The following is a 244,610-nucleotide window of genomic DNA, read 5'->3' as shown; positions in this document are numbered from 1 at the left end:
CAGCAACTACGTTATCCTTGCCTTTTTTATACATAATCGTGAAGTTATACTCCTCTAGTGCTAATCGGAACTTTGTTAGCCGACTTGATGGGTCGGTCAAAGAAAAGAGAAATACTAAAGGTCTGTGATCTGTGTATAGATTGAATGGTTTTCCATATAGATATGGCCGGAAATGTTTTGTTGCCCAGACAATGGCCAAAAGTTCCTTATCAATCGTCCCATAGTTCTGCTCGGCTTTATTTAAAGCGCGACTGGCATATGCAACTGGTTTTCCATTTTCGTTGCTCAACACTGCACCAATAGCGTATCCTGAGGCATCTGTGTGTAAGGTAAATGTGTTTTTGTCGCTAAAATCTGGAAAATCTAGCACAGGGGGATTAATAAATTTGTCTTTAAGTGTATCAAATGCTCTCTGGCATTCGTCTGACCATTCGAACTTAACTTCCTTTCTAGTTAATTTATTTAAAGGAATGCAACGTTTAGCAAAATTAGGAATATGTTTCCTATAATAATTCGCAAATGCGATAAATCTTTTAACTTCGTCTGCTGTTGATGGGATCGCCCAATTTTTTATGCAATCTATTTTTGCTGGGTCAGGCTTAATACCCTCAGCTGAAATTAGATGACCTAAATAAACCAATTCCTTTTGAAGGAAATTGCATTTGGTTGGGTTTAGTTTTAAATTAACTTTCCTCAAACGTTCGAATACTCTCATTAAATTTTGGTTATGCTCACTCATAGTTTTTCCATGTACAATAATGTCATCTAAATACACTAAACACTTTTCAATATTCAATCCCGACATTGCCACTGTCATTAATCTAGAAAAAATTGACGGGCTGACTTTTAAACCCATTGGCAGACGGGTCATCTGATATTGACCTGATGGGGTAGTGAACGACGTTATTGGTCTATCTTCAGGTTTCAGTTCACACTGATAATAGCCCTGCGATAGGTCTAAATGAGTAAAATATTTAGCACCACTTAAAGAATCTATAATTTCTTCGATATTTGGCAATGGAAACTTATCGTCCTGAAGTATTGCATTGATTTTTCTGTAGTCAACTACTAAACGCCATTTCTTTTTGTCATTAGAGGACTTTTTTGGCACCAATAAAATAGGGCTATTCCATTCCGATGTGCTTGGTTCGATAACCTTTTCTTTAAGCATTTGCCTGACTTGTTTTTCCACCTCTGGTTTCTGATATTGCGGTAATCTATATTGTTTGGTATATAAAGGATTAATAGTTTCTTTTAAATGTAATGAAGCACTATGTAGTTTAGTTGTACTTAGAGAATCGTTTTCTAAACAAAAGATATCATTGAATTTTAGACAAATATTTTGAATGGTTTGTTTGTCCTCCTTTGATAAATGATTTAAGTTTAATTCGTTTAAAGTTTGAGTTCCGTGATCAGAATGATATTTAGGTGTGTTGATGCAAAGTATTGAATAATTTGATGCTGGTTTTATAGTGGGATTGAAATTAGTTACTTGGACAGGTTTATTTTTCAAATTCATAATTTTAATAGGAATTTTTCCATTTGTTGGTTTTGCTATTGTATTCGATATAAAAACTTGAGGAATAATTTCTTCATTCCAAACAACACAGGTATCAACTTCAGAAGTGTTAATATATGTAATAATCTCTGTTCGAGGCGGTATGTTAATAGTTCTATTATAATTAGGAATGGTTTGAAAAATCAATGTTTCCTTTTTAAAATCTAATTTGGCTCCAAACCTTTTCAAAAAATTTGTGCCAATTAATCCAAGTGCAGGTAAATTGTCTAACACGTGAAATCTAATAGGGAATTGAATAGATTCATAAATGATAATAGTGTCGACAAATCCTCTGGTTTTGGTGAAACCACTTATTCCTCGTACAGAGAGTTGGAGGCTAGTATTTATTGTTATATGGCGAGGAACAATTTTTGAGTTTAATATGCAGCATGATGCTCCGCTATCTATTATCAACTTTACAGGATTATTGAATAAAAAAAAATCTGCTTTTGTGTTACTGTTTAAACTGTAACTAACGAAAAAGATCAGTCAGTAGAGAAGTTTCTTCATTTTCCGCAACTTCACTTGATTCATTATCTTGTTCCTGTTCCTGTGGCAACACTGCTAAATTTGCATTATTCCTATCCGAAAATCTCAAAGTTGAATTGTTCCTATGGAAGTTTTCCCTGCTTTGCGGAGGCCGATTTTGACCACGTACTCTTTGGTTTTGTGGATAATATCCTCTGTTCGGTTTGTTTCCTCGTGTATAGTAACCCCTATAATAAGTTTGACCTCGGTTGTATTGGGGACGTCGATATGTGTAACGCGGATACCGATTTAGTATCCCTTGCTGATAATATGGGTTTAAAAATGCACAATCAGCAGTGGATTCTGGTTCTGTATCGTCACATTCAAGTGCATCTGAAATTGCTTTTGTCATGGACGTGGGATTTCGGGCCTTTAAAAAAAACCGAGTGGTTGCATTAGTCAGCCCGTTAATGAACGCTCGCACGGCTATGGGTTGTACCACATTAGATGCAGCTGCTTCGGTTGAGAAAGTTCCCAATGACACATGCGCTGCCGCTAGTTTGGTCGAAAGAGCCTCGATTTCGGCTCCAAAATCAGTAATTGATTTTTCTGCCTGCTTTGAGGACTTCATCTCATTTTCGACCGCATTTGGTGAAATTTTCACTCCAAATCTTGTCTTTAAAAGCGTAAAAGCTTCTTTCAAAGTAGTGGCACCGTCAATAGCGCCATGTGCGGCTCCGGTTAGCGTGACCTTCATTAACCTTAAAATTTGGGCTTCTTCCACTTTTTCTGAATAGTCCTTTAACAATTCAACACTTTCTATGAAGCTTGATAACTCCGTTGAATTTCCTGAAAAAGGTTTTACTAGCTTCAGAGCTAAGCTTAAATCCAACTTTTCCGCCATTTTGTTACTTCCACTTCCTTTTGGTCTACCACGAGTTCTTGCGGGCATGCGAGGTACATGCAACGAATGAGTAAAACGCGCACCGTACATACGTGTGTAATATTATGAGATAAACGTAATGGTGTACCGGCATGAAAAATAAAGTTTGCAAAAATTAAATTTATGATAGTAATACTACAAACGTAACGATAAGATGAAAAAGATGTATGAAATAGAAATCCGCTATTAACTTTTTTTTTTCTTTTCTTTTTTTTTCCTTACAGCCGTTATCAGATTAGAATAGATGTAGATGCAAAAAAAATAATAAAAAAATTAGCCGCATTTTCTACGCACGATTTTTTTTTTTTTTTTTTTTTTTTTTTTTTACCTATGAGCTATTTTTGTAATGCGAAAATTCATTTTTCCCGTTATTCAATCAGATATTTGCGAGCACACCCGAACCACACAAAGCGATCTCAAGAAAATCGTAATAAGCAAACACTTTACCCTTACACTTTACTTTTTTTTTTTTTTTTTTTTGGTAGGTCGAATATTTTTATGGATGTGAATTCAATAACGTCCTTATATAACGCCTAACCTAACATTCTGTAAACTCTTAACCTCACATTTCACCATCACAATCGTCGGTTTCACTAATTCGCGCACACCAGATAGTACAGGTAGTGTGTTTTGGTACGATATGTTAGCACGTGTTATGCGTTCCTACGAGTCCATGCCTAACCTCACACTTTGCAAATTTCACTTTCGTATATACGCGCACAACAACCGTTTACAACACGCAGCATTGATTAGTATTTAGGTATCATATCCAATTTTTCGCGTACTTACATCAACCGTATCCGCATGTAGTGTCTTGCAGTGTGTTGATGGTCCTCTTCAGTTGCTCTCCGCGCTCGTTGTCTTTGCCTCCAGGACCGATACAGATAAACGGGTGATCAGCAAACAGCCGCGTAGTTGTATTTTCAGTTGTAGTTGTAGATTTGTACGCGCTGCACTCCGCTTGATGACGTAGGATGTTGTTGTGTAAAATATTGTAGCGTGGTTGTAGTTCCTCTACGCGCTGCACTCCGTGCTTCACAAAGCCGCTGAAGTTGTTCGATGATTATTCAGGATCAGGATTCTAGCATTCAGGATCAGGGTACAATAGGCACTAACAGCTCAACGGCCAGAAGGCTTGTCAGCCAAGGTTCCGAGATGGTTGTGTCGGGTTGATATATTTTTGGTTTATCGATATCGAGACACTTGTAGCGGGTTGTCGCACGTCGATGACTGGATTTTACTTTTTTTTTTTTTCTTATTGCTGGCCCGATGATTTTTTTTTTCTAATGGCACGTGGTAAAAACTGGCAGGATCGCCATGTAATGTGTACTTTATGTGTTCCGTTTAGGTTCGCTGTTGAACGGCCAAAGAGGCTGCCCGGAAGTTTATTCTTTATTTTATACTTGCTACCTAACTTAACGAATCTAACTTAACTAAACTTAACTTAACGAAACTTAACGTAACGATATTCCGCTTAATGCGAGTCTACACTACTAGTCGTGTGAAGGGGCCGTTTGCCACCCTAAAAAAACTGAGACTAGTGTCCGAAGAAAGCAATTTGGTTGGTTTCTGCATTAAGCTTTAGTCGTTTGTCCTTTTTTTAACAACGCACTAAAGTGCTTGTCTCTGTAATATGTAAAAAAAATGACAAAGGAAACGAAATGTGTTTCTAAGAAAAAAGTTATTTTAAAGATCTTCCCTCCTTGGCTTTATTTTGTTACAAACCTAAAAAGAATGTCCCACATCCTGTCGTGCGAAACACTGCGCAAACATTGTACATGTATTATAATTTCTTTAAATAATAGGTAATGTAAAAGCAAACGATGAACATAATGGGGCAAATAATTTTTGCAAATGAAACAAAAGCGAACACGCATGATGAAAACAAAACGAAGTGAACGAAATGTAGCAGTAATAGAGGACAGTTTCAAATAATATTAATAGTCGGTCAGCAGCAAAATACACTTGATCATGGTAATTAGACAACTAATCGAGGAAATAAAGTGAAACTTGCAAGAAAAACAAATTACCTCGTGTGTATTCACTATCATTTGCTTTCTTTTCAGCACGACTCGATGCGAAATTGGCGCGGGAACCAGAGATGAGAATAACAACTCTTTTTAGTGAGTCAACTCAGAGTGAATGAGTCGTTATTAAGCGTCAGCTCGTTTAACGACTCATTTCGGAGTCATAAAAAAAAAAACCGGCATAAACGTATAACTTAAGGTTCGAATTTTTTGGCGCTTGTAGAGTTCAATATGAATGTCTTACAATATTGTAATACTTTAATTATTTTCTTCGTCGGTTATGGAGACCCCAAACAACACTCCTCCCCCCCTTCCCTTCCACCGTCATCGCAACCAAAATTTTAGGGGCCCCGAGGATTCTCAGTTAGGGCCTCCAAAAATGACTACCCCCCGACGGTCAGTATTTTCATAATTTGCCTTCATCCGATCGGTCATAGTGGATCAATGCAAAATAAACCTCATTGATTTAAGTTTATCGACAATGCGACTCTCTTTAGTTTTTGGACCCCAACTACCATTCCGCTTAGGGCCTCCGAGAAGCTTGATTCGCTTTTGCTCATAAGCCTACAGCTTTAGCTTTTATTTTTGTGAAATTTAGCAAAATTTATAAATTGATGTATTTGAATGCGACTCTGTTGAAATAAGTTTATTTTCACTCAAATAATGCTTTAAATTTAAAATAATAATAAAAAAATAACAAAAAATCTATCATTTATTTGGGAAATTTAGCAAAATTTATAAATTGATATATTGAATGCGACTTAGTTGAAATAAGCTTATTTTCACTCAAATAATGCTTTAAATTAGAAATAATAATAATAAAATTAAAAAAATCTATATTTTTTTTGGGAAATTTAGCAAAATTTATAAATTGATGTATTTGAATGCGAATTTGTTGAAATAAGTTTGTTTTCATTCAAATAATGCTTTAAATAGAAAAAAGAATGAAAAATAATAAAAAAAACCTAAATTTTGAAAATCTCCTAAGTCTCACTCTTACTCACTTTGCACATCTCTAGCGGGAACACAATGATGTTTGTTGTCGTATCATGATGCGCACAAGCATTAAGGAAGCGAACGTCTCACAAGATTTGGAACGGAAATGAATCTAGGCGCTGATGGCTATATGCATCCGTCATTAAACGGCACATGTTCTTGTTGGAGTAGGTCAGTGAACATAAGCCATAGAACGGCTGTAAACGGATGGGTAAATTCAGGCACTAAATATGTTGTTGCTTATCAACGACCACGAGCAGCAAAGTCGCAGTAATTGTGTGTAGCGTACAAAACCAAAACACATGCCCTATTCAAACCACGATCTTGACACGAAAGAGATCCCATGTGCAATGAAGTACAAGTTGTGTGTTGATTAAGTTTTGCCGCAACTTAATGCTGCTGGTTGGAATACAAAACAAAACCACTCTTCAATGATGTGCAAATTGCGCAGCATTCTAAACACGGGCAAAGGAATTTGAACCGACGGTTTTCTTCCGTTACGTAAAGACCATGAACTATGGAAAAAACGTATATTTTGTTTAGGAAGAAAGACGACGGTTCCTTCACCCACCGATAATAAACCACATGGGACCAGCGGGATGATGGCTTTGCAAAAACCTAATCAAGACCCGGGGCCTTGGGTGATTGGACAATTATTCGTCTTCTTGAGGTGATTGTTAGGTGACGAATGAAACGGTGTTGTTTATTACACGTCGCAAATCTATGAAATTACTGTTTACGGTGCTTTTGATGTGTAGAGACGTATAAACAACCAATCTAATTCCGTCTTACTATCCCGGTTCTGTTGTGCAACTGTGGAAGTTCCCGAGGGGATTTTCCCTGAACATGGAACAGTCGCTTTAATTAAATTCCAAGTTGTTCTGTTAAGAGATGTAATGGATGTTAAAGAAAATATAAAAACACATACTTTACTTCCCTAAAAAAAGACAATTGTGTGCTGGCTCCAGAGAGGATCGAACTCACGACCTTCGCGTTATTAGCACGACGCTCTAACCAGCTGAGCTATGGAGCCGCTTGTGCGAGGGGGGCAACATAATACAAACAGCTGTCCCATTCTGATCAAGTTTGCGATCTGTTGCAAACTATAAATACAGGAAACGCATGCGCCTTATCTTTCCGTTGTCCCTTTGTTGGTAGAACAGATTTCTTTTTGAGGTTTTTGAAGGAGGAAGTAATTACAAAAAAAGTTATCACTTATTGTGATGATTCAAGTTATAAATCCATTAAGCCTATGACGCACTGTGCGTAATTTGTTTTTCCACGAAGTGTGATGTTTTTTTTTAGAAAGTACTTGTTTTTGTTTACAAACCAAATTCAAATCATAACAAAAATACTTGATCGCTCAGAAATGGTAAATCCACCGTTTCAACAATGTACACAGCTGAGTGAACTTACATCAACTAGATACTACAGGAGTTTATTTGTAGTTTACACTATTTTTTCCTACAAATCATATTTTTATTGAAAGAATTAAGAAAAGCCTATAATCATCATACATTTAATTTTAATTTTAATAAAAAAAATGACATAAAATCATGCTTTGGTTGTATTTTCTTATTTTTTTATTTTTTTTATTTACATATTATCTACAAATGCAATTCTCATCACTGATCACGTACGCATTCAAACAATGAAGCTGATGCAACATTATCACTGCCTCTGGTAGGCAGAATGCTTAAGATCACCCTTTCATAAATGGCCACACCTTCAGGATCAGTGTCCGATCACCTTCCCGATACTACGACCTGTTGGCCTTCGGTAGGGACATGCGACAAAATTACATACCATTAGCCACTGTTCACTATAGTGATAGTTTCGAAACAATCATGGAAGAGTTCCTTTAAAGGTAGCAGGAGTTCCCTGCAATTTAATGGATCTGAGAGATGATTCAGCAACAACCCTTCTAGATAGTCTTCCGTATGAAAGACCGACTTAAAACATTTCAACAAGTGCTTCTTATGAAATATAAAGTGTTTTATTAGTTGAGAAAAATTAATTTTATTTCAATAAAAGAAGGATAACTTTGTTCTGGAAATTTTGCTATAAAAATTAAATTTAATTTTATGTTATTAATATACCCGTTTTCTGTAAAAAATATTACAATTTCATCTTTGGAAAATTTATATAGTCATTTCTTTTTTCGTTGCACTTTACCTGAAACACGCAAACTCATCAGCCCCTTTTGTTGTCATCGAGCAATGTTCCGGGTTTGGCCGGGAAAATGGTGCAGCCTCATCGCAAGAAGCCCAAGCCTAATGATGATTTTATCTACTGTTCCGATTGCATCATCATTCCATACTGGAAGGAGGAAATCTTGTGACCAATGCACTTGCACATACACTATGTGATCGTACCGTGTAAGTGATCACTACTTAACTATTCATGCAAACCGTAAAATCAGCAAAAACTCAGCAAAAAAAACTAGAAAAATGGTGTTCAAACCTGTGGGAAGTGCGAATAGATGAGTGTATGTGTAATGGCACACCAACCATTATGGTGGGATCGGGGTGTTTGACAACTTTACGCGGGAAGCATTTAATCAGCATCAGTCCAGAACTAGTTCGACGCACTTTAGGGGTAGCTTTAAGAAGATTGATACGTTTATGGAAATTTTATTGTACTGTGAAAAAGACACAAATTAGTTTTCCGTGGGTGAACATTTTCTTTTTAGTTGTCTAGTAGTATTAAATAAAGAGAATTCTCATAAAGTTAATATTTTTAGTAATATGTTTTAAAAAGAGCGACGGATAATTATTCAACACTTATAATCCTGTTTGGTTTGTGTAATGTTTGCTTACTCTTTTCGTTATGTAAAATATTATTTTATAAATTCCGTCTCCCATGGAAATATTCAGAATAGTTGATTGATATAAATTAAATAAGAAAATTTTATTGTTTTGCAACAGTATTCAGTTGCTTAATAAATAAAAGTCTAATATAGTATACTTACCTAAATTTTTTATTCAAACAAAAGTACCCAGTACGAATAATAAAATAATTCTAAATGAGTTCAAATTGACAACCAATCAGTCATAAAATTAACACAAATAAGCACGAACCCTCCAGAGAGACCCTTTCACAACAAACAAAACCAACAGCGTACGATCGTTTGTTCCACGAACTTATAAACCTACCCACAGTGCATAATCACTAGCAAAAACGCATCCCAAGCCCGTGCCGGTACTGATAATGGCGAACAGCGGACAGCGACGGCCTTGATCGCGCCAAAGACCGATAATTGTGCATTCGAACGCCCGTTGGCAAAGTAGTGCACGAGACGGGTGCATGTGAATAGGAAAGAAAGAGCAAAAGTGAGCGAAAAAAAAAACGTAATCATACCTTTCGCAACTGGGTTTCTGCGAAGGAAAATGATCTTTGACCGGTTTTGAGTTTTCTAGTTCTCCCGCCGGCACGCTCCAATAGTCCAACGGGGCCGAAGGGCTTTTTGATTGATGGATTGATGGACGGTGGCGCCCTTTTCGTTAGCCTAATCCACATATGGGAATGGAGGCAATTTTTTCCGTTCCGCCTTCCATTTTGCTGCGACACAGGGACAGTAGCAATCGTACGCTATATCCACCTGCAGTTTAACCGAAAAGAAATGATATCGTTTTTTTTACGCTGTTGTCTTCACGTTTAGTTACCACCTTTAGTTGCGTCATGTAATGCGGAAACGATGAGAGTGTTATTTCGTATCGCATAGTAAATAAGCTAAGCTGGTTGGAAAACTGAACTATGGGCGATGGAAATGTTCGCACGCGCACCTTCGCACCATTGCCAGTTCCTGCTTTTAGCTGTGGTTTGCAACCCATTTGCAACTATGCAAGCCACACTGGGTTATTGTACAGTTTTGCAAACGTGCGAATGAAAGTCAAAGTGTTGCAGTTTATAAAATGCACCATAGAAACACTTTCCTCTTTGCGTTTATTTTCGGGGGTTTCCGTTGATAAACGAAGGGCACGGATGATTTCTGAGCAATAAGCAAAGAGATTATGCCATTACTAACAAACACAATGGCAGCGTAACTATTAATTACCTTATGGTTAAAAATTATTTTTTATTACATTATTAACGTTGATACGGTTACAAATATTATAGCATCATTTGGAAAATTGAAAAGCAAGGTAAAAGTTTTTTTTTAAATGATAGTTAATACAAATTTTCGCCATTTTTTCTTTCGTAAAAGATATTTTGGTGTTAAATTATTTTCTTACTAAATTCAGATTAGAAGCATGGCTGTGACATCGTATAAAAGACGAGATAGTTATCATTTTTATCAATTTAATATTTAATATTTGTTTTGATGCCCTTCGAAGTCGATGCATGGCAATGTCATGACCGAATGTCGAATTTTCAAACAAATAGCGAATATCAAAGCTGTACTGAGTGCTTCTTTACATTTTTCTACCTTTAATGTAATGTAATTTTATTTTAATGTTTAATGTAACTTCTTGGCGGCTAACAAACAAACCATAAACACTTTACTTTACCATAAAAATTTGGTAGCTTATTTGAGTAAATATTTATTGTTGTTTAAGCTTTTGAATTATCTATTAAAATGAAACAGTTTATAAGAAGCAGTAAGTAAATTAAAATTTATTGTTCTTGAAAATGGCTGCTTTGAAATATAACTATTATTTTAATACGTTTTTAACATTTTATTTAATTTTTTTAAACATATTAGTAAGCATTAAAACAATTTAATTTACTATTGTACATTTAAACGCTTTAAGTTAACATTACACTCTATATACATTACATTACATACAGAGAAATATTCCTTTTAAACATTTATACTCTTGTGTATGCATCATCGTTTTTCAAAATAATTAATTCTTTTAATTCAACCGCTCAAACGATAAAGAAACAACTAGCTTACAAATAATTGAACTGTCACAAAATAAAAAGAATTTCTCAGACTACAACATAAAAGAATGTTTCACACAACGCAACGAAACGTTGCATTTTCCGCAAAAGGAAACATGTTAATGGAGTAAAAGAATAAAAGAAAACAAAAAGCTGCCAAAGATTGACATGGTGCAAATGTGTTAGCATCAATCAGAAAGAGAAAGACAGCGAACGAAACACAAACAAACAACGAGATGCATCTCTTAGTAGATGAGCGATCGCGATCGTGTGTGTGTTAGTGTACACGGAAAAATCCACCCGATTGCGCGTGGATCGGTGTTCGCGCGAAAATCACAGCATCCATCCACTTCATTGTACGATCGCTCGTCAACGCGTAGGGACACGCTTCGGAACAAGCGGTTGTTACACCCGCCTATCTCGTACTTGGTTAGGACCATTTTAGTACCAAATCGGGAAACGAAACGAACGAGAAGAAACGTGAAAAAGCACACAAACGGTAAGTGAAAATGTACGATATGGGGTTTTTCCTTCGGGGAGGCATTTTTTTTACTCACAGCCCTTGAGTGTGCGTAGAAGCGTACGAATAATCGGTGGTTTGGCGATTCCACTATGCACGTGTTCCTTTCGTTTTCCACTTCGCGTTCGGTGATCGCGATCGCGATCATGCTTCGCTGAGCAAACCGCGTTTTGGGGGGTTTGATTTTCCCGCCCCGTGGTGGGGGTTGTAAAGCAAAACCCAGGCCCAGAAAACGGATTCGCTAGTGTTCGTTTGGTTCGTCTTCATTCCAGAGTGTTCGGTTGTTTGTGGCTAAATAGATGATCTTGGTTTGATAGTGTGACATTCTTAATCAGCCATATTAGGTGAATTTAATCTTATCGATCGAACGGCGTTTCGTTCATCGCGATCTTGTTTGACGGACATGAAGGAACAAAGTGCAAACAGTTATTCTTGTCCCAGCGCCTCAGTGGTTTCGTGTGATTGCAGCTGCGGGTACGTGATCGAAAGTGAAGGCTTGAAGATAATTACCTCCGTACGGTGGGTGAAGGGAAACACGAGCCTACTACTGAGATGGACATTGTCACCACGTGCAGTAGTCGTGATCTATTTTGGTCTGGCTTTAGTGTGAAAAGCTTGTTTACATACAAAATTTGTGAATAGTGTACGATAGTGAGATGTAAGCTTAAAATATATTTTCTTCTATTTTCAGAACAAATAAATCTAGATGACACTGTGCGCAAACGATACGAAAATCCTGCTAAAGCCCAAAACTGTTCCAGCATGAGAAAACGGTGCAACAGTGCGAAGCTGCCCCCAGTAGAGTTCCATTGATTTATAAATCCATAAATTAAAAGTGAAACTTTTTCCGAGCCCAACCCAAAAGCCACCTGTTGTGCGTGTGCACAAGTGCGTGTATGTGTGTGTGTGTCGTGGTGTATTTGATCCAATTGTGCCGCCATATGCATTGATCCGATCAGCGCGCCTCTTGTTCATTGACTGCACATCCCCGAACGATCGTTTGATCGAACGAACATTGTTGTTTGTTTCCTTTCGTCAGTGAGTAGTTTCGAACGAATTTTCTCACTATAGTGAATCGAACAAAGTGTGAGTGTACTAAAAAGTAATTCTTCAACAAATCCAACTACGTACGTTTAAAAGAACGTGTGACAGGTGTATTTAATGATAGAGAGGAGATAAAAAAACACACACAGTGTCTCAGTTGTAACCTTCCTTCGCTACAAAACGTGACCAATCGGTTTACAACCCACGGTACGCGTCATCGATAAACTGTTCTGCAAGCGAAGGATAACCTCTGGCGTGTACGCGCTTATAGTTGTGATTTTCATTGCTGTGGTCTTGACAATTGGTGCTTTTTCCGGCGTCCTTCGCAGCAGCAACCCTCGCCATTCACGATCGCAGAATGGCCTTCTTCAAGAGCATTTGGAAAAATAGCTCCAAGCACAAGAGTAAGTAGATGTGGATGTGGAGGTATAATTGTTTGACTGATTTACCATAAAATTGCACATAATGAAGGTAATTTATTGCATCTTTTAGCCTTTAACTAATTTCGAATGAAGAATTGAACCTTTTTTTGAAATATTTACTCAGATGGTAAAAGAGAAGTAGCAAAATAGTTTCAAATGTACAATTTGTATAAGGATTTTATATTATCAAACTCAAACGATAAACAGCTTCAAAGTTCTAGCAACTTTTAAACAGCTGTTGAAGAGCTTAGATGCTGCTTACTCGCTTAAAACATGTTTCTTAAATTTTTCAAATAATTTGTATTGTCCTCAAACAGTTCCCTTAACCACTTTATACAAAAAAAAAATCTAAAAATCGACAGTTTACTTATATAAATAAATAAATAATCATGAGGATGTTTTATATTAATGTAAAAGCATTAAGATTACCTGTTTTATATTAATTTTGTAAACTGATTAAAATGCAGAACTTCAAAACCGATGTTTTGTGATAAACAAGAAATAATCAAATTTTCTATTTAAAATATCATTATATTGAATAATTGAACAATTAGTAAATATGAAGATCGAAGATGATTAAAATTTTTATTTCATCAGTTAAGTTTCTTTAACATTTTCACTATCAAATAAAACTTTTAATCTAAAGAAACCGAACCAAATAGATTGTTCCCCGGTTGCACTCTACTAATAGCACATTCTCTTTCGTGACGCAAAGCTTAACTTATTAAACTAAACGAAGTGAACCGTGAACGCGTAATTCGGAGATTTTAGAGCAAGGTGGTTTAATGCTATCGTAATCACCGAAAATGTGAAGACGCTTCACGGACTGGCGTTTGCGATCGCATAACGCATTAAATTCCTATCGTCGAGGATAGTTGCACGAAATGGTAGCTAATGTGCCGTAATGGCTGGCATTCTGTGGTGCGTCAGTCGTGTTTTTTTTTATTCAATTTTTTCCACTCATTTAATGGGCAGACTTTCGTAGCGGTTTCCGTGTCCAATATTCTGAACCATTTATTTACGAATGAATATTTCGTCAAGGCCGATTGATCGATCGGCCTGCAGTTTGTGTCGATGGGAAACTGAGGGAAACCGAATCATCAGCATTACATATGAAGGTGGAGAAATTCATACAACCATCAGCACCCGTAACATAACGTAACGCCGATCTGCGAATGCTTCGGATGGCCTTTTTTTTGGCCAGTTTCGGCCATGATTATGAGTCCGATGAGTTCATTAACAGATATCTTTGGTGCACATTCGTGCGCACTTTCCCGTGGAGCTTCCCCGACAGCACAGGGTGCAAAACAACGGTCTTCGGTCGATGTAATCATCAGCTCAATGGTTGTCGGGCGGCACACAACCGGGTGTCGATCGATGGAAAGCTGTCGATGTTTCCGATGGTGGTTTTACCGACAGTCCTACACCAACGCTTGTTCCCTTCGGCTCAAGTCACTGGCCTCAAATTGATAATCGCGCCATGGTAATGGTTAAGGTTAACTTAAGCTTGTTCACCTTTTCCCTTCTGCCGGGCATATGCTTAAGTTATCTGCCAAGAATTCTGTTGCTATGTGCAGGCTTGGCCTCAAGAATTGCTTATCGGAACGCCACTAAGAGTCAATAGTATCTGCAAACCGTATCGTTCGATGTTTTGGGGTCAATGAAAGAGATGTCTATAATCGGTCCAATATAAATTTAAAAATTACCAATAACAATTATTACATTAAATGTGTCCGTTATTAAAACCACACAAAATTATAAAAATACCTAAATTTATATGAAAATTATCTTAAAAACATAAACTCAAATATTCTCCAAAAAAAAAAAAAACAAATCCTTTCTTAAAATAATGCTGTTGCAGTAAAGTTAGATTTCTTTTATACATTTTTTCCAAAAGAAGAGAAAAGTTTATTAAGAAATTAAGAAAAGATGAAAAAAGCAAAATTTAAAGTTTTGTAACAAAAAATCTAATCTTATGAAAAGATCATATTGAGATAAAAATAAACATGGCGATATAGCAGGACTTTCTCTTCGCTTAATTCAACTCATTACCCTTGTTTATTATCATAATCATTTGCATATTAACAGCTCAAACTAGGTCTGCTATTAGAATTCTGCCAGCAACACCTTAACTCTCGACTGTAGCGATCAGTTTTCCATCGATCCTCAATTATAGCGAGACAAACAAAGTGGTGAAGCGTTCACCGAGTGTCCATATGAATCTACTGCTGCTATCACATCCCAGCAGCATAAATGTGCAATAATGCGCTTGAAGTTGCAGCTGATGTTGCTTATGCAACGCTCTATGCACAAGCTATCAGTCTGCAATGTCCGGCGCGACCGGCTGGCACCAGCTTGGGATTGGCAAATGGTTATCATTAACGGGTCGTTCTGTTGGTGGGGAGAGCGAAAGAGTGCAATAGACAGAGAGAGAGGGAGAGAAGCCTTAATTTCTTATTGAAAACCTGTCCGTCAATCTGCTACATGCAGCTGCACCTGATTTACAAGACTCGATGCGATAGCGAACGGGAACGACAACGACAAGGGGTGATTAATATACAAATTATTAATAATACTTGCCACCATTTTGTTGAGGTAGTTTGAGTTGTGCAAGCGATCGAAGGGAAGCATAATTGGCTATATTTCATTTGAATTTTCTAAATTTGAATTCTAAAACTGTTTATAATACTAACTAAATCATAATTCCTATTCTTCTCTTCCAGAATTGTGTGAAGAGCTCGCTCTGGCGAACAGTATTCGCGATTTTTCCGAAAATCACGATGAACTGGAGGACGGTTCGAACGAAGCCATCAGTTACAGTGTCAAATACTTGGGTAATACTCCTGTGCCGACTCCACGGTCCGAGAATGCCACGGCGGAAGCGGTAAAAAGTATCATAACAGCAGCCAAAGGTTGGTAGTGATAGCATAAAATCCCCAAAAAGGATTGTCTCAGCTAACCGAAATTTTATTTACGCTCTTTTATTTTAGGCAATAAGAAATTGCAACGTGTTTCCCTTTCAATCTCACCTAAGGGCATCGAGATGATTGACACCGGTACCGGTGAAACGCTGCTGCAGGTTTCGATCTATCAAATCTCGTACTGTTCGGCCGATGCCAATCATGATCACGTGTTCGCGTTCGTTGGCTGCACGCTTGGTTCGGAAGCCGAAGTGAAGGAGATGTGCTTCCGGCGTACGGCGGAAGAGATTAATCTCGAGGGACCGCTCGTGTGCCATGCCTTCCTGTGCCAGAAGCGAAAAATGGCCCAAACCGTCACGCTTACGGTGGCGCGCAGCTTCGAACGAGCGTTCCAGATCTGGCAAAACAAGCAGTTTCATGCAGAACGCAAGCGCAAGGATCTGGAAGCGCGCATGGAGCGAGAGTTGAGCGGTAGCCAGGAATTAGCGCGTAAAAATGCATCCAACGTGGCTGGCAACGAGCAGCGAGATGAAGCTGAATGTCGCAGTTTGCTGATCGACTTTAATTCCGATTTGACGGGAATATGTTCCGATACGCAACATCATCGGGAACTTCTGCAGAACACTTGGGTTAATATTGTTTACAATTTCCCAATAATTTGCCCAATAATAATAGCAATAGCCATACTAATTTTGTCTATTAAACTTCCAGGTATCATTTGAAGATGATCAAAAGCCACAAGAGTTTCTCGCGGTGCCAACATTAACGTCCACCTCCGGCTGGAGTGGGATGGCCATCTGTTCGAACTAGAGCACGCTACACTACACCGAGCAGCAACAGAATAGAATTAGAATCTTCACGCTAAGCTTCATGTTGCGTTAGGAACGAACGAGCGGTTTAAATGCTTTCGATTTTAAGCTACTTTCCATTTAAAACCATGTTCCGGTTAGACGCGTTTGTTATAAGCTATCATTTAAAATGGGGTTCATTAAAATTTCGCAAGTGATTTTTATACGATTGAGCAATGCAAAACATTGTTTTAAACACTCTTTTCCCAGATCGCATTCGCATGCAATAGTTTGTGATAGAAAGTTTTTTTTTCATATTTTTTAATAAACAGTTCAAAACATATCAGAATAGTTGTTTTTTCGATGACTAATTATTTATCATGTATATAGAATAAAAACATGATGTTCATACCATTGCATTTCTTATTGAAATAAAAATTTTAAAGATGTTTCATATGAATAAAAAGTGAAATAAATTTAAATTTCTACTTCGTGGCTGCGTAACATGTTCCATTAAAGAACGCAGCCAACGTTTAAAAAACGTGCTTGACACGTACGCAGCTTGTACAACAGTAGAACAGTGGTAAGTATTCATGAACAATTTATTACGGGTGGTTTTGAAACAAAAATTTAATTCATAACGACACTTTTTTCAGTTTTTTAATTTATCATATGGAAGAATGAATGCTAAATAAATTAAGCAAACAGGTGAGGAATATATAAAAATAAAATTTTATTGTCAAAGTGTCATAACAACTATCCCCGCAAGCAACCGTAGTTTAGGCGTCACTGTCACTTTTAGTAAAGCAAATAAACAAAGTTTAAAAGCCGACGAGATAACACGATGGATGGTATGTGCTTTTTCAAACTTTTTAAATATATTGCTTGATAAAATGCTGTAAGATTGTTCTTCCTTATTTTACAGAAAACAAGGACGCTAGCCTACTGGTCATTGTGCTGGATACAAACCCATCGCAGCGAATAATCCGCGAAAAACCTCACAATCTCACGCAGTGCCTCGACTCGATTGTTGCTTTTGCAAATGCGCACCTTATGCAAAAGGCACAAAATAAGCTAGCCGTTTTGGCCTGTCATCATCATGCAACGTAAGAGAACCTGTAAATTCTGTGGTTTTGTTCTTAATTCACAATTGATTTTACAGACAATTCCTCTATCCGACACCCGGGAAGCCGCTCGACATCCGGCAGGTCGATGGACAGTATGAAGTATTTACACTTGTGGAGAAAACCATCAAGCAAAAGTTAGCGCATCTAATCAACACTGCACCACCTTTAACTACACCAACGGAATCACTTTTGGCCGGCAGCATGTCGATGGCACTGTGTTACATTGCAAGGGTATATTGGCCAGTGCACAGCTGGGTTTCTCATCTTACTACAACCATCACCTTATATGCTTACAGATAAATCGCAACAAAGTTCCCGGCACAAAAATTAATGCACGAGTACTCGTGGTCACAGGAAGTAACGAGTGTGCCTCACAGTACATGACCTACATGAATGTGTTTTTCACGGCACAGAAGCAAGGTGTCGTCATAGATGTTTGTGCGCTCGATAAGGCACTTAGTTTGCTTCAGCAAGGTTGCGATATTACCGGCGGACAGTACCTTCGACTGGAGCAGCTGGAGGGCTTTCTTCAATATCTTTTGGTTAGCTGTTGTCTCGAACTCGATTTCAAGCTTTCCACCTAATAACACTCATTTCATTTCTCCTTTAGTGGGTTTTCCTGCCAGATCCGCAGATGCGTTGTAAACTCGTTTTACCACCGCCGGTAAAGGTTGACTACCGTGCAGCTTGTTTCTGCCATCGTGAATTGATCGACATCGGCTACGTTTGTTCCGTGTGTTTGTCCATCTTCTGTAAATTCAGTCCCATTTGTACCACTTGCCAGTAAGACTAGACTCGATTCAGCGAGACATGTAAGATATGTGATAATAATTCACCGTTTTATTTCTTTCTTTCAGTACCGTTTTCAAAGCTCCGGCACCGATCGCAGCCAAACCGAAGAAAAAGAAACTTAAAGTATAAATCTTTATTTACTATAAGCTAACGAATAAATCCAGCATCGTTTAGATGTAAACTTGCTACTCATTACGAACCATCTTGCAGATGTACATCGGTCCAAAGTTAGCCGGTAGAAATGGCAGCACTAACTGTCCATACTTTAACGTCGCCGGGTTTGCAAATTTAAAGATATCCTGTAGTGGTTGCATCACTAGACTGAGATCCCTGCAAAACGTAAAGCTATTTTACATTACCTCTTCTTTGATATAAACCAATCACGAAACTTACTTGATCGTAAACGTTAATCCCGCGTCACTAAAAACGTTGCTTAAAGCCATATGAACGACACCGTCATTCTGCACAGGGCTTAAGCTGCAAGTAGAGTACACCAGCGTTCCTCCGGGCCGTAGAAGTTTCAAACAATTGCTCAATATACTCGCCTGCACCTCAGGTAGCCGCAAACGTTCCTTCACGCATGATGGTTTGAAAATGTTATTATCGTTCTCCATCACCGAATGGCGATCATTCGTGCACGGAACGTCCACAAGCACCCGATCGTACATGGAGTGCTCTTGCAGATTGCGTGCATCACACTGCGTGATGAAGCAACGTTTTTGTTTCCACTTTTCATCGAAATCATACAAATACTGGCGCATCAGTTGACGGATACGATTGCACCGACTTTCGGCCATATCGTTCATAACCATCGTACCGGGAAGAAGGGTTTGCAGCAAAAGTAATGATTTCCCACCGGGTGCTGCACATGCATCAAGCACTCGTTCGCCCGGTTGCACACCAAGGACCAGTGGCGGTAAACAGGAAGCACCATCGAACAGGAAATGCGATAAAACACCGGTTGTACATTTACGGGGACTTCGGAAGGTTGAAACGTTGGCCCGTTCGTACGTGTAAAGGTGCAATTGTTCCGGAATATTGAACGATTCTTCCATTTCAATTTTAAGCGGAAAATCAGTGCTGTTACTGTAGTATTTGTAATGTTCCGACTCGAACACGTAATCTTCCATGCCTTTTAGCTTTGACGCTGGGACGAACTCGTGTAATGCAGCCGCTGTCCCAACGGTTGGGTCAACCAATCGTTCATAGTCGATTTCTGAATCATCCTTCAAGCTTTTATCCAGCGATTTCTTGTAATCCACTACATCTTGTTCAATTGCTTCCGATGATCGTATTTGGTCGAGGTCAGTGTTGGATGTTTTTATACTATTAGGAGCAGCAGTGGGATCTGCACGGTACAGATTGTCCCTTTCTGATTGTTTTCGGTTATCTCGAAATGCTGCAACACGCTCCTCCATCTGAAACACTTTACCTCCGGTAAACATTTGCTGATTACCGTCCGCCAAGTCATTTTTCCGCGCTAGATAAATATCGCGCAAACTAATGGCACCATCCGATTGTAGCTGTTGGATGGTTTCCTCGGTGTCTCCGAACTGGTTCACCAGTGCAACGTATTTGTGTTCGCACTGAAGCGCAATCCGTATGCTTTTCCATCGTGCCCCGAATACGGAGCCGTAGAATTCGTCAAAGTTTTCTAGTGCACGGTCTTTTGGGAATTGTTTCTTTTGCTGTTCAGACTGGTGGGAAATTGAAAATATAAAGGCAGTTTAATATGTTGTACTTTATGCAGCGAATTTGTGTCTTACCCAGTGCGTTTTTGCATGACGAAAACGTTGTAAAATTAACTGAAGCCGGTGATTCGGTCGCAGCATGTTGACAGTTATGTAAAGATGGAACAGTGCAGCATATAAACAATAACAAATACGTCACCAATCAGCATGTGCTAGCAAGTGTTGCCAGTTAAGGCTATATTTTTAAAAATTATGTTAAATTTTACAAACGATTCGTTTTTTAGGAGAGTGGAAGAAATAAATATGCAGAAAATACATAAAAATAACACATATTCACATCGCACAACCCGTTTAGAAATTTATTATTAGCGGTATGTAGACAGAGAGAAACCAATTAAGAAGTGAAATGTGTTGTTTCAATGCAAGAGTGTAAAAAACAGGCAAAAAAGGCTGAAAATAACGCCAATTAAATATTTAGCCGAAGAATTTCGAAATTTCGCAATATAAAAGATATCTCTATGATTAAGAAAATTATTCAACCACGTTCTAGGTGGATTTGATCGACATAAAAAAATCCACTAGAGTAAAGAGTACGGAGTATCTGGGCCGATGCATGCATGCTCTCACTTCTACACACATTTGGTACGCATGAAAGGGCCCAGATTCGGCTTGAAACGAAGCTTCCCGGAGAAAACACAGCGCGCTGTAAAGCATGAACGTTCCGTGACACGAACAGTTTTCCCCAAGTTTTCTACGCGTACGGAAGTGCATTCGCAGCAGCTCTAGCGTTTCTCCATTGTCGCTTATTTCCAATGCGGCAAGCCGTTTCTATAGCAACCATTGTGTTCGTGAGCCAAAAAGTGGTGGTGTTGTGAAGCAGACGAAAGAAGCAGGTGCTAGAAAAGTGAAGTTTTACCAGATTTGCATGAAGCACAGGTCCTTCGAGAGTTGGGAAGAAAATATTTGAATCAATACCGTGGCTGATAAGTGATTTGTTTGCTGCTAACTATTTGTTTCCCCACTGGGAAAAAGGCAAAGAATTGTGCGGTGATAGCTGAGATTGCGCTTGGATACATCCGGTGCCATTTTAACCGTAAAAATCTGCCTTCGATTTCAGGTCAGCATCCATTTTAAAGCGCTAAGCGTAGGGCGGCCCGCCAGCAGTGTGCGTGTGTGTGCAGTGAAGCGTTTGTGGAAAGTGTTGATAAAAAAGTGCATTGGAATAACGCCATCAGTGGTTGTGTGAATTAAAACACGGTGGTTTATTGTAGGCGTAAAGAAAAAGGTTAGTCACTGCCATCTTTTACATGGGCATAGTTATTTATGTGCCATTTTGCATAGAAGTTTACACGAAAAATATTTGCAGAATACATACTCCAAAATGAAGCAGAATACTTCTTGTACTAACGTGAATACATGGTGCTGACGAATATAATATGACTTTTTTACAGTAACACACAGCAGTTGTTAAAATAAAGTACAAACGAGACGTGCCATAACGATGGTAACGATGGTCACAAAACAGTCCAACACTAAAATATCGTTGCTATGGGAATCGGAAACGGAAGCCGACGCTCGTGGCGTAAATAATGGGTCGTCTCGGTAGCGTCTGCTGTTTTTTTCTACTTCTGTTTTTGTTTAATTTTTCTCGAATTGCATCTTGCTTTCACGAATCATGCATACCTTTTCAGTCTGTCTTCTTTTCCTCTTTCTCTCTCGCATAACGTTGCTAGAAGAATGGCCGGATCAAAACAATGGAAAGGCATCAAAACATCGCTCCCACGTCAGTTCTGCTATGTACGTTCCTTTCTATTCCCTAAACCCTTGCTGGTTAACTGTTCTAATTGTATTCACACACACATCAATAAATAGCGAAGGACATTTACCTTTTTGACAACGATACATACTTTGCTGGTGGCTAATGTTAAACGTTTACAGAAGAGAAAAACATAACTGCTGCAAACGACACTTAACGACATCAAGTGTTCTAGACCGGGGCAAAGTGTGTTTCTGACGTGTTTCTTTTATTCGAACGATATTTAAGGGTGACTTTCCTCCGGTTGGGTGAAATTATTGAGATATACGAATTGATTTTTAGGGCGCCCTTTATGTGTGTGCTGTACACAGTGTTTGAGCGGTTCTGTTACGATATGCGCTGGCACTCGTTCAATATTGACATGTTTGTGTTTGTTTTGATGCGTGATCCAATTTAAATACGGAGGAATTTTTGATTTGCATAGTCGAAGCTCCTAGAAACTCTTCCATTTCCAAGGGATGATAGCGAAATAAGTGTAGAACGTCTTAACTCACAGAGAAAACTAGAACATTTTGGGACTGGTAACATGACTGTTAACATTTTTATTAAAGCTTATTCATCCGTATTTGTAAGGCTCTTCTTACTCCTCCTGTCAAACTGCTGTCTAAAAGATTGTTAGTAGAATTTTGCAACCCCTGGCTGAATCCCGATAGGAGTAGATAAAAGACATCTAATGTCCAATATGACAGGGTACAAAGAAAAAAAGAACATCCATCCACGTTTGATAAGGATTTTTTTCGCATTCGATGTTTGTTTACTCAATGTTCACAAAATTATGCTCAAATACAATCATATACTAAATTACAATAATTTTGCAATAAGAATATTGTCAAAATAAGAACCCTTTTTCATCCTCAAATTCTAATCATAGTAAGCTTTCCTTTGCACCTAACCAAATCCCTTTTTAAATCTAAAACTCACAAAATGATGCAATACTGTTGTTACTCCTTCTTTCTAGTGTATTACCACCTTAACCTTAACAGAATTCTAAAGCCTTTAGATGAAATGAATGTTTTTAGTTTGCTCCTGAAAGCTATAGCAGAGACAGAATGTGAGCTAAGTGTTACTTGAGCTTAAAGTTTTTTTTTTGGTCTTTTCGTCTCTCCGTCTGTCTTTTGATCATGTTTGTCAAAAGACTTGTGCAATGCGGATTGCACTTCAAATGCATTGTAGCATCAACGAGCGAAGGATCGACTTCGGTGGCATACAACCAGACGCTTTATCCCAGACAGTTTATAATGCATGGATCGAAATCGGTCGAGTAACCGAAATAGAACGTGCCCTTTGGCTCAGGGGTTAAGGATGAGCGAAGGAAAACTGACAGACAAGGTGGGAAAATTAGTGCCAGAGAAAGCCAAAATACGTCTGCAAAAGTATCTCGTTTGCACGTTGCTTTTTTTGCTTCTTGAGATTTTGCCATGAAGTTAGACGTTCTGCACTGCAAACCGAATTGCACCAGCGGTGAGTTTCAAAGTGAAAACTCTCGTTGTGGTCGAGCAACAGCAGACGCAACCTCCATCGACCAACGAGGGATGGAAAGCAGGGTGGGAAAAGGTGTCAACATGCCAAGTGGAGGTGGGTGTGGACACTTGATGGTTTTGTCGCATGAAGTAAGATTTTTGGTAAGAACTTTGTCACTAGTTCTTCGGGTGGTATCCAGCTGCTAGAAGATAGAAGGATTTAATGAAGGGTAAAAGTTTTGACTAATGCTGGAATACATCATTTAAAGTTTTCGACTCAAAAATACAGGAAACATTGGGGATGCATATTGCAATCCACTTTATTAGTTTAGCATTAATTCTTTTTCTTGGCTTTTCTTCTTAATTTAATATTAATTAAATGTTTATAAACTTGCCTTTTTTTGTTTTTAAACAATATTATACATAATTTAATATAAATATTTAAACTTTATTTTAAAATTCACTTAAGAACGTATGCAAACGATTAATAAAAATCCGATGGTTTATCAGTAGTTGGGGTTTATCATCTTTACACAATAGAAGCACTTCAAACCTCCTTTCAAGTCGTACCTATTATTGTCATTTTTTTGTATAATAACCATTATTCACCCATACGAGTCATAACTACTTATTACCTACGAACGTTTCAATGCCAAAAAAATAAATTGTTGTTTGGTTATCTTGCAAAATATGCGTAATTTGCAGCACTTTACAGTCTAAATAGCCTTTCCGGTACAGTAAATACATTTTGGCACAATAATATTAAAATGTGAACGATGGTTTTTTTAATTAGCAGCCGCAACGATTAAATTAAACTATATCTTAGCGTTTAATGTTGGAACAGACGTTGCAAGGATCTGTAGGGGCCATTAAGTAACTAAGAAAAATATCTGTTACATATAACAGTTTGTCGTAAATTGATCTAAAATCGTTTTTATTTACTTACTTAGCCGAGGCTACAAAAGATTTTAGCAGATTGGGTGTGAAATCGTCTAATCTACGCCGAAAGAATTAGCGATTGTGATATTTAGAGGCTAATATCAAAATAGAAAAATTCAGACCGTGGTTTGCGAAAAGAAATTAATGTTTTTTTTATTTGCATATTTTTTGCATGAGGTATTGCCCAAAGTTTGTATGATAACAGCGCCACAGAACGAGCAGTCAGATTGCACTGCGTGTTATGTTAATTTCATTGTAACGGGTGCTAATTGAGGAACTATAGCACGCATTGTAATGCCACCGAAATAAACATCCTCAAACAAATTTTTGTCACTTTTTTTTAACTAAATTTAACGTCATTTTTTTAACTAAATTTAACGCTGCATTCGGTGCGTCATCTTTCCATGACTTCACAGTTATTTTGTTTGTTGCGCATTTACGATTTCTGTCTTTAAACTCCAGATTTCTGCCTTTAAACTGTGGTTTTAGCACTTTCTGTTATGTTACTAGAGATCTTTTTACCAAAAGCAATTAAATTTTTTTACAGTGTTTCTTCAGTTTTTCATCGATTTTTTTGTGAATTTTCAAGCAGGATTTTACTATAGGGGACTGGTGGTAAAGTGATAATGGTGCCGATTTCTTATAAAAGGACCGGTACAAAATTCCATCCGGCTTATTTTCCTGTAGGCAGGACTAATTATCCTGCTAGGGATTAGCACAAGCCAAGAAATGTACAAAGGTAGCCACATAGAAAAAGATACACGAGGATAACAGTACATTTCAAAAGGTATTTTAGCAACAGTTTTATATGTATTTTTCGAGAGAATTTTTCAACTCACGAAATAGTCCCCAGCGCAGTCTGAATATATGATAACAGTTGAAGATTTTGTAAAGCACTTTGCTGGACTTTGTCATGACTTGAATAAAGTTCCGATAGGGTTCTCGCGCGTATAACTACAGAGCTCGGTTTGTTGTAAGATTAATGTGTATCACCTGATAGCATGTTATATTGTACTACAAAAGTTCAGTTTGCTCTTATTTCTGCACACGGTTATGATTACGAACAGCTTTACTGCACACAGTTATGGGAAGGAAATGGGGGTTCGCATTTAATCTGACACTAATCCTCTTGTAAAGCAAGCGGAGCAGAGCCTAGTTTTCATGGGGCTTCCACTACTGCTATAGATACATCAGCGAACAAAAGAAAAACAAAACTTTGAAAGGTTTCCAACGAGTCACTGTTTGTTTTCAAACTAATGTGTTTGAAACACAATGTTTCTAGTGCGCATGAAATGATGATGACATTTTTAGCAGTTTTAAAACATTTGTTAAATTTTCCATCATTTATACAAGTGTTCTTTGTAACCGTCCAAGGTGAAAATGTGTCACCCAAGTACAGTGTGAGTCATTTGTAGGACTTTTTTCAGTATGAAAGTAGCAAGAGCGACGCAACATGTTGACGAAAGACAAACAATCAAACAGGCGTTTTTGGATACCGTCGTTTCACACCATATCTACTTGAGAGAGAGAGAGAGAGATAGAGAGAGTTTGTTGTGAGATGATACGTACATCAAAGAAGAAGCTGCTTGAAACATCCCCCCAGGAAGGGGTGAATTGGCTCCAGTGCGGGAAGGAAGCTATGAACTTCCTCTCCGTTCACATACGAAGAAGCTCTGTATATGGTTTTAATTTTCATTAATCGCTACCGTTCCGGTTTGTTCATTTGAATGTGTTTAGGAAAAGTTCCCAGCACACATAAACCACAAACTCGATGAAGAAGATCGCAAACCTTTGGGGAAGGATATGAACAATTGTTTAAGACAACACAGCATTTCGAGTTTGTGATGAAACTTTATTGTTTAGAACAAGATAATCGTGCTGATGTGTCATCTGTAGTGCCGTGCGTGTACTAACAAGATTTTTTTTTCATTTAAGCCTGAAGAATAACTGAACTACATACAAGTTCCGCCTGAGTGATAAGAAATCATCATTAGCCGTACAGCTCAGAAACCCAGCAGTAAAGCCATATGACGTTTCCCTTTCGACTACCCGGAGGAAACCTTATCAGAACAAGATGAAACTGAAGCTGTGAATAAAACAAAACGAAACTCATGCGATGAGAGATGTCATACGTTTCCCGTCAAGAAATGGATAATCTGTGCCAACCACAGTACCAATACTAAAGCGACAGCGCGAATGAATCATAGAACTCGGTTCCACGTGAGGGCTGGTCCGGCTTCTTTTTTGTGATATGGCAAGAGAAAAAAAGATAGAGAGAGAGAGAGAAAGAAGGAACAAAGTATTTAAATTAAGAGACTAAAAAAACTGGAATGTGTTTTCGTTCTCTGTTTGTGATTTAAAAAGTACTTTTAATTGCTAAAAGGTTTGGCTAATCTAATTCTTGCAATCGCTACGATGGTTGATAGATTTTTTTATATGTATTTCATTTGTTACGTTTGTAAGGCTTCAGCAATCCGGTTTTTCAGGTCCACTGGTTGTGTTCCAACTTTCAGCAAGGTTTCATTTTTTTTAAAGTATGATTACCAGCTGCATTAAAAATCATCAGAAATAGTTAGTCATACCCACATAGTTAGTCATAAAACTAACAGGAAAAAAATCACTAAACCTACATCGAGACACTTCATTAACGCATCTATTAGTAAAACCATATTAAAAGGCAATATTGTGACCTCCTTCAATTGGTTATGATAACAAAATTCATTCTCATTCTTCGTTCCCCCGTTCCACCCCCCCCCATCATCACTGTCATCTGCTCGCTTGCAGGTTCTATTGGATCAATAAATATATTTTTTTGTTTTATTCCTGTGTACGGTGTGCAATTACTGAGCTTTCACTCGTACGCGACTCTACCACCGGCAGCATCCAGCTTTATTGCGATCAATTTCTGTCGCTACCGTCTCGGGTCGAGTCATAGCGAAGTGCAATGCCAGGGTTGGATAATTTTATTACCACCCCAACGTGTGCCAGAGACATATAAATTCTTGCGAACTTGTACGAGTTCTTTCGCCTTTTGCCTGCTCTGTTGCGCGCATTCGGTAGCAGCATAATTGACACTCAGTCTCACCATGAGCGCGCTAGAATGTCGTCGGAATTTAACCCACCGTGGATGATGTATAGGAAATAGGTATGTGCGTGTAGGGCAACACACAGGCTTTTATCAAATGCAGACGATTATATGTATACGGGCAGTACATTTTTATGGGTACATTTTCGGCAACGTTTCTTTTATGAAAGGCCTTACACGGTGAGCACATCCACAACAACGTATGATCTCATCGAACGGATGCGAAGCAAAAGACGTGCAAGCAGCGTTTTTGGAGAAGAAAATTTCTCCTTTTGAGGTTTTGAAAAGACGCGCGCATCTTTTCCCTTTTCGGCGGTCAAGAGTCACCGAGTGAAGACGGAAGTAAACAAAGAAAAAGTTAGAGTAAGTAAGGGTGTTCTTACGGTTTTCTTTTCCCCGGGTCGGGGTTCAATCGATATCATCTTAGGTTGTGTAAACCGCCTGGATGAATCGACGAAGGGGATGCTCGCCTTTCCGGGTCTTTTGTCTTTTTGTGAATGGCTTCTCCCTTGATGGCTACTACTTGTCGGCTGAAGATCAGTCGCCGTGGTCGGATTAATTAAATTAAACTTCAACGAACGCTTCGGTGAAACTGTGCTGTCGATGGTGCGAGAGTTGTCATGTGTGTGAGATAGGTTGAATTCTTTCGTTGCGTTGTTTGTTGAAGTTTGGATGTTTTATTTTATTCTTAATTTTTGCAACGTTTCATTGTATTTCCAGTGTACCTCAGAGTACAGTCATGGACAGTTATATAAATTTGTTTGATTATTGTGATTTATTAAACAAATTTTGTACTCCTTAAAACTCTAAATATTCCAATTACTGAGTATACGATGGTATATTTTTTGTGCATTTCTTTTTGTTAAATTAAGATGGAAAAGGTTTGATGGAAAATTATAAATATGTACCATATTAGACAAGCCTGTCAAGATGTTTTAATTGATAGGCATTTCAAGGACTAGCGTCAATTTTGTCTGTTTTCTAAATGAAACAGAAGCGTGAAGATAAAAAAACCAGATTTGATATTTTTGCATGCGTCTCGTAAGCCGGTTTCTACTGTTGATGCGAAATCCGGGATGGATTCATGAGTACACTTGAACTCTATCGCTAGAAAACTGGATTACATTTTGAGAAAATTCCATATTCTACGCCGGTGTTCCAGATTACTGCTCCGGAGTTCTTCAATTCCTCTGAATTGTGTATCAACGATTCGAAATTCGGTGTCCCTGAAATGTTAAGATCGACGTTAATTATTCGAGATCATTCACAACTCAACTGAGATTTATTTAAATAAACTGAAATGTCTATTTATCTCATTAGACTACGGTTTTCAAGAATGTCCAAAACTTCCGTACTTCTCCAAATAGATTAACCCGTCGGGTCTGGTTAATTATTTTTGGATTGGTGGACTTTTCCATTTCATCTGTTTGCTTTGAACTGAATGTACCAGGCCTTCCTTATCGCTTGTTGTACACTTCACAGGCTGGATGATTCGATGTAGTTAACAGGCAGAATCACTGTTATATAGGGGCAGAATCACTTAGTTGTGCGGTAATTTCGTGACAGCGGTACCACGACGATAAAATTGTAGTACCGATCAAGACGAAGGCCTTGCGTTGCTTTTAAACAAATAGTCATTTTAAGGAGGGTTTTTTAGCATTTTCTATAAGCTCAAAGTTTCAAGAACATCTCATGAAAATTTCAGATCGATTATCCGAAAAATATCGAAATTTTAACCCAAAAAGTAAACATCTCCAAGCCAATAAAAAAAGGCATAGAATGTTCAATGTTCAGACGAGTTTTTCTCAACCACGTTTTGTAAATCGATACTCAGAATTTTTCGGAGTTTTGTAAACCGATTGCGCGGAAAATTTCGCCAGATACTCTTCACGCATTTTACTGGTACTTGTTAATTTTATCTTATTTTTAAAACGGTTTCTTTTGCTTTTATGAGCAAAATAGTGAAAAAAAAGTTCGACAACAAATAAGCGCTTCGAGAAAAACCATTAGTAAAGCGTAAATATTTATGTTTTTTTATATTTTTTACTTACTCTAGACTGAGTACACCTTCAAATAGATACGCTAGACATTCAATATACGAGGAAGGTTTTCTTAAAAAACCCAAAAAAGCTTCTTGAGTTTCTGTGTATATATCGCACTTTAAGGCTTATCCAACGATTCATTATTAGTTTATTATTCATTACTAATTAAATTTTTCCTTAATTTTCTACATTTCTTATAAAAATACTTATTTTAAAAAAATAATTCCAAGAAACCATACTATAACGTCTTTTTTAACAAGATTTAATTATATCGAATGCGTAAAGGTAAAGCTGTTATGATGTTTTCAAGTTCTCACTCTACCTATTTGCATACTGCTGGTAACCTTTTATATTTATGCTATCTAGCACATAGAAAGAACCGGTTTGGTTGAATTTAGTAGGAATATTTAGCCATAGTCGACATTTATGCTCAACTGATCAAAACCCCAATTTTGAGATGCAGTGGCATACTTCACAATGAAAATTGGGGCACTTCCATGTTCAAAAGCTCAATAGATGTTCAATATTTGCATACCCCGGGTAAGCCACACTATTCATAAAATGCACTCGCCGATAGTCCATTATTCTTAGTTTTGGATACGATTGAAAGCTGCGAGTCCGCTGCCTACCGGCCGTGTGTGTATGTGTGTCATTTTCCAGCTTCCATTTTCCACCGGCGTGCAGTTTTGGTTCGCGTGCCATTGAAAAGCTATCGGTTGGCAAACATGATCGATGGAATTATTTGTTCGGTAGCTACTTTTTGGGAAATAAAGCTTTCCCGTTCAGTTCAACGGCATTGTTATCTGTCAGCTTCATGTGACCATACATTGAGCGCTTGATGAAGTGATGAGGGTTTTTGGCGATGCTTTTAGAATTTCAACAAAGATTGAAAAGTTTGCCCACGCAGCCATTGCACGAGTTATTGATTTTCGTTGCGGCAAAGGTGGGAACAATTTCCAATGGCCACGTGAACAAGCAGCATTTATCCGTGCGCTGGGTTTTTTTTTGGGGGGGAAATTTCACAACTTCCGACGAAACTTTTTTCCGGAAACGCTCCCACATGCAGCGGCATTGATAATGATTTCGAATGGCTAAAAGTTTAAATATTTTATAATCCGCTCGATGTGCTTTTTGTACGGTACGCTGTATTATGTTTTTTTGTTTAAAGTGTCAGCTTGAACTCTAAAGTTACTAAAGTTACCAACAATGAATCTGCAATTTATGGCCTTATGAGAGAAGGAATGTTATGGAAATAACCCATAGACCATATAGAGGCAGTAGCCAAATTATACCTTGTTGATTAATACGAGAAAATACCACATTGCTCATCCTATCATTATCAATTTAGCTTTGATTAACATAAAATAATGTTTGATATACGGGTCAGTTGATTTTCCGCATCTGTGAGTAGTGGAAGGAAAGGTAGAAAATTTACATTTACCACGCTACGGTCAACGCAAAAGATTGGTTAAATAATTGCACCGTGGAAGAGCTTTCCGGTTTCGAACAAATCCATCATCCCGTCAGCCAGGATAATGGCAGAGATTGACTCTCGTGTACGGGATTCTTAGCTTTGCTTTGCTCATATCCTACCATACGCCAGTTGCTTGGTTCGTTGAAGCTTTTTCACTGATAAGCGAAGGCACGAAATTAGTAGTTTCAAATCCCTGTACGGGCGTTATCAAAGTTTTTGCTTAATGCAGAGAAGGTTTCCGGGGAACAGAAATGCGGTATGAACCCGAAACTATGAAATGGCTGGCATATCCTTTTTGGTCGGGGCAGATGATACACTCTCGTACAACTTGCTCCCTCAATTGGGGCTACGAAATATATCTCACTCAGCAGAACGTTTTAATGCGGCTGCGGTTAATGCTCTGCTGGTGATGATGATGTTGAGCTGCGGTTTTAAGAACCGGAAGTGCAGGTAGGAACTGAATTTTCATATGCACCGTTCGAAGGTTGTGGTTAGCGTTTCGGTGGGTAAAAGTCGGCGAACATTGAACATTGATTAAGGTTCCGTTTTCTTGATTTGATTTGGTTATTGATTACAGTGTTCAAATATTTTGTTGCAAAATCAAAATCGTTATGGTCTCTTGAATTTTTTTTTACAATTTATTATTTCTTTTAAATCGGTTTAAATATTTGAAACATAACCTCTGAAAAATATAAAAGCATAATTTAAATAATCATATCTTTGAACATGAATGTGGTTATTAAACAGAACATTTAGAAATAGCTTACCATCAAGCTAAAAAGACCATACCTTTTATATTTACTGAAGATCGTGTTGAAAGAAAATTCTACCTTAATTCCTGCTATGCTTTAATCCATTCCGTGGCCTTTTCCTTGGTTTCGGTAAGTTTTACGCACAGAAGTTAAACCCACTAATCCGGACTAAAGGAATGGCACGTTTCATAAATTGCTGTTCCACTTCCGATGGTTGGCATTTTCCCCCCCCCCTCGATGCTTACTTACTGGGCGAGATTGAAGCATTTTTCGCGTTGCTCCACCATTCCACCGTTCATGAGAAGTTAAACTGTCGTCAGCACTGGTGCGCGAGGAGTTGGCCTGACAGAAGAGCGACCTCGTCGATCCATCACCGGTTCGTATCGTACCACAGCCGGGAAAACCTTAATTTAGCACCTGTTTTTCTTCTGGTCTTTCACATTCTTCCCCACGCAGTCTGGAACGTTAACTTCATTCACTGATAAGTATCAATCGCAGTTTTTCACAAATCAGCACTTTGAAGATGTCGACCAAAGGGCGATGTTTTTCTTTTTTTTTCTTTCTTTTTTTCGCTTTTCCGTGTTGATAAGAATCTTAGGAAAACTGTGCTTTGTCGTTTTTATAAAATTGCTTTCAACTTTTCCTCACGACGACCATCGTAAGGTAGATGGTGTGATTTTTTCTGTTATTTATATATGCAATATTTGTTATTTTTATTTCGTAACTCAAGTTTTTCCTAATGCTTCTAGACGCTTTTGTATGCGTGCGTGTTTGCATTAATTCCCTCCTCATAGCTGATTGTGGCCCCTAGCAATCTGGCATTCGTTTAGGAGCAAAATCGGGCGCGACATTGGAATAAGATGCCATGTTCCAGGGGTGACAACATTTTTTTTATTGCCATTATTTGAGAGATCGTACGTGTTTAAGCGATTTTCCTCTTACAGTGTTTGGTGGATGAATGGAAAAGGGACGAAAAAGAAAACAATTCACGTGATAAATACCAGTCACAAAAAAAGGAAAAGGAAAAGCAATAAACCATTTCAAAAAAGTGGCCTGTACTAGGTAAGATTATTTCATCAGATGCTCGTTTATGCCATAAACGGAGACGCGCACGGGACAACTTGCTCTGGAAAAAGGCGATAAATTTGTGACGTGTCGTATGTGTCGAAATCACAAATACCCGTCCTTTTTTCTTTCTTCCCAATCACCAGAGATCATGACTTATGATCGTTGACAGTGTAGGTGGCGTTTTTATTCGCATTCTGTGCGGTATTGTTTTTCTTTTCTTTGCAAACGGGGGTTTGTGGCCAAGGGAAAACATCAGTAAATCCACCGGTAACTGGCTTTGCTGGGATTTACCGACGGAAAATGTGGTGCTACACGTTATTGTGATGGTGGTCATGTTTTATTTTGCCCAGTAACCAGTAAGCGGTCACCTCAAAGAGTGAGTGTGGTCGTTTGTTGTTTTTCTTATGAGAACGGATTATTGTTCCGACATCTAACGAACGAGCATATAACATAGTTTTTTTGTTACATGATTTTGTATGGAGGACAGTATTTACAAAGATATAAATTTAAGGAAATTTCTCCTTTAGTCGTAAAAAGATTTATAATTTATAAAACAATGGTTTATATACCGTTCAAGGTATTGTTGGTACTGATTGTAAGAGTTGTGTGTAGTAGTTATTTTAGTTTAGAATTACTCTTTTGAGAAGAATCATTCACATGAATCTTCAGTTAAGAGTCATTCATGTGGAAAGAGATAAGGGAAAGAAAGAGAGCGAATGAAAAATCTAAGCGGACTGTCTGAGAGAGATAGAGAGAGAGAGAGAGAGAGAGAGAGAGAGAGAGAGAGCGCGCGGAAGGAATATATTAGGAGGCGCGCTGCAGGATTAGCATTCGCGTATCGACAGTCAGAACGGAACGACCATTGGAAATCATTGTTAATACCTTATAATTGTTTAAATAAATTCAACTTCTTTCCCCACATGGGGGCTCGTCCGGGATAGTGAGTGAGTTTAAAACAAAAGGATAAGTTGGTGTTAATTTGAAACGTGTGATAACTAAAGACGATAATATGACGACGGTTGAAGAGCTGTGTGAGAATTTTACGAAGACCGGTTTGATACGCGAGTGCGAAAAGCTTGGTTTGCCAACCACTGGTGGAAAGATGGAAATTGCCGAAAAGATCATCAAACATCGGAGTAAGACGAGCTCCAATAGTGAAAACGGTGATGCTTTAGAAGGCGAAAAAGATGATGATCGTTGTTCGGAAGACGAAGGTAACTGTGAGAAAGACGACTCACAACACTCTGGCAACGAGGAACATGACGAAGACGATGGCCCAAGCACTGATGACGAAGATGACGACGAGGACGATAATATTGATGAAGGAGATTCCGATTCAATATTTCAGACAGCAATTAAAGCTACATCAACACCCAAAAATCCACGACGACTCGCACCGAAACGACTGAAAGTGTATTCTTTTAGAGACATGGAAGATAGCATCGAATCCTTCGGCGCCGAGGAAGGAGAAGATGTGAGGATGTGGCTGAAGCAGCTAAAGAGTGTATGCAAAGCAGCGCGATGGGACGACGAACAGCAGCTGATTATGTGCCGTAAGAAACTAGCCGGTACGGCTAGACGATTCGTATTCTCCCTTCGGACCAGTTTCAGTAGTTTTGCGAAGTTGGAGAAGGCACTGATCAAAGAATTCGCTCCACGCATAAGAGCGAGTGATGTGCATCGTGCATTAACCAACCGGAAGAAAAAGACAACCGAATCTATCCGAGATTATATTTACGAGATGCAACGGCTTGCGATACCGATCGATCTGGATGAGCCAAGCCTATGTGAATATATAGTGAGTGGAATAACCGACGATGAGCATCATCAGTCGATATTATTAGAAGCTCAAAGCATCGAGCGACTAAAGAAAAAGTTGTTGAATTTCGAAAAGGTAACGAAGACTGCAAAGAGTAAGACGAAGCGTGAAGAGTTCACAAAAAAGGAAGACAAGCTACGACCGAACGAAAAGGCAAACAATAAGCAGATCAAAAAGCAGAATTGTTTCAATTGTGGCGAGACGTCGCACATTTCGTCTGAATGCCCACAAAAGAACGAGGGACCGAAGTGCTTCTCGTGCAATATGTTCGGTCATCGGGCACGCGATTGTAAAAGGGGCAGTACCGGTAGCAAAAGTGGTAAACAAAATGTATCGATGTGCAGCGAACAACAAAGTCATTGTGTGCGCTCCCCGCCAATTCCTGTTAGCCGAGAAGACGAATTTGTGACGAAGCAGCCTACGAAACTAACAGGAAAGAAAACAATGATAACCATGAAGATAGGAGTAATCGCCATAGAAACACTCTTCGATACCGGTAGTTCCTTAAACCTGATGGCATATCGTACTTACAAGAAAATCGGACAGCCGGGTCTAGACGCTACCACAGTGAAATTTACAGGTTTCGGTGGAACAGAAATCGCGGCACAAGGGGTTTGTACAGTAAATGTGACTATCGAGAACGAACATTACCGGGAAGTGCAGTTCTATGTGGTGACAAACGAAAGCATGCCATTCGAGGCTGTACTAGGAACGGCATCCCTAGAACACTTTGATGTGAGTGTGACCACTAACGGTGTTATGTTGAAAAGGAAAGCTAACATTTACGCAGACGTAGAAACGTCCCCAGGGAACTTTATTTTCAATATTAATGTTGAAAAGGAAGAAGTGGAAGCACCCGTAAAATACAAAGACGAAATTACAGAGTGTATTCGAAATTACAAGCCGAAAGATTGTCCGCATGAAGACAATGAATTGAAAATTCAAGTGAGTGATGAAATCCCGGTGCGTGCGCACCCAAGACGTCTTGCGCCGCTGGAAAGGAAGGCGGTAAAATCGCAGGTAGACGAGTGGCTACGTGATGGTGTGGTGCGTCCATCAAACAGTCCATACGCTAGTGCAGTCGTGGTCGTACCGAAGAAAGACGGGTCGCGTAGAGTGTGTGTGGACTATCGGGAAATTAACCGGAAAATCATACGCGATTCGTATCCCATGCCTATCGTAGAAGATCAAATCGATCAATTAGAAAGCGCTCGAGTGTATTCGACGTTAGACCTAAAAAATTCTTACTTCCATGTGCCGATCGCTGAAGATAGTCGTAAATACACGTCATTTGTCACCCAAGAAGGACAATATGAGTTCTGCAGAGCTCCATTCGGATTGTGTCTCAGTGGTAGTGCGTTCGGCAGATTCATAAATTCGGTATTGCGTGAGTTGATTAACGATGGAACCGTATTAGCATTCGTGGATGATATAATAGTGCCAGCTAAGGATGAAGAAGCGGGTTTAAAATCGCTAAAACGGTTGTTGAGCAATGCTGAGAACGCAGGACTGCAATTTAGTTGGAAGAAGTGCAGGGTCTTGCAAAGACGTATTGAGTATCTCGGATACACAATATACGAAGGACGCATAGAACCATCGCAGTTGAAAGTAGAGAAGGTGAAGAGATTCCCGATGCCAACTACGACGAAACAATTGCAGCGGTTTTACGGATTGGCGAGTTATTTTCGGAAATTTGTAGTGAATTTTGCGGAAGTGATGCGTCCATTATCGACATTGTTAAGAAAAGACGAAAGATTTGAAGTAACAGATGATGTAAAGAAAGCGTTTGATCATATAAAGACAATATTAAGTCAATATCCAGTGCTTCGGATTTTCAAATCAGGGCTTGAAACGGAAATCCATACTGACGCAAGCAAGGAAGCGTTGGCAGGTATTTTAATGCAGCGGGCGGAAGACGACGGAAAGTTCCATCCTTGCTATTATTATAGCCGGTTAACAAATCAGGCAGAAAAGAATTATCATTCTTTTGACTTGGAATCTTTGGCAGTGGTTGAGTCTGTGAAGAAGTTCCGGTGTTACTTGCTTGGACAGCGATTTAAGATAATAACGGACTGCATCGCGTTTAAGCAGTCCTTGGTGAAGAAAAATCCGAACGCGAGAACCAGCAGATGGCTAGATGTGCTAGCTGAATTCGAATACGCGGTGGAACATCGTTCAGCAGACAGGATGCGACACGTGGATGCCTTATCACGAGCGAACGTGATGGTGGTAACGTCAGCGGTGTGTGCGCGAATAGCCGCAGCGCAGCGTGCTGATTCGACTATAGCAGAGATAATACGCAGAATCGAACATGAAGGAAGCTATGATGAATTCACGGTAGCGGATGGTGTTCTTCATAAGGGCAGCGCGGGGGCAGAGAAGTTGTACGTACCGAGCGAAATGCAAAGTCAAATAATACGAAGCGCACATGAGCAAGGACATTTCGGTGTAAAGAAGACGAAAGAACGAATCGCAACAGATTATTTTATTCCCAATGTTGATAATAAGATAGCAGAAGTTATAGCGTCGTGCGTGAGATGCATAGTAGGAGATAGAAAGCGGGGTAAGATGGAAGGAGAACTTCAATCCATCCCAAAGGGAAGCGTTCCTTTGGACACATTTCATATTGACCATATGGGACCTATGCCCTCGACTAGGAAGTCCTACAATCATATCTTTACGATAATAGATGCGTTTACCAAGTTTGTTTGGCTATTTCCGGTAAAATCTACAACTGCAGAAGAAGCAATTAAAAAGTTAAAGATAGTTGCAAATACGTTTGGACATCCAAAAAGAATTATATCCGATAGAGGTACGGCGTTCACTTCGAAAGCGTTCGAAAACTATTGTGCGGAAAACAATATAGAATCGCATAAGATTGTAACAGGAGTACCGCGAGGGAACGGGCAAGTCGAACGAATCCACGGCGTAATAATTCCGATCTTAACGAAATTATCTGTGGAAAAGTCAGACGAGTGGTTTAAGCACGTTGATAGGGTACAAACGGTCATAAACAACAGCTGGCAAAGGGCAATTGGAATGACTCCATTCGAGTTGTTCGTTGGCGTGAAAATGAAAACGAAGGATGATGTTATGTTGGCGCAAATATTGAAAGAAGAAATGCAGAAAATCTTTAATGATGGACGAGACGAATTACGCCAGCATGCGCGGCAAAACATTGTTAAGATGCAAGAGGAAAATAGAAAATACTACAATCTTCGTCGTAAGAAAACACGAGTGTACAAGGTGGGTGATTTGGTAGCGTTGCCATTTACCCAATTCAGGACAGGAGGAAAGGTCAAAAAACGATACTTGGGTCCATATGAAATAAAAAGAACACTGCCGAATGATAGATATGAGGTTCGCAAAATAAACGAAGAAGATGAAGGGCCTCTTCTAACGACCACGGCAGGAGATATGTTGAAAAATTGGTCACATTCGGATTGATTATTATCAGGAAAGGCCGTGTGGGAAGAGATAAGGGAAAGAAAGAGAGCGAATGAAAAATCTAAGCGGACTGTCTGAGAGAGATAGAGAGAGAGAGAGAGAGAGAGAGAGAGAGAGAGAGAGAGCGCGCGGAAGGAATATATTAGGAGGCGCGCTGCAGGATTAGCATTCGCGTATCGACAGTCAGAACGGAACGACCATTGGAAATCATTGTTAATACCTTATAATTGTTTAAATAAATTCAACTTCTTTCCCCACATTCATGAGTCATTTTCTTAAAAATCATGATTCCTTGAAGATTAAATTTGTAGAATTTTTATACTTTTAAAGATTAAAAAAACTTTAGCCTCTTGATGAATTATTCTTTCTTGGCCTGCTCATGGTCGAATACGTCGCGAAGACATCGCCAGGTCGCCAATCCGTTTCCAAGAAACTCGGTTCAGGGCTGTATTCCTCTATCCACGGCTGCATCCGATCTCCGAGAGGTTTGACTCCACCTGATCCAGCCAACGAACTCGCTGTGCTTCTCTCCGCCTGATGTCGAACGGATCGCTGACGAGCACCTTCCTGATGGGGTATGAATCCGGCATCCTCATCACGTGCCCCAGCCATCTTATCCTTCCGGGTTTGACAACTGTCAGGATATCTCTTCTGCCAAACAGCTCAGCTAGCTCGTGGTTCATTCTCCTTCTCCACATGCCATGCTAGCACACACCGTCAAAGATAGTCCTCAGTACATGTTGTTCGAAAATGGCGAGTGCATTGCCGTCCTCGGTAGGGATAGTCGAGAAATCGTACCCGTAGAGGATTGCCGGACGTATCAATGTGCGATATATCTTGTGTGCTGGAGTCTTCCGGATCGCAGGAGTTTGTGGAGCCCGTAGTAGGCACGATTTACCTGTACAATGAGCCTTTGGATTACGCTTCTCTTGTTGTTGTTCGTAGTTAAGATCATACCAAAGGTATCAGAACTCCTCTACCACCTCGGGATCGGTGCCGCCAATTGATACTCTGCTTCTGAGTCGGGCTCTATCATGGTCAGAGCCTCCGGCAAGCAGGTACTTTGTCTTCGTCGCATTGGTCCTTTTTCCGATTCGAAATATATTAGTTACTTTTCGTAGCGGTTGTATTGGGGGAGGCTTACAAGACCTCTCCCCCAGCCCCCCGTCTCGTCGGAGGGCTTACGCGTCCCAAATGTTTAAAGTCCCGTAGGATGCCAGGACAGAAGGGACATCCAGCCGCTCATAACATGGAGAACAGACGCTGGCTGTCCTCCTCCGCTCAATTTACCCATGTAACCCATCTTCCCAGGGGGTTGGGTTTCCCCGTATACCCAAGCTCAGATATTTGGAGAGATATGTTACCATTCTGTACGCCATGGACGTATTGCGTTGGGGTGTAGGGTATGGAGTGGCTATGTTATTCTTCAAGAAGCTTCGGATCCATACCCATATCAGTGCGGCATTGCTACATTCACTGACAAAAAAACTTGATAAATTACTAACTATTTAAATAAAATTAATTAAAAGACTTAATTAGTCTATGCACGAATTTTATTACACGCAATTTAAATACAATTTTTTATTGGAGAAACTAGCAAACTAGAATTGACTACTTGAAATCATTGGAGATTAATGGGATTTTCAAAGTATCATAATAAGAGATATAAAAATGTTTAGATGTAGTTTCTCTGTTGGATTATAAATAAATTAAAATATGATTGTACAATATTGTAACATATCGCTTGTGCATTTTGTATTCGATTAGTGTAGGTTAAGTAGAGCATTAATTAACCGACAAAATAATGTAATGAATAAACAAAACGTAATGCATGCATTCCAAGAACAAAGATAGACACGGCTATCATCCTATTTTTGTCGCCCTTGAAAGTTCTGTTTAACCTGTTTAACACGTTTTCCATTGACGAGTCGGCTAATTTCAAGAAAGTGAGTGATATATTTACATTCACAGCATAACAATTACTGCAGATACTTATAGTCCTCCATATACATTCGTGCTTTACAAAGTTTCATGCTATTGAAAGTCAAAGAAAAGTTATCCGTGGGCTAGACGTTTAATAAACGACACATAAAAAATAAATAAAAAGGACAACAAGTGAACATTATTCTTTGTTCCATTCAAAAGTTTTTATCGATGAGAATATATCGCCACACCATATGGTTCTTCAGTCTGTCTGTCTTATCGACAAGGAAACAGCTAATGTGTTGAATTAAATTTTAATGCAAGTAATTATGCTTCGGTAGGAAACAGCAAAAAGGGTCTTGTTTGTTTAATTATTAAACAGTATTACAAGAACAGACCAAACCTATTATTACCCAATTATTAATATCGAGCTGTTGCTTCGTTCCTGGAGCACTGAGAGCCCTTTTTTCTGAGGGAAATTTTCCATATGGTTTCGTTTCGATAACCTTTGCATTCGTTTGTAATGTTTCGCACATTTTATCCTTTGCTCTGGAACAGGTAGTAGACCTGTCGGTAGCATAATGATAGAGGAAAGAAAATATTAAGCTTCTTTGCAGTTTAAATGTTAAGGGTGTCTAATGGTTCCCGTACTACTTTCTATTCATAGAATGTTCGGAAAAAAGCAATCCTCATCAAATTACATTAAGAAGTGTCGATAAAAAATGTTCCTTTCAATAAAGGTGTGATGATTCCTATTTTTTTATTTTTAATTAATTTATACTGCCACTCTGTAACAGAATTAATATAACTGTTGTAAAGCAGCTTTTGGTAATACATGATTTTGTCTCTAACAAAATACAACCCCTACAATGCAGCTTTAATGAAAAGCACCATTTTGAAATAATGTTCATCGGGTAGGTTTCTACCTGCGGTCGATTACCATCGTTCGTTAATTAATCGCTTGAGTTCAGCAGCCTCTCATAACTCAGTAGGATGTAAATCGAAGTTATCGATAGTAGGACACCGAACCTTATCAGATGCAAACTCTAGAGTTAACGACCAGCACGTGAACTCCAACGGCTTCATTTCGCAGAAGGGACAATCATCATGAGCGATAATTGATACTGAATTTCATACTATGCGCACCGTATGTTGGAGATCTCATTGTAATGTGTGGCAAATGGAAGACGACAGACAGAACATGAGAAGCAAAGCACGTGCTACATCATGTCCGCTTTACGTAAGGGTTTCATTCGGTAAAACACACCAGGTGCTAGTTACAGACATAATTAAATAAGTTCAATATTATTCCTTCAATTAATTAATAATTGTCATCTCAGTTTTTTTTGTTATTGTAGCGATCATATATTTTAAATAAGAAGACTTTACTAGTGGTCGTTATAACTCAAATTGTACCATGATATCTGCTTGAACAAATGATTACATTAAAACAATTGAATAAACTAAACCCATCATGGTCCAATACATGCCAAACACGTGACAGGTAGAACCATTTAATTGGCTGTTACATTTGTTCATGCTGTTTGCTGTACGTTTATAATCATCCATGTGAGGAACACTACAGTCGATCATGTTGATTACGGATCAATCGAAAGGTGAAGTAATTAAACGTTTTAAATAATCGAATAACTATAAATTGCTGAAATCATGTTCGGAACTATCGTTTTTTGCTCTAGGGAATGTTAATTGAACGTTCGGATCAACGAATTGCAAATACTGCACGTTTCTTCACTTCACTGATTTATTTAGTTGTGATTGGATATGAAAAAGCCGATTGAATTGTAATTATGTACTGTGCTTTCATCAATGCTTAATCAAATGAACTGGAATGGCAACAGGAAACTAAGGATGAAGCTGGACAATCATTTGAATTTTCATTTGCATCAGCATTTCATTTTTGTTCTGAGAAATAATGCATTTTTTTCTAGAATCAATAAAAATAAATTTTTTTTCATCAACTTTCCATTATTAAACTTTGTGAGAGTGCTTCAGTAATACTTGAGAACGATACCTCAATGAAGCTTGAGTTTCCGTAGCATTTGCGTGGGTACTTACGATATTATTATGGAAGTCTTCTTTATTTTTGTAGGAGAGAAAAATCGATATTCATCTGTAACGAAACTTCAGTCTCGCCTACGGAACGCAAAGTCGGTAAAGGTCGTCACCATTGTTCATGATGCGGCTTGGTAGAAGAAAATTGTTGCCAAATTTAGGGTAATGTTGTCGTTTGTTGTATGTATTGGTTTACTTGTTTCTGGGGTCATACACAAAATGAATGAGTTTCGTTTGTTTTTTTTTTGCTTTCATTATTTTGTAAACGTGCTGAAGATGAAAGAAAAATCACGTTTCACTCATAATCATTGTTTTAGAACGATAAAAATGCGATTCTACCTACAAGCACCAATGTGGTCGTTTTTCGACACGGTACAACTGGGAGCTTAAAAAAAACGGGACAACGTTAGTATATGAACGCACCCAAACATTAAGAACAGAAAGCATAAAATTCAACAGTGAATAACTTAGTGGATATGTGTGTATGGTTTTTTTTGTGCTTGAGAATCCTTCTCACTCGCGAACACTGATGACAAGTGTACCATGGACCGATGTTATCTGCCATGACCCCCCTTCATCAGCATGACGATGCTGGCAGACGGTTAACCTTATGCTGGAAGCAGAAATTAGATCGTAATTCTATGCTTGCACACCACAGCATGTACTCGATTCAAGGGTTGAATGTTAGCGACCCGATTCTCTGTACCACTTGAAGTAGAAGCAGAGAGTGTTCCCTTTGTGAACAACGCATGTTTTTTTTGTTTGCATCGCCTTCAATGTCAGTGTTACGAACATTTGCCGTAAGTGATTGGAATAGAACATTGAAATAAGCGAAAAAAAATAAAAAAAACGGACGGCTACAGTTACAGTGCATAGCGTTTTTATTGCGGGTGCAGCGACACTAGGCGATTAATATGGTTTTATGATTATTCTGCAGACATACATAAACGTGGTGTGCTACAGCATATCGAATTGAATATTTGTGCAATAGCGATTTTTTATATCTCTTCTATCTCTTGTTGGCTTGACGACCCTTAATGTGGTCATTTCTGGTTTACTAGACTCAGTTTTACTACGTAGCCGAATAGTTTGGTCCGAATGGGATTTGATCCCCGGTCCTGTCATTTGAAACCGGCAGCATTTATCACATGCACCACCAGGGCTGACCCTTTTTTATATATATATATATTTAAATTATATTTGGTGTGTTAAACTTACTTTTATTTATTTATTTTAATTTAATAATAGCTTAATAATAGTCTTCTGTGCATTAGATCAGGTGACGACAAAGTCCTTCCCGGGACAAAAATTTAGGAATCCTCGAAAAGAACTCAAGATCTCGTCACCACGATACCAACTCCGCTACATCTACTAACCATTTTATCAATTTTTCCATTATTTTTATTTATTCTGAGGTGAATAATTCTTGAAGGATTGCTTCCTCGCAAAGTTCAGAACGCATTCTTTAATAAAAATATTTGTGTTTATGATTTTTCTAGCGTACGATTTAATGCCAAATTCTCTTCGAAAATGTTTTCCCTGGTTTCGTATGGTAGCGTTGCCTCACTGTACATCAAAGCTTCTTTACAATCCTTAGTTATTTTAGCGGTTTTAGCCTTTTTTTAAACTTTGCCTTGACAATCGTCTTATATTAAAAAACATTGTTTTTTTGGAGGGGAAAAGAAAAAGTGCTCGTTACAAGACTCAACAAAGTGACGATAATGCGAGAAGGAAGTACATCACTTTTGGAAAACTTGTAAATTTTTGGAAACATATAATGTATAAGTATGTGCTAGCTGTGGTTTTATAACAAAAAAATAAATCTTGGTCCGTAGTTCAAGGATTCTTTCTGTTATCTAAAATACAGAACAGGACGTGATAAGTGTGCTGATCCCTGCACTAGATCAAACACCAAAACATGAGACCATGGGATTTCCCAGACGGATTTTCTGGATATTGCATCGGCGTATAGACAAGCTCACCTCACAGTAATTACATTCTCGTAACGTGTTGTGCTAACTAGCTATAACTTACTCACTGTAACAGTATGTTTCAACTAATTTTTGCTATAAATTTCCATCCTTCTTATAGCATCTGTGTCAGTTTTTACGTTTGACGGCGGAACTCTTTGTGTTTGGTGGTGAATGTAATATTTATTCTGCAACACTACTCTTTTCATTTCACCCAAAACTCATCACCAAAAGCATATGAGCCTGTGGGATGTAACCGGGCGGAAGTGATTGTTGCATTTTTGTTTTGCTGCTTTGCAGTACACTCTTTCATTTAACCAGGCCAGGGCGTTATTTTCCGTTTTTTTATGGTCAAAAAAATAAGCAACTGGGAGGCATTTTCATCTAGTTTCTGCCTACTGCTTGGTGCAATTGCACTATGCCCGGATAAAACTTTCCCAATTTCGTGGAGATTCGTTTTTTCCCTTTTTTTTTGACTGTGAGCACTTCCTGTCCATCCGCTTGAGGAAGGATTTGGACGGAAGTGAGCCATTTTTGAGCTATACGAATGCTTCATCTGCTTGCTGCGTTGTCTGTTTTCAATGCAAACGAGAGTGCTTCGTAGCCAGAAAATGGGAAATTGCATGTTTTCTTTTTTTGGACCGAAAACCTTTTAGTGAGTTTTGATGGGGTTGGTGCTTTGGTCTGCTCTTCAACTGGAACAAAAATGCCGAATAGTAAATAAACAAAAACGATAGATTTCCCTACAAAAAAAAACAAATTTAATTTTGTCGAATTGGAAAATAGAATTAAATGTGGAACTACGATAGCTAAATGCCATTGTCAATATTTATCATTTTTTTTGTTTTTCAATTGTGATTACTTGAAAGGAAATTTAGTATTTAATCTTGAATGAGATTTATCTTCAAAACATTTTTCATTAAAGGAAAGTTTGTTGAGGTTGCGTCCATCGAAACAATATGGATAAAAATGAAAGAAAACAAAATACTCCAAGTTAACATCTGCTTCCATTGCCTAATGTCACCATAATCTGTTATTAATTGTAAAGTTTGCCCATCTTTATGCTAACGTCAGTGTGCAAAAGTAAAAATTCTCCCGCTTTTTGGTGCAGATGGGTCACAGCAAAAGTACACAGACAGTTTGGAGTTAATTGAAATGAGTGTTGATCATCGCTCCCGCAGGTGAATCGGTGTATGGTGTTTGTCATTCCCGTTGTGTACTTTATCAACGTTCCATTATCTTTCCACGCCTGCAAATGGCTTCCGGCCAGTATTTCATTTTTTTTTCTTTTCCCAGCATTGGTGGTCAGTGTCGAATTTTAGCCATTAATTGCTAAGGGTGTGCGTCTGTATGTGGTGATGGTCATCGGGTAGCATTCAAACAAAACCATTACCAACCGTTATAGTGAAGCACATCAGGGCCACGGGAAGGGGAAACATTTCGAATTTTGTCAGTCACTATAGCATATTGCACCACGCACCACCATGCAAAGTACGCTCGAATAGCGTGTTCATTTATCCCTGCCTAATGCCTTTTTGGACAGGAAGTTTGTCGGAAGAATTGGGGAAAAAAAGTATTGGAACAATTTTACAAAAAAAAAAAACGGTATGTGCTACGCACCCGCACATTCGCTCAGTACGTGACATGTGTTTGGAAAATGGTTTTTGAACACAGGTGCCATTAATGTTGGTCTGCTGCGCAGTCTTTTTCAATCACGGCACGATTCACGGTTGTTTTTTTTTATTATTTTTGTTAAGTAGTAAGTATGAAATGGAAAAAAAATATTGAGGAAATTATTTATTTAGTTGTCTGAGGGGCTTTTAAAGTTTTGGTTTTCTGAGTATACTGGATTTTCTGAATAAATATTAAAGTTAAAAATGAAATGTTAATTTTTATGATAAAAAAGCAAATTGAGTAAAATTGGGCAACTGAATTTATGGCACAAACTAATTTTCTGAAATCTCTAAATTTAAACTATTTAAGTAAGAGCTCTAAGTTTCAGTACTACATTTTTCACTGTATATACACTTCACGACCAAACATATGTCAATGTCCACGGAGCTGAACTGATGTTGATACGGAAAGTTTGAAGCATGGTAACAAAATTGACACCCATCAAATATGCTAAACCCCTTAAGACTTGTCCCGCGCCAGGTCGGTGACATTCGAAGAAGATTTTGCGTACTTTCTTCTATTCTTTTTGCAAAAATGTCACACAAAGTACAGCCATCTGCATCCCCTGTTACATTGTTTCGTGATGGAAAGCTAACGGGAAAAAGGACTACATTGTGTCCATCGGGAATGTTTCGCACGGGAATTTTCCCGAAGAATTTTTAGGTTATTGAACCTAGGAGACACGTTTACCCCTTTCGATAGCGGCGATTTCCTTTGACTACATTTTAGTTTATTCTTTTTTCCGAACCATGGAAAACAATTAATTTCCCTTTTGTTTCTCCCTTTCCTGTTTTCTCCATCCTAAACGGTGCATTGTTTCAATCGATGTCGCCGTACGGTTTCGTCTTCGGTGCGTCCCGTTCGATTGTTGTTTCCGCGTAATTTCTTTACTTTAATGATGGTAATTTATTCGTGCCGGCGCGTGTTCCTTTTCACGGCACTTTGCGTGATTGCGGGGGGTGGTTTGTTGCTTTTTTCCCCCTTCTGATTTCCTTCATGCACCACCACCACCGTGTCAAAGCCCAACTTTGTGTCGCAAAACCGTATTGCTCGTTTTTTCGCAAAATTAGAGGGTAATTGTGCCGGGATGAAAATATACCATCAAATTGACATCACACCCTCATACAGATGTGTGTTTTTATGACTAACTCTATTCTGTCAATTACACGATATCAAATTACCCGTTCTAAGCGTTCCCCCAAAAAACCTAATGAAACTCCACATTTTCCTCGGCCACACAGTTATTCGTTACGCTACCCAACAATTGTCTGCGTAATTTGTTTATGCATATTTCATTCGATTAATTTCCCACCCGCCCCTTACTGCCATATTTACCAGACATCGTCCATTGTTTCGATTATCCGATGTGCTCTTTTTCTCCTGAGACTGCGGGGCGGATTTAGTTTTATTTTTTCCTTGCGCTATAAGATCCTGTACGCTGTGCAAGCAACAGGCAACGAACGAATCTAATCACCAATGCAGCACAATCATCGTAACATAATCAGTAACATCATAACCATCAACCGACAAGAGAAGGGAATATCATCATTTACGTTGAATCTGTCTCTCGGCGAAGGGCACAATCTCGGCCCACCGAATAGCCGAATGGATCGATTTCGAATGAGTCTTTTTTCTGCTGCCTTCAATAATTATGTTTCTTCGGGGAGACTTTAATGTTTTGCATCAGTTTTGGTGTCGGATATTAGTGTAATTTAGCAATAGCGTTGCCCGGCGAATGTCTGAGACAAAAAGGTGGACAGCTTTAGATAAGAACGTTAAACATCACTAATCTGAGTAATGCTATGGTAGTTTCTTTCCTCCTTTAAATACTGTCACTTTGTTCTCTTTTATTGTTGTAAGATAATTACATCTTTTAAACACACAGCCATCGCGGGTTGGTTGATGATAAATGACACTTGTTTGTAGATTTCTTCAGATCATGTTTTCTTCATAGAAGTTGCAACCCTTTTGGACGGTTACACTTACAACCATTCTCAGTGGGTTCATCTTGATAGGAAAGTTTATTAATTAGAATAAATCGAGATTGTTTCTGAAGACCCCAAACAACAAATCATGTCACATGGGATGACGTGTCACGTCATCATTAGATCCCAGGTGTTGGAACTTCTTTAAAACTTTGCCCTTTAAACTTCAAATTTGTGCCGAATTGTTTTACAAAAATTAATTAAAATATTTAAGAACTTAGTTAGCCTGACTTTTAGCACCAATAATATCCGATAAAGATTTGCCCATTTTTCTTCTCGATTTTTTTTTGCCAAACGTTGCCCATAAATTACGCCATATGAAAGCTACTATTCAGGCAGTTGTCGCATAAAATGAGCAATGAGAACACCCCACTCTAGACAATTTTCTTAAGCTTGCACCGCTGTGTGCCTTCTGGTAGCACACGTTGTCGTATAAGAGTTTGACAATGATAAAGATCTAGAGAAAGGAATTTTTCCACTCAGCCAGGATATTTTTGGGGAACTAAGAAGTGCACACGCTTAGTTCGCGCTCAGTCCTCGTTATACCAATTTATGGTTTCGTTTCTCATGTCCTCTCGTTAAAAGTAGTCAAAAGAAAGCAAAGTGAAACGTGGCAACTAGAAATTGGTGCATAAAATGCGCTTGGCCCATAAATTTCTTCTCCCATTAGCCGACAGTAAATGGGTTAAAATGGGGATGCTTCCTGTGTGTGTGTGTGTGTGTGTGTGTATGTTTTTTTTGTTGGGGGTTGTTTGCTATCAAGAGCAAAGATCCTCTGATTCTACCGTTCCTTTGTACATCGTCGGCGGCATCCAAGTATTTGTCGAGGATGAATGGCGTATAATGTTTGTCTACTTGTGGCATCTTTCAAGCGCCATTCGTGAGTTCTGTTACACTGTATACTGAATGGGGTTTATCGATTTCTTTCTTTCCTATAGAAACCACTTACTAATGACACTTGCGGAAGTCATTATTGTGCTTATGAAAATGGTTTATGAGAATGTATTTAAATTGAGAAATGATACCTTATTGCATATTTGTATTTAAATAAATCATTTAGAGTACCTGGGGTACAAAAACTTATCTTCTTAAAAGCAAGAAAAATATTCTTGTCAATCCAACTCACCAGAATTATTGTTCTTCTTTCAGGACACTGCTAATCATAAACGGATCTCTTATTTGGTGGTGAGTATTTTGAAATCAAATTTCAATTACTTTGGGATTTTGAAAGTTTTCTTTTAATAAAGTTGAATACTTAAATATCTGCTAGATCCTGCGGTATCAATAAGCTTAAATAGAAAAATATTTAAAAAAACGGTATAAAATTGCAGTTTTATTTTTCAAATCATAAAAAAAATAAGTCGTTAGCTTTCTTTGTCGCTGTAAAACGGTGAAATTCTATTGAATTAATTTTAATTTCCATCAGCAGCTTCTCGTTAGACGAGGATGCGTCATGCTTTGAACGTGTCTCAGGAAGGAATGCTTTTTTTACCATTTTATCCCAAAACCCTACGACAACAGCTGTTTCCCGTCCCGAGTTTAGCCAGGAAAGAAAAGGAGGAAAATAATTTTAATTTCTTTAACCAAAGCTTCATTGGTGATACCGGATGCTGTGGAACTTTCTGTTGAGCATCCGTTGAGCATTTGGAAGAAATTAGAGTTAAACTACTTAATGGAGGATGGTGTAAAGTATTTCGTATTTGGCATGCAACGTCAGAAGACACAACTTTTAATCGCAAATAGCTCATTGATGCTTGATGGGGGTGTTAAATTTTCCTTACAAACAAAAAAGCTTTCAACAAGTTTAACCTTTTACGGGTCATGTTTTACAGCCTTTTCAGTGCTATTTTATTACTGTATTTTATGGTTGGTAAACTTCAAATTTGAGTATCTTGTTGTTATCGCTGTCAAATATCGTTTGTAAAACAAATACATTTCAGACATACGTTCGTGAATTTATTAATAGAGTTATCCTTTTGTAGAACTGTAAAATATGTTGATACAGTTGAGCATAACAGTACAATATTTTTTTTTCATAAAAATTAAAGTTTTCATAGGATATTGTTCACGTTCGTTTATGATAATACCAACGACAAAAAAACCTCGACTAAACGCCTAAGGCTTCACAATAATAAGCAAAAAAACAATTCTATCGCTATGCTGATTGTGTTGGAGCTTTGTATTTCGCAGCAAATTACCATGTCGGCTGACGACAATGGAAGAAAATAAATGTTTTGACAATTTTCCCATCAAGCTCCGACAGTTTAGGAGACGGAGGAGTAAAAAAGTTTCAACATGTACAGCATCAGATAAACCACGTCGGCCCTTTATTCGATTGCATCCACTACTAAGTCGTTGGTGGGTGGAAGCTAAGGCACAATGTGGAAAATGGCGTGCGAAACATAATTTAAGAATTACAACGTTTATTAAACCATCGCCAAGTAACTGAGCTCCGACGACATCTTTCGATCGTTATGCGACGGTTTTGAATCGTGTGTAACCAATGTTCACGTCACTTCGGTGTATGTTAGAAGATGAACGTCGCCTTATACCGATTCCTCTAACTTCCGTGTTAGGAGATAAAAAGAAAAAAGAAGTATTTTTTTTTTATAAAAGTTTCCTCACGTTTCTGGTTGGTTTCGAAATATTTTGGAAACTGCGGCACAGAATAAACTTGTCGATATGAAACGTCTTCAGAAGAAAACCCCAATTGGGTACGAAACCGAGTAAGATGAGGCTTATTATTTATGTCGCTGGAAAAGAATAAATACCGAACCGGAATGACTTTGTACGAATATTCCTAAATCACACGGGAACGCGGATATATATATGTGTGTCTCGCAAAACTTGACAAAAGCGTGTGTCCCACGTTAACGGACGACGGACGGAATACAAAATTTATGGCAAAATTTATGGGTATTTTGATAGTAGCAATGATTGTCAGTACATAATCGGCTAAATGAGCGCTCGTGTAGCTATTTTATTGCATTTTTATTGACCATCTTCTGTCGACAGCTACGTCATTTAACATTTTTATCATAACTTTGTTTCGATCATAAACATGTCATTAGCTCCTTTAACCAGAGTAGATTCAGGAGGGATTAGTATAACCTGCTTCTTGTTAATGTTTATTGCATTTAAGCAACGAACAAAAGTATATAATTTGTTCGCCGCTGAGATGAGTTTCGATTCACGACTTTCGGTGTGTTACATTGAAAGCTTAAACAAGGTACCATGCGACTGTTTCAGCTGAGTAAAGTTACTAAACTATTATACGATACTATGTTTGATATATTTCGTAAACAATAATTGTATATAATACTTACATTGTATAAAATAGTTACTGTGCTTAATATTAATGTTTTTGTTTGCAGTAAACGAAAACAGAATGAATTATTTTCAATAGTTTTGTTCAACTAGTCTGCTATAAAGATTCATGTTATCAAAACCGAAATAAGATTATCGGTTGAAATTCGACGACAATTATTTTCGTAATTATGAAACTCATCAAAGAGATTCCTGCCAGAAGCGAACAGTTACGTTACAACCGTTCGTTGCTTCGTTACAATAAATTATCTTTAATTAGATAATGGCAACACTTTCCTCGTCGTTTCTGCATCCAGACACCGGAACATTACCACCATCTCATGACTGTCGGGGCGATAGATTTCATTCTCGGAATGAAAAATCCAGCTTCCTTACGGCAGCTTCTGAGTTGGTTGGAAGAAAATTTTGGAATTTCGAAAACCGGGAACTCTAGTAGCAGCCTGCAGGATGCTGCTTTTGCGTTTTTTTTTGCCGAAAACTGATACTGGACAAGTGAGAGTGACACACTGACATAAAATGCTGATCCAACTGTTCAAGCTCGTCGAAGTCGTGGCTGTCCTAAGTGTGATGGGCGGTTGAGCATGATAAAGACGCGTTAGTGCAGCGTGTCGGTTTCCTTTTTTTATTTGGTACATTGGTAAATGTGAAACGACATTGACGGTAGAGAAACTTTGTAAAAAAATATTGAAATATGATCATGTTTCATTACTTGCAGTATTTAACCAACTCGTTTCTCCGAAATTTATCCTTTCCAGTTTGTGGTCTGGTGTATATTGTAATGAAAAATGAGTAAAAATGGTGTCGCAACGAAACAGGACAATATAATCGATCGCCATTTCTATTCTTTTATTTCATTTCAATAAAGAATAATTGTTTCTGTTCTGGTTCTGGTTTCTGTTAAATTTAATACTTTTTGGTTGTGAAGGTATTACATTAAAATTCTCGATTTGTTGACCTCTGTTTTTCAAACCATCAACCAAATATTCGCACGTTCCGGTTTCCGGATGTTTCAATCGTGCCAATGTTCACGTCGGTTATTTAATTTTTCGCAAATTATTGCAGAAAAATCATTTTTCATTCAGGATATTTGAACGGATGTTTTCCCTTCCGCTCGATTGAAGCAAATTGAAATTTACGTGTGGAACTGATGTAAAGTCTTCTTTAGTTGCCTCCCTATTGAATTGACCCTAGAGAATCCCTTGCTAAAGCAGAAATATTATAACAAAATTTAATAGTTAAATTTTACAGAGAAAAGTCGTTTAAACTGTTGCTTACTTATTTGACAAAACAGGATCAACTGAAATAAAGTATATTGTTCACGCCCGGCAACAAAAATAAGACAAAACTCGTTGAATGTAAAATTTGCCATGAGGTATGTGTCGTTCCGTTTGCATTATGCATCTCATTTTAACACTTCCATTCGTTCGGCAAGACAATTTGAAGGTTTGTGTCGTTTTTTCCGAGTCTTTTGAAAACATAAAGAAATGTAGGACGACTTGAAATATGTCGTAGCCGGATCCCGTACCAGCTATCTGATTTTGTGCCTTTTCTGCACTTTTCTCGCATTTATGCAGAAGTGGTACCTTGGACTGTACATTTGGCATTGTAGCACTCTTTATGCGTCATCCAACGGAACCATTTTGAAACATCATCGGTCGCTTAGTGTACGGTTCTTGTTTTGCATCTTGTACGAACGCTGCAGTGTCGTAGATAAGAAACGAAGGCAAATTTCTGTGGGGTGACGCTCTCATTCGTGTTATGTTGACAGAAGCTTTCTTCTTTTCGTCAAACAATGTCTCATGGTCTTTGGTGCACTTGGTTTAGCACGGTTTACGCGTGTTGATGAGTAGTGTGCGTTGGGTTCCAAGTATGCATATTTTATCTCATTTGTACTCTGATAATAATAAAAAAAACAGTTACTTTTAGCAAAAACCACCAGTACTTCCTTAGACTCTTGGTGAAAGTGACGTCTTGGTACTTCGGTGTTGTATTTTTTTACAATTTATGTATCTGCTTTTAAAGTTAATATTATTCCGCGATAACATAACTTATTTCGTATTCAATGTGTTGTAATTCTTATGTAGAAGTTTATAATTATGAAAAAAAATTAAAATATATTTTGATTCCTTTCCAGGACTGCCAAGTCCTTGATAATTCGCATGAGCAATATTCGATCGATGTTGTTAAAATCGTTCTTGAAAATATTTTTCATTTTTTTTTCAAACTCGATGATGTTTCTGTGTACAATCTCCATAGGGGATCGTTTTATTCCACTTCCCGCGAAATCACATAATTTGTTACGTCAATTCTCATCTTTTGTGGTATTTGCTTGCATACCACGAAAGTGAAAAGGCTAGTGATGGGAACTCCGGAGTGGAATCATGAATTCATTCCGAAGTTGAAAAAATCGGATTCTAGTCCAAAAAACAAGCTACCGAAGGTACTCCGGATCTTTAAGGTTTTATCAAATGATTTCACAGAGTTTTTTAGAGTAATTTTTCGAATTGGAGTTTTTCACAGTTTTCCGCAAAGTTTCTTCTGATTTTTCACAGTTTAAATTGGTATTGACTGACAATGTTTCGAACGCTCTGCTGTATTTTATCATGGAGGCTTTCCCGCACTTTTTTTGAGTTTCCAACAGCTGTACCCATCACTAGAATAGGCTATAAGAAAGGGTACAACCTTAACCGTTTACGATAGTACGGAGCGATTGTCAATGGCAATCGTATCGAAACCGATGGATACCGGAAAATTTGATACTTTTACTTCTACGTGGATGTGGTAGGAAACGCACCGTAACAAAGGGTTCCTTATAGGGACAGCTAAAAACGAATTCCCTACACATACACTGTTGGCCATGAAGTAACATATTCGCGGTTCGTTTCTGAAAAGCAGAACACAATTCTAAGAAGATCTCCTTTTCCTCTTAAAACGAACGCATTTCTGCGTTTGTCCTACCGTACATCTGAGTATTTAGTAAGTAAAGTTTACGTTGAACTCTATTGTACAACCTCCAGATCCTTTGGTTTTGATATTCGGTCCAGCTCACGTATCAGCTACGCTTCGCAAAAGTATCTCTCCAAAAGCAAGACAAAAGCAGTTCGTATGCGAAGGATCTTCGCATTCGCCGGTATCCCTTCCAGTTTTTGGGTAAATCTTTTTACACGATAAACACAACACTCGAAAAGTAATATCGTTTATAGCAAGTTGGGGATCCATTTCATTTCGGGTTCCTAGTCTGAAAAATGATGAAAGGAGTACACCCCTTCACGATGCGTTTCTTCGGAAAGTTTCTTATCGTGACTCAAATGAATCGGAAAGTTACTTTGCAAGCAATCTGACAATTTCATCTCACTCGTAAATCCTTCCCAGAATTGCAGTGATGAGGGTCATTAGGAAGAACTCGTTTTTAGTTTACAACTTCAGAGATGATATACAACACTGTTTGTTGTTTTGAAAATAAATTAAGTTCAACCGTTGTCCCTATTTGCACTCATCATAGATGTTGTTTTATTTATACAAATTTTGATTTGTTTATGTTATAAAAATCAACAGATTAATGGTAAGATTGCTTATAACAGGCAATTTTTATTGTTTGAAATACAATGTTTGCCTTTAGAGGGTAAGCATAGCTTTACTTATCGTCCTATCTCTTCCCCTTGTCAATTTTCATTTTCTACCATCGAAACATTCGTTCAATTTTTGTCTCCTAGTGGAACATTAAAATAGATCGATTGATGCGCAGTACACCAAGATTGTCGAAATTTATGACTGACAGCGTAAGAAAATTGAATCATGAAAGTAATGGTACGGCCGAAATAAAATCTCTCTTTTCCGTTTCAGTCGAATGTTTCATGTGACCATTTTAGCTGCAAGTGTTTTATTTTTTTTTAAGAAATGTTTTTTTTTAATAAATCCAATATTTTTTACATGTGTAAGGAAGAGCCTGGCCGCATTTTAAACTTATGTTTAAACCAGTTAGACAGTTAGTTTTTGTTATGAAGAGTTCGAATGGATTTTTTTTAGGGTCCTGTCATGTGGAACTAGCGTCACATACACCACTGATGCTACTTACAATAAAATAATTTGGGGAAAAGACAATAACGAGGAAAATTCATCAAATGAAGATGAAACAAAATTGTGGAACATGTCGAAAAGTTTTACCAAAGAATTGAACAAGCATGTTTTATTGATAGCTATTATGGTTTATTTGTACCAGACAAGCATATTATCATTCAAATTATCAACCGTTCAATTGCCTATTTTCCTCGAGTGATTCGTCCCGAAAGAAAGGAAATTAATATCATGCAAAGCAGAAGGTCGCTCGCTGCCCTGGGCGAAATAGGAATTGCAAATTAATCGACAGTGAAAATTAATTTCTATTTGAATGCGCCAAATACATTGCTTAATTAGTTTTACTTGTTCACTCAAGTGGTATGCATTTCGACGAGGCAGTATTTTCGATGCATGTACGATGAAATGGTGGTGGCCGATAGCATGAAGATGGAGGGAATAAATTGTAATTAATTTATGCGGTGTTTACAAATGGTTTAATTTTCATGATTTTGTTCATATAATAGTTTATATTTTCACAAATTGCATTAATTTAACCCAACTGTTTCGATATGATAAAGAATTTTAAATTAAATTTACATGTCCCTTATTGCTTAAAGCAACTATTTCATTTTACCCCAGAGCAGCAATTCATCCATATTTTTATAGACTTTTGTTTTATTTTGTGTTCTTTAACATATTTCACGAGCGATGTGCTTCGTTCGAAGGAAGATGCTATGTTGTATTAGTATGTTTACGCAACTGGTTCAATCTGGTTTGATTACTGGAGTTTAAGCGAAAATGGATTTAATCCAGTGGTTTGTTTAAAGTCCTTCTTCTCCTATCGTATATAGCCTTGAGTAATGGCAGCAAAATTTAAGTACTCTTCTGTGGTCCTTCTGTAGTAGCGGCAGACGAATATGGTAAAATACCAAGTACACCATCACAAATCCTGACAAGAGGCTTCATAAACGCAAAGTGTTTTGTTTAAGGTTTTTTTTTTGTGGGGCTTTGGGTTACTTGGTTCTTGCCTCGGTTGGGTGAACATTATTTAATCCGGAACATAATCTCGGTTTATTGGTTAAATATGTGGTGTGATCCTCTGTTGCTTGGAGGTATTGAGTGAGGTGTTACATCAGCCTTGTAACAATAAGGATAGGAATTTCAAGCTAAAAATAAATTGTCTATGCAATTCATTTAAACAACGTACGATATCTCAACGAGCATAATTTAATAAGCAAGTAATTTCTTCTAAGATAACGTCTGATAATATTTCATCCTCAAAATTAAGTTCTAATATAATTAATGAATCAAGATCACATCTCCATATAGGCGTTTTTAATTTAAATTATTTACCTGCCTGTAAGCGTTCCGTTAATTTGGATTAGCATGGGAATATTTTGGGTCCCAATCAAATAATTCAAAGAAACTCGACACACAAACAGGAACGAATCCAAATCACTACGAGTGGAGCAAAACGCGTTAGTAGAAAAGTTTTATCCGGCAGAAAAACTCAAACACAAGCTGTGTATTTTTTTTCTCCTCTATATTACCATCTGTTCTGTTCGGACATCATCCTGATTTAATTAAGAGCTCAGTGCGAGTGCCTTTGCCGACAGTAAAATTGAAAAAAGTTGAACATCACACAGATGCGTTCCCAGTGTGGCGATGAATCTTTTACGAACCGTCGTTCAAAATTGGTCAGACGATGATTATGATGGACACGAGGATGCTGATGGTATTCCTCAAAACTCGTCTACTGGAGGAGAACAGAATGTCCCCCACCGAATACCACCGAAAATGTGTTGCAGTTGTTCGTTTAGTCCGTCCGGATATGGACATAGGAATTTTTACCACATTGGTTTTGACACTATTTCGTCCGGAAAGCTGACCAATTTGTACTATGAATAACCCTTAAAGGTTTAGTCTTATGATCATATTGGGATTTTGTTAAATATTGTTAGATCATGGTAAAAAATATATTTGGAATTGCATTGTGTTGTTAGTTCAAATCTTCCTTGGCAAGACTTCAATCACTTTACGTTGTGTAATTTTATGTAAGTGCAAAATTTCCTTTGGTCTCCTGAAAGGTTTTGCTTCCTATTGCAGAGTTTTTGTTTTCCTTTTTTTGAGATACGCAGAGGAAGTCTCACCACTGAATTGGAAGACGGATGAATTGATACACGATGTTCATTTATTTTATCAACCTAATCCAGCTGGGCCAGGCAGCCGAATGACTGGAAGGAACAGAGGAAACAGTCGAAAACTAGAAATGTGGTTAGGCTCGTTTTTATTTCGGTTTTTCTCAAGCACCTTGTCGATGATTTTCGATAAAACTCCTTCACTGTTGCTACAGAATTTCATCAGTATTGTGAGTAAATCTTGTAAAATAAAACATACGAAACAAATGAAGAAGCAAACAACCATTCGACTTTCTCAAACTTAGCATTTACCACTTGAAGGAAAATCGATTGGTCCCAGCGCACAACTTTACCCTACCGAACCATTCGCATAACGGTGTGAAATAGATCACGATAATATATGGTTGTGATTATTGCTCCAATAAAGCATCCCAGTTTTCCTCGATTCATGATCTTTGCTAATTCAAACTCACAGAATGATCGAACCAGTGAGTTTGCTGCCTGTCGTTTTACTTTCATGTTGGGAATCAAACACCTTTTGCGCCGTGTTTCTAAGTTACATTCATACATCTATCGGCCGGTACATAATTTGTATTTCCATTTGAAAGCTTGTACCAAGAGGTTAAAGATCAATAAACTTAGAATTTATTGCAAAACCCCTCTTTAACTGGACTTTCAACCATAGAAACATACTGTAACTTTACCAGCTGTGAAAGATTAATACATTTTTGGCACATTGCACTCGAATCAAATATTCATTAAACAGACAACGGAAAATTAATGTTCATCATTTGCACCGTTTTTGACTGTGAAAAGAGAGCTTCCAAGTGTCATAAAAGACATGCATGATTTTACAATACACAGCCCAAAAGCAAGCAGATATTGATTGATCAATATTTACACCAACTTTTTTTACCATTTTGGTAAACCCTTTTGTGATTGAAATTTGTAACGACATATTGTTCGTGTCACCACCAGGTGCCATATAACCTGAAGAAAATATGATATGTCGGTAAATAATGAGGGTGTTTCACATGAAACACATTTCCATGTATTTCACATGTTTCGAACAACAACCATAATATTTGCAGCTCGAACACTTTATACTAAATTTATAAAAATAATTTATTTCACAAAATCCTGCTAAGGGCATTACGATGCCTCAAATTTAATGAACTAAATAATTTCAAAGTAACGGAAAATCTAGTATGTTTTTCTCTGAGTAGCACAATAATTGAAAAATGTTACTGTTTCCCTGGCTGTAGCTGGCGTTATTTTCAATCAAGAAAATCTTTTCCGTATTGAACATATTTATATCCGGCTTTCCGTTGTACAATCGCTTCCATTTAATCCAAGTCGTTCGAGCAACTGCTGTCGGCGCTTTGTTTCCAACGCGTTCCTTTGAAATAGCGCCAAGTAATCCGCCAGATAACCGATTGGATCTTCCGGTTTCGTTCGGGCAAGAGCAGCCAATCCTTTCCGTAGTGCAATTCCTACGGTTTTCTCAATATAGGCCACATCAGTAGCAGCTCGCTCTCGCAGTTCTTGCATTGATTCCGACTCTTCAACAAATTCCTGATCTGAAATGGATGATTGCGAACTGGTCGTTGGTTGCGGTTCGGTTCGCCGGAATGGAGAGGGAAATTCGCTCGATACACTCAACGTTGGCTTGGTTGGTGTTTCGATGTACACCCGTGTGCCATTTTCATCGAGATAGTATTCCCCATTCGCGTCAGTGAAGTGCTGCCGCTGGTAAATTTTCTGTCCGAATTTATCTATAAAGTAAACACCATTTTCGTCTGTTTGGAGGCTGGCCGCGGAAGAAATTTTAATCCATTCACCATCCGGCCCTAGGCAGTACTCAGAAGCTCGAGAATCGCGTTTGTAAATTCGTTCACCCGCCTCATTAAGAAAGTATCGCCCGTGCTCGTCGAATAAGTATTCTGTGCGATTCTGAGCACGATTCAACATTGTAAGATTTTCGTTAAATTCTGCCTGCTGCTGCTGTATCTGGGCCTCTAACAGTGCTATCTGAGAGGGAGTCGTAGCAAGTGCTTTTTGGCGTTCTAGTTCAGCAATTTGGTCACGATGCTTCTGTGCTACTTCATCACGAAATGTGTCTACATCAGTGGCAAGAGATTTGGACAGACGTTTCAGCTCATCACAGCGAACTCCAAGTACATTAATGTCACTGGTGTGTGTTTGATGCAGCTCAAGCATTTCTGCATCACATTCAGCCAGCAACGCGGATCGTTCTTCGGGACTAAGGGTATCATCGTTGAGGATATCCAGTCTTCGTTGTTCGAGACGTTGCGCTTCTTCTTGGAACTTCACAGTACGCTCCGATATTTCCTGCTCGATCTGGTCTATCAGGTGCTCTAAGCGGACAATCTCACGCATACCATCCTGAAGTAGGCGACGTCGCTCTTCCAACTGCATCTGGATTATTTCCCTCTCTTCGATTAATCGGGTAACACGCTCTTCAATCTCTTTCCGATCTAGTTCGAGTAGATCGATATTGCGCAAATGTTCCTGTAGATCAAGTCCATGCTTTTCTCGTTGTTCAATGGCAATGCTTCGCTGCGCTGTGAGACTGTCTGTTGAGGTGAACAGTTTCTGGCGAAGTGATGCTAGCTCTTCCTCATTCACCTGGATATCATTCAACGAACGTCGTATCTCGTCCTGCAGCTTTGCATGCATTGTATGAACACTTCCCTCATTGTCCATTATATCGAGGAGCTCACGGAACTGAATCAGTGCGAGAACTAGAAGCGAGTTAGCTGCAAACTGCAACCGTACACAGCTGAGCTCAATAGTGTGATCAAGATTGGTTGATGCCAGTACGTGCAAGCAGTTTCGATGATTTTTACAAACAATACCATGCAGAAAATCTGTCTTCTTCAGCAAGGATTCAATTTCCTGTAGTTGATAAATATCGCCAACAGCCCAAATGATATCTAAAACATTCTGTCGAAAGTGCTTGTGTGTTCTGTGCAGTTGTTTAAGTGCTCTGTAACATACAAATTGCAGCAAATATAATATTTGGACTCTTTTTTCTTCTTCACACCAATATGCTTACTAACGTCTCTAAGCGCTCCTTGAACCTTGTTTCCTGCAGTTCTGGTGGATCTTCCTTACGTGCGTCGTTGTATCTGCTTATCCGTACCAAACAGCCTCGCCCTAAACGCTGCAGTATTTTAACCTTCAGTTCCAATAACGAAATGATATCCTCCGTTTCACTATCGATGGATAATCGATCGATCTGTTCGCAATTTGCCTGCTCGAGCGTACGCTTCACTTCGTCGAATTTGTCACAAACGCGCAGAAATTCGGAATCCACCAGCAGGACACTAGAGAGTCGTCGCAGCTGTAGGTTCTTGAGGGCTATATCACGCAGCACTTTGTCAACCTCCTGTGCTTGCGAGTGTGGTTCTGTACTCATTACGCTTCGTTGTTGCTGCGAACGGTACCTAGCATGCTGGGTGTATGCGGTTACTGCGATTCCAATGTACCGAGCGTAAACGATGCGGCTTGCTATGCCTAGCGACACATCATAAATCTGTCACTTTTGAGATACGCTTTCGCCGGTAATTAATGGCAAAAGCTATTGTGACGGGTATAGGTAGGTATCTAAGTTTGTCCACTGACGAAGAGGAACCGTGCAAGAATGTTGAAATTTTCATTTGCAGTATGGGACATACTTCTATAATGAAATTGTAACGACTACAATCATGAACTGCAGGTGAAGGAATGCTAGACGATTATATTTTCGTATGCAATTTGCACATCTGCTACGCTTTGGACTAAAAGTTAACTTATGTGATTTCACACATAGCAAAGTGAAATTTAGCGCAAGATTTTTATGCTCTAGCGTGGAAGAGTATAACATTTTTTGAATGTGTTACCAAGAGTTGTTAATAAAATGTTTTTATTCCTTAGAAATCTTAAGAAATCGTTAAAAATGTAAAAACAATACATAGAAATACACGCCAGCGTTAAGGGAAATTTAAAAATTGAAATAAATTCAATGTATTTACCTGATAAAACTATGTTGCAAGTAAATTTTCTTCAATAGTATCGTTAAGGCGGATCACAAGTGCAAAAGCAGACTTTTTCGACGCATAAACTTTCTCTACTTCGCATGCTGAGCAACACTAGCAGTTCTGAACGTTCCGAGATGACATCTGTATTATATTTTGCCTGTGTGTAGAATGTGCGAAAAGATTCTGCACTTAACAAGGGAAAAACTATTTCACAGACTGTCTACACTGTCGCAACAGATTTGTACATGATTTTGTTACTTTTTCTCTGAACAGTAGTGACTCTGAAGCCTTCTTAACCAAACTTATATATCTTCCTTCATTTGAGTCACGGCCATAAGAGGGCGAAATGATGTTATTAAATTTTCGCACAGAAAGGCAATAAAGTTGTAAGTTACAGTCACCCCTTCCAACGCTTGTTTGCTACAAGGGAGTGCTAGGGAAGGACCTTAACTCCTTCGCATAACGTTCTCCAAGTTGACACCAGCAGCAGTTTGTATCGCAATTTGTTTTGCACTTTAGATGTTGGGAAAAAAATCATCATCCACCATCAAGTTACACGGTTGTACGGAAGGCGTATATTGTCATCATTATTGTGTGACTGCTTCTCTGTCTCTTAAGCCGACACTTGGTTTCCACACAACTGCTGCAGTTGACAGTTTTCTATCTGCCAGCAGCAATTGGAAGATACACAACCGTGGGCTCGTTAATGTGTGTCTTAAATACCTACTTTTTTTTGGGTAAACCATATGGGAGGGCAATGAAATCGTATGAAGGGAGATAAACTCGGAAATAGTTTTGCACTTGATTGCCGTCAGGATTTCATGCATGTCGTCACCGGAGGCATGTCAGTTGCGACGGACGTTCAAGGAGCAATTAATTAATCGCTTCCCACATCAGTGCTTTCGTACGAAAAATCGCATTTCCGAGTAGGCGACGACGATTGTTTGTGGAGGGTACGTTTGACAGTTGGTGGTATCTTGCACACCGGATGTTAATGTAGCATATCCTCTCGCTAGCGAGTGAGCGAGCTGCTTAGTAGACTTGGAATGATTTGAAGATTTGATGCGATGAGCAGTTGCTGCTGATTGTTGTCAGCAAGAAGATGGCCCGTTCCACCACGATTAAAGAAGCACTGAAGCGTTGGCATGAAGAACACGATGGGCAGGATCCGGTCGAAGCAGCTGACATACAGTTACAGTTCCGCTGGCCACCGATAGAGAAGATGGATGGTACCCTCGGGACGTTGGCGAACTGTCAGTAAGTGTCGTTTTTTCACTTTCCCTTTTTTAGAAGAGAGAGAAACGAAAAAACGAGAAAAAGATTTAGAAGGATCATTAATTTGTAATGCATTATTTGTATCGTTTCCTTCATCAAATCGCTCCGCGTAATGAAAATGGAATGTTACAGAAAGTTAAGCCTGTCGTCAAATATGATAGAAAAAATTACCGGCTTGAACGGGATGAAAAACTTGCGAATACTTGCACTTGGTCGTAACTACATCAAATCGCTCAGTGGTATCGTATGTGACACTACCGTTCGAAGGGCACGAACTTCACCTATTAACCTTTAATTTCTCGTTTAATTTGTGGCAATATATTCGGCACATACGCTGGCCCAAGGAAGTGGTAGGCGAAACGCTAGAAGAACTTTGGATAAGCTACAACCTGATCGACAAACTGAAGGGAGTGGAAAGTCTGCGTAAACTGAAGGTTCTCTATATGGCGAACAATTCGGTACGTGATTGGGGCGAGCTAGCGAAACTACAGGCCATTTCCGGAACGCTCGAAGATCTGGTGTTTGCCGGTAACCCGCTAGTGGAAAATCTCGACGAAGCAGTCTATGTACGGGAAGTGACGAAGCGGTTACCCACACTGAAGAAGCTTGACGGTGTGCCAATGCTAACGGAGGATGAGGACTAGTGTTTTGTGGTGTCCTTTGCGGCGCAGACAGCGATGTGTTTAATCCTTTGCTGTTTGCACAAAGCGCTCAATTTAGAAAGCGCCTGTAGGATAGCATACACAACCCGCTTCCCTCAATCTGATGCTGACGCTGTAACGATTTGGTAGAAGACCATATGAATTCATAAAAGAACCGAGAATGTGAAACAGCAGTAGGTTTTATACTTTTCTGTTCCACACTTGTGTTGTGTCTTTATCATTTTTCGGTTACGATACATTCCTGAGCGTTCTATGTAGATGGCAATAAAATGGAATTCAATGGAATGTACACGGTACAGCATAGAGCACATACATCACACGGCGAGTGTAAACAAACTTTTAAGCATTGAAACTACAGTTTCACCGTGTTGAGTAGCACTTTGTCTCTTGACTTCACTTTTGCGCCTGGAGTGTATTGTGCACTTTAGGTGTGCTGTCAGGATTTTCATGTTTTGCTTTGACGTTAGAATAGGGAGTCCCGTGTAAACATTCGCTAGTTGGCGAATAGTATCCCCAGATAGTACGTGGAAAAATAGTATTAGATAAGGACGATGGAAAACAAACTTTTCACTCAATTACGAATTTGCCACCCTGTGTTGCTTTTAAAGCAATGTATCTTTTTCTTCTCAGTAAAAGCTATCGAAATCTATGTTTTCTACCACCTGTTTACTTTCGCTAGTTTCTAGCATCATATCTAGATAGTCTCTCTGCGTTTAAGTATGATGCGGTCAAGAGTTTTTGCACAAAATAACCTTATCTTTTCTATACGTTTAGAACGATTTTATGGCTAACAATCGACCTACAGTATCAAGCTGTATCAACCGTCTGCTCGGTGTTCAGCTCTTGTGTCGAGTTTTAGAAACTCATAATCGACAACCCATAGTTGATCCCACCTGAATTATAATCGACTTGTTTTAGTATACTTTTGTTTAAATATTCTAAATATTCACAGTTAACATAATTTTCATTGGGAAATTAAAAGCTGTACATCATTTTCAATACACTATTTTGTTTTCAGAAATAAATCAAAGACAAATGAATTTAATATTTATGTTTGGATAGATACGTAAAGCTCTAATTTAATTATTTTTTTACACCACTGTAAGACTAATTTTGTTTTTTTTGGTTTTTTTTGCAGATTCTTCGTTTCGTTGCAAATTATACAGAACCTGGTAAGTATGCTCACGCTTAACACATAACGCAACACTAGCGAGATAACTTGTGTGTGATATTCTTGAGCAGAATAAACTCGTAGCGCGTGTTAACGACACGTTTTATGCTCTATGTATCATGCAGGCCTCCATTCTACCCAGACAACGTGCTACGCCGAGTGGGCTTTTAATTACTCTGTCCGATAATAGATTCGCGTGGAAACTCATTCCGAATGTTCCATGGAGCTCATTAATGAGTGTAGAATAAAGATCACGTGCTCTGTGTGAAAGTGCATCGCTCGCGGATGTAAAGCTGCTGTACGAAAGATGGGCAAGAGTAATAATAGGAAAGCATTTAATCAGCAGAAATGCTTCGGCACTGTGCTCCCCGGCTTCAAGGAGCTTCCATTGTCTTCATTAGCGTCGACGGAATGGAGAGTTTATCTACTTTCATTTTCCCCTGTTTGCTTCGGGTTCGGGTGCCATTCTGCTACTGCCCGTGTTAAGGTCACCACAGTGGGTCAGTGTGATAAAGGATTAATCAGAAGTGTAGCATATCTCGATCCTTGACATTGTGCCGGGACGATGAACAAAGCTTCTATTTTTTGCATAACATCAAATAACCTAACTACGGTCGCCTCGCGTTACGGAATAGAGCAGGAAAATTGAATCCATCCTCGAGTGCGGTGCAACCAAACTGTCGCTCAAAAACACTCAATTTTATCCTTGCTGCAAAGGAAAGCTTTCCCATCCGGGTTTCATCCGATCGACCGTTTTAGTTCCTGTTAACTTTTTTTTCTTCTGGAGAAGAGTCGCTAAACCACAAGGTTTTTTTTCCGCCTTTCGTAATGAGCTTTAACGGATACGTTTTCTTTCGCGGTTCGTAAAAGCGAACCGTATAATTGTTTTGCTACGGCTTTTATGATTTATCCTAGAAAATACTGTTTTGTGCAGGCAGCTTTTCACTGGCGCTCTGGTTTTGTGCTACTTTGAACGCTTCCCTGGATGTGTTTCATAGCTCCTTCTAACCGCATGGCCCTAACTATCTTCTTGTTTCGTTTACTTTCTGTGTATGATTACGTTGATGCTGTAGTGAAAGAATCTCAAAATAAATCACAAAGCAAAAAACCATAACTATAAAACCATTTTCTCTAGCTCACCTTCCTTCCTGTTTATTGTAGTGAAACATTTCTATAGAAAACTCCTTCTCAGGCACATTACACGGCGGGAGTTATACTGTTTGGGAAGCGAAAAATAAAAGATTTTCCTCAGACGGCATCCTCAATCCCTAATGGTTCTTTTGCTTTCTCTCACACACGGTTGTGACAGTTTCAAACAAAGAAATCTGAACTTTTAAATATGCGTTTGAAGGCAGCATGCACCCAGAAGCAAGTTATAGCATGGTCTGTAGAATTTAATATTGGAATATTTGAAATGATACCGTTAAAGCATATTCAAATTATAATTAGCAGCTTTGTTTCATTCGTAATTTGAAAATTAATAACTAGCACATAGCATGAATTTAAAAAGCGTTTCAACTCGCATTATTCTTTTCAATCCACTGCTTTATATATCTTGTACAACCCAATTCTCGTACAAATCCCACCATGGATCGGATCGTACCGACTCCCATGCCAGACAGAAAGCAAACATGCGTCTCAGCTGCTATTCGTTTTACCTAAATCCGAACGTTCAAAAACCCCTCCTTCGTGCAGCAACGTGTCGACTCAGACGTCCGAGAAATTCCTTCGCATAGTTTCGCCCGTCCATAACCGTCAGTCCTGCCGTGCTCGAATGTGCTACAGTACGTCTGCAAAGTTTTCATTTCTTTGTTGTCTGCCAAGGTGCACAGGGCCAGGATAATTCGCATCGAAGGTATGCTGACCCGATCTTCTTCGGATGAGTGGTAAAGGCGATTTCAATCCCAACGATGGGGGGCTAGCTTCGTGAGTGATTTTTAGATTGAAGACTGGAATGCAAACCGAACAGACGATACTTTGCCGATGCATTACTAGTCTATTTCCGATCCTTAAATTCATTTCCTCTACCTTCTGAACAACGGTTGATAAAGCAAGATGGAACTTTTGAAGATGCTTCCATTCAAAGCAATCATTTCCAATGTATGGTTCTCAGTCTAATTGGATATTTTTTTGTGACAGGTGCCTTACTTACTTGTGCTCTCCAACTACAACAGTACAGGGTCAAATGTAGCTCAATGCGTGCTTGTAGCATCAATGCTTGTCACGTTCAATCGAATGCGAACGGCTAGAGGATAGAGCTAGAGGGTTAATAGCAATGCAAATATACTCCATTCATTGTATCATACGTAGCTCTTCGTTGGCAAGGCATTAGCAAGATAGGGGCCTTCTATTATTTCATGATTTCGATACTACACCATTGGTGTCACAAGCTGACAAAAAACATTTCCATCGTACATATGATATTGGAGATGCGTATAACGACCAGCTTTGCTTGCTTTGCTTTCATCTCGCTCAACCACCCAACACTGTACCAAGGCTGAGCCGTTTTTTTGTTCACCCGAAAACAGCACATTGTGAAGATACTCAAAGGACAACCGAATTACCGTCACCCAACACCTGGTTTGTGTATAAAGCTTTTGCAGCATCCTGAACACATTGTGCTGTGCAGATGATAACGGATGCATTATTGGAACATTAGCTATTTTATCGCAAAGATTGTCATACTTACAGCTGTGTCTCTTGTGAACGTTTTGCTGTAGACTAATAGTAACATTAAGTATTACAAGTGTGTACAATAACACTTCAATTATCTAGCCTCGGTTCTTCGATGTGTGCCATCCAAGTTCCACAGTAATTTGTTTATCAGACATGTGTTCAAGTAATAGTAGTAGTACAAATATGTTTGAAATATGTGTTCCTAATAATAATTTCCTTTTTGTTTTTGAGGAACGGTTAATCCATATTTTAGACTTATTTTACCGCGTAGCCTGATAGTCCTTCTTAGAAAAAATATTAAAACGAAGGAATAAATTTTAAATCTTTTATTGTTCATTATTCGAGTAGAATGGCTCGGCCGTATTGATGAAATTTTTTTAAACAAAATTGTAAATCTGTAATACGTATAAATTTTTGTTTTATGTTATGAAATTAGTATGATCTAATTTTTGTTTTATGGAACTACATTCTCAAGAGATTTATTGAGGTGCAATTTTAGGCTTTCCCTTGACTTTATTTACTCGCAGCAGCAATAATTCTATCGTAGTTAAAAAAAATTATACGATATTGTATAAAGATGTTTTTACCTTCAGATAATTTTGCTACTCCACAATCCGATCATTATTCAATTCTGCTCCGTTTCTGGATAAAAATGCACCAATAACGGCTGCATAAATAATTCACACCGTGTTTAAACCACTCTCAAGTGTTGCCCGTGCCAAGGTCAAGCGGGAGAAGGAAAATAAATTCCCGGATGATGGAACTAAACGTGATTTAATGTCCACGATTGCATCCATCCGATATTGAGTCTTGCAATCACGATCGATCGATCGCAAAAGCGTTGCGAATTCCCGCCGCTGAAATCAAATCGGTGGCAATGAAAGTTAATGTTACCTTTTTTGCATTATTTGAGTTTTGATATAGCTCACCTCCAAATGCCCGTACCACCACATACTTTGAAGAAGGAACGAACGGTTTTGGTAACGGCGTACGACGATATGGCAACGATACGATGCAATCATTGAAATCGTGCGAAGGTAAAGGATGTAGATTCCTGATTTGTTGCTCTCGTATCGAGTATTTTCCATTACATAGTGCTATTGGCACTGGTGTGTTTGTGTGTGTGTTTTTTTCCTTTTTTCCCCTTGACACCAGTTGAACGCAAAACGGATGCTTGCCTCGAACTGCTTCAGCAGCCCAACTGCTAATGTTCGAAAGCGCGAAATCCTTGATTTTCAAGGTAACGTTCCATTATGCTCTGTGATATACATTCTCATTTTCATCGTTTTCTTTCGAGTGGTACTCGGAAAATGGATAGTGGTAGTATTATCGTGTGGGCCGACTACAAAACAAAGGCATATGCAACAAAGCAGTTCCTTCTGATGCAGTTTCTTGCAACCACTCGTGATGCACGTGATGTTTCCCTTTGTATGCAAGTATATTATAATCATTTGGTCCTTGGATGGGAGAGTGTGTCCTTTCTTCTGTTGTGCGAATAATTGTGCCGGACGGAAAACGGAGAAATTAATTTTTCACGGACATTTTATTGTATCGTGCTTTTACACTGCATTTGCCATGTGCCTTTGTCTGTATGGTAACAATACAAAAAAATTGTACGATGCAGCTTTTGTAAAACCGGGTTTGTTAAGCTAACAGGCAATTTTATACATATGAGGGATGATTGCAATGAAATCTTCCCGATATGTCAGAAGAAATGAAACAGAAATAGTAGGATTTTCTTAAACAGGTTCTCCCAGCTTATTTTCGACTTTCCACCTTATTATATTTTCATTTCATACCAGTGAAAACATTCCCATCAGTTTCATTTAGGTTCACGATCATATTTTTCAACTAAGCTCTCCGCACAAAATTGCTCTGTTTCGGGATGGGTACGGTAAAATTAAAAGCACATCATGTGTATTTTCCACTTCCAGCGAGTATTTTTTTTTTGGCCTAGAAATATACGGAGGGATTAGGTATTCGCAAAACTCACTAATCTCCATAATCCTCGTGGGAATGTGATGCTGACGATGTATTAAAAATATGCTTTAAACATTGAAGAACAATGCTGCCTAATGAATGTTCTTCATGAATAAAAAAAGTAGTAATTGTATGTATGCATTAAATAAAACAAAAGGTTATTAAAAATGTTAAAAAATGATAGCAACAAAAATCTAAATTTATTATGTCAACCTTACCCAACATGGAAAGCTAACCACATCGTGGATTAAACTGCCGCTAGTCGTCGTCCTGGGTTGGTCCTTTGCCGCTTTGCCATATCGTTTAACACAGGGCTTAAATCGTTTCACTTTGCGTGGCTTTTCATCCACTTCTAATAGCCAAGAAAATCTCACTCAGGGAACAAACGGAGCTGAAAATTGTATCGAGCATTTTGTCCCTCCATTCCGACCGGTTTTGTTGTAGCATTTTCGTAGAAACGAGATATCCAACACGTCCTGACAGACGGAACGATTGCGATGTACAAATCATGCTTGACTACTTGACTGGTTTTTTGGGGAAAGCCGAAAGCCCCCTTCGGGTTTCGAAATGATGATACCAAGTGTCCGCCCAGAAACTCTTCAAGCGTTGGAGCTTTATAGCTACATGTTGGCATCCCCCTTGGCGTGGCATGTGCTTCGATTGTAATACATCAAAAGCAATCACTTTGTGGATTCTGCTTAAACGGAGTGAAAAAGGAGAAGCAATATAATGCACAAACAGTGTTGTGCACCGATGCTTGGTACGTTCGACATCCATTCTCCGATCGCGACAATATGGTAGAAAATTATTTTATGAATCGTTGATACATAATTGTTGAAGAGTTTATATTTATTGAGATATTTTTTTTTCTCATAATTTACAATAACATTTTTTCCTGTTTCGAGTGTTTCTGAGAATGGAATGATCCTGTCATTTACAGTATGTTTGCACCATGTACAATCTTTTATGCATCGTTTTCGATGCATTCAATTAAGGATGGTTTTGTTTTTCTTTCCATACAACTTTCGCGATAAAATAACTCTTCATTAAGTGGTTTTTTATGGCACATCGCACATAAATAGAATTCCGTTTTTCATGTATATATTTCTCCTTTTATATTTCCTACTAACGGCATTCATCAACAGCTTTTTGCTTAATCAAACAAAAACAATTGTCATAAATTAAGTAGAAATTGGATGAATAATTTTATTTTTATTCATTTCTTTATAACCCCGCCTCTAAACGCTTAGCAATTGTCGCGTTTGCAAACGCGATTCAGAAAAAAAATGCGAAATTCCATATTAAACAAAAGTGACTGTACGTGTATTTTCAGCGAAAAATCGCTATTCGAAGCGTGACTTGACGCCATGACAGTATTCTGTAATGGTGGCCAGAATAGCTCGATTTTGCTAGCAATAACAAGGTAAACAAATACAAATTCAAAAATTAGATCAGTTGAGTGTCATTAAATATTGTAAAGTTTTAAAAAAATCGAGTGCCTTTTTATTCTTTTAAGTACGTACGTGTTGTATATAATTATTGTGAATGTAAATACTATTTTTAAAACAGAAGAATGGTTGTTAATTCGAAAAAAATCTCATTTCGTGGACATTTTCCAAAAAACAAATTCTATAAATTTATCAATCTCCTAAGGCTACAGCCTTAGCTTTTTTTGGGAAATTTAGCAAAATTTATAAATTGATGTATTTGCGTATAAATTGATGATAAATTGGTGATATAAATGATGTATAAATTGATGTATAAATTGATGTGATGCGAATTTGTTGAAATACTTTTCTTTTCACTCAAATAATGCTTTAAATAGAAAAAAGAATTAAAAAAATAAAAAATTAAAGAAAATCTATTAATTTGCCAATCTCCTAAGGCTTTTTTGGGAAATTTAACAAAATTTATAAATTGATGTATAAAGTGATGTATTTATAATTGATGCGAATTTGTTGAAATAAGTTTCTTTTCACTCAAATCATTGCTGCATTGTTAATGAATTTATTATTGGTATGTTGAACTTGCTTCAACAATGTCGGTATAAACAACGCGTTTGCCCATCTTGCTAGATAAATATAGCGCACTACATACAGGTGTTCGATCTGTTTCGGAAGCTATGTCAGAATCGTAGTTATTACGTGAGTATTGATGGTACGGTGACGGTAATGAAATGAGAAAAAAAGCCGGACAAGTTCGATTACCCGGATACAAAGGATTTTATCGTTTTGCTACTCGAAGCTGCTTGTAACTGGTGCAATCCTTCTTCTAATATTCGATCCCGATTGTATTTTACCCGGTGTATGACACGGTGGGCAAAAACATCTTCGTTCACCTATTTATCTTGTTACAATTTCTTTTGGCTACCGGACAAAATTATGACAAGATTTTCCAGCGCCAAGCACACAAGAAAACGAGCTTTTTTGATGGTCCGTTATTTTGAAACATCATCACTGGACTTAAAAAACTTGCTTTTCCCATCGACTTCATCAAAACAATAAATTTATTACTTATTATAATTTTCTTTGTTTAAATTAATTTAATTCAAAATTATTTTCTCGCTACCGGCTCGATTAAAAACGTAAACAATCCTTGCGCGAGGAACAACCTTGAAGTCGCGCCAGAATCGCAAAATTATTTTGGAAAATTGAGCTACTTTTGTCCGGTTCGCAAACACGAAAAAGATTTGTTGGAAATGAACAATATAACCACTTTACCAAGCAATATTTTACAATTAGGTATATTAAACATATTGTCAGCATACGTTGAGTCTATCGAGAGATATTAAACAGTGCAATAACGAAGTCAATGTATAATTGCACCTCAATTAAGGCTTAATGAACTTATAAACTAACGTTAATGAACAGAAAAACTTTAAGCTTGTTTCTTTGTTCTCATACTAGGAAAGGAATATAATTACAATTCGAACAATTAGGCAGTGAATAAACAGTTCCAAGCTCGCCAAACATTTAACCACGGTTCAACAAGTGTCAGCAACAGCCATTAATCATCTTGATAAAAGCTTCTCATAGGATTGAAATAACAAAAACAGGAAAAAAAGCTCCCGAATTCCTAACCAACCTGTGTTCAACACGTTCTGAATCTCGGTGGTTCTTGTCCGTCACACGCACAGCCGATGGGTTTTGTGGTTAACATTTGCCAACACGTTCGTTTATCCAATTTTTTTGTGCTATATTTTCGATGGAGTTTTGCGTTTCGTTTGGCGCTAAAAGAAACGTCGGGTAAAAACCATTTTTTTTGTATCGAAATACGCAACAAAGTTGTGAGTAACAGTTGTGCAGCTTGTGGTTTAAATTAAAGTACGTGAACAAGTAGCGAATGAAGTTGAATTGTGTTCGATGTTTTCTATTCGCTTTAAGGTGAGTAATTGAAAAGCATATTTTCAATTTGCAAATAGCAAAAGTTATTTGATTTCAATATTTAAATTATTGGTAGACGTTTGTTGCTCAATGTAAGATATTTCTAAATCATAATAATATTTTTCTCGAAATAATTAATTTCCCATCAATTACCGTATTTTATCTGAGTGTCTGCTGCTCCTGTTCAAATGGCAATTAATATAAATAAAGTTGTTCGTAGCACAATAACTTCCCAAAGGATTTGCAATCATTGCGATGTTTAACATCTTCGTCTTATTATAAAACGATAATTAAAACTCCTATTTTAACATTTTTAGTTGACGCTAAGTAAAAAAGCGTAACATCCAAGAAAACATTTAATAAACTTCGAATGATTCAATGTACTTAATACACAGAACTTGTACACATGGCGGAGTTAAACGCAAGTCCAAGTATTTGTACGCCATTTGATTGTCACCTGGAAAAAAGTAGTGCAAGCAGTGAACATTTTATTTGTTTTCTACTCTCATTGAGTTTTCACTTATTCCTCACTATTGATAAGATTGATATTTCAGATAAAATTCTATTATGCTGTTGAGCTGCCTGTTCAGCGTAAACGTTTTGCCTGAAGAAGCTCGAGGTCACACACAAATCGTGTACAATCAAATGTCATGTTTCATGAGCAATCATGTGCAACATTCAACTTGTGTGACAATTTTCTTTTTTTTTTCAAAATTTACAATACATTGATTATATCATGGGGTAGTTGCGTGAAAGAGTTGTCCACTTTTCACCCTTCCATTCACCCGGTATTGATAAAGTGACAGACACTGCGACACATTATCAGTTCCATCGGGATGCAGTGCTTAAAAAATATATTTCATAAATCATGCAATACATAAAACAACAAACATGAGTTTGTCACAACACATAAATCATGTCTGCCGTTATGACACATTTATTTATTATCTTCCTTTTCATGACATGTTTGACTGTCGTCTTTTTAATATAAATAGTGAACAAATATAAAATTCAAAATTTTACCTTCTCAAACATTATATTTTTTGGTCATTTTTCATTGATGATATTATACAGTATGATGTGAAAATATACCACATTTTACCGGCGCATCATTTGTCAAAACGAAGTGTGTTACATTTTAAAATGAAAATGCTCCCAATTTTACTCGTGAACGGAAAGAAGTATTGGATTTATCGATTGACGAACAACGCTTCATTGCCCATTGGTTTTCACAGTCATACTTTTACCCCTTACATTGCCGGCAAAAAATCACACACTCAGATGGGAGTTTGACTTTTTCTTTTATGGTGTCATTGCTGAAACGTCAATATTTGGACAAATCACATGCGAACGATATTCGGCATCGGCGAGATATGGAACTCGTTTGCTCAAGATGTGACAAACTTTGTGAGCTGTTTGAGTTTTCGTCTTCTCGTGGTGCTTTTAACTCCTTTATATGTTTACCTCGTCGATCAAAATGGCCGTGATAGATGGCATGCAATGCTAAGCTGCTTTCAGTACGTCCACATGACGCGGGGGATCATATCCGTTTGATGATGATGTCTTCGGTAATGAGATGACTTTATATTTTTCACATCAGTAAACCTCGTTTGCAATCCACTTTAATGTATGGATGATATTTTCTGTTGAAGTTTTAAAATATTCGACAGTTTTCTCGTGGCATTGATTTAGAAAGTGTTGTTGACATGTTTTGGAAAATATAACAAAATGAAAATATCTTCTCAATCTTTTTGTGAGGATGTCTTGTGTATATAAAACACATTTCTATGTATCAAGTGCGCAACTAGATCTTTTCGGTAGAAGCAGTTTTATAGTGCAATATAAACAACAACTATTAAATTTTCAAACTTTTTTTTCTAAATTTTCTTCTATTTCCATAATTTTTTTTAACTTTATATGTTTCATTCATATTGTACAATGTAAAAAATGTAATATATCTTTACATGTAATATCAACTATCCAAAATCCAAATCCAACTGGAAAATGTATCCATTATGAAGATAAGTGAAAGAAAATAACAACCGATATCGATATACAGCAGATTTTTGGACGATTCAGCATGGTTTAACAATTGTGTTAACGATCAAAACGAAGCTTCGGTTTCGCAACCGATAGCACGTATGTTGTTTGATTGAAACCAGTTTTAACCGTGTTTTGTGAGTTTTGCAAGCAAAATTTTCCTTTTTTCGTCTCCTTTACCTTTTCTCCCCAAGGGATAGTAGCGATGTTCTACGACAAGATGAAGTTGAAAAAAATGCTCAAGCGCTTATACCGATTCGTTCTTCATTTTTCAAACACGGGTTGGTTTTGCTCCGCTTACAAGCAATATCCGGAACATAGGGGATGTTTCTAGTAGCGCTCAGTCCTGTTTCCTCTTTCCATAGAACGGGGCTCAAATGTCGTAAAATCGCACCAGAAGTCGAGTGCCCATCGCTCTGATGGGAGATTTAGGATTTGGATTTTCAAAAGGAGTTCCGTCTGTGGGTAGCAACCGACAGCAGCGCACATGTGTACCGTGTTACTGTCAGTCCTCCGTTTTCGAGACAGTGAAATCGTACGGTCGTCACACCGGACATCAATTTCTGGCCTCTGGGAAAGATTTAAATTAGAAAACGATTTTTCCGATCGATGGATTGATTCGGTTCTCTGGTACCTGTGTGTACTGTATCGTACCATTTTAGCCCCCCGTTCATGTGCTGTAGCAGTACGGTTTCGAGTGTGTTGCGTGACTGGACGATGGTTTGAACACGGTTAGCATTCAAAAGAGCCCTCGCGCCATATGTCTGTGTCTGTAGACCGAGGCAATTGAGGTTCGATCGGGGTTAATGGAATATTCATAAGGTGTAGCACTCGTTTTGAATTATTTACCGGTTTTACTTGGGTTGACTCTTTTGATGGCATTCAATCGGGACCTATGCGCGCGTGATATAGGAATGATTACACGAAACGTTTGAATGAGATCTCGCTTTTGCCATCAAATGATACGTTAGTCAATTAGACAAAAAACGGAGTTTGATTTATGAGACAAAGGACCTAGGTCGTACAAAAAGTCATCCATCCAATTTTGTTGTCTTTAATCAAACCGTTCGCTTATCAAAAAGTTCATACAATGAATTTTATGTGTAATTACTTGTAAGTATATCCAACTCTGTTCGTGTATAACACGTATAACTCTGTTCGTGTGTCAAATTAGTAATCTTTTTGAAAAATAGTTTGCAATTGCAGAACCTGCAATGAAGGAGTGCTGTTTGTCTTCAATTAATGATTTCATGAAACAAGTGCAAATATTGCGTTTATTATTGTTCAGAACTAACTTCCATTGCAAATATTTAATCTGTGTCTACATTGAAGGGCTATTTTGAAAATTTAATCCTTTAAGTATTTTTGCAAATATTTTGCTTTACTGTATAAATATAATTTTTTTTCTGTTTGAACTTTATCCTTTTTAGCTCAATATATCTTTTTCGAATCCTGTTGTTTAGCTGCAATTCATAATATTCAGCATTACTTGACGTATAACAAATATCAATTTCTTATATTTGAATAACTTTTTCTTTTTTCTATTTTTTTGGAGCTAATAAAGTAGCTTTTACTATCATGATGAACTTAATGGAGGCGCATGGTTGTTTACAACTGCATGACATTCCCGGAACATATTAATTGATTAAAAAATAACACATTTAATTTCTTTTTATTTTACGAAATTTTCGAAACAATTTACTACCCACCTCTGGAATGTGGTGGACATGAAAGATTTACGAATTTCATATAGTTAGCCAACCACATTCAAAGCAATATGAAAGCTTGAAATAATTGGTTCTGCCAGTTCAATCACAGCACGTATGCGGTACCAACCGCTGAGAGTCTATCAAACACGCATCCGTTGCAAGATGGACGAAAGCAAGCAACCAAGTGTTGTGCTATACTAGTCACTTCAACAGGTTCGCAAAATCGAATCATTCCTCTACAGAATTGGACCACCTTAAAGCTCTGTGGTTCATCAGTTCCAGATGAAAGCTGATATCCACACGTTCTGTTTTCATGCATTTCGATTTTTCGTACGATTAATCAATATTGAGTGTTTTGTTAGTTTCTTTTTCCACTGTATCTCGCAGCAGAAGTTTATCAAGCAAGTTCTCTTTTTTTTGCTGCCGGCTAAAGCTTATGAATTTATTCAACTTTGCTTCATCGTCCTGTGTGTTAGTTCAACCTTAATTGAGGAAGTGAAGCATAGTGTGCCAGGAAAGAATGGCAAGTTTATTCGACTGGTCCTCCAGGATGGGTTGTTTTCGTTTGTGAGCAGAACTGCGTCCTTACAGGAAAACGATAAAGAACCTGACTTCAATTTTTTTTCTCTTCCTCTTTATAGCTTTTGGTCCCTTATGCGCCTCGTCTCGCAAACAAATTTTGGTATCGGTTTTTTTTTCTGGCATTTTCAATTATTTTGCCTTAGACTGTTGAAGATTAAATTCTTCTCATCATGTTTGTTTGTTTATTCAGGGTAGCTTTCCGTGTCCGTGGCTTTTGTCGTGGTAGGCGAAGAATCTTGTGGCGAAGCAGAATGACACACGACGCAGTCATCTGAGGCAGAAGCAGCGGAACACGAAACTTGCTAAAAAATAACTTCAGCGGAAAGGAGAGAAAGTTACTTCATTTTTTTGCTTCTTTTTTGTTTTGCATTCCAACCCGAAAGAAATCAGAGAAACTGTTCCAGTGGGTCCGTCAGCGGAATGAAAACAAGCGAAGAATATAAGCTGCCATCCCCAAAAACAAAATCTCAAAAAGAAATATAATCCCGTACCTTATTACCTCGTGACGAATCAAACAGGCAGTGAAACAAAATCGAAACAACACTAAAGATAGCATAAGTATTTTAGGCTTTTGTTTAGCCACGTTGGTTAGATTAATGCAAACAAGTTGGGTATACAACAAGGCAAAAAGGGGACTTTCGCTGGAAGGCATCCTTTTTGGGGACCATTCTAAACTCTTTGACCAACATTCCGGCTAGTTCGCGGAAAAACATGTATGCTATTTAGGGTGCGTTAGTTATGGAGATTATCTAAAAAAGGATGATCGTAAAATATGGCTTTTTAGATGCTTATGTGAGTGTTGCATATTTAGCTGAAGAACGTGTTTTCTTCGTTATCTGGATAAGCGTTAAATTTGTTGGATTGAAGTACCCTTACTTTAACATATGATTTGAATTTCCTTCTTGGATTTCTGCTTCTTAGTTTCTTCAATGCGATGGGTCCAGTTCCAAATAGGACTAATTAACAATTAACAGACGATAGTGCGTACTATCTACGGGTTGGGAAAGGGGCAGGGATCACACGGTGATTCTGCTCTCTTTGGCGAAGATGAAGAGAATCCGCTCGTATTCTTGGTCCCTCTGCCCCAGGATTCGCGCATCGGCAGAGTAGGGATTTTTCCTGATATCCGAATGACAGATGGAAGTCTGGGTCTTGCGACATCGAATTCATGACTTGACCAGAGGATATGATCAATGTCATGAAAACCGCTGTTACAGCTACTTAACAGCTACTTAAGCTACTTAACACTTAACCTTGGAGTCGGATATACCTATGCGTTGAAGGTGCGTATTCATCGCATAATGATTCTGGATAAGTCGAGAGTCCATGAAACCACCTCGTTTGGGCAAGAGATCTGTTCTTTCATTTCCAAATGAGCGATATTCGAAATGCCTTGTTGAACGTAGAGCCGAGGTTATCCAAAAACTTGCGAGTGAACTAATCGGAACTCTTTATAGCCTCAACAGATTTCAGTGCTTCGACAGCACTTAGGCTGTCTGTAAAAATAGAATACTGATCTGGAGGACTCGCGGTTATTAATAATAGTGCGTAAAAGATAGCAGCCACCTCGGCGACATGAATTGAGCATGGTTGTGTAAGCTTGTGGAAAGCTTCGATGTGTGTATTAAGCACACCGAAGCCCGTGTCCGCCTCAGAAGAGGATCCGTCTGTGTAGAACCGTTTGTCATTGGGATGGTCAGATCAAAATCAATTAAAAATTAAATAATTGATTGTGCTTAGTAAAGCTGAAAAGCATCAATTTAAATAATTAATTTAATACTTGGAAAGAGCATTTAACGATACACCGGTATAGCATGTGTGAATAACCTGACGACTTCAAACACTGACTAATTAACAATTTTAAGAACGCTTAAAGCTTTCACCCTATTTAATTGCTATTTTCAATTTATTTTAACGCTGCATGGGTTTTACTGCCAGCTACAAAGTGTAAAAAGGATTAATTTAATTAACAAAGTAACGAGAAAGTATCGTCAGAAACGTAACGTTTGACTGTTGACGCAAATCCCCTTTATCCTGCCAACCATATTTCAAAATAAAAAAGAGAGCGACTGGAGCTAGGTGTTGTGTGCTTAGTTGCTACAGTAGACGGCTTTCGGTGAACAAAACAAAAAAGAGGAGATCATTTTCCCTGTCCCGCTGATGATTAAATGGGTTTGAAATGCAATACCTGGGTGAATTTTATGTGCAAATTACTGCTTCCAAATGAAGACTGCCAGCTTGAAGTGTATCGTTTCAACACATCCGACATCAAAACGTTCTCGCTTTTGTATGTTTTCCATGCCTTGTTTTTTTTTGGGTAGCAGCCCCTTGATCACAGAGCGGTGATCAAATTTTATTTATTTTTCCATCGTTAATATTATACGTACAGCAAACCGCAGTACATTTATTTGATTAAAAAGTATGTATAATGTTTTGCCCTTTACCGGTAATGGTTATTTGAGTTAGTTGAAGCAGTGAAAAATTTCCAATTGATTGTTACTGACAGTTCTGGCGTTCTGTTTCACGTATAAAAATGAAACTTTTCCAATTCTATTCCACTCTGGAGGACTGCTGCTAATGGTAAATATATTCATGCCATATCTTCTGGGCAAACTTTTCCAGCCAATATCTCTCTTTGTTCATAAAGAACTTCAACGTTTTGTTGGTTTGCTTCGGCAACTCCCGTTTGTAACCAAACGAGGTGTAAAGTTTCTATAAGTTGAAATACATAACTGTATATATTTTTTTAATTTATTATAGCTTATTGCATGTCTTTTTTATCAACTAACTCTTCTTTACTTTTAACTCTCTCGTTACAGTTAAAGTGAGCGTTCCCGTAAAAAGAAGCCAACATGCCTTCGTTGGGAATATCGTGCGTACGCTATTTGGTGTTTTTCTTCAATTTCCTGTTTGCGGTAAGTTTCCACTGTGGACAATGTACATCGAATAGGCAAAAGCTTATCCATACCGGTGCAAATTGTGATAGGACTTTACCCAATTGCCGCAGTAATGATTTGAAGAGTGAAGTAAATTAATACTGATTCGATTTGTAAGTACTCCGTACGAAGGGAAAGTTTTCCCAATCTTACCGACTGCGGCCGTAAAATAGTTCCCAACCACCAAACGATGGGACGAGTTTGGAACGAATGCTTCATGTAACAGTTTCTGGTGCACTGCTGCAAGAGATAACTTTTGCTATCAAAGTTATATGGTACAGCACCTTAGCGAGTATACGAATAGTTGCCTATGGCGCACCCACTCACCACGAGTCATTAAAATACGCGACAGCTAAGGGAACGCGCCACAGCTGCACTTCCCTGACAGAGAGATTCGGGTCGGTGCAACCGTGTCAACATTAGCCTGCAGTAGTGAGATGACTACCGCAACCGGGTATATGATTAAAATCAATTACCCTAATGGAAGGTAAATGAGAAGTGCAACCAAATCGGTGGTTCGATATTGGGCGGTGTGTTTCGGTTCCATCATGGCTCGAGGCGAACAAATGTTTGCATTCTTGCAATAGGAAGCCAAGTTTAGGCAATAACCATTTGTCTAGATACTTTGCTGATGCAGTATTGGTGCAGTTTCCAATGAGTATTGGTTTTTATGGAATTTGAATTAGCTAAATAAAATCAATAATATCTCTTGTGAAGTTTTGGAGAATAATTTAATTAAGCTACAGCTTAATTGAATCAGTATTGATGATTTCATTTTACCCAATTATTAATTTAAATTATTTGTGGGAGGTAATTTTTTTTTGGTTTGATAGTTCGTTTTCTCTTTAGTTCCTTTTAATAAAATGTTAAAAAAATATAAATCTATAACATTTAATCTAATTTAAGTAACTGCTTAACCTAAATATAAGTTACTCAAATATTCATTTTAATCACATATAAATGTAAAAACGAGTAACGTTCGCTCCGCAAGGTCTCAGTAATTCCTTCGAAGCGCATTCGTCTGCTTCACTAAGAAAAGTCTGGACTAGAAAAGACTTCTACGACCAATCTACGCTGTTCGCATTGATTAAAACTATTTCGCTGTTAGTTAAACTCATTCTTTTATTTTGCTACAGCTGTTTGTTCATGACCTTCAGGGAAATAGGTACTTCATGTAATGTTTTGTTTTTTTATTCAAAAAAAAAAATGAAAAAGGAAACTAAAGCATTTGATTAGAAACAGTTCCGATCTACCTTTTTTTTGTTGACGAACTTTATTTCGAACGGGAAAAAACAATTCTACCTTCCGAAAGATGGTGCAAAGTGGTGAACGTATCTGTAAAACGATTTTCTTAATCCTAAATTCCATTTCGGAAGGCAATGGATACCCGACCCAAAACGGGACCGAGGGATAAAAAGGAATTGTAAAGTAGGAAATTATCCGCCATTTTCCCAGGCAGAATGTGTTGACTTTCCTGGGCATGTATTGGCTTTCTATGTTGGCCGGTAATAGCCGGTGCTTAAATGAAATGGACCATGGAACTATGGGATCGTCTCAGGGTACCGTTTCTGCAGAATGTTTCTGTTTTTTTTTTGGTTCAAATTCATCCTGAAGAAATAAACACTGACACTGACAAAAAAAAATGTTTCAATTTAGGTTGAACATGCTGTTCGCATTGAAGAATGGATCTAATGTTGTGTCATGTTTTTCCATGATTGGAAAATCGGTTGTTCAATTCTCGCTGCTCCAGAAGAAAATTTCGTAAAAAAATACGTTTAGACTGCTGATCGTTAAATTACACTTCCCGTTTTGCCTTTTGCACAAAAAACTCTTATAAAAAAGGTCTTAAGTAGCCTCAGCTTAAAAGGGTTTACCATTGTTCATGACTTCAGCCCGTTGTTGGTCTATTAATTTAAATTATTTACATCTATTCAACCCATAAATCAGCCGATGCCCTTCGGTACGCATATCAACCACGTTTAATGCTCCCGAAAAGGTCACACAGATCAGAAAAATGTGTCTTAAATCATATGTTTCGGGGGAAAACATTTGTGTAAACGTTTACCGATGGTTATTCTTTGCCCCCTCCATGCATGTTCATGAGTTTTTGATATACGGCTGGGCGAAATTTGCATTACCCAGTCATAATTTCCATCCGTTCGGTTACACCAAACAACTTACTGCTCTTCTCGTACCATGTCGCACTTATCCCAATCGCGGCATACGTAAGCATAAATCTCCCATCCAGTGGAACACACCCTCGCCCCGTGACAAAGCTGTGGACACATATGGAGATGTGTCGCAAAGTGTCGGAAGTATGGGTGAAAGTAATTTAATTAAAATGTTAATACAGCGTACAGCGGAAATATGGCCGCGTGTGCATGTAGCGTTGGTTTGGCGTGTTGCCTGATCTGACAGACGAGGTTGAATTTTGTACAATAATCCCCACAGAGAGAGTTTACGGAATGGGTTCTATCGGGTGGATATGTAACGATCAGCAGCAATTGTACTACAAGGCAATAATGTATCGATAGCTGAACTTGTTTACGTTTTAACGTTATGTTTACATTATTCAATCAGCTTTTTTATCATGACATGAAGAAGATAAATGTTTAGCCACAGGAGGAGATAATATTTAAGGTCAATTTATTAAATTATGTAGATTTATTGAAGTACGTTCTGGCGTTTCATTTCTTCAATGGATGTTTTTAGTAACTTAGGGATATATAAGTATGGCTGTCCTATGGTGTACAAAATCAGAAGCATCCCCTCATAACAAGAACTATCCAATATCGTGGTAAAATTAAGTTCAATAAGCCAGAAATGACGGAAGAATTCATTCCCGGAATAAGATAATTATAATCTTCCCTATAACGACCGTTGGAATGAGAATAAAATTAAAAGTCTTTTTGCTATTATATTTTTAAACTACCATTCTGTGGAAAAAATAAGTATACACGAAAAATAAAATATGTATTGCTTGCTTATCCTCCCTTATTTGCACGTACTGAAACATGTGTAAAATGAAATTATGTTATGATTGACACTTCCCACCCTTAAACTAGATCGAACTTGTTTTAAATCTCGCTTCCAACTCCATCTATTTCGTCCACACACCATACAGAGTTACATCGAATGGTCAATTTAATAACAAAAAAGAAAAAAAGAAAAAGGGAACATACATTCGTATGCAAATGCCGGTCCAGATGGATGCGCCGTTCGGGGGCGCTTGTGACAAGTGCAAAATTAGATTACTCAAATCAGTCAATCTATTTGCCGTCAGTGTGCAGCTACCGATATGCTAATGCTCTATACTCGACGCAGGGGCTGAACCGTTACTAGACGGACAAAGAAATGCAACTAACCGTTGTGGCACGGTGTTGGACGTTTGGTCGTCCAATGAAGATCGACGCAATAGACGGAGAGCTCCGGGAGTTAATTGAGCATTACCTTTATGGTGTAGTACGGAAGGAGGGGAACATGCTGTGGACAGACAGTTGCAGGCACAGGAAAACTATGAGTTAGCACTGAATTGATGGTTATGAGACCTAATGATGAGCTCAAGTGAGAAGAACAATTATGCACCATCATGGGACAGATGGGAAGTTTAAAATAGTTTTCTTCGAATTCACTTTTAATGTTGTGTTATAGCTCTGTTAACTGGATTGATAGTAACATATTAATCAATAAAGACTTTCAATTTTAGAATCATTTAGTACGCAGTATAAAACAATTAAAATGAAATAATTAAAGTATATGTAAAATCAAGGTATCTCCATGATACTCACGTTATGAGTTAAAATTTAAATTTATAAAACATGTTGGCAAAAAAAAAATAGTTAGAAAACTACAACATTCTATTTCATATTTCGTTAAATTACTATTTAAAAGCTTCTTATTCTACGTAAGCATATTTGTTTATTAGATTTACCTTTACTACGTGGAGTAATTAGCCCTAATTGCTTTGGTTGATTGATTTAGATCTCTCTCAAGCTTCGAGATGTCGAAAAGACTTCTACATTCTAGACCCCAGAGGTTCGTCAGAATCCCGCAACCGTCCGCCAGTTAATTTTATCTGGCCCAAGAGAAAAATTTGGAAGTCATCCCATATTCAAAAGTTACTCCTCGACACAAAATTATATAAATCGACCTAAACACCAAATGTCCCAAATCTATAAAATATTTTTTTTGCAGTCAATTAATTTTTTTATCATTTCAATTTTTTTAAACGCATGTGGTGTAGTAAATTCAATTGTGATAAGCTATTATTAATCAAAAGAGTTGATGTCGTCATTCAAGGTGCCATTGGCTAAAGTGGTTGATAGTCTTCCCATCGGATGCACCTTCAGATGTTAGTTTCTCCAAGGAAATTTTCGCAAATTCAGGTAATGTCGCGAACTAGGAATGCTTGATGTGATCGAGTGGAAATGTCTCCATTCGAATTCTCAGACGTTGACTAAATTCAAAGTGTATTTGAATAAAAATTCTATCTTTCCATCAGCGACTACAATCACAAATTATAATGTTCAAAAAAGTATTGCCAAAAACTTTACGGATTTAATTTTGGAAGCTGATACTTTCGTATCAGCATAATCTATAAAGCTTTGATCATTTTTAAGCATCTTTAACCTATGGATTTATGATATTACCTATTTCGTGTATCTGTTATTACCTATTTCGAGTATCTGCTCCAGGATCTTTTGATATTTGGCCACCTTCGTGAAAAAACATCCGTCCACTTTTCTAGATAAGAGGTTCTAGGTCGGCAAAGTACGGTTCGCGGGTTTCATTTACAGTTTCAATATGGATCTTCGTGGAAAATGATCTTTCCATATCCATTTGAAGCATATTGCTGGTTCATGAGAACAATCTAATGAGATCTGCGTTTTATTGAAATTTTTGAGAACAATGCGATTAGCTGTCTCGGTTACTAAACTAAAACGACGACTAATTAATTATTCTTTTGTAACAATTCAGCAATTCGTAGCTGTTGTATGAACTCTGTAATATATTGTGAACACATAATAGAAATTAAAAAACAAAATTTCTCACTTAAAAGAACTCTCTTCTGTATTTTTTTATACCTATTTGGCTTTTTGCTCCAAGAAATTGCTGTAAACTGTTTTACACCAATCGCCAATCGGAGTCTATGAGCTTATTCTTTGAATTATGTCTTTAAATGCTAAACACGCTTTCCTAGCTCAACAAACCGACAACCATTTAGTTTACATTTTAAGTTTCCTTAACACAGCGCTGTTGTTTTCTAGAACATTCTCCAGACGCATGCTGCACTTTGAGTGTAATTGTAAAGAACGAACAAAGTGAATTCCGAACTGTTACAAAAGATACCAAAAAACCAGATACTGCTGACGGCTGAATGCTGACATTATCTGTACTTCAATCGTGTACAACTTGTACAACTTATCACATTTCTTTTTTGCCTCAGATAGACATCGTCTACTGTCGTCACAATGGGGGATTGTTATCACTACCGTTTGCTGCCTGTTTCGTGTTGACAGAACCAGTCCAATAACTTCATCAATTGTGCTGTTCGTTTGGACACGTCCAGTAGCGGTTGTATTTGTGAGAACAATAGAAAGTGAACAAAAAAATAATACAGATAATATTGATGTTGGAAATTGGAACGTTCAATCGATTAACTTTATTATCCTTTCTACTTTATTAAAAAATAATATTTACTCCCCTGGCAAAGGTGTATGCAGTGGTACAGTTTGTTTTTCATTTTATTTCTAGCTGTTTTTGTCCGGATTTTATTTATATGTTTCATTGTAAAAGCATGCATCAGTAAAATGCTTACAGATTTCAAGCACATTTTTTATCGTTTACGTTTATCCCAACAACATTACCCCCTTTCTTCCTTTTACAACGTCCTTGCCATCAACCGATTAGTATTGGCTGAAGAAAACGGTTGGAAAAAACCTCACCAACCCTGTGGGAGACCGATATCCATCCATCCGTTGGCAGACAGCTGATCATTTTCTCATTATAAAGTATTGATTAATTGTGGCGAGTAAATTAGTTTTTCCCATCACCGAACCAGCCGGGTGGGTGTTCTCTTGAGATTCGTCCCGGTACGGTTTCTATACTATATGTTTCATTTGCACTTTAGCGGAAGCCATGTCGTACTTTATGTCGGCTCTTGGTGGCAGACTGTTGTGGAAAAATAAAATATATTTTTCCCATTAAAGCATCGTTCAAAGTCTTGAAAAGTGTATATCTAGTACCGTACAATATGGAACCTCACACTACGCCACCGATTGAAAAGTCGTCAACGTTAAGGTACGGTAGACTTGCAAACTTCCAGAGGACAATGTGTGCGAAAGTACCAACCAGCACCTGGATGCTGCGACACTTACTGTGTAACACATTATGTGAACTTCACGCTAAACCATTCACTTTGCCATCGGCCACATTTTAATCCTTCTGTACGAGGGTATGCAATAAGCCACATCACGTGACTCCACTTCCACTACTTCCACACATGCTAAAGGACAATGATTTAATCCGGATGCACACCCCGGATAAAATCAGTTCCATTAGCCAAAGGGAGCACATTTCGAGGGTGACTGAGTGGCTGAATGTGCGGGTATGGTGCCTAATGTGGTGTGCAGAATGTGATAGTTTTGCATCCGATCACAGCCACATGTGATGTGCAGCCGATTGTTCCAGTCCATAAAACATACACCTTCGCTTCTTGTGGTGCTTCCGGGCTGAAAGTACTTAGCCTTACTGCGCTGTCTTAGCTTCGTTTACTTCTGTTAGTTATGTGGATGTGGATGGAAGGTGGAGAATTTCTTTCGAAACAACTGAGATTTTGGAAAGTGATAAGTGACAGTGTAGCACATATTAGTACGTTGGCATAAATTTCCGTTTATGCTATGAAAAATCGTTTGATGATTATTATGATTAAATAAATAAAAAATCGTTATCAATACGGCCAGACCGTTCTATCTGAATAAAAAAAAATAAAAAAAATAGTTCTTTAAGTGGATTATGAAAAAAAATCATAAGGAAAAAGCATTTTAAAAAATAAACAAACACATAAGAAATTCATTAAGTAAATAATCATGTAAACAAATAATTCTCGTATGTTAAAGTTGAATCAATCAATCAATCAATCAATTGAAATTTGAAATCACTAAAAATATACGTTTCTACAATGTAAAAATAATGGGGCTGCCTGGTGGTGCATGTGATAAACGGTCTGATTATCCTGCTACGTGGTAAAATTAGTCTTGATACGGCCAGGCCGTTCTAACCGAGCAAAAAAAATTAATGTAAAAATAAAAATAAAAAAAATAAAATAAAAATAATGTAAAATTAATAATAATTAAAAAAATAAAAATAATTATCTGCAAGTAAAATTTTCATCATTGTGGGATGTGTTTATCAGTATGAATTGTTCTGTACTTTCTGCATTGTTAAAAATGAAAAATGAAAAAAGTGAAAATATAAATATAATGTTATCCATATTAGAATGAAAGTGTCGTGACTTCGTGTTCGATGAAATATTTACAATGAACGGAGTTGACTCGAATCTCTCATTGGGATTTGGACCGTTGCATTTTCTACTTTATTTTAGAAGATTGCATTTTCTACTTTATTGCAAAACATATTTTTAAAATTTGTATCAATACCAAATCAAATTGCATGGACAGGTTAAGTTACGCGAAGGAGGAGATATTTACATAAATATTTTGTAGATTTGGAAGGTTGTGGCATTTGCAATTTTTAACTTAATTGGAGTTTGTATGTTGATTTCATTTGTTTAATTCTTTTTAAAAATAGAACGAAAGAAAGGTATTTCTTGTATTATTAAAAATATATCCACTTTAAAATCGTAACTCTAGTAAAAAAGATTATTAATCTACACTCAACATGTTGCATGAACTTCTTCACCTGAGAACCTAATGTTCAAAACCCCCACAAGACTTGTAGCTTGTATTTACCATTACTTAGAAGATGAATGGAATGGGGGGAAGGAGTATTTTGATGTTGATTAATGCATGTCTCGGAAGAGACATAAAGATAACCTTGACGATAGAACTCCTTTGGGGAACTTTTTCTTTTGTAGTTACGCTTCCAGATAACCTTGACATGTCTTCGTTTTTGACTACGAATAGAAGCATAATTTACTACCCTTTTTTTTGTTGGGTGAATTTAATTTTTTTTATTCATGCTTTAATAAAATATACTGCCGTAGGTGCCGATGCACAGAACCTGAATAGGTGCAAAATGGAAATTTATGATGTTTTGCCGGAAGATTTACATCGGAAGACATCACCGAAGAAGGCGTGAGCACATATTTACTTTTATTAGAACTGTACCGGGGTGGGCCCAGACATTGACCCAGGTTGTGGGGCCTCTTGAGGTTTTCAATTTTCACTCCATCCCAGGAGGTGTTACGCCATTTCCGTAATTATGATTTAATGCTTCATTTCGTAGCGTGTGTCTACCAAAAACCAGTAAAGTATTTGTGCAATATAATATGTTTGAAGGGTGATTTTTTAGAAAAAAATATTCTTGTTTGTCCATAACACGATGATCATGCATTATGCTTCTGTGTAGGCGTTGTTCAACTCAGGAAACACTTCCAATTTATCCACTGTACAAACATCGCTTGGAAAACCTCATAGTGGCACGTTTTGCCTACAACTGACTTTGTGGATGTGGACCACTTCCACATATTTCCACATCGCATCAAGGATGTGTAACGAGTACAAATTCATTTGCGTTCGGACTGGTTGTCCATCAGCTCACTTATCGATTTGCAATTAATTTCACGGTCTATCCTTTACCATGATGTTTGCCCGGTTTTATACGACGCCCATCAGGTTGATTGATTTTTCCCCGTTTATGTACTTATTGAGCTTGGTTTCTGATTCGTTTCCCATTCGTTCTTGCATTTCTTTCTTTCGCAGATCACTGGCCTGGTCGTGATTATTACGGGAGCCATCATTCAATCGAATTATTACCATTACTCGAACTTTGTCGGTAAATATTTGCACTAATTGTTTTTTCGTTTTGTAACGTGACGTGTCCGCAGAGGCGACCGTGCGTGATGATTGCGTTTCATTTTGATTTTGTTCTGTTCTATTTTAGGCGATAATTTCTGGACCGCTCCGATCGTACTTATCGTAATCGGGTCCATCATCTTCGTTGTGGCATGCTTCGGTTGTTGCGGTGCGGCCAAGGAAAGTCCTTGCATGATCATCACGGTAAGGCAAATATCATATGCTGTATGGAAGGGGACGCCCTCTCAACGTATCTCGCTTTGTTCGCTCGCTTTCAGTTTTCCATCTTTTTGGCATTGGTATTCCTGGCCGAAATCGGTATCGGCATTGCCGGGTACTACAAGCACGAGGAGCTGAGTGGTATACTGGAGAAGGGTTTCAACAAGACACTCGATAGCTACGCCACCGACAAGGGTGCCCAGGAAGCGTGGAATCTCGTACAGTCGGAGATGGTTTGCTGCGGTATTAAGGGACCGGAAGACTGGGAACCGATCTACAAGAATGATACTGTACCGAGGGCTTGCTGCCACCGGATGCCGATCGGAGTGAACAAGTGCACCAGGGAGTACGCCTCGACGGAAGGATGCTTCTCGAAGCTGTCGAGCTATCTCGGCTCGAAATCGCTCATTCTCGCTGGCATTGGAATCGGATTGGCCATTGTGCAGGTAAGTGAAGCGTAGCAGGGTTTAATTTCATCAGGTGATGTAGAATAAGAAATCAAAAGGGAAGATGCTGGTGGCAAGCTTATCGATTTAAAACAATTATTATTAAGCCACGATGAAGCAAAAAGTGTGTGAAGTTCTTCCTCATAATAAGAATTATTTAAATCGAATTAAATTTAGTTTAACTTTCACCGACTATATATTTATACTTCTGCAAATCAAACAATCATCAATTCGTTTATACTAGTCCTCTGTTTAAAGTTTGTCGTAAAATTAAAATCAATAATGCAATGTTTGCGCAAAACCTTCTTAAACTAATGCATAACTTTGCCGAGGTGGCAAATAAACTTTTTCGGATGATTCTGAAATCTAGGGAAATGAAATGATGAACCGTACTATTATTGAATTTAAAACTTTAGCTTTTCTTAAACTGAGGGTCAACTACGTGAAGAACATGCAAATACATCGTGCCTAGAAACCATCGTCGGATGTTTGCACAAGTTGCCGAAGCACAAACATCAACATGCCGGTTATACAACCTAAATAATCCCACGTTTTTTTTGCTATGTTCCGTTTGCCGTACTCTGAAGTATTCTCAGGTTGTTAGTAAAAAAAAATCCGGATTATGGAGAGCAAATGCCTACCACTGCATAACAAAGCTTGAAGCTCCATTCTGTACACATTGCCGAAAATCCGTAGGATACGGGCCATGTGGATGCTAATGAGCGAATTGTGCATATTCTGGTGCAGTGCATAATTGAGGAAAAAACTTGATTCTTAACATAACGAATGCATGGATAACTCTGGATTTTAATTCAATTATTTATTTTGTTTTTCCCTTTTTCTTTCTTTCATTTTAGCTGATTGCTGTTTTGTTGGCCTGCTGTCTGTATGGATCGTTCCGTCGCCAGTACGAGACTGTCTAAATTTGAAGAAGGATATTGGAATCCACCTGCAATACATTAGCAACTCTCCCATCTGGTTGCTTTTGAATTCCGCAAGGATAAACAAAACCATGTGGGGGGAAAGTTTACGTATCAGCATCATCAACCGAACCGAGACCGAAATCAAAATAGATGAAGAAATCATGTTCGGCCAGTTTATATTTCAGTACGAATAATGATCAATCATTTTTAACTTCAATATTCCTGCGAGTGAGCTGGCGATACACAGCTAATGCCGTAATGGTAATGTTCTAGAAAATCCAGTTAGATTACTGTACAAGTTGTAGATCATGAAAGCCAGCGTTGTAGCATCTTAATACCTCCACACCTTTATAGGTCAAATATCACTCGTCGCTCGTCCCACCTCTCCCAACCCAGCCAACAAATTTCGAATGGGAACAAATGGAAATCAATAATTTTTGCTCTAACTAGTATCGACACGTGGTGTTGCTGTCGCAGTTGTTTTTACAAAACCAACAATTAGAAGAAAGAATAAAAAACCTCAACCGTACTGGGGGGCAATAGAGGAGATTAGGAATATTATCAAGATATTTAAAAAATCCCAAACCCCCTTAAACTGTTACGTGCCATGCACGAATGAATCGTACACTTGTCCATAGAAGCAGCAGGAGAAATGGCAGCAGTTCATCAAAAGCTAACCGATATAATCATTATTAAGTAGCGACCGAGCATGGAAGGGGAATCATGAGAACAGTGGAAAGAAGAAGGATAATTATAAATTTAAAAACTGAAACATTATCTGCACATCGTGATCGTATTCGAGACCAATCGCAAGGGAAAGTAGCAAGGCAGAACAGGTTAATCGTACTGCGAATTTTCGCATTTTACTTTTGCTTTAGATGGTGTCTAGAAATTCCGGAACAGCCCTCCTACAACATCCGCATTCATTGTGCTGCATGAATCTTATATTTGTGCCAGTATACTGCTTACATCGCCACATTCCGGTCGTAGTACGTACACCCTACCACAGTGTTCGGTTTTGCGCTCTCAGTAGTAGTTGTGTGTTGTGTGGCGATAAAGATGAAATACAACAAAATGATAAGAGGAAAAGGGACGTTAAATCAGTTAAGAATACGGTCGAGATGTGGTAGTTTTACAAATGCATACATGCTCTAGAGATGCTGAAAGTTTCAACGCAAACTTCATTCCAAACTTTACATAGCGGTGGACGGATCAATTTGAATTGAAATCATTCCTTCTTTTTTTTTGTTGGGCAGAATTTAAGCTAAAAAATTTGGCAAATTTAAAACATATTTTTAATACTATTCATTGATATTTTTGATTGTGCTAGCTTCTAGAGCTGGCTAACATCAATTGGTAGCGCACCCAATGCAGTTTACAAGTGAAGCTAAATTTATGTCGAACATTTCTTGCATCGAATTGCACAGAGCAATTGCAATTGAAGGAGACGCACGATTGAAAGTGATTTATACATAATAGAGATTGTCGATTGTTGTTGGTGCGATTAAGAATAACACAATTTAAGCCCACTTACTGCACACGACACACGTTTTGCATTCATTTGCACGATCTTATACCACACGAAGAATCTCACACGTTTGCTCATAAAGAGAGAGAGAGAGAGTAGAAAAGAAAAGAAAACAGATTGTGTTTTGTAATAGTGGGTAATACAAAAAATCTCCGCCCATGCTAGGTGAAAGGATTACCGTAACTGGATTTACATCTGAACGAGTAATTATTTTATTTATCCATTGGGAAGGCATGCTTCAGATTTGCCGCCACAAAGCGAACGAAAGTGCAATGAGGAAATGGAATGCATCGAGCGTATGGGGAGAGTTACACACGTATAAATGAAACTATTTACAACGCTGCTCAAAACGTATTGAACATAATTAAATATAATGATTTTCTTTACTGTCAACCAATGGTATTCTATTATTTACCTCCTGGTTTTGCACGACACGTGGTTCCGTTTTGTTTTACCCAGTACACATCACGGTACTACTTTTTGCTGCACTCCGCCAGTATGAGAAAAACGCGTTTTAAAATTTAAAAAGGCACATAAGGGTAGTTTGGATTGAAGATGGTTTTTGTTTTGCTACTTTATGCGCTGATAACTATTCCATTCCTTTTTCAGTGTGTTGCGTCAATGTAAGCCAGTAGAGAGTACAGTAACGAGTAACTGTGTTGATATTTTTATAAATGTATTTTACTGATTAAATGCTAGAAATCACCTTCAATAAAAGGTATAGGCCCGTACACGGCGAAACGGAGATGTACGCCACTTTGCTTTATTATGGAAAGAATTTTCCGGGAAGAGGGTTTGGAAGCTTAAAGAATGGAAAGAAATTTAAGAAAGAAAGACATGTAACATTTTTATATAAATGTTAGAATTGAGTTTAAATATTTAATAGTTTTCATTAACAATGCTTCTTGGCCCGATAAATGGCGATCGTCAAGTAAAAACCTTAATAGCTTTTATTCGTGTTCCAGAACCGATGATCAATCTTAAGTTAGTACAACCTCCTCTTTTCTAGTCGTCAGTTGTTTAACTTCTCCAATAGATTCGGCTCCAAATAATTCAGCCAATGAATTAACTGTGCTCCTCTTCGTCTTATTTTGAATAAGTTGAATAAGTAATAAGAATAAGTTTGAATAAGTAAACGTTTCAAAGTAGAATAATTTAAATCCTCGCTCAGCGCACGTACGCAGCCATATTTTTAAATCTGCTGCCAAACCATAAGGCCATGAAATATCCCTTAGTGTAAAACTGTCATGTTGGTTGTCAGTACGATTTGTAAACAAATGCACCTTTATTTGGGATCACATTGGTAATCTGTGCATCGCAAAACTTTTTATTGTGAAATGGAGAAAAAGATTTTAAATTGAATTATCCAGAGTATTATACTGTTCTTTTGAAACTTCCGGATAAAAGATACTGAAATGGAAAACTTCACAGCGGTGGAGAAATTAGAGCCAGAGCAAACCAAAGGTGGACGTTCAGGTGGGTTAGTGGTACGTAGAGACAAAGGTGAAGATGACATCGTCTTCAAGCAACCGCAAGTGTCCTTGCTGGGACTGGACAAACTAGCAGCAGCTAGACGCGCACAGCAGAAAAAAGCCAGCAAGCTTTCGTTCTACGGTCACGACGCGGAGGATGGGGATGAAAGAGACGAAAGGGCATCCGAAAGTAGGAAAAAAGAACATCATTCATCACGGAAGCATCGTGACACGGACGAACGGCGCAGCGAGCATCGAGAAAGCAGTGAGCATCGTAAAAGAAGCAAACGGGAGGAAGATGATTACAATCGTTCGCGAAAGTATCGTGAGCGGGCCGTTGAAACTCCTTCTTATAGCGGAGGCGTAAGTGATGTTGCCCGCCAGAAGCTATCTAGCAAGGAAAAGGCCGAGTATGATGCGTACCGAAAGAAGGGTAGCCTGTACGCTACATCGAAGGGTGAAGACCGAAGGCGCGAAAAGTATCGTACACCGAGTGTACGATCGGGATCGGAATCAAGGAGAAGGTGAATGCTATTTTATCAGTTCATTAAAACAACCATTGACGAAGTTTTTTTCCCCCTACAGCACTTTCTCAAGATACGAGCCGAGTACACCGAGAAGTAGACATCGTTCAAAGCAGCCATCCAGCTCCAACTGGACGGACGATGAGGATGATGATGGAGCACCGTCTGGACCAAGATCTTCTTGGGACTTTCCCACACCGAAACCCTTTGCGGGTGCCGAGTTTACCGAAGCCGATCGCGAACAGTGGAAGGAGGAACAGCTACGCCTCGATCGTGAATGGTACGGCAGCGATGACGAACGGCAGATGAACGAATTTTCCGAACTCAATTCGCAGTACCTGCAGCAGCGTGAGCAGCAGCAGCAGTCGCGAAACAATCGGCGCATTTCCGCCCAACAGCGCCAGATAAACAAAGACAACGAACTGTGGGAAAAGAATCGACTGCTCACGTCCGGTGTGGTAATGTCGGTCAATGTAAACGAAGATTTCGACGAGGAAGCTTTGGAACGGGTTCACTTGCTTGTACATCACACTGTGCCGCCGTTTTTGGATGGACGAATCGTTTTCACGAAACAACCCGAACCGGTAGTACCGGTGCGTGAACCAACGAGTGATATGGCAATTAATGCCCGCAAAGGAAGTGCGCTAGTACGTACGTACCGTGAGCTGAAGGAACGCAAACGAGCACAAGCGAAACATTGGCAGCTGGGCGGTACTAAGCTTGGTAATATTATGGGCGTAGCGAAGGACAAAGATGAACAAGATCCGGCCGAAGGTGATGATGGATCCTACGACTCGAGGAAAGATCAAAAGTATGCGGATCACATCGGTGGCGAGAAAGGAGAGTTTGGCCCGCGACGTAAGACTATCCAGCTGCAGCGTAGATCGCTACCGGTGTTTGCCGTGCGGCAAGATCTGCTGAATATTATCCGCGAGAACTCGATCATCATTATCGTGGGTGAAACGGGTAGCGGAAAAACGACTCAGTTGACGCAGTATCTTCACGAAGATGGTTACAGTAGACACGGCATGATCGGATGTACACAGCCGCGTCGTGTAGCGGCCATGTCCGTGGCGAAGCGTGTTTCGGACGAGATGGATTGTTCGCTCGGGCAGGAGGTGGGTTATGCGATTCGGTTCGAAGATTGCACGTCGGAGAAAACGGTCATCAAGTACATGACGGATGGTATTTTACTGCGTGAAAGTTTGCGCGACAAAGAACTGGATGGTTATAGCGTAATAATCATGGATGAAGCTCACGAACGTTCGCTTTCGACGGATGTGTTGTTTGGGCTGTTGCGCGAGATCGTTGCCAAGCGCCGCGATCTGAAGCTGATCGTAACTTCCGCCACTATGGATGCGGGCAAATTTTCCAACTTTTTCGGTAACGTACCGACGTTCACCATACCGGGCCGTACGTTCCCGGTGGATGTGTTCTATGGGAAGAACGTATGCGAAGACTATGTAGATGGTGCGGTGAAGCAGGTTCTGCAGATCCATCTGCAACCGACCGAAGGGGACATACTGGTGTTTATGCCCGGTCAGGAAGACATCGAGGTGACGTGCGAGGTGCTGGCGGAGCGGTTAGGCGAGATCGATAATGCACCGGCACTGTCCATTCTGCCGATCTACTCACAGCTTCCATCCGATCTGCAAGCGAAGATCTTCCACCGCTCGACGGACGGAACGCGCAAGTGTGTCGTGGCAACGAACATTGCCGAAACGTCACTCACCGTCGATGGTATATCGTATGTGATCGATTCGGGTTACTGCAAGCTGAAGGTATACAATCCACGCATCGGTATGGATGCGCTGCAGATCTATCCCATTTCGCAAGCAAACGCTAATCAGCGATCAGGACGTGCGGGTCGTACCGGGCCCGGACAAGCTTTCCGGCTGTACACCGAGCGACAGTACAAGGACGAACTGTTGCATCTAACCGTGCCGGAAATTCAGCGTACCAATTTGGCCAATACGGTGCTGTTGCTGAAGTCGCTCGGTGTGAGCGATTTGTTGCAGTTCCACTTTATGGATCCACCGCCCCAGGATAACATTCTCAACTCGTTGTATCAACTGTGGATTTTGGGAGCGCTGGATCATACCGGAGCGCTTACGCCACTTGGTCGTCAGATGGCTGAGTTTCCGCTCGATCCTCCGCAGTGCCAGATGCTGATTGTGGCTAACGAGATGGGTTGTAGTGAGGAAATCTTAATCATTGGTGAGTAATTCTACCATGCGAAAGGAACTTTCTGTAAGCACTTTATATAAATTTTTGTTCGTTCTCATTTTAGTATCGATGTTGTCGGTGCCATCGATTTTCTATCGTCCCAAGGGTCGTGAGGAGGAGGCGGACAGTGTAAGGGAAAAATTCCAGGTGCCCGAATCGGACCATCTCACGTACCTGAATGTATACCAGCAGTGGAAAATGAACAAGTAAGTGTAAAGCCCTCCTGTACCATATCGTGCGTATTTTAATCGTCTATCTCGTCTCTTTTAAGATATTCTGGATCCTGGTGTAATGAGCACTTCATCCACGTGAAGGCAATGCGTAAGGTGCGCGAAGTGCGTCAACAGCTGATCGATATCTACAGCCAACAGCAACGTCTTACTCTCAAGTCTTGTGGCACTGATTGGGATGTGGTGCGTAAGTGCATCTGTTCCGCCTATTTCTACCAAGCAGCTCGTCTCAAGGGTATTGGGGAGTATGTAAACCTTCGTACGGGTATGCCATGCCATCTGCATCCCACCTCCGCACTGTACGGGCTTGGTACTACACCGGACTATGTTGTGTACCATGAGTTGATAATGACAGCGAAAGAGTACATGCAGTGTGCTACGGCTGTCGATGGGTATTGGTTGGCCGAGCTTGGACCGATGTTTTTCTCAGTCAAGGAAACGGGCAAAAGTGGACGGGACAAGCGACGCCAGGCGGTTGAACATCAGAATGCGATGGAAGTGCAGATGCGCGAAGCTCAACAGCAGATGGAGCAACGCAAGCAGGATGAGGAAAAGCACAAGTTTACCATCAAACAGGAGATTGTAACGCCGGGAGCAACACCTCGTCGTACCCCGGCTAGAATAGGATTATAGATAAAGTTAGGAATAAAGGTTGCTTAAATAGAGAAGCTAAGTTTTAAAGCATTAAAACAAATTTCGTAAAATCTATTTGATAATCTAATGTAATGTTTGTTTTTTTATTTTGTAATGTATTAATCCAACCGTCACATTTCTTACGATGTTTTAGAAGAACGCATTTCAAACCGAAATGAAATATTTCAGCACTGTGTGTGACTTTTAATCAAACCTCAGTTTTTTTAATGTTCTCAACTGCTTCAAAATTATAATTTTTATCAAATGTTGTGCATTTGAACACGTTTTATCGTATTGCTTTTTTGTAGTTCAGATTTCATTTTACAACGGAAAGTTCTTGTTGAGTTAATATTCTTTCACACGAATTTAAAAATTTCAATGATTTATAATCATCGATTTTTTAATTCTTATTATTTAGAGTTTTACATCGTCCAAAATGTCTCTACATTTACCCACAATAATAAAAATTATAAAAAATTTCTTTATAATTTATCGTTTTAAAATTATTTTTTATCAAATGCCACCCTCATGACCGCGTGGAAGCGAATAGTGCAGCAATGTTATCAATTCGAGAAACGTCAAATACAACAAACAAAGTGGAATTGTTGTTTTTCTGCAAGTCTTCGTGTACAGAAAACGAACTAGAAACTTAAATTTACGAATATGAATTAAGTATCTAAAGGAACATTTTGTGTAATTAATTAACTAGCGAGTGTCGCTGTGTATTTGTGAGAATAGACTTTTCATTCGATTCGATTTCAAATAGTTCTTCCACCATTGGAGACATATTGTGGATTGTGATTTGTTTCGAAAACTTTACAGTTATTATCTGTTTGCTTTGCACGTGCATAAAGTAGTAAAAATAGTTGACAAAGTTAAATTATTCTTCCACGAAACTGGTGCAATAGAAAGTGTGTGGTTCCTGTACGTTTAGCTGCTGTACCGCAGACACCGCTACCATGGACGATTTGGGTGAGTCATAGCTTTTAAGGAATTTCAACTTCAAAACGTGTTTGAATGCAAGTCATCATTCTTCCGGAAGCTGCCGTGCACTATCACTGCTGCCGGTGCGGATGCAATACCATTTTCTCGTACAATACAACTCTCAACTCTGCGGAAGCTGTTCCATTAACGTGCGTGGCAATTTCGTGCACACGAAAGGTCTTTCCTAATGCAGACCTTCTCTAGTTGTGTGAGCCAAAGCATAAGGACAGCATAAACCATGTACCAACCGACCCGCTCGACAGGGGAGGCTCGGTCGAAACAAATGCCGTATGCCAAAAATGGAAGGCCAAGCGACGAAAAAACCGGACCGTATAGAGATGGAGTCGTGCACCATATATGGCATCTATCATGACCAATCGGACCGCGGGTTCCAAATGCTGCGAATTCATGTCTTTCGGACACAGTTAGGAGGGACAGCCGGCCAAGGGGGTCTACTCGACATTGACGCGACGGAAGGCTCGCGTTACGTTTGGCGGTTGTAACTGATTGATGAAAGTACCCGAGAGAGAGAGAGAGAGAGAGAGAAACAAGCGACGTTCGTTCGAGCTTTGACCGAAGGCCGGAAGGATATATCATCGTCCGGTATCTATTTGATTGGTAAACAAGTTTCAATTTTGTTTGTGGTTCCTTTTTTGGCGAAAGCTGTCATTAAACGGGTTTTTGGTCAAGGTCCAAACGGGTGTTTATGCTGCATTAAACGATATGCTAGAGATTAGCTACCATTAATTAAGCAGGTGAGATACGTCCATCTTTCCTAACGTCTTTCCTTACTTACAGCTTTCTTTTAAATTAAGCGATACATCCATTGTGCTAATTTTAACCTATCGTCTTCTAGCTAGTCATGCTAATCCTTCGCAACGGTCGCGTTAATCCTTGACATAGAACTTTGTAAATATCGGTCGTAAAAGGCTGCTCGATCGTTTTAGGCAGCCAGTCAATCGCCCCGCCTGTTTCTTTTGGGAGAAATAGTAACATCGTTTATTTCACTCTCCTTCGCGATCGCGATCTCTGCGATGATCGATTAATGGTGTGAGATGAAGCAAGGACGTTGATTTTAATTTGATTGATCATTATCTGCTGTGGTGTATTGATGGGTGGATTTTGCCATCTTCTCTAACATATTAAAGAATCATATTGTACATTACATTACCCCCCACTGTTTAGTTTAGATTTATTTGTTTCCCTTTTTCCGCTCTAGGGCAGTTCAATTGGCGCTTCTGGTGTATCTGTCGAATTAAGACCATAAACTTTCGATTCACGAATGTTATGAATGCACTTGAAATGCTTTTTAAAGGAAAAGATAAACAGAGATGAACCCACAGAGGGTGTTTATTATCTCCCACTATGCAATACTTTATACAGCTCACACATGTTTTCCACGGTGATTGATTGACACACGTGGTTAAGCATGTCCGAGGGATTTGAGTGTAATTTTTAAATGTCTGATCAATGTGCATTGTACATTGTTTTAATGTATTTCTTTCTGATTTTTGTTTGTTTGTGTAAAATTGACTGAATAGCGTTAATTTGTTTCGAATTCGATTTACATTTATTGTAATGTCTCAATTTCGCCTATAATTGCCTCTTTAAATCAGATCAGTGGTCGTCAAAGTCTTTCTGCTCCATTCGATGAAAATATTATCTATAAAATCTTAAGAGAAAAAGACAAAGTATTTTAAATCTTTCGTGTCATTAAAGAAAACTATTTAATTATTGCATCGATTTAATGGTTGATACTTAACAAACATTGATCTTGCTTACAATGACAATCAATCATACCGGACAGTTTTGGGGAAACTTGTCCACTCAAGAGTGAAGAGTTACTACTGTGATGGTCAGTGAAATACTACTGTGTAACTTACAATAATTAATGTATTTTCAGATACGTTTTGAATGTTCATTAACGCAGTGGTTGTAAAAATCATTTTGCTGTTTTGTTGTACCATGTTTTTAATAAGACATTTAATTTTCCAGTTATTAACAGATAAGAATTTATTATAATGTGCGATAAAAACATACTTTTTGTTTGCCGATTATTTTTTAAGAATTTTTTTTTTTTTGAATAGATTTTTCCCATTTCATTTTTTAACTCGAATTCGCCTCACAGAAATATTTTTAAAATTTGTCAAATACATTTAATTAATTGATAATTCAACTGTTGCGCTTCGACACATTGTGTTCATGTAAAAATAAAATTAAAACACTCTGCTATATGAAAAGCATAATCCTGTAAACTAAGTTTCTAATTCTCGTATGGCACACATTAGCTAACCAACCCTGGACTGCCCCTAAAACCAATTAGTTCATTGAAACACCCAGCCGGGCAAAGCGCCAAAAATGCCATCCACCGTCCATATGTTTTCCAATCGGTGGAGGTTTCCGCCACGGTCGGGATTCCTACGCACTTTACTACAGCCATGATCGAATGATGATTTAGACGCCAGCGTGCCGGCATCTCGTCGATGGCCTAAAAATACTTACTGTCACGGTAGATATAATGTGTACTACTTGGACATGTTGCATTTCCACTGGCATCCCATCCATACGAATAGTGCAACGGAGAGTGAAAGAATTGTTTCTTTGCCTATTCTTTCCTTCAATCACTCTCGGTCTTAAAAAGAATAGAACCACCCCAGGCATGCATCAAAGAACCGGGGTGCTATTGGAACCCTACCGAACACTATAAAGACGATTCATTGTTATGCTCAAACATTTCCTCTCCCTCCGTGTCCGTATGTGTGTGTGATCAGAGCACAAGGGCCAAGTGAAAAACGGAATGTATTTCTGTGTCCAATTTCCATCCGTTAGATAGCGGGGACAAGTTCACTTCCGCCAGGCTGTCTGTTTGCTGGTGGTGTCGGTTTTATATTTTCACGACGTCACCACTTACGACTGCTGTGTGATCGAAACGATCATTTCGCTGCTCAGCGCTTAGCGTCGTGTTGCAACGGCAGCGAAGGGGGTTTGGCTTTCCTGTACTTTTTTCGCGTGATTAGTTTGTGTTTCGAACGCGATCGGGACAGTTGGTGAAGTGATGCGTTTTCGGAAGTCAATACACACGTGCGCGTTGAATTGATTTCCGCTGATTGATCGGTAGTGGTACAGCTTTCCTTAAATAAATGATGAATAGTATAAGTGAAACTCATGATCAAGACATACAGATCATGACTTAATCATGTAAATCTAAACAACATTCGTCTTCGTCGAATAATTCAACCAAACAAGCGAATGTTAACAAGTGAAGCATATGTTTTACAACACCGTTTGATGATCTTTCCATTGCCATTAAAAATGCACGCGATGGTGACGATCATGAAAGTGAATCGAAGCTTTTCGATTAAGAAAGATCGATTGTTTGTGATAGACGTGTGTGTGTGAATTTTTGTTTTGTTTTTACATTACTATTTATCTTTCGCTGTGAACCGCTTTTCGAACGGTGTTGAATGATGTTTACACTCTACGCCTGATCGTCTTGCTGCGGTGGGATTGATTTTATTTTATTAGTGTTTGTGGCAGTGAAACTAGGAGCATATGTTCAAGTGGATGTCGCGTGATTTATTGCGCTCGACAGTCAAACAACACCGATCGTCATCGTGCACGTTTTGGCGTTAGGTCATCTTTCTCTGAGCATTACTCAACCATGCGTTCGCAACAAGTGTTTACTGATCGTTGGTCGTTTGGTGTGGGACTGTGTGTTTAATAAGTTGTTTAATTATCACCAAATCATGTTGCCTTTCGATAGTTACGATCACCTTTAACAGGTCTTTAATTTTTACACTACTGAAATCCGAGGCTAAACAGTTCCGAACTGCAATTAACAACCCCGAGGTGGAATAGATAGGGTGGAAGATTGGTGAGAGCTAAAAGAAAAGTGAAAATTAAAACAATATTTAATAAGTGTTTGAAGATGGCTGGGGAGCAAAATTCGAAATGTGAATAACACAATGATAAATTTTAGTTCATAATGCAAAAGAAAGGAAATGAGATTGAAACGACAACATGAAGTTGTTTTTATTATCACTATAAGCACAGAAGGATTTTACTTACCATATCTGGCATTTTATTTTTTTTTCATCTTTAAACTTTAATCAACTTAATGGGTGCATTAATTATTATTTTATTATAACCATCTTAAGCCTAAGGCTAAGCCATGAAGTGGAAATTATTTTGCTAAAAAAAGATTAATACCATATATTTAATTTAATATATGGTTGAATTCATTTAATCAAGATTGTTAATGCTAAATTATTCTCACAATTACAATTCACACAGTTTCTATACATTCATCGGATTATAAAAGATGTAAGATATGATAGAAGCACAGCAATTGTGAAACTATCTCCGTTTCTTAAGCTCAGAACCAGAAAATAGGCCAACCATATGGTGCGCTATGAGACGACATCTAGAATTCATCATTGATTGCACAATGCAAGCACAGTATGCAGTAACGTTACCCATTTCCATACCCCCCAAGCACCGTGGGGGTTTATAGCGTCCTAGTTTTGAATCATTTCATTCCATATACCCTGTTTTATGACGTTCTGGAGTTACGATTACTGTCTCTCCTCCCTCCGAGGATCAATTACAGAGACACATGTGTTTTTTTTTTCCTTTTGTCAGTGGAATCAAAGGAAGGCCACATCGTTTGCTCAACAACGGAAAAGAAAGTCTTCCGGAACTGATCGCAGTGTGTGATACTGACCGGAGGGAAACATTTACGTAACATAATTGGGATAATGCTCAGCCTGGAAGGTCACCCAGGCAGGCGCCAACGATAAAGCGTACGTATTGTGAAAGGTCATGGCACCGGGGGAAACCACAACTCTGCAGTGCTTGTGAGCAAGGTGCATGTGGCGATTTTACCAGCAGTTAAGTGTTACAGAAGGAGGTCGATGAAGATGTCCTTGTTGTACGTAACGACAAATTACAAGTGTCGGGCCGCTTTGCCTACAGATTCATAACCCATTAGCTTGCCCGGGGTGGGCTCATGCATGATCACGATCGCATGGTACGCTTTGCGCCGAAAGAGGCAAAATGTTGCTCGATCCCCCGTAAATCGTTGACCATATTTGGTCGCTGCAGTCTCCGGGAATGGTTTACGAATTACGAACTGCCAAAGGGATTTCGAGACGAGCGTGCGCGGTAAAGTGAAGGAAGTTCTTAAACGCACAAAAATTGCAGCACATTGATGCAAAAACGCATGAAACATGTTCAGGAAGTGAGCATTAACGTTCGCATTGAACTGTCGGATGTACGATCTTATCGTACATGTAGCGCCCTTCGTGTGACACAATTTTAACTCCATGTACATTTTTTATTTGTTCTTTAAAAAAATAGTACGTTAATTGTCAAGGGTATGATCTGCCGGAATTTTTCGTTTACACCAAATGACCAAATGGACATGGCTGTTGACGATCTAGCCATAAAGGTTTTCACAAATATATCACTAGTACACCAATTTCAACATCCCATAATCTTCAAACTCATTCAATGAAGATCATTTGATCTTCAAACTGTTTTTATTGTGAAATAAAGTCGCATAGAATAATTGAAAGAAATAAACTTGTAATTCAAACGATAATTTGAATTGATAGCGTTTTTATACTAGTTTTACTAGTATTTTTAATTTTTGACATTATATACAAATCATATAAGCTTCCTTGTTTGGATACTCGTTTGTTATTTGGGCATATTATTTTGTCGGATGATTCATTCCGATTCTTGGGTTGCTGAAATTTGATCCAACCCTGTTGTGATGATATGCTGCAGACACAGCATTTACGTCCTGTTTGTAAATCAGATTCGAATAGTTTCAGAAGTGCCAAATAATATTTGCTCAGTGAATAAAGCAATTTCCGGCAATTGTTTGTATTTTCCGCAGCCGCGCATCTGGCATAACCTTGTTCCTGTTCTGTCAAAAGTCATTTTCTGCTGCCCGGTTACTGTCAAATTCGCTGTCATGGACTAACCTACGCTCGAAGTGAAAGAATGGTGTAAGCGTCGTTGGCAGCGCAAAATTGTGCTCGTGAGCTGCAATTTCTCATTTTACCGTGTGTTTGCTGTGAATAGTGAAAAGTGCAGAAATAGTAAATCGGTACGATACAGTCTACTCATTAGCCTTTCCCATGTGTGTGCATGTGTGCGTTCAATTGACCCTCGGTCACATCACCGATTCACCTTCTTTTTCTAGACAGAACCCTACAACAGCACTCACACACTGCAGAATCGTTGACGTTTAGCTATTACGCCTGCTCATTTTCTTGGTCATTTTCTACTTTTTCTGTGCTCGCGGATGCATCCCCAGTGTTTTTCTCCACCTGCCACTGGCTCGCAAAGAGCGAAACGTGAATTGCTAAATTAGAAGTGGAAATCATTATCGGTAAATATTGGCCAAAACCGATCGAGCGACACTGCGGAAGTGGCGAAAGAAAGGATCCTCCCAGGGATCGGTGGCAGATCAGAAACAATCGCAACAGCAACAGCAGCCACCTCAAAGGTGGATTGGACGCAGGGTCGGGTTTCGCTGGGGTAAGCCACATAAAACTGCACCTAACGAACCAGATCGTCCGGAAGACGGGCCATCGCCAACAGAAGGAGCAACACCCGAGCGCACGGCACCTGTAACCGGTGACGAAGCAACAGAAGAAGAACAAGAAGACCGGCCGGTGGTTGCGGAACAGATTAAAGGAACTACTGCTGCATCTCATCCGAAGGCGCCGTCCTATAGAACCCTTTTCAGTGCCCTTGTGTCAGTAGCGCCCAAGCGTCGCAAGGCAAACAACATCCCTACCGGTGGCACTGGTGGTGGTGTTGAGGAACGCGGCGTCGGCATCGGAGAAGAAGCGCAGGGTACCGAAAGACGACGTGGAGGAGGAAGCGGAGGCTTAGGCTTCCATCTGTTGACCCGCTTTCTAACAGTTCTCGGTGGGAAACGTGCGCACCGGACGGCTGCAAAAACGGGGAAGGAATTTCTTCCGACAGAGGGCTTAAAGTACGTATCCAGGCTTAGTCAGCCGAACGAAAACAAAGAACACCCCGTTCCCTGTGTCCTTTTTTTCCCGTACAAGAACGGTAGCACCTTCTTTGTCCTAATCCATCATTCCCACGCACGACATGACCGAGAACGAAACGGTAGCCGAGTGAGTGACTGATTTCACTAAACTACCGTACGGTTCTCTCGGTTCCACAATGGTTACGTATGGTTCGATTGGTGCTGTTATTGGAAAAGTGCTTAAAACTGGTGTGCGACTATTCCAGTGTATATGAACAGTTTGTTTCTTTCATCGTGGAAGGCAATATTTTAATTAACATCAGCTGTTGATTGCATCATCGGGCGACCCCCGGAAGAGAGATATTTCCCATTCGAAGTTTAATTAAATTAATCGGTTTGAATGGCTTGACGATAAATTACGCACACCGTCAACTTTTGGTAGTGAAAAACGATGCATCATAGCAGGAGCAAAGTGTGTTATGAAAACAATGGGTGATGTTTAGGTCAAAATGAAAATTTTGACCAAAAATTCACTGTGAAGAAGTTTGGTGACCATAAAAAATCGTTTTTTTTCGATATTTTGGTAAATCGCTGAAAAATTGTGAATTGTTTCAAATTACTATTCCATTCTGAAAACTCTTCCAAAATCACCGGATCACCAACGTAATAACTGTGTAACATAACGTTTTACGTACCAAAACGCCACAGCTGCCGAATCATCCGGAACCATTCAACTTGGAACCGACATCCCAAACCTTCCTTATTCCTTACCGCGCTCCTCGTAGACAGAATGTTCATCCGATTGTTCTGAAAGTTTGTTTTTATTTCTCTCTTTCTCTTTCTCTGTTTCCATCCCGGTCCAAACTAATCACGGCGCTTGTTGTTCTCGATAACATCGCTCTTCTTTCATTGATACTCGATGTCCCGCTCGCTTGATACACGTGCCAATTTGATATTTCGCAACTTTATCTTTATCGCCCGTCACGTACCAAAATCGGCTGCTGTACTGCGATCCTTCTCCATTACCGTTTACGAATCCACTATCCTGCCCATCCGCCCTGTGTGAACGTGACATGACGTCGCCGGAACCGGACACGGAACCGAAACCAAAACGTTGTAAACTCTCTCATTCTAGCGTTATGGACTACGACAAAACGGTGGAAGCAATGGACACCCAGGACGACAATGAAATCGATCCGCCCAACATTCAGAACCTGGCCAACGCGGTTGCACCACCTACGGCAGCCGCCAACGGTGGCGCAGTAAACGCCGACGGTGGCGGTGAGGCAATGGCGTTGGATGATCAGGATTTCATGAACGATGAGGTGCGTTCAGAGGCAACGTTCAGTTTTAGGATACCCAAGTTCAGCAGGCTGACGGAATCAATTCTTTCACCGCCGTACTACGTGCGCAACCTGCCTTGGAAGATATTGGCGATGCCGCGCAACAACGACAACGCCGTCACACCCGGCAAGGGGTTAGGGTTTTTCCTGCAGTGCAATGGCGAAAGTACGAGCAACAACTGGAACTGTTCGGCGTCGGCCGAGTTGCGATTGATGAAGGTAGATCCACATGCGGATCCGTTCATTCGAAAGATTCGCCACACGTTCTGCATGCAGGAGAACGATTGGGGGTTCTCGTCGTTCATGAACTGGCAGGAAATTCTAGACCCCGTGAATGGGTTTATCGATAACGATACGATTACGCTGGAGGTGTACGTGAATGCCGAACCGCCTCGTGGTATCTTCTGGGACTCGAAAAAACACACCGGCTTCGTGGGGCTAAAGAACCAGGGCGCTACGTGTTATATGAACTCGCTACTGCAGACACTTTACTTCACCAACCAGCTAAGAAAGGCGGTGTACAAGATGCCAACCGAGGCAGACGACGACTGCAAGTCCGTAGCGTTAGCGTTGCAGCGTGTGTTCCACGATCTGCAAACGCAAAATAAACCGGTCGGTACAAAAAAGCTGACCAAGAGCTTCGGATGGGATGCGCTCGATTCCTTCATGCAGCATGACGTGCAGGAATTTTTGCGCGTGCTGTTGGACAAGCTGGAAAACAAGATGAAGGGCACCAGTCTAGAGGGAACGATTCCGAAGCTGTTCGAGGGCAAAATGATATCGTACATCAAGTGCCAGAACATTGACTACACGAGCAGGCGTACGGAAACGTTTTACGACATTCAGCTGAATATTAAGGGCAAGAAAAACATTCAGGAGTCGTTTAAAGATTACATCGCGACAGAAATTCTGGACGACGATAATAAGTACGATGCAGGGGAGCACGGGCTGCAGAAGGCGGAAAAGGGCATCCTGTTCAGGAAGTTCCCTCCCGTGTTGCACCTGCATTTGATGCGCTTCCAGTATGATCCTATATCGGACAATTCGGTGAAGTTTAACGATCGGTTCGAGTTCGACGAGATGATCAATTTGGATCCGTTCCTGGAGTCGGAGGAAGATACACCGGCCACGTATATACTGCACGCCGTGCTGGTGCACTCCGGCGATAACCATGGTGGCCATTACGTGGTTTACATCAATCCGAAAAACGATGGCAAATGGTGTAAGTTCGATGATGATGTGGTGTGCCGGTGCAGTAGGAATGAGGCGATTGAACAGAATTACGGTGGGCATGATAATGAGCTGAACCTGCGTCACAGTAGCAACGCGTACATGTTGGTGTACGTGCGCGAATCCGTCGTCCATCAGGTGCTGGAAGAGGTGAAAGAAAGCGACATCCCGGAAGAGTTGCTCGAGCGTTTAAATGAGCAGCGTCGCATCCAGCAGGTTAGGCGCACCGAGCGTACCGAGGCCTCCAACTTTGTCAACCTCAACATTTTGCTAGCAGACTATATGGAGGTGCACCAGAAGTCGGATCTGTTCGATGCGACGACTGCCGCCTATCGTTCGCTAAAGGTGCGCAAAACGACGGACCTTGCATCGGTGGTGGTTCAGGTAGGACGAGCGTTCAAGGTTGAGCCGGGACAGTTTCGGCTGTGGGAGGTGAAGAAGCCCGCCAACCAGAAGCCCCACAAGTTCGAGTACATCGATCCAGCGTCAACGGAAACGTGCAGCAAGTATGCATCGCCCGAAACAAAACACTCGTGCACGATCTTCCTGGAGCTACCGCTCCCGGGACGAACCGAACTCGAACCGGCCAAGATCACGTTCGAGGATGTACTGCTATTCTTCAAGTTCTACGATCCGGTAGAGAAACGGTTGAACTACTGCGGTCATGGGTTGTACAAACCATCGACCACGGTGGCTGAGCTGGTGCGTGATTTGAACAAGCGTGCCTACTTCGAACCGGACACCGAGCTACAGTTGTACGAAGTGGTTGACATCAATAAGGCACAGAAGATCACGGACCAGTTCCAAACGCTGCAGACAGCGATGTCGTTCCTGTGCCACGGTACAATCATTGTGTTCGAGAAGTTGCACCCACCGCAGGAGAACTTGGAGTTCCCGACCTGTGAGGCGTACTTTAAGGACCTGTTTTGTCGCATGGAGGTCATCTTTCTCGACACGCTCATCCCGAACGATACCGGCTTCACACTGGACCTTTCGTCTGAATCAACGTACGATCAGATCGCGAAGGCCGTCGGTCGCCGCATCAACGTCAATCCGTACGAGATACAGTTCTTTAAGAGCAAAAACTACAGCGATCTACCCGGGCAGCCGCTCTCGCACAGCTTTGGCGGATCGCTGCGGGAGGTGCTGCAGTATAGCAAAACCAAGACGATACGCAAGCTGTTCTACCAGAAGCTTTCGATCAACATCAACGAGCTGGAGAACAAGAAGCAGTTCCGCTGCCTCTACCTGATGCCGAACCTGAAGGAAGAGAAAGAACTGATACTGTACCCGAACAAAAATGGCACAGTGCGCGACCTGCTCGAGGAAGCACGGAAGGTGATTGAGTTCGCGGAAGCGAGCACGAAGCAGCTACGAATTTCGGAGCTCTCCAAGAACCGGCTGTCGCCTGGGCCGTCCGACGATACGCCGCTCGACCAGCTGCACGACTACACGGAGAATCCATTCGTGCAGAAGTCCAGCATCGGCAACCAGACGATGTATCGCATCGAGGAGGTGGCCGAAGACGAAGTGCAACTGGGCGAGCACGAGATGCTGGTACCGGTGCTGCATTTCACCAAGGACATTTCTAGCGTGTTTGGCATCCCGTTCTTCATCCGCACCGTGCAGGACGAAACATTCGCTTCGCTGAAGGAGCGCATGAAGAAAAAGCTGGGCGTATCGGATAAAGAGTGGGAGAAGTATCGGCTAGCGATCATTACCGAGCACATCGACTACATCGACGACGAGATGATACAGATCAAGCTGGAAACGTTCCGGGGCGATCCGAGCGATCCCCATTCGCGGACCTTCCTCGGTTTGGAGCACATTAACAAAAACACCAAACGCAGCAGGTTCAACTACATGGAAAAGGCGATCAAGATTTATAATTAGACAAGCAAGATCACAAAATCACAGAGCTCAGTGAAAGGCCTTTCCCACCATCACCACCACCACCATCACCCCTTCGCCCACTATCATCACCACCGTTAGCGCTCCTGCCTTTGTTAATGGCAGTTAGTAGTTGTTGAATGTTTTTGGGAAAAGGAAGTATGTGTGCTTTAACGATAGTTTCGTTTGTTCGTTCGTTCGATTGTGCTTGAATTCTATCACAAAATTTCGCTCGATTTGTTGTGATTAGTCGCAAATCAGAAACTCCAAGATCCCAACTAACGTTAGGATGGATCAAAAACGCTTCGGTTGAATATCCGCGCACAGAGATGATTGAAGGATAATTAATTATGTTGCTACATAGTCCTAGGACAGATGAGAGCAGTAATGGTTGGGCACGTCTCATGTTTAAATTTAGCTAGAAATCCAATGGACAATAGTGCAAGTGAATAATTCACGAGGGCATTTACACACCTCTCGAAGCAAACCGAGTTTTTTCCGTTACAGGTATGATTTGAAATAGGTTCAAATTAAATTTGAGATATTGTGTACAGCTTGAACCACGGCGGTATCCTTTCAGTGCGGATGTTCGCGTGCATTCTCTTGTAAAAGGGCCATATATGAGGCCAGAAATGTGTTCCAGTTAGGGAACAAGGGAAGTATCCAAATTATTGGACATACTTAGTAAGAACTCAGCAGAAATAGCCGTAATCCGTAACTTGCAAGCAGTTGAGATTTGTTTTTCAAATTCGCACTATCGTTTTAATGTCGCGTCATGAATTGAAAGCTTTATGTATGTCTCATTGTTTGATGGTTGAAGTCAATTTAATATTTTGCTCTGTATACAATTAATATAGTTCTACTGAATTCACCGTGTTCTTCTTTCACGCTGTTGTGCATGCCTTGTCTTCGTGTTTTCTTGTTGCTTGGTCTGCCCTTCGATCGATTATCGATTGCTTTATGGAGCATTACATATTACAATACTCACAGTCATTGTAAACGGGATTTAAAAAAAAAACAACCTACAACTCCACAACAACACCATTCGAACTGATGCAACAACGGTGGTCTCCTTTCGTTTCATACGGCAAAGTGTTGGGTGCATATGTCGTTGAGGATTAGGGCATCAGGCATATGTATTGAGAGGAAATATTGGTCTGTTACGTGCAAAACCATGGTGATGAATATTACTACTAGAAACACATGAAGAAAAGTGTGGTTACTTTGAACAAGTGCCACAAAGGTTAAAAGAAGTTGATCAGACTAGGAAACAAAACGAATTGTGAAAAATCTTAAACATTATAGATAGAATGAGAGACAGAGAAGCAGAAAGTGAATTAATGGACAAGGGGTTTATGTTGAGCAATGAAAATCGTAGATAAAACCACGTGGTAAAGAAAACCTAACGTAAGGAAGGAAAAGCTAAGTGAATGTACAGATTTACACATGGCCAACAATGGAAGGATTGAAAATTGGTTTACAGGTGTCCCTGGATCTGGAATCTGGTCAAGGAATTTCAAAGCTTTTGTACGTCGTCAATGATCTACACATAAGGGAATACTTTTTTCGTTACTAACTGCGCGAGCAGCAACTGCTTATACACTGGAGCGGAACAAATCAGAGGACTAAAAATATCCTGTGCGAGAATTCAAAAAAACATCGATGAAGGACGAATTGAACGATTGAGTGAATCGGAGCGTGGTTGGCATGAGTGCGCACTGGTGAAATGCTGAGGTATAATAGAAGTTTAAAAGGATACGACTAAATTTAAAAGTAACACACAAACGTCTAATGTGGTGCAGGTTGTTGTGCACTGGGTTGAACGAGAGAGTGAAATGGTATGCAAAAGAACGATCAAGCAGTTGAATCGATTCGACCGAAGACTAAGATAAGATCGCGCATAGTACTGATACGCAACCTCCGCAGTCTCTGATAGTACGGTAAAACAGCGTGCGAGAAGTTTAGCTTAGTCGACACCACGTCGACGTTCAGACGACATGTAATCTTGGCAAAATCCGGTGACTTTCCGGTCCTTGTACGAAGCAAAACGCTAGCAAAACAATGATATGTAAATTCGAGTACTAATTTTTGTGAATTTTTATGTTGGTGGGTATCGAGCATATAATACACATTCTTTTTGTGTGTTTGAGCAATGGAAATCACGTCCGTTGTATGTTTACATGCGGTCTGAGAATCATGCAATACATAAAAAAGCGTTTTCCAAGATTGCGCTTCATTTAAAGTAGCTTTAAAAGAAGAAAGTGGACATTCGATAAATAATGGTGGAATCCTTTGCAAAGGATATCTTAAATAGTAAACATGAAAAGGGCTCGAGGAAGCGCTCGATGAAGACATTTTTTTACCGATCTAATCTGACGATCGTAAAATGTTAATACACTTGTCCGCGGGATAATGCTTCTTCTTATTTTACATGCGTTGTGATGTGTTTGTCTGACTTCTAAACGCTCATTTGCAATCGCCCTTGCTGTGTTTGTTTTTGAGACGCACTTCGCAAATGACAGCTAAAAGATTGATCGTATATATACAGATTACAAATAACAAAACAAAATTAAAAAATGTGGAGATGAATGTGGAACGCCGCTGCTCAGAGACTAGGAAAGTTAAGGCAAAACATTAAAAAAAGCAAGAACATTGCGAAACGTATAAAAATGCAAGCTAAAAAAAACAATAAAAGGTTACAAAAATAAATGCTACTTGTTTTCTATTCTATCTGGCATACGAATGCTTACTTTGTGTACTTTATTTTTTTCTTCTTATGTTTGAAATTTTAGATAGATGTTTAAGAATTCCGAAAGAATTGTAGTTTAATTTGTTTTATGCAATCTTTTTTATGTTTTATTGTTGTTTATGCTATTTGATAGGCCAAAATCCGACAAAAGAGAATGTTTGCATTGTTTATGATTAATGTAATTGGTTGAGATGCCCCCGAACATACATAATATATGTATGTGAATCAACTTCAATCTATTTTAAATAATAAAATATCGTCACCTAAACACTTTCTTCCTTTCTTAACGAGCGTAGAAGTTTATTTTTTAATTTCCTTACTGCAGGAACACGCCTTAATCAATGTAATTTCAAATTCATTAGTACGAAACTACTGTTTTCTTCTTCTACCTGTCTGCGCTACAAGATTTTCGTAGCGGGCAGCATGTTTCCGGCGTGAAAAGGTGGATATGGGTTAGTGTTCTTCCGAGTTGCTGCTTCCTGTGTTGGCAAATCGATTTATCTAATCCCTTTCCTCATCCCTACTTTCTTGTCATCCGTACGATGGTAAGAAGTCGGTAAATCCATCATCATCAAAAAACACAACACTCGCCTTTTCCAGCCGTTCGTTTCATTCCTCTCGTTTTTAACGTCCCCGGGACGGAACGGAAGGTCACTAAGTCGATTTTTGGTGGGTGTGTTCAAGCCAGTAGCCAACGCTGATACTGGCGTTGTGTGCGACGTGACGGGTCATTAAAAGGTGCTCGGCTGTAATCAGCTGTAACCACCCCGAACGGTGCTGCATAGGGGTAAATGATAGGTGCCTGGGGGATGTTTTATGTGGTGTAGGGTAGGGGATGCAAAAGGGAAACTCACTAAACACTACACAAAATAAAAACATGCAGCGAGATGAATAGAAGAGAGAGAGAGAGAGAGAGCGAGAGATAATGTTCAAGAGCACAAAAACGGAGAAGATTCTAGTTGACCGTGCAACATGGTCCCATTTGGTGGTTTGAAATCCCGCCGAAGCGCGAATGTCGCGATCGAACTAGTGTGATTCCGATGTCACCCGGTGCCCACGGCAGTCAGTCAGTCGCCATTGTTCGGTTTCGTCGCTTGTTCTGATTGCTCCCTTCTGATATGTTGGGGAAGATAGGAATAAAAAAACATAACGATTTAACATTAGGAAGCAAAATTTGTAATATCGCTACATTTTATAACATTTACTAGGCGGTGGAGTGTACTTGTTGTTAGTGTGAACAGTTTAACAATGAGTGCAATATGTTTGTGAGGGTTAGCGAGCGAAAGATGCATCATCATCCGCAAATGGTCGATGCGAGTGTCATGTGTGTCACTCTCTGTAGATGGATATTAAGCTTTTCTTTTTTCTTAAATGTAACGATCTACAGATTTTGATAACGTGTTTTGCTGTCATCGATCGCTGAATGATCTTCACATGGGAGAGGCTTACAGCAATCCAGTCTTGTGTTTGTCCGAAATCTTACAAATTCCTCTATCTGCAGACCAAACAGTGTGTTTTTTTGTTGTTGCATGATATCTGTATGCGTGTGCTTGAGCGTTGAGTTTCTGTTGAGATTACGATTTAATTTATTTTACTCCCGCGTTGGCGACGGTTTTTCGATACATTTTTGTTTCGCGCTTCGCGTTCACCGCGTATGTTTGCTTCATTCATCATGCACGCTTGCGTTGATCGATATGTGTGCGTTAGTGGCCATAGTATCGTCTCTACTATTCGCAAACGTCGGAAACATCGTTAATGATGGCGTGGACAGAGTAAATGTGTGTGGTTTATTTTTAGTGTCCAAACCACAACGAAATACAAACGGTAGATAGGTGGATACGGAGGTTTCTTTTTTTAAATTTTGGACTATCCGGACGCGACCGGAATGTCATAATCCAACGGAACTGTGTACGAGATGAAGCAAAAAGGGTGGAGGAATTGGAGGAGATGGTGTGGATCGCTCTGTTGCGTCTTGTTTGCGTGGCTGAGTTGATAAACAAACTGATAGCAGGTGCGCGCATGGAACCGGTGTTTGATAAACGGGTTTTTTTGTGTTAGAAAGGTTTGGTGATAATGCATATGCTAACGTTGGGCTGGCTTCTTTGGACTGTGCTTTTCACTGCGCATACCGGAACAATGTGAGCAAGGCTATTTTCTATTTATTTAAAAAAATATACTTTTTATTTTATGCTCATTCCACAAATTTTCTTTGTTATTTTATTTTATTTTTTTATTAAAAATCAGAATTATTACAGAATTAGAAATTGACTAGAGTTTCATTGTTATCAGTGTTCTTTTTTGTGTGTGTTGTCCAGTAGCTAATTTTGATAAGGAATTTGCAAGAAAATAACAAAATAAGGTCACCGTTTCAACAGCATTTTGATTAGATTTCTGTCCTAAAGCTGTTTAAATGTGTTATCAAAGGAATATGATTGGCTCTTAATTGCCTTTTCGTTTTTTTTGATTGCTCACGTTTTAATTATTTTTATTCTCAATTTTCTTTAGATTGAACTTTTCGCAAGAAACTTTTAACTTATTTTAAATAAACATTTAAAACACGCGATAATTAATGGGAAATAGATTAATTTGTTTGTTTAATTGAATTTTTTTGCCTAAATGTTGCACAAATAAATGTGTAAAAATGTTGTTTCTATTTTTCGTTTACATTATTAGATTAGAATTAGAACAATTAGAAGCCATAATTAAAATATTAAACAACAACAAAATCACACATTTTAATGCAATTAGTCAAAATGTCAAGAAAATTTCAACAGTGTGTTAAGCTGCATTATTGCATGTGCAATTGCAGTTGCAGAGGGTGGATTGTTTTTTTTTCTTCTTTTGTTCAACCGTGCAACTTTTCCACTTGCTAAGCAATAAAACGGTCATTGCAATGTCCGCCAAACACAACCATTTGCCCTGTGTGTGTGTGTGTTGGCCGCTGTCCGTCAATCGCTCTCACAGACCGTGGAGGACGTTCGGTTGGACACAGCAAACGTCTCATGCCGAGGAATGAGCTGCAAAAGGAGATGCAGATTTGACTGGCACACAGAACCCCACACGATCATTGCGCCGAACGATGCGTGTCGTCGGTTTCAAGAACCGCGACCGTAAACCGCCCCAAAAAGCCGTGCGGCTGGTCGTTGTCAGTGGTTTGTGCGCGCGTGGTTGAGATTTTATTTTAAATTTTAAATTGTGACAGAAACGGCCGCGGAGATTGCTCTGACTCGTTAGTTTTGTTTTGCCCTTTTTTTATTTTTATAACGGTGGAAATCCATTTCGGTTGCTGTTTGCTTGGTCTAGGAGTTTGTCCCTTTTTACAACCAAAAAAAAACACCGGTCACCGGCCAGACAGGAAAACACCTTCACACCTTCACGTTCTGATCGGGTTGCAGGTTTGTTCGGGTTGACCGTATTTATTGAAGTTCTCCCTGACACAGTGTCTAATGCAATGGGTGCAGTGATCATATCTAGTTCTTCATTTCAAATTAAAATATTTATTAAAATTTAAAAAGAATTATAAATTTTTTGCTTCATTTTACTGTGATTAAATCGTTATTCGTGTTGATGATTTAACACATAACAAGATAGTTTTATGTTTATAGTTTAATTTTCAAAATATAGAATCTTATAATTTCTAAACATAAAAATTAAAGTTAATCAAATTGTAAATTAAAACTCATAGTTTCATAACTTTATAATTCAGATTGCTCTACACGATTAAACACATTTATTCTATTTTATCCCACTATCCCTTTTGCGTGGTTTTTCGTTACACTCGTTTTCCGCGGGCGCCACCAGAATTTGTCCCCGACAAAACGCCAACGGCTGCTGCTGATGCTGCCGAGTTGAAGTCTACGAATGTTGCCCCCAGATGTTGGCCCGGTACATAAACCGCCCATTTGGCCCACGTCAAGCAACTTGATCAACTACCCCCCAAAAACAACCCCCCCCGTCCGGCACGATCCAGCTTTTCCTGCTGCTGCAAGCGGTGGGTGTGCTGTGGGCAAGGAAGTTTGATGTTGGTTTTGCCCGTCCCGTGATCATGGCCCGAGAAGCTCGAGAACAAATCTCGTGAAAAACGGTTTTCATTCCATTCGCAGTTCTGTTGCGATCGCGGAACGTACTTCGCCCGGTAGCTCGAGACGCGTTGGTGCTGCGTACGAAATTTTACGCACATTATCTTCGTTCCGTTGTTAGAAAAAAGTTGAGTCGCTATTGTAATCCCTAAAACACGCGTGTTTGTGCTTTGGTTTTTTTTTTCATCACATTAAAGTGTTCTGTTTTATGGGGACATCTAAAGAGGATCCCAAAGGAATAGTTAAGACAAAAATTAGAACATCTTTGTTTTACTTTGGTTCTTTTGTTTTTGCTTTTCCTTCACACAAAAGCAACATAAAACAGCCAGTCGTTAAATCGATCAGCACCGAAGAGAAGATTACTGTCGCTTTGGTTGTTTTATTGTTTTCGTTTCTTTGTGGGTGTATGTTCTCGCTGACAAACTCTGGTGTCGTCGTTTTCCCTGGTGACGAAATCGCGATCCCAAACGGACGGCATTAGCCGTGGGACATGTTTACAAACATCATGCAAACACCATCCCCGCTTAACCGGAACCGCGTCTTCAATCCGATCCTTCCCATCGTGCGTGCGTTGGCGCGATCGTGCGTTAGAGGTGCGTGCGGGCTGTCGGAACGGGGTCGTCAGTTCGTCACGGAGAAAATAGCGCCATGTAACAGCGATTAATTAGCAGCGATGCGCGATGCCCGTCAATTTGGCCAATTCCGGACAGTGTTCTAACAAGTGTCAAGTGTCCACTTCCCACATTCAATTGTTGCGGCGCGAGGTGTTGAGCGATGGTTTTCATTCTTTTGCGAGAGACAGAAAACCGATGCCAGAGGGAAACTCCTCAAATGATCTGTGAAAGAAGCTGTTTTTTAGCTGATTGTGTGTGTTTTTAGCTGATTTTTCATGGTTTCAGTTCAGAGTTAATATGTGGATTAAGTGTTAAATTAATATAATTTCAAAGCAGAAAATCATAACGAAAAAGCTACTTCTATTTTTCAACATTTTTCAGTTTTTTATTAATTGTAAATTATAAATAGAAATAAAAAATTTTTATTTCTTTTTTTGTAAATTAAAAATCTTATTTGACTTTTTTTATGAGTCCTATATTCCTGTTAAATACTCAAATTTGTCTCTCGATTTTAAAAAAATGAATACTAAGAGCAATTTCTTTCATATTAATAAGTGGACAAGCCCCTCTCAAATCAAATAAGTTAATAGAGACATCCTGAAGCTGTGATATTCTACATGTGATATCCCAATCTGACACCGCCCGGTTGTTCAACTTGTGCCAGTTGTGGTCCGCATTTATTTTTAGCCAAGCGAACCAATTGTTCCGACAAACGTTAGTTTTAATTTCGCGTATTAATGGTACATTTGTTCCACGCGTGTGTCCGACTGACAAATGAAAGCAACAAACAGCAAACCAGCAGCAGCATATATTAGTATCCTTCCACCCCAATGTTGCATCCATGCCCGTTCAGAGCTAACTTATGATTGGCCTCTTTGGCTTAACATCTTCCGTACGCGCACCCAGTTGGTGTCGATTTTCAAAAGGTTTTGCTACCGGGTTTTCCGCTGCCATTAAGCTGCACGGCGTTACGAGAAATGAACTGACCTGAAGTGGTGTACCTTAGTGAGAAGAAAATTCTTTTTTTTCCTCTCCCCGCGGTAGCCTCCCGGTAGCAAATTTCCCAGAAGCTGGCGAATTGGTGGGATATGGACATAATTTATGGCAAATAAAGCGACGTCGGCAGCAGCCACCACGAGATCATCCATGGTGTGTGCGAGCAATGGCAATCGTAAAGAACGGCCATACCTTCTCAGCAAGTGTTTTTTTTCTCGTTGGCGGTGCGTAAATTAGACGTTTTGAATCATTTTTCATCTTTCCTTCCTCGAGTCACTTTTTTCACTCTCTTCCATATGTGTGTGATATGGTACGTGTGTTTGTGTTTTTATTTATCAATAACTCAAGGTACTGCTTATATACAACATCATTTAATGGTAGATCGATTTTTGCCCCGCCAATAGCAGTGTGCAGTGTGAATTTAACTGATTAGTGAGTGAAAAATAAAATTGACTAAGCAAACAAAAAAAAATCCAGCGTTATTAATTTAGTTTATGGCTGCAAACACCCAGTGCTGGGCGTAATGTGCGTTGGCGGTTGTTTTCCCAGCTGTTGTTCAAGCATGCGAATCAAATTTCATTCCCAACTGTAACTTCAAACGTTTGCTAGAAACCAGTGAAAACAACAGCAGAAAGTGACGATCGCAAGCGCCAGCGGTCCTCATCAATCGATCGTTTTGTTTTTGTCGTGTAAGCTTTTGGGCCGTTTCGGTGGTGGTTTCGCGTGTATGTTGTGCAAGGTGAAAACTGAATCGACAGCACAGAGATGGATCGAACGTGCTACGGGAAGTTTGATCCAGGAGCTCGCCAACCGTACCGCTGTACGCTAAGGGATCGTGGAATTGCACCAGGATGTAAGTTTTTAGAGAAAATGTTAATGTGGAAACTAACACGAATATAATTTGTTCTATATTCCCTTGCGTCTGATAGTGTCCTTTTTTATAACAATCAATGAAAACTGATTTAACTTACAATTTTTAGTATCGCTACAAATATGGGTTTTCAATTAATGTTTACTACTGTTTACTAGTTAATCTAAAATGTGAAAAAAATCACTTACAACCTCACCAGATCACTATTATGCCGTGGTGATAAACATATGGATCGAAAATATTTGTATTATACTGGGACACCCCGGTGGTGTATGTGATATACGGCGTCGGTTCCACACGACAGGAACGGGTATCAAGTCCCATCCGGCTGCGTGGTAAAAATAAGTCTTAATACGGCCTTGAAGAAGCAAAACAAAAAAATATTTGTATTGCACATGTATTCATGTTAACCCACACATGTTAACCACATAATAAAAGTCATAATAAAATTGTATTTTTGAAAATTTGTTTTAATTTTAGAATAATTTGGAATGCATTTTTTGTTGTATAAAATATTTTATTTCTATGTAGAAATTGGATCCTTATAATTTTTTGGACCATTTTATAATATTATCGATCAAGTGGACACATCCAGATGCCACACACACAAATTAGGCACAATGAAAGTGATTTTTCGGTATATGTTGGGCTAGAGTTGTTGAAGAGTCGTTGATTTATCGGCATCAACCATTCTCTTCTTGCTTTCCCACAGGAAAACGTTAGGTGAGATCAAATTTGGTTAATGATTCAGCCGCGACCTATCAATTGGGAATAATTATTTAACGGTCTGTATTTTATAATGCAAATAAAAGCAAATTTCAACTCTAACCTTTTGCTGTGGGAGATATGCCAAACTTCTGAGCACGTTGACCGATCAAAATTTGTTGTTGATGATTTGTTGTTTCGTCGAATATTAAGGCAGTTTTGATCTCCTTACTTCGTCTGTTATGTAGTTTGTTTCGATGCACTGATGTCGTCAAATAGCTTGCGGAATTAAACTTTCTCACCAAAGTACGGAAAACTGTCAATTTTGGGAGTAATTTCATTCTTTCAACGAACATTTCACTCTAAACTAGCGCTCGGTCGACGTAAAAATTGAGCTTTTTTTTCGACGGTATTATCCACTGGATGGATTTTAACACGAGGACGTGATTTTCGGAAATTGCGAAATAAAACGCGGACGCGACTGTTCTCGTGCATTGTAAGATTGTAACTTTTTTTAAATTTTGATTATAGAGGTTTTGAGTCCCTAGGACTACATTCGTCTCTCCTAAGATTGTAACTCCAGTTTATTTCTACAATGTGTTTCTTATATATTGACAAACTGTTGATAGTGTTGGTGCGTATCCTACATGCCGCGAGTGTGTGTTAGTGTCAAAAGTGTGGGAGGTAAAAATCCCAGTTTTACCCCAGTTTTTACCTTTATTTTGTAACCGTCGCCCGATTTGACCGTTTTTAGTTAATTGCACCAAACATATAGGCGGGTTTTTCCCTGTCGACCCATATTATCTTTTGCTGGTCCCTATATTTTACCTAGACGATTCCTGATCTGATGATTTTTCCAGGGTACGGAATGCAGTTTTATTGCATTTATTATTTTCGTACCTCGGTCGTTAGTACCATTTTTCCCAATATTACCATATCGAGATGTTCTGTATTTTCAATGCTTCGGGTAATCGCTTATTTAGGATAGCGAAGCTGGCGGTCCCTAGTTATGAGTTGCATTTTGGATATGTTGAATCTCGTTTATTTACTTGATACTTTCCTGTTGCAGTGTTTATGCAGCTACATGTTGTAAATTTGTTCCTAAATTTTGCCGTGAGATCCTGCGTAGCGATCCTCTATTTATTTTAAACGACGTACCATTCTTTGTTCAATTTAAGCTCTTGCATCTAAAATTTTATTGCATCTTTTCTAACGTTTTTCCAGACTGGCGTCGAGTTTAAGATGTCAGCTTATGATGCACTTAAATGAACATTTCATAGTTTTGTAAAATGTGTTAAAGACATGATACATGTCTCAGACGGTGTTGTGGAATTGTTGCGATAAAGTGATAAAAATTGTCCTAGAATCCCGGAGCTGTACACGATAACGGCCGGTCAGTCTTATAAGACAGGAGTGAGGATAAAAATCCCATCCGGATTATAGACATCATTTACAACACAATTAATTTATAACTTGACCCTTTGTATCCTCTGTACCATGGGTTAAAAAACACGATTCTGAATTGTATTTCAATTTTTTTTAATAATTTTTAACTGTGAATTTTAATCTCCAGAAGCTGTTTCATTTGGTATTTCAAAAGATAATTTTGAAATCATGTCCTTCATATTGAAGTTAAAGAAATTTTTTTAACGCATGATTGTTGTTTATTAAAAGATTGAAGCCCATTTAAAAACAAATTCTGTATCTATCTTTGTTATTACCTTCAATCGAGATGATGTATCTAACAGCTAGCTTAACAATATGATAATCACATATATTACAAAGTAATATCACAATATAACAGCTTTTAAAAATAATTTTAAATTTTTCAAACGTAATTATTTTCATTTCTTTAGAATATCTTTTACAGGGGAGCTAGAAATTTCATGTAAATATTCTTAAATCTTCAAAGAGGTATTGAACACATTTATTAGATCCACAAGCGACAAATTTCATTAATATGTTTTGCATAATTTTCAACCCCTAAACTGCATACTTTTTCACCCCTGTTCAAAGCTCAATTTGCAAAAGCCCAAGCTTCCAAAGTTCACCAATAGATGGGGCGCTTAGTGCACAGGTCGATCGTCTGGATAAAGATGTTATATTGCTAAGCACGTGGTGTTAAGCGAAACTGTTTAAATTCCAACGGCACTTAAAACCAACACCCAGCTAAAATGTCTGCCCCCAGGTTGTCGCTAATTCAGCTTTTGCTCTCTAATGCGTGGGACTCCCGGACGCCTCCAAAACACGAAGACCATGTGCGACACGTCTCTGAGGTCATGCGTTCAAAATGGCATTTATCCGACACCTTTTTTTCAGGTGGTTGCTTGCTGTGGTGGGGTGATATTGCCGGGGTGGCGATCTGCTTCCTGTCGCCATTGCTTTTGTCCACGTCGATGATGTCATAAATGTACATATGAATGCCACAGCAAACAAAACCGTAGCGTCTCTTCGGTAAATGGCTTTACCGTTCCGGTGTTTCTCCCGCACATGTCTGTAGAGTTAAGAAATTAGTTCATAAGTATAAACTAGGTTAAGATTGTAATTAGTATGTAAGTATTGGTAACGGAGCACACGCATGATACGGTCACCCGTAATGTGCGTACAGCCAGTTGAATAAAGGCCACTAACGAGTACACAACAAATTGGCGACGAGGATAAAGTCAAAGAGTACAAAAGTCAAATGGCGAAACAAGTGATCGGAACAGTGCAGCCGTATGTGTTTGGAGAGGAAATAGAAAATTACCTGGAAAGAGTGGATCTTTTTCTGGAAGTGAACGACGTTGAAGACGACAAGAAAACGGGGTTCTTACTAACGATTGGTGGCGCCGAATTGTTCGATGTGGCAAGGAAAGTGTGCTCGCCAAAAAACCCTAAGGAGATAAAGTACGATGTGCTTACAAAAACATTAACATCGCACCTAAAGCGCAGCACAAATGAAGTGGCGGAACGTTACAAATTCCGCTTGGTGTTTCAAAAGGAGCTATCGATAAACGAATACATTATCGAATTGAAGGCGGCCGCACAGTTGTGCAATTTTGAGTCATTCCTTGAAAAGGCGCTACGTGACCAACTAGTAGCCGGGGTCACCGACCAGGAGCTGAGAAAGAGACTTCTCTCAAAAAGTATGCTCACATACGAAAGTGCGTGCAATGTGGCATTGTCCTGGGAAGCAGCAAAGCGACAGAATGATGAGATGAACCCAAATGAAACACAAAAAGAGATAGCAACAGTGCGAACCAAGGCGACCAGCACACCAGCTAGATCAGCGTCGGAAGAGCAGGACGAATGTAGGCAAGCGGAAATGGCGGCGTTACGACGTACAAAATGGAATAATTATTCGCCTGCCGCACGTGGTGAGCGAAATCGAGTAAGCAGAAGTACAAGAAGTGTATTGTGTTATCGGTGCGGTAGACAGCATGATCCAAATCAGTGTCCAGTTAAAGCGTGGAATTGTTATGCGTGTGGTAAAACGGGACACGTCGCATCGTGCTGCAGGAGCAATCGAAAAGGCATGAGAGCCTTCGAGGAGGAACAAGAGGAAGAAGGCGTAGAACATATGGGTACAGTAGTGGCATTACAAAACGTAAATGCAATTGGAATGGGAAATTTACCAATTAAAGTATCCTTATTTTGTAGAGATGTACGACTAGAATTTGAGATTGATTGTGGGGCCTGTACCAGTGTGATACCAGAAGAAATTTTTCGTAAAAAATTTCACAAGCACGTTTTAGAAGAAACGTACGTTACGTATGTATCTGCGACCGGACAAATAATACGACCACTAGGAAAGTTTAATGTAAAAGTACGAACTAAAGACGGGAAAATAGGCGTATTACAAATTACAGTAATTCCGGCACAAAGAAAAGTAAATTGTTTGTTAGGAAGAGACGCCTTGGATTGGATGTTTCCCACCTGGCGAAGAGTATTTCAAATCAATGCGCTAGAATCAAATCAAGAGTACAATATACTAAACGAAATAAGAAAACAATTCCCGAATACTGTGAATCATAGTGAAAATAGTATGATAACCGGTTTTGTAGCCAATTTGATTCTTAAACCAGATGCAACACCAATTTTCCATAAGGCTTACACCGTACCGTATTCCTTAATCGATGAAGTTGAAAATGATTTGAATCAGTTAGTTAAAGACGGAATATTAGTTCCTACCGAAACGTCACAATGGGCAAGTCCAGCTGTTATAGTTAAAAAGAAAAATGGTAAAGTTCGAGTTTGCCTCGATGGCAAGGTTACCGTGAACAGAATGTTATCCACAACACACTACCCTTTACCACATGTGGATGACATACTATCCAAAATTTCCAAGTGGAAATATTTTTGCAAATTAGATTTGACTGCCGCGTATTTGCAAGTACCATTATCAAAAGCCTCACAAGAAATATGTACAATCAATACCCACAAGGGATTATATCGTTATACACGCATGCCATTTGGCATCAGTTCGGCACCAGCTATTTTTCAAGGAATAATAGATCAAATTCTGTTGGGGTCACCAGGAATGGCCTACATAGACGACATACTAGTAGGAGGAGCGACGACAGAAGAATGTAAACGCAATCTTTTTCTGGTGCTAGATAGGCTAAACAAGCACAGAGTAAAGTTGAATTTAGAAAAATCGGAATTTTTTAAATCTAGTATTGATTACCTCGGATACAATATCTCGGCAAGCGGCATAAAACCAAATCTAGATAAGGTTAAGGCGATAGCGGAAGTGGCAAGCCCGAGAAACGTAAATGAACTACAAGCATTTTTGGGATTATTAAATTTCTACCGTAGATTCCTACCCAACTTGTCAGCTCAACTTTATCCGTTACATGCGTTACTAAAAAAGAATACAAAATTTAATTGGGATAGTAAATGTGAGGAAGTTTTTCAAGAAACAAAACAAATGTTAATAAATCATAAAGTCTTAGAACCTTATGACCCCAGTAAACCAATAGTGTTAGCTGTGGACGCTAGTCCATATGGAGTGGGCGCGGTGTTGTCTCACGTCATAAACAAAATAGAAAAGCCTATCGCATTTGCCTCAGCTACACTTACCGAAGCGCAAAAAAATTATGCTCACGTACATAAGGAAGCGTTAGCCGTAATGTTCGGGGTAAACAAATTTCATAAATATATATTTGGGTTCAAGTTTAAGTTAGTAACCGATAATAGCGGAGTTAAAGAAATTTTCAACCCAACCAGAGGAACTTCTTCGATCGCAATGGCTCGTTTACAAAGATGGGCCTTGACCCTTTCAAATTACGATTATGTTATTGAACAAAGACCAGGTACAATGATGAGCAACGCAGATGCTATGTCAAGGCTTCCGTTAGTGGAAGCACCAAGTGTGGAAAATATTCAGTTAGGAATAAAGGCGGTTCAAGAAAGTGGGCTATTAAATGATGTTAGAATACGTTACAATCAGCAGGAAGACCCTTTGATTAAAACATTGTATGAAAGAGTAAAAGGCGGCTGGACGCATGAACCGGACTATAGTTTAAAACCATTCTTTAAACTCAAAACGCATTTTGGATTAGAAGACGGCATTTTATGTTTTAACGATAGGATAGTAGTACCGGAAAGCCTAAAAAGTCTGACGCTAACAAACTTACACCAAAATCATGAGGGTATAGTAAAAATGAAAATGAACGCACGGCAGCACGTGTGGTGGAAAACCATGGACAAGGATTTAACAGAATTTGTAAAATCGTGCAAAGTATGCCAGTTACGTCAAATAGTGCCAAAAGAAGTAGTAGTAACTAAATGGCCAAGCGTAGAAGGGCCTTTCCAAAGGGTACATTTGGATCTTTTTTATATAGAAAGCCGTACCTTACTCATAATAGTAGATGCTTTTTCAAAATATATAGACGTTAGACTATTAAATCTTTCGCGGGCGTCCGATATCATAGAAAACCTAGAAAACTTTTTTGCATGTTTTGGATTGCCTCAGGAAATCGTGACCGATAATGGTCCACCCTTTAATTCGGTTGCTTTTGAAAATTTTCTAAACGTGAGAGGTATAAAGGTATCGAAATCACCCCCATACCACCCACAATCAAACGGGTTAGCGGAAAGAGCTGTTAGAACAGTAAAGGAAGTCATCAAAAAATTTATGATTGATGAGAAAGTAAAACATCTATCCCTTACTAGGAAAATCAATAGATTTTTAACAAATTATAGGAACACACCGTGTACTGTAACAAAAGTCACGCCAGCCTCACGAATATTTAGTTATGTACCCACCACTATAATGAATTCAATGAAACCTAAAACGGGAGCAACACCTCTTAAAAAATCATCAATGAAAAAGCAATTTAGTAAACCTAACGTATTTAATACGTCGTATATGACAAAGACTGTAGAATTTAAAGAAGGAGAAAAAGCCCTATATAGAAATCATTTTAAGGAATTATTTAGATGGATTCCGGTTACTATTTACAAAAAACTTAGTATTTTACGATATTTGGTAAACATTAATGGAAATATTAGAATGGTACACGTCAACCAATTGAAAAAGAATTCTAATTACGAACCAATAACCTTGGCCCAACCGCAAACAACAAAATATGAAGAAGAAAAGGAATTATCAGATAAAGTAAAACTAGAACCAAAACCGAGTAGAAAACGAGCCAGAAGCGAATCGTCCTCACCGCCCATTCGAAGATCTGAGCGTTTAAAGGGACAACCTAGAAAAAAATATCCCAAATAAGAACAATAGTTTAGCGGGGAGAATGTAGAGTTAAGAAATTAGTTCATAAGTATAAACTAGGTTAAGATTGTAATTAGTATGTAAGTATTGGTAACGGAGCACACGCATGATACGGTCACCCGTAATGTGCGTACAGCCAGTTGAATAAAGGCCACTAACGAGTACACAACAATGTCTTGCACGAAGTTTCCTTTCCACCATTCGGAAGCGAATCGTAGGAAATGAAATTCATTCAATTTTGTTCTTTGGTACTCTTTTGCGCCGGCGCTGGTCGAAACGGGATGGAAAAGATGGAGGAGAACTTTGCAGTAGTTGTGTGTTAGTGACTAATCGATCACTTCGTAATCGGTTTGTTTACACTCAGCCCTGTAGCATACGTTTCTGATAACCCTTTAGATATTCGTGATATAACAAAGTTTTTAATCAAAAAAACTTGTATAATTCAAACTTTGGAAGTTTTTTTGTTTCATTTTAATTTCAAATCGTACTGTTTATTGGAATAGTTTGAATAAAAGTAGCTTAAATAAAAACTATGATTTAAAAATAATATACCTAAGAGAGACATACATCTTCCCCTAATTTAGTTATCGAATGGAAATACCAACATAATTACAGCTCCTTACAACCATATGACGCCTGAAGTTCTTTTCCGTGTGGACGTGAATACGCATTCCAATTCCACTCAAACCGGCTGACCAATCATCCGTTCACTCAAGCGCACAACAATCATTCCAGTTTGCTCTCGTCCGGACTCATGCGCGTATGCTTTCCCTTTCGACCCACGAAACGGTGTTCATGCGATGCAATGTGGCGAAGCTCCAACGCACTACAAAACTCCAAGCGAGCGTCAACGATTCCATACCGACTCCTCCGCTGAGATCTTGAGCGGCTTCGAACCTTCCACACTGTCGGCGTTCGTTGGCGCTCATGATCGTGACCCGTTCGCGACCGATTGTTGGTGTTGGTGTGCAGGGGATTTGCATTAGCCACCAACAACCCCTAAACGTAAAGCTTTAATCGCTGACGGCTACGGTTTGATTTAGTATTCATCGAATCATCGCCATTCGCGCGTCATATCGTGTTGTTTCGCTGGGCGAAGAATTCAATCAACAATTAAAGTTGTATCTTTGAACAAATTTTAACCAACATAAAAGTGTGTAGTTCCAGCTTAAATCTTTAAGCCGCAACTGTTTTAATTCGTGCACATTTAGCACTGGTGGTATTGTGGCGCTTAACAGTGTAACAACAGTGAGAGAGTGCTTGACATCGTGTGCGGGTCGATGCTTCTTCGACCTCCTTGTCGCGTTACTGTGCTACCTTGTGCGGCCAAATGCTAAAGAAAATTGTATTTTCATCTAGATTTTCGCACCGTAGGCTACACTGAAGACTTGGAAATCTATTCTGATAGTGTAAAGTGTTATCGAAGCGAATTAAATTTTACAATATTCCAAAGAAAACGATCAAATCGGGACAAGTGATTCCAATAGAATTTTGGTGTTTAATTTTGCATCTTATTATTGAAACTGCTCGAAAATCGGAATTTATTAAGAAATAATAATCAACAAAACTATTATACAAAATATGACGGGTAAGTGCTATATTCTCCTATGAACTCGATCATCTGTTTCGAACAGGTTTTTTTCTGTGACGTCATCATATTTATGCGTGCCAGTTAGCAAAGAACCAGTGTGAAAGAGAGAAACGTTCGTCTGAGGAGGAAGTTGTTGCTCCAGTGAACTTGAGATGATACTTCTTCTCTCCCTTGTTGCTTCCTTTGGCTTACACAGGCCTAAACTAAGAAGTATAAAATTCCTTCCGACAGGAAACAAACTGAAACACGCCGAGAGCGAAGCATCGATACTGGAATGTGTGTTCCCTCGTTATTGTGTGGTTTTTCCTTCACGATCAGCCATTAAGAGGAAGAAAGAAAAATTTGTCTGAAATGTGATTGCGGCCTTTCGAAATGCAAGCAAGTCAGCGGCTATTTTTAGCATTCCAAACACGCCAAGAAACCACGCTTCTTGCTTCCTACACACCAAGTCAAGGCAAAATGGATTTTTTTTTTGCTCAACCCTTGCATGCTGATGGTTTAATTTCTTCACCAAACGATAAAGAAGATAACGTACCGGGTTGTTTATCCGTTTGAAGATATCAAAAAAATGTTCTTCAGAATTTTAACAATATCTGCCAACTATCGGTACGACGATCTAGCACATTCTTAGATCATTTAGCCGGAAATTCAAACGATAACACCTCCAAAAGGGCTATTAGACAATCACCGATCGCCCACTGATGAATGCTGCCTTTTCGATTAATGCAAATGGGAATCAAAACACCGTGTTGAAGCTCAAATGTGGGTGTGTGTGTATGAGTGCTTCATATGGTAAAGTCATTTTATCATTATGTTCCTCAGCGCCACCGCCACCGTTGGGAAGTCTCTTCAGAAAGATTTGGTCCAACAGTAGAGCAAACTAATGGGTAAAAGTTGTGTATTCTAGTTGCGAACACATTGAAGCGGAAGTGTGAGATATGATTTCGAGCGTTAAAGAAAAAGAAATGGCAAGAAATACACAAGAGTATTGATTTGCTTCGCAACGTAGTGATCAAGTCCTTGAAAGTTTAACGAACATTTTATCTTGACTGCGATTTAAACCTTGAAAAGGTTATTGTGGAAAAGTGAGTTTGCTGCAACAGGCAACATATCATAATCGGTGTACATTTATTGTTTTTATTGTAGAATTTATCGGTGTATTTAATTTCTCTCAGTATTCACTCTTTAATTTAGAATAGTAAGTGTTGAAGTATCTTCAAAACGTTATAATCATAAAACTGTATTTTTGTTATATCTAAAGTTTGGTAAATTTTGAAATTAATGAAAAGATGACTTTGTTACTACAACGTTAGTGGCATAAGTGGATTAGTTTACTGTAACTAATCTCTTTCGGTTGGATTGTATCTACGGCTTGAAACGCCGGAAGTTATGCAATTACTATGTTTTGTTTCTTTCTTTTCTCTCTATTTTCACCAATGATTAAGTTTTTCCTGGTTGACTAGCAATTTTTAAGAAAAATCTCCTTCAATTCCGAAGCTTTTATGATTTTGTTATTATGAGCGTATCATAGAAAAGTAATGAATAAAAAAAATTATTAAACTTTAATAAAAATTAAAACTCTTTCTTATAGAGATAGTTATCTTAAAAAAAAACAGAAAAAATGTCTTTTTCAGATCGCAATAACAATGTAATAACGCTTGAAAGCGACGCTATACGATAGAATGTAGTGCGACAATTATAAGGCTTTTATGTGTATGAACTCCGTATTGAACTCCGTCAATGATAAAATAAATTAAAATAAGTTTCAATATTTTCCACAGTTCTTTGCTCTTACCGTCACTTCTATGCCTCCAGAATGAAACGATATGAATGATTAATTTATCTTCTAGTTTCATTTACTGAAGCGAAAGCTCTCATGCTTCCCATTGTCTAACAACCTTAGCTTAAATAACAAAACTTTTGTTTGTATTCTAGCGTAAGGCTGCCATGTAAGTCAGCTACACGACACTATTGTTCTTGAAATTCCTTCACTGTTGTACAGTTGGGAAAATCGTGAGTAACAAAGACACGACACTTTCCCCCAAAGCTCAGAAGGGCGTCCGTCGGTTCGTCCATTCAGCAAGTACTGAAGGCTCTCGGTATTTTTTTTCCTCCCGCCGCTAGACGATATTTACTTTCGCATTTCCTTTTGCAAGCCTTTGCAGTGAATGATCGTGTTTCAATGCTTTATTTGCATGTTTTCAGCTCACTGTTTGTATGCGGACCGGCCGGCATGATTTCGGTCGCTTTGGCTACTTTGGCGGATTGGATGTCAAAGTGAGTCCCCGCTTTATGGTGTGGCGCTTAGAAAGGGTGAACACAAACCGCGGTGAATGTCGCATGGTTTTGCGGTAGAAAGATAGAAAAATGTCGTGAATTCTTTCGTCGCGTCAGTTTTTTTTTGTCTCTTGCCACGATTGCCTTCAAAAGAAATGATCAACAAATGGTTAACACTGAATGTAATTAATCAACGACTAACACTGGAAATTGCTCTTCTCTAGGTAGAATAGTGAAGTAGCTGGAAGTAAAATTTCTCTAAACACCCTCTCAAAAAGTAATTAATTTTCTTTTTGTTGAATTGATTGCAGTGAATTGTACAAGAAAAATATATCGCAAAATTTTTTATTGTGTTAAGCAATACTTGTACCACAAATATCAGTACTTGTCTAGATCACCATGAAATATCATAAATCTTAATGCCGAGGTCATTAAATTCAAGGAAATATAACGATTTTACCAGTTCGTAATATTCATCACATAATGTCATGTTGATAGTGTCCTTCCAGACGTTTTAAGTGACTCCCTCAAACTATGTTGATCTAACTGGTTTTCGCATTATGACTAAGTTTGTGCCACCTCACTGACGATAGCTAACGGAGGAATTTGGCTTCCATAAATAATAAGCTAATATTACCATATAGTAACAAATCTTAGTTCGTAAGCTGGTCCATTGCTGCTGCTGCTGCTGAACCGGACAACGATCTTTGGCCATCTTTCGTTATCACCATCCATCTACGGAATATCCGACATCTCGTACAGGATGGTGATGTCCACCTCGTTGATCTCCCCCGTTTGACTCTTAGCCGATCAGTTTGTCTCGATCCTCTCCACTCAAATCTTCTACTGAACGAGCATATCTTAAAGAAAATCCACCCCAAACGCGGACACAAGATGTTGGAGATTTGTTTATTGGTCTCTTTCTCGCGAAAAATCGAAATATCAAACTGTGAGAGAAATCACAACGATAGAGATTCGAAACGCAAGAGCAGATTCCCATATACTGCGGGCAGGTTCTCGCGTGAAATACTGTCCGAATTAGCCGGTGTTTGTGCGATTGGATGCTGTGTTGTATGGTGTAGCCCCTTATATTGCAACACCTTTCGAAGGCAAAACTGTACACAAGCAAGCTCTACGGAGCAGTTGTAAAATGGCATAAAACCGAGTTCGCTAGCTAAATCTGGCAGAGCGTTATGTCGTCACAAGGCTATTAAACTGTTTAAACTAAACATCAACAGTGTGTTGGTATTAACACAAGTGTGATTTTGTGGCGTATGACATATCGCCGATAGACGACTGGTTGTAACCCGTGCCTGATGTCTGCGCCTTAAGCCACTTAACCAGATCGTCTTTAGTGACGTATAGTGCATCCGATCGTACGCATTTGATGTGTCGCTCGTGTCACGTCACTCTCCCGACGCACATCGAAATGTGTCTAATCTTGCGTGATGCTGCAAAATCTGCTCTCAGCTTCCATCTACGTGTGTATGGGTCACTGATGAGCGCGAGCTGAAGCCGCCAACCTGTCCGATGCTAATGTAGTATCAGTGCAAACCGCTGGGCGATCGGTCGGTACCAGTGAAGGCTCGCGTTATTTCGATCCCAATCGCAGGTTGTTGTTGTAGTGAAAATCGTTGTGCGCATTGTTAATGATCATTATTTGCACCCTCTGTGTGACGTATAAATTGGCTTTAGTTGCAAATACTATTACGCATTTTGCTGTTAGTAAACCGTGTTTATATTGGTAAAAGGCCAACCTGAAACGACACGACCTCAACGCCGTGTGTACGAGTGTTGAACCACACAAGTGAAAGAGAGTTAAAAGATAAAGAGGGTGCTATCAAATCCCAAAAGATAACATAACAGGTTTACAAAGTGTTCCGCAGTGTTGCTAAATCAAGCAAGAGCAAAGCTTTCAAGCATTGTAGCAAACAGTGAACATTCAGTGTTTCGTTAGATAAAAATTGGTCATAGTTGTAAAAAAAACATCCATGGCACCCAGCGTTCTGTTGTGTTGATATGGTTAAGTAGTAGTTTAGTTGATTCCAACAACGTGTGAAGGTTTTTATCGAATCCATTACCCACGAGAGTGTAGTCAGATCGCGCCACGTTTCGTAGGTGTATTTTTCTCGAACGTTGCTCATTGATTGTTTTTTCCTTTCTTTTAATGCTCCCCAACAGTGAGATGTTGGCTCGAAACAGTTCTTGTGCGAGTGGCGAAAAGCACAACGAGAAGAGATTCACAGATTTCGTTTTCAGTTTGTTGGCAATATTTTTAGTTGAAATAACGATAATAAGATCATGGTCGCGAGAGCATTGAATAACGCTCTGGTGTAAGATGCACAACAAAAGTGTTGGTTTTTTTTTCCTGAAGAAAAATAGATCTCGTGCTCGGTTGCTTTTTTTTCTCGAAGTCGTAAAAATATATTTCCCTATCGAAAAGTAGCTTATTCTGAGATGTTCAATGATGCGTGGTACAGCGGTACGATCAACAATAGAACAATATGGTGCACCTTCTTATCTGTCAAATCTCCGTCAAAGCTGTCGACGGATTTGGGCATGCGTGTGTGCTGCTGCCGTTTTTTTTTGCCACCGTCTTGTGTTCTTGTGCGGGTCACACAAACATGGCATGAGGGTTAAATGTGTGGAGCATCTCCTCACCTGCTGTTCTTTCGTTGTTTTATCTGAATGTGTGCACCCCGAGATGATTGGTAGGTTTTGACTGGTGTCCTAGAAGGATTTGTTTATGTTTACGCTCGCGTGAACCCGACATTCACGCGTATTCATTCGATCACGATGTGTGCGATTTTTCGCACGAACATTTCTGCTGCCGCTCGGGGGCCGTGTGCGTGTGCTGCGTACGTGATGCGTCTTCCACATAAACATTACTCAATGGCGTAAAACGAGGTGTGGTGCTGCAGGTCTTGACCTTGGTCTCGTTCGTCGCGTGTCCCACCGGGGGCGGAAAATCGTGGGGAATAATTGGTTCGCACGAAAGATGTTTCCGATCAGTGTGTTCTATTGGTTGGCAGGGTGAGGAAAATGTGTCCCGACTGCGCACGACCCATTATTAGTCATAGAAAGTTGGAGCTATTTTTGAGCCAACTGTACGATTAGCTTGTATAGATGAAACTCCGCTACTGTTGGAAATGGGGAAAAATTGGTCAGTTGTAAAGGAAAGCAAGGAACTTTGTTATTAGTATTCTTCACGATCGTCTGCAGATTTCATGTTTTCATGGCGATTGCTATTCAATAATGCAGAAATTGCTACGTACAGATCGATGATCATTACCATGATCGTAAGACAAAGAATCGAAGAATTGATTATTTTTTTCTCGTACTCGCACAATTTGATCTTCACTTGTGCTTGCTACATACTGTATGTACATTTAATGGTATTTTCGTTTTCTTTTCTTTTTGTTTTTAATTTTCATCCCATATCTGCGTGGGTTTTCCGTAGTTTTGAATCTAAAAATAATTTCGTGCCAAGGTGTGTAAGGTACAGACCGATGGAAGTACTTTCCGGCACGCGCACTCGTTGTACGGTTTACGTCAGAATTTTTTTTTTTGCAATTTTAAACGTCTGCCTAACGATCAACTTGGATCTGTAGTCTAAATTGTTAGTATTAGCAAATACTAGTTTTTTTTCATTATTCTCTTTGTTCTGCAAATATTCAGCAAGTCCAACGTTATTCTATTATGTTTTTGTCACTTGAAGTGCCATCATCAACTTATTCAACCGTGATGTAAAGTGACTGCGAACGCTTACCATCTTCCATATTTTTATGGAACTTTATTGTACGACTTCACCAATACAGTTGTTCCGCGCCTTTTTGCGTTGCGAGATGTCGTTTCAGCTTGCATTCGAGATGTGTCTGCATCGTGCAATAATTATGGCGGTGACCGCTAGAGACCTCAGAGTGTCATAAAAAGTGTGATCAATAATTAAATTCTACCAACGTAGATCTTCATCCGAGTTGTTAGGGTGTGGTTGTTATCGTCTTCGGGTTAGTTCTTTTTTGTCAGGTCTCAATAGCTCACGATCACTTTGGAAACGACGAATAAGCTACTTTTCTATTAAGTTTACAAAGAAATAAATACAATTTTTTAACAACAGTACTTTTACCCAGCAATGCGTGTGTTCCGGTAGTGCGGAACCATTTGCGAACAGTGCAAACATAAAAAAGTAAAACGATTTTACTGGAAACTTCTATACCAATTCACAACTCGCGTAGAATACAAACTAAAGCAAAAAAAACTCCCAAAAAGCATCCGTTGTGTGCAATAGAATGGCGTCAAAAATGTCCCGCAACACACCATCGAAAGGAGTCGCCGGTGGTCGGTCGGAAGGTTTCGAAGATTATTTGGGTGAGTGTGACTTATTGCGTACGCTTTCGTCGATTGCCCAATTTGCGCTCTTTCGCTGTGCAATGTGCAACGTCTGTGGGCGGGTGTGCGGTGTAGCAAACGGAACCATTTAAAAGTGTTATTTATAGTTTCTGTCCATTCGGATAATAATTTGGAAATGATCCTGCTACGAAGAACTTGTTGCCTAAGAAACGGCAAAAGATATCTCTCACCTGCGCTCTACCGTACTACCATCAATCAAAAAAAATCCCCCAACCAAATGTGCAACGTATCAACGATTGTGACTTGCTCCACTTTTCCGGTGCACATTGCTACTGCGTGACCCGGACACGTGCAAGTTACCGTACATCAGTAGCAACCCCGCACCAAGCAAGGCCATCGGGGAATCAATATTTTTGCATCTTGTCGAGCCCCATCTCGGATGCGTATCAAATTGATCTGATAGGTCCGTAACTGGGTCGTGATGGGTTTTAAATTGCACTCTCTTTTTCATTGCTGTCGATCGGGTTTGATATTTATAGCGCAGCGGGCGGCACGTTGTTGAACTCATTCACTAATGTGCACAACCAATCAAAATGCAAACTGCAGTAGTCGTATGTAAATTGTTCTCAAAAGTCATGATGTTATTCATCGTTTTTATTTGTTCTTTTATATTTTATTTTTTATTCTATGATTCTGTTGTTCTTCTCGTTCTGTAAATAAATTAGAAATTTTAATATTTTTTATATTTTACAACGTTTGTTGACAGTTATTGGTGAATTTAATGTTTCTTCTATTTATTTAAATATTTACAAATATGCTATTTAATCATATTTTAAAGTTAAAAATTACTTAAAGCTTTTCCACTGTAAAAAAAAACATTAAACATGGTTATTACCATTAATATTAAAATCGAATAAAAATGTAATACGAATTTAATATGATGAAGGTAAAAATAGAAATATTTAGTAATTGAAATTTATAAAAGACTTTAAGCTGTTTTCGTTCAACCCAAGCAATTGCCAATATGTCAATAAAACAAACGTGCTAACACTTTATCGGTGCGCGCACTTTCTTATCGTCTAACGCTGGTGCCCTTCACGCTCCCCATGAAGGGAATGCGTAAATAATAAAAAAAAATAAGACCTCACCTCACTTAACAGAAGCAACAGTCGGTTGGTTGTGCTTACCAACACAAACCTACCCACAGAACGTTGTCTGTAACGCGTGTAACATTTATTTTCATTAACAAAAATCTTCTTCCACGTGCACGAAACGAACCACCAGGCCGCGAGACATTCCGCAAAAGTTCGTCATCAGCGGTTGGGTCATCTTCCGTTTTGCGGTTTATCGTTCGTTTCGAAGTAAAAAAAAAAGAAGCAACAAACAAACCCTTAAAGAACCTCACAGTGGTGGTAATCGACCCGATTGTACACCCCGGCTATCTATGATGATTGTGTCGGGTTGAAAGACAACCATATAGCGTCCTCGTTTTCTCTCTTGGTGCTTCATGGTTGGCGAAACAACAACAACAAAAATGCATGAGACAGCCACGAACGGGAAGATCGCGCGTTCTGTGCGCTGTTGATGGTTTCGCGATGCGCCAGTTGAGCTACGGTCGTCACCGGAGGAGCCTGGAATTGTTAAACAAAGCCATTCTCGGCTTGGCTTCTCCGTAAGTGTCGCAGTGAAAGCCGGTGCCAAAGTTCCCAGTGTATTGAGTTTTCGCTTACTCATCAGTAAACGTGTCACTTTACGAAACGCGCGACTGTCCTAATCGCGCTCTGATGCGTGATCCAAAGATGGAAGAAATAACGTACGAAAGTGTGGAGGAAAATTGTCAAGATTTTCTCGGTATGTTTGCGGAGGAAAAGTGTGCCCTATAAGGGGCATTATAGAACTGATTGATCCGATCGAGAAACCGTGTGACTGAAGCTTGTCACTTGTTCCAGTGCTCCAGTTTTACTTTCTGCATTATTCATTCGTTTCTTAGTTTTTTTTCTAACACTGTTTCTTTTATTTCTTCTCGTCCCTCCCACTCTTCCAGACGCACTACTTGCCGACCTTCAGAATACGGTTCCCGGGCACAATCAACAGCATGGAGGTGGTGGAGGCGGTTCATCTGTTCCCGGATATGGTAGCCTGAATGGGGTCCGGAACAAGCAACAGACCAGTCCCATTCCGGTAGGTAGTAGCTGCTGTACGATCGGTGTGCGATAAGCGTCATAACCTAGAAAAGTGTAAAACCCTTAAGGTTGGCAGTTCATTGAGAGCTGATGCTCCCGTTAACCGGCGACGGCAGTGCGACCGTTGGAACACTTTGAATGTGTACACAAGTGCATTCACTTCGCGACAAACAAACACTGCAAACGATGCAATTCTCGAATGCGTGCGCGCATGACGAAAGAGGAGATCCCGCATGCGTCCGCCAGCAACTCCGACCACAATGCAGTTGCCGTAATGCTTCTTACGTTGGAGACCCCGACGTACTCAGTACATTGGGCGGTTCTCTTTCTCCCGGGCGATGCATTGCCCGTCCACTTTGTGAGTCAAACGCGCCACAGAAAGTGTGCGTGGTGCAACGTGCAAGTGCATGAATGGATGTGTGTATGACTTGGTGCTGTTCGGTCTCTTTGAAACGTGCGCTCCTGGTACCGGACTTACATCGAGTCAGCAATACTGGCCGATTGGTAGTAGGGAAAAATGTAAAAAAGCAGTTACACACATACACAAATCCTACGCGCCTTGTGTAAAAGGCAGTGGTGGTCAGTGGATTCCTACTTTTTTGCGGAATATGTTGTTTGGTGTAAAGGTTGTGTGGTTAATTGCCGACCGTCATAAGGCCGTTCGTTTGTTAAGAAGTTTAATGAGTTGTGATTATTTGGCAGTGGGAGTCAACCTGATTATTTAAGTAATGACTACAAGAATCTTTTTTTTTGTTCAGTGAAGCGTATGATTTCATTAGCAATAGAGAAAATTGGTTTCATAAAAAAGATTGAACACGAAATGGCACTAAACGGTAGTCGATTACCATTTATGCTGCTCTGATGATAAACTGCTGAAAGATAAGAGAAAAAGATGCATGTAATGAAGACTTCTACGAAACGGTGTTACTTATAGATGAATGAATCAGCCAACAGTCTTCCTAGTATTGAGATAATTAGCGAAGTAGAACATTTCGTCTAGACGTATACACGTGACTAACACCAACGACACTTGCTTTTCATACATGAGTAGGCAACATAGGCAACAGCATTTTGTTGAAGCAAGCTCGAACGAAAAGAACAGATAGATTGAATGACAGACATATGCAACTTTCGTGTGAATAAATCTGTCACCAATGACGGGAACTTGGATCTGTTCCAAAAGGCGTCCCTTTCGCTTTGAAGAAACCGCCAAAATAATTTATTTTACCTTTCGCACTGTAGTTTTAAGATACATTAGGTGTGTCTACTAAACAAAAACCCATTGAATAATGTGATCTTTTCTTCCTTTTCATTATAGCAAACATATCAAAACACATCGTCTAAAACGGTCACTGAGACGCGTGCCACAAACGGTTACAATGGATCGCTACCTAGGTCGACGACACCGCACAACTCCTTGCCACGATCAAGCACTCCACAGAAGTTGCAAACCTCCGCTTCCGGCAACCTTTCCGAACTGGACTCGCTGCTGCAGGATTTGAGCAGTGCTCGATACGGCAATGTCGTCGAAAAACGTAAGCTGAATAACGTTCCCCGTTCTTCACAGTTCCACTAATTTGTTTGTTTCTAATTGCAGAACCTAATAACGCCATCGTCACTAGTCCATCTCCGTATGCCATTAATGATAGCATTAAGCGACCATCGGTAGACAGCTTGCTGGAGGAGTTAAGCAATGCGCACTCTAACCCAATATATGCGGTTCCACACGGGTGAGTGGATTGGATGTGACGCATGTCGTCTGAGTTTGGGCGAATAGTTACAGATTCAGTGTCTAACTCGTCTATATTCGTTGTCGTTTTAGGAATCAAAATGCAAACCATCCCGGTCGACAAGTCACGATAACGGTTCGTGAAACGACCACCGAAAAGCTTACCGGTACACCAAGTGCACAGTATCAAAATCAGAGTAAGTACAGTTGACTTAACAGAAACTTACATTTATTGTAAGATAAGATCACTAATCATCCAATGTAATCAAGCACATTTAAATGCAAATTATTTTAATTTAGTAAAATCTTGCACATAGGGAACTGAAGACAAATAATTACAGAATATTTTAAAAAAAGTATTGGAAAACAATTCAGATATCAATCGTTTTAAGTATTTTATAAGTAGAGACAAAATTGCTCACTACACTTATCTACAAAGATTATTATCACATTCCATCAAACAATTACAAAATCAGTAACTAATTCTAACATATAAGTTTTATATTTATTTTAGGTGTTTTAATTTGATTAGGCAATTTGTAATTGTTTAGTTTATTTTCTTATGTTTTACCGCCATTTTCATTCATTTGTAATGCTGCTTGTAATTGCATACAGAAGGCAACTCAACGAAACATTCGTAAGCGCCTGCAATGTATGCAATCCCCACAGCACGCCGCATGTTTCGTACAAAATGTCGCCCCCCAAATGAAGTTAATGAATTTCTCTCTATTTTTTGTCGTTTTGCCTTTTCTCTCATTCAGTGTACCAACAACAGCTGGCCCAGAACGAATCGCACACTTCGTCGGCCACGAAGGAATTGGATGATCTGATGGCGTCACTGTCGGATTTCAAGGTAAGTTGCGTTGCGCTTTGTTTATGTTCAAATTTCCTTTGCCTCCTCTCACCGCGGGGCAAATTTGTGAAGTACTTAAAAAAAAATCTGCACACTTCCAAATGGCATTCAAACAGGCATCCGACGGCATTGGTACGTTCTGCCCCTATTTTTTTATCAAGATGAAAGTGGGAGGCAGTTTTTCATCACGCAATGATTAATTATACCTTTGGAATGGGTGTCTTTTGTGGGTGTTTTCTTGTTCAATACAGTTGCACTCAAATACGTAGCGAATATCTTGTTGTATCTGTTTGTTGTGGGTTTTTTTAGTTAAAGAAGTCGCATTCCATCTCGACATTCGGGTAGTTTTACAATGGCGCAAACGTTAGACCCACGGTCAAGTTCAGTGGGCGGGTGTGCTAAAACACCATGCGCCTCCATGTAGTGACAGTTTTATGACAGTGGCCTGTCAACGGTTTCAGTTCTATGATTTCGTTACATTGCCGAGTGTGGCGGAAATTCCACTGCAAGTTTCACCTGTTAATCTGTGCCCCGGTTCATTAGCAATACCGTTACGGGCCCCAGTTACGGAACGGAAGTGTGCAGGGTTTTTCTACTATATCTTACAGTACATATAGAACACCTTTTTGGCAGTTGTACTTGACGGTTGATGTTTGGCTTCAATTTGTGATGGTTTCTCTATTTATTAAACGGTTCGATGGTTAGGGCCTGATGCCAAAGGACTTACACACTTAATCTTCCTAAGGTTCGGTACACTCCAACCAGTGCATTTGAATGATTTTCATTCCAACGTGAAATTTTTTTATAGTCTAATTGAGCTAAAATATTCAAAATATGCATTATATGCAGGAACCATAATTTTGAAATGGGTTTGAAACATTTCATTACAATTCTCGTTCTTCTAACTCGACCTACAAATTAATTTTCTTGTTTCTTTTCTGGAGATCTTTTATACACACTCTTTGGATTCTTCTTCTTGGCTTAACGACCTTACAGGTCACGCCGGCCATTTCTGGCTTACTAGACTTATTTTACCACGTAGCCGGATAGTCAGTCCTTGCTACGGGGGGACGGTCCGGATGGGATTTGAACCCGGTCCGGCCGTGTGGACTGGCGCCGTTTATCACATGCACCACCGAGCCGCCCCCACTCTTTGGATTACATTTTTTTAATTAGATACACCTCACGATGGGCACAGTTTAAGCAAATCGGATTGGATATTAAATGGATTCGGTTGGCATACATCACGACCATTATAATTTTGACTCTCCTGTTACTAAAACCGTTGCATTAGCAATAAATTATTGTTTCTAATTTTAACGTATCGTTCGTTCGTCAAACGAAGCATTAAACGTCCGTTGTATGGAACCGTGACTTGTTCGTATGATGAGTCTCGCAGTGCCATAGGACTTTATTTTGTGAAAGCGCAACCACCGTAGAAGGTTTTCCCGCCATCGTTTTGTTCGTCCGATGATGGTGTGCGGTCATAATTATTTTCGATTTATTTACGTTCCCAGTACCGCGGATGGTTCCTGGTCCCAAAAGTCGCATGGTAAGAATAAACCCCGACCATGAATGGCAGAATAAGGGGGGACCCGTGAAGAAGGTCACGATTGAGCATCCGAGAAAACGGTGGGTGAAGCGTCACTGTGTGTTTCCAAACGCAAAACGACAAATTCACTGCCAAGTAGTGTTTTGTTAGCACATCTGTTTGTGAGGCGAAATTTATCACGATCACTGACCGTAGCTAACTTGACGTTAATGATTGCACTAAATGTCTGCGATGGAGAAGGTGTTGTCAGATTAGCTGTCGGTTACGATGAACTAGGCATGAATTCTGCACACTTTGTGAAGTGAATCGCTTGCAACGGATTCAAACACTTGTAGCGGATTGTTTATGTTAATCTGTTTTACCAAACATTCAAAATGTTCATCGTGTAGACAGTTTGTTTGACAGTCGATTAACGCAGTAAAGATTAAATTATAGTATTACGTTGCATGTGCAATATCAGTTACATCCAAAACATTAATTATATGTTTTTTCACAAATATTTCCTTGCAAAAATTCATAAAAATTGAAGTGTACTAACAAAAAATAAGTTTCCAGCATCTACTGATGTGAACGTTCAATGTTAGAAAAGGTATTTTTTGTTATGCTAGTTAGCTGAAAATATGTTAGTATTTTGCCCATAAAATACAATGAATGCTTTTTTAAAATGATGACTCTCATGAAGAACTATTACACTTTTTGTACCAAAAATTTTTATATAATTTAAAGTCAATCGTGGCACGCATTTTCGAGATATTTTAAAGAATCGATTTCCGAACATTCATTTAATAAAATAAAGCGTTTGACCATTTGCTTTTTTGTATGGGTAAAAGTTTAGTTAATGGGTTGCACTTTTGTTGAAGTTTCGAGAAAATTAAAACATTGCAGACTGTATTTTTCCTTTTAAAATTTCCCCTTAGTTGGATCCCCTAGATCCCCTAGTTGGAGATCTATTTTCTTTTCATGTATTCTACAACGCTCTTCTTAAAATAATATTTTTGCCGTAGTTTAGGACAACGAACCATTAAATTCGACAATCAAAGATAGATCAGAGTAACGAACCAATAAATAATGTTTTGACATTATTGCACACAGTTCCAATGCGCTTGAGTTCAGTGATTTGTTTAATTCGCTCTAGTTTTGCACTTCTAATTCACGTAATGAACGTGCGTTTTTCCATAAATTCCTTCTTGCTGGCAATGGCATCAGATCGGATACCATTTCACATCACTAGTCTTAAAATATTTCCTCCAACTTTGTTCCGGTGCTTCCTTTTCTTGCTCCGATTGTTGGTTTTTTTTTATACATCTACAACCCCTTCTTGTTCGGTAGGTCATTTCCTGCTCGAAGAAACGAAACGAACATATATTTTCATACTACTATCGAATATAAATAAATCATTTCATGTCTGTAGTAAAGCAGTTCCGCTTAGGCCCCAGCTGAACAGATTTCCCATTTCCCAAGCAACAGCTGCCATACATTTTCATGGCTGAGGGAAATAATTTCGAATCGCATTTTCTTTGCATTTGTATAAACCATGTGTACTGTAGGTAATTGCATCAGCACGCGTGTTTTCTAAAGCATCTAATGTTGAAGTTTCAGTAAGCGCGTAATTAATATTTCGTTGAATAATTTTCAATCAAATATTACGTTGTTTTTATAATTGATGTCCTTGGCGGAAAAATACCATGAAAAATATGTAATAAATAATAGAAGAACGCAAACTCACATGCAGGATACTAAGGATTTTTTGATCATGTAGACTAGAAGCCGGCACGTGACAGATGAGAATGTTTTTGGTTGAACAAAATTTCGGATGTAGAGAAGAAAAATCCTTGAATAAATGGGAAACCTTGACTGAAAACCGGAACCGCAACGCAAGAACACGAACCTCGCGTAACCTCGAACTTGCGTGTGGACATCTTAATAGACATCAATTGAAATGGATCCGATATATCATTTGTAGTTTGTAAATCTATCTCCTGCAGCACCGGCACAACTCTCCGGCTGTGGCAGTGTGACGAACAAAAATGTTCAAACAAGCAAAAGAATGAATCCGCCACAGTCGTCGTCGTCGTCGTCGCCGTGCTGTCGTCGTTTAGATACTCATTTATTATGGTCGTTGTTGGGTTGTGTTTTATGTGTCTTTCTTCTCACGATCCCAGGTCGTCCAAGCGTCCCACTCGGCACATTAATTAACAGGAGCAAAACTGTGCAAAAAGGGATCGGCAGACTCGCGCTGAACGCTTCGCTGTGGTCTAATTCGCATGGTTGTAATATTAATTTTATTAACCATGCCATCATTATAAGTGACGGGATGAGCTGCATCTCTTATGAAACTATAAGGAAATGAAACTTTTTTTTAAATAGTTAAATTTATTAAAATATCAAAAGAAAATCATATTCTATATCTTCGTTTTAAATTAAGGAACTTTTTCTCAATGTTTCCCCCGCACGTCAGCGAATCTTTCAACAATGTTTCACACCTTTACAATAACACTCTAAACCTTTTACACCATCTCGCAATGTACCACCAACGCGAAGCACGCAGCTAATTATTACGGCTATTAAATTAAATATGTCAACATTCGTGAAAGAGTCGCGAAAGTTAAATAGTTGACCCTAGAGCTCGTGCAGTGTCACGCGCATAAACTAGTTCTAGCTTTCATTAGTAAACCGCCCGTAACATCCCCAGGTTGACGCCTTGTTGAAATGTGAAATGATTCGCTACAAAACCGGTGGCAATAGCGTCGGGAGGTTGGAAATTAACACAAATTAGTTTTATTTTTTTTAAACGATCTCAGAACGAATTTCATACAAGATGTAGGAAAGTCCAAAGGTGTGTAGAGTCGTTTCATTCCATATTGCAATTTTGTGAGACTTTTTTGTTATCGTTGCCGCATGAACGAACGCATGATGTCATACACACTTCAGTGTGCATTGTTAGTTCGTATTGTTCTTTTGGACCCGCGTCCGAGCGCACGTGGCAGCCTTTAGTCCCCCCAAAGAAAGTGCGAATCGCGATCGCGACCATTGTACGCGGTCGGAAACAATTGTTGTTTAGCATGCAATATCCCCGGGTGGGTGGCCATTTTCGGATGGATGGTCAACCCGTTTAAGGTACCAAAAAGGCGTGGGGAAAGAATCGAGCACAGGCGGACGTGTGCATTTATCCTTCGTCGAAGGGCGAATAATTGTTTGTTGCAATCGATTAAACTTGCTGCCGTTGCATACTTAGCTAACCGGAAAAAATGCAAGTGTTTCTACCGCTGTTAGTGTATGTTAGTTAGTGTATGATCGATTTGTTGTTCTTCGCTGGTTACTTTGCATGCACGACCCTGAAACGGTTGGCGCTTGCAAGACGAAAAAGGGCCACTAAGTACCTTCGTAAACAAGAGTTTTTAGCGAATACGTGCCCGTGCGGAACAAGCTTTGGTGTCAATCGATAAATGAGCGCAATCATGAGGATGATGATGACGATGATGATACGAGCGCCCGGTGGGGAGGTACATCATTTTGCGCATCGTCTCTGCTTGATTAGCGAACGGTTTTCTTTGAGTGGGCCGGTGTGTGGCGGCACGTTGTCTCATTGTGACAGGGTCAAAACTGCGGTTAGTGCGATGGAAGATAGGTTTCTGTCTGTCTAACGAATCCACAATTAACCCTTCAAAAAAAAAAGTTAAATGGAGTGTGTGGTTTTGGTTTGATAGATTTTTTTTATTTCTTAATAGAATCAACATTCAAGAGTCCAAAGAAAATATTTAAAAAATCACGTTTTTATGATCTTTTATTTAGGACGCAGTTAAAACCCTAAATGTGCGGTATCTAATAGTTCTTTTTTAATTCAGTTGAATTTTGGATAATTAATTCAATTAACAACTAATAAACCATTGCAGAAATTTTAAACCTTATCAAGAAATTCAGGAAAAATTCCTGAATTTGACACTTTTTGCCTATGAAATGAAAATAAAAACCAATTTTAAGAAAGTAGAATTAAAAGGATCTATTAAATTAGGTTAATAGTCTTAACACTTGATATTTTTTTAGTTATTCGGCATATTGCATATATTTCCAAAAACCTCAAAATTCAGCAAAATCGATCTTGTGAACGGAAGAAAATGAAATTTGTTCTTACAGATTGACTGCATTAATATTAAAATAAGTATTTTTATTTATGGATAGTTTTTAAATAAATTGTACACCATTCATGTTGGATCGTATGCGGGTTCATTCAAGGGTTCCGCAGTGTGCGTAAAGGTGCAAATGCACTGCGAATTACCGCATTTTGCGCATCAAAACCTGAATCAACCACGCCCGTGGCGTCTCGCGTGAATGCAAATCTACCAACATGTGAATACCACCCAAAGACACAGACAGATAGAGAGAATCCGTCATTACGATACGGTTAAAATGACTTTTATATGACACAATTTATAGTGAGACCATGCGTTGAATGACTCATCAGCTACTACTTCGTCGCTGTGTAGATCGTTGTAGTGTTTGGATTAATTTGTTAAGAGTGTGTGAGTTAAATTATTTCATTAGAACTACTAATTTGACTAATTTGTACTAATTTGAAGTGTCTTTCTTAAGTACTGTATTTAATTAATTTAAAGGCAAAATTTAAACATGATCATATTCTTTATGGAGAAGCTTTGTATTGCAAAATATGTATCAAATATGGAATTAAAATGAGAGCTGTTTCTTTATAATTAGCATTAACCATTTTATTAGGTTTTTGTTCCAATTATTATTTTGATCTGAATGACCATAAATGAACGAGCCTACCTACAAGATCCTAACTTGGTTTATGGGTCAATATGATCGGATTTTTGTTGACGGTCACAATTGTTTGCACCGTAGAAGAGAGAGGACCCTCATCTAACATCAATCACTTTTTGCTCGACTATGTGCCACTGGGACTACTCCAGTAGTAGGCAAGACGAATGGTTTCCAAATTTATTTGAACACCATAAAAGCGCATGGTTGATCTGGTCTGCTTCAACGCCAACGCAACTCTTGCATTCTATTGACCGATGGTACGAAATCGATCATCAGATATTTGTTTTTTTTAGCATCAACCGACGCAATTACGAACTAAATCTTGTGTCTGTTTTCTTTTTTTTTGCAGAAAAGAGTTGAAACTAGGGAAAAAAACATTTGTCTCTATGTTCTAGTTAATGTTGGAAAGAAAATTGTTAATGACAAATCATTAAGCAGTACTTGATCATTTACATCTGGATAAGGTTACTAATTCATCTGACTGAAATGGAAATGATTTTTCAAATTCATTTTACCACAATTTTGACTTGTGTAGCCTGGCTGATCGCCATTTTCAACGAGTGTAACCGTGTAAATTCCAAACCAAGATCGGATGTCTGTTTTTCAATTTTAAGCAATAATAGCGTCCCAATCTCCTTAAACATTTCCATGCGAAATCAAACGCCCTCATACGCTGATGAATGAGCTGTTGCTTTCCTTCCTTCCTCGCGCTTCTAGTTGAATGTTGTAACTCCCCCCCTTCAAAAGTACTTTTTTCTGTATTTTCCCTTACATTTGAGACAATCCCCAAACCACAGTGCACACGCACATGTATGTTTGCGTAGTAGCACACCACCTCACACCAACACGTTGCGCTTGTTTTCGTCCGCTTGTTTGAGAAGATGGTGGCGCACGATCGGAACGATCTTTTCACGCTTGCACACGGCGCGTTACTATTTTTCCGGCTCATGGGCAAGAGCCGGATCGACCGAGCCGGAGTGCAAAAGATATGGTTGAAAGGTGGAAAAACGGCGGCAAAAATGGTACGGCGCTGCAACCAAAAACGGGGCAAGATCGAGCAGAAAGGCCGCGCACTCGTCGAAGGAAATGTCAGCGAAGATTTCGGGTGTTTGAGAAAGCGAAAGGAAAAAAAATACGAGATCCTTAACGAAACAAAAACAAAATTAAAATACAAAACATTTTAACATCAGCAAGTAAACGAAACCGCGCCCGTGAAGAAGACGCACAGAACTAACTTATTCTTGGCCATTGATTTTGATGATGGATCGAATCAGGTCTCAGCTTCTAATACGAGTAGAAATTTTCCAATGCTAAACTTCACCGCTCTTAAAATGTGACAATTTACCGAAGGATTTTTTGGTTTCTTCGTGGGTTCGATTGGAACGGGTTTTAAAAATAGGACGCCTTCGTCAGCACCATTCTAAATAAAGCGTTCGTGTTTTGTTAAATCATATTTGTTATGGTTTTTTCATTCGCTTGTTTCGCTCTTAGAAGCTGAGCCAATTGCATTCGCGTAATCATCACAAACACACCACTTCCTTATCATTTAAATTGCTTTCACATGAACAACAATCTCCTTTAAAAGTGTCAATGTCAATTGGCTTTTTACTTGCTTTAACTATCGCACACGGGTTTGATATTATCTCATGCAGCTTAGCATGTATGATAATCATAAAATATATTGAATTGCACTTCATATCACGCTTCCCCTGAGACGGTGACGCAAGCTCCGGGTCTGGCGCACAACTACACGAAAGCACGAACGAACCGGCAAAGTCGACTAGTTCAAGTGTTAGTAAATGCTTTTCTAATACCTCTATTGCCACTAATGAAACTGATTAGAAGATTATTAATACGAGCCAAAACTTTTTCCTCCAGCCGAGTTATCGCTTGGCTCTTTAAGCAGCACTCAAACTCTCGAAAGTAAATCTGTTTAAAATCTTTATCGCCATCGTGCTCGGTTCGCATCGATTAAATGGTGATGAGTGAAGTTGCCTTGCATTGGTAAAAATGCCGTGTTTCAACAATAAACAGAATCCTCTCAGAAGCGTTCAACAATTAGTGAAAAAAAATCCCCCGCGGGGGGAAAGCAAACTTAATCCGTCTCGATCATGTATCGCACCTTCAAATTTTCTATATCGTTCGATCGATCCTGGTCGAGATATTGAAACTCCCAACAAAAAAAAAAACAAATCTTTCTCCGGAATCTGAACCACCCCGATCCCGATCCATGCTGGCTGTGGTTGTGCATTTCCTTTACCAATCTGCTGCCCTTGAACGTAAATCCCCCCTTATTTTCTAGCTCTTCTCCATTCGCAAATGCGTGTAAAAACAATCCCCACCGACCCGCCCATCCGCCTTTCAACCCCCCCGGGGGGGATGGTCTTTTCTCTGTCTTTCCTGTTTCTCTGGATTGCGCTGAGCGTCATCTTCTATTATAACTATTCGATTGCTTCGTCAAAAAGGCAGCGACACAGGGGCACCGTATAAGCGCCATGCCGCGAAATTGAACACCCCTTAGCATGTTTGTCTGGGTGTGTGTGTGTATGTTCACTCCAAACGGTGGTTTTAAAAAGCGGCTGTAAACGTCGCCATCCCGCCCAACAACGCCCCACGATCATCCTCTTGTTGCCATTTCGATTTGTAATGGAAAACAAAACGTTACTAGTGGAAGCGAGAACGAACGAAACCCCGTCATGTGTACGTTGCCATGCATAAAAGTGTCCATCTGTATGTGTGAGTTTGTGTGGGGGTGATGGGGTGCAAAATACCACCCAGTCTCATCATCGACGCCGCACGACCATCCTGCCGCGATGGGAGGCAACAAACCACGGTGGTAATAGTAGTAGATCGAATGGACGGCAGTGCTCAGTTCATACCGAGACCGCATCGCGGCAACACGTATCTAACGAGGAATACTTCGAACCGTGGGGCTATCGTCCAGTCGTCCAGTTTTTCGTTCGTTCGCACAAAGAGAAGGTTCGTCCTTCGGGTTCAATAGGCAACACAAAAAACAAATGGAATTTATAAAACAAAAATATTCAATTATTAAAAGGTAATTGTTGCACTTTTACTTAAAGCGTTTGTGCGTTTTTTTCTTCTTCTAAAAATTCCAAACAGATCAGTGCCGGGACCTCGCATCAGCACCAGTCGGTGACGGATTACGCGAAGCCGAACCAGGGCACCTCGCACTACCAGAGTACGCTGACGACGGTTTCGACCACCGAACATTTGCCACCGTCGTCCGATCAGCTCGATTCTATGCTCGGCAATCTGACCGCCGATATGAGCCGCCAGGGTGTAAACACAACGCAGAAAGGTTGCTGCAATGCCTGTGACAAACCGATCGTCGGACAGGTGATAACGGCGCTCGGCAAAACCTGGCACCCGGAACACTTTACCTGCAGCCACTGCAACCAGGAGCTTGGTACGCGGAACTTCTTCGAGCGCGACGGCAACCCGTACTGTGAGCCGGACTATCACAACCTGTTCAGTCCACGGTGCGCGTACTGCAATGGACCGATACTGGATGTACGTGTCGAGTGTTATGTCGATCATCGAAATTTTTAACCGTTTTTCAAACAAAACGATCTTCCTGTTTGTTTGTCTCTTCCTTCTCCATCACAGAAATGTGTGACAGCGCTTGAGAAAACGTGGCACACGGAACACTTCTTCTGTGCCCAGTGTGGTCAACAGTTCGGCGAGGATGGATTCCACGAGCGCGACGGTAAACCTTATTGCCGCAACGATTACTTCGACATGTTCGCACCGAAGTGTAACGGTTGCAACCGGGCCATCATGGAGAACTATATCTCCGCCCTGAACAGCCAATGGCATCCAGATTGTTTCGTCTGTCGGGTAAGTCTCGAGCGAGCCGAAGGATAGCATTTTAACCGAGTATTTTCTTTCGTACCCCCCCCCTTCCGTATTAAGTCGCCAGATCAGATAATGGCATTGGACAAGAGATCATTTAGTCAATTTTCTGTTCGACAGCACCGCCCGCTCCAGCATATCTGTGGCGTGTTCATTTGTAGATCAATAATTGATTTTATTTATAGGACTGCTCGAAACCGGTCACCGGCAAATCGTTCTACGCGATGGAAGGCAAACCCGTCTGTCCCGGGTGTGTTGGCGCTGATGAGGACGAGTAAACTAAGCAAACTAGCAATAGTAGCATCGCACAATTCTCTCTCCGCGGCAGGCCGGTGGCGAGCGAACGGGGTGTGCGCGTTGGTCGTATCGATATACCCAAGGAACGGCGTTTTTTTTGTTAAATGCAGAACGGACGCGTTGTTGTTGTAGCAGTGGCGAAAGGATGAAAGTTATCACGACAATATCGAGTACCGAAACTGAAATGATGCAACATCCGGTTAAAGGAGAAGTGGCCCGATGATCCGACGATGATTGGCATCGGCGGTTTAAAAATAGCATTTCGACCCTCATCGGTCCACCGGTTGATTAGTGGCTAGTGGAAACTCCATCAACATTACGCCTACCACTTCTGTCTGTCTTGTGCGCCTAACGCTTCAACAACGTGACCGATCGTGCTTCTCGGTAAATCAATCGACCAACGCAACACTTGCACGACCACCGAATCAGCCGTCCTGCGATGCTGAAAACCCCCAAGATGACCTACATTTTTTGTCCTTTCACATACACATACACACGATCAACGCACGCATCAGTTGGTTCCCGCCATGTGTGTGCTCCGTAACGCGTCGTAGGGACGGCATCACACGGCAGCGCAAGTTTGCAACTATTTTCAGCCACTGTGTCACACACATACCTGCGATCCCAACCCTCCGTATCTCACAGCAGTAGTATTTTTCCCGCCCGAAGGTCATGTTTCTAGTATCTTTCCCTTAACACTATTCCCACGGCCCAGCAAGGAGATCCTTACCCATGATCATGACAAGACAAATGGCGCCCGTAGACAGAATGACGCCTAATCAACATCTACAAGATGGATGATTTACGGATGCGACTATCGTGACTGACCGTTGGACTATTACCGAAAGAAACAAACACAAGCAAACCAACAACACCTGGCTTACATCTACTTTTAGCTAACCAAAATGGCTTTACGTAAAGAAGAATTTCAAAAGCGTCCCTTTTTTTATCTTTTGATTCTAATATATTGTTAAATGTATATTGTAAATAAAGAGCGATATAAAACAAGACGATAATAAACAAGAAAAAAAAACGAAAAAAAAACAAAAAAAACAAAACCAAAACAAAATACTTTTTAAACACGTTGGCTGATATGCGTTTCGCGCGCGTATTTGTTAGCGACCTTGGAGAACGTATGTTTGCATGCGTATGGCACATTTTTAATGCTGACCTTTTCTATGTTTTTTTCTTTTTTGCTTTTGGTTGTTGTTTTGGTTTTTAGTCACCCAGAACGGATGATATCATTCTGGCTGAATGGATAATGACGTCATGGAAATACCCTAGACAAATGTCCACACCCACCCAAGTCCGTATGATGGACAGAATTGTACGAGCCACCAGACGTCTCCATTTGATGAAACTTTTGTTTACTCTTTCTGGGTCGATACCCATGCAAAGGGAGTCACTCCCTTGCGTGGTGTTATATTCCAGACGGGAATGACGTAATATGCGCCACGGAACAGGGACGGATCATGAGTGAAACAAATGGTGAACTAATTATTATGAACTGTTGAATGATGAGGGATGGAATGTAGCTTCCACTCTGTTTAATAATGAGTTGATAGAATATACAGACTGTTTCTCTGTGAATCACACAGATCACCCCAATATCCGTCTACTAAAAAGTGGTCTAATTTTGGAGACTTCTTTTCATCGACTGATAGTAGTATATCGTAAAATTAGTGTTGATTTGATGTAGGGAAGTACGACACAGATATAAAATCAGATACACTCATAACCGTCGGTTCGGTATCGATAAACTCAAGGCAACGCAATTATGTCATCGCTGGTGCTGGATGCGGTAAAAGTAATTGGACCAGCCGGAACACAGAGCTCGTGAAGAATTTCTTATCATATTAAATGGTGGTCTGTTTTTTTTTTTGCGTTACCACCCATACACTTTGATTGTATCTCTGTGAGAGGGTGTGAAGTTTTGGTTAGAAATGTGAGCATGTTGGTTAAGGTTCCATCACCAATATATTTGAGTCTTTTTCACACCTTGCCAATAGTGTGTACAATAATTTGCAAGTAGCCAAACTTACCTTCAATTCTTTTGATCAAACAATTGCATTGTAGAGGGTTTTGTTTAATAGCAGAATGTAAAATTGAAAAAAAAAATAAGTTGTTGTTTGATGTGTTTTGTTATTCGTCATTAAACTAACGTGACTTACAATTATACAGACCTTAAAGACATTATTTACCAAAGAACCCAAACCAAAATAGTAAATGACCTGCGAACAAAAAAACTAAAACAAACCTTCCTTTTTGCACAATCCACTACTCTAATACCTATGGACAATTTTTCCTATTGATCTCGACAACGTTTGGCAAACGTTCAGCAGAAGCACTAGTAGTATGGGGGAGGGGGGTCCTAAAAATACGGTTTGCCAGTTTGTAGCAGAGCAACCCACCCACTAGCGATCACTTTGAAGCAAAAGATTTTCGGTGTTGACAACTTCCGACTTTTGAAGTGTGGCCAAGAGCGCTGAGGGAGCCGTAAAAAAGGGATGAAAAAACACACGTCTGCCTGCCAGGACGGAAACCAGATTTCGTCCGGAACTGGCTGAGTACCTTTTTTGCTGGGTGGTCGTCTCTCCCACTCAATCCCATCCGATATTGGAGTGTAAATTAAACAGACGCACTGGTTGAATGTGTGAGTGTATTTTAGAAATACAAATAGCAAAAAAAAGGTCCACCCAAAACTCCCGCTAGAATGGAGGATGGAAAAGATTGAAACCCCAATGCTCGGGTGGATATTTATAGATGAGCGAAAAAGATTTTGTTTTCATGCTCACTCATTCACTTATTTGGCATAAGTCTGGTCGGGTGGCCAGTAGTATAAGTGTAAATCGCCACTTAAATATACAAGTTCATCAAAGTGCGCACCGCTCGGTTTAAGTTTGTAAACCTCAGCCTGTGTACCCGTTTAGAGTTCCGTTCCGTTTGAAACATTTATCATGTTTTAGATGTGATTTAATCCAGAAGAGGCAGAAAAAAGACAGTTGGAGATAGTTTAATTTTGCTTTCCGTAAAATGAACGGAAGCAATATTTTGTTGCCCCAATCGTGCAATTTCGTGGGTCAAACCTCGTAAACCTGTGTGACATTCTTGTTATCCTTGATTGTGGAGGGTCAACGTGTGAACATCGAAAGAGGACCAATCTGGACAACTGTGAAAATAATTTACGCTTGCTGGTGAGCGCTAATGAAATGTTTAATGTCCAATTTATCATATTTATTGGAAGGACTATTAAACGCTCTATATAAAATAATCTCTTTAAAATTCGATCAAGCCATTTCTTATGGAACTGTAGAACGTAAAGAAAGACAAAATGAGAAGATTAGTTTGTAAATTTTTTGAACAAATAGAAGGATAATTACATCGAATTTATTTCTATTCGTTAGATCACTTTTATGCATATTTATAAAGGAATTTGTATAGTTCTGCTACAAAGTTGTATTTTGCAGTTAGCTTCCACATGGTGCTTCTGCCAATGATTTCAACGGTCAATTAGAAACATGTTTAAATTAGCGTAAAACGAGGTCTACAATAATTGAGGTCATTAATAATAATTCTTCTTTTCGCTCTTGTGTTGAAGGGCGTGGAGGGCGTTCCGGAATAAACCTGTGATAGGTTCGTTCCGTTTCTTAAGTAGAACGAACGGCACTCGGTTCTGTTTAACTAGGATTATTTAACTAAGTAGATTATTATTTTTACAACAATTTCATACAATTAGAACGATTAGATAGAATGTTATTATCGAAAAGAACGAAAGGAACCCTTGTAACTTTTTCCGTTTTGTTGTGGTTGTTGTGGCACAGTTCCGTTTCAATGTTCCACTTATTATGGCAATACTACTGTACTTTTCCTATTATTACTATTTACTATTATATTCACAATATTATTCCAACTGTTTGATTCCACTGTTTTCCAAAGTTATCAATAATCAAGAAATGTAACGTATTTTTTTCTTATCCTTTCATATGCCAATTGCAGGATTGCCGCGAACCGTTCCACGGTGGCTCGTTCTTTGACCATGAAGGATTACCGTACTGCGAGACACACTACCACGCGAAACGAGGATCACTGTGTGCCGGTTGCTCGAAACCAATCACCGGCCGGTGCATTACGGCAATGTTTAAGAAATTCCACCCGGAGCATTTCGTTTGCGCCTTCTGCCTGAAGCAGCTAAACAAGGGCACGTTCAAGGAGCAAAACGATAAGCCCTACTGTCATCAGTGTTTCGATAAGTTATTTGGTTAGGCTTAAGGACTTTAACGGAAGCTAACGAGTACACTACTATTCCCTCTCTTTTTCTGCGGATTTTTTGTTTTTTTTTTTTACAATTCAACTGTCTTCCCGGAAGTGCGTTTCTTCTCATACGACACCACTACGTATTTGTATAACGTAACAACGCACAACAGACAACACGTTTCTACGATAGACTAGTTTCAAGTTTAGCTTGAAAGGTTTTTTTTTATTATTTTGAAATTATTACAACAACTCTCTTTCCTATTCGTTACACAAAAGCTGGTTTTTAGCAATCGAAACAAAAACACACTTCTCTCGAGTACTTCTCTAAAGTATAGCTTTGATCGCGCTCTAGTGCGGCGTCAATTAATATTAATCTGAATACGATAAAGCAGTCAAGCAATGATGACCACTACCCGCATACCGGCTTACCAAACAGACTTGTTTGGCCCACCTTTAGACGAATTTGAGTTTTGTTACTGATAAAGCTGACACGAAAAAAAAAAACACATGTGTATTGAAGTTGAAACTAACCACAAAATGATAATTACGCATTCATATATGTAACCGGGTTTGTTCTCCGTTTTATATAACATAAAAAGGCTGCAAATCGAATAGAACATTGTACGGTACGTATCGTATGCCATTCGTCCCTTAAGGCATATAAGCGCACGTCTATAATAAATTATCAGCGAAACACTTAACCTACAACACAACAAAACGGTAAATGATTGGAGTGAAAACGGATTGGCTTAATCTAGCTAGGCCAAGCGTCGTATGTATATTAAATAGCCAGCTGAACTGAACTGGAACACAATTTAGGGGAGGAAAGTCGTTCTCCTCGTCACGATTAAGCGTATTATTAACCCTTGTTAAACATCATGAGCCGGAGCGTATTTTTAGTTTGTGTTTCAAAGTTTCCTAACTCTATCGTTACAAAACTAGCATTGCCAATTCCAGAAGTAAAATAGTCAACGTTCTAATGATACATGTTAGCAAACGATAACACGATACAATTTGCAAACACTTGCCATTCAAACCTTTTTTATCCGATCAGGTCGATGGTCTTTGAGTAGGAGAAAGAAATAAAACGAAAACGTTTGAACTAAAAATCATTGTAACATGTCAATAAAACTTTGAACTGTTTGTTCAAATCAATCGTGCGGTGGATTAAATTAAATTAATTTAAACAAAGAAAATTATAATAAGTAATAATTTTTTTGTTTTGATGAAGTCGATGGGAATAGGCAACGTTTTTAAGCCCAGTGACGATGTTTCAAAACAACGGACCACCAAAAAAGCTCGTCGCCGGATACTGCTGACTCCTGTGATACAAACAACGAATGCTGCGAACAGCCTTGTGAAATTATCAAGTTTTTAGTTTTTTTTTAATTATTTTTCATTCTTCTTTTTATTTAAAGCATTATTTGAGTGAAAAGAAACTTATTTCAACCAATTAGCATTAAAATAAATCAATTTATAAAATTTTGCTAAATTATCGCTACATAAATTCTACTCGTGCAGTAACGCAGCGTTACTGCAGTGTTGGTATAGCTGTTTTTCTAAGGCAGTGTTGTAAAACTTTAATTTGCCCAATATGAAAGCTCAATCAACAAACCCTGTATGTTCACTAGATTGATGTGGTTTTTTGGTTGTTGTGCAGGATCTCAGCCTACTTCAACTTATAGAAATGTGAATCGATACGGTTAAATGCTCAAAACGATGGTTTACGGTAGGACGATGCTAAATATTCCTTAGTAGGCTGGCTTAACAAATGGTACAATTGGTGCGGTTTAAAGAGTGTGTTGGCCAAGTGAAAGTATTCAAGAAAGCAAAAGGAACCGCATTTTTCCACCAGAATAATATTTGGAAGGAATTACACGAAGATTCAACATTTTTGAATTACTAAGCGGAATTGTAGAATGGTTGTGGCGCCTGTATCTACACCACAGGACCAGGGTTCCAATCCTATCCGGGCCAAAGCCCCGTACGCAGGACCGACAGTCTCGCTACGGGTAAATGAAGTCAAGGAAAGGCAGCAATGACAGGCCAAGACCTCTTGAAGTTGTAAGGAATTTTAAAAAGGAAGGAGAGTGAAATCAATACCAGGTGTTGTCTGTCCAGGACAAAAGCAGTAGCTGGTGAAGATGTTGATAATATTACTAGGATCGGGGAACCGGGCCACCGGGCCGCAATTTAACTCTGCCAATTTTGAAAAACAGCGAAAACATCCATTAGTAAACTGAGCTAAACTGATCTCATGCGTTGTCGGTAAGGGTAAGGAATGTTGGAATTTCCTTAGACATTTTATTCAACAAGTTTCTATATTTTTTGGTTGTAGAAAACGGAATACATGTCTGCGCTGCGAAAATATTCCTTTTCCGTGGTCGATCCTACAATGACACACCATGAAATCAGGATTGAAGAGACGTCCAGTGTGCCTCAATGGTAGTTTTCTCAGGCTTCTAACAAAAACTTCCATACTTGAATTTTACCTATTTTGGTGATTGTATTAGAATTATTGTGCGCAATTCTGACGGAGCCAAGTCCGTTGCGCAAATGGATAGTAAATTGGAAATTTTAGATGGTTGAAAAGATGCAATTCCACGATGGCTGGGTTGAAATTGACCGTGACCAACTTTCGAATCAGCAAAAAGAACGTATAATTCTCAAATCGGATCGTTTCTTTTGGTTATAGCAGATGAAACACATATGATGTTCGCAGTAAATTGGCATATTCAGTCTGTAAGGCTGGATTTAACTGTAAGTATCGTAGTATCGTCAAAGTTTACAGCTGTATCGACACAACACTGGTCAAGTACTGAAAACGCTGCCCTTGATGCTTAATAACTAACTAAGTGCTTCGTTTGGGGAACGCGTTTGAGGTTAGAACCCGGGCAAATCCATGCAGATAACAGGTCGCAATGATATCCTTCTGCATATGACGAAAACTCAATAGAATCGGCATTACGTAGATCTCTTGCGTAGCCCTGTAACCGGGCCTATTAACTAGTTCAAAAAAAGTTAAGGCTATATATAGCCTTAGGAAATTTTCAAATTTTTAGATTTTTTTTTTTTAGAAATGTCCCCGAGATGAAAATTTTTTCGAATTAACAGCCATTCATCTGTTTTAAAAATAGTATTTACATTCACAATAATTATATGGTACATGTGCGTACTTTAAAAAATAAAAACGCACTCGTTTTCGGGGTAACGTTCAAATCAAACACAAAATCAATACATTCCTACCCCTTAACTGCTCTTCAAGAGACGAAGCAGGTGGAAAGTCAGAGCTTTGACAGATTGCAACGAATGGAAAAACAAAACAACACTGTTTACAACTATTTTTGCTCCCCAAAAAATATTCACAAGCTTCTTTCGGTGCCACCTGCCGCGTAACTGTTTACCGTAATTGGGTGTGAATATACTTCTCCAATTTTTGTGCAAACTTACCATTTCGCCAAACTATTATGCAAACAAGTTTGACTCGATAAAACAAAACAGAATGTCCAGCGAAAATCCGGCGCCGGCCGATTATTCGGCACTAATTGACGAAGGTGGAAAGAACAAAACAAACGTAAAGTGTGTTCACTGTGGATCCTTGATCCTTAGAGCGGCCAACAGTGATTTCGATAATACAGAGGTATGGCGTACACAGTACTAAACACCCAACCTGCCCTTTGCCTAATGTGAACCGTTTTTCTTTCAGTTCCAACTCCCAATGGCAAAGCAAAAGCGTCAACCAGTGGATAAGGAAGAAGCGTTTACCAGCGAAACATTGAAAGACTTTTGGATGGTGAAGAATATGTACACGTTCGAAAACATTGGCTTCAGCAACACGGTCGACAACCGTAAATATCTCACCTGTGCGGATTGTGAACATGGCCCGATAGGATATCACGATTTGGAGACGCAGAAATCCTACATTGCTCTTGCCCGTGTACAGCATGTGTGAGGCGCGACAATGTCGATAGACCCACACGTACTGCATTTGGTTGTGGGCATTCTTTCCTCAAATAAAATCTTGAACGATTAATATTTTGTAACAATGTAATCATGCAATCAATGCAATCTGTTCTTTAAATTTTACAAGAAATGGTCATCGATTGAACGATTGCCTTGTGCTCTATGATGAAAGGTCAAATCGACACCGAATAGTGTCAAATAGTGTTAAAGAGGTATTGTATGGATTATTTTTTATTGAATAAGTTTACGAAATTATAAGAGCGCATGTGGTAGAGTTATTGTATTTGCTTCCCTTTGCTTTGTAATTGACCAAATGGGTCACTAGATTTCACGATGTATATACCACGATTTGTGGTGCTTTAAGTGAATAGATTTTCCTCAACAACTTGCTGTGTGTTGGAGCCTATTGATAGCCTTTCAATTATCTGATTTTAGGCTAAGCTTTTTCCCCAACCAGTTCCTTTGCGCTGGATTGTAAAGCTCGAGAGTCGGTTCTATACTATTTAAACGTACTCCACAATAAACGACTGTTCCTCCGTTTCGATGAACACTTCTTGCTCTGAAACATCGCACCCGTGCTTGTTTTTGTTGTGCTTCTTCAGCTCACCGTTCGTCTTGTAGCTGTTGCCACAGATCTCGCACGAAAACTTACGCTCCGACGTGTGCGTAAGCATGTGCGCCTGCAGATATCGCGGACGTTTGAAACTTTTGTTACACGTGGGACAGTTGTAGTTCGTTTCCGAGGTGTGCATCTCCATATGCTCCCGATAGCTAAACCCTCGCCGGAAGCTGCGACCACAAATATCGCACTGAAAAGGTTTTTCGCCCGTGTGTAGCTTCATATGCACCTGGAGTTGGTTTAGGAAGGCGAACGATTTGTTGCAAATGTCACACCGATGCAGTGGCACATGTTTGGTACGCTTGTGCACATACATTGCGCCGTACGTTTTGGCCGTGTAGGTGCAACCGGCGTACGGGCATGTTTCGTCATCTAGCAAAGCGGGCCGTTTTACCCGTTTCGCACGGTTGGCCTTAAAGTCTTCTAGCTCCTTGCCGGTCAGATGCTTCGCCATCTTATGTGCATCGAGCTTCCTCGTGCCCGCGAACGTTTCGCCACAGTATTCGCACGGACAATCCATATCGCGGAAGTGCTTTTCCGTGTGGCACTGCAGTTGATGGCGGTCATAGTACCGCTTATCACAGTACTTGCACTCGAAGGGCCGATCACCGGTATGCAAGCGCATGTGCCGATCCAACCGGGCCTTGTTGCCGAAGGCTTTACTGCACGTGGTACACTTGTACACCTCTGCACGCATCGCCTTGTGTCGTTTGATGTGATTTTGCCACGTTTTCTTATGCGTAAAACCGCGACCACATTCGTCACAAACGAACAAGCTATTCGAATGGTTTTCCCTATGCTTTGCCAGCTGTATTTTGCGCAGGAAACGCTTACCACAAACTTCGCACCAGTACGGGTAATGGTGCGAGCGAAAGTGATTGTGCAGCGAGGAAACCGTCTTGATCGTGCGGACCTGTGCCCCGCGCGCAAGGCACGTTTTGCAATCGTACGGCAGCATGGTGCTGTGTAAATCGAGATGCTGCTCCAACAGTTCTTCACTTTCCTCTCGTTTGTCGCAAATGCAACACCGAAGAGGATCGAACGATTCCTCTTCCTCCTCTGTTTCCGTTTCCTCGTAATATATCGGTTCTTGTGACTGGTCATCTGTGTCGGTCGGCATGCTTTCTTCCTTCAGGTTGGGCGACACTAACTTAACCATTGTTTCTTTGGGGCGCGGAGACTGTCTAGTGCCTTTGGCCAGGTTTATTCTAAAGGGCTTTTCGTCCGTGTACGATTCCGCTTCGTCCGCCGACTGACTGCCGAGCAAATCTATTTTCATCTCCACCAACTGTTCATCCTTCAGCGTTGATTCGCTATCCAAGCTGTAATCGATATACGTTTCATCGTTGTCCTCTTCCATAACGTAATGTTCCAGCAATATCTCATCATCCGTTTCTTCTTCAGTTTTGATAAGTTGAAGATTAAGCATCTCCTTATCCGTAATCGTACTAGCGTCGACCATTTTCGGTTGCTTCTGCTTTGCTGTGTTGGTCTCTTTATGACACATCTCCTTAGTAGGCTGATTGAACAGAAACTTGTACCGGCTGATCAACTCATCCGTTTGCTTCTGAACAGTTGCGCTGCCCTCTGCTTGATATTCCTGCAACCTTTTCCCTACGGACCCACTCCAATAAAAGCTGCGCAAACGTTCGTCCTGCTGGTGAAACTCGTTCAAAAACCGGAACGCACAATCCAACTTACAAAAACACTGTTCGCAGATGCTGCGCGGATAGCCTTCCTGGACCTCAATCTGGCGACCGCACAGCTTGTAGAGCATTTCCGGTATCATTATCCCATCCACACGTTCCAGTAAGGGCTTCAGCTGGGTGGATTTTATCAAACATATTCGACAAAACGCATCGGTGGTCACTGTAACGGTGGAACACACGTGAATTTAACGGCGGCAAAGGATAAGGTTTACAATTGATTCTGAGGTAAGCTATGCCGTAACCTACCTTCTGCAGCCAGCTTTTCGTCGACTGGCTTACTACGATCCGCTGGCAGTGACGCGCGCGTTCCACTGCTTTGTTTTGATTTGCTAGCTGGTTCCATTTCGTGATAAGCGTTAAAGTTTTACCGATGTTACACAAAAATGGGATTCCATCAAGTAAAACTAGCGCAACTTGTTGGAAAACACCGCGTTTTTAAAGGTAAATCGTTCACCATTCACAACATACAAGCATTTTCTATCGATCTTGACGTTGACGCTAGCGAGAGTTTGGCATTTTGTGCGTCATAGCAAAGCAGTGTTGCCAGCATTTCAAATGGTTTGAATTTTTTTTAACGAATATTTGAAAAGTTGGCAAAGTGAACGTTTATTCATAAATAAATATCATTGCACTGCTAAATAAACTGACCCGCCCCTTTCGATCATCATTCGTGATTAATGTACTCTATAATATATTCTTCCTTGGTCACCTCATCTATACCGAAGCTAACTATTGGCTGCTCAACGACAATGGATTCTTCCACCGTTTCTATAACCTCACCGTAAGTTCCATCTAGCTCAATACCCTCATTCACCAATATGCCCTCGGGTACACTTTCTACGATCATACCATCCATTACGGGATCCTCATTCATCAGCACAATCTGTTCGTTAACAGATTCGCCATCTATTTGCATCGGCCCATCAACCTCCTGCTCCGTCTGTTCATGCTTATCTTTCCGATGTCGGTTTAAATCGCTCTTGTACTTAAACGTCGCGCTGTCGCAATCTTCGCACCGGTACGGACGAATGTTAGTGTGAGACATTCGGTGGTTTACCAGATTGCGACGACGCACGAACTTTTTATCGCAAGCATCACATTCGAAGCGGCGTACGTTCGCGTGCGAATCCATATGCTCCCGGTAGCTTTGCGAGCTAAGGAACGTTTTACTGCACAGTTCACATTTGAACGGCTGTTCCGTCGAATGGTAGATATGCCGATGGCGTCGCAACTCACAATATCGAGCAAAGCGTCTACCGCATTCCTCACATCGATGGGCCATTTCGTGCCGGAGTCGATGCAAGTAGTAAGCCTGATACGTTAGTGCCACGTGCGCACAGCCAGGATACGTACAGGGTCGTTGCCGCATTTTAACCGTGCTGGTGGCTTTTCGTGATTCAACCGTTCCATGCGACTCTAGGTGCTGTCGCAACATTGCCTTGTTGAAGAATGCTTTTCCACACTGGGTACACTTGTGACCGCGTTCATTATTATGTCGCGATATGTGCGTCGCTAGCTGTCCCGAGTGGGCGAACGTTTTCGTGCACAGATGACATGCAAACGGTCGTTCTCCGGTATGTGTTCGTTCGTGACGCTCCAACCGTGCTCGTGTACCAAAAACACGTTCGCAGTACTGACATTTGAATGTTCCCATCTGTTCGTGATAGTGGATACGCATGTGGTATCTAAACGAGGGACGATATTGCATTGTGACGCCACATATGTCACACGTATAACCCTCGGGATTATCAAACATTTCGTGCCGATAGCGTACGTGTGAGTACACTGCCGCGTGCTTTCGGAATCGTTGTGGACAATGGGGACACTTCAATGGGTACGAATGCATTCGATAATGGCGCTGCAACATTGCCAAAGAGGTTATCAGTGTGGCATCCGTTGTATCGTCTTCACCCGCGGCGGCGGCGGTAGAGCATTGGGAGCATCTGTGCGGTAGCATATCCACATGCTCCACCAGATGGTCCCTGTACGCTTGCTCTGTGTCCATCACAGTATTACATACGTAACATTTGCAAGGATCAATGGATATATCGTTTCCTCCGGTTGGATTTTCTGCATCCAGTGCCTGCCGAAGGCTGCGGCGATTGCGAAGTGTTCGCTTGAGGGGACGTACGGGATTAGCTTTCCGGGAATGTCCCGACTTCGAAGGACAATCACAAGCCACAACGGACCATTCGGCAGGAGGTTGTACTGTTTTAAACAAGGCTGCTGCCTTAACTTCCGCATTACAAATGTTTGGTGCATCGCGCATAGGATCAATGTGGATCCTTTCCGCCAGCAACCCATTACCATGCTCTGCCACCAAGCGGTCCGTATAGCTATCTTTTGAGACAGTGATTTGTGTTTGATATTCAAACAACTTCGCTAGCAGTGTGCCCTCTTGGTGGTAGTGTCTCAACCGATACTCGTTGCAAACAAACTCCTTCTGTACATGGTACGCGTAGTCCAGCTTGGTCACACAGTGTGAACACACTGCGTCCGGCAGGTTTGGTATTTGTTCCAGCTTGAATGCTCCCAGCAGCCGTTCAAGCATGTCGGTCAGCGTAATATTCTTCAGCAGCGAATCGAAAGGCAACAGAAACGGATATTCTCGCATACACAGCCGACAGAACCGCCGTAATACAGCCTTCTGTGCCGTTAAAGAATAGGACTCCATTCGACAGGATGTGCTGCTTGCATCTAAAAACATAAAAATACGATGAATTTCAGAAGAATATAATAATTTTTAAATTAAAGGATCCACAAATATTTACCCTGCCGTAGTTCGTCCATCGTTTCGAAAGTAAACTATCGCAAATCAACATTTTGCACTGTCAGCTGCGCACAAGATCTATAGAGCGCAGTGCGTACGCAAAACAATCCAAAACATGTTGTAGCAACCGTGTGTGGTTTGTGGAAGGTGCTATCGAAACAATAATTATTCCGATTACGTTTCTTTGGTGGTCCTACCTGTTCAGTGCATTGTTTAGGGTAAAAGTTTACTGTTTCCAAATCGTAATAAAAGTTCCAAACGCATCTAGAAAGTTGGCCCCGAAACACCAAAATGTCGGAAGCAACGAACGAAATACCGCTTGACCGCAAGCTGACCGAAATTTTCGACGAAGGATATAGCGCCATGAACCGCTTGGATGAAAACACAACCATTCCTTCGAATGCAAACGAATTTCAGGTAAGTTACTGTTTGATACCTTGCCGTTTCTCCATCGGGCTTTCTCATAAATTGGTCCAATCGTTTTTAGGTAGCAGTAAAGAAAGCCATTGGCCTGTTTGAAGATGCCACAAGGCTGGTCAGCCTGGTCGGAATGTTTAGCACGAACGAATCGTACGAGGAAGTTCCAACGGAAAATCTGCGCTACTTTCTGCTTCCATATTTCCTCGGCAGCATGACTCTGCGGCTGTGCAACGTGAACCGGGCGGAAGTTATAGAAGTGGCGGAAGTTTACTTTAAGTATGCTTTTTCTTTGCTCTGAGTTTCAATTTTTCTATAATCTACAAAGTAAACTGTTTCCTAATTCACGTTCGACACATTGTAGGGATTTTTTAGCACGGTGTGAAAATTACCGATTATACGAAACGCCCGACAAAGATGGTGAGGCCGCAATGAACGAATTGGCCCTGGTACCTGGTGCATCGAGCGATAAAATACGCGAACTCCAACGCATGGGACAGCAGAGAAATGAGAAGATTCGCAAATTTCAGGAAAAGAAAGAGCTGGACGAAAAGATCAAACAGCTGCGTTACGTGGTCGAACAGTCCGAGGCAAAGATAGACGATGAGACGAAGCGTGATTTTTTCCTATCCCTCCTTCGATTGGCCATTATAGAATCGCAAGACGAACTGGAAAGCATCGCGAGAGAAAAACAAATGCTACAGTTTGTCGCATCCGCCAGACAAAGCGGTGACAATGAGTTTGAGGATGGTGCTTTAGGTGGCGGCATGAAAAAGCGCCCCGTAAAACCATTAAAGCCCATCATCATCACGCGGGATGCGGTGCAGAAAGCCGTGTACGGTAGGGGATATCCAAGCTTGCCAACGATGACGGTGGCCGAATTTTATGAGCAACGAGTAGCGGAAGGTATTTTCCCGGATCCCGAAAAGATGAAGGAAGTGAACAAAAACTCGCTAATGAACAAAGTGCATCTGGACAATGCGGCCGAACAGGATCGCGAGGATGAAGCGCAGGAGCAACTGATCGAGCGTGACGACGAAGAATATCTGGCACGCCAGCGAGCAAAGGACGAGTTCAAGGACGAACATCGCCGCGGTGAAGGAAACCGGCACAACCGTAGCTAAGGTTATGAATAATTGTTTATTTGTTTGCCTATTGTTTTTATAACTGTGTGCAAGCCCGTCTCGCTATCGAATACAGGAGAACCATCGGAATGCCATGCATATGAGTGTGGTAATAGCTAACATGTTATTCTTATCCTATTTATGTACTGCTGCTGTTTGCTGCTGCTGGGGATTCATATTTCGATCTCTTTCGCATCTTCCACAAACTCGACCACGTACTCTCGCACCACGTTCAGTTCGCCTGCGTTCCATTCGGTGCGTATGATGTTATCCTTCACCTTTGGCCATGTGTCTTCCTCCACTTGCATCTCCTCTTCCATCTTTACCTCCTGGATGAACGATTCGTCCGCGCTCAGCTCGGCGGTGGACTCATCCATGAGCTCATCCTTGATTTTCTTCACTGCATTAGCGGACCGCTGGTACGGTTTCCTCGGTTTACCAGAATGCATCACGTTCATGTGCTTGCGGACGTACTTCGGAGCCACAAAGCGTTGACCACACTCTTCGCAGGCGAACGGCTTGTTGTGACGCTGGCGGTGCTGCGTCATCACCGTACTCGAAACGCTCGTAAACGCACAACCCTCCGTTTTGCAGCGGTACAGTCTAGAACCATCCGACTGTAGCGTGTAGATATTACGATCCCCCCTGGGCGGAACTGCCGCTGTCTCACTGTGATAGTTTTGCTGGTGCTTCTCGAGCGATGCCTTGCTGTTGAATGTTTGTGGACATTCGTTACACTTGTGGCACCGTTCGCCCGTGTGCAGCCGCAAGTGGTCGAGCAGATTACACCTGCGACTGAAACGCCGCGGACAGTAGGTGCATTTGTGGTTTCTTTCGCCGGTGTGTACCATCAGGTGACGCCTGAGCAATGCATTAGAACCGAACGTTCGTCCGCAGGTGTCACACTTGAACCGTTCGGCGGTCGCGTCCTTGTGGCGTCTTACATGCTCCTGGAAGGGACGTCGCGTGTAGTACCGTTTACCGCACCATTCGCACGTTAGCCCTTCCTTCGAGTGCTCGTGATAATTCCAGAGATGGTGGTTCAGCAGATACGTGGACATAAACCGTCTGTAACAGTGGTCACATTTGTGCGGCATCGTATGCATCATCAAGTGCGTGTTCAGCTGGATGACGCTTCGCAGCACAATGTGCTTGGCGGGTGTCGGTTGTTGCTGTTCCGGTGGCTCTTTTACCGACGGATCTTCCAACGGTGGATCGGCAATACATTCCGTACATTCGTACGGTAGCATGTGGATGTGATGCCGAAAGTGATCGTCACGCAGTGCGATCGAATCATGCTTCGTATTACAGATGTAGCAAGTCGTTGTGGAAAACTGGTTCTGTTTGATCTTTTTGCCCTGCTTATCTTCGTCCGGTTTCGGACGTTTGCGTAAAGTGCTTGGATACTTGCGACGGAAACGTACCGGTTTCAGCTCCGCAAGCTTCTGCGGCGTGAGCGGATTCAAACTGTAACTCCAATCATCCTCATCCAGCGACGTACCCGTGCTGGACGAATCCCAATCGTTGTCTAAATCGCCAAAATTACCATCTTCCTGTGTTGCGATCGCATCATTCAAGGTTTCTTCAGCTTCTTCCGTCGTTCCCGTAGCGTTTCCTACATTCACCTCATCCGGGATTACTAGTTGCTCGGGTTTCTGCGGTGCGACCTGAGTTGTGATCGGCACCTTCCGTTTAGGATTTACCACCTTTGCAGCCATCTTTTCGTATGCTTTCAACTCGTCTCGAGCATAGCTTTGTTTTGACGCTGACGGCGATTCCTTTGCCGATGTTTTATTCTTCGCATCATTTGATGAATTGAACTCCAAAGGAAACTGTTCGTAGTATTTGATAAGTTGCTTCTGCACCACCAGCTTCAGCAGCAGCTCTGTTTGATTTATAAACTCCTCCCGGATGCTATACGCTAGTGTCAGCTTGCTGACGCACTGCTCGCACATAAACCGTGGCAATCCCTCATTATGCTCATGCTGATGGTAAGAATCAGATACAAATGGGAATTAGTCGTACGGTAGATATTGGATGCTTATCTCTTACCTCAAAAGTGGTGAGCTGAATAAACATATCCAGCAGTGTTGTCTTTTTAATTTCCGCATCGATAGGAATCAATGCACCCTTGCTGTACTGTAGACAAATGCGACAAAACAGGTCGCGGTACAATAGCAGCTTCGTATTGCTGGTTGAAACTAGGACGGGGCAAATGTTTTGAATCGTACCATGATCTGTCGAAACCCCAGTTCAAAACTTACCAGAACATTCAGCAGACATTTTGGAAATCGATCGTAGGTTGCGAATTTTATTTTGATTCGAGGCGTCACTTCTTTCTGCAGCTTTGACTTTCCTGTGTCATTACATCACTGACAAACGTTTAGGCGGGTTGGACAGCATCATTGTCCAGGTTTATAGAGTTGTAACGCACAGTGGTGTGCCCGTTACTAAACTACCCAAGCAGCAAGATTCGAATTAGGTACATATAATGCCGACAACAGACGAGCCTCGACAAACGCGGTACCGCGAAAAACGCAGAATTGTTGAACATCCACAACTCTGCGGAACAGCAACCGCGACTGAATGCGCCACGATTTGACAGTCAAAGTGTTATACAATGAAAGTTATTCGGGGTTTTTCGCAGTACCGCATCCACTCGTCTGTTGTCGGCCTAAAGAAGCGTCCACCAAAAAAATGCAACCCAGAACAAAAAACGTGTGTATTTCACTTTACCAACCGGGAGGCATATGAAGAAATTTAACTTTTATTTGCTGTTACCTTATCTGTCAATTGTTATTTTTCACTTTCGATGGCCCAACTGTCAAATCATACGAAATGGAAGGACCTTCGGTTCGCTTGCAAGCCATGCATCTATCAACCTTGGTCAAATGTTTCGTGGGAATGGTGTGAAAAATTTGCTTCATCTAGGGTACAAATTCTCGGTGAGTCATGACGTGTTTTTTCGTTGCTCCGGTGATCTCTGGTTCTTCAACACTTTTTCTTGATTTGAAGTAGAAGGAAAAAGGATATTCGATTCGTCCTAACGCGAAGAGTGCGATTTGTAACCGTCCTGCCCAGATATTTTGGAATTAGGCGCTGAAATAGAGGGTAAATTTTGCAGACAGCATATAGGGCCAAACTTGGAAAGGTCCGCCATCTTGTCGATCTGAGGAAAAGAATAAAGCAATCATCGTCGACTGTTGCTGGGGGCTGCAATCGGCTCAATTGAAAAAAAGAACGCCCGCCGATGTATCATAATTAACTGCCACACACAGTTGATTTACGTGCACGAAATACTAAGCTATAGACATTATTTGGAGAGAAATTCATAATTGCAAATATATTATTGTTGCCATAGAGTGGTTTCCCTTTGTTACCGTTGGCGAAGGTCGCCCCGTACACGTAGAAGGTCGTCATATTACGTGTGAGCGTTTAAGCGAAAGTGGTGCGTACGGAGACCAAGCACCTAGTTATTTCCATCATAATCGTTGATTTTGTTGGGCTCTAAGGTGCCCCACCCGTACAACGTTCCCGACGATTTTAAGTGAGTAGGCTAAGCTAGGACTGCAAGTTAAAATGATTTGGTTGAAAAAGTGAAAGTTTTACATCATTCGAGAGCATGCATGTAGGTCCAATGTGACCGTAAAGACAAAATCGATGGTGAAATAGTACTACGCATTTACTGCCTGCCTGTGTGTGGGCTAATGAGCCACGCATTGGCCCCAATCGGTAGCGCTAGCGGAAACGCCCCTTATTTTGTCACCCCATTGTGAACATCAAATGTCATGTGCTAGCCGTCATCGACTCCCTTCGGGAACGTACGTTGAGTTTCGCGAAACAGTCGCTTGGTGGCGCTGCTACCACAGCGCCTAGCGTTCATTCCACGTTAACATCAGCGGGTGGTGGTGCTGTATACCTACGTCAATCGTAGTTCATACTCCAATTAAAAACATTGTTGATCTTCATATTAATGTGAAGAGCCAGAGACCAAAGTGATAAATTTGTTTGATGCCTGTAAAACGTGTGTATTAACGAAAGCTTTTCTGCATTTTACAGCAAGTACATATATATAAACAGCGTAAAACTGTTCCGGTGCGGTCATGTAGGATGCGTTGTTTTGGCGTAGATACCATACTTCACTGGCCAGTCAAGGAATGCAACCAACACTAGGTGATATTAATGAATAATAAAAGGAAGGAGTTTTCTTTAGCAAATCGTTAAAATCATAAATCCGATCAGAAACCTTACATATATCGTACAAAATAGACATTGCAATTGCAAATCTACGGCTTCAAAATGGTAAGTGAATGTTGTTCTACCTGTTGTTCCGTGTGTTTCGTTTTAAAGGTAGCTTAATTTACGTTCGTATTTATTTACAACAGCCGCGAATCGATCCGATGAAACTCTTAGTGTGCCTGAGCGTGCTGCTTGCACCAAACGGTGGCATACGTAATGCAGGAGAAGTGAGACGGCTTGCAAAGTAAGTGTCCAGCAGTAAAATCGTCATTAATCGGTGTATATACATCAGCTGTTGCACGATGTTAAAATTTTGTTGTTTTTTTCTTTTCTCTTCCCAGCTTAATGGCCAAGTTTTCTAAAAAATTAGTTTCCAAAGCCATTTACATACAGATACTAAAGTGTACGGAAACCGAGCTGCTGGGCCAATTCATGCAAACTGGCGGCTGGACACTGGTACATACGTGGCTGGTCGATGGAATTGCTTCTAAAAATTGGCCGCTAATTCAGGAACTGATGGAGCTACTTCTCTGCTGTCCGGTAGATGTTGAGAGGTTGAAAATAAACAGTACTCCCAGGCTGGTCAAATCCTTGTCAACCGACTGTGCACACGAAAGTAAGTGTTATTTTTCAATGCCAACTGAAATTAAATTGTTCATTGTACGTCATTATGAAGCATCTAATGAACGTAACTATGCAGTGTGAAAGGAAAAGCGATCGTAGGAAGCATTGGTTAATAGGCGTATGTTATTTCATTTCTGTTTCGTACTCTACTTGAACAGGTGTAAAAGTTCTCGCAACAAAGTTGGTCGAACAGTGGTTGTATATTGTGAAAGCCCCTAAACAGTTATCTCCGATGGTTCCAATAAATCAATCAGATTTGCCAGCTGTTCCTGGTCTGGCAGGGATAACTGAGGGCAAGCAACCAAATTCCGAAGGCACAAATAGTGCTCTCTCGATTGGCGGGGTCCTAGCAAAGCAAGGCGGAGAATCCGGCCATCATTACCAACAGAATGGGTACGCAGTGCATAACACCAGTAGTGAGGTGGCAAACATACAACAGTCGGAGGTTGGCAGGGATGATGTAGACAGCGGCAAAAAAACATTCCAAACTGGTGGGGGGGAAGCTCAACAAGCGGTTGCTTCGTCAAAGAAAACGTCGTTAGTGTTGAAGATTACAACAAAGAATGGCAAGCAGGTTGTGGCCAAGGTGATCAAACCAAACAGAAAGCAGCAACGCGCTCCGCTACTGGGCGAGGAAGATGACGATCTGGGCGAAGACGAAGAGGAGGAAGATCAAGAAGAGGTGGTCGTAAACATCGAATCGGGCAAATCAACCGACGAAAGTGTTGCTGTCAACGAGCAGAACGATCAGGCTGGAACGGATATGAAAAAAATAGACGTACAAAATGGTATAGAAAGTAGCAAAGAAAGAAATACTTCATCGTCGAAAGACAAGGATCGACATCATCATTCACATCGTGAACGAGAAAAGGAGAAGGACCGCAAGGGTAGTAGTAGTAGTAGCAGTGGTCGATCTTCTTCAAAATCATCCGGCAGCAGCAGCAACAGCAGCAGTAAACACAAATCTTCAAGCAGCAGCAGCAGCAAAAGCAGTAGTTCGAGCTCTAGTCGCAGTAAGGATAAAGACCGTCACAGTAGTAGCAGCAGCAGCAGTACTAACAAACACAAAAGCTCCTCGTCATCTTCATCATCTAAGTCAAATAGTAGCGGCTCTAAAAGCAGCAGCAGTAGTAGTGATAAGCATCGAGATAGCAAAGATAAATCAAGCCATTCAACAAGTGGTAGTAGTAGCGGTACTCGGGATTCCAAGAACCAATCGCAATCCTTTTCCTCATCTAAGCTTTCTCGCAAAAATTCGCGTGACGATGGTGCTGGTGGATCGAACGATAGTGGTTCGGAATCGAGTAGCACTACTAACACTAGCGCAAATGGTGCAAAAACGGCAAAATCCGCGTCTGCTGCGGCCATTCCCAACAAGAAAGCATCGATTTCAATCGAGGTGCGCAATCCGGAGAATCGGCCAAAGACGGTTAAAACGTACAATTCGCAGTTTCGCTCACACGGTCTCATTGAAGAGGCTCCTCCGCCACCATCGCGAAAGGGCTTGAAGAAACCATCGTCTACTTCTCCATCGACAGCATCATCAAATACCTCCTCCACTACGATCGGTTCGACCGCCACCGGTACGGTAAAGCGCAGTTCACCCGTATCGTCGGGTCGGGAAGCAGTTTTGGCGGGATCACCGGTCGAGAAGAAGCCGAGGGAAGATCCGTTGGAGCGGCCCGGTTCCATCAAGCTCATACCTCCGAAACGTCAACGTAAGTGCAGCTCAAGATTGACCCTGCTTAATTGGAGGTCTCTCTTTGTTTTACATTTCATTTCAGCTCATAGTGCCGTGGGTGGCTAGCTGCTGCGGCGGGTAGGGGACCGTGCCGCTCTGGTAGGTGGTGGTTACATTGGTGCTGGTGGACAGGAACCGGCCGGATATCATAACACTATTTAATTTGCGTAAAAAATTGAGAGTGAGTTTTGAATGAGAAATGATCGTCGATGGGCCGAGTTTGGGGACCAACAGTAGCTGCCAGAAGGATGAACCAGTAGCGCATCTCTAGTGCGGATTATCACGATCAATAATACAAACCTACATGCGGATTTTTGGTAATGGGTGTTCGTCTATGCACTATTCTCCCCTAAACAAAACAAAAGTTCCTGCATAACGTTCGCAGTGAACATAATTTAAACAAAATCTCTTTGACCACACGTGGAGTTTATTTGCAGGGTTAATTAATGGGCTGTGTTATATTCTTTTATCTATGCCGCGTCAGTCACATAAAAAAGACAATAGTACCCTTATCTATCCTTTCCTTACAAGCGAATCAATATTGACTTAAAAATGAACAAGTCTTTTATGAAGTCGCTCGTGCTGGAATAGGTCGTACGATATAGTAGAGGAAAAATGATGAACAATCGGTACCAACCACAATGTACGATGCGTATTTTTTTTTTGCTGACTATCCTATAGGAAAACGCTTTGCGTTCTTCCTCTTCTTGGCGCAACTATCTGCTGTCGAGTCGGTCATAACTAGCTTACTAGACTACTATCACGTAGTTGGATAGTTGCATCATTTTTACGTGGGAACGACTTGAATGGGATTTGATACCGGTTCTATCAGGCGATACCGATATCTCCTGCATCGCCGGTCCAGAGGCTACCTGCAATATTTGTGCCGGTTGTGTCAATTTTTGTTAGTTGTTATCTATAATCATTCCGAATTGAGTTCGTGTTATGTTCGCCTGTATTATGAGATTTACTCCTCATATCTTAATACGTTGCTTTTCGTTTGCCACATATTTTGCAAATGGTTCTCAATTTTGTTTTTCTGTCACCCGGTGCAAACTACCACTACACGATGCAAATTTAAATTTCGTTAAACGGTTGACTTATGAATTGATGCTATCATAAATCGTGGTTCATTTTGATATCGTATCGTATTTTCCCTAACGTAAAATAAATGAAATTATGTACTAGCAATCTCTTACCACATCGTGTGTGTAAGATCGATGCTAATTTGTTTATTACATTTTGTTACAGAAAAAACGATGAAAATATATGTACAAGTGCGTCTAGCCGTGCACAATAAATATTTCCCTAATAATCAAACCACAAAGACATTCCTTATGATCTGCTAAACGCGTTAAATTTTATATATGTCCCTATATACATGACATGATATTCCTATTGTTTTAAATTGAACGGTTTTAACATAACGCGCGATATTTGTACTTTTCAATACTGCTGCCCTTGATATGTAAAAGTTTTCTCAGTGCCCTTGATGTTCTACGTAGAACAGCCATTGTCATTAGTATTTAAATATCGGTAATAGTAGTGATATTTGGGAACTATAGCCGTGTTGTTATACATAGGCAAATATGTGGAACCCATTTCAAGTAGGGTACAACTACGAAATGAATCCGAGTGGAGCTTTTACTGCGCAACAAAATTACTCCCCGTCAATAGCATGGGGTTTAGCAGAGGTAGAAAATTATTAATTGTATTGCTTACGCGTGATGTGTATATTAGATTTTCGATAGTGAGTCAGAAAATTGATCCCAGAGATTATGGAGGAATCCTATGACGCCCAAAGACGATTAATTTTCCTTAACGCCAAACGATACGTAAAAAAGCGAATTAAGTTTTAAAATAGATTGATACTTACGAATTGCGCCTGCTCAGTGCGTTCGTTGACGTAGACGTTAATATCCGGTCGTTTACTTGGACGAGCCCGTCAACTGTACATTTCCTGGGCACCTATTGCTAATCCATTCGTGTAACATTCGGATTCTGAATGTTGCGCAGTATTTTACATAATTTGTGTATTTTAATTTTTTTTAATGACGCGCTGACAATTCCAGTATCAACGTGTTAGTATCCAAGGCCGAGAATCTCAACAGAGCGCATGCTTGTAATTTGTAAATTGTAATTTTTTCCTCACGAATTCGTTGAATTGAACGCGACTTCGTCCGTGATAAATCAATCAAAAAGTTGGCAATTATGCCAACGGATTTTTCTCTTGAATAGTCAATGGATTTTAAGATATGTGATCATCTATATGTACGTTTAGCAACTTAAAAACAATCCGGTAATGGATGCATTTTTTCGGAATTACACACTCTCACGTAGATCACAAGGGCATTGTTCATTCAAGGGCACGATTTTCATTTAAAATCTCGCCGAAATTTTCGAATCAATAAGAATCTTTAGTTTGCTTATTTATTAATGTGATTAACTGTGATATATCGTAGTACGTGAGATGCTTTTATAAACTTTATTAACTGTAGGGATCCAATAATCGAGCATATACCGTTACAAGAGCTAGGTGAGGGACAGACAAAGTAATTCACTGCCGTGACGAGTGTATTGGAGCAAGCTTTCCGCGATCCCAGTTTTCATATACAGTATGATCAACTTCCCCGGACAATACTGAATTAAATCAAAAAGTTTTGCATTGTTTCATACACCTGTGACATGGACATACTTTTTTTTACTACGATTGAGACAAAGCCAAAATGTATGTTGGACTAAATTAGACAGAAAAGATGCATGACGTTTTAAATTTGGTAGTATGCAACTGACCACGCTTTCTTCTAACCTGGGTCCACGTGCGTCTCCAATAGTACGCGTGCAAAAATGAATTTTGGCGCCATTTGTGTTTCATTCAAATGACAATGAACTTGTTTTACGACCTTATCAGGAAGATTAACAAAAGCAATACTTTTAACGATTTGAATGACATCGTTTTACTATTAATTCTTTAACAGACTCTTTGTAAATTTATTTAATTTAACATTCAAATCATACGGATTAATCCAACTGCTTCGTTTATGACTTAAATTGATGAATATTTAAAATCAGACCTAAGACTTCCTCGTCCCATTAAGAAGAAACTTTTATTATTTAAGTTAATTGACATTTTAAAACTGAACCAGCAGCTGGATTAATCCGCTAAATGCAATGGAGAAGTGTAAAAAATGATATTCAAAATGCAGGCCTGCAAAAGCGGCTTGCAATCATAATATTTCCATATTTCGTTCGCAGAAAACTTCATCCGCAGCAGCACCACCCAAAACGGCAAAGCTTTATATGATTTGTTGCTTGATATGTTTCTGTATTACGATACATGTATATTGAAAGCAATAAAGATCTATAGCCACAAGCAACAAACCGTTTTCCTAACTGATCGTCTTGTTCTTTTCTCGCCTTTTTACTTTTAGATGCCTTGGTAGAATCGGACATGTTCATGGACGCACTGTCTGCCACCCTGCGTAAGGACGTGAAGAAGCGCAAAAGGCGCACGAGTGGCTCGGAAGGTGCTACTACTACCGTTGTCAACAGCACCAAGCCAGGTGAAACGACTGCCGCTAATAAATCGGCTGGTGCGGATGCTGGTACTACGAAAGTTAACGCACCTGGTAGTCCGACAACAACGACAGCACCTGTGGAAGATTCTGCATCGGAAGCTACCACCCCAACCACTCCTACCTCACCGAAAGTTCCAACGATAGCACCGATGTCTTTCTACCGGGATACACTTGCGGAACAGGAAGAGGAAAATGGCAGCGAGTCGGCCACAACCGAGGAAGGCTTAACGAAGGAACAAGCGGCCAATGAAGATAATGGTGCGGATGGGAAAAAAATAAATCCCGATGCAGAAAGTGAAGCCGACGATGAAGGGCCAATATTGAAGAAGCCCAAGCGAATTAAATGTGAACTGAACGATGATGATGAAGAGGAAAAGGACGGAGAAAATAGTACCGGGGAGAAGGCGGCGAAAAAGGAATCAAGCGAAGGAGCTGGCAACGATGACGACAAGACTGAACTGATAGACGCCGTTATGAACGACGTGGAGAAGAAGATCGCGGAAGAAGCCGAGGGTGATAAGAAGGAAGATTCGGAAAAGGAGGAAGAGTCTCCGGCCGATGGTAACAAACCGCCCGGTCCGGGCTGTGGTCCTAATGGACCACCGGGTGTACTGGTGATCCATCGTAGAAAGGGTCCGAAGAAGCAGCTGCGCTGGAAAACGGCCGAAGAGCTGGAGGAAGTACGTTACTTCGAGCTAGACGTAACGGAGCGCTGCAATGTGACGAAATCGTTCACGGATATGAAGCAGATGGAACGAGTGGACGAGCGGCAAAAGTTTATGCTATCACGTAAGGTCGGTTCGGAGGACATCATGGTGGAACGGACGACGTGGCGTCCGTTAGTGGTGGTGGACAATGTTCCGCCGTCGCCCGATGGCAACCAAAGTCTCGAGCGAAACGTTCAACGGCAACGCGAACGCGGTTGTCTGCAGGCACTCTACTTCAACAAGCACATGATTCCCGACTCGCCGACCGAACCGGATCCAGCGGATATTTACCAGACAGCTGATCCGGTGCACATTCCACTAGAGGACGTTACCGGCAACCCTGATTCGGTGAACGATTTTACCAGTGTACCGTGGCCGGATCCAAAATCGACACCACCGCACGAATCGGGCGCTTTCAACTCACCCTTCTTTCCCACCGATTTACCATCAGCGGCCGGATTTGGTCCGGGCGGTTTCCCACCGCCATTTGCACCCGGTGCTGCAGCTACCATTGGGCCGGGACCATGGAACATGGGACCACCGGGTGGTGCTGGTCCACGGACGGGCGTTCTTCCACCGGGTATGTTCCCGCTCAATCAACCACCACCCGGAATGGGACCGGGGGGCGGCGCTAGTGGTCCGGCTGGTAGTCCAAACATGCTTAACATGCCTCTAAACATGTCACCAAATGTGCCTCCGCCCGGAATGTTCCCGGGTGCGACGAATTTTAACGCACCACCGCCAGAGATAGGACTTATGGCGGGTGGTCCGGATATGGGTGGTAGACGGGGCCCGCAAGGACCGGGTGGGGTCGATTTCCGCAATGGTCCTCCGCCGCAGCAGCAGTGGGTCACTGGCAATCGACCATTTGTGGGTGGCAACAATGCACCGCGAGGTGGTGCCGGGGGCGGCTTTGGAAACCGTGGAGGAGGGGTCGGCAATTGGAACAATCGCAACAATGGCAATAATGGGAATCGAAACGGTGGCGGAGATCGTGGACGGATGGGCGATGATGGCCGAGGAAACTATCGCGGCCATTGGTTACAGAACAACCGTGGACACAATCGAGGCGGTGGTGGACGGAAGTGGTAGCACAAGAGCGACACCAATCGGGATAGCGATGACAGTCCGGAGTAGCGGATGTCGGATCTGTTCCGAAGCGAATGTAACCGCCCTTGATTCAAACCGATCTCGCACGCCTATTTGTTTTGTAGATGTTTCGTAGAATGATTTCATCTGCTGGTTAACTTGTTTTATGGTTTTATTTTTACTGTGCCGTATAGCAATAATAGTAGCAGTAGTAGTAATAATAAGTAACAGCTGGGTGGAATGCAAATAGTGGTCAAGCTTTGTGCTTTAGTACACCACTCGAATGGTGTGATAGAATAAACCATTTGTCATGTATATATTGTGCAAAACAGAAACTTGGGAACGCATCAATTGGGCGAGTGTCTCCGGTAGCTTTAGATGTATAGAAGATTGCGGTGCTTCAGAAAGCACAGCATTTAAAATAGTTATAGCTCAGTATAATTGCATATATTAGAGTCAATCACAACTGCACCACTATCTGTCCGATAAGTTCGTGTGATTACATTTATTTTCTCAAGTAAAAAGATAAGTAAAGAGAGGAATCAAAAGAATCTATTTCTACAGGAAGCATTATGAATCGCATTCAACATGAATAATGTTTTTTTTAAGATGAGGATTTTCACATGTTTTTGTTTTATAGAATCTTTTGATCATAATGTCTTTATGATCGCGAACTGTTAATTAAGCGAAGGGATTGGTAATACTTTTACCGTTGTGAATGTATGGAGAAGATACAACCGAATCAAAGATACAATAAGACACCGTTATAAAAGCAGAAGCAGAATATGTGTCTTTTAATGCAACTTCATTAAATCTTTATTTGACGATATTGGGCCATATGGTTTACATTATGGTTTTATAAAACGGTGCATATGAATTGGGTTATTTTTTTAGTAAAGCATAGTGCATATCAATCTCATGTAAATATTATTATAGTAATACACCAGCTACAGCTTGAAGGAAGTGCTTGTTTTTAGCTATGTAACATGGAAGTTTGCGTATGTTAATAAATATGCATTACAAATATTAAACAAAGTGTTTCCATTGAATTATTCATCTACCCCCTGACGGGAAATGAGAAAAAATTACAAATAAATTAAAAATAAATTTTACGCCAAATACTTTGTTTATCACTGCACTGAATATAAAAACGAACGATTTGAAAAAGTTTAAGCAAAGACATACGCCCCGACGCTTGATCAACGCATCTTGTCTGTTCTGGGTTATTCCAATCGGTTTACATTCCTCTTTGCTTCCGTTCGTATGAAATTCACCAAAGGTCCAAACATGACTAACATACGGTCAAAACATTTTAAACCCTGCACTGTGGGCTTTCATATCGGTCAACATTTGTAACACGCCATGACAGCCAACTGGCAGCACCGACTGATCCGTCGTCGCTGTCATTTAATTCATTGTTTGCCGTCATGATGGTTGGTGCTGTGGCCGCATACAAGAATAATTATCAGAAACAGTCAAATTACGGTAGGCTAATCGACATTTCGATTTCCGGCTCGGTCTAGCTTGTGGAATAAAACGTAAAACAGTGCGACTAAAAAATTCCTTTTTCACTCGCCTAATTGTAATCACGGATGCTACGCAGAATAAGTTGAAACAGTTGGGCGATTACGTTTCGAACGAAGGATGCTGTTGTGGGTGGTTTTGTGTATGTGTGGTTAAATATGTTGAGGCCTCCATTCGAAGGCTTCTAGTGAGCGTCCAGTGTGAATAAGAAATTTACCAGCTGATGTAATGCAATCTGGCCTCGGGTTTTTTTTTTGTTATCGTTTTGGTGACCATAATAAGAAAGTAAGCTACAGAACGAAGAGAAACCCGCCTTCATTTTTTTTACTGAAACAGAATATGTGTGTAGGGGGTGCCTGTGTGAAAATTCTTGGTACAACAGAAAGAAAGGTGAGTGAAAATTGTTCGAAGTTGAGATGCATTCCACAAGTAATTGTTTCGATGCAAGTTGCAAGTGTGTCTACCCTTTTTCTGTACATCGATCAGTGAGGTTCGACCAAGTGGTGCCGTGGGTCTGTGTCGTGTCCAGAAAGTGTGTTTCCCTTCGCCGAGTGACACAGAAAGAAAGTAATACAAACTCGAAGGGAAACTGGAATGCTATGAAAAGGGTTGCTGCTGTGTTGTTTCCATTCTTCTGTGTGTATGTGTGCGTGTTTTGCTACTGTGGTTACTGTGGGTACGAGCCTATTAGAAAAAAAAACGAAACGAGTCATGTACGATCGTTACCACAGTTTCTGGTTTTGGTTTGACTCGCTGAAGAAATTTAAAAAAGGGATTGATCAACCACTCTGGTGTTCCCGTCCGCGAATGCCCTAATAGCATCGGCACATATCAAAGAACTGGTTCCCTGTGGCCATCAACTCCAACAGGAACATCTAGTGTGATCAATTACATGCCCAACATAAATTGTACGATTAGTGTTCCGTCTGGCAAAGGTGTAATTTGTATGTTTAGTACAGACAAACACCTAGATAAATACGCAACGACACACCTGCTCAGATTATGTTCCAGAGTTTCATTCTTCATCTGTGCGTTCGTTGTCACCCTTTTGGGTGCGCGCTTGGGTGTAATATCCAGGAATAATAACTCCATTGTGCGTGCACAAACCGCTTGGAACATAATGTCCCCCCGCGTCATCCGGATGGACAGATGTGTATGTGTGCGGATGCATGTGCGCACGAAAGCAGCCGAGTGTGTTAGTGAGGCAGTAAAAAGGCATGTGGAGAAAGGGCGACCAACAGGCACGCTTCAAGGGAGGTACAGAAGCGGAAGAGACCAGAAAACAAAAGAGAACATAAAAAATCGCTTCCATTTGAATCGAGTTTGGTCTCTTCGGTGTGCTTCTTTGGACAGAGAGATCGTTTTGCTCAAGCGTAACTACCTTCCCAGATGATTTGTCTCGCACGCCCTCCATTTCCCGGCCCGCTCGTACAGAATCCGCAAACGTGCATGATTCACACAAGAACTTACCGCGACACATACCACGATGGTCATGCTGTTCCATAATGTGAGTGGTGTATTTGTGTGGTGTGGATACTGGTTGTACGTTTTTGTTGGTATCGTCGTACTGGCATGACGATATATGATGGCCAACTTCGATCGTACGTTGGCTATCGCATGCTGTTGCTTTTCTTTCTTCTTTGGACTGTATGTGTGTATGTGGTTGTGTTTGTGTGTGCTGCTGGCTGTTTGTGGCTTAACCCTTTTCCACTCTGCAGGAGATATTAGTGTTTTTATTGTTGTTTTTTTTTCGTTTGTTTGTAGCCCTAAAACCCCCAAGGGCTCTTCTCTTGTTTTTTTGGAGTGGTGTGTGGATCACAAGCCCTCAACATGAAGTTGATGCAAAGGGTGGTGTTATTTTCCTACGTTCTTTATTTCCAGCAAAGGAATTCCTTAACGCAGGTATATGATCTTCCTGCCTGATTTGATTTGAAAGAATGGAACACGCAATTTGTAAAATGGATATGGCATAGAAGAAGTTTAAAATGATCGCATTACTTATCACCCAAACATTTTCTAATCATTTACTTTTCGTTTTGAAACAATCAAATAATTATATCGTTAATTGATTTTTGAAAGTTTTATAAAATTATATATCGATCGTTATAACGATCAAATTTACATTTATCAAAAAAGCAAGCTTTTAGCGAGCTTAAGGCTAGCGTTGAAATGCATGCTTCACTTGATTTATTTAATTATTTTTTTCTTATTGCATTCTAATTTATTAAACTAATTAAATTCGTCCTGCCAGTGCGTTTTAATGGCACCGTTTCTATGCTTTATGCCCTATGTATGACAACATGGCTTCAAACCGGCATTTGTTTTGGTGGTATAAAATATTTGTTTATCTCGCGGATGTTTATGCCCGAAATAATAGATATAATTGTGTTCGACGAATGGTGAAGCGATGTTTAAACAATCGAGAGTGATGTCGAAGTGTTTATAGGTGGTTTAGACATTGTTAGTGTTTCAATATCCCACAAAGTGTATCGTTAATCACACAATCGATCTTCAATATTGGTATAATAACCAATTACTCTCAAACTGGCTTTGTGAAACCCATTGAACGATGTAGTTTCACCTTTTTATGTTGTGTTTTTAGTTGTTGTATTTAAAAAAACATGTCTAATTGAGAAGTAAAGCAAATGCTCTATTCTTTCTTTCGTTTTACATTAAAACTATTCGCCTTCCAGCACGAATAGCAATGAAATGAAAAGAACGCAGATGAAACATACTTTTACGATCGGTTTCCGGTCTAATGGTTGGTTGTTGAAGCTTAAGAAATAGTAGGAAAAATTCTCTAACGTGGCACCGAAAGCCTTTTCTATTACTTTTGGTTAGAAGAAAAGTGAAACAGAAATGAAATATAAAAAACACCTTCGCAAAACTTGAGGATTGAGGATCATGGAAGAATTATTGTTGTGATTCAGCTGTAATTTTCGTTTAAAATTCTTAGCTGTTGAAAGATTAGTAATCTTCAATGAATTTGACATACATTATGTCCTCTCTATATTAAAGTTTGATCCACAAAGTGTATTCAAATATGGATTTTAAATATTACACGCATTTTTCTCTTTGTGACTAAAGTATAAAAAAATCATGAATCTATTTTTGTGATAAACACAAACAAAAGGATAAATAAAATATCAATTATTTGGTATCAATTGTTGGCAACGAACTGACAGATTTTAAAAGTTGAAAAGAATAAATATATCATCGATTAATGATGATGTTATGAAAAGGAAAACGGTCATGAAAAAAAAACCACAACCATTTTCAAGTACTTTTTATTTTTCAATTAATGTAAATTGTTATTTGTTTGCTCAATTGCTGTTTAATTGCACCCGAGTTTGTTTCATTTACACATCGGAACTTATTTCATGCCAATAGGAAGGTTTTAAGTTGTAACCGACTTTGGCATTCATTCGAGCTCGATTTGTTTACTTATTGTTTCTACTAAAAGGTACTCACCCAACCGGTCGCATTCGGTTTGGACGAGGTTTGTTTGGGCACGAAATTGTTTCCAGCTTTTGGATTCTGTGGCGGATATAATAGAACCTTCCGAACTGAAACCCTGGCTTATAAAAACATACATCCAAACAGCTCGGAACAGGAGCGTCCCAATACCCAGCTCTGCCCCGGAGATATTGCATCCAATGAACCCGAGAATGGGTTTTTGTTTTCATTAATTAAGTTCAGTCGCTTTTCAATGCCACCAAATTGGAGTTTGAAGTGAATCGCACTGTTTTCTATACCTTTTCACCTTGTCCTATTTGTCGGTCTTTTCGTTTTGTTACTTCTGGTGGACAAACCGATGACAGACCGGGTCGGAAATGATGAACCACCGGTTCAACGATTTGCCGTTATAATTGGTAGAACAACGCGCCAGAGGAGGGGTGCAGGGGCTGCTAGGGAAGGGGAAGGAAAAAGAGAACCAATAATCACAACAATTACATGAACCAAAGGGCCTGCTGCATGAGCAATTATCGTGAGGGCCACATTGGTCGGAAAAGTAAGTGATCGCGAGGCGTAACGCCACGTAACGTGTTTTGTTTGGGGTTTGGTCTTGGTTGGGAAAATTGTTTTTTTTTTCTTCTGTCATTTTGTTAATTTATTTTATTTTTGTCCTCCAAAAAAATTGCTTCGTTCGCTATGTTTTACCATTCGAAACGAAATTCGCTATCCGTTTCGTCGTGCCAAATCGAGAACGAATAACCAAACTAAAACCGAGGTGAAATATTCGTAAATTTTCAAGGCTTTGAACGAATGAGCTTCACTTTCAAGTTTGATGGATGATAGTTTACTTCTATATTAAATAATTTAAAATTCAAAATGTTCTATTCCATTATGAATGACCTAAATAAGTACGATGTGCTTTGCAGTGCGTCATGTTCGGCATATCATTGCCAAACTCTATCACCTTCCACACAATTCGTCATGGCCCCGGAAAAATGGAACGGATCACATTTTTGTTGTTGCTGCTGCTGCTGTTATTTCACATCGATCGATTTTCCACGGTATGGTTTTTCATTTTTTAAGCATAAACTTGTTGCACATTTTCTTTCGTCACCAGAATATGTGTCTGTGTGTGTGTCGTTCCTATTTGCCCATCTACGATTTTTGATAAATTTTCCTTGCTCTCATAATGCCTGAAATGGAAAGCTTCTGCCCTCCGCCGGAGGGCATGGTGGAGGAAATTTTGTCGGTGGCAAATATCCAAATTCTGTGTGAGAACAAAACACTAGTTCCCATGCGATATTTAGCCTGCCATCAAGCACGAAGACATAAAACCGGGCGAACTTCACAGCCCCACGTAAAGGCTTTGGTATGCATCTCTGGCTTGAGTTCTCTTGAGCGTGATCCAGTTTTGAAGCTGGTTGGTGGTAGTGAAAAATCGGCTGGAAAATGGAATGATGGGTTTGCCGTCCGACCAGAGTGAAGGCTGCTGTTTTGGCTGCTGCTGTTATTTAATTATTTATTCCAGACCACGACGACCATTCGGAGGTTCGTTTCCTTCTGCGTGTTATGCCAGTGCGGTTCGGGTGGTTTTTGGTCTTAAATGGTTTCGTAATCGGAGTCGGTATTGTTGTGTGTGGTGTAATTTAAGGTTGAGCTGTGGCCGAGATGCACTTTCCACTGGGAGAGGTACTTCTATTACCCTGTTCGCGTAAGTAGGGTCTCGTTTCACAGACAAAACGATGCTAGACAACGCTTTGCTAGAAACAATCAACGGTAGATTTCGTTGACGGTCTAAGTGTTGGATTGCATGAAGGAAAGATATACACACAGGACTTAAAAAAGATAATTTTTAAGATTATTCTAGAAAGAAAAATCTGCTTCTTTTTATAGAAAATGTATCCGTATGAAAGTAGATAGATTAAAGAAAAAAAAAATATATTAAAAAGTTTCTACAGGTCTTTCATAAAAAATCATTGGAATGCAAAAATGATTAAAAATAGTGTAAAAGAATATACTGTTATTTAGCAGCTTTTCTGCATTTAGCAAATTTTCAATTAAAATTTGAAATTGATTGATTCAATTGAAATAGATGAAGACGTTTTAAAAACACTTTTTGCGATTTCAAAATTTGACACTATTTTGTGCTTAGAGGCAAAACATATAACCGTTTTAAAAATAAAAGCTAACGACGAATAATAACAAAATATGTAAATCAAATCCATCTATTTGCTCTCAAGCCTCTGAGATATTCTTGGTATCGATGTTCATCCTTAATTTTTAAGAATAAATCCATAGTAAATTTAAAAAATGATTAATTTTCACCCTAAATAAAAAAAACTGTTTTTTTATTTTTAATTGGAAATAATTTTAGCGAATTCTAGTAACGATTTATCCCAATTCTGTAAAATAAAATATATTAATTAGACATTAGCAAGTTATATGATTCAACAATTATAACTGTTACAACAAGTATAACTGGGGCGGCCTGATGGTGTATGTATTAACGGGGCCGGACCACACGGCAGGACCGGGGATCAGATCCCATGCAGACCGTCTCCCCGTAGCAAGGACTGACTACCCGGCTTACGAGGTAAAATAAGTTTAAGGCAAAAATGGCCGGCATGACCTCGTTACGCCAAAAATAAGAAAAACAAGAAGCAGAAAAGAATTGTTACAATATTTTACATCAAAAATTGTAGTTGAAAAATATATTCAAACTTGGGTGAAATTTCAAAGAGTTCGTAATAATTATAATAAAAATTGAAGTAAGAAAAATGTGTTAATAAATTCACAAATTTATCCCATTCAGCGATCTCCATTAATAAAATCTTCCTGATAAACATACATACACCACTCTCCACGTGACGAACGCCGAAACGCACATGGCAAGAAAATTATTGGCATATTTGATATCGGAAGCAACGAACCATTAATTTGAACTAGAAGCGCCAGCGCGTGCCTTTTTCCACAACACCACCCCCTTTGGCTAGTAAAAAGAATTTGTCCCACTCAAACGATAAGCTTCAACTATATGGAGGAATATATCCTTTGCGGTTGATCTTTCCATTTATAGCGCGACTATCGTCGGTCGGAGAGAAAGGTTTTTGCAACCGGCGGTGGCTGTTTGTCATAATTTTGTGACTTCCAGCGCACACTTTATCTTCGGGAAGGAAACTGGCGCTCTTTTGTTCGTTTTATAGTCGTTTTGCAGGAACTGCGGTGCTTGTAAAGCAAAAAAAAGCACCAAAAGTGGTTCTGCTGATCCCAAATGGGGAGCGAACAACCCCGAATTCGATAATAGCATTCATGCCCTTCGAAAGGTTGTTTCATCCTTCGCCGCCGGTCGTAGGTCATCGTCTCCAGGGGGAAAAGTTTTTCAGATGGTGCATAGAAGATGGGATGGGGGGAAAAAAACATAATCGAGAGCATAAGAGCGCTACCGTTGGACTGTAAAAATAAAACAAAATCTCACGAGAAATGTTTGTACTGGTGGGGGAATGGTTGATAAGTTGAAAAATTAGGAATTTCTTTGGAATTTCGATCGAAATATCATTAGGATAAATTGTCTTTCCGATAATCGCTCCAGTCTGTCGTGTTGGTTAGTGTTGCGGAGCATTTATCCCCCTAATTGATATACATAAAGTAGTGATGCGTGAAGGACGAACACTTTACAGAAAACAACGTGGAAAACAGCTAAAACCCGCTCGGTTTTAATCCTTCACGTTGTGCTACTAGCTACACTAGGCTACCACATGGCATGGAGCGATAAATAAAATAATAAACTCATCCTTGCAACAGTAAGACTGAACGGCAATGGGATGACCGCTGGACCCAAACAAAGAACAACATCATCCCTATCGTGCAGCGAAACGCACAAGTACCCTTGCCATGGGGGGTATGAGTGCGAAGTATACATTAGTCCCTATCGAGAGGGAAAGCGTGTGGGTGAGTAAGAGTTTAAAAAATTTCTCGATTTACTCATACAACGCACTGTAGCCTGCTACATACCTGCTGTGTGTATGTGTGTTTGCGTTTATTGCGCGGTACAACGATCCTTTTTCCACAGCTTCACCACACACCTTGCCAGGATACGGCCGGATGAGAACGAAAGTTCGCTGACTTTGTCCTGGCTGATTTTGACGTCCTTTCTGTGTGTTCGTCGACCCTGTCGATCAAAGTGGGAGTCCTTTCTATGTATGGGTGTGTCTGTGGGTGTGTGGGTTATATTCTCTTCCTTTCTCTCTACTACACAGTCAGCGCATTTTCCTTTTATTAGTACACCACCGACGAGGGGTTGTGCCTTTGCTGTATGTGCTACTACTGTATGAGAAAAAAGGAAGCGATGAGCTCAAATGTTCGTTGTGAGCAATGCTTTATCTCGCTCTATTTTCCTATTGGAAAACCATTTTCCTCACTAGTACAACCGCTCGTCACACCGCAACACGGGCTTTAAAATCAATGTTGTCAAACGATGTCTAAACCGCGCGTACCCACACTGGGGAGACCTTGTGCGATTTTCTTTGCCCAAAACGCTTTTAAATTGTACAGTTTTACCATCTGTTTTTTTCATCACACAAGTGTTAAGAGGTTAAAGTTTTTTTTTAAATAAAATTAATATCATTTCCTATTTCAACGTTAGCAGCAATGAAACTCAAAGTTTAATCGAAAACTAAGCACATTTTTGCATTCTTCTTCCTAAACAAACATTTTAGTTACTTTACTTTTACGATGTTGCTGCATTTATATTTTCAAAAAATATTGCTATTTTTCGAGTTCACTAATTACTATACCATACGATTCAAAACACACAACGAGACACGTCCCCGGATACAAGGGCACCGCTGTCATGTGCAGAAGCTTGCATTTGGCGAACCAACGGAAGCAACCAACAAATAACGATTGCCTTCTACCATCTGGCCATGGTGATTTCGAATTTGGAAATTAAATTGCATATTGTGCGTGCGTCTTTGTATACGGTTTTACCTCTCGCAAGTTGCGACAATTTAATTAACGCATGGTTTTGTACCACGCTGTGTTACATCTACCAGTGTGTGGAAGTCTTTCTAATGCAGTTACGGAAATTATTTGGCCGGTAACAAAAAAAAATGTAAAAGAAAAAAACATTTTACACATCTTTATGTACTTTCTATACATTTTGGTCTAGTAATTTCAATTGTTGATAATTTGTGAGTTTCATAAATCTTAACTTAATAGCCATTTCCTGCATATGAGAGAGACGCGCTGTTCAGATCGAGATTTAAAACGGGATAGTTCGAGCGGTCCTTTGGTCCTGTGTCTCGGCCCTCGGTTTGATACATCGAAGGTCAAAGTTCAAATCTCGCGTCTGGATTGGTGGCTAGTCTCTCACAGAAAAGATTGATTGGTCTGCTACTTGGTAAACATTTAACCGTTGTATGACATTTCATCATAATACATATAGTTGATAATCGGTTGTTGTCTGAAAAATGTTTATTTTTCCATATTAATAATAATTTAACGTTATTAATACTAGAACTACCGGACCAGTCATTTTGACTGAAACGCTTCATTTTCATCACATTATTTTTAGGGGTTAAACAATCCTAAGGTGGCTGAAACATGAATTTTATATAGATATTTAATAGTAAAATCTCCAATAAACAATAAAATATACTCCAACTCTTCGAAATTGTTCAAAAATTAACCACGAATGAAAAACGCCTAAAACGCTTGGTAGTTCTAGTGTAAAAATAGAGCAAATTTACTTTGTGCGTATAGATTGTGTTCGATTTGCTAATGTGTTTCTGCTTAAAGTGTAGTGTGTATCATCAAAACCAGACAATTCTTTGACATGTTTAAATAGAAAAAAACCAATGGAAGTATAGAAAAGAGACGAATGCAACAGCACCAAGCTCTTGTCTTTTGTTGAGTATCTAAAAGGATTTATTTATAGTAGCATACGATTGTGAAATATGCGGTGTGAGTGAGTGCACTCTCCGTTAATGCACTTTTTGTATGCACTGTGTTCCTTTGTTGGTCTGGAAAAAGGTTGTTGATGTCATGATGTTTTTTGGATGGTGTGTGATGCTTTTATTTTTCTTTTCGATAATTCCATCGAATCGAGCGATTATAAACTATTTATTGAAGAATCACGCACGCTCTCGTTATGTATTTTATACCGTTTACATTTGGATAGGTTAGCAAAACGTTTAGCGCACAACAACAGTTTAATGTGTGAATCAAAGGGATTCTGTTGCTGAGGTGGCATACAGGACCAGGAGGAACAGAAGCATCCAAAAACGTGCGTGGGAGTGATACTAAAACGAACAGAGAGAAGCAATGCGTTGCGTCCTCACAACATGAGCACAACGTGATAAGAAATCTTCCCAGCAAAAAGGAACGAAAGAGCAAAACCTTGGAGCTTTAGAGTACACTCTCTCGAAGTGAACGGAGTAACCAACGGCATGGTGTGTATCCGTTTTAAGGACGGCTCACTATAAGTGTACATCGCCAACATCTAAATAGACGAATGGTTATTGCTCTCGTCCCGATAACGGGCATCCAGAGAAATGAACACCTGAACTATGTTTGTACTCCCCGGACTTGCGCACTGCTAAACTCATTTCCATGAAAACCATGGCGGGCAGTGGTAGATCCTTTTGCTTCTCTTTTTTTTTAACCGCGTTTCTCTTTCTCTCTCTCTCTCTCTCTCTCTCCGGTGAAGTTTCCCTCTGGTTAGCAGTTTGTTATGTGTATGGTTTTTCCGACTGGCGCTGCATTCCAGTGTCGCCCAGTCCTTGCGCCCAGTCCTCCACTGGCGGGAGACATTCATTTTATGCGTGAGTGACCCTCCGTGCCAGGGATAACAAAGACACTCGGTTCGGTGTTCGAATACAGAACGCGAAACGACAAAACTCTGTTCCACGACGCCAAATGTGTTTCGTTTCGCCCAATGTTAACCCCATTATTTGCGGGACGTGGAAAAAGGCAATCTAAAACCATCCGAGACATTTGATTCGGGAAAAGCTTTGTACGGTAGAAAATGGAGTAGCTTGGCAAAAGGATAAACAGCAAACGTTTGTACAGTGGTGAGTATTGCGTTGTTGTGAGTTGTTGCGTTGCCTAAACTTCTTTGTGTTGTTGGCATGTTAGTGTTGAGGTGAATTTTTCTACCATGTGGTCTATTGGAAAAAGTGCATTCCCCAAACAAGGATGGTAAAACATACGTGAAAATCAACTTGTGTGTTTATGGATACGAGAGTTAGTCCTTATATCTGTGCGTGCTTTATCGCGCTGATTCATTAGTGGAGAATGAAGATTGAAGTTTTCAGTTTTTCGGTTGAAAAATGATTGTCAAATTCTTATCTGTGTTGCCGTGCTTGGAGAAGGCGAATTGTATGTGGTACGTACCACAATGTGTATGGGTGTTAGTGTTGATCAGAGGGACAATAAACAATATACTTTATTTTGTCTATATTATTTCAGTGTAGTTTGCCATGTTGCTTATAGGTTCATCCTAAAGTGTTTTAAAATTGAATGTTTTCTTTAAAGTGTGTTTATATTAATGTTAAAATTTAGTAACACACTAACACAGCAATCAACAAAACCAGCAAGAAAATTGATCTGTTTTCGATAAGTATATAAATTTAATCGAAATAATCGTCTTTGTGGAAAAGAAAACATCAGCATCCATTACGATCTGTAGCAAAAGCTCTTTGTGTTTCCGATACGCTTACTGCTGCTGTACGATGGTGAAGCACAGCAACAACACATTTCTCGCGTTTCTCATCTGTATGCGTGTGTGTGTGTGTGCTGTTGTTGAGGGTTTTTCGCGCTGTTGTTGATCGGGAGTTGTTTTTCACTGCGAGACTGCGTGGTTGGGTGCGAGGACTGGTAGGGAACAATATATAAAAAAACTACGACTTCAATACCACGGAGATGAATTTTCCAACGGAATAGAAGAGAGTGAGGAAAAGAGTAGAAACAAGTGAATTTGTCTTATGTGTGAATGAAACGGATTGCATTAAATCTGATTCATGAAACCCGAGATACATATCTCTTGAACCATGCTGGTCGCTTCAAGGTACGTGTGTGTGTGTGTGCATACTGAAAAGGGAAGAAAAAAGAAAAGTGAGAGAGGAGAATAAAAAAAACAGCTGACCTTTTGTTTTGTCGCGAACTTTTGAAGCGTTGGACTCTCCTAATGCACGTTCCGAGTTGCTAAAGGGGTTGAGTGAAAATCCAAACAACGGCACACTGTTGTTATTTCCGTTTTTTTCCGAAGGACCCTTGCATTGTGCTACAGTGAGCTATGTTGCAAAGCGTTAGAATATTGGACGGGGTATCGCGGATATTCGTGAGCAAGACGTCATGTACGGGTAAGCGAAAAGATTGGAAAAAATGGAATATGATTTGATCTGCCAAAGGGGAAAACCTGTTCGTCATTACGGCGTTTGGTAATTTTTGCGTCGCTATTTTCATCATCCAGGCACAAGACAACAAATGAAAAGAATCTTGGTGGTAAATAGCAAACACTTTCCACACGCATAATTTTTCACGTTTCGACCAGCGGTGTCGATAGTTAGGAAACAAAGAAACATAAGTTTTGCTTTGCTTTTGCTAGCAAAATATTCACCGCTGGGGAAAACTTGGGTATGGAAAACTGGGAGAGTGAGATAAAGAGAAGCCCTCTTGCCGAGGATCATATACATACCTCGGCGATAGTAGGGTTTTGGTACAATGTTCGCCACCGTTCTGGCAACATGATACGGACAAATGCTTGGATAAATGTATCCAAATGTACAAACGAACCGTACGAATCCTTGCTTCGGGTCATGTGTTTGTGTTCGACATTCTTTGTCGAAATTGTATCATCAACATTGATCTCTGTGTGTCTGTCGTCGGCGATATTGTGGATGCTCCATTCCAATTAATGAATAAAACTGTAATTTAACGATCTGTTTTCTTTTTCAACCTTTATTTGTTACACTGTGTGTTTGCTAATTAAATTTTTCATATTTCTCTGTTTCGTTGCAGGCACTGTGATCATCTCGAGATATTCAAGTTCGTCGTATTTGTGCTTTTTGTTTTGTTTGTTGGAAAAGTTATTGAAAAATAATTGCCACACATTTTTTAACAAGGCCCAATTTATGAGTGTTATTTGTGAAACGGATTGGTGCAAGTGATTGTTTAGTATAATTTCCGTTTATTTATTAAGACGTGACAAAAATTGTTTTTTATTGCATTACTTAAATGGTCTATAATTTCGTTTAGCATTTTTTTAGGTGCGTGTGCGTTGGCCCACTAATAAGTGTGTTAGTGATCAGATTGCATATTGTGAATTGTGGTAATTTTGTGAAAAAGTGGCTCAAAATCTATTTATCCGTATGGATGTATGAAAACCCTCTGCACATGTGAAGGTCGCAAAGTGCAAGGTGTGTGTGTGTGTGTGGATGTAGGGTATGATAGATCTGTAACGACACGCCAACGTATCCTGGTATGTGTGTGAATGTGCATAAGGATAAATGAAAGGATCGTGTGATCGTGTGGTTGATTCGGGCGTTTAAATCATTCGATCAATTGCGCCATTTTCCATGCCGATGAAAACGCAAAGCTATTGTGCGAGTAATCGCGAGCTAGAAGCAAAAATTGTGCAGCAATTGTGAATTAAATATAACGCAAAAAAAGTGTACGAAACATCGGAGAACACGCTAGCACGATCATCCGTAGTATTGTTTAGCTGCTTTCTTCGTGTGCGACGGTGTTGCGACGACGTGGTCAAGACGACGGCACATTCGCGCTTCGGATCACGGCACGATCGGCGGCGGCCATCCGGTTCCGGCTGATCGGGTGAAAAAATGCATCTGAAATGTGGATTATTGCTACTTTTTACGCTGCTGCTCCTCAACGACATCGAAAGTGGTAGGTACAAGTGTATAAATCAGTGGACAGAGATTTGTTTCTTTAAATAGCTTTAAATTAGCGTACTATAAAGAAACATTTGTTTTCCCCGAAAAAGAACGAACTGCTGTCAACAGGCATGAGAGCAGAGGGGGATGATGATTTGGATAAACAAACATTCCGAAATGAGCTTCCTCCTTTGGCTTATGGATTCTTCCTAATCCTGTGGCGTTGTTTGACTTCGTCTCTAATCCTTTGAACCGACCGGGATGGGTTGATTTGGTTTCTCCGTTTTTTTGCCTTAGAATGGCACGTGGCGCTTCCTGCAGAGGGCTTCGAATGAAGTTGAGAAATTCGAATGCACGGAGAAACAGGTAGCGGGATTAGGGAAACGTTCATAGAATTGAAAGATATTTGAAATCGTTTCCTAACTCCCGGGAGCACCATGTTGAATGCAAATCATGCTAAATTACCATCAGTAGAGATTACTTCTCGTCGCTTCGGTATTTGCTGTGTACGTAATACTGAGCTTGTTTCGCTTCTTTTATGTATGTTTGCCTAAAATGTCTTGCTGGTGTGGATCAAAAGAAATACAAATATATTGCTTTACAAAAAAGTCAACTAAACAAGGTTGTGAGTTGAAAATTTTATAAATAAATATTTTGAAGTCTGAACTTCATTACGCTTCAATATTTTAAGTAACTTGTGATTTGTAAGCAGAAGCATAGGTGATTAGAGATATTTTCTTGATGTGGTTTATTTGCTTTTTGTATTAAAAAGTTACATACATTCTAGGGTAAGATTGTTCTCGTAGTACCGCCTACAGCACGTAAATTGATCACGTTTTAGCGTTTAATATGTTGGATGTTTTAGAAGCATCTGTCAGTTAACGGTTCGTCGTGTTGTTGGAATCGCAAAACCAATTAAAAGCTATATAAATGTGTTTTTCACGGCTAGTCACAGTATAGAACGTGACCATCATTTGGCTGACGCACTAGCGTGATGAATTTTATGGTGTATTCTAACCGAATGCTTGAGAGTGCGGAAATGAAAATGGAAATCGGAATTGACTAAAGGTCGAATTTAATTATAAAAATTGGCAACGTTTAGATTTTACTATTTTTGTTGTAAGCCCAAGAATACTGTGTATTGTCGTTGAAGCTTAGTATTTAGCTAAGTATTGTAACATGCCATAATTTGTTGTGATTTTAAAAACCCCGAACTGGAACTTGCCTGTATAACGGCTTACAAGGTTATTTTTACCATTAAAGGTCTTTAATAGTCTTGGGTGGCCCGGTGGTGTATGTGATAAACGGCGCCGGTCCACACGGCAGGACCGGGTTCAAATCCCATTCGGACCGTCTCCCCGTAGCATGGTCTGACTATCCTGCTACGTGGTAAAAATAAGTCTAGTCAGCCAGGAATGACCGGCGTGATCTTTTGAGGTCGTTGAAGTTAACAAGAGAGAGAGAGAGAGCGAGAAGAGAATAGTATTGGGTAAATTTGATTCGAATTCACGAATCTGAATGAATCTTTGAACTCTTGTTGGTTTACTCACTGTTAAGTTTGTAGTTTGTAGGAATCTGCGATGATTCATGAATCTTTTGGGCCTCAATTCATGATTTGAACGAGTCTGTTTTGAAGATTCATATTAATGACTCTTTTTATAACACAACACTAGTCTTTAAGTAAATTTTTTGCTGCAGGAACATAATCCGGGTAGGATTTTGTATAGAACGAGTTGTGCGACGGGCCCTACATTGGGCCCTCCAGGAAGAAGACTCTATATATCATAAAAACATAAACAACGTATTAATGTTATCCCATAAATAGAAAAAAAAATCACAAATGACAATAAGGTTTTACTAAAACCACTGAACAGTATTAAAATTATGTGTTCAAAAAACAAGTACAATACAATGTATATTAGAATATTTAGGAAGCATGAAACTAAAGTGTGCTGGAGAGAGCGTAATAAAATTAAGAATATATTTATTCTAAACGCATCTGAACATTCTTCCTGATCAAATATAACGTTAGTTTTGTTTAAATTCTTTGTGGATTGTGTGGTTTACAATGAAGATTTTAATTTTGCTTTGAGTCATGCTATGTCTAATGTTTGTGTGTGTATGTGGTTCTTTTTAATTATCTTCCAACATTTCCACTTGAGGTGACATTTGAGTTCTTATTTGCGTTTACACGTCATTCCGGATTATGAATGTTGTGCTCCAGTTTTGCTTTTGTTTGAGTTTTATCTGCACTGTGATATAACGACATGCTGGCGGGTGGGAAAACATCGCTCGGTGTAACTTGTACGTAAGTGCCACAAGCTAGAAAATGTAAGTGTGTTTGTATGAATGCTTTGTAGGGGGAGGGGGATGGGTGGTTTATGTGGTTTCGACATATTTTTTGGTGATAAAAAAAATCCCAAAGTTAAATATAAAAAAATATTTAAGACAGGTGATAAACATAAAGTAGCGAAAAGCTCTTCTTCTAAATTTATTGAACTCGTCAGCAAAAAGCTACATTAGCAAAGCAAAAAATATTATTAACTTTTAAAATGTTTCGCCGTACCGTGAAAAGTTGATTTATGTGGTCCTTTTTTCTCATTTTGAATTGTTGATGCTTTCAGTTTTGAAAGGTCATTTTGTTGGGTTGAAATATCACAAGAACGGAAGGACTCGTTTGCGGATTAGATTGGTTGCTTTTTCGTACGGACCAAATCCAACCTTTTTAGAATGTTTTGCGCAACCTCAAGTGCAGGGATAAAAGGAAGGGCAACTTAATATCTGTTTTCAATCTTCTTCATTCAATGATCCTGTTGCTTTAGAAGGTTTGGGATTTATTTGTTATTAGGAAGGACTTATGCTATCGACATTAAGCTGCATTTTTTATGATATTCTACATGCGTAATACCTGTTGCATGACCGAGAATAATAGAGGGTCGGATCAGAGTTCTTGTAATTAAATTTTAATATCATGTAGATCGAGTAATTTCAAAAGAGAGATGACAATCTACTCAGTGAATTACTTGATAATATCGTTTTGAATGCTTCTCATAATTTTTATGAGTACATTTTTCTTACTTGAAATGTTATGCCAAAACATTATTTTTTCCGTGTCACGTCAGTTTTATTTTTTTATTAATTATATTTTATTTTTTGATGCTATTTGAATACAACACCTCGCATTCGCAACTCAGAATAAACTTTTTTGTTGTGTGCGCTGCATGGGCAAAGCTTGATTTTTTTTTTGTTTTGTTTCGTTTCACTTCAATTATGTCTAGGTTTTACCACACCGCTGCAATCATTCCTATTTGGGGCTCATTTTCACGAGTCACACTGAAAACACATAACCTCCAAACGCGTCTTTGAAGGACGCTTGAAGCTGAAACGAAGTCGTTGAAAGAAGCGGCACCTCGGTTCGTTGGGTGGTGGTTCGTAATGTAGTAATTTGGAAGCATTTTAGCATTTGGTGTGTTTTCGCCCGAAACGAAGTGGAAGCTCTTGGCGAAAATTTGTACCCTTACCGTTCCCCGACCGTGTACGTGACTGTTTGGACAGACGGTTTGATTGGGTCTTTGGTCCAACATTCGGAGGTGGTGTCCTTCGACGGTATTCGGACAGACGGGGTTGGATAAAACATAAACCAGTTAACACTCAGTGCGTTGAAAATGTCCCAAAAATTAATTCAAGCGTTTCAAATGATGTCGATGGCAAGTTATTGCCTGTCGGTGGTAAGGCAAGACACGAGGGACATCACATAAAAATTGCCTATTAAATGTTCGCCTTCGGTAAAGATGTTTGCGTTTGTTACAGTGAATGGAAACTGTCCTTCCGGTCAAAGCAATCAAGGTCTAGGCGATGGGAAGGAAATGCCATTGCGTGTAATTCCATATACTTGACTCATTTTCGAACATTACGATGGATCACGTTGATGGAACAAATATTGTGTAAACGTAATGTATTTCCGATGCTTAAAAAATATTTCTTTTATTCGTGTGCAAAATTTTTTATTCGTGTACAAACTACTTTTATTCGATTTGTTACGTTGGTTGTAATTCCATACAGAACAAATAATCCATTCACATTTCTAACATGGAATGAGTAGGTGGACCTGATGGTTTGAAGGTAGCGCAGCCGAGCGCCACAAGACAGTGTTGGTTCAAAATCCCATTCGCACCATTATCTGTGAAGCAACAAGCAAGACCTAGATATTTGTAAAACATTCACATTGGAACGAAATTAAATGCATACATGAACATTTTAGAATTGTTTTAATTAATAGAATTAATATTGATAGTCATTTTAGACTGCATAAAGAGAAATAAATAAATCAAAACAAGAAGGTACTTAAGCTTCATTTAAATCGTTTAAATTTGTTATGAAGTTTTCAAACACTCTGCAACAAGCGTAATGAATATTTGAATCAGCTTATTCTGAAGTTTATAGTTTACCCGGGCAGCATGGTTGATTTTCCTCTGCCGGATTGTCGGTTAAAAGTGCAACGATGCAAAAGGACACAACCTTTGTGCAGCTGTCATTTGCGGAGCTTCATTTCTAACATGTCTAAATTTGTTGGAAGTAGTACTCTGTCCAGTTCGTTACCGTCTGTATACTCTTTCAAGAGCAATTGTTAAGAAAGGGAGAAAGTTCTAAAGAGTATATTAATGCATAGAATAGTTTGACTTATTTGCTGTCTTTGTGTAGTTTAAGTATTTACTATTATGTATTTTAACGTCATTATGAAAAATATTTGAAGATTTATTCATATTAGGCGATTAAAATGTATTTTGGTAAACTATCATTCTCGTTACGATGATATCGTTGCGTTTATGCTGATACTTACATCGCACTGATAGCCGCTTCAGCAACTCTGGGAAATATAATTTGTAGAAACTGTCGTTATTTCCCATTTATTTAACATAAATGTGTATTACCAACAGCGAGTGACTCACGCAAAACACTCCCGTCGATTGACACGTCGGTGCTAATGATGATAACATTTTGCACAAATTTGAAGCACCCTCCGGTGGATTGGATGCGCTTTTTTGTTTTCTCTTGGCCATGATTTCGCGCTATGCTTTCTATTACTACCACCAACACTAACGTTACTGCAGTGGTAGGTTTGCGCGAATGCATTACGCAGCAGACGGCGGAAGGCTGGTTTTGTTGATGAGTTGTTTCCTTCGGCACACATCACATCGATTTGTATGTAAAGAGCACTCCATGTTACGATGTGTGTATCAGTAGTAGCAGCGGAGATAATTTTGAATGACTTGGGCAAAGGTGAAGTTCGAAGTGTTATGACTCATTGCTATATAAATGAAATGGTACCAAAATGTATTTACTTAAAAAATATAAATGGGAAGAAATATGTATATTTTTTTCAGCGGTGAATGAACGCTTGGAACGGACAGATCAGACATTTTGATTGGCTACGGTCCCTTTTAATCACATACATTTTCGAGGTTAAGACGTTCTATCGTTGTCAATGTACGTGTTTTACGCGTCTATGTTAGTAGTATGAACTAAAAAATATATTTTTAAATTAAGTAAAGAGTCAAGTAACAGCAACCACTAATAAAACCCTTTTAAAACGCTTGGACGTAACACTAGGCCTACCGGATCAGTTGTTTTGACTGGAACGCTTAATTTTCATCACGTTATTCTTTGGGTTTAAACCATTCTAACTTACAAAAAATCACGTAAATTTAATGCAGTGTTTTTTAGAAATTGTTTAGAAAGAAATGTTTATTCGAAATTGTTTACAAAATATGCAAAAATGAAAAACGCTAAAAACGCTTCACAGGTCTAGTGTTAACTGGAAGTGGTTGGTACAGTTGCGTTCGCTAGCTAGTGGTTAACGAGCATTAAAAAAAGTGCTAATTTTCAGTGTTACCACAATGTAAAGTAAACTGGTAAACATAAACCAATGGGCGATCCGACAAACGCAATGATTCGCATGTATCTCGCGAATTCTCAAACGACAACGCACAAACGGGTAGAGGTCAGTAACATCCAGTGAAACAGCGACAACATTTGGTTGTCTGTCGTCTATCTTTCTCTTTCATATTAAATCACACACAAACACACAACTTCACACACTTTTACACATACACTGCTACTAGTGCTTTCCTCGTGGTCAGATGATGATGGCCATTGCCAAGTAGGACGTGTTGATGATGAGACAGACCAACTGATGCGAATTATTCCGGACTGTGTTCCACAGCCAACACTGAGTCCAACGGAGGGCAATGATTCATGTTCCGGTTTTTGAATTTTCCTTTCCGCCCTTCGCCGTGCAGGTGGCAGCAATAGAACCTTGCACCGTTCGAACTGTTTTCGAGGGCATCACCGCCGAAGACACGGACAACCCGACAGAGGTTCGGGGAACTTTCAAGCGCTCCACGGGTTAGTTGGGAGGGAGACTGGAGCATAGCATCAGAGAATAATCTGGGTGCGCAAAGCATTCGCCATTAATCATCATTTGAATCTCGTTTGTATTCTACGAATGTCATCTCGCTTTTTTGATTTCTATCTACGCTCTATTCTACGCCATTTTTCAGTCGCGGAGCAATGCCTTTCTATTGGGTTTTACTACTGCTCGGTGCTATTTGATTGTTAATTTTCGGGAGTTTTTTTTTCTCTCTCAAATATTTTATGTGTTTTTGTTTTATTCTAGAAAACCATTTCCAGCAGCACTTTTTTTAAATTAGCGATAACGATTGATAGAAATGTGGCAATCAACTTTGAAGCATTAAGTTACATGTTTCTGCGGTTGTCATTTTTGTTTTGTTTGGCAAAAAATGCATTTTGATGTTTGAAAGCAATGAAAGAAGGTAATAAATATTGTATTTTTTTTATTCTACTGTATGTTGAATTTTATAGATTTTATTACCATTGTTTTTGTTGATAGCTAAGTTATAACATTTATGTGCATGATTATACTAGCGAATAATGAACGATGCTATTATTTAAATTATGTTTTCCATGAATTAAACATTTTGGAAAAAATGAGCCATACTTTCAGTTTCCAAAGAATTGTTCTAACTTTCTTTGAACGGTTGCCTATGTTTGAATGGTCTGTTCTGTAGAAAACTTTTAATGAGCATCTTGAACAAGCAGTCTTATTTCTTTAACCTGCGGGCATGGAATATTGGTAGAGAAAAAAACTTTTAATATACCAGTGTTTCTATAAACCTACGCATTGTTTTTTGTACTGATTGATTGCAGGGTTTCTCTCGAAAATCTTTAATTACAAATAACCATTTGGTGCAAATAGGTGATATTTAACAACTTACTTTAGTTTCATTGTTAGCTTTTTGTTAAATTGGTTTTTGATGAAATATGTTTCAACATAAATAGAACTATTTTAACGAATAGCAATTTCACGTTTAATTGTATTTCGTTATCCTACAATCATGAAGAGCACGTATTCGATTCGGAATTAACGATGTTGCCACTAGAGCGATTGGAATGTTGTTCATGATGTTAATAATTCCTACGCAACGATTTTCGGAAGTCATAAAGGAAAAGGAAAAATAGTACCTAGAATAAATTATATTCAGCCAAGCGCCAGGAGGGAATGGGAATACGATTGCCTACAAGAGAAAAGCCGAATTTGTTTTGCTCCGTAAAGCGTAGTTTCGCTATGATAAAGCTCGTAATAATATTTTACGATCCTTTGTTTTGGGTATTCGATACTACGTAATATGAAACATCGCTTCAGCTTACGAATAGCGAATGATCATTTCAAAAACAAGATAAAACTGTTTGCGCTACCCAACAGTCACTAAACTGTTACCTGTAGAAACAGCCATTTAATGTCATGTCTAGTGTACGTTCAATCATCGTATAATTGATAAAAATTCATTTTCTTTTTACTTGATTTATTTATGTCTAGACGTGGAGGCTAATATCCTCTTATGATTTCTATTGAATTGACGTATTAGTATAAACTCTACTGCGGGCAGAGTGAAGTATACATGAGTATACATAAATTATTTTATTCGCTTACATACAATGTAACAGATAATCAGATACGATACGATACGATAGCAATAAACAAAAATGTTTTTCAACTTTCGAATTGGAAGTATTATGTTGTTGGAAAAATAAATGAAAAAACTTATTAAACTGGTTGGGATATTGCCTAACGCTTGGAAATTGCACATGTACGAACAGATGTAAAACAAGCAAAAACATTTGAGCTTTGTAGCAAAACTTGAAATATGTAGACACGGTCATGTAGAAAATAATTCAAAACACTTCGCTCTTTCCTTTTTTGATCATCTTTTCTTCGTTTTTTCTTGATGTAATTCAGTAATGTAATTATTTTTTATAAATGATTTTTTCGCTACAATGTAATGCAAACTTCAAATTTAAAAAAAAATTAACTTTTTTACGGGATGTTATGTTTCTTTCTTTTGGATATTTTGGATCGATCATGGAGAGTTATTGATCTCAGTAAAGATTTTCTCACGAAAGGATCGATGATTAAATTTCTCCCGAATCGCGTTCTCTGATAAGCCAAGATCTTGGCTATTTCTGGGCTAAATAATATGGGAAATTACAAATTACAGTCTTAATGGTTTCCTAGAATATCTCGGAACCCAGAATTTCTCTATCAATTAGATTACATATTTTATTTAGTAGTAGTTACACAATTGATAAGTCCTTATATATTCACATTGAGAGTTTTAATTTGATTTGATTTCTTTGTGTTTTACGAATATAAACCTGAAGAGAAAAACTCATTCAAAGACACTGTATTCGAGCAATTTTCGAGCTTCTGAGTGTTTCTTATTATGTTTAAAGTATTGCAATATATATACATATATATGTAATTTTATGTAAAATTTAGCAATCGTCTCAATTTAATGCCAATATTTTTAAATGATTTATTGAAGTCACTGCTGAGTGTCGCACAGATATAAATTTCTTCATTTTTTGCATGAATAATCCGACCAAAGGTCACCGAAAAACGAACAAATGATACAAAACCTTGTCAACAGGGAGCGTGAAAGTAGCAGTATGTGTGTAAAATGAAATAGAAAAATAAATAAACCAGAAACTAAACTAATTGACCTAAATCAGACAGGCGTGAACTTCGTGTGCGAATGGTGATGATGATGATGGGTGCATGGTGCTGTAGAGAGGCACCGTGACAAGTTGTTTCTCATTATTGCTTGTCAGTTTATCCATCAGAAACTTTATTCTTGATAAAATAGATTATTTACCACAGTTATGCAAGAGTTACATTCGACTTTCGTTACATTTTTACAGATATAGACCAGACGGTATAAAGAATATGCATAAATCTGTCACAGATCTATGTTAACAAAACATTGAAAATAGTTGATTGAAGGATTAAAATAGAAATATAGCTGGTTATGGTTTGTAGCTAAACCGCCATTCCACTCTTCAATAAAACCACCAATAAAACACCAAATCACGTTCGACTTCCCTGGGGTGTTTGCTAAGCTATGCGGAGTAGATGTGTATCACAATGCTCGACAGGAAATAGACTAACGGTCACCGGTATGCGTAACTCGTGCATGCATCATCTGGTTGTTTGTGGCCGCGGTACCAACCCCATTTGTATTATTTCTGCTACAAATTGTCGGCCACATTACAATGACAATGTGTGAAACTGCATTATCAATCGCTTTTGACACGGGTATGTGTAATTTGGTTATTATTACAACAAACATTGTAACTTTTTGTAGTTATTTCTATGCTACAACGCCATGATTATTATGCATGTGTTGATGGAAGTTATGACAATATTCATTATGTTCATTTTCATGTTAGAGTTAGGTCTTGGTTATAAAGATAAATTTGTAAAACCGCGAGGCAACGGAAATATAATAAGGAATAAACATTAAATTTAAAATTTACAACTTAAATTTAAAAACTTTAAATCATTACACAGTTTGACTTATCAAATTTAACTTTTGCAAAATTTCGTCCAGATTGTATAACTGAATAACCAAATGTTGGGAACGAGCGCACCTCGTTTTATTGATAAACAAAATAACTAGGCAGGATAATGCGTGCGCTCATATAGATCCGGTGAAGGGAGAGAAAGTGAGCGTAGGAACAGATCCGGTCCGACAGTAGCAATGCAATCGTGGAGAGGAACACTAGCTTTTTATAAATACGAAACGCAAAATAAAGGGAATCAACCGGCCACGAGCCTACTCGACAACCTCCTTGAAGTTGATAAAAAAGGGAAAATTGTATTCCAAATTTCACTCTCACAAAAAAGGATCTGTTGCGCCCAACGTGGGGCTCGAACCCACGACCCTGAGATTAAGAGTCTCATGCTCTACCGACTGAGCTAGCCGGGCTAGTTAATGGAAAGTGGTTATGATTGAAACACACACCGTGTGATCGTGCCATTCGACCTACGATCCATGATCGGTTGTGTTCCACTCAGGGTATTTTATTTATAAACATTGCCTCTCTTGTTGACCGCAGTTCAAATAAGATTTTGAAGTGCGAGAAAATACACGTGCGATAAGATAACGATGAGCAGAACCATATGCATAAAATTTTAAGTGCGAATATTAATATGGCCCTTAGGCCACATAAATCCAGTTCATTTTGTGTTATGTGTGTTCCCCAGTTAGGGGTTGTATTTCTGTGACCCCTTGATCGAAATGAAATAAGATCCAGTTGAATAGCCCCTTAAGCATTTGATTTCCGTTTCGGAATGCATCAGGCAAGGGTATTATGTTTCATATAACAATTTACAACCACCGCCCCCCCCCCCCCCCTTCTCGCATGACTATGGAACCAGCATTAACTGAGTTGGTGTGTACGTGCCTGGAAGCGTTTGCTATTTATTTCTGCATGCGTAAAACAAGAAATAGCCGCAGTCCGACCAACCACATCGTACAATCGCCGAAGCGTATTAATTTAATCGTGAAGCGCTCCGATTGTGAAAAGGTTTAATCCGGGACACATTACAACCCATTTTCCCGTAGCTGCAAGACTTCTGCCACTAACGCTCACTGAAGGTGATCACTTGCTTTCATTATGTGTAACAGTCTTTTGATCGCGCCAGTGATAAAAACTCTGTTCGATGCTGTTGTTTTGGTGGCCACTAGTGAGAAGTTCTGTCACGTGGTTTCATGCAGTCATCAAAGTGTTTTAGGAACGGCTGGGAACGGTATGTGGCCTTGTACAAAGGGAAATTACTCAATTGACCGACGAACCAAAAGGAGAGTTCTATCGAACCACAGTTACCAATCAACACATCATCGATCGGTCGAATAGTGGAAGGTATACATAGTACCGCCCGTTATCGGCGAGCCCGGAATGTGTGAAGTCTGGTGAGTTCCACAGCTAATGTGTTGTTTCTTCCAATACAAACATTGTTCATTATGTCCCCCCCCCTTTTTTTGTTGCGCTACTACATACACTTTGCTTCACTGGGTTGGAAAAATTTGTCCCTCCAACAGATTGTCGGTCAACGCTAACGAGGTGTTGGATGGTGTGGTTTTTCTCTCTTGTTCCTAGAATAAATCATAATTAACGACCCCGTCTGTTGAAAGGCTTTTTACATAAATTTGTGTTCTTTTTTTTGTATGTGGGCTGTTATTTGTTGCGTGTTAAGACGCTATGAAAGAAAAGCACATCACTGTTGTGTAATGAAATCGAAATATTAAACAGTCGTAATATTAAAATCGTTTTTGAGAGAGAAAAAACGGGAAAAGCTGTACAATTTTTTTATGAACGAAACTTAAATTGAAGTAGTAATTTCCCGGTATTCGACTCGGGGGTGTAGCTCAGATGGTAGAGCGCTCGCTTAGCATGTGAGAGGTACCGGGATCGATACCCGGCATCTCCAAGAAGTTTTTTGTTGTAAATATATGTTTTTTTTTATGTCAGTATTGCTTCCTGTTGCTGCTTGCTTTTGGTCAACAATTTCTTTGCTTATCATCTTGCTGCTTCATATCATATTCCTCATCATCATATTCCTATCGTGCTTCATTATTCACACGCCTACGGCATAATACATAAATTCGTAAACCTGTCGGCCGAACAGTTTCGTGAGCGCTTTCGGTTTTCTTTATGATACCGATTAAGATAACGCACAGCAAAAATTGCTATCATAACTTAATGTACTACAATTACCTCCCACACTATTCACTTTGACCCGACAATTGATCGTTTCACGCTATTTCGCCAAGAAGCGAATGAAGTTCATTATCTTTCGTGATGCAAAACGAAAGCCCCGAAAAAAAATCGTCTACCGGTGTTTTATTGGTCACTTATTTTGTCATTAATCAGTAACGTAATTTGGATAGATTATGGGTGCGGGAATGGGTTTTATGCGTGAAGAAACTGAGTAAAGACAACAGACTTTTTCACACACAAAAAAACCCAAACATTAAGCACACGTTTACACACTTGCAGGTTCACTAACTTTGTCCAAGAAACGAATGTGTTTGGGCAATGAGGCAAATTGGAAAAAAATATGATGAAAACGAGAGAAAAAAACAAAAGAAAATCCTCTACCGAATTCCAACATACGTATAATATGCGCGTTTTCCCTCGCTGGTCGTTTTCACCTCACCACAGGAAGGATAACGAATTTATTAGCCTCGCGTGTCACCATATCGTTAAGCCTGTCAGCGACAACAGCACTCGGGAGAGAAAGAGAAAAAGTATGCAAGAAAAGGATAGGAATAAGCTGGGAAAATGTTACCACACATTGATCGGCAGAAATTTTCTCCTTGCTGTTCTACACACACCCGCCCATCCCACGATGCAGCTGAAACACTTCATTCATCTTTGCCACCATTTTTTTCTACATTGAAAGTCATTTTTTGCTTAGCATTTACGAATAAATTGCACAACCTTATGGTGTGGTTAGGTGCAAGAAGGGGATTGGAGGAGGAAGAGGGCGGATGCAGGGGAAGGTTATGATGCATTGCAATCCATATGTTTTCTCTGCCCGGTAGTCTTTCGCATAATGCCATCTTCCCTATTTTAGGTCATTCAGTTAGAGCGGTTTATTCCTTCGCTATTACAAAACTTCTGGACAGCCCGGAACTGACCAGCCATAAATTTTGCCCTTATTTTAACCCACCCGGTAAGAACCTGGACGGTTATAAGTTTGACCGCCTTCCACACAAATCACCATCTTAACCGATCGATTGCACGGTCGAACGAGCTCTCCAGTAGTAGGCCATTCCTTTCGAATCCTGTGAAAAAAATGTAAAAAAAAACCTGAAACTTGTGGAGCACACACATGCGGTCATGGAAAATATGGAAATTTACCAACAGCGTGTCCTTTTTATTGTTTGCTCCTTTCCCATCATCCTTCGTCCCGTTTCGTTGCATCCATTACAAAATCGATGAATTATGTTGCACCTCCGCTTTGCATCGGTTTTTTGTTGTTGTAGTGGGAGGAAAAATATGAGCAAAAGCGTATGCAAACTCCAAAAGACGTACATCGTTTAGCGAAATACACACAAAAGCTTGGTGGTAAAAATATGGTCGCGTTATGCTTTAGCTGCATTTTTATGCAAACATCACGATTCGCCTCACTTTTAGCTCAATAAGATGCCGCAAAATAGCTTAAATATTTCATACAATTGCTTTTGTGTGGTTTACTGATTAGAGAAGCGTTTAAAATTTAATTGCCACTACCAAATCGGGTATATGAATCTTGAGCATTATGTTTTTATCTTTTTTATTTCTTAAAACTAATGTTCTCCCCCTACATTACTCACTCAACGTAAAAGTATGTTTTGATAAATTGTAGTTCAAGAGTACAGTAACTTCCGGTGTGAATGTTGGGATACGGGCGATAAGAATGGCAAAATGGGGAAACGTTATTTATCGTATCTTTTTCTTTTAGAGTTAGTTGACGCACTGTGAGTCTCTTTTGAGGTTTTCCTAATAGTGTATATCCATGTGGTGTTTCACGCGCCATGCATTCCCTTGGATTCGCTTATCGAAAGGCGGACTGCCCTAAAAAATAATGGTCGGAAGAGCTTGACAGAATATCAAATGACTAAAGCAAGTTATGGCAATTCATCATGATATTGCTTTAAACAAAGTTTGTGTACGAGTCTGTGTGCCAGTCTTTCAAGAATCTTTGTTGTATACACTATTACTTAACATTAGAACTACCGGACCAGTCATTTTGACTGGAACGCTTCATTTTCATCACATTATTTTCTGGGGTTAAATAATCCTAAGGTAGTTGAACTATAAATTATATATCTATATTTTCTATAGTACGATCTTCAATAAACAATAAAATATACTATAACTTTTCGAAATTGTTTAAAAATTAAGCAAGAAGGAAAAACGCTTAAAACGCTTGATAGTTCTAGTGTTAATGAAATATTGTAACAATAAGCCTTGTTTTAAATAACTTAAAAATGCTTGTACAAAAATGTAAATGTGTCAGATTTTTTGATGTAATTTATCCTGTATTACTTATGTTGCAATACATAAACATAAACAAATTAAGGTTACATGTTGATTTCTTGTGATGGCTAAACATAATATTTGAAACATTTCTGTCGTATGTATGTATGTTCCAAAAGAGTTTTATTGATTAATACTAAATTTGTTGAATAAACAAATTTTTGGTTTGTAGATAGATCCTTTAACAAATGCAAATTTATCTCGCTGTAGCAATTTTGATAAGGATTCTTGTTAGCAAAATTAAATAAGCTGCTTAAATATAAAATATGAATGTTTCGGTTCATCCGCCCCAACCGTCTTTCATGAGCGAAGGAAAACGTTATACTTATTTCAATATATTGCGAATAACACCCACGAACATACATGAACTTGATATTTTTGCCGATGGTTAATTGGAATTATTTGCTTTGGCTTATGATGTACATTTTCACTAGCAGATATGTTAGGGGCATCTCAAATCCTGTTCTAAGAAACCAAACAACCTACGACACACATTATTTCTATCTGCTGGGAAAATAGATTCCGTTTTCGTCTTTAGGTTTTCTCTACCATAATTTGTCTTATCCACAGATTAGGATGTTATACATCTTTGGAAAGAAGGCTGGCGTGGCTTAGTCCCACGTGTCCATGCGAGCGATTGAAACAAAGAACACGAAGGAGCGTTTATATGCATTGCGCTTTATGTGTGTATGTGAAAGAAGGCATTCCTTTTTTTTGGTAAGGAATGGTTCCCAGGATAACAGGATCTTTCGTATCAGACACGCATATTATGATTTTGCGTGTGTAAATAATTTATCTCTTGAGAGTTTCTTTGTTTCACAAGAGTTCTTTTTCATACGTCGGAATAAAAGCACTTGGGTGTGGTGTAGTGATTATGATGTAATGGTGTGTAGTATATGTAGATGTTTGGGATAATAATGTTTTTTACTAGTTGAATACATTGTCCAACATAGTGATACCTAACATAAGGAGTAATTAATGTTAAGGATGACTGCAGTAAAGACTTTTGAAAAAGATTGCTTAATTTCGTTAGATGCAATAATGATATGAAAATTGCAAAATAATTATTATCACTTATATTTTGTAGCCAATGGATTTCTTTTCCTTTTATGATATAAATTTGATAAGACTTAGATTTCGCAATAGATCCAAGTAGATTGTTTGAACTAGTTGTCCACTAGCAAAAAAGGACTGAATTTGTATTCTATTCTTATACAAAAACCCAAACATACACTCATACTTCTCCCGTTCCACATTGCACGGAGTTATGGTTTTTTTTAGACGAGTCAAAACTTCCTCGGGCAAAGAACTTCCACCGTACAAGTTGATACGCTGATGTAGACCGTGTAACGTAACGCGGATTCTAAGCAAAAGAACGCAAAAGCAGCATCTCCTCATCATACGCGGACACCCTGCTGTAATTCATGTGCAGAGTAAGGGAAATCGCTAATTAAAACCCCTAAAGTTTTATTTGCTTTATTATTAGTTTTTTTTTTTTCGAGACTTTTCCAACATTTCCCTTGCCCTGTTTGTGTTGTGTTGGGCTGTGGATGAATGTGCTTCAAGCCGAGTAAGTTTATGTTATCATCAACAACGAAACAACCACAATTTGCTCTGACAATCTTTCTCTCCCGGCATCGTGTGCTGGTGTGGTTTGCTTTTGAGCGCCGGTTTTAATATTGCCCCTCCATGTGTATGATGCGAACGGACCGAACCAACGCAACTTTAACGCATTGTGCCCGGCAGAAGGTAGACAGAATGTAAACATATTTACATCGCATGTAGCCACTTGAGGGTATGATTTTGTTGTACTTAGCAAAATTATTACAATTAAAGCAATTGCAATTATGCATTTAAAATGAGATTTAGTTGGTTAACTTTATGTTTCCTGTGCTCGACTGCAATGGTTATATGTTGCATAAAAAGCTAAATGTGTACATGTTAGAAAAAGGATAGATTTGGTCAGAATAGAAATAACAAAACAAAGCTTATTTAGTTAAGTTTGTTTGGGCCATTCCTTTTTTTGTATCTCACTTCGCTATGTTTCAGTAATAGTAGCGGTGGTAGATGTGAATGTTTAGTTCGACACGTAAAGATGAAATAGCGGTGTTAGAGACGGAGAGCATAAGTGCCTTCGTGGCGCAATCGGTTAGCGCGTTCGGCTGTTAACCGAAAGGTTGGTGGTTCGAGTCCACCCGGGGGCGCAGAATTTTTTTATCAACACTAAGCTATTAAAATAAGTTTGTTCTTTTTCGCTTTTTTGATTTTCGATCCGCAATAGGTGAAAATTGTAAGAAAAAAAAATGGATCTTCTTCTGTTAATTTTATTGGGATTTATTATTTTATTTGCTTTGCAGTTTGCTTAATTAATTTCAATATACTGTTTCACATTATAAGTTGTCAACATTCGAATATAGCAAAGATATTTACAAAAGCGTTATAATCATGTTGGCATTTTATTCAACCAAAAAAACAAAACTGGCTTATAACTGGCTTATCGAATTAACAATCATCAATCGTTGGTGTCAGCAATATTTAATTTGAAATAGGTTTTTTAATAATAGCAATAGCACAAACTAGTAATTTTGTGCTCTTTAAAGATTAATAAAACGAAACGTAAAAGTAAATAATTTTTGAAGAAAATACAAAATTCCAAAACAGAATTACCATCAACTTAAATAACGTTTGCAACATGTTTCTCATAAACATTTGTTATATCCAGTTCATTGAGTCAATAGAGCTAAAGCTAGTATTTCCGCTAACAAAATAAATATAGTTATGTAAAATACACCATATTGTTTCTCGTTTTCCTCTAATTACAAACAATAATTGTAAAATCTTTCTATTCAATGCGTCATGCTTCATTTATATTAAGTTGCTATTTAATTACTGTGTATAGTAGTTAAAGAGCGGTGCTCCAAAATGCTTATAAAATTCCTATTAATTCAATTTAATTTCGTTGCATTTTTGGTTTAGAAAGTACATAAAAAAGACGTGGGGAAAATAATTAAAATAGATGATGCATGGTATGCGTTAGTTTGTTGTTTTTTTTAAATAAATAACCTTTTCATCTTCAATTACTACAATATTACAATTAAACTTCGTTTTATCGTTTGTCAATTAAAAGTATTGATAAAATTCTTGTCACAGATGTACAGATTGATTCATCCGAAAGCGGTAGAATGCAATGACAGAACAAATACAAATTACCTCCGAAGATCGTTACGCAAACAGTTTGTTCCCAAGTGTTCGTATATTATGTAGGCGTATGGAAATTTAATGATTAAACTTTCTTCTTTCGGTTTCCAAGGTTTAGCAAAAACATTGTTTTACCAGCGAAGACCGAGACCGACAGAAGACTTGTGAAGCGAGTTTTCTTGCCGATTATTTATTTCCACTTTGACGATGTATGCGGCACCCTGAATGTTAGTTTTTGTTTGATGCTTTCATTTCACGGAAAGAAAATTCAAAACGGTTTTTCACTTGGTGCTACACTTTTCTTTTCTCCCTCTCAATATTGAGGTTTCGTTTCTGGAAGTTGCGTTTGAATTTGTTCGAAAGCTTAAGAAATGATGATGAAGCATACAGACACACTCGCGCTCCGTGTAGTGTTTTGACAGACAGACCGAGCGTAAAACTACACACACACACAGGCCTGGTTCACCGGGGGCGCTTCCCGGTTGGCTCGCACCGGGGCCAAAACATAATCAGTTTTAGCACCATTGGCCCACTGCGAGCGGGTGGAAAGTAATGAACGAATGAAAAATTCGTAATAAGGCAAGGTGTAGGTGCCGGTGGCCCTCGGCCGCGTTTTTCCATGTCAAGGTCTTTGGCAACCAACAATGGCGTGTGTGCGTTTTGAGGTGTGCTTTTTCCGGCGCTTTGATTCACGTTCGATTGTGCCGCAAATAAACGCGTCGAGGTGAAGCTACTGCGGTGTGTGTGTGCTTTATTTTTTCTGTTTTTATTGGGATAAAGTGATTTTTCCTATTCGCCAAAATGTGATAATTGTGTTTATATTCGTCAATGTTATAATAAATACACTTACAATTCTATAAATTTAATTTAATAATATTAGTATTAACAATTTTTGATTTTTTTTAATTGACACTAGAACTACCGCAGCAGTCATTTTGACGGAAACGCCAAAGTTTTAATACATAACTTTTTTTCGACTTATAAATTTCTGTAGTATTGGATGCAAGATTTTAAAATATCTAATAATACTATAGTATTATCTCTAAGAAACATAAAAAAATAGAATAGCTATTCGAAATTGATAATTAACACTAGAATGGCCAAGCGTTTGAAGCGTTTTTAGTACGTGGTTAATTTTTAACAATTTCGAAAAGCTGAAGTATTCAACTATACTTTAGGATTGTTTAACCCCAAAACATAATGTGACGGAAATGATCCACATGCACAAGCATATCAATCTCATTAAACTGTTAATAGTTTGACTATTTTTGAATTGATCTATTATGTTTATTTTGAAGCCTAAGCCTTAAAACTGAGATGTTTAAGCTTTGAATTTTATTTTTTGAGAAAAACTTGCTAAATTGTTCATAATTCATTCCTGAGTAAAATATAAGTGCTTTATCAAGAAAATTGCATAACAAAACTTTGTGTTTACATTTTTGCAGGTATCTAAGATAACAAAAAAAAAGGAAGGTATTTTATTTTCATTTTCCACAAAAGAAAATTTTCATTGCAATCCTTAAATCTCTTCCATACATCATGTCTTGGAAAGAAGAAACGTAACTCGGTAACTTTTGGCACTATGTTTTACGTCCCAAAAAAGTTAAAACTCCCATCCGTAGAAAAGACAACAAAACAATCTCACTCGCAGCAACTTCGCGGTGAAATATTATGATACTGCTGCTTTTCGATGGGGGCCATCATCAGCATCAACTTTTTGTCTCCCATCCGCCATTGTTGGCTGGAAGTTTATTATTATTATTTTTTTGCTTAAACTCACAAACTCCCGGTTCGGAGTGTGCTTAATGTCTTCGTCAGCACAGCTCTCGCGACCGTCAGCGCTTAGTACCCAGCGCCCGGTTGCACTTCATCTAAGTCTCCAGTCTCCAAGGGCAAACATCTTGGGTCCATGTTGGTGGTGTTAATGCCAAAAAAAAGGTACAAAAGAAAAGTTTGTACTCACTGTGCGCGATGTATAAAGAAATGCTCCGACAGCTACTGTATATGTGTACCCACAAACGGTTTGCTTTTGTTTCTTCTGTCTGTCCGATGCCGACACGAAATAGTTTCATTTGTGTTACTTGATTTCATTTGAACCTGTGCTTTATGGTGCAATATTGCATTACCGGAAGGAATGTTGGAATATTTGCAAGAAGCAGCAATCGGTATGGATGGAGAAGGAAATTGTGAAGGAAATCATTAATCAAAACAGCGCAAAATAGAGGACGTGCGTTGCGTGTTCATCGCAAAACTTTCCATGTGATTTTAATCACAGCGAACGATGCAGTTTTATTGTGAAAATAAGAAGTTATTTTTAAGGTCATTTGTAAGGTCAATTGTATAGTGCAATGGTTTGTCATTAACACTAGAAATACTAGAAGTTTATTAACACTAGAAGTACCAAGCGTTTTAGGCGTTTTTCGTTCAAGGTTAATTTTTAAACAATTTCGACAAGTTGGAGCAATTCAACTACCTTAGGATTGTTTAACCCCCAAAAATAATGTGACGAAAATTAAGCGTTCCAGTCAAAATGACTGGTCCGGTAGTTCTACTTTTAAAGCATGGAAAAATAATTGAGTGAAGTAGACATTTTTGTTTGTATCACTTTACACACAATGTTTAAAAAAAGTTTTTAAAAATGCCAAAAACAATTTTGATGATTAGGTGTTATTTTTAGGACATTCTTTTTTTTAACTAAAATAAATTATGCTCAAAGCTGTCTAGCAAGTATTTCTTCGAATATTTATTGCGCAAAATTACGCTAAAAATTTATGATTCGCTTGTCATTTTAGTGTCCTATAAATTGTGTGTTACATTACGATTAAACTTCTTTTGCACCGAAAATTTCTCCTTCCACCTGTCGTATTAATCTTCGTCGTTGCATATTCATATGGTTCTGGATCTTTTTTCATTCTCCCTTCCTTGCATACGTTTGGCATCCGGAAAAAGAAATTTCTTCATGGAATACATATTTCATGTGGCATTCATAAAGCCGTTTCCCGACCATGTTTATTCCATGCCAGCTTAGGCTGGAGATTTTGTGTTTTAAATATCGTACACTTCACCAGTCTCTTGTTTGGTGAAATTTACACTCAACCTCTACATTGTCCTCTATTTGACACACCCTTTGCAAAACAGATGCACTGCAACGGGTGAGAAAGAAAAACTTGCATCGTTTTCCTTCTCCTATCGTCTAGCTTGAATGTGAAATTCAGCTCGTTCGCCTTGTGAATCCATTAATATCATACACTCAAGTATGTATGGTTTTGAATGTTGCAATGTGACAGTCCAAACGAGACAGGCCAAGTTGTAATGTAGAGATTTGTGATGTCAGCGTCTGGTTGGGGTTTAATGCATATAAAATGATGGTCCCAAATTCCAAGATAACGAGGATAAAATAATGAGGATAATCGGTAGAACGATACACAAATCAAGCATATAATTACACAGCTTATATTCACTCATTTATGATTCGTCCCTTAATTTTTTATTTCATTTTTATTTTTCAGGTTACGTAAGAGAATCAAAAAAAGGTATGTATTGCCCAAGGATTTTGCGTGACTAGCTTTTTAAGACGAACCTTCAACATTTTTAATTGAATTTAATTAATTTTAAAAAGCGTCATTACAGGGCCTTCCAAGAATAAACGATTCAGTTATCAAACACTTCAAATTAATCATTTCAAATAATAATTTGGGAATTATAAAGGCGCTACTTCATTGGGTTTTTTAAAGTAAAATATTGTCCAATATATTCCTTCAATGAAACGATACACATCTCCTATTGTGAAGTACTTCGGGGTAAAATGAAATCAATTTGAAATAATTGAAATAATATCCTGCCCTTGTGACGCACTCGAGAGCTTTACTTTGAAGCTAAAGAAAGCGTTCGGTTGTGCAACGAGTAAGCAGATGCTCAAAAGTAGAATAAAAAAATTTGATCGTTGTGGGTGTCAATTGAGTTTATGCTCGTTAGATGCTGCAGTGACTTTGCTGACGTACTCAGTACAAAGTACGAGCTGATGTTACGATCGACTACAATACATATGACACTAATGAGGCAAAAAAGGTTTTTAAAATTAAATTGCTTTCCACGATGGATGCACGCTTAACGCTCTTTAGATTGTGATTTAAAAATGGTAGCTTTTGTTCGCTTGCTTTGCAGCAGAAAGTGCAAAAAGTGAGCAAACGACGTGGTGTGGTGTCCTGAGGGTATATGACACTGGTGTGCGTATCGATGAAATAATTTTATTCAAATTTTCCACACCCTCCCGACTGTTGTTATTGAGGGCAGAAAAAGGGAGGAGGGTTTGCTGTTGTATGAATATTTAAATTGCTTTTTTCAGTGTCCTGTTGTCTATGAAACCTTTCGATCTGATGTGTATCCTCTGCCCCGAAATGGCAGAAGATGGATCTTTTCTTTTCGCTATCGATCGTTGCTCGAAGGCAAAACGGGATGGGATCTCGTTTGACTGCGGTGAGCAGAAAACACAGATGAGGGTATGCTTTCGGTTTTTGGGGCTTTTCGTATTTATGTTCCTTGGGATTCCTTTGGTTGATGTTGATTTTTGTGTACTGTTTTTCCTAGGCTTACTTGAAACCTTTTAGGGCACTCGGGCAATCCTTGATAAATATCCCATGGTAATGTTTTTACCCCGGCCTAGGGAGTCTTCGTCATGTTATTTTTACCAAAGAAAAATCGGTTCAACCTGTTGCTACATTTGGCGTTCCAATCGTACTTTTATCTTATACTACATAAAAAAATGTTTTGTTTTTCTTGGAAGCTTTTTTCTCGGTAAAAAAATATCCATAATACATAGCTCAAAATAACTAATTTTCTACTCAGTTGTCTATATTCATTCAACAACTATGGGAATGTTTGTGTTTTGCTATTGAAGCAAGAAAACTTAAATGAGAAATGTTACTCAAAGACAAACAAAACAATAAGTTAAATGTCTCCCATAGTTGTCGACCGCCAGAATCTCACAACAACGAACACTTGTTGTCGTTGCGGGCTGAGGCAGGCGATAGTAGAAGATAAAAGATATAAAAAAAACATTGTTTATCTTGGTCAGAACTAGGTTTCTGTGTGGTTAAGGTTTGCTATCCTTGAACTATGTGGAGCATAACAAAAGCTGTCGGCGATACAATGTTCATACAACAATGTGTCCTTGTCGTGTTTCATGTAAAACAAAACAACCCTAAACACAAAAAAAGCAGAATTACTGTATGTTGCTGCAGTATCTTAAAACTGTTTTGCAGTTATCTTAATTGCTTAAAAAACAGTTTTTTTTAAATATTAAATGAATACAAAACACAATAAGAAGTAAATAAATATAAACGAATAAATATGTTCGATGAACTTGATAGTTTTATATTAACAATTTAATATTATTCATGACCGATTTTCGTGATAAATTTGATGTGCTTGTATCCTCTATGATAGTCAAGTGGAATCAATTACTGAAGGTACTATGCACATTTTGAATAGTAAGTAAATATGATTTTATCGTTCAATTCTTGGAAATTTAATACCCTTAATTGCACAACTTGTTAATACTTGTTATATTCAGTAGGACGGACTACCCTATTGTAACATTTCATGCTTAATTTCCTAAAGTGTTTTCCTAAAAAGAATGCTGGCAAACATAACACCTAGTGATGGGAAATTCGGAGCGGAATTGTGTATCCATTTCGACTCTGGAGTAGTGATGGGTAATCCGAAGTGCAATCGTGGATCCACTCCGACTCCGCGTATGAACTCCGACAAAAAACCAAAATTGACTCCGACGGTCGAGTCCGGGTGAGTCCGGTCGAGTCCGGGTGAGTCCAGGCTAGTCCGGTCGAGTCCGAATAGGTCCGGAGCCGGACTAGCCATGGGCACCTACTGGAGTAGGAATATTGCGACTCCGGATAAAATGGAGTTTTTCCCATGACTAATAGCAACTTGCATGTGGAGAACAGTGAAGAGGTTAGATAAAACTTTAGCACTTTAAAATCCGTCATCATCGACCATGCCGCTAGCGATCGTGCCGGCCTTCTAAAACGTTGCACGTTCGGTTCACAGCATTAACTTGAAACAACAACGACGCACTTTGTTAACTACTGCAGTTCTGTTATCAAAGATTCCATTTCAGGGCCGCAAACAATATGCAGGGCTCGCACCGTAATGCACTCTTCCTAATTCCCCTGAAGACAGCAGCGTTGCATCGCTTGACCGGCTATGGGAAGAACCTGTGCACGAACCGTTTCACGGCGATGATAAGGGAATACGAATGGCCAAGCGGCTTTCCGAGCCGGCTAGAGAACAATTATTCTAATGCTCACGCTAATGACATTCGTTCGTGTGCGCGTGTGAGGGCGTCTTGTGCACAATTTCAGCACAAAGCAAAAGTACAGTTTGCAGTAACGGCCGTAGCGCAACTTATTGCGTTTAGTAATTAAATTCACTTACGAACCGTGACCTTTTCCGTGGCCCAATGGCAGCAATACTTTCCATGTGGATACACTTTGCTAGCGGCACCAAGGTGAAGACATTGAGTTGAAAATTTCATCAAAATTGCACTTGACCAGTATGACACTGAAAACCCTGATCGGTGTATTTTGATGTAAATGTAAAGCGCGTAATTTTGAAACATTTCGATCTGAAAGACATTATGGTTTTATGTCACACAACTGGACTTTATTCATATCCAGTACGCAGAAATCTCACATGGGGCAGCTAACGCTAAAATAAAATAGAATCAACAAAAGTCAAGACAACAAAATGTTTTGTAGAGTTGAAAAAGCTCGAACGATGGAAAACAATATCAGAAACCGCACAATTGCAATGTTTTTGATGTATTATGCAAGGAGATGTTATACCTCTGTTCTTGGTGGAAATAGGTGTGTTGTGGCGAATACTTTAATCCTTCTACAGCTCAACATGTTACGAGAGAGTTTAAGTTTCTACAGTTTGCCTAGCCGATCGATAGAAACCTGACAGTGGAACATGTTAATCCTTCCTGGTTTATATATATTTGTTTTCTAGTTTTGCACAATAAACTGCTACGACTATACCTACTGAATTTGTGGCAAATAATATATAGTATCTGATATTATTATTAATAAAATTTGAGTAATTCAAACGAATTTCCCTATTATTCGCTTTATTTACATCCTTCGAGTTATAGAATTTTTAATCATAAACGCTATTTTGCAACTGTCTGTGTTTATTCTAGTATGATATAATAAATAAACCGTCTCGAAAAACATTTTAAAACATTATTGTTTTTTCTCTCATTTCTGGCACTGTATAGTATGAAAGTCAGGGAAGAAAAAACTACAGCATAATTGTGTCGTCTAGTTTTCAACACGAACCAGAGGCAATAAATGATACAGAGAAAAGTTTAACACTTGCAAGCCAACGAGACAGAGAGCACTGGGCGAAGTGTGTGAATTTTTAAATTCGTATAATTTCATTAAAAACTTTTTCTTACCTTCCGGTGGGACAAGCTATCTATCTCTCCATGCACTCTTGGACCGGAGATACAGTTGCATGCCTTCGCTTCCGCGCGTGTAACATCCGCGCGGCAGACTTTGTACGACGAGTCGTTGGATTTTGTGCTGCCTGTTTTGGGGATTAGTACCAACAGAGAAAAAAAAGGTTAAAAAACAGGAAAACTCTTTAAACTATGTTGCCATTGCTCCATATGTTGTGCAACATTTTCCTGCGATGAGAATGCATTATGTGGAGGGGAGTAACCAAAAACCAAGTCCTGGTATCCAGTGGCTGATAACCTAGGTTAGTTGCAGTTTGGAAAACAATTTCCCGAATAAATAGTTTCGGTGATTACGGTTGTTTGTTTTACGTTTCGCTAGCTCGCTTGCTTGGTCATGGTATGGTCTACCTTCATCATTTTTGGGGTTATCTGTGAAGAACCCCGGTGTGCAATCTGCTAAAGTGGGTCGATGAGAAATGTGTCAAGGAAATGTTTACATCCCGTTGCTCATTCTAATGAAAGGAAATTGTAAAAGGTCACAGGGTGAGAAGGTCCAACACCTGGTAGTATACAACACGTGCACGATTTCGCACACAAGATGCACACCGCCCTGTTATGTGACACACTGACCCTGATATTTGCTGTCCGGTTCCGTGTTGGAAACCGTTTTTTTTCGTTCTGCTGCGTTCCCTTCCGTGTCCCGCGCAGTCCATTTGAAAAGTAAAATGCATACAGATGATAAGAACCAGTTCAACAATGGAAAAGTCATCAACACTGTGGAAGGTGCACTGTGGAAATGCATCATCTTCTTGCAGTTTGTTGCAACGATTGCACTTTGGTCGTGATGTGATGCGCGGTGTACACCATTCGGAAAAAGAAACCAAAACAAAGCGCAAGCATCATGTTACGCAAGATGGCGCAGCTAAAGTGTAGCAAAGGGGCAAAGGCAGGGACATTAAAATGAACCAGGAATAATGTTCGCGCTCGATGGACCTGTATTGTCGAAGTTGTGAATGGAAAAGCTATCTACCGGGCGCAAGGTAGAGCGAAAATGCACTCAAGAAAAAAGCGCAATTACACTTTTGCACGACATTACAGAACTTTACTTGGGCGACCAGCAACAACACTCTGTGGGCTCTATCGGTGGACTCTGCTCTATTCAGTGAAATGGGAAAATGAATTACTCTGTAATGGTAGGTGTGTGATCCTATGGGAACGATGTTGGCGCAACTTGTCACTGATGCAGTAAAGCTGTTATGAGATACATTGCACGAGAACAAGGTGTATTATTTTGATTCAGCTTCTTTCCTTTGCTGTGAGTTTCATTCTACACATTTTTTAAACTGGTGAGGATAGGGAAAGAAAACAGCAAATGAGTGAAATGTTCGACTGAATGGCATTCTTCAGGAGAATGCATTGCTGTACATGTGCTCTTACGTTGTTTTGTACTCGTCTTTTGCTCCCTGATGTATGTTTTATACTTGATCAATTTTAATATTTGTTTTTTTTATAGTTTTGATTCCATTAACGTTCAGTAATAATAAGTCTTCACTTGACTCCTAAAATATACTAAATTTTTTTGAATATTAAATGTTGAATGTCCTCTATATATTATTAATATGAAAAACATTTTTAAATATTTAATATACAACCTTTTTGTTCTAAATAAGTATTCAATTATTATTTATTTTAAAAACATTTGTCAGCAACATACAAACCCACCTGGTTGTAGCATTATTTTAAATACTTTGCAAATTTATAATAGCAAAATATAAAAATTCATAAGAATAAATAAATATTGAAACCCAGTTTTTTTTCTTCGTTTGTTGCTCGTTAAATCCGATTATGTATCTTAACCGTGGGAGCCTATAAGCTGTTGCATCTTGTTTACGCTATTGGCATGTTCTGAGGCAATGAAAAAGAAGCAAAAACTTTGCACGCTACATGGCCACACGGTGTCTGGCGCTACGAGATGAACGTTGGCCATGAAGATGCCAAAGTGGGATGTTGTGCAATCGTTTTGTGATCGTTGTTAAACGAAAACTCACATCTCGATGCGTGTGCAATACGCACACACGTCTGCCGGTGTAAGGTTAAGATGGAGCACGCTTCTTTAATATCGTTAGAAACGGCACCGAAGAGTGAGGTGCTTCATTTGCGAGTGTGAAAATTGTGAAACAATTTTCATTGGAACTATCGCTTATGATTATCAAGCTCATTGTTCATTTCTATAATCAAGGTAATTATACCTATAATTGTTAATAGCAATTTTGATTGCCTTAAGAATCATGATTAGCGTGTGATTTTCTTCTTTTATGGTTAAATATCGTTTCAAACTTACAAAATCATATTGCACACATAACGTATACATTAAAAAATGAACTAAATTTGATTTGCGATGAAAAACAAAACTAATAAAGATAATTGAATGATACAAACCTTGCTTGAATCTTACGTATAATAATATTTTTATACAAATTAGTTTCTATCCTGTCGATTTGCCTACGCTGGCTGGCCAGAACGTTAGCAAATTCCACCTAAAACAAAAATGTTTGCATTTATTTCAGCATTTTTGTGGTTTTGATGTTCAGCTGATAGAAAGTTGTAGGATTTAATCCTCCTGTTTGAAGTACTTCCCGCAATGTCCGTTTGACGCATTTAAGTGCCATTGGGAGGATTGACGATCTTTGCTATCATGTTGTCCTAAACAAATTTTTCACTAAAACCTTGCTAGTTGCTCCTTCAGGCAATCGTCTAGTCCTCACTGGTCTCGACTGACACTTCCACATAACAAGTGGACAGTCTATTTTGTACAGGTATTTTTTCACTGTTTGGCTGATTGCTTCAACCTCTAGGAGGAACGAAGAGAACAATTTGTTATCGATCGCCATTTTTAAATTTTACTGCACTTTTCGATAATGTCTGACTGTTGTTGGGCGGCCAGAACAAGAATACTGTTCAATTCTATGGTTTTTCTACAAATACCATCTATCTTCAAATGTAGGTAAATATACAAAAAAAGAAGAAAATAGACTGTATCACGCGGGCACGAAGCGTCACAACATTTAAAACTGTTTCACTCCGCAGTGACGCCTGTCTTTATAACGAGGATTCGAAAGAAGTTGCCTAATAGTTTGCGCAGTGGTTGTTACAAACAATCTGATAACATCGTCTTCTGTTGTTTGTGAACAATGCAATAGCTACAAAAGAAGATAAAATACTGAATGTATCACTAGGTGGCGGGTACTTGTATGAAAAATTGACAAAATTTGTTCATTTTCTAATGCATACGTTAATTGAACTTAGATGTAAAAACTGTGTAAGTTCAGGAAGGTGTATGTTCGAAGATATTTTAAAAATGCAGTAGAACGTCGATTATCCGGGGGCGGATTAACCGGCGTCGAAAATTGACAGCTGTTCAACCGTGGTGAGCATTTGTACTGATGTCAGGTTGGTTAAAGTTATTAAAATCGTCACCAAACGATATATTTGAAATGATTTATATTTCAATATTATTTTACGTTCGAAATTTTAATTGTTATTTGATAATAATTTGCTTAATCCAGAATCATGTTTAGCGTCAAAAGGACCACCATAGTATAGTATATAGATACTATATACGCTCTATTTAGATACAGAAATGTCCTTAATATTTAAGGGATTATTATCCGTGGAAATCGATTAACCAGTCCGGTCAGGAGCACCCCGAATAATCGACGTTCTACTGTGTATCGAAAATTGGAACTTGAAGAAACTCGAGATTTGCATGTTCAAAACCTTATTAACATTAAAACAAACAAATTATTCGTATCCTATTATATTTGCCACTGGAAATTCGTGTCGCGATCGTTTTCTAATGAGCCTTTGCTGAAAGAGAAAATTCCTTCCGTGGTCAAGCATCTGCTAAAGCAGTCCCGTGTGAGGTTATTAATGTGCATATTTATGTGTTCATATGTTTATGTGTAGCAAACTGCTCCCGTCCCCGTTGGTAGTTTGCTGTTTGAATAGTGAAAAAGTGGAAAACCAGAGAATGAAACAGGCTCTTTTCTAGTTTCATTTATCCAGCAATGACTAGCTTTCATCTGCCAACGAGCCTCTTGGGACTATTTCAACGCTGTTTGACGCATTCCCATCAGTCTGCTCGGCTGTCTCGTCTCATCAATCCATCTACATCTAAACACTTGGACAGTGTCTTTTTTAGCGTATCGAACCTTCCGCAGCATAATCAGCAGTTGCTCTTTATCATGCTCCATCCTACTCTCCGGTCTTTGTCCTATCGGCAATGATAAGGAAGTGAAAAATTGCTTACAATCCTGCCCACGACAGTCATTTTACATGACGCTCTTTTTTCCGCCAGAAGAGTCTGTGTCTGTCCAGCAGAGAGCAAGGTTGACGTTGAGTGCCGTCTGGAAAATGAAGACACACTTCTTTGTTACTATTGTAAGGTTGTTGCGAGAAGTAATGAGCGGTATTAAGGAAAATGTGACACAACTTGTTCAACATCGTTAAGGATACATCGGAGATGAAAATAGATCATTAAAAAGAGTATGCCCCATCACGTTATCGGGTTAATTTAACAGGGAAACAATCAACACGACAAGTGCGATAATTCGCTTTATATTGTTGCAAAACAATTCATAAATTATGGCAATTTTTCAACCCGTGTTTGTATCTATCGAAAATCGTTTTTTTTTATTTATTTTGAATGATTTTCGATTGCAATCTTTGAATTGAAATTTTTTATAAGTAAGATGAATTTTATTATATAATAATTTTTTGCCATCTCTAGTATACAATGTATCAGATTGTGCCTCAGTTCTATTGGGATTTAATAGCGATCCGGTCTTGTGGAGATCGGCGCCATTACCATTAAACCAAATGGCTGTCCTGCGGGATTCAGTGTTGTTATATATTTTTATTTTATATTCTTTAAAACAAATTAAACGGTTAATAAAGAATTATATTATATGTCTTCTCTCGATGTGCCATTACATAAATGTTGTTGAAATTTGTTTTAAAAAAACAAGTAAACTCTAAAGTAAAACTCCCCTTGGAAAAGGGGACAAAATAAATGTATTTGACTCGTAACCTAACATAGGCAAGACCCTCATTTATGGCCTAGCAGTCGACCTCGGTTTCGATGCACAACAAATCCAACATTACACATATATGTCGAATCATGTCTCGATGTACAGAACGTTTCGGTAGGTTTCACATCGGTCTTCATCCATAATACTGGTTGCTGTTGCTTGAGCCATGGTCATCCAACAGCGAAGTGAATATCTAAGCAAACCCTAAGCCCTGCCTGTGCATTAGTGTCCATCAAATAGTAATAAACCCCGGGCAAATAGAATTTACTTGCAAACTCCCGGTAGCGTGGTAATTTGCGATGAGTTGCATACGGCAACGAATCGTTAGTAAAACTGTGCTACATTGTTGCGCAGAAAAAAAGGACTCCGTTTATTTGCTCGACACAATCCCCATTTCATTTACTGACCAGCTACAAAGTAACCTTTCTTTGCTTCAGAGTTACAGGTCAACTGCACATGCGTCCGCTCTGTCCTAAAAACTAAATTGCATATTCGCACAAGCAGGGTGAAATGAACCCTTCCTTTTTCTTAGCAATAAACTATATTAGTGTTTGAAAAGCACCTTTCGCGTTCAACGAGTCCAGGGAAATGGATCGATTTCACGGATGAACAGGCAAAAGGTAAACGAGCCGGACTTCCGGATGTACTCGGGCGCAATCAATTTACATTAGCCCTTTACATACGGGAATAGTAACCCTTCGACTTGACACCCCCCTTTTGGGGGAAGGAAAAACTGATTCGTAGGGACGAGATTTTCTGTGAAAATTGCATTTTCATATCCATTCGTCACATAATTGTATTTCTTTTTCGTAGTCGAATGATTTCCATTCAATGGTTGATTCCTTTTTTATGATTGTATCCTACAATTTCCCTTCAGCTGCAGGATGCCAACAAAACGCTATTGATAGAGTATTTGATGGTGTATGGAATGGAAGATTCCTGGCGCACATTGAAAAGCTTAAAAAAAGGAGAAAAGAGGGATAAAAACAGCCGCATACCATGATATGCAAAACGTCCGGTCGTGTGGGTCGAGTTCCGTTTTCCTGTTTGCATGTTGTAAGTTGGTCGAAGGCGAGGATATTTCTTGTCCTTACGAGCGGGTAGCTTACCGTCACTCAAGTCTACTGCAAGGGAGAACCCTTACGATGCATCCTTGCACCTTGCGTGAAATGGTATCCTTTCGATTCAATACCGTTTGCAGCAGCAGCAGTAGCTCGAGGGCTCTCTATTCGATTCTGGAGCATTACGTACTACTGCTTCCATGGTATGTGTTTCCGGCGTGCCGGGGTGCAACAATATTATTACCACTTGCACATTCGGCTGCTTCAATCCGTGTAACGTTGACATTTACTACAACTCCCACTGGCGAGGAGGCGCGTTTGCCATCCCCGACACCATACCACCGGCCGCACTATCAACATCCGGAGCCATTTTTCTGTTGCGATTGACAACCGTGAAGCAAACATGCACTCTTTAGCGTTGGATGGTTCTGTTCCTGTTTCTTTGCCGTCGAGCGAGATCCAGTGTAATCATGATTCTCGTTTCTCGTTTTCTTTTTTTTTGCGCCACATTTCCGTCCCATATTCCAATGTTTCCGTTTGTCTCCATTTGTGCGCTTCAGAATGTCAAGCAATCTGGCGGAAAATAACACAGTTTCCGGTATCAGTTCTCTGGTCAGTCGCCTGTGCCAATGCTCTGCTGGGAATTACGTTGCATTTTAGAAAGATATATCCACCACGGTGAAAAAGGACGTGGCCTGAGCGTGGGTAGAGATAGTGGGTGAAACATTTCCCACGCGAATCTACCTCTAGCCGGGATCATTACATTTCATGGATTATTGCACTTTCAGTATCCTCGCTGGAATGCTCAACCTTAATGCAATCAGATTATACGATCTGGAAAGCACTACGCACTGTGCGTTGTTTTTTCGATGTTGATCTCTGTTTTTAACAGCTTTACATTTGGAAAGCCAACAAACTAATCAATCTTTTTGAAATAATCAATGTTTTTTTTAAATTGTTTACACGAAACATTGTAACGTGAGAATGAAGTTTTAAATATTTGAAGAATTTTTAAATATTTAGAATGTTTAACAATCATAATATTATTGATACATAGGAGGTCAAAGGAGTATAATATATCTTTTATTTAATCCGTTATTAAATTTATGGCATCAATTGTTTATGAAATTCTGATTTAAGCAAAATCTTCTATTGCTGCAAAATATACATTTCTTATGATCCATTTCTCATGGTTGTTGTTTTTTGTCTACTCCCTTTCCACAGCACGTCCCCTCAACGAGTACATATCGCACTACGAAAAGTTGAGCTACGATCATGAGCATCTGCATGCTAGTCACAGCCGGGCGAAACGATCGGTCACCAAAGATCATTACGTACATCTTAGCTTTAGCGCACACGATCGAGATTTTAACATTAGACTTAAACGCGATCTCAGCACAATAAGTGATAAGTTAGAGGTAAGTGTACGAAAAGTACGGATTCAGTCCAGCCATCACCCACTAATGTTTGATTTTGATATTGCAGATACACACCGACAAGGGACCGGTGCAAGTTGATTCGTCCCACATCTATCATGGCGAGGTGATCGGAGATCCGGATAGTTTCGTGTTCGGCTCAATTTTCGACGGTGTGTTCGAGGGTAAGGTAATCACCTCGGAAGACGAATACTATGTGGAGCGGGCGAAGCACTACTTTCGCGAATCGTCCAATCCGGAATCGCATCCACTACATCACACCGGTGACGATGAGCCACCGTTCCATTCGGTGATCTACAAGGACCAGCACGTGGATGATCCTTACCGTCATCGGAGGAAAGGTAAGAGAGATTGTCAAGAGAGCATCTTGAAAAGGGATGTTGGGTTTTGTCGCAAGGAGGGCGTTAAGATTGAAATTGAAGTAGGTTTAGTTAAAAAATGTATGGGAACGGTGTTGACATTGCAAACGTTGATGCACAAATGTATCTTCCAAGCATGATGAGATTTTTTTTACTTATGAATCGATTTGTCACATGTAATAATTGTAATGGTTTATATCTTTTTACATGTATGCCGCTAATGGCATACATTCCGGCTACAAGTATGAACATTTTGCATGTATGAACTGCATGAACAGAGAGCATTTATGATATACACATAGATTAATTTTGTTTACTCTTTCGTTCTTTATTTTCCATGGTGCTTACTGTTAGCAGTACTGAAGTTTAAAAAAAACATAGACACACCTTTTTCCGCATAGCTAGTCTTGCCTTGTCTGCTGAAGAGAGGCTTTTGTGATATGCTTATTGTGATGTGCACACAACTTACTTGGCAAATTTTGCAAAGCGCATAGGAGTGGAATTGTTTGCACACAGCATGATGCTCTAGAGAAAAAATACGTAAACGGCAACATTTCTTTCTACAGAGGTTGAACTGTAGGCTGGGAAATCATTGGACCAAGATGAAGAAATACTGGAACAAAAAGCTATGCAGTGTTACCTCGAGATACGAGTTTAATTCGTTCCGTAACATTGCTCGTATTTCAAATTACATTAAAGAGTATTTTTTCTATAGAAATACATTGAAATGCCGTTAGTACGTTCTTGCTCCTAATATTTTATATATGCAAAAAACTTGTACTGCAAGTTGCATAGCAAAATACTATGTTGTCAACATGTGCACAATTAATCGATTTTTTGCTTTAAAACGTTTCGAAAATATCCATGCGCTGGATCTTTGCTTTACAAAAAACAAAAAGAAACCCCTTTTCAACCATACCCGAACCCAGACGTGTTTCAGAGTTCATAACACTCGTAACACAAACTAAAGTAGCCGAAAAATAGGGTCAACAGCTGTCAGTAGCTGCACGATAGCGGTCGAACCGTCAATCAATCGACTCAATTTCGGATCTCATTGGACGTGCGAATCCCGGGGAGCCGTATCCGTCTGCGCTGACCTCCAAAGCACGCAAACCCTTCGCACCGCATGAACGGTGAAAGTTTTTCCCGGCGAATGAAAGTGGCAAAGGTAGCAGAAGATGTAGAAGCGAAAGCGATTTGGGCCACGCGAACTAGGAAATAAACCAACAGCACCACTCCAGCTTGGACCATCGGAGTCTTAGCTTCTGAGTGATGGTAAGGTGAACGTTGGGTAGTTGCTTCTTCCAGCTGCCCGAACAAAACAGACCAACCGGTCAAATACTTCACAAAATCAATCAACTGTCGTTATTGGAAGGGTTTGATGATGGTTTTTGGCAAGAGCCTTGGCTTAACTCTGCCTCCGTGCCTGTGGTCTTGCAATTAACTATGGTGATTACGCACAAAAGCTCCACGACGTAGCGTCGAACGACGTAGCCATGAATCATTTAACATTAACAGAAAAAAGGAAAAATGCAAAAATATTGGCGATAAAGGTTGTTTCTCTAAGGAACCAACTATGGTCAAACGGCCGGAAGTCATCCATACCAAATTATAGCTGAATTTCTTGTTTGTTCTGCTCTCGAAGTGAATATGTTCGCTACCCAAATATCCATCACTTTGCATGATGACGGTGCGTGTGTACCATCATCATTCCAATTAGGATATGAGCTGCACCGTTACGGAGAGGTGAAGATTACGGATAAAGGAAACTAATTTTCCATCACGAAGAACTTCCTTGTACCGTGCTTGCTCAAATAGCGGTAAAGGGATGAAAGAAATTTTACGTACGGCATGCCGGTTAGACCAATAACTAATTTCGAGATTTTAATGCGGGTGTCAGGAAGTAAATGAGTTGCGTCAAATTCCTGGATCCATCATGATGAAGATCTGCTGGTTTGTTGTTGAAATGACCCAAAATCCCCAGCGGCTGGAGGTGCAGTGATGGTTGGTGACGAAAACTTTACTACCATCATATGCTCCTAAGGGTCACTTCCAACTGTTTGGAGTGTTACGTCAAAATGTAATCGTTTGAAATATAAATCCAATTAAACATACATTAACGAAATCGATCGATACGTAGTGCTCAGGAAGACTGTTACGTAATAACGATTAGGGAAAAAGCCAAAAGTGTCAACGTTTTGTTGGGAGTTTCGTAATTTCTAAACATTCTACATTTTCCAGTGCAAATTATACAATCGTGCCTGACACTGGGGAAGTTGTAACATTGATAGTTATTGCTCGATTTTATCCGTTTTCTTCCTTTGCAGGACATCCGTCCGGATGTGGTGTACACGACGAGGTGTCAGAGTGGATGGATCGGGTCCAGAATTCGGCTGTTGAGGATGAAGCTGATAATGAAGAGGTGGAAGAGACACAACAAAACGACGAAACAGTGCAGGAGGATAAACAACAGCGACATCAATATAACGTAAGCGGTTCCAGCCAACAACAACAGCAGGAACCTTTAACAGCTCAGAACAAGCATAAATCCAATGCCAAAGCTAAGCGACGGTCGGCCTCGTTCGAAAAGGACACGCGACCCGATATCGGCGGTAACGAAATTCCCATCGAAACTGGGTACGAGTTTAAGTATCCGTACGAAAAATACTCAAAGGCGGCGAATTGGCGAGCGGTGGGCGAAAGTGCAACCGACTCCGAATGGCACTGGAAAGCACATGAGAGGGTTCGGCGAGCGGCCCGACCCAAGGAAGACTATCGGAACACATGCTCGCTGTATATTCAGACTGATCCATTGCTGTGGAGTCACATACGTGATAGCATCGTTAGTGTGAGTATTTATTTTATAGCCATTGACTTCTAAAAAATGTTCAAAGCTAATGATTCTTTGTTTCCAGTGTTATGCTCTCTGAGTTATTGATAACTTGCTTAACGATTTAGACTTTCAAAGTATTGTCAAGAAGTACATAGTCGGGTTGTTAATTTTTTCAATAGCTGCAATAAGGTGATGTGTATTGCGAATAAAAGTCCTAACCTGACATTGTGGGCTAGCATCTATCTCAGTAATCAACAGTTTCATTACTGGTTGGTCTCCATCTCGAAAACCACCATCATCAAAGAGTCGATTATGTTGTGTTTCTACTAGAATCCGTACGACCTTCGGGCAAGAGCGAATAAAAACCACACCTTTTCATCGTCCTGTGGCTAGTAATGTGGAAAAAACCACAACTAGGGCACCGCACGTAAAAAGCCCTGCTTCTCTCTAACCCACCATTTGTGCCGAAAGAGGTGGTACGCTGGCAACTGGCAAACTGGGCGGCTACACACTCCAATGAACGTGTCACTTCTCATTGTCGTTTACCAACCGCAAGCGGAAGGAATCTTTTGCAATGTAAGAGGAAGGTCGACAATTGCTGGCTGGTGGACGTACAATATCTTGGGCCAATCCAACATCCGCTTCTCTACTGCTTCACCATAGCTTGTTTACCGCATGTGCTGACCACAGTACACAAAGGGAGAGCTGTTGGCCCATCTGTGTCTGGTGTCTACCCTGAAAGCAATGCATTACTGATTGCTGCCATAACTTACTTCGGCGTAGACAGACTTTAAGGGTGGCTTCTTTCTGGGTTGGTAATGCAGTAGTTTGCAGCGTAAAGTGCTATTGCAGAAAAGGGTTTCGTGTATATGCATCGCCCGTCCAATCTGTTGTACGGTGCGGAACGATCACAAAACAATTCGCCCTTTTCCGACATCTCTATCATCCTCTTGTTTATCAGCTTTAAAGAAGAAAGGGCTTCTGTGTGCCTTCTGTTCATTATCAGTAAAACCACGAGCAAGCATAGATAGACGGGCAGAACGTTTCCAGCAATGACAAACTGCAACCGAAACGCTTGACGATCCAAACGCCATCGTTAAAAAGGGATCTGGATCAGGGATGTCCAACTTATATTATTTATTTATACTATTTATTTAGATCGTGTCATTTGTTTTAGCTTTTCCATGTGTTTTTTGCATAGTTTTCGTTTATCTTAAAGCTTGTCTATTAACGTTAAGGCTTGGCTGATTACGTGTTGTAACCGTCTTGCACCGGGAGATCTTCATGAAGATCCAGAATATTATTTTCCTGTTTTGTCCCTGACAATGGCTAAGACAAGCATCCTAGAACTATAAATAAACAAAAAAAGACAAACAGACCAGCTAAACACGCTTTTTACATTGATGATTCGTAAATATTTTCCGAATCTATTTTAACTTTGACAACACTGGATAAAATGAACCATAAATCACGTCATGGTTTAATCCAAGCGGTTTTCCTGCTGTGACACGGGATCACTTCAAACTGGACGTACATACTGGAAGACTAATTAGCCAAGTTTAGCTGGAAGGTGTCAATCACCCCACTGGCAGCTAGTGTACGCAGTTTGTTTGGCGTTTCTTCTAGTTTCGAGAAAACAGTTCGATACTTGTGACTCTTTCTACGCAGTTTGGTTAGAATTGACGATGAAGAAAATTTATAGCTGCATGAACGTATTTCGAACAAATGTATGGATTTTCTGCAACCAGGAGCTGTAATTAAGTGTGTGATTTCATCCCATCCACAGCATCTACATAGGGCGCGGCGTACAGAGCTGGAAGAGAAAACGCGGGAAGAGATCCTGTCGCTGATCATACATCACATCACTGCCGTAAACTACATCTATCGCAATACCAAGTTTGATGGACGAGTAGAACATCGAAACATTCGGTTTGAGGTAAGAGTACCTGTCGCGACAAGCGTTCGGCAGATCGTCCTAACCCCTGGTTCTATCAAATTTTCTCGTTTCATAGGTCCAACGTTTGAAGATAGACGACGATTCATCGTGTGGTGAAAACCACCATGAAGATACGAACCCACTATGTCTGGAAAACATCGACGTTTCCAATTTTCTCAATCTACATTCACTCGGCAATCATGAGGCGTTCTGTTTGGCGTACGTGTTTACTTACAGGTGAGTCGCGATAGCATAATAGCTCGAAAGAGTTACATTGTGGATGAAGCCATTTTCTGGGAATAGAATCTAATGTACGTTTTTTTACGGTTGGTTGAATGTATCATTGATTCCGCACAGAGATTTCACCGGAGGTACGCTTGGATTGGCGTGGGTGGCATCGGCTTCCGGTGCTTCTGGCGGCATCTGCGAAAAGTACAAGACCTACACTGAAACGGTTGGTGGTCTTTACCAGAGCACCAAGCGTTCACTCAACACGGGCATCATTACGTTCGTAAACTACAACACGCGTGTTCCGCCGAAGGTGTCACAACTGACGCTTGCTCACGAAATTGGACACAACTTCGGTTCACCGGTATGTAACTTGAGATCGTTGTGTGGTACTTGGAAATTCTAATGCGAACTTCTTTTTTTCTGCATATATCTACTAGCATGATTACCCTGCCGAGTGTCGACCGGGCGGTAACAATGGCAATTACATAATGTTTGCTAGTGCAACGAGTGGAATCCGGTTAAACAATGGCAAGTTTTCGCCCTGTTCGGTGCGAAACATTTCGAACGTGCTAGACGCGATCGACGAAAACAAGAAGCGCAACTGCTTCCAGGCCTCCGAGGGTGCATTCTGTGGCAACAAAATCGTCGAAATTGGCGAGGAGTGTGATTGCGGTTTCAACGAGGAGGAGTGCATGGACAAGTGCTGCTATCCGCGTGAGATGACCGATTCGATGAAGATCGAGAATGCGACAGCGCAAAGCTGTGGACGACGGGCCCGAACACAGTGCAGCCCATCGCAAGGGCCATGCTGCGAAAGCAATACCTGTCGGTTCATCTCATCGGATGCGAAGTTTACGTGCAAGGAGGAGACGGAATGTTCGTGGGGTTCGACTTGCAACGGTACGACCCCGGAATGTCCGGAACCGAAGCCACGCGATGACAAGACGAAGTGTAACAATGGTAGGGTTTTGTCCTGTGTGGATAATTGTTCTTGTGATAATGACCGCTTGGTTGGGGTTTCTGCCACTTTTTTTATTACAGGTACACAACTGTGCATTAAGGGTGAATGTTCCGGATCGATTTGTCTGCTGTGGAATATGACGGAGTGTTTCCTAACGTCGAACATCATTCCAAACATTGACAAACGCAAATTGTGCGAGCTGGCCTGCCAAAATGGCAACGATACCAATTCGTGCCGGAGCACGAGTGAATTCGCTCGAGAGTACGGCCTACCGGATGGTGGCTACAGCTTGCGACCCGGTTCACCATGCGATAACTTCCAAGTAAGACCCGTGTCAAGGTTATGCGCGTGTGGCCAACAACCATGTAATGCGATGGTAACAATTCATTTGCAGGGTTACTGTGATGTGTTTCTGAAATGCCGTGCAGTTGATGCCGAAGGTGCGCTGGTACGGCTGAAGAATCTGTTGTTCAACAAGAAAACGCTCCAAACGGTGGCAGAATGGGCGACGGAGCGATGGTATTTGGTGTGTATCGGTGGTATTTGCTTTATCATTATGATGGGCATCTTCATCAAGTGCTGTGCGGTTCATACACCCAGCTCTAATCCGAAGAAAGCGGCAGCCTATCGAATTTCGGACACACTGCGCCGTCCGATGAACACGCTTCGTATGATGGTACGTATCCCGTCTGCATGTGCCATTTGAAACGAAGAATCTTGTTTATTAGCAGCGTTTTTTTCTGTTTCCAGCGTCGACAACATCACAACGGAGCCGGACCGCGTAGCGTTCCAGTCCCACGAAACGAACGTTCCCGAAGTGCCGGTGACAGAGGGGGTGGTGGGCGTGGTGGAGGAGAACGAAACGGAGGTGGACGTGGTGCTGGAAGCCGGACGCGAGGTGGTGATAGCCATGGTGATATGCGCAATGGTGGTGTCCCTGCGGGACATAACTCTTCGTCCTCTGGCAACAGCCGACCGTCGAACAGTTCACGTCCGCCAGCACATGGGTATGGCGAAGGCCGTGGCCAACAATACTACCCACCGAAAGGTGTGTTCTCTCTGTATGACCCAGCTAGTATTTTCTTTGCTGTCCCAGTATAGTTTGTTTTAGTTTACTTTTAAACTTCATTCAAGTTCAAATCAACTCGATCAAATTTCGTTAATGCAATGCTTTTAATTCACAATCTTCAATCTGTCACAAAGTTGATTTTTTTGAGTTTGTTTTATCATTTCGTATGTTTTGGTTTCATTTTTTTTATTTCGTAGGCAATCACAACAGTAAGCAGCAACATTCCCGCAAAGCAAATTCCAATCCCCGTGAAGGGGTTCGAGCCAATCAGACGAGTGCCACAGTGGTGTACAAGAAGTAGAGAAATCAATTTGCGCTTTACTAAAGCGAAGAAAAGGGCATGCAATCGCACCTGGCATGGGTGCAAGACAGCCGAGTGTGCGTTAGTGTCCTTGATTAGAACAAAAAAAGTACAATTTGCAGCTTGAAGCCAAATTCGCAGTTTTTTTTAGTTTCAGTTTTGTTTCTCCAGCTACCTATTACATCTTCATTAGTAATCAATAGAAAAAAAAACAGAAATAATTCAGCCGCATTGTTTGTTCGTATGTTTCTTTAGATTTTTTGTCATAAAATCAAGGAAACTTTGTCAACCGCAGACCAATTTTGAGTTAACAGTAAGCATATTTTTTGGTTTTTGTTATTTTTATACATTTTCATTTTTATCACAAACTCTACACCATCACGTTACGCTTTATGTACTTTAAACATTATTGTGCTTGGATTTATAAAGATCACCTTCACATCCTACCATATCATTCCACCCTTCCATATCGATCCTTATAGACAGAACATATCTTTCAGTGTCAATCAAACGTATATTTGTATTCTATTATCTTACAACATGCCATAATGGCTACAGTCAGTCTCATTATTTTACACTATCTTTAGTGTAATATGAATCATTTACCACACTTTGATAAATGTACAATAATAGTTTCGATTCACATTTACAAATGGAAACATTTTCACTCTTCTCATCTGGTTTCCTTTTCTGTGACATCGTTTTACAGCACCACCAACACAGAATTATAGCCGCATGAGCAATGCGGAGCTGTACGCCGAAGCCTATCCGGACCGGGGAATGTACGAACCACCGAGACGCCCGTATGCTAATAATAAGGTTTGACAAGATCGACGCCAAACACGAGACCACCACCGTAACAAATCGCCAACAGCCAGACACCAGTATCGTCTGTGCAATCCGCAGTACCGCTACTGTTGGAAACCGTCGTAAATGTCTTTTTAGTTTCAATTACGGTATCCTTCACTTTCTTCCAATCGCTGCTGTCGATTTCGTTGATGATTTCATTTAACAAACTCCCTCCATAGAGTCTCATTCAACGCAAGAATGACACGGATGGTTTGTAAGGATGTGGAACAAATCTAAAGAAAGTGCTACGGGACGTAGGTACAGCGACCTAGTTCCTTATTTTTGTATCAATTGAAACAACAAATATGTTTACTTCCACACTTAATGGTCTTCGAAAACAAAAGTACTACAATGATTGGCACATTGCAGATGTTGAAAAGATTTCATAATATTGTGAGCGTTATGGAGAAAACGGAGTAGAAGTTCATACGTGATCAATGGGCAAAGCAAAACCGTTCATTTAATGCAGCGCAAAAATGTTTCCTTTCCTCTTATGGGCATATAAATCCGTTTAATGTAATTTCTCCGTTTTGTATTGGTGCTTGTTGATGGAATTACATTTTTACAAAGGACTATAAGCTACCGTGATAGTAACAGCCAGATAGTTGAGTAAAGAAAGGAATTATAGCTTTTTTATATTCTGTCATACCTTTTCCGGAAGCAGCAAACGAGGAACATGTATTTGTTGCCACATTTAAGATTCAACAGTTTTGGCATTTTTATCTAGGTTTTCACATCTAAAGAGAAAAGTCTTGCTGGTTGTTATCATGGTTCGCATTTTTTTTTCTCAGACTGTATTTAAATATATCTTTTTAAGCGGAATATAAAGGCCATCTATGGTATAAGATTGTAGTGGAGGAAGAATAAGGTGAAACAAAGTGGATTAGAGTATAGAACCATCTTAGGGTTGTCGTTAAACAGGCACGCATGAAACAGAATATGCCGGTTGATGTTAGTCCGTGCAAGGGATCAAATGAAAATCAAACGAATGAAATGTGCAAAACATGTTTCGCAAGCCATGTGGATCGCAAGGCATCGTCAAGTGCAGCATTCAGTCTGAAGTCATGCAAAATCGTAACAAAACAAACTATAAAACATACATTTACACAAACACACACACACACACACACACACGCGTTATTCATCTCTGGGTCCAGCAATATAAAAAAAGTATGAGAAAAGCGTAATGAAACATACAATAACAGAAAATTGGAAATGTTTGTAAAAAATGAAACCGAACAAGATGTTGAGCAAAGCGAAACAACGTATGAAACAAACACACTCACCGAAAAAAAGTGGAAGAGTGAAGAATGAAAAATGTGCAGAAACCGGTTAGAAATCGTTTGTAGCTTAACAAGTGAAAAATAGATTGAACAAAAAATCACCTTTAAAATGGTAGCGTGGAAGACAGTTTGCGTATAAGAAAATACAGAGTATTTATATTGTCGATGCCAAGGGAGAAAATCCGCCACATGACGGGAGAGCAAAAAAGGGATTGAATGAGTCGGTATTGAGTGGAAAAGTGGAGGAAGAAAGTTTAGCAAAATTTTTGCAAATTGTTTAAGAGAAGAAACAGTAAAGCACTGATGTGTGTGCTATGTGTGTATGTACGTTTAGGAAGATTTATTTACTTTGCACGAATCATGTACATCTCACTGCATAAAATACAAAGAGAGCGAACTTGAGATGATTCTATGTTCTATGGAGCGAATTATTTTCCCTATAGGCAATTAATTAATACGCAGTTCCTCTCATTACGTGTCGTGTGTAAGTTTTTGGGTCGCTTATCATTATTTTTTAAAATACTTGCTCCAAAGTGTATTTCAAACGCACAACATATTTGAGCGGTAAAGTTTAAGAACTCTAGTTGAAATGTTGGCTTATTATTCGTTTATTTCGCTTGACCGGGATGAGAATGTGAAAATGTAAACTGGAGCGCATGTACAATGCATAATATCAAAACTTTAGGAACATTTCGAGGAATGGGATTTAATACTTATGTTATTTTTCTTTTCTATTTCAAAATCAAAATTTGGAACAGCAAAAAGGGAAGTGTGGTGGAATAGTTTAGTAAAATATTGATTTGTTACGAAGCGGGAATGCAGAAGAAGGAAAACCGACTTGAAAGGATCTAAATAATAATAAAAGCAAAACAAGTGAGGTAAAAAGTAGGCAAACAATATTTAAAGCGGATACATGTGATATATATTTTTCTAAAATAATAAATGAAAACCTACTAACTCTGAAAGGGAAACATAAACAGAAACCAACGCGGACACACACACACCCAGACACATAATAGCAAGAGAATAATTACTACAGTATGCAACAGAGAAGCGAATGTAACAATAAACAAGCAAATGTAGATCAAAATAATGTCAATAGTATCAACCAAATACCAACTGTACTGTGTATCAAGGATACAAAAACACAAGCTCAATAACATACGGCCCGACACACATAATGTTGGATAGGAAAAGAAGCAAAATGACTGTAACACTCTACAGCAAGAGAGAAAATATCGTTGCTTCAGTGCTAGAGCAAACATAGAAGATCGAAATGTGCAAGAAGTAGAAACCAACACAAAACATAACAAGGAAAACCACACAACATAAGTCTATCCATTTGAATTGTACAAGCAAAATGATGAAAACGAACACGAAACAAGCAAAACTTCTCTACCTTAGGTTCACTCACACGCAATGCCATCGACAAGAAATTCGAACAGCATAATATGCAATACTCCATAGAAGAACGTCGAATGAAACCATGCTCAAATATTTCCTCTCGGTGTCGTTGTACGGTAAATGTTAAAACTGTTTTGGATTTTGTATTCTGTCACAAAACTTAAAAAGAGTGCTTTTCCATTCCGAGTATTTTAAGAATTTGGTAATGAATCCTGTTTAACACCATAGCTTGTGTTCATCTTTTATACTTTTGAATCTTTTATAGACACTAAACTGTTGCTTAAACACTGCTGATTTGCGCCATACATACAGAAAATTTTCAAATTCCTAACTTCAGTAGGTATTAGACACGTAAAATCAACTATGGTGTAAAGCTGAGGAAGCTTTCAAACACGCGTTTATCGGATTTTTAGTTCTATGTAACAAGTCAGTATGAAATTTCTCAACTGCTCAGTATAAATTTACGTACAGAAATAGGTCATATTTTTACATCATTGAACATTGAATCTTACAAAAGCATTTCTACACATATTCCTTAATATAGTTTGACCGATAAACCTATGTTTAATTAAAATTTCTGAGCATGAAGTATAAAACAACAATTACGATATTTGGGGGAAAAATCAGAACTGCAAATTGAAACTCAAATCTCATTTCTTTCATGTCGTTTCACTGCGCAAGCTGAAATACGATACGGGTGCGATGAACTAATATAAAAGAATGCTGTAGTGGCATTGAGAAAAAAAAGCTGACGAGAGGAAGTTTTCTTTATATTCGTTACGATTCCATAGTATCTAAATTGTAATGTGGGGAAAGTGTTGGTGATTGTTACGAACAAATATATAGTGAGTCGATATTTTTTCTCCAAAAGTATTCAGGTTTTTTGGTTGATTATTTGCAAAATCTTCCTATAAATGCGATTTTTATGTGAAGGAATGAAGGTACGGCGGAAACGTTAGAATCTTCTTCAATGGAGCAGTGCAAAATCTCAAAAAAGTGTGTATCAAACAAAAAGCAAGAAACAGAGTTATAAGAACATGAAAATGAGTTGCTGCATTCATACATTTTACACTGAAATTCATTCTTCCAATTGAGTAATATGGAAAAGGAAACAAGATGATTATGTAAAATAAACACAAAAAAAACGTCGAAAAGAAAACTCAAGAACAAACATGAAACAAGCCAAACTACACAAATCATAATATGGGCAGAAAGTGAAGCATTGGGTTAGAATTAAATCAAACACTGCTAATATTCAAAAAAAAATATAAACACTCTGCAGTGTCGGTGTGTATTTGCTCGAAAAAAAGGAACCCTCCCGAGAAGGCGAGTGTGAAATTAGATAAAACAAAAAAACGGTAGTCCATGAAACTGTGGGAACTATGTGCGATACGGAAAACAAAGCAAGTAAAACATGGACAAGGAAAGGAAAGAGCGTGAGAATAGTATGTTTCTATTATTGTACCTATTTGTAAATGTTTGTAAATAGCGTTTGAAGCAAGTGAGGGAATGTAATGGAATGGAATAATAAGAAGACAATTCGTAACATTGAAAAAAGCAAATCCCGGTTCTAGAGTTCGCGTAAAAGCTTAGGACAATGTAAATGGATCATTAAAGATGAGCAGCTGCTAGGATCTAGGATCTGACCGGATGATCTGAGGGGAAAGTCTGAATGATTGCATTAGTGATAACACAATAAAGGAGAATAAAAAAATCCTGCTGAAAAATTAAGCTGCCATTGTGTGCTTTAATTGGTATTGAGAATCATGGCATTTGTGAATAATTGCAAGTAGAATTTTAAGTAAAAGGTAAAAAAGGCTATGTGAGTAGAAAGTTATGAGAGCCAAAATAAAAAAGAATCGTAGAGCGCCCAACGTGGGGCTCGAACCCACGACCCTGAGATTAAGAGTCTCATGCTCTACCGACTGAGCTAGCCGGGCTGTCGATGGCCGTGCGTTCAAACGCATCCATTAACTTTGCAGCTTGACTTGAAGATTCTCTTCGATGAACCCTTACTCATCTTCTTTGGTTCATCTTCATCAACACCGAGTGAATCCCAACTGCGAAAGGATCACAATTTGTTGTGTGTTGCCGAATGCCCACTCCTTTGCATGGGAATTTCGGATGGGTTTAGGATAGTGGAGGGTCCTTCGGTGATTAAAACAGATCGATTGCCTGAATAACCTACATGTATGACGTGTTGTCCGTACCAGAATGAGCTGTGAGAGCAACATGTTCATCAGGGGGTGTAGCTCAGATGGTAGAGCGCTCGCTTAGCATGTGAGAGGTACCGGGATCGATACCCGGCATCTCCAGAAGACTTTTTTTTATTGTTTTCTTGTTCTTCATGTGTTCATTATGTTTTGTTGTAATTTGCTGTAATAGTAAAGCTCTTGTCTGTTTTATGAATATTGTTCGCTCTTATTATCATGCACTCTTTAGTCCTTTCACGTTATGTTAGACATAGGCTTACCAATTATAATTATATGATTACGGTTTCCTTCAAGAGGAATTGGATATATTTAGAAGATGCTTATTAAAGAGTAACATATAGTTATATGTTAAAGAAGCGCTTTTAAGACTGGCCTCTCCTATAGGAAAGTACTAATTCCTATACCAAATTTGATAAAACAAAAATGGAGGTATAGAATGCACAAATAATTTACAGTATAGCGATTTATCATAAGCTTATTTGGAAGCAAATCTAGAGAAAATATCGATCGATCGAAATTATGCTGGCTTGCAACTTTTGAAGAAGCATGCAGATAGAGATGCGCTAAAACCCATGCCTAATTGAATGATATTGCTGTCAATACATGTGTTTAAAGGTAGGAACTGTGTTTAAGTTCAACAGAACATAGAGAATGTTACCTAACTCAGAAAATGATGCGAATGATGTGCGCCGGAAAGACGTTTTACTACAACTGCAAATTAATGCAAATCAAAAAAACAATACTAAATTAATCGAGAGACAAAACAACAATAAAAAGTCTTCTGGAGATGCCGGGTATCGATCCCGGTACCTCTCACATGCTAAGCGAGCGCTCTACCATCTGAGCTACACCCCCTGATGAACATGCTGCTCTCACAGCTCATTCTGGTACGGACAACACGTCATACATGTAGGTTATTCAGGCAATCGATCTGTTTTAATCACCGAAGGACCCTCCACTATCCTAAATCCATCCGAAATTCCCATGCAAAGGAGGGTGCATTCCGCAACACACAACAAATTGTGATCCTTTCGCAGTTGGGATTCACTCGGTGTTGATGAAGATGAACCAAAGAAGATGAGTAAGGGTTCATCGAAGAGAATCTTCAAGTCAAGCTGCAAAGTTATTAAATGCGTTTGAACGCACGGCCATCGACAGCCCGGCTAGCTCAGTCGGTAGAGCATGAGACTCTTAATCTCAGGGTCGTGGGTTCGAGCCCCACGTTGGGCGCTGTGATTCTTTTTTTCAAAGCAACTTTTTGCGCTTTTTCTATCGCTTTTTCTATCTATTTCTATAACTCCTTTCCATGCACAGATCATCATCAAATTTATCACCTTTTCTACATGCGCGCGCACGTTGACATTGTATGTGTGCAGGTAGTTGTGAACGGTTTTAAAACATTTTTTTTGTTTTATGAACTATTCTCTCGATTTTCTCGCGATCGCGATCGGTCAACATTTTGCGTTGGCAGTTCTGATCGTGAGAGCATACGCAACGGTTCATTCATAAACTGGTTCCACGGTTAGCGTGTTTTATCGTAAATTAGGTGCATTTCACGAGATCGAATTCAGAGCAAAAATGTCAAACCCCCCCGTCAGTTGTTTGCCTGTCACAGCGAACAAAATGTCGAAAGCAAAGAAGGTGCTGGATGAGGCGCGCGAGACTAAAAATCGCGAAATTGACCTGGTGGATCGCAACATTTCCACCTTCGACGAGTTGCCCGGATTGCGTGAGTATTAGCTTGTTGCGGAGTACATTTCGTTAGAGCGAACCAGAATTTCCTATTTTGGTAAAAACTACTTTTTCGGTCCTTCTGTGCTGGGTGCGGCAAAAGAAGGGTGGGTGGGATTTGTTTTGAATCATCGCTTGCTGCAAATAAATGGCGATATGGGATGTATTTAAGTTTAAACATGTTTAAATTAATAAGTAATTGCTACTTTCCATTGTTTCCTTACAGTTAATATGCTGTTTGTGACCAGAATAACGCTGAGCCACAACAAATTGAAGAGTGAGTAATAGCAGATGGTGCTGCTTTGCGGGGTATCTGCCCTTCCCGATTGTTGAAAAATATTTAACAAGTGAGATAAATATGCGACAACTGTTTAAAAAACGGTTTAAAAGTGACTAAAGTTTATCAGAACCTTTGAAAACAGTGCTTTTTCGTGTGAATTACAAATTATTATCAAGTAGGCGTTTTCCAAAAAAGTTAAATGTTTTGTTTGTAGAGAAACGATTTAGGTTCGATCATTCGGTAAGCTGCATTATCCGTGCGAAGAGTTTCGTTAAATTTCAAATTTGACAGTTTCGTTAAAAAATAGATTGTTTGAAATTGCCGTTTTTTTAGATTCATGAAAGTGAAGCAGATTTTCGTTTCTTTTATTTTACTTAACATAAAAAAAAATTGTTTTTTTTATAGCTGTTCCTCCCGGTATTGCAAATTTAATCAACTTGGAAATATTGAACCTTTCCAATAACTTTCTGGAGGAACTGCCACTGTCGCTTTCGTCGATGCCAAAGCTGAGAATTTTAAACTGCTCTATCAACCGTCTTAATACACTGCCCCGTGGATTCGGAGCCTTTCCCGTACTGGAGGTGCTGGATTTGTCTTACAACAATTTAAACGAACAGGTGTTACCAGGAAATTTCTTCATGATGGGTATGTAGAAATGATTATGTTTGTAAATGAAGTGCTCATCTCTAATTAAACTCTTCCAGATTCTCTACGGGCACTGTACCTCGGCGATAACGAGTTCGAGTACTTACCAAAGGAGATTAAAAATTTGAAAAACCTACAGATTGTAAGCATTGTATCTGAATATTGTTCGACACTGTTACAATGGCACATTTATGGTTTGTAATTTGTAGCTCGGTTTGCGGGACAATGATTTGCTGGAGCTGCCAAGAGAAATCGGTGAACTGACCCGAATTCGTGAACTTCATATTCAAAACAATCGGTTAAGTGTGTTGCCACCGGAAATCGCCAATTTGGACATGCCCGGACCCAAGTCCGTGCTAAAGATGGAAGAAAACCCGTGGGTGACAGCGATAGGAGAACAGTACCTGGTTGGTATTAGTCACGTGCTGGAGTACATCAAGACGGAGGCATACAGAATGTAAGATTCAGTAAGCTTATCGGTAGTATCGGTTGTATAAATAATTTCCCTAATGTCCATTCGCAGTCTCTACAATCGTCACATGCAATCGAGCGGCAAATCGGCTGGAGAGCTGCCACCGAAATCGGATAAAAGTAAAAAAGCATCTCGGGCACGATCGTAAAGCTACAAAAACATCTCCGGTAACGCTGACCGATTATTTTCCCCAGTGCCAATGGAACTGCAGTTAATGTGAAAGTGGACATTGGAATGTTTAATGGCCCAACTAACAACAACTAAGTCTTACTAAGCCCTGATTCACTGTCCCAATGGGACGGTTTTTTTGTATTGTTGTAGCAGCAGATGAGGTGCAGATAGTTTTATAAACTAATTTAATTAACTTAGACAAACTATGCTCATTGCGTAGGTTGACAACGTGCAAGTGCCTTAAAATGCTAACACAAATTGTGAACAAAAGTAAAACAGAGAAATGCAATTAAAATGGTAATAAAATTGATGTGTTGAGAAACTAATTTACTGGCGCGCTTGAGTTGTTCATTTCCCGAATTGTTTGTGTGGACAAACTGTTGTTTGATTGAGATTCTCAAAGATTATGCTGGTAACAAAGACGTGGTTATGTCTGAAAGAGAACAGCTTTTTAATTGGTTTTAATGCATCGTACGACTGGTTATATTGTTAGTTATTTATGAGACTCTAGTCGAGATATTTCTGCATGTTTTGCTTTTTGGATCAAACTTTGTAAAACTCCAAACATTTGTACAACTCGTAAAGCTTTGAGGTTTATGCAAAGCTTGCGTCTGGCTAACAGTTCTGAAATAAACGAACTTTCCCCTAACCTAATTAGTGCATGTAATGTAATTTGAAAGTTTGTACCAGTGAATACGTTCACTATTAATTTCAATCGGTCTGCCACCACGTTCAGTGTGGTTTGTTTGGTCCGAATGGGACTTCGGCTGAAGAAAACTATTAAGACGCTTGAGCGAATATTTGCTATTTCAAGAAACATCTCTCGAACTACCAATACAAGAATAATGGAATAAAACAGCACAAGGAGCAATCTTAAGGGAAGTAAATATTGCTGACGAAAGAATTGTATTCAAAGGGGAAAAAAACTTTAAAGAACAAATAATACAAAATCGACTGATGAAGTACGCTTAGTTCCTTAAATAACGTAAGAAAAAATAAAATCAATAAGTTTGTATTTTTTCCGACAAACAGTTTCTTAATTAGTTCCTTCAAAATGGCTTTGCAAACATGCTTTCCAATCAGTTCCCTTTGGGGCCAGGGGAACCCTGGTTTTGAGCTCTTTACGAAATGCACCTAAAATTCACGGCTACCAGAAACTGTCTTATTAATTGCCTCTAGTAAAAAATAATACTTCCTATATTTCTGATTGAATGTGGTGCACTTACCAAGGTAAACGATGCGTTGTATGCAGGACACTTTACTTTTATAAACCACAGGAAAGCATTCACATTGAATGACAAAACTTCTTCTTCGCCGCTCCTTTGGTTTTACACAAAGCCATTTTCTTTTTTTTTTTTACATACACATTTCATTGCACTTTGCCGCATTTCAAACACTACACTTGTCTAAAATGGCCACATTTCTCATTACACAAAATCACGCAATAAGTAATAAGCTCATTGAGAAATAGACATCTACACAATAAACACTTTTTTACACCAAAAAACAACCAACGGTTGTAATTTTTTTTCTGCACATTTTCCACAACATGTACCGACCTTTTTTATAATTTCCAAATTTATTAACTTTTACTCGAAACTAGCACGGATGGTTTATGGACAAACTCTTTGCCAAAACGCACTGCACAAACACATATGCAAACAATTGGCAAGCTTAGTACACGCACTGATTGTGAATTTCCTTACACTCACACACGTACCTTCCAGCGTTAGCGTTCCGGGGTAGCGTCTTTTCCTTTAGAGCTTTTTTTCACCGTTTTTTGTATGTTTTCCTTAAAAAAAATCAGTTGGATTTAACATGCAATAAGCGATGAAAATGTTGGTTTAGCTTTTGGAAGAAAATACTATTAAAGATTTTTGCTCTCCTTTCCTTTTATGCAGAGGGATGCTTCTTTCACTTACACTTCCTAACAAATATCACGCGATACAGCATACGCTAACACAAACCCAAGCCGACGCTGCCAACAATTTGTAGACGTGCTAAACCAATAATCACTGTTTATTATTACATCAGCACAAGAATGTATGTAATAACCATGTTTTAGTTGGAATAAGATCCTCGAGGATCACTTTTTATCACAAGAATAACAGCTATTGTAAAATGTTCTATGTAGCGACAGCTTTTTATCCACAACTCACGCGTATTACTGTCCGATCGCTACTGATCACGATTCCTCCTTTTCTCATGATCGTTATCTCGACACACCTACACCGCTATGATTGCCGAAGCGGCCGCCCGATCTTATCTCTCTCATTTTATTCTATCGGACACATTTCTCTCCTCGTTTACAGACGAATGAAAAAAGTCACGTAAAAATATTTCAACAACAACAAATAGGTGATTTTTTTTAAAGTTATCCAAAACTCAATCTATCCTCAGGTCAAAGGTCAGTTTGGGGAAACTTTTTCACTCAAAACATGTGCCGCGGCGATCGAACCTATAATTATATAAAACATATGTAGTTCTAGTACTCACATACGCCTCTAAAACACATGGACTATGTCCAAAACTGACGAAACTGTCTAAGTCGAATTAGAAGGATTTTTGGCCCCTTGTTTGTGGAAGGACAAGGTAAGAATCGGCATAACGACCAGCTCTATGAGTTATAAAATGAACAACTATCGGACAGCGAATTAGATCCCTCAGACATCGGTGGGCTGGTCATGCTATTCAAATAGCACGAAAAGGCCTAGCCCGTGAAGTTCTTTTAGGTTTTCTACATGGACAGAAGAGATATCTTACTAAGATGGAGTGATAAATAGAAAGAATTGGAATGACAAATTGTGGCATTGGATCGGGAGCCTTTTAGAGAACTCCTGTAGTAGGCCAAGACGAAACGGTTGTAACTCCTGATAAGTATATAAGTAACCGTCATGTCCGATGATCACCTCAATCATCTTACATTGGAAGATCGCGACGGATATATAATACATACTACGATTAATGAGAATTTCCAAGCAGATATTCCACATGATCACCTGGCAGTGGATAATACTGCGAGCTCTGCTATTATTATTAAAATTATTATTATTAGATTATTAGAGATTATTATTAAAATAAATTATACATTTTTACTATACCGACTCGCACTACATAGTAAAGTATATCTAATTATTTCAATCGATTTCATTACCTAATACTTTCAAACATTTGATAAGCTCTCTGCAGCGGGCAACACAACGTTCTTTTAATGCTCCACGCTTCCATCCACTTTACGTTGGAAAATAAAAGTAATAGCTTGAATAAATTTCCATCCATTTCAGTGCTGTGTGTTCCCGGCCAGCTCATAATGGGCATGGAAGCAGATAAAAATTCCATGCGATGCAAAAGCCCTCCAGGCAATGTTCAAATAATGCCTTCGGTGCAGCTGTAAAGTGTGAAAATAAAATAATGAGCAAACGATTATTGAAATTAATTACGCAAAAGGGCAAGCTTCTTTTTGGGAGAGCGGGCAAATGTAGATAGGTGGATGTCGGAACTGTCGGAACGTGCCGTTTAGCCGTGGGAAGGTTTGGCTCATTTCTTCGCTTGAAGATGCTGACGGCCTGTCGATGGCTGCCAAGAAATGATGATGGTAGCACAAAGCCATCCATTTTTCGTTCCAATTTTCCAAACCCTACCCAGGACACTCGGGTTGGAAATTCGAATACACATCGTCTTGCTCCAAATGCGTCCATTCCACAAAGACATTCCTCTCGAAACCGTGTCCGCTTCGTTCGTCAAAAGAAAAAAAAAAACCCGCACGGAACGAAAAATAAGTAAGAAAAAATGGAGATTAGTAAAAGTCGTTAAAAACTTTTCCGGATTTCGTCAAATGCACCCGGCATGATCCTTCTC

The 244,610-nt window shown here is 39.5% G+C and overlaps 17 protein-coding genes and 8 non-coding genes across 50 annotated transcripts; 18 read left to right on the top strand and 7 right to left on the bottom strand.

Annotated features, from left to right (window-relative positions):
* Positions 1 to 6,951: 6,951 nt before the first annotated feature.
* On the bottom strand, positions 6,952 to 7,025 carry Trnai-aau (transfer RNA isoleucine (anticodon AAU)). Its single transcript has one exon. It is a non-coding gene; the product is annotated as a tRNA-Ile (tRNA).
* Positions 7,026 to 11,212: 4,187 nt separating this feature from the next.
* Positions 11,213 to 16,923, top strand: LOC125764414 (low density lipoprotein receptor adapter protein 1-B-like). 3 transcript variants are annotated; one of them, XM_049428637.1, is made up of 5 exons: positions 11,213 to 11,378; positions 12,091 to 12,847; positions 15,589 to 15,777; positions 15,856 to 16,415; positions 16,498 to 16,923. In XM_049428637.1, the coding sequence occupies exons 2-5, from the start codon at positions 12,802 to 12,804 to the stop codon at positions 16,594 to 16,596; spliced, it is 894 nt and encodes a 297-aa protein (XP_049284594.1). In that variant the 5' UTR covers positions 11,213 to 11,378; positions 12,091 to 12,801; the 3' UTR covers positions 16,597 to 16,923. The 3 variants fall into 3 exon arrangements, with proteins under 3 accessions (XP_049284594.1, XP_049284595.1, XP_049284596.1); XM_049428638.1 differs by lacking the exon at positions 11,213 to 11,378 and adding an exon at positions 11,459 to 11,873; XM_049428639.1 differs by lacking the exon at positions 11,213 to 11,378 and adding an exon at positions 11,459 to 11,918.
* A 420-nt stretch (positions 16,924 to 17,343) lies between these two features.
* LOC125764415 (general transcription factor IIH subunit 3) lies at positions 17,344 to 18,704 on the top strand. The gene is made up of 6 exons (XM_049428640.1): positions 17,344 to 17,425; positions 17,500 to 17,680; positions 17,737 to 17,932; positions 17,998 to 18,243; positions 18,312 to 18,484; positions 18,559 to 18,704. Exons 1-6 carry the CDS (start codon positions 17,419 to 17,421, stop codon positions 18,620 to 18,622), a joined length of 867 nt encoding a protein of 288 aa, XP_049284597.1. The 5' UTR covers positions 17,344 to 17,418; the 3' UTR covers positions 18,623 to 18,704.
* On the bottom strand, positions 18,520 to 20,565 carry LOC125764413 (5-methylcytosine rRNA methyltransferase NSUN4). Its single transcript, XM_049428636.1, has 3 exons — positions 20,260 to 20,565; positions 18,887 to 20,190; positions 18,520 to 18,823 (listed from the first exon to the last, which is right to left on the bottom strand). The coding sequence occupies exons 1-3, from the start codon at positions 20,323 to 20,325 to the stop codon at positions 18,679 to 18,681; spliced, it is 1,515 nt and encodes a 504-aa protein (XP_049284593.1). The 5' UTR covers positions 20,326 to 20,565; the 3' UTR covers positions 18,520 to 18,678.
* Positions 20,566 to 20,807: 242 nt separating this feature from the next.
* Positions 20,808 to 92,585, top strand: LOC125764416 (CD63 antigen-like). Of its 6 annotated transcripts, none has more exons than XM_049428642.1 (9): positions 20,808 to 21,077; positions 21,302 to 21,469; positions 48,861 to 48,896; positions 64,351 to 64,384; positions 79,573 to 79,668; positions 88,632 to 88,704; positions 88,813 to 88,928; positions 89,003 to 89,389; positions 90,247 to 92,585. In XM_049428642.1, exons 5-9 carry the CDS (start codon positions 79,606 to 79,608, stop codon positions 90,310 to 90,312), a joined length of 705 nt encoding a protein of 234 aa, XP_049284599.1. In that variant the 5' UTR covers positions 20,808 to 21,077; positions 21,302 to 21,469; positions 48,861 to 48,896; positions 64,351 to 64,384; positions 79,573 to 79,605; the 3' UTR covers positions 90,313 to 92,585. The 6 variants fall into 6 exon arrangements, with proteins under 6 accessions (XP_049284599.1, XP_049284603.1, XP_049284600.1 ...); XM_049428646.1 differs by having other exon boundaries at positions 20,808 to 21,088; XM_049428643.1 differs by having other exon boundaries at positions 20,808 to 21,120.
* Positions 33,830 to 35,048, top strand: LOC125774946 (uncharacterized). Its single transcript, XM_049445319.1, has 2 exons — positions 33,830 to 34,958; positions 35,029 to 35,048. Exons 1-2 carry the CDS (start codon positions 33,830 to 33,832, stop codon positions 35,046 to 35,048), a joined length of 1,149 nt encoding a protein of 382 aa, XP_049301276.1.
* LOC125764412 (uncharacterized) lies at positions 58,325 to 60,799 on the bottom strand. Its single transcript, XM_049428635.1, has 2 exons — positions 60,316 to 60,799; positions 58,325 to 60,242 (listed from the first exon to the last, which is right to left on the bottom strand). Exons 1-2 carry the CDS (start codon positions 60,672 to 60,674, stop codon positions 58,544 to 58,546), a joined length of 2,058 nt encoding a protein of 685 aa, XP_049284592.1. The 5' UTR covers positions 60,675 to 60,799; the 3' UTR covers positions 58,325 to 58,543.
* On the top strand, positions 62,275 to 63,385 carry LOC125764418 (dynein axonemal light chain 1-like). Its single transcript, XM_049428647.1, has 3 exons — positions 62,275 to 62,532; positions 62,683 to 62,794; positions 62,895 to 63,385. Exons 1-3 carry the CDS (start codon positions 62,378 to 62,380, stop codon positions 63,192 to 63,194), a joined length of 567 nt encoding a protein of 188 aa, XP_049284604.1. The 5' UTR covers positions 62,275 to 62,377; the 3' UTR covers positions 63,195 to 63,385.
* Positions 92,586 to 93,086: 501 nt separating the features above from the next.
* LOC125764114 (pre-mRNA-splicing factor ATP-dependent RNA helicase PRP16) lies at positions 93,087 to 97,000 on the top strand. The gene is made up of 4 exons (XM_049427988.1): positions 93,087 to 93,836; positions 93,898 to 96,053; positions 96,127 to 96,268; positions 96,334 to 97,000. The coding sequence occupies exons 1-4, from the start codon at positions 93,256 to 93,258 to the stop codon at positions 96,923 to 96,925; spliced, it is 3,471 nt and encodes a 1,156-aa protein (XP_049283945.1). The 5' UTR covers positions 93,087 to 93,255; the 3' UTR covers positions 96,926 to 97,000.
* Positions 97,001 to 97,541: 541 nt separating this feature from the next.
* LOC125764116 (leupaxin) lies at positions 97,542 to 155,006 on the top strand. 7 transcript variants are annotated; one of them, XM_049427995.1, is made up of 10 exons: positions 131,506 to 131,593; positions 134,112 to 134,349; positions 136,376 to 136,512; positions 137,833 to 138,049; positions 138,112 to 138,244; positions 138,337 to 138,440; positions 139,005 to 139,096; positions 148,548 to 148,958; positions 149,055 to 149,285; positions 153,594 to 155,006. In XM_049427995.1, exons 2-10 carry the CDS (start codon positions 134,271 to 134,273, stop codon positions 153,858 to 153,860), a joined length of 1,671 nt encoding a protein of 556 aa, XP_049283952.1. In that variant the 5' UTR covers positions 131,506 to 131,593; positions 134,112 to 134,270; the 3' UTR covers positions 153,861 to 155,006. The 7 variants fall into 7 exon arrangements, with proteins under 7 accessions (XP_049283954.1, XP_049283950.1, XP_049283956.1 ...); XM_049427994.1 differs by having other exon boundaries at positions 131,523 to 131,593; positions 134,099 to 134,349; XM_049427997.1 differs by lacking the exons at positions 131,506 to 131,593; positions 134,112 to 134,349 and adding an exon at positions 97,542 to 97,897.
* On the top strand, positions 103,644 to 112,114 carry LOC125764115 (ubiquitin carboxyl-terminal hydrolase 7). 3 transcript variants are annotated; one of them, XM_049427992.1, is made up of 3 exons: positions 103,644 to 104,024; positions 104,235 to 104,921; positions 106,057 to 112,114. In XM_049427992.1, the coding sequence occupies exon 3, from the start codon at positions 106,061 to 106,063 to the stop codon at positions 109,385 to 109,387; it is 3,327 nt and encodes a 1,108-aa protein (XP_049283949.1). In that variant the 5' UTR covers positions 103,644 to 104,024; positions 104,235 to 104,921; positions 106,057 to 106,060; the 3' UTR covers positions 109,388 to 112,114. The 3 variants fall into 3 exon arrangements, with proteins under 3 accessions (XP_049283949.1, XP_049283948.1, XP_049283946.1); XM_049427991.1 differs by having other exon boundaries at positions 104,125 to 104,921; XM_049427989.1 differs by having other exon boundaries at positions 104,121 to 104,921.
* On the top strand, positions 121,022 to 127,683 carry LOC125764113 (uncharacterized protein K02A2.6-like). Of its 3 annotated transcripts, none has more exons than XM_049427987.1 (2): positions 121,022 to 122,961; positions 123,038 to 127,683. In XM_049427987.1, exons 1-2 carry the CDS (start codon positions 122,082 to 122,084, stop codon positions 123,049 to 123,051), a joined length of 894 nt encoding a protein of 297 aa, XP_049283944.1. In that variant the 5' UTR covers positions 121,022 to 122,081; the 3' UTR covers positions 123,052 to 127,683. The 3 variants fall into 3 exon arrangements, 2 of the variants coding, with proteins under 2 accessions (XP_049283944.1, XP_049283943.1); XR_007418434.1 differs by having other exon boundaries at positions 121,025 to 127,231; positions 127,473 to 127,683; XM_049427986.1 differs by having other exon boundaries at positions 121,025 to 122,961.
* A 2,122-nt stretch (positions 155,007 to 157,128) lies between the features above and the next one.
* LOC125763787 (guanine nucleotide exchange factor MSS4 homolog) lies at positions 157,129 to 157,902 on the top strand. Its single transcript, XM_049427303.1, has 2 exons — positions 157,129 to 157,491; positions 157,558 to 157,902. Exons 1-2 carry the CDS (start codon positions 157,354 to 157,356, stop codon positions 157,801 to 157,803), a joined length of 384 nt encoding a protein of 127 aa, XP_049283260.1. The 5' UTR covers positions 157,129 to 157,353; the 3' UTR covers positions 157,804 to 157,902.
* Positions 157,903 to 158,018: 116 nt separating this feature from the next.
* LOC125774945 (uncharacterized) lies at positions 158,019 to 167,000 on the bottom strand. Its single transcript, XM_049445318.1, has 6 exons — positions 166,718 to 167,000; positions 166,506 to 166,654; positions 164,629 to 166,438; positions 160,812 to 162,839; positions 160,389 to 160,508; positions 158,019 to 160,302 (listed from the first exon to the last, which is right to left on the bottom strand). Exons 1-6 carry the CDS (start codon positions 166,734 to 166,736, stop codon positions 158,318 to 158,320), a joined length of 6,111 nt encoding a protein of 2,036 aa, XP_049301275.1. The 5' UTR covers positions 166,737 to 167,000; the 3' UTR covers positions 158,019 to 158,317.
* Positions 163,022 to 164,573, top strand: LOC125763786 (immunoglobulin-binding protein 1). The gene is made up of 3 exons (XM_049427302.1): positions 163,022 to 163,329; positions 163,400 to 163,608; positions 163,694 to 164,573. The coding sequence occupies exons 1-3, from the start codon at positions 163,204 to 163,206 to the stop codon at positions 164,451 to 164,453; spliced, it is 1,095 nt and encodes a 364-aa protein (XP_049283259.1). The 5' UTR covers positions 163,022 to 163,203; the 3' UTR covers positions 164,454 to 164,573.
* A 269-nt stretch (positions 167,001 to 167,269) lies between the features above and the next one.
* LOC125763784 (serine/threonine-protein phosphatase 1 regulatory subunit 10) lies at positions 167,270 to 177,466 on the top strand. 2 transcript variants are annotated; one of them, XM_049427293.1, is made up of 6 exons: positions 167,270 to 167,398; positions 168,513 to 168,755; positions 168,839 to 168,936; positions 169,034 to 169,308; positions 169,475 to 171,034; positions 174,489 to 177,466. In XM_049427293.1, exons 2-6 carry the CDS (start codon positions 168,753 to 168,755, stop codon positions 176,432 to 176,434), a joined length of 3,882 nt encoding a protein of 1,293 aa, XP_049283250.1. In that variant the 5' UTR covers positions 167,270 to 167,398; positions 168,513 to 168,752; the 3' UTR covers positions 176,435 to 177,466. The 2 variants fall into 2 exon arrangements, with proteins under 2 accessions (XP_049283250.1, XP_049283248.1); XM_049427291.1 differs by having other exon boundaries at positions 167,355 to 167,564.
* Positions 177,467 to 177,667: 201 nt separating this feature from the next.
* On the top strand, positions 177,668 to 236,971 carry LOC125763785 (disintegrin and metalloproteinase domain-containing protein 10 homolog). Of its 8 annotated transcripts, none has more exons than XR_007418396.1 (15): positions 177,925 to 178,345; positions 190,430 to 191,314; positions 212,457 to 212,480; positions 223,803 to 223,996; positions 224,064 to 224,355; positions 226,701 to 227,221; positions 228,993 to 229,142; positions 229,219 to 229,379; positions 229,500 to 229,734; positions 229,811 to 230,333; positions 230,415 to 230,656; positions 230,729 to 231,010; positions 231,085 to 231,382; positions 231,601 to 232,017; positions 232,414 to 236,971. XR_007418396.1 is itself a non-coding variant. In XM_049427298.1 (15 exons), the coding sequence occupies exons 3-15, from the start codon at positions 191,251 to 191,253 to the stop codon at positions 232,527 to 232,529; spliced, it is 3,102 nt and encodes a 1,033-aa protein (XP_049283255.1). In that variant the 5' UTR covers positions 187,068 to 188,481; positions 190,430 to 190,456; positions 190,678 to 191,250; the 3' UTR covers positions 232,530 to 236,971. The 8 variants fall into 8 exon arrangements, 7 of the variants coding, with proteins under 7 accessions (XP_049283253.1, XP_049283252.1, XP_049283256.1 ...); XM_049427298.1 differs by lacking the exons at positions 177,925 to 178,345; positions 231,601 to 232,017 and adding an exon at positions 187,068 to 188,481 and having other exon boundaries at positions 190,430 to 190,456; positions 190,678 to 191,314; XM_049427297.1 differs by lacking the exons at positions 177,925 to 178,345; positions 231,601 to 232,017 and adding an exon at positions 187,068 to 188,481 and having other exon boundaries at positions 190,430 to 190,456; positions 190,667 to 191,314.
* Positions 201,575 to 201,647, bottom strand: Trnak-cuu (transfer RNA lysine (anticodon CUU)). Its single transcript has one exon. It is a non-coding gene; the product is annotated as a tRNA-Lys (tRNA).
* On the top strand, positions 203,080 to 203,152 carry Trnaa-agc (transfer RNA alanine (anticodon AGC)). The gene has a single exon. It is a non-coding gene; the product is annotated as a tRNA-Ala (tRNA).
* Trnan-guu (transfer RNA asparagine (anticodon GUU)) lies at positions 207,880 to 207,953 on the top strand. Its single transcript has one exon. It is a non-coding gene; the product is annotated as a tRNA-Asn (tRNA).
* A 136-nt stretch (positions 236,972 to 237,107) lies between the features above and the next one.
* Trnak-cuu (transfer RNA lysine (anticodon CUU)) lies at positions 237,108 to 237,180 on the bottom strand. The gene has a single exon. It is a non-coding gene; the product is annotated as a tRNA-Lys (tRNA).
* Positions 237,181 to 237,482: 302 nt separating this feature from the next.
* On the top strand, positions 237,483 to 237,555 carry Trnaa-agc (transfer RNA alanine (anticodon AGC)). The gene has a single exon. It is a non-coding gene; the product is annotated as a tRNA-Ala (tRNA).
* A 680-nt stretch (positions 237,556 to 238,235) lies between these two features.
* On the bottom strand, positions 238,236 to 238,308 carry Trnaa-agc (transfer RNA alanine (anticodon AGC)). The gene has a single exon. It is a non-coding gene; the product is annotated as a tRNA-Ala (tRNA).
* A 302-nt stretch (positions 238,309 to 238,610) lies between these two features.
* Trnak-cuu (transfer RNA lysine (anticodon CUU)) lies at positions 238,611 to 238,683 on the top strand. Its single transcript has one exon. It is a non-coding gene; the product is annotated as a tRNA-Lys (tRNA).
* Positions 238,684 to 238,888: 205 nt separating this feature from the next.
* On the top strand, positions 238,889 to 241,078 carry LOC125766357 (ras suppressor protein 1). Its single transcript, XM_049432225.1, has 6 exons — positions 238,889 to 239,182; positions 239,411 to 239,461; positions 239,870 to 240,109; positions 240,169 to 240,251; positions 240,319 to 240,566; positions 240,633 to 241,078. The coding sequence occupies exons 1-6, from the start codon at positions 239,032 to 239,034 to the stop codon at positions 240,727 to 240,729; spliced, it is 870 nt and encodes a 289-aa protein (XP_049288182.1). The 5' UTR covers positions 238,889 to 239,031; the 3' UTR covers positions 240,730 to 241,078.
* The last annotated feature ends 3,532 nt before the right edge of the window (positions 241,079 to 244,610 follow it).

This window comes from Anopheles funestus, chromosome 2RL (genome assembly GCF_943734845.2).
Source record: "Anopheles funestus chromosome 2RL, idAnoFuneDA-416_04, whole genome shotgun sequence".
NCBI classification, from domain to species: Eukaryota; Metazoa; Arthropoda; class Insecta; order Diptera; family Culicidae; genus Anopheles; species Anopheles funestus.
This window is presented reverse-complemented; position numbering and strand designations above follow the sequence as displayed.

Excerpts from the sequence above, each read along its gene's own strand:
- LOC125763785 (XM_049427296.1), top strand. The coding sequence starts at position 191,251 with ATGCATCTGAAATGTGGATTATTGCTACTTTTTACGCTGCTGCTCCTC. Across the intron at positions 223,997-224,063 it reads CAATAAGTGATAAGTTAGAG|ATACACACCGACAAGGGACC; the intron begins GTAAGTGTACGA and ends TTGATATTGCAG. Across the intron at positions 229,735-229,810 it reads GACACAACTTCGGTTCACCG|CATGATTACCCTGCCGAGTG; the intron begins GTATGTAACTTG and ends TATATCTACTAG.
- LOC125764415 (XM_049428640.1), top strand. Across the intron at positions 17,933-17,997 it reads CACTGTGTTACATTGCAAGG|ATAAATCGCAACAAAGTTCC; the intron begins GTATATTGGCCA and ends ATATGCTTACAG. Across the intron at positions 18,244-18,311 it reads GCTTTCTTCAATATCTTTTG|TGGGTTTTCCTGCCAGATCC; the intron begins GTTAGCTGTTGT and ends TTTCTCCTTTAG.
- LOC125764418 (XM_049428647.1), top strand. The coding sequence starts at position 62,378 with ATGGCCCGTTCCACCACGATTAAAGAAGCACTGAAGCGTTGGCATGAA. Across the intron at positions 62,533-62,682 it reads GGGACGTTGGCGAACTGTCA|AAAGTTAAGCCTGTCGTCAA; the intron begins GTAAGTGTCGTT and ends GGAATGTTACAG. Across the intron at positions 62,795-62,894 it reads TCAAATCGCTCAGTGGTATC|GAAGTGGTAGGCGAAACGCT; the intron begins GTATGTGACACT and ends CGCTGGCCCAAG.
- LOC125764114 (XM_049427988.1), top strand. The coding sequence starts at position 93,256 with ATGGAAAACTTCACAGCGGTGGAGAAATTAGAGCCAGAGCAAACCAAA. Across the intron at positions 96,054-96,126 it reads TGAGGAAATCTTAATCATTG|TATCGATGTTGTCGGTGCCA; the intron begins GTGAGTAATTCT and ends TTCTCATTTTAG. Across the intron at positions 96,269-96,333 it reads CAGCAGTGGAAAATGAACAA|ATATTCTGGATCCTGGTGTA; the intron begins GTAAGTGTAAAG and ends GTCTCTTTTAAG.
- LOC125764416 (XM_049428642.1), top strand. The coding sequence starts at position 79,606 with ATGCCTTCGTTGGGAATATCGTGCGTACGCTATTTGGTGTTTTTCTTC. Across the intron at positions 79,669-88,631 it reads TCTTCAATTTCCTGTTTGCG|ATCACTGGCCTGGTCGTGAT; the intron begins GTAAGTTTCCAC and ends TTTCTTTCGCAG. Across the intron at positions 89,390-90,246 it reads TCGGATTGGCCATTGTGCAG|CTGATTGCTGTTTTGTTGGC; the intron begins GTAAGTGAAGCG and ends CTTTCATTTTAG.
- LOC125764414 (XM_049428637.1), top strand. The coding sequence starts at position 12,802 with ATGGCCTTCTTCAAGAGCATTTGGAAAAATAGCTCCAAGCACAAGA. Across the intron at positions 12,848-15,588 it reads AAATAGCTCCAAGCACAAGA|AATTGTGTGAAGAGCTCGCT; the intron begins GTAAGTAGATGT and ends CTTCTCTTCCAG. Across the intron at positions 16,416-16,497 it reads AACTTCTGCAGAACACTTGG|GTATCATTTGAAGATGATCA; the intron begins GTTAATATTGTT and ends TTAAACTTCCAG.
- LOC125764115 (XM_049427992.1), top strand. The coding sequence starts at position 106,061 with ATGGACTACGACAAAACGGTGGAAGCAATGGACACCCAGGACGACAAT.
- LOC125764116 (XM_049427993.1), top strand. The coding sequence starts at position 118,588 with ATGGATCGAACGTGCTACGGGAAGTTTGATCCAGGAGCTCGCCAACCG. Across the intron at positions 136,513-137,832 it reads AACAGACCAGTCCCATTCCG|CAAACATATCAAAACACATC; the intron begins GTAGGTAGTAGC and ends TTTTCATTATAG. Across the intron at positions 148,959-149,054 it reads GCAATGGACCGATACTGGAT|AAATGTGTGACAGCGCTTGA; the intron begins GTACGTGTCGAG and ends TCTCCATCACAG.
- LOC125764113 (XM_049427986.1), top strand. The coding sequence starts at position 123,303 with ATGTTTCCCACCTGGCGAAGAGTATTTCAAATCAATGCGCTAGAATCA.
- LOC125763784 (XM_049427293.1), top strand. Across the intron at positions 168,937-169,033 it reads GAAGTGAGACGGCTTGCAAA|CTTAATGGCCAAGTTTTCTA; the intron begins GTAAGTGTCCAG and ends TTCTCTTCCCAG. Across the intron at positions 169,309-169,474 it reads AACCGACTGTGCACACGAAA|GTGTAAAAGTTCTCGCAACA; the intron begins GTAAGTGTTATT and ends CTACTTGAACAG.
- LOC125774945 (XM_049445318.1), bottom strand. Across the intron at positions 166,439-166,505 it reads TTCAGCTCACCACTTTTGAG|CATGAGCATAATGAGGGATT; the intron begins GTAAGAGATAAG and ends TCTTACCATCAG. Across the intron at positions 162,840-164,628 it reads TGCGAAAGAGATCGAAATAT|ATGCAAGCAGCACATCCTGT; the intron begins GAATCCCCAGCA and ends TTATGTTTTTAG.
- LOC125763786 (XM_049427302.1), top strand. The coding sequence starts at position 163,204 with ATGTCGGAAGCAACGAACGAAATACCGCTTGACCGCAAGCTGACCGAA. Across the intron at positions 163,330-163,399 it reads CGAATGCAAACGAATTTCAG|GTAGCAGTAAAGAAAGCCAT; the intron begins GTAAGTTACTGT and ends AATCGTTTTTAG. Across the intron at positions 163,609-163,693 it reads GTGGCGGAAGTTTACTTTAA|GGATTTTTTAGCACGGTGTG; the intron begins GTATGCTTTTTC and ends GACACATTGTAG.
- LOC125763787 (XM_049427303.1), top strand. The coding sequence starts at position 157,354 with ATGTCCAGCGAAAATCCGGCGCCGGCCGATTATTCGGCACTAATTGAC. Across the intron at positions 157,492-157,557 it reads GTGATTTCGATAATACAGAG|TTCCAACTCCCAATGGCAAA; the intron begins GTATGGCGTACA and ends TTTTTCTTTCAG.
- LOC125764412 (XM_049428635.1), bottom strand. The coding sequence starts at position 60,674 with ATGAGTACAGAACCACACTCGCAAGCACAGGAGGTTGACAAAGTGCTG. Across the intron at positions 60,243-60,315 it reads TTCAAGGAGCGCTTAGAGAC|AGCACTTAAACAACTGCACA; the intron begins GTTAGTAAGCAT and ends TGTATGTTACAG.
- LOC125764413 (XM_049428636.1), bottom strand. The coding sequence starts at position 20,325 with ATGCTGCGACCGAATCACCGGCTTCAGTTAATTTTACAACGTTTTCGT. Across the intron at positions 20,191-20,259 it reads GTCATGCAAAAACGCACTGG|TCTGAACAGCAAAAGAAACA; the intron begins GTAAGACACAAA and ends ATTTCCCACCAG. Across the intron at positions 18,824-18,886 it reads GGATTAACGTTTACGATCAA|GGATCTCAGTCTAGTGATGC; the intron begins GTAAGTTTCGTG and ends TACGTTTTGCAG.
- LOC125766357 (XM_049432225.1), top strand. The coding sequence starts at position 239,032 with ATGTCAAACCCCCCCGTCAGTTGTTTGCCTGTCACAGCGAACAAAATG. Across the intron at positions 239,183-239,410 it reads CGACGAGTTGCCCGGATTGC|TTAATATGCTGTTTGTGACC; the intron begins GTGAGTATTAGC and ends GTTTCCTTACAG. Across the intron at positions 240,567-240,632 it reads AAGACGGAGGCATACAGAAT|TCTCTACAATCGTCACATGC; the intron begins GTAAGATTCAGT and ends GTCCATTCGCAG.
- LOC125774946 (XM_049445319.1), top strand. The coding sequence starts at position 33,830 with ATGACGACGGTTGAAGAGCTGTGTGAGAATTTTACGAAGACCGGTTTG. Across the intron at positions 34,959-35,028 it reads CAGTACCGGTAGCAAAAGTG|CCGAGAAGACGAATTTGTGA; the intron begins GTAAACAAAATG and ends AATTCCTGTTAG.